The following is a 288,358-nucleotide window of genomic DNA, read 5'->3' on the forward strand; positions in this document are numbered from 1 at the left end:
ACAGATGCTAGGCAGTTGCCCCTCCTTGGAGGTCCAGCTCTGCAGGGCCCATCTGCCAAACTTCTAAAGGATTAGGACCCCAATCTCTTACCCTTGCTCTGCAGTCCCAGAGATGGAGCTGCCTGATGCAGCTACTGCCTCTGTGTTTATCTTGAAATTCGTTCTTTACCTTTTCAGCCTCCAGTACTTGTATCACCTATTGCCTAGGTTAAATTCTTTCTGTCAAAATAACTGGTGTGGTTTCTGTTTTCCTATTGAGACTTGATTGGTACACACCACTGAGAGGCATTGCTTGGGGGAAGAGATGAGGGTGTAGCCTTGCCTGGCTGGGCTGCTTTGAGGAACCCAACCTCAGAAAACCTGCCAGCAACCCCAACTAGTCAACATCTATGGTAAAGGAACTCTCTTGTCACAGGAAAATCCCCTAATCTAATGCAACATCTATAAACAAACTCACTCCAGGAGGGAGGGTTTAATTTAAGAAAGCCGGTAGGAACCCTAAATCTTTTCATTCCAATCAAAGCTGTCAGAGTCAGTTAGCTTCAAAGCTAGTCAGGTGGTCCCAAAGCCACCATCTGCCCAGCAGCTGTCCTGTCACCAAGGAAACCACAAGTTGGAGTGGAAAGAAATGAACAGGGCCCCCAGGAACCAGCCTGAAACTCAATCATCTGAGGTTTGTCATTATCAACTCTGCCAAAGTGAAGCATCTCTTGCAAGAATGATTCTCTGAAATTCTTCTGCCTCAGCCCACCTGTCTTCTGTTTTCCAAATTGGGAATATGCCACCTCTGAGAAAGACATCTGCTGGCAGGCATAACAAATAACGAGGAGAGTCACTTGTTTCCTCAATAACAGATAAGGCAGACTGTCTGCTACATTGACACCAGGACTAGTGTCTTTGGGGCTCCCTCTCTACTTCCCAGGCCCTAGCGACTTCTAGTTATCTAGGCCCCTGAGTGGTGGCCATCAAGTCTGCCCACCCTGCCCATGCAGCAGCACCAGGAGAGCATGCTCTGTAACTCCCCTTCCCTCTATCTGAGTTGATGTTTGATGTTACCACCCTGCAAATGATTAAACAAACTTCCATCTTATTAATGACTGATAACTTCAAATGTGACAAGAGTATTCACTCACTTAATTGATCATTCCACAAATATTCACTGAGCACCTCCTATGTGCCAGGCACTAGGCTGGGCATTGAAGTTAATAATAATGATTAATCATTTATTAGTGGTGGATGGAACCAGCAGACACTTAGATAGGATGGTCAGGGAGGGCAGTTCTGAGAAGGGGACATATCGGCTGTATTCCAGACATCGATTGCTATGCAACAAACGACCCCAAAACTTAGCAGCTTAAAACAATGGTAGCTGTTATTTTGCTCACAAATCTGTTATTTAGGTGGGGCTTGGTAGAGCATGTCTCTGTTCTACCTAGCATCAACTGGGGCAGCTTGGAGGATGGGGACTGGACTCATCTGAAATCTTCCTCATTTACATGTCTAGTAGTTGATGCTGGCTGTTGCTAGGGACCTGAACTGGGCGGTCAGCTAAGACACATGCATGTGGCCTCTCCATGTGGCTCCTTTCATGGTGGCTGGGTTCCAAGGGTGAGTCTCCCGAGAGAGAACCAAGTTGGAAGCTGTATCACCTTTTTTGACCTAGTTTTAGAAGTCAGAGTCACTTTAAACAGGGTCACTTCTGCAGCATTTTATTCATTGGAAGCAAGGGGAGGGAAAATCAGATTTGACCTTTTGATAGGTTAAAGCCCAAGAATTTGTAGATGTGTTTAAAACCATGACAAGCTATGACCTAAAGTAGAAATTAGTAGAAGAATATTCCAGGAAGAGGTCTTAGTATGTGAAGTCCCTGCGGGTAGAAAAAGCTTGGTGTGTTCAAGGCAATGATAGGCCAGCAATACTGGAGCTCAGTGAGCAAGAGGGGATGTATGAGATGAGGTTAGAGGTGACAGAGCCATCTGAAGCAGTAATGAGTTTGGAATTTATTGTGGGTAAGTGGGAATCATTGGATGATTTAACATTTAAATTCACACCTTGAAAGAATCCTCCAGTTGCTACACAGAGCATGGATTGAGGTGATATTGGAATAGGGAAAACCAGTTAGAACACTACTGGAGTGGTCCAGAGGAGATATAGATGATGATGGCTTGGATAAGAATGTTGGCATTGGAGATTAAGCGAAATAGATGCACTTGAAAGAAGGTGGGAAGAATGGAAAGAATTTATTAACAGACTGGATGTGAGACTGAGGGAAAAGAAAGTAAGTAAGAATAAGGATTCTGGGGTTTCAGGCTTTGGTATCTATATGGATTGTGGAGTCATTTCCTTTGATTGGAATACTAAGGGAGGAACTCATTGATATGTGTGAAAGGTAAACTCTAGAGTCCATTTTTAAGCATTTCAAGTTTGAGACGTTTGAGAGATATATTAGTGGCAAGGAATAGACAGTTGGATATATGAGCTTGAAACTTCTTGGAGAGTGTGGGGCTGGAAATATAAATTTGGGAATCATTAGCATATAGATGGTATTTAAAGCCATGGGCCTGGATGAGCTCACCTAGGGATCTAGAGTGAGCAGAAGAATATGAAGGTTTATCTCTGGAAAAAGTAGCCTGCAAAGGAGACTGAGAAAGAGTGACTAGAAAGATAGGAGGGAAACTAGGGTATTGGATGCTATGGAAACCAAGAAAGCAGTCTTAGAAAGAGGGAATTCAGAAACAAAGAATTGATCTGAATGACCCTAAAGCTCCTCCAGATCTGAATGTCTATGATTTTATGAATGTCTCAAATCCCTTCAAGCTTGGAAATTCTGTGACTCTATAGCATATTTGGAAAAAACAAACTTCCTAATGAATCATTGGGTATCTCCAAAGACTATAAAAATTAACTCTTCACAATGAGGAATTTTTTAAAATTTTTATTCTTTTTTGCGGTACACGGGCCTCTCACTGTTGTGGCCTCTCCCATTGCGGAGCACAGGCTCGGACGTGCAGGCTCAGCAGCCATGGCTCACGGGCCTAGCCGCTCCACGGCATGTGGGATCTTCCTGGACTGGGGCACGAACCCGTGTCCCCTGCATCGGCAGGTGGACTCTCAACCACTGCGCCACCAGGGAAACCCCACAATGAGGAATTTTATATCTGGGCCTTAAAGTGATAAGGGTAAGGTCAAGTCTTGAACAAAAATGAGGATCCCTGGAGAGAAGCTTGGGCAACAATGCAAGTGGAAAAATATAAATGGGGTTATCTGATCTCCTCTTCTAGTAGGGCTCACTTAGTCATGGTAGACCCCAGGGGTTGGGGACAAATGACAGCCCCTGTTTTTAGACAGGAACATGTGTGGACCCCAATCCTTGGTTTCTCTCACTGTGGGGGCACTCTCTCAACCTCTACTCCACTTGTAGGGTTGACCTGTTGTCTTGAGGAACCCCAAGATTTGTGCCAATAGGGTCCTCTGAGGACTCTTGGCTGGGCCCTGGTCTGGGAGGGCAGCCTGGCAACTAAATTGCTCCTACTGGCTGATATGGAATTGTGTGAGATTGAGTCACCAGAATGGAACTGACACACTGATTTAGGGTGACTCTCACATCAGACACAGGGCACTGGGCTACTAATGATCCACTACCAATACTCAGACTTGAGCTGCATGTGTGGGCCCGTACCTCGGCTGTCACCCATCTGTGTTCCAACCATAGTGTCATCTCTGATTTAGAGCACTCAAAGGTGTGGGACAGTGGCAGGCATTCTTTACCCTGTATACCCCTTTGCCACTGTGGGTTGTCATCCCATGCCCTCCTCAGGCTTTGTACCATACATCAGAAAGTCCTCCTGGGGTGGATGTGCATACCTCCTCTGAAGGCTTTTAAGACTATTGCATTGCAATGCCAACAGGCTCTTCCAACCAATGTCCTCTCTTGCCTCCAAATGATATGGTGATAGTGTGCTTTCCCAGGTCAGTCTTAAGCTATGCCAAACAAGGAATAAACATTTCTTGTTTTACTAGGACTGTTTTTCTTGCTCTATTCATGTCTCCTTACCGCTCCTCCCTGTTGATGGTAGTGTTTGGAAGCAGAACTGCAGGCAACACTAAAAATGATTACATTTTAAAAATGCAGTGATTACAGCCTAAAGAATTCAAGAGAATATGTGGTTTGAAGATGTGTTTTTCTATGCTAACATTATAAAATTTCAAGCAGAAAATTTAACATAATCAGAAAATTGACTATCATTCATACTTTCACGCATACAAGGCTTGGTAAGGCTTGCATTTTTTGGTCATCATCAATGAAGCACAGAGACACCCTTTGAGAGAGTATGCACAGGTGCCATGATCCATGTTGCAGTGTCATGAGTAATGATACAACCAGAATTAAATAAATGGGATTAGAGGACTGAAGAGGCACAAAAAACAAACAAAAAACCCAAACCCAAAACCATACTGTTTCAATACAAACAGGTTTCAAAGAGCTCTGGCATTGTGAGCAATTACTATCGCTATTGTGTTGCTGCCTTTTTCTCACTGTGAGAGGTGTAACATAAGCCAAAAGAGCATAAAAAGATGTTTCCTGCACCTGAACAGGAATAATTGGTGCCTGGACTCTATGAAGAGTCTTCATGTGCAGTCTTAATACAATGAACAAATATGTAAATACCTCTATTGATGATTCTAAATCTTCATTGATTAAATATCAACACTTCACATGGGCCCATAAATTTAGAAATACATTTTAAAATCAAATTGTTTAGATAGACAAGAGCCCTTAAAAAATATCTTTCCGAGTTCCTGCACATCAGGGGTGGCCCTGTCATTGGTGATCTTGAAAATGCAGCCTCAGTGGACTGGTGGTGATAAATACCTCACTGGAATAAGTGCAAAAGGGAGCAAAAAGGGAAAAATTGGAGACAATGAATATAGATGTTTGCAAAAGACTTTTGTTGCAAATAAGAGCAAAGAAATGAGGCAGAAGGGACTTCCCTGGTGGCACAGTGGTTAAGAATCCACCTGCCAATGCAGGGGACACAGGTTTAAGCCCTGGTCTAGGAAGATCCCACATGCCGTGGAGCAACTAAGCCTGTGTGCCACAACTACTGAGCCCATGTGCCACAACTACTGAAGCCCACATGCCTAGCGCCCATGCTCCGCAACAAGATAAGCCACCGCAATGAGAAGCCCGCACACCACAATGAAGAGTAACTCCCACTCACTGCAATTAGAGAAAGCCTGCACACAGCAAGAAGACCCAACACAGCCAAAAATAAAAATAAATAAATAAAAATTTAAAAAATGTTTTCAAAATAAAAATAAAGTAATGAAGCAGAAGCTGCAGGAGTGTGTAGAGTCAAGAGCGAATTTTTTGTAAAAATGTATGCTGCCCTAACACCATACACAAAAATAAACTCAAAATGGATTAAAGACTTAAATGTAAAGCCAGACACTACAAAACTCTTAGAGGAAAACATAGGCAGAACACTCTATGACATAAATCACAGCAAGACCCTTTCTGACCCACTTCCTAGAGAAATGGAAATAAAAACAAAAGTAAACAAATGGGACCTAATGAAACTTAAAAGCTCTTGCACAGCAAAGGAAACCATAAACAAGATGAAAAGACAACCCTCAGAATGGGAGAAAATATTTGCAAATGAAGCAACTGACAAAGAATTAATCTCCAAAATATACAAACAGCTCATGCAACTCAATATCAAAAAAACAAACAATCCAATCCAAAAATGAACAGAAGACCTAAATAGACATTTCTCCAAAGAAGATATACAGACTGCCAACAAACACATGAAAGGACGCTCAACATCACTAATCATTAGAGAAATGCAAATCAAAACTACAATGAGGTAGCACCTCACCCCAGTCAGAATGGCCATCATAAAAAAAATCTACAAACAATAAATGCTGTTGAGGGTGTGGAGAAAAGGGAACCCTCTTGCACTGTTGGTGGGAATGTAAACTGATACAGCCACTATGGAGAACAGTATGGATGTTCCTTAAAAAACTATAAATAGAACTACCATACAACCCAGCAATCCCACTACTGGGCATATACTCTGAGAAAACCATAATTCGAAAAGAGTCATGTACCACAATGTTCATTGCAGCTCTATTTACAATAGCCAGGAAATGGAAGCAATATAAGTGTCCATCGACAGATGAACGGATAAAGAAGGTGTGGCACATATATACAATGGAATATTACTCAGCCATAAAATGGAACGAAATTGAGTTATTTGTAGTGAGGTGGATGGACCTAGAGTCTGTCATACAGAGTGAAGTAAGTCAGAAAGTGAAAAACAGATACCGTATGCTGACACATATATATGGAATCTTAAAAAAAAAAATGGTTCTGAAGAACCTAGGGGCAGGACAGGAATAAAGACGCAGACCTACTAGAGAATGGACTTGAAGACATGGGGAGGGGGAAGGGTAAGCTGGGAAGAAGTGAGAGAGTGGCATGGACATATATACACTACCAAACGTAAGGTAGATAGCTAGGGGAAGCAGCTGCATAGCACAAGGAGATCAGCTCAGTGCTTTGTGACCACCTAGAGGGGTGGGATAGGGAGGGTGGGAGGGAGATGCAAGAGGGAGGGGATATGGGGATACATGTATATGTACAGCTGATTCACTTTGTTATACAGCAGCAACTAACACAACAATGTAAAGCAATTATACTCCAATAAAGATGTAAATTAAAAAAAATACTGGACCCACCACTACTCAAAAAGGACAAATAGATCATAAGGCATCATGGAAAATTCATTTATGTTATATCAAGCAAGTAGAAGACTAACTAGAACTTCTCCCATTAAGTACAGGCAACATTTTTAAAAATAACAAGAGTATGGCTAATGTACAAATATGCTAAAGTAAAATATTAAAAGAATGGAAGGTGGTATACAAAAGACAGTTGAAGAACCCCATCTGGAAGAAAACATGCTCTATGAAACAGGAAAATTGCTCACAAGTGCTTCATGTGATTTAAAATTTTAATAAGACTTAAAAGAAGAACCTAGATGGCAAATGATGAAAAAACAGAATGAGACTAAATTGGTGTTTATATAGCTATGGAAGCAAATTAAGAGTCGAGATGCCATTATTATAAAACTGATAAGTAAATTAGAAACAAAAGAAAGCAGATAAACACAGGTATAAAATGAATTACTGACATGAAACAAAGGCTTAACGTAACCACAATGAATGAAAAAAGAACAAAATCAAAACAATTACAAGGCAATCAACATGGAGGACAAAGATGATCTAACTTGGGGATAACTAGTATCCCTGAAAAGATATTCAACCATTAAAAACACCATAGGGACTTCCCTGGTGGTGCAGTGGTTAGGACTCCACGCTCCCAATGCAGGGGGCCCGGGTTCTATCCCTGTTCGGGGAACTAGATCCTGCATACATGTTGCAACTAAGGGTTCACATGCTGCAACTAAGACCTGGCACAACCAAATAAATAAAATAAATAAATAAATAAAATTTAACCCCCCCCCCAAAACCCACAAAAAACCCTATCATAAAAACAAAAATTACTCCTTAAATGATGAAGTAAATCTGTATACTGAAAAAACACACAATAGTAAAACAAAAATTGATGCATACATATCAAAACCCACGTGTTAATGTATATGTGTATATGCATATATGTACAATAGTATGTAAAATATATATTACATAACATTACATGTAATGTTATGTAATACATGTAATGTACTTTCTACATTTTTTCTTCTATAAGGCAAAAAAAAAATCAAGCTCATCTAACAGTTCTCCCCAGCAACATCCATTGCCAGAAGCTAATAAAGGGGTATATACAAAGTTCTAAAAAAAAAAAAAAAAGATGTATGCTGATAGGAATGGTTCAGCAGAGGGAGAGAAAGACAGCAAGGGAGCAAAAGCAAGAGAGAGAAAAGAGATGCCAGAGTGATTTCCTTGAGAAGGTAAGAAGGGTTAGGAATCTAATGGACAGACGTGGAGGGGATGGCTTTGGAGAGGAGCAATGACATTTCAGTCCAGTGGCAGGTGGGAAGGCAGAGCACCTGGGTGTAGGTACTGTTAGGTGTATAGGCATAGTGATGAGGGTCGGCAGAAGCTCCATTCTCAGTGCTTCTATTTTCTCTGTGAAATAGCAACCGATATCATCAGCAGAGAGAGCCAAGTGAATTGAGGAGAAGGTGTCAAATAATCATCTGGTGAGTAGGCAAGTGAGCAGAATGTGGTGGGATTGTTGGTTGCCTTCATTTTCACTTGAGACTGAGGACAAGACTGGTAAGACCAGTCAGTTTGGTTTTTGTTGTTGACGTTTTCTGTTGTTGTCTCTATCCACATACAGCTGCATGGGTGTCACTGTAGTATAGGCATAGGATTCGATTTAACCTGGTGTGGTGTGCTGCTATCAGCCTATTGTGTCTTAGCTCCAGGTCCATCTTCATTGCTTGCTGGTGATGTCAGAACGTTTCTCCTCAGCCAGATGATTATGATGTTAGGATGTTATGCTGTATCAGTAGAGAGCACTAGAGGACAAAAAGGGGCATTTCCTGGTCCCAGTGTGTTTTGGGAGCAGGTTTTTGTAGTGCACAGTGGCCACCAGTGTGCAGCACCTCTCCTTAGGCATCTTTCCAAAGCACCCCAGGAAAGTGAATTGCCCATGAGTCTTGCCAGCGGGCACTTCAGTGAGTCGTGGCTGGCCCTCTGCAACAAGATCTTGATCTCAGCTCTGCTGGGAGGGGGTGCTCTCCCATGTTCATTCCATCCTTGGGTTTTCTACCCCAGCCCCAGGAACATACATGCAATTCCTCTATTCTTTAGACTTTTCTTTGCCCCTTAATAGTCAATTCCCTGTTAAAGGTAGGAATTTTTATATTAAACTTTCTTGTTCAAATTACTTTCCCTGCTCAAACCCTGTGCGGTTTCTTTCTCTTAATTGGACCCTAACTGATATAGATGAGGTTTTGTCACGAGAAAGAGGGAAGAATTGTTGAAATGATGTCCATAACTTGTTTCTTTTCCCTCCTACATTTTAAAAAAATTAATTAATTAATTTATTTTTGGCTGTGTTGGGTCTTCGTTTACTGTGCGAGAGCTTTCTGTAGTTGCGGCGAGCGGGGGCCACTCTTCATCGCGGTGCGCGGGCCTCTCACTGTCGCGGCCTCTTTTGTGGCGGAGCACAGGACCCAGACGCGCAGGCTCAGTAGTCGTGGCTCACGCGCCCAGTTGCTCCGCGGTATGCGGGATCTTCCCAGACCCGGGCTCGAACCCATGTGCCCTGCATTGGCAGGCAGATTCTCAACCACTAGCGCCACCAGGGAATCCCCCTCCTACATTTTTATTGCTCTACTTTACTGTCTCTTCCAGTAGCACGTAAACTTGTTCAAGTTTCTCCTGTATATATTTCTATTACTGCTGTGTCACTTTTACAATCAAATTTCTCAAAAGAGGGCTCAACTAGGCAGGATGGCGCGTCAGAGTCATCTGTGACGGCAAGACAGGCCACCAGGCCCCCAGAAGCGCTGCGAGTGGCAAAAAGTCTGGCGCCCCGCCGCGTGAGGGGCGGAGTCACGCGCCCGTAGGGGGCGTGGCTTCCAGCGCGCGCGAGAAGGGGGCCGGCACCGCTTGCGTGCACACAGTCGGCGGCTGCGCGCGCAGTAGGCTCGGGGCGTGGATGGCGGCTGTGGCGACTGGAAACGGGGCTTTCCAGGAGGAGGAGGGCACCGGTGGGGACGCAGCGGCTCCGCAGCCCCATGCCCCGACGAGTGCGCCCGGGGCTCGTCTCTCGAGGCTGCCTCTGGCGCGAGTGAAGGCCTTGGTGAAGGCGGACCCCGACGTGACGCTCGCAGGACAGGAAGCCATTTTCATTCTGGCACGAGCCGCGGTGCGGCCGGGGCACAATGGGGTGGCGGGGGTGCCTGGCGAGGGGCGGGGCTCGGGGCCTTTCCGAAGGGCGGGGCTTAGCGAGCCTTTGGTCCAGGTTTGGGGAACGCGGAGAGCCAGAAGAGGATCTGGGGCGGGTTGTGCTGAGCACCGGGAGGTGAGAGAGGTTCTGGGGCCGGATTCTGAGGTGTGAGCATAGGAAGGGAGGACGGAAAAAGCGTCGCGTAAAGTGGTTGTACTGGTTTGCTAACATACCTACCTCTTCTTGAGGGCCTGAACACGACTTTAATATGCATCTCCAGTCTAACACTGAACTTGTAGGAACCTCAAGTTAATGAATGTGGTGGATCTACAAGTGAGGGAGGGACGGATGTGTCATGGGCGACTGCAGGAGGGGGAAGGGGACTAGACTTTTATGAAGTCCAGGAGAACCTTCAGCTTCCCTGAGAACCTCTCTTTCATCCCTGTCCGTTCCCCCACCGCCAACAGAAGCACACACAAGAATTGTACTAGAATTCATCCATACAACTCTGCTTGGTTGTTTTGTTTTTTCAATTTTGGTTTGTTTATTATAACTTTTATTGTTTTTAAAATTTTTTTCCTGCTTTTCTTCACAGGAACTGTTTGTGGAAACCATTGCAAAAGATGCCTACTGTTGTGCTCAACAGGGGAAGAGAAAAACCCTTCAGAGGAGAGATTTGGGTAGAGTGTCACTTTGGTATCTTGGATCTGGGGGCAGACAAGAGAGGGCTGGTTGAGGTTTTCCCTTACACTGTTTAAGACGGCATCACTGTAAGATGAGCGGTGCCACAGGTCTCTTCCTACGATGTTTTCTCTTGGGCTGCCACAGTGCCAGAAAAACCTACCTTTTGAAAATTGCTTTGGGTGGCTGGAGAGGTGCTGGGACAGAGAACCGAAGGAGTCTAGATGTTGCCAAAGCTAACTAGACCCCTTTATACCTTCTGCCATATGGTACCAGGCTTGACTGTTTTTTATTCACCTAGAAAGTAGAGGTTTGATTTCTGACTCTACTTTTTAGCTGGTAACCCTAGAACATCTGTAAGCTTTCATATACCATAATCTCGCTTTCCCTTCTGTATAGGCAACACTTCTCTGATGACTTTCAGAGCAAAGATGTTCCCCTCAGTGAGCAGTATTTAACCAGGCTTTTCTTATTTTCTTACTCTCAGAGAGACAGCTGATACGTAAGATTTGGTGGTGGAGTAGATATGGATCTCAAGATAGCAAGGGACAAATTTTATAAATCCCCTAATTTGCATAAAGCCTCATGCCCTTCACTGTGGGTTGTGCTTTTGTAAGAGGTTGATGCCCAAATGACCGGAGTTAGTCAGGTGTCCCCTTACCTTGTGTTTCAGATAATGCAATAGAAGCTGTGGATGAATTTGCTTTCCTGGAAGGTGAGTTCTCTATCACGGGGTAATCATTTCCACCTGTCTTTCCCATGCTAACGATCTGACTTCAAAACCTTATAAAACCGATGGCCTGGTTCTTCCTTGTTCATGTAGGAATAATTTTCTCCCCATTTCCTATTAAGATAGGAAAAACAAATTCTAATTCAAATTCTCTTGGGTAGTTAGAACTTCTTCCTGAAAACTGCTTAACCATAAAAAAATGGAAGGGACTATAAAGACCCCAGTGTAGTTAGGTGGATTCAGAAGTTTGATTCTTACTTTGATCTCCATTCTTAGATATAAATCTTACCCCTCATCATAATGCTAGGGATCAGAAATGATTGCCAACATTTAAAGGGTTGCTTCTTGTTCTTTTTTCTTCTTCAGCAGTCTGTGTAAAGTGATTATTTTGCCGCAGTGAGATTCTATTCTGGCCTGTATCTATTTGTTCTTAGGAATTTTAGATTAACTCTTGTATACTAACTAAATCTTGTCATTGAAATAGAAAATATTTGAGATACCTCATTTTAACTAACTTCTCTTAGAGCTCTCTCTCCTACTTAATTCCTAAATCTGATCAGCTTACTATTTCCTACATATATTCTGATTGAAGAGCTTTGCGAAAGCCGTGCACCTTCAGTTCATTCTCACCTTTATCACACCAGGATGTTCTCAACTATCTCCCTGAAGCCTCATTACTTTCAGAAATCTTTTCTTGAATTATTTATTTCACTATTTTTACTCCTTTGTTCTGCATCTGTAATCAACCTAGGCCCCTGGCCCTCTTGATATATTCTTTTAAATGTCTTTTAAGATATATTCCCATGGCTAGCTTTGAGCCTAGATTATTGAGTATTCTCTTAATTTGTAGATCTTTTTTAAGTCTCTTTTCTGATTACTCATTTCTCTTAAAAATAACTTGTTAGCTGCCTACCTAAGGCAGACAATTTCTTGTGGCTGACATCCTATCAGTTCCTCAATCAAAAATGTTTGGAGCCTAACTCTACCTGGTTTTTTTTTTTTTTTTTTTTTTTTTGCGTTACGCGGGCCTCTCACTGTTGCGGCCTCTCCTATTGCGGAGCACAGGCTCCGGACGCGCAGGCTCAGCGGCCATGGCTCACGGGCCTAGCCGCTCCGCGGCATGTGGGATCTTCCCGGACCGGGGCACGAACCCGCGTTCCCTGCATCGGCAGGCGGACTCTGAATCACTGCGCCACCAGGGAAGCCCCTACCTGTTTATTTTTATTTTTAAATATGGAATACTTCATGAATTTGTGTGTCATCCTTGCACAGGGACCATGCTAACCTTCCCTGTATCGTTACAATTTAAGTAAGTGTACTGCTGGAGAGAGCACTCCTACCTGTTTATTTTTAATTACCATCTTTTCAAAGAGATGAGCAATGGGATCAAATTTCTGTTTAAAGACATAAAACTGCCAACCTCTGGTGCCAGGATGATAAATTGGAGGGTGCTAGGAATAGAAGTGGAGGGAACTTAACAAAGTTTTCCACTTTAGCCTATACCATGCATAGTGCTTGGCTTGGATTTTTAATAAATGGCCATTTATTGAGTGGTGGATGTGTTCATTTTCATCTTTGGATTCAATAATCTGAGTAGTTGAATCCCTCTGCTCTATTCTACATTACTAGATCTGAATTTTGGTCATTTTAGCCCCCTTGGATTTAGTCAGTATTATATTATTTTGTACCTGGTAAAATAAATGTTCTTATGTCCTTAGATATGTATGTTCTAAGTGAAATTTTTTTTCTTTTTGATTGAGTCAGTATATATTCCTGTTTAAAAGTGAAATAGTTACCTAACGACTTATAATGAAATGGCCCTCATCCTTTTATTATTTCTGTTTTAAGCTTTTCAGATGGCTTCTTATATTTCTGAATAATATGTTTTGTTGTTCATTTGTCAACTGTAGATCTTATGTTTTGACTTCCTGCTATGATAAACGAAGGTTTGGCTAACCTATACTACCCTCTCAGTCCCTTCCCTCCTTTCTCATTTTTTGTAGTTTTATCATTATTTTTAGTTACTTTGTTACCTTTACAATTTATATAACATACTAAAATATGTTTTTTTTTGTTGGCTCCTCACTTTGTAAGGTATGACTGTTCTCTTATTCCTTCCTTTCCCGTTTTTAGCTCACTTCTAGCTCTCACTTTGTGTCAAGGCTGAAAACATACCTCCTTATCATAATTAGATCTTCCATGCTATATAGGTTGAGTGTAGAAGTTGAAAAACGGTATTGTGAACAGTCTTCCTCTACCCTCTCTGTCCTTTAATCCCTTATATAGGTCCCCTCCCTTCACGTAGCAGTTATTAGTCTCTTGTGTAATCTTCTGGGTATTTTAATGCAAATATGTATGTGTATATATATATTCTTTTTTAAGCCTTTCCTTATGAAATGAGTATGGCATAGAATATGTTTATCTTTTTTGGATACTGCCAAACATCCTGTATACCTGATTCACATCTCTATCAGCAGTGTATGACAGTTCCCACTGTTCCTCATTCTCACCAACACTTGGTATTATCAGGGTTTGATTTTTGCCGGTCTGGTAGGAACAACATTGATGAGCGTTTTTATCATAAAAGGGTGTAGGATTTTGTTAAATGTTTTTTCTGCGTCTGTTAAGATGGTCATGTGGTTTTTGTCTTTCCTTTTGTTAATGTGGTGTATCACATTGATTGATTTGTGAATATTGAATTATCCTTGCATCCCTGGAATAAATGCTACTTGATCATGTTGTATGATCCTTTTTAAATATATTATTGGATTTGGTTTGCTAGTATTTTGTTGAGGGTGTTTGCATTTATATTCATCAGTGATAATTGGCCTGTAATTTTTTTGTTTGTAGTTTCTTTGTCTGGTTTTGGTATCAGGGTAATGGTGGTCTTACTGTAGAATGAATTTGGGAGTGTTTCATCCTCCAGGTTTTTGGAATAGTTTGAGAAGGATAGATACTAGCTCTTCTTTATATGTTTGGTAGAATTTCTCTGTGAAGCCATCTGGTCCTGGAGTTTTGTTTGCTGGGTGTTTTTTGATTAATAGTTCAGTTTCACTACTGGTGGTCCAGCTGTTCAGATTATCTATTTCTTTCTCATTCAGTCTTGGAATGTTGTCTGTTTCTAGAAATGTATCCATTTCTTCTAGATTGCCCAATTTGTTGGCATATAACTGTTGGTAGTAGTCTCTTATGATTTTTTTATATCTCTTATTTTGTTTATTTGGATCCTCATGTTTTCTTGATGAGTTGACTGAAGACTTCAATTTTGTTTATCTTTTCAAAAAACCAGCTCTTGGTTTCATTGATCTTTCTATCGTTTTATGTTTCTCTGTTTCATTTTTTTTCTCTCTGATCTTTATTGTTACCTTTGTTCTGCTGACTTTTGGCTTTGTCCTTTTTCTTCTAATTCTTTTAGGTGGTAGGTTACGTTGTTTGAGATTTTTCTCATTTCTCGAGGTAGGCCTCTGTTGCTCCAAATTTTTCTCTTAGAACTGCTTTTGCTGCATCCCATAGATTTTGGAAAGTTGTGTTTCCATTTTTATTTGTCTTGAGGTAGTTTCTGATTTTCTCTTGGATTCCTTCAGTGACCCATTGGTTTTTTAGTAGCATATGTTTAGTCTCTGCATGTTTGTATTTTCCCCATTTTTCTTCCTGTGATTGATTTCTGATTTCATACCATTGTGGTGGGAAAAAATGCTTGATATAATTTCTACCCTCTTAAATTTGTTGAGACTTGTTTAGTTAACTGGCATGTGATCTGTCCTGGAGAACATTCTTTGTGCATTTGAAAAGAATGTGTATTCTGTTGTTTTTGGGTGGAATATCCTGTAGGTATCTTTTAAGTTAACTTGTCTAATATGTCATTTATGACCACAGTTTCCTTATTGACTTTGTATCTGGATGATCTGTCCATTGATGTAAGTGGGGTGTCAAAGTCCCCTACTACTATTGTATTACTCTCAATTTCTCCCTTTATGTCTGTTACTGTTTGCTTTATGTATTAGGTACTCCTATATTAGGTGCATATGTTATTGAATGTTACATCCTATCTTTGTATTGATCCCTTTATCATTATATAATGCCCTTCTTTGTCTTTTGTTATAGACTTTGTTTTAAAGGCTATTTTTTCTGAGAGGGCTATTGCTACCCCAGCTTGCTTGTTATTTCCATTTGCATGAAATATCTTTTTCCATCCCCACACTTTCAGTCTGTGTATGTCTGAAGCTTTGAGGTGGGTCTCTTGTAAGCAGCATAATAGATAGGTATTGTTTTTTCATCCAGTCAGCCACCCTATGCTTATGATTGGAGCATTTAGTCCATTGACATTTAAGGTCATTATTGATAGGTACATACTTACTGCCATTTTGTTCATTGTTTTCTGGTTTTTATAGTTCTTTCCTGTTCTTCTGCTTTTAGTTTCTTCCCTTGTGCTTTGATGATTCTGTTTAGTGTTATGCTTGTGTTCGTTTCTCTCTAGTTTTTGTTTATCTGTTATAGGATTTTGATTTGTGGTTACCATGGGGTTCATATATGTTGACCTATATATAACTACATGTTTTAAACTGGTAGTCATTTAAGTTCAAACACATTCTAAAAGATGTACATTTTTTCACTCCATTCCCCTATGTTTTATGGTTTTGATGTCATATTTTACATATTTATGTTTATTCCTTAACTGTTATTATAGTTATAGTTGATTTTACAATTTTTTATCCTTTTTTTTTTTTTTTTTGTGGCTGTGCTATGTGGCTTGTAGGATCTTAGTTCTCTGACCAGGGATTAAACCTGGGCCCACGGCAGTGAAAGCACTGAGTCCTAACCACTGGACCACCAGGGAATTCTCTGGTTTTTGTCTTTTAATCTTCATACTAGCTTATTTCAGAGGTTGATCCACAGCCTTTTAATATATATTTGCCTATACAATTGGGATTTTTCCTTTCCTATAGATTCTTTCTTCCTGTGGTAGCCTTTTATTTTCCACGTAAAGAAGACTCTTTAACATTTCTGCTTTATTTATCTGGATATCTGTTTCCTTCTTCAGGATCAGGAAGTATTCAGCCATAATTTCATCAAATACATTTTTGATCCCTCTCTCTCTCTCTCGTCTTCTGGGACCCCTTATAGTTTGAATGTTGGTATGCTTGATGTTGTCCCAGAGGTCCCTTATACTATATTCATTTTTTAATGTTTTTCTTTTTGCTGTTCTGATTGGGTGATTTCTGTTATTCTATCTTCAGATCATTTTTGCATTCTTCTGTATCACCTAGTCTTCTGTTAATTCCTTCTGGGGTGTTTTTCATTTCAGTTCTGACTAGTTCTTTCGTATACTTTCTAGTTCCTTGTAAAAATTTTCACTGTTCATCTGTTCTTTTCCCTAGTTCAGTTAGCACTCTTGTTTACTAATGCTTTGAACTTTTTATCTGGTAAATTACTTATTTCTGTTTCATTAGTTGTTTTTTCAGGGTTTTTTCCTTGTTCTTTCATTTTAAAGAAATTCCTTTGTCTTCTCATTTTGCTTAACTTTCTCTGTCTCTGTGAAATTTGGTGAAACAGTTACCATCCTGGTCTTGAAGGGGTGTGCTTGTGTGGGAGCATCACTATATAGTCTGTGTGTGCTCAGTGGCTTTGATGGGAGAGCTGGATCTGAAGTGAATACAAGTCACATCTTACCCCAGAGTGTGCTGGCAGCTATCACCTTGGTAGAAGGTGGGGCTGGACATGGAGGGGCTGGAGCCAGAGGCAGGTGCGAGCTGGGTCTTCTCCACTCCTCAGTTGCTAACACTGCCCTATCAGGAGTGGTGTCAGGTCCCAAATTGCTGGAGCAGAAACCCTGAGAGTAGGGTCTGAGTTGGTTCTGTTCAATTTGAGTGTGTGCTCTTCCCCGCTCCCCACATCAGCACCTTTGCTCTGAGGGGAGCAGTGCTGGAACCAGAGGGTCTGGATTGGGCACCCAGTGGAGGCTGGTGCCTGCACTTGGATGGTCCTGGCACCAGTCAGAGCTACAGACTGCTTGTGATGTGCTGCCCCTGTGAATGCTAGTAATGGGTGCTCTTTCCCTGTTTGGGTGCTGTGCCAAGTTTGAGCCTACTCTGTCCTCCACAGTTGTGCACTTTCCTCTGCAGTGGCAGCCTTTGCCCCAGTGGAGAACGGCTGTGGAGCAAGAGGGGCCAGAGTGGGCATTTGATGTGGACTGGGGTACGTGCTGGGGTGGTCCCAGCACCAGTCAGAACTCCAGACCACTCCTGATTTGCTGCCCTGTGACCTCCAGTCATGGGTTCCCTTGCTCTATTCAGATGTTGTGCCAGATCCAAGCCAGCTCCGTCCCTCACAACTGTGTGCTCTCCTCAGCTGTGGCAACCTTAGCCCTAGGGTGGAGCTGTGCTGTGGAGTAAGGGGGGCTGGAGGGGGTGCTTGGTGTGGGCTGGGGCACGCACTGGGTGGTCACAGTTTCAGTCTGCTTCCTCTGCCTTGTTTTGGGAGTAAGCAATCGTGTGTGCACCCTTCACGAGTGGAGTCTAGGTTTCTTACAGCCACAGTCAGTCCCACTGGATTTCAAACCAGCTAAGAGGACTCGTCCTCCTTGTGTTGGACCCCAGAGCTGGGGTGCCCATGTTGTGATTCAAACTGCTCCCTACCCAGGGAGAATCTCCAAGGCTGTCCCAATCTGACCACTTCTCTTCCCTTCCTACCTGACTCTGTGTGGATCTTTCTTACAGCTTTGGTTGTACAGGAGTTCTGACAGTCTCCAGGTAGTTTTCAGTGAGAATTCCTCCACATGTGGATGTATTTTTGATGTGTGTGATGTGAATTATTTTAAGGCTTATATTCTTTGTCTTTAAGTGGGGCATTTAATTTAATGTAGTTAATGATATATATGGGTTAGAAGTACCATCCTATTTTGTGCTTTCTATCTGTCTTATTTTATTCTTTTCTTTCCATTTTTTACCTTTTTTTGAGTATAACTTATTCAGTTTTCCCTCTCAATTTGGAAGTTGTATACTCTTTTTTTTGCTACCCTACCAGTTACTACATGCATCCTTAATTTATCAGAGCCTAGTGTTAGTACCTTTTCCTTTATCCTCAACAAAATGGGATCTTAGAATCCATTAGCTCAATTTACAAGTCCCTCATCCCCCACTTATGTTGGTATTGTCACCTATTTTGTGTTGTCTTTGTCAATCCACATAAGGCTATATTATATTATTGCTATATTATTCAGACAATGATATATAAATTTATCCATATATTTATCCTGTCTTTGGTCATCTTTCCTTTTTATATTTCTGCTCCTCCGTTTGTGATCATTTCTTTCTTTCTGAAGTAAATCCTAAAGGGTCTGATGGTAGCAAACTCTGCTTTTCTTTTTTGGTATAAAAAAGCCTTTATTTTATTTTTTTTCTCTACCTGCTCTGGCTCACTGATTTACTTTCTTAATTGAAAGATATTTTGCTGAATATAGAATTCTAGGTGGAATTTTGTTTTAGCACCTTGAAACAATCATTCTTCTCTCTTTTGAAGCAAATTTGTCCCTTTTTTCTATCTGCTTTGAAGATTTTCTCTTTATTTATTCTGTAGTTTCACTCATTATCTAGGTATAATTTCCTTTTACGTAGTCTGCTTAGGCTTTTTTTCTTTCATCTTTATTGGGGTACAATTGCTTTACAATGGTGTGTTAGTTTCTGCTTTATAACAAAGTGAATCAGTTATACATATATATATGTTGCCATATCTCTTCCCTCTTGCGTCTCTCTCCCTCCCACCGTCCCTATCCCACCCCTCCAGGCGCTCACAAAGCACCGAGCTGATCTCCCTGTGCTATGCGGCTGCTTCCCACTAGCTATCTACCTTACGTTTGTTAGTGTATATATGTCCATGCCTCTCTCTCACTTTGTCACAGCTTACCCTTCCCCCTCCCCATATCCTCAAGTCCATTCTCTAGTAGGTCTGTGTCTTTATTCCTGTCTTACCCCTAGGTTCTTCATGACCTTTTTTTTTTTTCCTTAGATTCCATATATATGTATTAGCAAATGGTGGTTGTTTTTCTCTTTCTGACTTACTTCACTCTGTATGACAGACTCTAGGTCTATCCACCTCATTACAAATAGCTCAATTTCGTTTCCTTTTATGGCTGAGTAATATTCCATTGTATATATGTGCCACATCTTCTTTATCCATTCATCCGATGATGGGCACGTAGGTTGTTTCCATCTCCGGGCTATTGTAAATAGAGCTGCAATGAACATTTTGGTACGTGACTCTTTTTGAATTATGGTTTTCTCAGGGTATATGCCCAGTAGTGGGATTGCTCGGTCATATGGTAGTTCTATTTTTAGTTCTTTGAGGAACCTCCATACTGTTCTCCACAGTGGCTGTATCAATTTACATTCCCACCAACAGTGCAAGAGGGTTCCCTTTTCTCCACACCCTCTCCAGCATTTATTGTTTCTAGATTTTTTGATGATGGCCATTCTGACTGGTGTGAGATGATATCTCATTGTAGTTTTGATTTGCATTTCTCTAATGATTAATGATGTTGAGCATTCTTTCATGTGTTTGTTGGCAGTCTGTATATCTTCTTTGGAGAAATGTTTATTTAGGTCTTCTGCCCATTTTTGGATTGAGTTGTTTGTTTTTTTGTTATTGGGCTGCATGAGCTGCTTATAAATTTTGGAGATTAATCCATTGTCAGTTGCTTCATTTGCAAATATTTTCTCCCATTCTGAGGGTTGTCTTTTGGTCTTGTTTATGGTTTCCTTTGCTGTGCAAAAGCTGTGAAGTTTCATTAGGTCCCATTTGTTTATTTTTATTTTTTTATTTCTATTTCTCTAGGAGGTGGATCAAAAAGGATCTTGCTGTGATTTATGTCATAGAGTATTCTGCCTATGTTTTCCTCTAAGAGTTTGATAGTTTCTGGCCTTACATTTAGGTCTGTAATCCATTTTGAGCTTATTTTTGTATATGGTGTTTGGGAGTGATCTAATCTCATACTTTTACATGTAGCTGTCCAGTTTTCCCAGCACAACTTATTGAAGAGGCTGTCCTTTCTCCACTGTACATTCCTGACTCCTTTATCAAAGATAAGGTGACCGTGCGTGGGTTTATCTCTGGGCTTTCTATCCTGTTCCATTGATTTATCTTTCTGTTTTTGTGCCGGTACCATACTATCTTGATTACTGTAGCTTTGTAGTATAGTCGGAGGTCAGGGAGCCTGATTCCTCCAGCTCCGTTTTTCGTTCTCAAGATTGCTTTGGCTATTCGGGGTCTTTTGTGTTTCCATAGAAATTGTGAAATTTTTTGTTCTAGTTCTGTGAAAAATACCAGTGATAGTTTGATAGGGATTGCATTGAATCTGTAGATTGCTTTGGGTAGTAAAGTCATTTTCACAATGTTGATTCTTCCAATCCACGAACATGGTATATCTCTCCATCTATTTGTATCATCTTTAATTTCTTTCATCAGTGTCTTATAATTTTCTGCATATAGGTCTTTTGTCTCCTTAACTAGGTTTATCCTAGATATTTTATTCTTTATGTTGCAATGGTAAATGGGAGTGTTTTCTTGATTTCACTTTCAGATTATTCATCCTTAGTGTATAGGAATGCCAGAGATTTCTGTGCATTAATTTTGTATTCTGCTACTTTACCAAATTCATTGATTAGCTCTAGTAGTTTTCTGGTAGCATCTTAGGATTCTCCATGTATAGTATCATGTCATCTGAAAACAGTGACATCTTTACTTCTTCTTTTCCGATTTGAATTCATTTTATTTCCTTTTCTGCTCTGATTGCTGTGGCTAAAACCTCCAAAACTATGTTGAATAAGAGTGGTGAGAGTGGGCAACCTTGTCTTGTTCCTGATCTTAGTGGAAATGCTTTCAGTTTTTCACCATTGAGTATGATGTTGGCTGTGGGTTTGTCATATATGGCCTTTATTATGTTGAGGAAAGTTCCCTCTATGTGTACTTTCTGCAGGGTTTAAATCATAAATGGGTGTTGAATTTTGTCAAAAGCTTTCTCTGAATCTATTGAGATGATCATATGGTGTTTCCTTCAGTTTGTTAATATGGTGTATCACGTTGATTGATTTGCGTATATTGAAGAATCCTTGCATTCCTGGAATAAACCCCACTTGATCATGGTATATGATCCTTTTAATGTGCTGTTGGATTCTGTTTGCTAGTATTTTGTTGAGGATTTTTGCATCTATGTTCATCAGTGATATTGGCCTGTAGTTTTCTTTCTTTGTGACATCCTTGTCTGGTTTTGGTATCAGGGTGATGGTGGCCTCGTAGAATGAGTTTGGGAGTGCCCTCTGATATATTTTGGAAGAGTTTGAGAAGGATAGGTGTTAGCTCTTCTCTAAATGTTTGATAGAATTCGCCTGTGAAGCCATTTGGTCCTGGGCTTTTGTTTGTTGGAAGATTTTTAATCACAGTTTCAATTTCAGTGCTTGTGTTTGGTCTGTTCATATTTTCTATTTCTTCCTGATTCTGACTTGGCAGGTTGTGCATTTCTAAGAATTTGTCCATTTCTTCCAGATTGTCCATTTTATTGGCATAGAGTTGCTTGTAGTAATCTCTCATGATCTTTTGTATTTCTGCAGTGTGAGTTGTTACTTCTCCTTTTTCATTTCTAATTCTATTGTTTTGAGTCTTCTCCCTTTTTTTCTTGATGAGTCTGACTAATGGTTTATCAATTTTGTTTATCTTCTCAAAGAACCAGCTTTTAATTTTATTGATATTTGCTCTCATTTCCTTCATTTCTTTTTCAATTATTTCTGATCTGATCTTTATGATTTCTTTCCTTCTGCTAACTTTGGGTTTTTTTTGTTCTTCTTTCCCTAATTGCTTTAGGTGCAAGGTTATGTTGTTTATTTGAGATGTTTCCTGTTTCTTAAGGTAGGATTGTATTGCTATAAACTTCCCTCTTAGAACTGCTTTTGCTGCATCCCATAGATTTTGGGTTGTTATGTCTCCATTGTCATTTGTTTCTGGGTATTTTTTGATTTCCTATTCGATGTCTTCAGTGATCACTTCGTTATTCAGTAGTGTATTGTTTAGCCTCCATGTGTTTGTGTTTTTTACAGATCTTTTCCTGTAATTGATATCTAGTCTCATAACATTGTGGTCGGAAAAGATACTTGAAACAATTTCAGTTTTCTTAAATTTACCAAGGCTTGACTTGTGACCCAAGATATGATCTATCCTGGAGAATGTTCCATGAGCACTTGAAAAAAATGTGTATTCTGTTGTTTTTGGATGGAATGTCCTATAAATATCAATTAAGTCCATCTTGTTTAATGTATCATTTAAAGCTTGTGTTTCCTTATTTATTTTCATTTTGGATGATCTGTCCATTGGTGAAAGTGAGGTGTTAAAGTCCCCTAGTATGAATGTGTTACTGTCGTTTTCCCCTTTTATGGCTGTTAGTATTTCCCTTATGTATTGAGGTGCTGCTATGTTGTGTGGATAAATATTTACAATTGTTATATCTTCTTCTTGGATCAATTCCTTGATCATTATATAGTGTCCTTCTTTGTCTCTTCTAATAGTCTTTATTTTAAAGTCTATTTTGTCTGGTATGAGAATTGCTACTCCAGCTTTCTTTTGGTTTTCATTAGCATGAAATATATTTTTCCATCCCCTTACTTTCAGTCTGTATGTATCTCTAGGTCTGAAGTGGGTCTCTTGTAGACAGCAAATATATGGGTCTTGTTTTTGTATCCATTCAGCCAATCTGTGTCTTTCGTGGGAGCATTTAATCCATTTACATTTAAGGTGATTATCGATATGTATGTTCCTATTCCCATTTTCTTAATTGTTTTGGGTTCGTCTTTGTAGGTCTTTTCCTTCTCTTGTGTTTCTTGCCTAGAGAAGTTCCTTTAGCAGTTGTTGCAAAGCTGGTTTGGTGGTGCTGAACGCTCTCAGGTTTTGCTTGTCTGTAAAGTTTTTAATTTCTCCATCAAATCTGCATGAGATCTTTGCTGGGTAGAGTAATCTTGGTTGCAGGCTTTTCTCCTTCATCACTTTAAATATGTCCTGCCAGTCCCTTCTGGCTTGCAGAGTTTCTGCTGAAAGATCAGCTGTTAACCTTATTGGGATCCCCTTGTGTGTTATTTGTTGTTTTTCCCTTGCTGCTTTTAATATGTTTTCTTTGTATTTAATTTTTGACAGTTTGATTAATATGTGTCTTGGTATATTTCTCCTTGGGTTTATCCTATATGGGACTCTCTGTGCTTTCTGGACTTGATTAACTATTTCCTTTCCCATATTAGGGAAGTTGTCAACAGTAATCTCTTGAAATATTTTCTCAGACCTTTTCTTTTTCTCTTCTTCTTCTGGAACCCCTATTATTCGAATGTTGGTGCGTTTAATGTTGTCCCAGAGGTCTCTGAGTCTGTTCTCAGTTCTTTTCATTCTTTTTTCTTTATTCTGCTCTGCAGTAGTTATTTCCACTATTTTATCTTCCAGGTCACTTATCCGTTCTTCTGCCTCAGTTATTCTGCTATTGATCCCATCTAGAGTATTTTTAATTTCATTTATTGTGTTGTTCATCATTGTTGGTTTTATCTTTAGTTCTTCTAGGTCCTTGTTAACTGTTTCTTGCATTTTCTCCATTCTGTTTCCAAGATTTTGGATCATCTTTACTATCATTATTCTGAATTCTTTTTCAGGTAGACTGCCTATTTCCTCTTCATGTTTTAGGCCTTGTGGATTTTTATCTTGCTCCTTCATCTGCTGTGTGTTTTTCTGTCTTCTCATTTTGCTTATCTTACTGTGTTTGGGGTCTCCTTTTTGCAGGCTGCAGGTTCGTAGTTCCCGTTGTGTTTGGTGTCTGTCCCCAGTGGCTAAGGTTGTTTTAGTGGGTTGTGAAGGCTTCCTGGTGGAGGGGACTAGTGCCTGTGTTCTGGTGATGAGGCTGGATCTTGTCTTTCTGGTGGTCAGGTCCACGTCTGGTGGTGTGTTTTGGGGTGTCTGTGGACTTATTATGATTTTAGGCAGCCTCTCTGCTAATGGGTGGGGTTGTGTTCCTGTCTTGCTAGTTGTTTGCCATAGGATGTCCAGCACTGTAGCTTGCTGGTCGTTGAGTGAAGCTGGGTGCTGGTGTTGAGATGGAGATCTCTGGGAGATTTTCGCCGTTCGTTATTATGTGGAGCTGGGAGGTCTGTTGAGGACCAGTGTCCTGAGGGTGGCTCTCCCACCTCAGAGGCACAGCACTGACTCCTGGTTGTAGCACCAAGAGCCTTTCATCCAAATGGCTCAGAATAAAAGGGAGAAAAAGTAGAAAGAAAGAATTAGTAGAAGTAGAAAGAAAGAAAGAGAGAAAGAGAGAAAGAAGGAAAGAAGGAAAGAAAGAAAGAAGGGAGGGAGGGAGGAAGGAAGGAGGGAAGGAAGGAAAAAAAGAAAGAAGATAAAGTAAAATAAAATAAGATAAAATATAATAAAGTTATTAAAAAATAATTATTAAGGAAAAAAAATTTAAAAATAAACAAAAACAACAGACAGAACCCTAAGACAAATGGTGGAAGCAAAGCTATACAGACAATATCTCATGCAGAAGCATACACATACACATTCACAAAAAAGAGGAAAAGGGGAAAAAATTATAAATCTTGCTCTCAAAGTCCACCTCCTCAATTTGATTATGATTCGTTGTCTATTCATGTATCCCACAGATGCAGGGTACATCAAGTTGATTGTGGAGCTTTAATCCGCTGCTTCTGAGGCTGCTGGGAGAGATTTCCCTTTCTCTTCTTTGTTCTCACAGCTCCCAGGGGCTCAGCTTTGGATTTGGCCCCGCCTCTGCGTGTAGGTCACCGGAGGGAATCTGTTCTTCACTCAGACCGGACGGGGTTAAAGGAGTCGCTGAATCGGGGGCTCTGGCTCACTCAGGCTGGGGGGAGGGAGGGGAACAGAATGTAGGGGGAGCCTGCAGTGGCAGAGGCCGGCGTGACATTGCACCAGCCTGAGGTGCGCCGTGCGTTCTCCCGGGGGAGTTGTCCCTGCATCCTGGGACCCTGGCAGTGGCGGGCTGCACAGGCTCCCCGGAAGGGGGTTGTGGATAATAACCTGTGTTCACACACAGGCTTCTTGGTGGCGGCAGCAACTGCTTAGGCTTTTTAAATCTATGGATTGATGTCTTTCATGTGTGCTGGAGAAGTCTCTTTGTCTCTCCTTTCTCTTTTTCTTTCTCCTTTCTCTCTGGGATTCACATTAAATGTATGCTAAAAGTCAACCATCATTTTGCCACTCCATGATGTATTATATATAATTTTTCTGACCTTCCATTTTATTAATTCTCTGTTCAGTAGCCTTGTCTCCTTTAAACTTTCCTTTTGATTTATTAGTTTCAGTTCTTGTTTTTGTATTTTTCATTTTCTGTGAATTCCATTTAGTTATTTTTCAAATATATTTTGTCAGTTTGTATTTGCTGCAGATGTTTTGAAGCTTGTCTTTTATTTCACTAAACGTAGTATGTATAATTGTTTATAGTCTGTGTCCAATCTAATATCCAAAGCCTTTTAAGCCTGGCTTATTTATTTACTTTTCTGTCTATTGTTTCTGTTGGTACTGTGTCATGGTCTTATACTATTTGCTTAGTTATCTTAGTGTATATATATATATATATATATATATATTGTTGCGGTACGCGGGCCTCTCACTGTTGTGGCCTCTCCCGTCGCGGAGCACAGGCTCTAGACGCGCAGGCTCAGTGGCCATGGCTCATGTGCCTAGCCGCTCTGCGGCATATGGGATCTTCCCAGACTGGGGCACGAACCTGTGTCCCCTGCATTGGCAGGCGGACTCTCAACCACTGCACCACCAGGGAAGCCCTATCTTGGTATATTTGTCATTGTATTAATATTTGAAAAAATAATTTGTTGGATAATTATTTGAGGCCAGTATAGTGAGACCTTTCTTCAAAGATTTTCATTTGCTTCTGCAAGACACCTAGGGGCATGTATCAGTGCAGAACCTCCTTTTTGAATCTAAGACTTGAGGATTCATTGATCACTGTGGTGATATCAACTGTGATGGCAGGTCTGTGAGGGGACTGATTTAATTCTAGTTCAGCCTTATTCTGAGGGTGTAGCCTTTTGGGAATCCAGCTTTTAGAAAGGGGGAAATTATCAAACCTTTCCACTTGGGCAGATTCTCAGATTTGACCCTTCATTTGCTTAGCCAAAATTGCAAACGTTTTTCAGCTCTCTTTTGGATTGGCAGATTCCCCTGAGGTAAAAACAGTTTTGGAGGCTGGGTTTTCTTTGTGTTTTTGCCTTCTCTAGATTTTGGGTTTGCCTTTCTTGAGGCCTATTTAATGCCTGAAGGATTTTTTTTTTAAAAATAATCAGTTCTGTCAGTTGGTATCAGCAGAAATTTGACATTATCAAAAGCAGAGGCTATTAAAAAAATTTTGAGATTTTTTTGCTTTGTTTTGTTCTTTTCTTATGTGTTCTTTTCCCTGAATTATTCTTTCAAATCTTTCCTTTTACTGGATAGGCTTTCTTCAAATGCCTTGTAATTTTTATTCTATTTTAGAATGAGGGAATAAGAAAGCTCTTTGGAACCTGTGTATGTATGTGTATGGAGTGTGGTTATTGCCTTTCAGTTTTACTTTAGTGTGGGTAGTGGGTGGGACCAGATGTTATGTTGGGGGCCTCCAAAGGCCAGAATTGCAGAAAACTTGACTGTGGGAAGCTGGAATTTTCAGAAGCCGCTTGTTCTCCAGATAATTCATTTAGTTCTTTAGAAGAGAGCCTGCTGATTTTTTTTCAAGTTAGATTTAGTTTATATGCTTGTTTTCTGGTAGTGCTGCACACTGGGAGGGTTGTGAGGAGATGTGGTCAACTGTTTCTCATATAGACCCTCGAGTCATTACCCATGTTAGCCTTGCATCTCTTTCTGTCATTTTTGGTGTCAGTCTAGATCCTCCCCATGAGTTTTCTAGTTAGATGGGTTCCCACCTCTGCTGCACACCCCTCTGTTTATTGTAGGCTTATTTTCCTCTGCCCTATTTATAAACACACTTCAGTCAGATTTCTGTCAGTCAGTTTTTTGTTTCAACCAAATCTCTTTGTTGTAGATTTATATACCTGTTAAAAGATTTTTTTCCTTTCACGTGGAATCTTGCATGGGAGGGCATACAAACTTGAGGGTCCAGTTTCCCTTCTTTTTTTAAAGTTTAAAAAAAAATTTTATTTTTGGCTGCATTGGGTCTTCATTGCTTCGTGCAGGCTTTCTCTAGTTGCGGCGAGTGGAGGCTACTCTTTGTTGCGGTGCGCAGGCTTCTCGTGGTGGCTTGTCTTGTTGCGGAGCACGGGATCTGGCATGTGGGCTTCAGTAGTTGCAGCATATGGGCTCAGTAGTTGTGGCTCGCAGGTTCTAGAGTGCAGGCTTAGTAGTTGTGGCACACGGGCTTATTTGCTCCATGGCATGTGGGATCTTCCCAGACCAGGTATCGAACCCATGTCCTCTACAATGGCAGGAGGATTCTTAACCACTGTGCCACCAGGGAAGTCCCCAGTTTCCCATCTTGACTTGGAACTTTTTCAAAGATTATACATTTTGCTTAGAAAACTTATTTATTTTGTATCACTCACCCCTTGTTGTAGTCTCCACAGATGCTCATTAACCAACACAATTTCTTAGCCCTTTTCCCACCTCTAAATTGAACTCTCCAGACCCAACTGCCCAGCCTCTGTAATGACATGTTCTTCCCCAAGGATCTTTTGGATGGATATTCCTCAAAATGAGTATTTTGGTCTTAGAAGAACTGCCAGTACCAAAGCAGCTGCCACTTAACTTTGCCCAGTTTGCTACATTCATCCAGCTCTTGAGGCACCTTGCTTTCAACATTGCTCTTTGTGTTTTTAGGTACTTTGGATTGATTGCTGAGCCTTGGGCAGTTTTGTGAGCCTGTACCTGCATCCTTCAGCTAGGCCCTCTGCAGGTCTCAGCTTTGAAGAAGAAGAGTCTTTGGAATACTGGACTTACACACTTTTCCTGTTCTGCCTTCACCTAAGCCTGGATAAGCAGAGATCTCACCGGTTAGCTTTTCTTTATAAGGTCTTCCACTACTTGTGTCTTCCATTTCTGGCCTGGATGCAGCTGCTGCTGCTTGTGGTAGAGATATCAAAAATGATTTTGTAGGTTGCTTAATAAATGATAAGGACCAAATAAAAGTTTCTGATCAACCTCAACCTAGTGTGTTTTATCATCTTGCCTTTGTTCTTGCGTCATGACTGGAGAGCCACCATGCCTAGCCACAGATTTTTCTGATCTTCCCTGCTAGCCATTGTAAACCCCAGTCTTTCATTTATTTGTTCATTTTTTTAGCACATCAGCAGAGTGTGGCTCCAGAATTTATAGGATGTCACTTAAGGTCTTCAGAGGTCAAATAAATGTGATCCTAGATTTAAAACCAGTTAAAATATTTCAGTAGCTTTATTGAGATATAATTCACCTACCATACAATTTATCCATTTAAAGTGTACATTTCAGTAGTTTTTAATATATTCACAGATATGTAAAACTGTTGCTATAGTCAATTTTGGAGCATTGTTAAGGGAATTACATAGTAGGTGGTATTTTGTGTCTGCCTTCTTTCGCTTAAGATAATGTTTTGTAAGGTTTATCTATGTTATAGCATGTATCAGTACCCATTCCTTTATTTTTAAAATTGTAAAATATACATAACATAAAATGTATCATTTTAACCACTTTTAAGTGTACAGCTCTGTGGCATTTATTCCCATTGTTATCACCATCATCCATCTCCAGAATATTTTTCATCTTCCCACACTGAAACTGAACCCATTAGAAAATAATTCCCCATTCTTCCCTTCCCCAGGCCCTAGTTAAATCTTGTTTTTTGAGAAGGTGTGGGTGACATAGGAGGAAGGAGGCAGAGTACTTAGAAAGTAGTGGTTAAGGAAAGCAGTAGGAAGCCTTGGACAGTGGGACTTAAATATTTTTGGATCATGAATAGGAGGTATAAAGTCTATAAATCTCCCTAGAAGGATGTGCAGATGCTCAATCTTGTAATGTTTTATAAGTAAATTTTCTTTTAGAATAATACTGATTTACAGAAAAGCTGCAAAGATGGTACAGAGTTCTTGTATACTCCTCACCTAGTTCCCCATTGTTAACATCTTACATTGCCAGGTACATTTGTCAAACCTAAGAAACTGACATTTATATCACTATTAACTAAACTCCAGACTTTTTGGATTTCTCATTTTCCCATTAATATCCTTTTTCTGTTCTAAGATCCAATCCAGTACATTACATTTACTTGTCATGTCTCCTAGTCTCCTCTGGTCTGTTTTCTCTTTTCATGACCACGATAGCCTTCGGTAGCACTGGGGAGGTATCCAGCAGACTGTCCCCGACATGGGTTTGTTTGTTTTTCTTAGGATTAGTTAGTACCAGAACTTTGCATGTAATTTCAGGGGTTACCCAGGCCCCTGAGGCCCTTCCATGGGCCTTGTATTATTGCAGATTGGAATTTAAAAGGGAATGCAGGCCTTTTTTCAAGATAAACTTAGAGGTTGCAGCCCATTAATAGGACATGAAATCAATGTACTATGTTGCCACTGTCATTTTAAAATAATAAAAGCAGTGGAGTGTTGAACTGAGTGAAAGGTAAGTTTGTTTCATTTATATGTGTGTATATTACATCATTGTGGAAAATCTATGTGGTGGGCACAGCTTTGGCCCCCATGACCTTTGCCCCTGGTGTCATGCTTGTGAATATGTTACATGGCAAGAGGGAATGTTGCATATGTAATTAAGGTTACTAATCAGTAGACTTTAAAATAGATGATCCTGGATTGTCTGGCCAGCCCCAAAGTAATCACATGAACTCTTAAAAGCAGAGCTTTCTCCTGGCTGAGGGTAGAAGTTATAGAGATGTGGCAGAAGAAGACATCAGAAAGATTCAAAGCATGAAAAGGACATGATCTATTGTTGCTGGCTTTGAAGATGGAGAGGGTCATGAACCAAGGAATGTGGCAGCCTTTAGAAGATGATAACAACTGCTGGCTGACAGCCAGCAAGGAAATGACCTCAGTCCCATAACTGTATTGAACTTAATTCTGCCGGTAACTTGCCTGGTCTTGGAAATGGGTTGTCCCTTAGAGCCTCCAGAAAAAGCCCAGGTCAGCTGACACCTTCACTTTGGCCTGGTGAGACCCAGAGCAGATAATCTGGTCACACTGTGCCAGACTTCTAACCTGCAGAACTGTAAGATAATAAATGAGTGTTGGTTTAAGCTGCCAACTTTGTGGTAATGGTGTATTTCTTACTGGGGGTCAAGGTAAAACAGCATTGGAAAATATTGCTGTAGTAGAAAGGATCCTGGACGGGTCAAGAGACTTTGGTTCTCATCTCACTACTCCTACTACCTTAGATAAAACTGTTAATCACTTACCCTTCCTGAGTTTTCCCTCTTATCAGTTGAGTGGTTTATTCTAAAGTTTCTTCCATATGACATGTTTTTCTTTTATGAACTGCCCTTTTTTTTTCAGCAAAATTCACCCCTTTTAGTGTATAGTTTTATGAGTTTTGATAAATGCATTTAATGACCATCTCAATCAAAGATTAGAAAAGTTACACCACCACAAAAATTCCCTCGTTGCTGCCTCTTTATAGTCCTCTCCCACCCAACCAGTGTGCCAGCTCCTGGCAACCACTGATCTATTTATTGCCCACATAGTTTGCCTTCATAAATGGAATCATACAGTTTGTAGACTTTTGAGCCTGGCTTCCTTAATAATGCATTTGAGATTCATTTATGTTGCGTGTATCAGTAGTTTGTTTCTTTTTATTTCTGTGTAGTATTCCATTGTATGGAATGTACCTACCACATTTTGTTTATCCATTCCCCAGTTGAGGGATATTTGCCAGTTTTTGGTGATTATGAGTAAAGGTGCTGTAAATATTTGCATGTAGGTTTTTGTGTGAACATTAACTTTTCATGTCTCTTGGGTGAATATGTAGGAGTGGGAATGCTGGATCTTGTAAACATATGTTTACTTTTTAAAGAATCTGCCAAACTGTTTTCCAAAGTACCAGTACCATTTTGCATTTATACCAGCAGTGTTTGAGAATTTCAGTTGTTCTGCATCCTTGCTAGCAAGTATATTGCTATAAACTTCCCTCTTAGAACTGCTTTTGCTGCATCTCATAGGTTTTGGATAGTCGTGTTTTTCCTTTCATTTGTTTCTAGGTATGTTTTTGATTTTCTCTTTGATTTCTTCAGTGATCCATTAGTTGTTTAATAGCATATTGTTTAGCCTCCCTTGTTTGTATTTTTTGCAGTTTTTTTCTTGTAGTTGATTTCAATCTCATACGTTGTGGTGAGAAAAGATGCTTGACGTGATTTCAATTTTCTTAAATTTACTGAGGCTTGACTTATGGCCCAAATTGTGATCTATCCTGAAGAATGTTCCCTGTGCATTTGAAAAGAAAGTGTATTCTGCTGCTTTCGGATGGAATGTTCTATAGATATCAATTAAGTTCATCTGGTCTAATGTGTCATTTAAGGCCTTTGTTTCCTTATTGATTTTCTGTCTGGGTGATCTGTCCATTGATAAAAGTAGGTTGTTAGAGTCCCCCACTATTATTGTGTTACTGTCGATTTCCTCTTTTATAGCTGTTAGCTTTTGCCTTATGTACTGAGGTGCTCCTATGTTGGGTGCATATATATTTATAATTGTTATATCTTCTTCTTGGATTGATTCTTTGATCATTATGTAGTGTCCTTCCTTGTCTCTTGTATCACTCTTTATTTTAAAGTCTATTTTTTCTGATACAAGTATTGCTACTCTAGCTTTCTTTTGATTTCCATTTGCATGGAATACCTTTTTCCATCCTATCACTTTCATTCTATATGTGTGCCTAGATTTGAAGTGGGTCTCTGATAGATAGCATATATACGGGTCTTGTTTTTGTATCCATTCAGCCAGTCTGTGTCTTTTGGTTGGAGCATTTAATCCATTTACATTTAAGGTAATTACTGATATGTATATTCTTATTGCCATTTTATTAATTGTTTTGGGTTTTTTTTTTAGGTGTTTTTTCTTCCCTTCCTCTTTTGTTCTCTTGTGGTTTGATGACCATCTTTAGTGTTGTGTTTGGGTTGCTTTTTCTTTTTTGTGTGTGTAGCTATTGTAGTTTTTTGGTTTGCATTTCCCGTGAAGTTTTGATAAAGCAGTCTATATATGTACAAGGTTGTTTAAGTTGCTAGTCTCTTAATTTCAAATGCAATTCCCATTTCCTACCTTTGTACTCTCCTCTCATCATGGTTGCTGGTTTTGATATCATATTTGTGTGTGGATAATTTCCTGCTTTTATTGTATGTTTGCCTTTACCAGTGGGCTTTCCCATTTGTGATTTTCTTATTTCTAGTTGTGTCCTCTCCCCCAACCCCTTTATTTAGAGAAGTTCCTTTAGCATTTGTTGTAAAGCTGGTTTGGTGGTGCTAAATTCTCTTAGCTTTTGCTTGTCTCTAAAGCTTTTGATTTCTCCTTCGAATCTGAATGAGAGCCTTGCTGGGTAGAGTATTCTTCGTTGTAGGTTTTTCCCTTTCATCACTTTGAATTTATCATGTCACTCCCTTCTGGCCTGCAGAGTTTCTGCTGAAAAATCAGCTGATAACCTTCTGGGAATTCCATTGTATGCCATTTGTTGCTTTTCCCTAGTTGCTTTTAATATTTTCTCTTTGTCTTTAATTTTTGTCAATTTGATTAATATTTATCTTGGTGTGTTCCTCCTTGGGTTTACCCCGTATGAGGCTCTGTGCTTCCTGAACTTTGGTGACTGTTTCCTTTCCCACATTAGGGAAGTTTTCAGCTATTATCTCTTCAAATATTTTCTCAGGCCCTTTCTCTCCCTCTTCTTCTGGGACCCCTATAATGCAAATGTTTGTGCATTTGACCTTGTCAAAATGGCAGCCTCCAGGACAGCTCATGCCAGTGAGTACTCCCCAGTACCTCTGCCACCAGTGTCCTTATCCCCACAGTGAACCACAGTTGCCCCCCACCTCCCCAGGTGACCCTCCAAGATAAGCAAGTTGGTCTGGCCCAGGCTTCTATGAAGTCACTGTTTTTCCCCTGGGTCCTGGTGGGCCCGATACCTTGTGTATGCCCTCAAAGAGTGGCGTTTCTGTTTCCCCCAGTCCAGTGGAGTTCCTGCGATGAAGCCCCACTGGCCCTCAAAGCCAAATGCTTTGGGGGCTCCTCCTCCCAGTGCCAGACCCTCAGACTGGGAAGGCTGACATGAGGCTCAGAACTCTCACTCCTATGGGAGAAACTGTGATATAATTATTTTCCAGTTTGTGGATCACCCACCTGGTGGGTGTGGGATTTGATTGTATCACGGATGTGTCCCTCATCCTACCCATTTTTCTCTCATGGAAATATGCCTAGGGTGATTTTCTACCTAATGTTAATGGTTATTTCTTGGTGGTGGAAAATTTTTTTTTAAAGCTTTCATCTCTGTTCTTTTCTGCATTGCATATTATGTGATGCAAGTTGTTATGATGTGAGGAGGGACCAGAACTAGGAGGAGATTGATGTAAGGAGGGACCAGAACTAGGAGCTTTTTGATACTGGGTTGGAACTAACCACTAAAATCTCTGAGCTGGGCTTGAAATTGCTTGGCCCAGTATTGCCTAATGGTTTCCTAAGAGTGATAAAATATCCCAATTTTCTGGAAGCCAGATTACATTTTGTCTTATCTGTGTTGCACAAAAAAGTAATACTGTATAATTCCATTTATATAAAGCTCTAGAACAAGTCAAATTAACTATGGTGGAAAAAAATAAGAGCATTGTTGTCTCTGAGGGATGGAGGTGAGAATTGCCTGGGAAGAGGCTTGAGGGAATTTTCTATGTTCTATATCTCTGTAGGTGTGTGGGTCATATGGAGGTTTGTGTCTGTCAACATTCAGCAAATGGTACATTTAAGATTATTGCAGTTCACTGTATGTGAATTTTACCTTAAAAAATTCCCATAGACGAATTTTGTATTCTAGTTGATGTGCATACTGAAGTGTTTAAAGGCAGTATGTAATGGTATCTACAACTTACTTTGAAATGCATCAGAAATAAGATGGATTGATAGATGAAGAAATATGTGATAAAACAGATTATATATAACAATTATATAATCTGGGTGGTGAGTCAACTTTTCCTTTTAAAATTTTTCAAAATAAAATGTTGGGAAAATAAAGACCATTGCAATCCCATGAGAGACCAAGTGAAAATGAAAGAGATAGGAGGCATCCAAAAGTCCAGTCCACCAAACATTTTTTTTGTGCAGCACAGGTGCTGAGATGAATAGATCCATTCTGGTCCTGCAGGACATGGGAATGTGGAAGGAGAACCACTCGGGAGTAAATTTCTGTAATCCAAATGAATATTTTAGTGATGCATTAATAGAGACTCAAAAGTGATTAGTGTGAGAAAGGAAAGTTACATCCCAACCAGAAGAAATTAGGATAAACTACCTCCCCACCCAAGGCAAGGACAGTCATCTCCCAGACCTTGAGGATTTCTACCCCCAAAACTCCCATTGCTTCCGTTGCTTCCGGAAGAGGTGACTGATGCTGTGTCTTCAAACCCCACTGTGGAACAGCTATGATATAGATGTGTTGCTATCAACACATTCACAAGTGACTTGTTACTAACAATAGTTGACTTTAAAATAAATTTATTAGAGTTGATTTAAGGCCTTTCCTAGTTAAAACCATTCTCATGTACACTGTAATGTATTTCTCAATGGGAGCTTACGGGTACCGTTAGTGCTGGCATGGTAAGACTTGCACATAACTAAGGCTGTATCCTTCAGAGTGTCACAAGAGTGAGCAGCCCCTGCTATGTGTCTCTTGATGGGAATTCAGTTTGGAAATTACTGTTCTGAAGACTAGTTCCAAAACTTGACTGTGTGTCAGATTCTTCTGCAGCATTTGTTAAAAATGCCAGTTTCTGGACCATACCACCCCCCAGACCTAATGAATCAGAACCTCAAGGTTGGAGCTCCAAGAATCTCTCTTGCACTCTCTCTTTTTTAAAAACAAATTCCCCAGGTAATTTTTTTCCCTGGCACTGATCCACAGACTTCTGGTCTACAGGAAAATGTAAATCCGAAGGGCAGGGCATGGGTCCTTCATCATGTCTGTTGAACTGATTCATCATTAATAAAGCAGTCACTCTCATAGTAGGAAGTGGTCCTGAAATGCTAGCATAAAGCTGGCAGGTGGCTTAGGAATTTAGGGACTCCCACATTCCTGGGCCATAACCAGCAGAGGGAGACTGGCTCCCCAAGCCTTTGGTGAAGGTGGCCACCCTTAGACCACCCCTTGGTGGACGTGATTTCTTCTGCCAAATCAGGTTAAGGCTGTGACAATTTTAGGAATTTCCTCTGTGTTTTCTGAGAAATGACAATTATATTTTTTCTATGGATTCTGGCCCGGAAGCCTCCCAGACTCTCTCCAAGCAGTATATCGAGTGCACTATCCAGAGTTTTTACTTCCGTTTCACTGTAGGCTATCTGAACCTCAGAAATGTATTATCCCTGCTGTTAAGATTTCGTACAGTCCAGAGGAAACAAGTGTGAGGCTCTGCTCAGAATCCCATGATCAAAGCCCTTTGCTTATGATAATATGCTCTAGTATATGAGCTATGGTGTGTTTTTCCCAAGAATTTGGAAATAAGGGGTAGGAAGATTGCCCTCGGAAAGTGGAACCTCAAAGTCAAGCTGAGTTCAGAGGCTGAGTTGCTCCCAGATTCAGCTAGACCTGATCAAATATATCTAGAAGAATGTGTCAATCAGTAGGGGGCACTGTTCAGTCGTGAAAGTGAGGAAGGAGTCCCAGAGGTATGTTGGTGGGCCCCATCCTCCACTAGGTAGGGTAGCTTGAGCCAGTGCCTCTGAATATTGTGGTCCCATTGACCAGGCATGACAGCCTGTCCTATTCAGGTGCCTTCAACCAGTGGAATTGTATATTGAGCTCCATTTGTTCTGAACCCACATTCCCTAAGCAACAATTTGGTGCTGACCTGCCTTCACAGGTAGCTCTGCCCCAGGTAGAGAAGGCACTGATCATGGGAATGTGTTCTCTTTCCATTCACCGTGACAGTGATTTCTCTTTATGAATGAATAGGGCCATTTCCAGCTATGAGTTGTCTGTCCATGTTGCATCATTACAGGGAAACAAGAGGATTGGCGGCCTTATGCATAGGGAATATTTCACTCCTTGTAAGAGTTGTTCCGCATTGTAGATTACTGACTTGCCAAGCAAGGGACGTATTGGAAAATTGCATACAGTCAGGATACACACATATTAGAAGTAAACTTCCTATAGGAAATGATACAGGAGAGAATTGAGGTGTTTTGGTCACATTTAGGAGAATCTGCAGGCTGCATTATGCCCATATTTATAGAGTTCTATAAATATTTCAATGTATCAGATGGTAACAACATCCAACAGGTGGAGGAAGAGAGAGGATATGCTGTAGAATGAGGAGAAGGTGATCTGCACAGGTCAAAATTGTGGGACATCACGGACCAGATCTAAAATAATCAAAACACAAGTGTCCAGTCTCTAGGCAGTGGAAACCATGGGGCGGGTGAGAAAGACCCACCACTCACTGGCTGTTGTGCTGGATTACCTGGCAGTGACACCCCTAGTTTTCTGTATTAGGGTAAAAACAAATTTGCTGTAACAAATATCCCCCAAAACACACTGGCTTAAATCAAGTAGAAGTTTATTTCGCCTCCATCTAACAATTCAACTGGTGTAGACTAGCAGAGCAGCTCTGTTCTATGGGGTCATTTGGAATCCAGGATCCTTCCATCTCATTGCTTTGTGGTTACCAACTGTATAGTACTGCCCAGTAGAACTTTCTGTGATGATGGAAGTGTTCTACATCTGTGGTGTACAATGATAGTCACCAGCCATATGTGGCTAGCAGTTGAAATGTGGCTGAGGAACTAAATTTTTAATTTTGCTTAATTTTAATTAATTTAAATTTAAATGGCCACAGGTGTCTAGTGGTTACTGTATTTGACAGAGTAACGCTAGATCAAAGCTGGGTGATCTCCAAGTCCAGTTCCAGTTCACAGGAAAGGAAAGAGAGTGTTAGCAGGACAAGGGACTCATCTTTTAAGTTGGAGAGGACTAAGAAGTCGTATACATTACTTCAGTTCAAATCTCATTTATCCATACTTAGTCAAGTAGCAACATGTAGTTGCAAGGACAGTGAGGAAATAGTTTCTGCCTAGGGGGCCATGTGCCCAGCCACAACTCTATTGTTATGGTCAAGTGATGGACAGATTTTGGTGGACATCTAGAAGTCTCAGCCACAGCATCTCATTTTTGTAACTCTTACCTGTGGGATTGTGGGTATATTAACATGTCTAAGCCTCGGTGATAATGACAATCACTACTCCATAAGGTTATTGTGAGGGTCACAATGAGATAATGCTAGTAAAGCCCTCAGTACCATGCTGGGAACACAGTGTTGAATCAACACTGGGTACTGCTACTACAGCTTTTGTCAACTTCAGTGTCAGCCTTCAGTAATACTTACTGAGCATTGAAACCCTTTCTATTCTGAATGTGGCTTGTCTATGATAATAAAAGCTCTAAATAAGAAATGAGGGCTCTGCCAAACACACATAAGGGAAACAGCATAAATGGAGACATGTCTGCACATCAGACATTGGGCTTGGTTAATGAGAGTTTGCTTCTGAGAAAAGGTTCATTTTGATGTGCTGACAACCCCAGGTTTCTTAGTCTGAGACATACTGAGATTATTAATGTCACTGTAAAGGACCTCTTTGGGGATGCTGGAGAGCTTTTACCCAAGACAGACAACATGTTCCTTTTGCTCCCCACTGCCAAATAGAGTCTAATACAGTGAACAGAGAAAGACATGCTTTTAAAAAGATGTCTATACCTGTCAGTTCACAGTGTTTTCTTGATGAGCTGACAATGAGCACATCTCTACCTTATTGAAGAAGGTAAATAGAGACTGACCATTCACCTGTTGAATGAAGCAACTTGGGTTGCTTCCATATCTTGGCAATTGTAAATAGTGCTGCTATGAACGTTGGGGTACATGTATCTTTTCTAATTATTGTTTTTGTTTTTTTTCTGGATGTATACCCAGAAGTGGAATTTCTGTGTCATATGGTAGTTCTATTTTTAGGTTTCTGAGGAACCTCCATACCGTTTTCTATAGGGGCTGCACCAATTTACATTCCTGCCAACAGCATACTGAGCCATAGAAAAAGAATGAAATTCTGCCATTTATAGAATATTATGCTTACTGAAATAAGTCAGACAAAGACAAATACTGTATAATATCACTTATATGTGGAATCTAAAAAATAATACAAACTAATGTATATGCAAAACAGAAACAGACTCACAGATATAGAAAACAAACTAGTGGTTACAGGAGGGGACAGGGAAGGGGGAGGGGCAAATTAGGGGTATGGGATTAACATATACAAACCACTATGTATAAAATAGGTAAACAACAAGGGTATATTGTATAGCACAGGGAATCATAGCCACTATTTTGTAATAACTTCTTTTTTGTAATAACTTTTAATGGAGTATATAATCTGTAAAAATACTGAATCACTATGCTGTATACCTGAAACTAATATAATATTTAAATCGACTATACTTCAAAAAAATAGAGACTGACCAGGGAGCAGCAGGGCAGTGAGAGTTGTAGAAGTCATCTGTCCTATCTCAGGAATGTCACATCAGATTGTCATGAAGCAAAGGTCAATGTTTGGCTTCTAAAATTACACAAAGATAGTGAATTTACTAAAGACCCTCAATTTGTTTTAAAGAAATGTGTGATTTCTGAATAAACAACTGTGAAACTATATTTCAAAACAATGGGTGATAGTATTTCTTATTTGCCTTTTGTGCTTTGAGATAGTAAAATACCAGGTGAATGCTGAATGAAAACTCTTAGGGATAATTTCTGGATTATTCTCTTGTCATGCTAAAAGCAAGAAGCTAAATTGGTTTTCTCCTAATTTTCATTCCTAATTACGAGTGACATGAATCACAGTGATTTCACAAAGCAGTTTGTAAAAGTGAAAATGTCTGTAAGTCAGAATATGTGTCCTAATAGAGAAAAATATCAGACATTACAGAAGCAGAGAGAAAATTCCCAACAGAGTTCATTGTCATGGGAAACACTCAAGCTCAGAGCTTAAGAGATGGACTGTGGCCTTAAAGCAGATGTTTGGGCACAAGATAAGAGGAAACCTTAAGCAAAGGTGGCAGTGGGAGGCAGGAAGGGGAGAGTGATGGGGCCAGCAGATGCCAGCAGATTAGTGTCTGTGGCAAGGACGGGTTGAGGTGTTAATTGTGGTATGTGCCAATGTTCGAGAACGCAGCCTGGGCCCCAGGGGGCCTAGAATGGCTAAACAGACCTGTCCATGGATTTCACCAGGAGATTCTTCCACACTAAAGTTGTAGAAAGGGCTTTTTTTTTTTCTTTCTGGGTTTGATTCTCATCGTATTATATAGCTAGTAGTTTAGGAATGGTGGTGTAGTTGGCCCTAGGGAAAAGTGTCTGTTAAAGTTGGCAATAAGAACCATGAGTTATAAGCTGGGGACAGATGGATGGATGGTCTTCCTTCAGATGACACTAGGAAAACACTACCCAGTGTTCTAAAAGATGAGAAAACTTTGCAGTTGTAAGACAATGAAGGTAAGAATGCCATGCTTCACAGCTGATATAGTCTGGAGGAGGAGATGCTGATTAACTGATCATGCTAAAGGGTGGGTCCATCAGCCTTTCTGCTTCAGGCCCTCTCTGAATACCTATTTGCTTCTAGGATAAAGTCTAACCTGCTTAATAAGACCTTACAAGGTCTTTCTTTACAAGGTTTCTGATGGGACCTTGCCTACCTCTCTATGCTTGTTTCTCCTCCCCCCTCTTCTTGAACTCTAGCCACTCTGGATTTCCTTAGGGAGCCATGGTCTCTGGCTTTGCAGATGCTGTTCCCTCTGCCTGTTGTACTTTTCTGCTCATTCTCCTCTCCCCCATTTGCCTCCTGACTTCTACTCTTTTTTATGTCTAAGGCTTGAGAAAATTTCCAGGCCACCTGCTAGGTGAGGGTAGGTGCCCTCGCCCTGTGCTCCCACATGCCCTTTCTCTCCTCATCACAGGGCTCACCACACTCTTGAACCAGTGCTTGTTTCCCTGTCCCTGTTTCCCAGGAGACTGCCAGCTTCATGAGGCTGGGGACAGGGTCCCCAATTGGGCTCTGGTGTAAAACAAGTAAAAGACTTGTTTGAAAAAAATTGTGTTAAAATATTTATATTTTTTAAAAGCAGTCCATGAATCTATGATAACTTAAAATATTTAAATAACACAGAAGATAGATTAAAATGTGGAAGTTCCCTAGAGTCAAGGTCCATCATTAAGCTCTCCGTCCCCATAGTAACCACTGTTAGCAGTTTGCTGTATTAGCCTTCAACATTTTGTATGTGTTTTTCAGATTTATACATGTATAATTTTTTAACATCTTTATTGGAGTATAATTGCTTTACAATGGTGTGTTAGTTGCTGCTGTATAACAAAGTGAATCAGCTATACATAAACATTTATCCCTATATCTCCTCCCTCTTGCATCTCCCTCCCATCCTCCCTATCCCACCCCTCTAGGTGGACACAAAGCACCGAGCTGATCTCCCTGTGCTATGTGGCTGCTTCCCGCTACCTATCTATTTTACATTTGGTAGTGTATATATGTCCATGCCACTCTCTCACTTCGCCCCAGTTTAGCCTTCCCCCTCCCCATGTCCTCAAGTCCATTCTCTACGTCAATGTCTTTATACCTGTTCCTGCCCCTAGGTTCTTCAGAACCAATTTTTTCTTTTTCTTTTTTATTTAGATTCCATATACATGTGTTAGCAAACAGTATTTTTTTTCTATTTCTGTCTTACTTCACTCTGTATGACAGTCTCTATGTCGATCCACCTCACTACAAATAGCTCAATTTCATTTCTTTTTATGGCTGAGTAATATTACATTGTGTATATGTGCCACATCTTCTTTATGCATTCATCTGTCGATGGACATTTAGGTTGCTTCCATGTCCTGGCTGTTGTAAATAGTGCTGCAATGAACATTGTGGTACATGACTTTTTAAATTATGGTTTTCTCAGGGTATGTGCCCAGCCCAGTAGTGGGATTGCTGGGTTGTATTTTTAGGTTTTAAAGCAACCTCCATACTGTTCTCCTTCGTGGCTGTATCAATTTACATTTCCACCAACAGTGCAAGAGGGTTCCCTGTTCTCCACAACCTCTCCAGCATTTATTGTTTGTAACTTTTTAAATGATGGCCATTCGGACTGGTGTGAGGTGATACCTCATTGTAGTTTTGATTTGCATTTCTCTAATGATTACTGATGTTGAGCATTCTTTCATGTGTTTGTTAGCAATCTGTATATCTTCTTTGGATAAATGTCTATTTAGATCTTTGGCCCATTTTTTGATTGGATTGCTTGTTTTTTGATAGTGAGCTGTGTGAGCTGCCTGTATATTTTGGAGATTAATCCTTTGTCAGTTTATAAATATTTTCTCCCATCCTGAGGGTAGTCTTTTCATCCTGTTTATGGTTTCCTTTGCTGTGCAAAAACTTTTAAGTTTCATTAGGTCCCATTTATTTGTTTTTATTTCCATTTCTCTATGTGTTGGGTCAAAAATAATCTTGCTGTGATTTATGTCATAGAGTGATCTGCCTATGTTTTCCTCTAAGTGTTTTATAGTGTCTGGACTTACATTTAGGTGTTTAATCCATTTTGAGTTTATTTTTGTGTATGGTGTTAGGGAGTGTTCTAATTTCATTCTTTTACATGTAGCTGTCCAGTTTTCCCAGCACAACTTATTGAAGAGGCTGTCTTTTCTCCATTGTATATTCTTGCTTTCTTTATCAAAGATAAGGTGACCATAAGTGTGTGGGTTTATCTCTGGGCTTTCTATCCTGTTCCATTGATCTATATTTCTGTTTTTGTGCCAGTACCTTACTGTCTTGATTACTGTAGCTTTGTAGTATAGTCTGAAGTCAGGGAGCCTGATTCCTCCAGCTCTGTTTTTCGTTCTCAAGATTGCTTTGGCTATTCGGGGTCTTTTGTGTTTCCATACAAATTGTGAAATTTTTTGTTCTAGTTCTGTGAAAAATGCCATTGGTAGTTTGATAGGGATTGCATTGAATCTGTAGACTGCTTTGGGTAGTAGAGTCATTTTCACAATGTTGATTCTTCCAATCCAAGAACATGGTATATCTCTCCATCTATTTGTATCATCTTTAATTTCTTTCATCAGTGTCTTATAATTTTCTGCATACAGGTCTTTTGTCTCCTTAGGTAGGTTTATCCCTAGATATTTTATTCTTTTTGTTGCAATGGTAAATGGGAGTGTTTTCTTAATTTCACTTTCAGATTTTTCATCATTAGTGTGTAGGAATGCCAGAGATTTCTCTGCATTAATTTTGTATCCTGCTACTTTACCAAATTCATTGATTAGCTCTAGTAGTTTTCTGGTAGCATCTTTAGGATTCTCTATGTATAGTATCATGTCATCTGCAAACAGTGACAGCTTTACTTCTTCTTTTCCTATTTGGATCCCTTTTATTTCCTTTTCTTCTCTGATTGCTGTGGCTAAAACCTCCAAAACTATGTTGAATAAGAGTGGTGAGAGTGGGCAACCTGGTCCACTTCCTGATCTTAGTGGAAATACTTTCAGTTTTTCACCATTGAGAATGATGTTGGCTGCGGGTTTGTCATATATAGCCTTTATTATGTTGAGGTAAGTTCCCTCTATGCCTACTTTCTGGAGGCTTTTTATCATAAATGGGAGTTGAATATTGTCAAAATGTATTTCTGCATCTATTAAGATGATCATATGGCTTTTCTACTTCAATTTGTTAATATGGTTTATCACATTGATTGATTTGCATATATTGAAGAATCCTTGCATTCCTGGGATTAACCCGACTTGATCATGGCGTATGATCCTTTTAATGTGCTGTTGGATTCTGTTTGCTAGTATTTTGTTGAGGATTTTTGCATCTATGTTCATCAGTGGTATTGGTTTGTAGTTTTCTTCTTTTGTGTGACATCTTTGTCTGCTTTTGTATCAGGGTGATCGTAGCCTCATAGAATGAGTTTGGGAGTGTTCCTCCGTCTGCTATATTTTGGAAGAGTTTGAGTAGGATAGGTGTTAGCTCTTCTCTAAATGTTTGATAGAATTCGCCTGTGAATCCATCTGGTCCTGGGCTTTTGTTTGTTGGAAGATTTTTAATCACAGATTCAATTTCAGTGCTTGTGATTGGTTGGTTTATATTTTCTAGTTTTTCCTAGTTCAGTCTTGGGAGGTTGTGCTTTTCAAAGAATATGTCCATTTCTTCCAGGTTGTCCATTTTGTTGGCATATAGTTGCTAGTAGTAATCTCTCATGATCCTTTGTATTTCTGCAGTGTGAGTTGTTACTTCTTCTTTTTCATTTCTAATTCTATTGCTTTGAGTCTTCTCCCTTTTTTTTCTTGATGAGTCTGGCTAATGGTTTATCAACTTTGTTTGTCTTCTCAAAGAACCAGCTTTTAGTTTTATCAATCTTTGCTATTGTTTCCTTCATTTCTTTTCATTCCTTTGTGATCTGATCCCTATGATTTCTTTCCTTCTATTAACTTTGGGGTTTTTGTTTGTTCTTCTTTCTCTAAATGCTTGAGGTGTACGGTTAGATTGTTTATTTGAGAAGTTTCTTGTTTCTTGAGGTAGGATTGTATTGCTATAAACTTCTCTCTCAGAACTGCTTTTGCTGCATCCCATAGGTTTTGTGTTGTCGCGTTTTCATTAGCATTTGTTTCTAGGTATCCTTTGATTTCTTCTTTGATTTCTTAGTGATCTCTTGGTTATTTAGTAGTGTATTGTTTAGCCTCCATGCATTTGTGGTTTTTACAGATTTTTTCCTGTAATTGATATCTAGTCTCATAGCATTGTGGTCAGAAAAGATACCTGATAAGATTTCAAATTTCTTAAATTTGCCAAGGCTTGATTTGTGACCCAAGATATGATCTATCCTGGAGAATGTTCCATGAGCACTTGAGAAGAAAGTGTATTCTGTTGTTTTTGGATGGAATGTCCTATAAATATCAATTACGTCCATCTTGTTTAATGTATCATTTAAAGCTTGAGTTTCCTTATTTATTTTCATTTTGGATGAACTGTCCATTGGTGAAAGTGTTGTGTTAAAGTCCCCTACACTGATTGTGTTACTGTCAGTTTCCCCTTTTATGGCTGTTAGCATTTGCCTTTTTTATTGAGGTGCTCCTATGTTGGATGCATAAATATTTACAATTGTTATATCTTCTTCTTGGATTGATCCCTTGATCATTATGTAGTGTCCTTTTTTGTCTCTTGAAATAGTCTGTATTTTAAAGTCTATTTTGTCTGATATGAGAATTGCTACTCCAGGTCTCTTTTCATTTCCATGGAAAATCTTTTTCCATTCCCTCACTTTCAGTCTGTATGTGTCCCTAGGTCTGAAGTTGGTCTCTTGTAGACAGCATATACATGGATCTTGTTTTTGTACCCATTCAGCCAGTCTATGTCTTTTGGTTGGAGCATTTTATCCATTTACATTCAAGGTAGTTATCGATGTGTATGTTCCTATTACCATTTTCTTAATTGTTTTGGGTTTGTTATTTAGGTCATTTACTTCCCTGTGTTTCCTGCCTAGAGACGTTCCTTAAGGATTTGTTGTAAAGCTAGTTTGGTGATGTTGAATTCTCTTTGTTTTGCTTGTCTGTAAAGGTTTTAATTTCTCTGTTGAATCTGAATGAAATCCTTGTTGGATAGAGTAATCATGTTTGTAGCTTTTTCCCTTTCATCACTTTAAATATGTCCTTGCACTCCCTTCTGGCTTGCAGTGTTTCTGCTGAAAGATTAGCTGTTAATCTTATGGTGATTCCCTTGTATGTTATTTGTTGTTTTTCCTTTGTTGCTTTTAATATTTTTTCTTTGTATTTGATTTTTCATAGTTTGATTAATATGTGTCTTGGTGTGTTTCTCCTTGGATTTATCCTGTATGGGACTCTCTGCCCTTCCTGGACTTGATTGACTCTTTCCTTGCCCATATTAGGGAAGTTTTCAACTATAATCTCTTCTAATATTTTCTCAGTGCCTTTCTTTTTCTCTTCTTCTTCTGGGACCCCTACAATTTGAATGTTGGTGCGTTTCCTGTTGTCCCAGATGTCTCTGAGACTGTCCTCAATTCTTTTCATTCTTTTTTCTTTATTCTTCTTTGCAATAGTTTTTTTTCCACTATTTTATCTTCCCGGTCACTTATCCTTTCCTCTACCTCAGTTATTCTGCTATTGATTCCTTCTAGAGAATATTTAATTCCATTTATTGTGATGTTCATCATTGTTTGTTTGCTCTTTAGTTCTTCTAGGTCCTTGTTAAACGTTTCTTATGTTTTCTCCATTTTATTTCCAAGATTTTGGAACATCTTTATTATCATTACTCTGAATTCCTTTTCAGGTAGACTCCCTATTTCCTCTTTGTTTGTTTGGTCTGGTGAGTTTTTACCTTGCTCCTTTATCTGCTGTGTGTTTCTCTGTCTTCTCATTTTGCTTAACTTACTGTGTTTGGGGTCTCCTTTTCGCAGGCTGCAGGTTCATAGTTCTCGTTGTTTTTGGTGCCTGCCCCCAGTGGGTAAGGTTGGTTCAGTGGGTTGTGTAGGCTTCCTGGTGGAGTGAACTGGTGCCTGTGTTCTGGTGGATGAGGCTTGATCTTGTATTTCTTGTGGGCAGGAGCACGTCTGGTGGTGGATTTTGGTGTGTCTGTGACCTTATTATGATTTGAGGCAGTCTCTCTGCTAATGGGTGGAGTTGTTTTCTTGTCTTTCTAGTTTTTGGCATCGGGTGTCCAGCACTGTAGCTTGTTGGTTGTTGAGTGGAGGTGGGTATTAGTGTTGAGATGGAGATCTCTGGGAGAGCTTTCGTCATTTGATATTATGTGGAGCTAGGATGTCTCTGGTGGACCAATGTCCTGAATTCAGCTCTCTCACGTCAGAGGCACAGGCCTGACACCTGGCTGGAGCATGAATACCCTGTCAGCCACACGGCTCAGAAGGAAATGGAGAAAGAAAGAAGATAAAGTTATTAAAATAAGAAATAAATTATTAAAATAACAAAAACTAAAAAAAAACCAAACAAAAACTAAAAAGTAATAAATAAAAGAAAAAAAGAAAGAAGAGAGCAACGAAACCAAAAAACAAATCCAACAATGATAAGAAGTGCTAAAAACTATACTAAAAAAAAAAAAAGGACAGACAGAAGTGTAGGACAAATGGTAAAAACAAAGCTATGCAGACAAAATCACAGAAAGAAGCATATGTATACACATCCACAAAGGGAGAAAAAGGAAAAAAAATATTTTTTTTCAAAAAGGAAGAGAGCAATGAAATCAATAAACAAATCTACCAGTTATAATAAACTCTAAAAACTAAACTGAGATAAACATAAAACCAGAAACAAATTAGATGCAGAAAGAAAACCCCAAGTCTACAGTTGATCCCAAAGTCAACTGCCTCAATTTTGGGATGATCTGTTGTCTGTTCAGGTATTCCACAGATGAAGGGTACATCAATTCGATTGTGGAGATTTAATGTGCTGCTTCTGAGGCTGCATGGAGAGATTTCCCTTTCTCTTCTTTGTTCGCACAGCTCCCGGGATTCAGCTTTGGATTTGGCCCCGCCTCTGCGTGTAGGTCACCTGAGGGCATCTGTTCCCCACCCAGACAGGATGGGGTAAAGTAGCAGCTGATCGGGGGCTCTGGCTCACTCAGGCCACGGGGAGGGAGGGGTATGGAATGCAGGGTGACCCTGCAGCAGCAGAGGCCAGCATGACATTGTAACAGCCTGAGGCATGATGTGTGTTCTTCTGGGGACGTTGTCCCTGGATATCGGGACCCTGGGAGTGGCGGGCTGCACAGGCTCCTGGGAGGAGAGGTGTGGATAGTGACCTGTGCTTGCACACAGGCTTCTTGGTGGCTGCAGCAGCTGCCTTAGCGTCTCATGCCTGTCTCTCGTGTCCTCGCTGATAGCTGTGGCTCACGCCCATCTCTCTAGCTCGTTTAGGCAGTGCTCTGAGTCCCCTGTCCTTGCACACCCTGAAACAATGGTCTCTTGCCTCTTAGGCAGTTCCAGACATTTTCCCAGACTCCCTCCTGGCTAGCTGTGGCACACTAGCCCCCTTTCAGGCTGTGTTCATGCAGCCAACCCCAGTCCTCTCCCTGGGATCTGACCTCTGAAGCTCGAGCCTCAACTCCCATCCCCCACACATCCTGGCAGGTGAGCAGACAAGACTCTCAGGCTGGTGAGAGGTGGGTGCCACTGATCCTTTGTGTGGGAATCTCTCCACTTTGCCCTCTGCACCCCTGTTGCTGCACTCTCCTCTGTGGCTCCAAAGCTTCCCCACCACCACCACCCTATCTCTGCCTTTGAAGGGGCTTCCTTGTGTGTGGAAACTTTTCCTCCTTCACAGCTCCCTCCCTGAGGTGCAGGTCCCATCCCTATTCTCTTATCTCTGTTTTTTCTTTTGCCCTACCCAGGTACATGGGGAAGTGTCTTGCCTTTTGGGAAGTCTGAGATCTTCTGCCAGCATTCAGTAGGTGTTCTGTAGGAGCTGTTGCACATGTAGATGTATTATTGATGTATTTGTGGGGAAGAGGGTGAACTCCACGTCTTACTCCTCTGCCATCTTGAAGCTATCCCCCTATACATGTATAACTTTAAGGCAGAAAAGGGAAAAAACAAGCCATATAGTGGCATATATGTGACTGATCTATCTATGTACCTATCTATCTGTCTATGCATATGCATACCATCTTTGTAAAAATGAATGTGTGTGAGTATGCATGTGTGTGTATGTATAGTTAACATTCTAAGTGGTAAGCAAGAGAAACGAACAATGGTTGATTTTAAACAGAAAAGGAATTTAATGTCAAGTAGCTCGTAGGATCAGCAGTAGCCTGAAGAAGCAGGCTTGGAAAGTGGGTGGGAAGAACGGGAAGCTGGACAACCAGAAGCACAGCTAGATTCCCCCACAGGATAGGTCTGGTGAGGACACCTCTGCTGTCCTCTGAGCAGGGACTCCTCAGCTGCCCCCTTCCTTCAACCTCTGTCAGTGCTGCTTGCTGCTGCCACCACTACCCCTGACCAACAAATGTTGCCATGCTGCCACCACCCACACCCTTCCTGTCTTTGCACCATTAATTCTCTATACAAAGGCCCAGTCAGAGGATTGGCCAAGGCTGGTTAGGAGATGGCAGCCAGATGCAGAGGGTCTGGAGGCACAGTTGTCTGGAGACTTTGACTTCTATAGATGTGGCCCCTCCTAAGTCTCCTCCTCTCATGGTTTTTCTTTTTCTAGTATTTTTTTGTTTTCTTTTAATGCTTAAGCTTTTGATCCATCTGGAATTTATTTTGGCCTATAGAGCGACATAGGGAGCCAATGCTACTTCTTTTCTGGATGGTATTTAGTTATTCATATACCATTTAAAAAATTCATCCCCACCCCTACCCTCAGCACATGATGTTTTGAAATGCCACCCTTTTTTAAAAAATTGAGGTATAGTTGATTTACAATATTGTGTTAGTTTCTGTGTACAGCAAAGTGATTTATACATGTATATATATATATATATTCTTTTTCATATTCTTTTCCATTATGGTTATTACAGGATATTGAATATAGTTCCCTGTGCTATACAGGAGGACCTTGTTGTTTATCTATTTTATGTATGAAATGTTACTCCCCCGCTTTTTTTTTTGGCTGTGCCATGCAGCTTCCAGAATCTTAGTTCCCTGATCAGGGATCAAACCCACGCCCCGGCAGTGAAAGCTCTGAGTCCTAACCCCTGGACCACCAGGGGATTCCCAAAACGCCACCCTTTTAATGTATTAAATTCCATACATGCTGGGATATATGTATTTATGGATTCTCTGTTCTGTTCCATTGACCTATTATGTACCAGTATCAAATTACTTAAGTCTTTTGTCAAAAACTCATAGAATGTTTTTTAAACTTTACATTTTGAAATAATTTCAAACTTAGGTGCAAGACTAATAGAAAAGACTCCCGTATCACCTTCACCTAGATTAATTTTCTCTATTTATCATCCTTTATTATATATATTATTATTATATAATTTTTATTCTGAACTATTTAAGAGTAAATTGCAGACGTGATGCCCCTTAACTCCTAAATACTTCAGTAACTTTTTTCTAAGAACAAGGGCATTCACTTACTTAACCATGAGACAGTGATAAAAACAAGGAAATCTAACCTTGTTACAATCTAATGTAATGTATGGATTTATTCAAATTCTGTCAATTGTCTGTCTCAATAATTGAATTTTCATAATTTTTTTCTTATTGAGATACAATCCAGGGTCATTCCTTTTATCTAATTTTCATGTCTTTTTTTTTTGGTCTTCTTTAATCTGTATCAGGTCTTTAGGTTTTGTTATTCATGATTTTGACATTTTTAAAGAAAATGGGCCATTACTTTTTTTTTTAGAATATAAATTGGGCATGTACAAAATTTTAAAAAGTGACACAGTATAGTATTTGTATCAATATCTGTCAGGGTCCTGGCAGAAAACTAAGGCACTCAAGAAGTTCAAGAGACTTTAGTAAAGGGGCAATTTTCAGAGGTGTGGGTGGGATTAAGATTCACAGCAAGGGACATTGAGAAGCTGTTCCCATTCCTGGTCCGGAAGGAGCAAGGGGAGGGGACATTGCACAAGAGCTGGTGAGAGCTGGAGCTTGGATGAGAAATGAATGCCCTGCCCATAAACACCCCGCAGCTCAGGGAGGTTACCACAATGCAGGAAATCCCTCCCTCCTTCCACACTTTTATCTCTGCAGTGCCTCCCAATGGCTGATTCAACCAGAACCCAGGGACAAATCAACATCAAGGTCAGCCTCCTGGGGCTCAGAGTAGGACAGAGAAGGGTATTGAGCGGATGGGAGAGGGACAGTGTGCATGTAGAGCAGAGAGGATGCCTGGCACATTACTAATAGGCTTATAATGAGAATCAGCCACACCTTTCCCACTCCTGTCTCAGTCATAATCCTCAGAGACAACCATGTTCAGCTATTCTAGTTTTTCTCTTTGCTATTTACTTCCATATTTCTTTTCTTCTCTTTTCTTTTTTTTTCAGGGAAAGGCATTTTGTGTTAAATATAGCAGTGTGTACATGTTAATCTGAAACTCCCAATCTATCCCTCACCTCCACCCTTCCCTTCTGGTAACCATAAGTTTGTTCTCTAAGTCTGTGAGTCTTTTTCTGTTTTGTAAATAAGTTCATTTGTATCATTTTTTATTAGAATTTGCAACAAGTGATATCATATGATATTTCTCTGTCTGACTTACTTCAATTAGTATGATAATCTCCAGGTCCATCCATGTTGCCACAAATGGCATTATTTCATTGTTTATTTTTATATTTACAATATAGACACTTTGTATATATGTACCACATGTTCTTTATCCATTCATCTGTCAGTGGACATTTACGTTACTTCCATGTAAACATGGCTGTTGTAAACAGTGCTGCAATGAACAATGGGGTGCATATATCCTTTTGAACCATGTTTCTCTCCAGATATATGCCCAAGAGTGGGATTGCTGGGTCGTATGGTAGTTCTACTTTTAGTTTTTTAAGGATCCTCACACTGTTCTCCATAGTGGCGGTACCAATTTACATTCCCACGAACAGTGTAGGAGGGTTCTATTTTCTCCACACCCCTGCAGCATTTATTGTTTGCAGATTTTTTGATGAAGGCCATTCTGACTGGTGAGAGGTGATATCTCATTGTAGTTTTGATTTGCATTTCTCTAATGATTAGTGATGTTGAACATCTTTTCATGTGCCTCTTGGCCATCTGTATGTCTTCTTTGGAGAAATGTCTCTTGAGTTCTTCTGCCCATTTTTTGATTGGGTTTTTGTTTCTTTGATATTAAGCCACCTGAGCTGTTTGTAAATTTTGGAGACTAATCCCTTGTTAGTAACATTGTTTGCAAATATTTTCTCACATTCTGTGGGTTGTCTTTTGGTTTTGTTTATGGTTTCCTTGGCTGTGCAAAAGCTTTTGAGTTTAATTAGGTCCCATTTGTTTATTTTTGTTTTTATTTCCATTACTCTAGGAGGTGGATCAAAAAAGGTACTTCTGCGATTTATGTCAAATTGTGTTCTGCCTATGTCTTACATTTAGGTCTTTAATCCATTTTGAGTTTATTTTTGTGTATGGTGTTGAAGAGTATTCTAATTCCATTTTTTAACATGTATCTGTCTAGTTTTCCCAGCACTATTTATTGAAGAGACTGTCTTTCCTCCATTGTATAGTCTTGCCTACTTTGTTGTAGATTAATTGGTCATAGGTTCATGGGTTTATCTCTGGGCTTTCTATACTGTTCACTGATCTATATTTATGTTTTTGTGCCAGTACCGTACTATTTTGATGACTGTAGCTTTGTAATATAGTCTGAAATCTGGGAGCCTGATTCCTCCAGCTGTTTTTCTTTCTCAAGATTGCTTTGGCTATTCGGGGTCTTTTGTGTTTCCAATAAAGTTTAAAATATATTTGTTCTAGTTTTGTGAAAAAATGCCATTGGTAATTTGATAGTGATTGCATTGAATCTGTAGACTGCATTGGATAGTATAGTCATTTTGACAATATTGATTCTTCTAATCCAAGATCATGGTATATCTTTCCACCTGTTTGTGTCATCTTTGATTTCTTTCATCAGTGTCTTATAGTTTTTGGAGTACAGGTCTTTTGTCTCCTTAGGTAGGTTTATTCTTAGGTATTTTATTTATTTATATATTGATGCAATGGTAAATGGGATTGTTTCTTGAATATCTCTTTCTGATCTTTTGTTGTTAGTGTATAGAAATGCAACAAATTTCTGTGTATAAATTTTGTATCCTGCAACTTTACCGTATTCATTAATGGGCTCTAGTAGTTTTCTGGTGGCACCTTTAGGATTTTCTATGTATAATATCATGTCATCTGCAAACAGTGACAATTTTACTTCTTTCCCATTTTGAATTCCTTTTATTTTTTCCTTCTCTGTTTGCCGTGGCTAGGACTTTCAAAACTATGTTGAATAACAGTGATGAGAGTGGACATCTTTGTCTTGTTCCTTATCTTAGCAGAAATGCTTTCAGATTTTCACTGTTGAGTATGTTGTTAGCTGGAGGTTTGTCATTTAAGACCTTTATTATGTTGAGGTAGGTTCCCTCTATTCCCACGTTCTGGAAAGTTTTTATCATAAATAGGTGTTGAATTTTGTCAAAAGCTTTTTCTGCATCTATTGAGATGATCATATGGTTTTTATTCTTGTTTGTTATGTGGTGTATCACACTGATTGATTTGTGGATATTGAAAAATCCTTGCATCCCTGGGATAAATCCCACTTAATCATGGTGTATGATCCTTTTAATGTATTGTTGGATTTGGATTGCTAGTATTTTTTTTTTTTGAGGATTTTTGCGTCTATGTTCATCAGTGATATTGGCCTGTAATTTTCTTTTTTTGTGGTATCTTTGTCTGGTTTTGGTATCAGGGTGATGGTGCCCTCATAGAATGTGTTTGAAAGTATTCCTCCCTTTGCAAATTTTTGGAATAGATTCAGAAGGATAGCTGTTAACTCTTCTCTAAATGTTTGATAGAATTCACCTGTGAAGCCAACAGGTCCTGGACTTTAGTTTGTTGGGAGTTTTTATATAACAGTTTCAATTTCAGTACTTGTGATTCATCTGTTCATATTTTCTATTTCTTCTTGGTTCAGTCTTGGGAGATTCTGCCTTTCTAAGAATTTGTCCATTTCTTCCAGATTGTCCATTTTAAAGCCATAGAGTTGCTTGTTGTAGTCTCTCCTGATCCTTTGTATTTCTTTGGTATCAGTTGTATTTTCTCCTTTTTCATTTCTAATTTTACTGATTTGAGCCCTCTCCCTTCTTTTCTTGATGAGTCTGGCTAAAGGTTTGTCAATATTTGTCTTTTCAAATAACCATCTTTAGTTGTATTGATCTTTTCTATTGTTTTATTCATTTCTATTTCATTTATTTCTACTCTGATCTTTATGATTTCTTTCCTTCTGCTAACTCTGGGTTTTGTTTATTCTTCTTTCTCTAGTTGATTTAGGTGTAAGTTTAGGTTATTTGTGACTTTTCTTGTTTCCTGAGGTATGATTGTATTGCTATAAACTTCCCTCTTAGAACTGCTTTTGCTGAGTCCTACAGGTTTTGGATCATTGTACTTTCATTTTCATTTGTGTCTAGGTATTTTTTGATTTCCTCTTTGATTTCTTCAGTGATCCAGTAGTTGTTTAGTAGCATATTGTTTAGCCTCCATATGTTTGTGGGGTTTTTTTTTTACAATTTTTTTCTTGTAGTTGATTTCTTTCTTTTTAAAAAATATCTTTATTATTTATTTATTTATTGCTGCATTGGGTCTTCGTTGTTGCACGGGCTTTCTCTAGTTGCAGTGAGTGGGAGCTACTCTTTGTTGTGGTGCGTGGGCTTCTCATTGTGGTGGCTTCTTGTTGTGGAGCATGGGCTCCAGGCATGTGGGGTTCAGTAGTTGTGGCATGTGGGCTCAGTAGTTGTGGCTTGCAGGCTCTAGAGCACAGGCTCAGTAGCTGTGGCACATGGGCTTAGTTGCTCCGCAGCATGTGGGATCTTCCCAGACCAGGGCTTGAACCCGTGTTCCCTGCATTGGCAGGCAGATTCTTATCAACTGTGCCACCAGGGAAGCCCTTGTAGTTGATTTCTAATCTTGTAGTGTTGTGGTTGGAAAAGTTGCTTGATATCATTTCAATTTTTTAAAATTTACTGAGGCTCACTTTGTAGCCCAGCATGTGATCAATCCTGGAGAATCTTCCATGTGCACTTGAGAAGAATGTGTATTCTGCTGCTTTGGGATAGAATGCTCTATAAATATCAATTAAGTCCCTCTATCCTAATGTGTCATTTAAAGCCTGTGTTTCCTTGTTGGTTTTCCATCTGGTTGATCTGTCCATTGATGAAAGTGGTTGTTAAAGTCCCCGCTATTATTATGTTACTCTCAATTTCTTCCTTTATGGGTGTTATTATTTGCTTTATATATTGAGGTGTTCCTATGTTGTGTGCATATATATTTACGATTGTTATCTTCTTCTTGGATTGATCTCTTGATCATTATGTAGTGTCTTTCTTTCTCTCTTGTAACATGCTTTATTTTAATGTCTATTTTGTCTGAGAGTATTGCTCAGCAATGTGAGTATTGCTACTCCAGCTTTCTTTTGATTTCCATTTGCATGGAATACCTTTTACCATCCTGTCACTTTCAGTCTGTATGTGTGTCTAGATCTGAAGTTGGTCTCTTGTAGACAGCATATATATGGGTCTTATTTTCATATCCATTCAGCCAGTCTGTGTTTTGATTGGAGCATTTAATCCATTTATATTTAATGTAATTACCGATATTGCTATTTTGTTAATTTTTGGGGGTTTGTTTTTGTAGGTCTTTTTTCTTCCCTTCCTCTTTTATTCTCTTCTCTTTTGATTGATAACTATTTTTAGTGCTGTGCTTGGATTCCTCTTCCTTTTTTGTGTGTATATCTATTGTAGGTTTTTGGTTTGTGGTTACCATGAGGTTTTGATATAGCAGTCTATATATAAACAAGATTGTTTTAAGTTGCTGCTCTTTTAATTTCCAATGCATTTCCAATATCCTGCATTTGTGCTCTCTTCTCACAATTACTGGTTTTGATATAATATTTGTGTGCAGATTATTTCCTACTTTTACTGTATGTTTGCCTTTACTGGTGAACTTTTCCATTAGTAATTTTCCTGTTTCTAGTTGTAACCTTTTCTTCTCCACCTAGAGAAGTTCCTTTAGCATTTGTTGCAAAGCTGGTCTGGTGGTGCTAAATTCTCTTAGCTTTTGCTTGTGTGTAAAGCTTTTGATTTCTCTCTCAAATCTGAATGAGAGCCTTGCTTGGTTGTAGGTTTTTCCCTTTCATAACTTTAACTATATCATGCCACTCCCTTCAGAGTGCAGAGTTTCTGCTGAGAAATCAGCTTATAACCTTGTGGGAGTTCCCCTGTATGTTATTTGTTACTTTTTTCTTGTTGCTTTTAATATTTTCTCTTTGTCTTTAATTTTTGTCAGTTTGATTGATATTTGTCTTGATGTGTTCCTCCTTGGGTTTATCCTGCCTGGGACTCTCTTTGCTTCCTGGACTTGGGTGATTTTTACCTTTCCCTTGTTAGGGAATTTTTCAGCTATTATCTTGTCAAAATTTTCTCATGTCTTTTCTCTCTCTCTTCTCCTTCTGGGACCTCTATAATGCGAATGTTGGTGCATTTAATGTTGTCCCAGAAGTCTCTTAGGCTGTCTTCATTTCTTTTCATTCTTTTTTCTTTATTCTGTTCCACAACAGTGATTTTCACCATTTTGTCTACCAGCTCACATATCCGTTCTTCTGCCTCACTTATTCTGCTATTGATTCCTTCTAGTGTAGTTTTCATTTCAGTTATTGTATTGTTCATCTCTGTTTGTTCTTATTTCTTCTATGTCTTTGTTAATCATTTCTTCTAACTTCTTCATCCTTGCCTCCATTCTTTTTCCAAGATCTTGGATCATCTTCGCTATCATTATTCTGAATTCTTTTTCTGGTAGGTTGCCTATCTTCACTTCACTTAGTTGTTCTTCTGGGGTTTTATCTTGTTCCTTCATCTGGGACATGTTCCTCTGCCCTCTCATTTTGTCTAACTTTCTGTGATTGTGGTTTCTGTTCCACAGGCTGCAGGATTGTAGTTCTTCTTGCTTTTGCTGTCTTCCATCTGGTGGATGAGGCTGTCTAAGAGGCTTCTGCAGGCTTCCTGATGGGACAGGCTGGTTCCTGCCTACTGGTGGATGGAGCTGGGTCTTGTCCCTCTGGTGGGCAGGGCTGTGCTCAAAAAGACTTTCAGCAGCTTGTCTGCTGATGGGTGGGTCTGTGTTCTTGCCCTGTTTGTTGCTTGGCCTGAGGCATCCCAGCACTGGAGTCTACAAGCTGTAGGGTGGGGCTAATGGTGGCCTCTGGGAGGGTTCACACCAATGAGTACCCCCCGGATCTGCCACTGCCCATGTCTTTGTCCCTGCCATGAGCCACAGACGCCCCCTGCCTCTACAGAAGACTCTCCTATACTAGCAGGTAGGCCTGGCCCAGTCTCTTATGAGGTCACTGCTTTTTTCCCCTGGGTCCATGTGCACATGCAAGCTTGTGTTTGCCCTCCAAGAGTGGAGTATCTGCTTCCTCCAGCCCTGTGGAATTCGTGCAGTCAAACACCACTGGCCTTCAAAGCCAGATTCTCAAGGTGCTTCTCCTCCCTTTGCTAGACCCCCAGGCTGGGAAGCCTGATGTGGGGCTCAGGACTTTCACTACTTTGAGAGAACTTCTGTGGTATAATTGTTTTCCAGTTTGTGGGTTGCCCACCCAGTGGGTATGGGATTTTATTTTATCTCAGTTGGAGCCCTCCTACCATCTCACTGTGGCTTCTTTGCCTTTGGATGTAGGGTATAATTTTTGGTAGGATCCAGCTTTTTTTTCCAGTGGTTGTTTAGCAGTTGGTTGTGATTTTGATGTTTATATAAGTAGGGGTAAGTTCACATTCTTCTACTCCCCCATCTTGAGCTAATCCTCCCCATATTTCTAAACAATAGACTAATACTACCATTTTAAAATTTATCAGTTGACTTCCTTAACCACCCCCATCTTTCACTCCCATCATAGTTGTATATTTTTCTTATTTGTTAAACCAACAGTTAGTGTTTTCTTAACCACCTCTTCCCCTTCTTTCACTCTCATCATAGTTATATATTTTCCTCGTTGTTAAATCAGTGTTTACATTATTAGGATTATGCAGATTGTTCCACTGGCAAGCCAAGAGGTTCATGATGATTGGGCCTCCTTTCTTTTTAAATTCTTCATTTTGTCCTGTAGTGAGAAGCACATTGATTTTTCATTTGCCTAGCTTCCTACGAGCTTCTTTCTAAGTTTATCTAAACACTCTAACATTTCTGTACTATGCCTTTCAATAAAAATTTTCATATCCTCTAACATATCTGTTTCTTTTCTTTTCTTTTATATTCCTCTGTCTGCCTATACCAATCTGGTGTTGTTGGGGCCTAGACCATTACCTGCTGTCATCTGGAAATTTCCCTTTCCTGTTGTGATAGGCAGCATTCTAAAGACATTTCCCAAGACTTCAATCCACTGTTTATTCGAGCAAACACCAGTCAGGGTACTATTATGGGGGGAACTTTGCAGATGTTATTAAGGTCACTAATCAGCTGACCTTAAAATAGAGAGACCAGCCTTGTGGGCCCAGTGTAGCCACATGAGCCCTTAAAGTAGAAGAGAGAGACAGAAAGTTGGTTAGAGAGATGTGGCAGGAAAGATGAGGCAGAAGGGGAGGTCGGAGAGTGAAATGTGAGGACTTGACCTGCTAAGGGTGGTCTGGAAGCCCTGGACTTCTAAATAAACTGTGAGGTAATAAACTTGTGTTGTTTTAAGCCACTAAGTTTGTGGTAATTTGTTATAGCACAAGAGAAAATCAGTATAGCTGTCACCGTGGGCTTCACTCTCATCTTTCTTGTATTGGAGTCCACATTTTCTAGATCCTTTTTATTCCTCCTGGAGCATATTCTCTAGTATAGCTGTCCTCAAACATTTTAGTCTTAGGAGTCTTTCACACTCTTAAAAGTTATCGAGGACCCCAAAGAATGTTATATTTGTTAATATTTACCATGTTAGAAATTAAAGCTGAGAGATCTTTAAAATATTCATTAATTCATTTCAAAATAGCAATAATAATACACATTATATATTAATATAAATAAAATTCTTTATAAAAATATAGTTTTTTAAAAAAAATTACTGAGGAGAGAGGCACTGTTTTACATTTTCACAAATCTCTTTAATGTCTGGCTGAATAGAAGACAGCTGGGTGCTCAGACCTGTTGTGATGAATTACTTTAGTTGGAGTGTATGGAGAAAATCTGTTCTCAACACAGGTATATAGTTGGAAAAACAAAGACCTCAGTGATCCCTGAAATGATCCCAGAGGTCCTTTGGCCACACTTTGAAAACTGCTACTATCGTATATTAACGCATGTATGTGGAATCTAGAGAAATGGTATAGATGATATTATTTGCAAAGCAGAAATAGAGACACCGACGTAGAGAACAAACGTATGGATACCAAGGAGGAAAAGGGAGGGTGGGAGGAATTGGGAGATTGGGATTGACACATACACACTATTGATACTATGTATAAAATAGACAACTGATGGGAACATAATGTATAACAGGGAACTCTACTTAATGCACTGTGGTGTCCTAAATGGGAGGGGAATCCAAAAGGGAGGGGATATATGTATATATATGGCTGATTCATTTTGCTGTGCAGTAGAAGCTAACACAACATTGTAAAGCAACTATACACAAATAAAAAAAAAGAAACAAAAAGAAAGAAAACTGCTACTGTGGTATCTTGCTGCTCAAAGTATGGTGCAGCAGCAGCAATATCACCAGGATCTGAATCAGAATGTACAGTTTAATAAGATCCTCAAGTGGTTCCATTGCTCAGGAAAGTTTGAGAGGCACTGTTTAAGGAAAAACCTCAGTCCTTCCTCCTTTTTACCACTCTCACAACACTTCTGACACCAGATGTGTGGGGGTTTTCCCCCACCAAGCAATTCTCTGTGACACCAGCTGGGTGTCCTACAACTTAACTCCATTCTGACACCATCTACCTGAACATAGTGTCAGATCCCACAGGTTAAGGACCCAGTCCCACATGATGCCATCCCACTTCACATTCCAATCATAAGTCCAGGTTGTTACCAGTGCTTCTGACCTATCAGCTATAAATCTGAGGTTTCCATGACCCCCTCGTCAGATTCGATTAATTTGCTTGAGTGGCTCACAGAGTCCAGGGAAACAAGTTTACCAGTTTATTAATGGGTATGATAAAGGATACAGATGGACATCCAGATGAAGAGATACATAGGGTGAGGTGTGGGAAGATCCTTAGCACAGGAGTTTTGTCCCTGTGGAGCTGGGGATGTGCTCACCAATGTGGAAGCTCTCCAAACCCCATACTATTGGGATTTTTTGGAGGCTTCCTCATACAGGAATGATCAATCATTAATTCCATTTCCAGCTCCTTCCCCCTCTCTGGAAAATGGAGGGGTGGGACTGAAAATTCCAAGCATCTAATCATGGCTTGGTCTTTCTGGTGACCAGCCCCCATCCAGGAGCACACCAAGAGGCACCTTATTAGAACAAATTTCCTATCACCCAGGAAATTCCAAGGGATTTAGGAACTCTGTTGCAGGAACTGTGGTGAAAGACCAATATTAGGACAAAAGATGCTCCTAATGCTCTTTTATTAATTTTTAAATTTTATTTTATTTATTTTTTATACAGCAGGTTCTTATTAGTCATCAATTTTCTACACATCAGTGTATACATGTCAATCCCAGTCGCCCAATTCATCACACCAACACCCCCACACCCCCACAGCTTTCCACCCTTGGTTTCCATACATTTGTTCTCTACATCTGTGTCTCAATTTCTGCCCTACAAACTGGTTCACCTGTACCATTTTTCTACGTTCCACATATATGCGTTAATATACAATATTTGTTTTTCTCTTTCTGACTTACTTCACTCTCTATGACAGTCTCTAGATCCATCCACGTCTCAACAAATGACCCAATTTCATTCCTTTTTATGGCTGAGTAATATTCCATTATATATATATACCACATCTTCTTTATCCATTCATCTGTCAATGGGATTTAGGTTTCTTCCATGACCTGGCTATTGTAAATAGTGCTGCAGTGAACATTGAGGTGCATGTGTCTTTTTGAATTATGGTTTTCTCTGGGTATATGCCCAGTAGTGGGATTGCTGGATCATATGGTAATTCTACTTTTAGTTTTTTAAGGAACCTACATACTGTTCTCCATAGTGGCTGTATCAATTTACATGCCCACCAACAGTGCAAGACAGTTCCTTTTTCTCCACACCCTCTCCAGCATTTGTTGTTTGTAGATTTTCTGATGAAGCCCATTCTAACTGGTGTGAGGTGATACCTCATTGTAGTTTTGATTTGCATTTCTCTAATAATTAGTGATGTTGAGCAGCTTTTCATGTGGTTCTTGGCCATCTGTATGTCTTCTTTGGAGAAATGTCTATTTAGATCTGCCCATTTTTGAATTGGGTTGTTTGTTTCTTTAATATTGAGCTGTATGTGCTGTTTATATATTTAGGAGATTAATCCTTTGTCCATTGATTCGTTTGCAAATATTTTCACCCATTCTGAGGGGTGTCTTTTGGTCTTGTTTATGGTTTCCTTTACTGTGCTAAAGCTTTGAAGTTTCATTAGGTCCCATTTGTTTATTTTTGTTTTTTATTTCCATTTCTCTAGGAGGTGGATCAAAAAGATGTTGCTGTGATTTATGTCAAAGAGTGTTCTTCCTATGTTTTCCTCTAAGAGTTTTATAGTGTCCGGTCTTATATTTAGGTTTCTAATCCATTTTATTTTTGTGTATGGTGTTATGGAGGGTTCTAATTTCATTCTTTAACATGTAGCTGTCCAGTTTTCCCAGCACCACTTATTGAAGAGACTGTCTTTTCTGCATTGTATACCTTTGCCTCCTTTGTCATAGATTAGTTGACTATAGGTGCATGGGTTTATCTCTGGGATTTCTATCTTGTTCCATTGATCTATGTTTCTGTTTTTGTGCCAGTACCATATTGTCTTGATTACTGTAGCTTTGTAGTATGGTCTGAATTCAGGGAGTCTTATACCTCCAGCTCTGTTTTTGTCCCTCAAGACTGCTGTGGCTATTTGAGGTCTTTTGTGTCTCCGTACAAATTTTAAGATTTTTTGTTCTAGTTCCCTAAAAAATGCCATTGGTAATTTGATAGAGATTGCATTGAATCTGTAGATTGCTTTGGGTAGCATAATCATTTTCACAATAGTGATTCTTCCAATCTAAGAACATGGTATATCTCTCCATCTGTTGGTATCACCTTTAATTTCTTTCATCAGTGTCTTACAGTTTTCTGCACACAAGTCTTTTGTCTCCCTAGGTAGGTTTATTCCTAGGTATTTTATTCTTTTTGTTGCAATGGTAAATGGGAGTGTTTCCTTAATTTCTCTTTCAGATTTTTCATCATTGGTGTATAGGAATGCAGGAGATTTCTGTGCATTAACTTTGTATCCGGCAACTTTACCAAATTCATTGATTAGCTCTAGTAGTTTTCTGGTAGCATCTTTAGGATTCTCTATGTATAGTATCATGTCATCTGCAAACAGTGACAGTTTTACTTCTTCTTTTAAATTTGTATTGCTTTTATTTCTTTTTCTTCTGTGATTGCCGTGGCTAGGACTTCCAAAACTATGTTGAATAATAGTCGTGAGAGTGGACATCTTTGTCTTGTTCCTGATCTTAGAGGAATTGATTTCATATTTTCACCATTGAGAATGATGTTTGCTTTGGGTTAGTCATATATGACCTTTATTATGTCGAGGTAGGTTCCCTCTATGCCCACTTTCTGAAGAGTTTTGATCATAAATGGGTGTGGAATTTTGTCAAAAGCTTTTTCTGCATCTATTGAGATGATCATGTGGTTTTTATTCTTCAATTTGTTAATATGGTGTATCACATTGATTGATTTGTGTATATTGAAGAATTCTTGCATCTGTGGGATAAATCCCACTTGATCATGGTATGATCCTTTTAATGTGTTGTTGGATTCTATTTGCCAGTATTTTGTTGAGGATTTTTGCATCTATATTCATCAGTGATATTAGTCTGTAATTTTCTTTTTTTTTTAGTTTCCTTGTCTGGTTTTGGTATCAGGGTGATGGTGGCCTCGTAGAATGAGTTTGGGAGTGTTTCTTCCTCTGCAATTTTTTGGAAGAGTTTCAGAAGGATGGGTGTTAACTCTTCTCTAAATGTTTCATAGAATTCACCTGTGAAGCCATCTGGTCCTGGACTTTTGTTTGCTGGAAGATTTTAAATCACAGTTTCAATTTCATTATTTGTGATTGGTCTGTTCATATTTTCTAATTCTTCCTCGTTCAGTCTTGGAAGGTTATACCTTTCTAAGAATTTGTCCATTTCTTCCAGGTTGTCCATTTTATTGGCATAGTGTTGCTTGTAGTAGTATCTTAGGATGCTTTGTATTTCTTCAGTGTCTGTTGTAACTTCTCTTTTTTCATTTCTAATTTTATTGATTTGAGTCCTTTCCCTCTTTTTCTTGATGAGTCTGGCTAATGGTTTATCAATTTTGTTTATCTTCTCAAAGAACTAGCTTTTAGTTTTATTGATCTTTGCTATTGTTTTCTTTGTTTCTATTTCATTTATTTTTGCTCTGATCTTTATGATTTCTTTCCTTCTGCTAACTTTGTGTTTTTTTTTGTTCTTCTTTTGTTAGTTCCTTTAGGTGTAAGGTTAGATTGTTTACTTGAGATGTTTCTTGTTTCTTGAGGTAGGCTTGTATAGCTATAAATTTCCCTCTTAGAACTCCTTTTGCTGCATCCCATAGGTTTTGGATCATTGTGTTTTCATTGTCTTTTGTCTCTAGGTGTTTTTTTTATTTCTTCTTTGGTTTCTTCAGTGATCTCTTGCTAATTTGTTAACGTTGTTTAGCCTCGATGTGTTTGTGTTTTTTACCTTTTTTCCCTGTAATTGATTTTTAATCTCATAGTGTTGTGGTCAGCAAAGATGCTGGATATGATTTCAATTTTCTTAAATTTACTGAGGCTTGATTTGTGACCCAAGATGTGATCTATCCTGGAGAATATTCCATGTGCACTTGAGAAGATAGTGTAATCTGCTGTTTTTGGATGGAATGTCCTATAAATATCAATTAAATCTATCTGGTCTATTGTGTCATTTAAAGCTTCTGTTTCCTTATTTATTTTCATTTTGGATGGCTGTCCATTGGTGTAAGTGAGGTGTTAAAGTCCCCCACTATTATTGTGTTACTGTCAATTTCCTCTTTTATAGCTGTTAGCAGTTGCCTTATGTATTGAGGTGCTCCTATGTTGGGTACATATATATTTATAATTGTTATATCTTCTTCTTGGATTGATCCCTTGATCATTATGTAGTGTCCTTCCTTGCCTCTTATAACATTCTTTATTTTAAAGTCTACTTTATCTGATATGAGTATAGCTACTCCAGCTTTCTTTTGATTTCCATTTGCATGGAATATCTTTTTCCATCCCCTCACTTTCAGTCTGTATGTGTCCCTGGGTCTCACGTGGGTCTCTTGTAGACAGCATACACATGGGTCTTGTTTTTGTATCCATTCAGGAAGCCTGTGTTTTGGTTGGAGCATTTAATCCATTCACATTTAAGGTAATTATCAATATGTATGTTCCTATGACCATTTTCTTAATTGTTTTGAGTTTGTTTTTTTAGGTCCTTTTCTTCTCTTGTGTTTCACACTTAGAGAAGTTCCTTAAGAATTTGTTGTACAGCTGGTTTGGTGGTGCTGAATTCTCTTAGCCTTTTTTGTCTGTAAAGCTTTTGATTTCTCCATCGAACATGAATGAGATCCTTGCTGGGTAGAGTAATCTTTGTTGTACGTTCTTCCCTTTCATCACTTTAACTATATCATGCCACTCCCTTCTGGCTTGTAGAGTTTCTGATGAGAAATCAGCTGTTAGCCTTATGGGAGTTCCCTTGTATGTTATTTGTCATTTTTCCCTTGCCTCTTTCAATAATTTTTCTTTGTCTTTAATTTTTGCCCATTTGATTACTATGTGTCTCGGCGTGTTTCTCCTTGGGTTTATCCTGTATGGGACTCGCTGCGCTTCCTGGACTTTGGTGGCTATTTCCTTTCCCATGTTAGGGAAGTTTTCGACTATAATCTCTTCAAATATTTTCTCTGGTCCTTCCTCTCTCTCTTCTCCTTCTGGGACCCCTGTAATGTGAATGTTGTTGTGTTTAATGTTGTCTCAGAGGTCTCTTAGGCTGCCTTCATTTCTTTTCATTCTTTTTTCTTTATTCTGTTCCGTAGCAGTGAATTCCACCATTCTGTCTTCCAGGTCACTTATCTGTTCTTCTGCACCGGTTATTCTGCTATTGATTCCTTCTAGTGTAGTTTTCATTTCAGTTATTGTATTGTTCATCTCTGTTTGTTTCTTCTTTAATTCTTCTAGTTCTTTGTTAAACATTTCTTGCATCTTCTCGAGCTTTGCCTCCATTCTTTCTCCAAGGTCCTGAATGATCTTCGCTATCATTATTCTGAATTCTTTTTCTGGAAGGTTGCCTATCTCCATTTCATTTAGTTGTTTTTCTGGGGTTTTATCTTGTTCCTTCTTCTGGTTCATAGCCCTCTGCCTTTTCATCTTGTCTATCTTTCTGTGAATGTGGTTTTTGTTCCACAGGCTGCAGGATTGTAGTTCTTCTTGCTTCTGCTGTCTGCCCTCCGGTGGATGAGGCTATGTAAGAGGCTTGTGCAAGTTTCCTGATGGGTGGGACTGGTGGTGGGTAGAGCTGGCTGTTGCTCTGGTGGGCAGAGCTCAGTAAAACTTTAATCTTCTTGACTGCTGATGGGTCGGGCTGGGTTCCCTCCCTGTTGGTAGTTTGGCGTGAGGCAACCCAACACTGGAGCCTACCTGGGCTCTTTGGTTGGGCTAATGGCAGACTCTGGGAGGGCTCATGCCAAGGCGTACTTCCCAGAACTTCTGCTGCCAGTGTCCTTGTCCCCACAGTGAGCCACAGCCACCCCCTTCCTCTGCAGGAGACCCTCCAACACTAGCAGATAAGTCTGGTTCAGTCTCCCCTGGGTCACTGCTCCTTCCCCTGGGTCCCGATGCGCACACTACTTTGTGTGTGCCCTCCAAGAGTGGAGTCTCTGTTTCCCCCAGTCCTGTCAAAGTCCTGCAGTCAAATCCCACTAGCCCTCAAAGTCTGATTCTCAAGGAATTCCTCCTTCCTTTGCCAGACCCCCAGGTTTGGAAGCCTGACGTGGGGCTCAGAACCTTCACTGCAGTGGGTGGACTTCTGTGGTATAAGTGTTCTGCAGTCTATGAGTCATCCACCCAGCAGTGATGGGATTTGATTTTACTGTGATTGTGCCCCTCCTACCAACCCATTGTGGCTTCTCCTTTGTCTTTGGATGTGGGGTATCTTTTTTGGTGAGTTCCAGTGTCTTCCTGTTGATGATTGTCCAGCAGCTAGTTGTGATTCTGGTGTTCTCGCAAGAGGGAGTGAGAGCACGTCCTTCTACTCCACCAGCTTGGTTCAGGCTCTGCTCCTAGTGCTCTTAATACTTAGGAAATTCTAAGGGTTTTAAGAGCTCTGTGCCAGGAATGGGGACAAAGACCAAATATACAAATTATTATAAATTACAATATCACATGCACTTACTTCTTCAGAACTGTATGTTCTCTGAGTCATTACATGTCTGAAAATGTCTTTATTCCAGCCACATATTGACTTGATAGTTTGGCTTGGTACAGGCTAGATGCTAGGTTGAAAGTCATTTTACTTTTCAATTCCTGTTTTCCCAGAAAAGAAATCAATTTTATCTGCTGGGATAGTGGGGGATATTATTTATCTTGGCAGGCTTGGGGAAGGGATGTAGGGGATTTGGATCTCCCTGTAAATCAAATTTCAACTAATGTCTATGTTTTTAGCCCCTTGCCTCATCTTTACCTTCCTTAGAACTTTGTTCCTCTGTGTCCTGAGGTTTTCCAGGGTCTATAAGGGAAAACCCCTCCTCATTCTTATCCCCCTCTACTCCATAAAGCACCCATTTTATAGCTTCCTCTCTTCCTCCCATTCTCTTTGGATTTTTGGTTTATAATTTTATTACTTCACTGTTCTTTTGGTGGTGTTTCAATGGTTGTGTTTGCTCAGCAGTTTGTCAAATGGTTTTAATTACCAGAACAATACAAAATTTTCTGCTCTCTGGTTGGCCTAAAAGAGTTTTCCTAGTCCATCTTTAATTTTTATTTTGTATATGAATTTTATAATCAACTTGCCTAGTCTCCCCCCTTACATCCCTCCAAAACCCATTGGGATTTTATTGAGATTGTATACTTTTATTGTTTAATTTAGGGAGAATTGACATCTTTAAACTATTAAGTCTTTCAAGAACAGAATATGTTTTTCCATTTATTCAATTATTCTATTATGTTCTTCAGTAGAATTTTAAAGTTTACTTTTGACAGATTTTGCCCCTGTCTTGTATTTTATCTCTTTGGTTGCTATTATAAATGAGACCATATTTTCTAATATATTTTGTAACTGTTTGGTGTTTTACTTACCATTGTATCAATGAAGTCTTCTTTGATCTTGAGGTATAAAAATCTCTCTAGTATTTTAAAATGTACTAACTAGATTTTTGTTTAGTTTTAAAAGTAATACATGCCATTATAAAAATGATTAAAAATATAGAAGGGTATACAATGAAAAGTAAATTTCCCTCTCATCCTGGTCCCCCAATTAACCCTCAGAGTTTATCACTGTGGATGATTTCTTATGTAATCCTTCCAGAACTTTTTTTCTTATACATGGATATATGGATATGCAATAAGATGTTGAAGTAGTACTCTTTCCTCCTTTTGAGAGAGGCCTAAAGGCCTGCAAAAGTACTGTAGATGCTTTATACTTACACTGGGTCAACTGCCTTTGTAGGTTGTGCTGAGAGATGGTGAGAGAGGGTGGGCTGTATTAGCAACCTTCTCCTGGCCAGTAAGAGTAGTGGGCGTAGAGGCTGAGAGGTTTCTTCAGAGGGTGTTGTCAGTGTGCTTGGCCAAGTGAGAGGGCTTTAAGTCTGTCTCCCAGAGGGCTGGACCTTGTTACCTGGTATCTGTTAGAAATAAAGATGCATCTGTTTCTGTCTGCAGAAGGTGAGAAGGCTGTTTTGAACTCTCTACCTGGGGGTTGAATGAAGAGAGGTGGCTACCTTAGAACTGGGCTGCCTTTTCAGTAGCTGTGTAGCAAAAATGCATGTTTTGAGGGGACCAGATGTGGATTCTCTTGGGTTTGGGAGTAGCTTAGGGTTGCTTTGGGTTTCACCAAGGAAGATTTCCTGGTAGGACCATGAGATCCCAACAGAGTGAATGTGTGGGCCTGAGGAAGACGTCTACAGCTAGATAAGAGACAGCTCCTGGGGTAAGGGAGCCATAACTATCAGTCCTCAGTGTGAGGAGCTTCAAAAAGGGAGGGAAAAAAAGAAAAATCAAATCTTATAATAGCTCTCTGTAAAACATCTGGAAACTGCATCTGTCATACTCAGAGAACCAGGCTCCATTACCTCTGCATCAGCCACAGAAGACTACCCTCTCCCTATAGGCCCTCTTCCCCTGCACTCTAACGTGGGGTGGGTGGGCCAGAAACTGCAGCCAGCAAGCGACTGGGGAAGGTGAGTGGGGAAGAGAGAGCAGCCAGATTCGCCCCACCATAGCCCCACCCCCAATAGCACCAACCAGCAGACAGCAGGCCTAGACTGCCAGAGAAGGGAAGTTTGACATTGGATGAGACTGGAGTTTTAGCTATTCTACTCGATGGATTGTTAAATGACTAAAATGAGATTTTTCTTATAACTGAATGTGACTGGGGGCTTTTAAATTATCTAGGAGTGGCTGGAAACTATAGGACCTGCCAGCAATTTCATCTGGAGTGCAGAAAAAGAACAAGTACACAAGGTGAGTTTAAGCAGAAGTGGTGGGAAAAAATGAACTTACTTTTTTCATGGCCCATATTCTACTTGATTATGGCTCCATCCCAAAAAAACCAACCTCCACCCCCCACCCCAAAACCCAAAAACCTCCACAAACAGGGCCATACTATACCTATTGTTCTGTACCTTGCTTTTTATGTAATAACATATCTTAGAGATGTTTTCTTACAAGCACAATATGTATCTAGTTTTTGAGACTGTTATGCAGTATTACATTGTATGTACAAACCATATTTATTTAAACATTCCTCTATTTTTAAACAATTAGGATTTTTCCAATCCTAATCCCAAATCCTTGTTTCTACATACAATGTGGAAACGAATATCCTTCTTGAGTTTTTTGCTTGCATGTGGGAGAGTATTTATAGAAAAGCTTTCTGGAAGTAAGATTGCTAAATTAATGAATATGTAAATCTTAAATTTATGATCCTCCAAAGAAATTTCATCAATTTATATTGCTACCAATAGTTTCTTCATAACCATGCAGGTATTGTGTATCATTGAATCTTTTAATCTTTTCCAGTATGAGAGATTTAAAAAAATAGTACCTTACCAATTCATAAATTATGAGATTGAGCATGTTTTCATATGTTGGTAAGTCATTTGTATTTCTTTGTCTATAAATTGCCTATTTATGGGTTGATTTTAAAAATTGTGTTATTAGCACTATTTTTGAGTGGGAAATCAGCCAGTGAGTGAGAGGGTAGGAAAGGAGAGAGGGAGCTGTACCCAGTGCTGGGAGCACTAAATGTGGCCAGGAAGATCTGTCTTGCTCAGATCTTTAATCTGCCTTCTTTGGGTCTGTGTCTCAATGTCTGGGTTTGAAACTCTCATAGGTTACCTTAGTCGTCCCTCCCCTTCCTACCCTGTCACGAGCACTGTGGGCACATATTAGTCAGCACTATGCAGGTGAGTGATGTTCAGTTACCAAGGGCAGGGGCACCGTGCTGGTTATCATCCACCTGCACCCTTCTCCATGCTGCCCTGTGCCCTGGGAAGCTGACCTGCATGCCCTTACAGCAGTTCGCTTCCTTCAGTCTCCACAGGAGATGGGAGGGAGAGAGCGAGAGTCAAGCCAATGGACATTTCCTTTCTCCCTGTGTGATCGCCACAAGTAGCTGTGGCCCTTGACCAAAGGCCTCAGCTTTTGACAGACCTCCTCTCAACTTAGCCTCCTCATCTTCGAGTTCCGTTAATTACACCTCCTTCACCCCTTCAGTCCTAGGGGTGAGATGATGGCTGTTTCTGACTTGGGCTACCACACTACTCCTTGTGAAGTCCTTACTCCTTGCCTACACTTTTGTAAATAGTCCCTTAGTAAACTGCTCTCAAATTATCCAAAGTTGCATGTGACATCTCAGTTCAGGATGCTGGGGCCTTGACTGATACAGGCATCTCATGCTTAGCTGTATCCAGGGAGTCCTAAATAGGAAGAAAATTAAGCAGCACCCAAGGCTGGTTTTAGATCCTTCAGCTACTCTCAAAAGGGGTCACACAGAGTGGTACCAGGGACCAGTCAGCCCCACACTACACCATATTAGAGGGACCCTAAGAGCTGTATTTTGATAATGATGGCACCTAGGACCAGGTGGAGGAAGGTTATAGTACCTGAGCAGTGAGATGCTCCTGGATTTACTTTAGCCCCTGGTGACCAACATAATTGAAAAAATTGTATTGGATGGAGCTCTGGGCCAACAGAGGTGGCTCTGTGCTTGAGGAAGAGGTGTCAACCACAGTAGAACTCTGTGATCCATCCCTGGGGCTTGGGTGAAGCTGGCTTCAGTGGGGATCCTAGGAGTGAGGGTGGCAATAACTCTAGGAGGGGCAGGGCATGAGGAAGATGGGATGGATTGGGGGATGGAAGGTGACCAGAATGTCTCAGCTGTAGGAGGACTCTGGGTAATGTTGGATTCAAGTCCAAAGCGTCCCCAAGAGGCTGCCTGTGCCACAGTGCAGGTAGTGGAGCCTGGCTGGGTAGAAATCTGAGAAGATGCTGGGGTCAGGGAAGAAGTTAGGGTTGTAGCCAGTGGTCCAGCCTTTAGTACGTGGCTCACAGCCTGTAGGAGTCCAGGCTGTGAGAGAATTCCTTTCATTGCTGTTTCTGAGAGGCTCCAGGGAATGCTCACATGTCCTCCATATCCTTTCATTCCCACATGCAGCCATAGCCAATAGCTGCTCTGCTGGTCATTACTTCTCATTACTCTTTTTCCAGGTGACTGTGCTTTCATCATAGTCCAGAAGTGACCTACTTTTTCTCTCCAAAAAACAGCCTAGAGCAGGCTTTACCTGAAGACTTGGTGAGAACAGGTGGTAATTACCATGCAGAAAAGGAAAATTCAGACTTCATGGTAGAGATCATGCCTCCTAGAGTTCCTTCCCGGAGGTTTTTCCCTTCCCCCACTCTGTCTTTAGCTCCTTAGCTGGGCTGCCTTTTAATCTTTAATTAATTAATTAGTTTATTTTTATTGTGGTAAAATGTACATAACATCAAATTTACCATTTTCATCATTTTAAGTGTACAGGTACAATTTAGGTGGCATTAGTTATATTTACTATGTTGTACAAACATCACCACTATCCATTTCCAGAACTTTTGCATCACCTGAACAGAAATTCTATATGCATTGAACAGTGACTTCTCATTTCTTCATCCCTGCCGCCTCTGGTGACCTTTATTCCACCTTCTGTAACTGGGTCATCATTTTGCAGGATCCACCTCTGCTGGGTCTCGAGAGAAGAAAGTAACTTCTTCCTCCTTTCTTCAAGGATAAAATAAAAAGATGAAAATAAAACAAAAAAGAGATACGGCTTAGCACATAAACCAGTATCTTTAATCTCTGAATTATTATGACAAATCTGTGATTTAAGCAGAGAAAACTGGACATAATATAATCATTTTGCGCTAATTACTGGAAGCTACTGTTAGGAAGTGGAATAGTTTAATGCTATACTACATGGCCGCAACTTGTGCTTTGTGAGTCGACCTTATGTCTCTTTTATAATGTTTGGTCTCCTTTCCCTGATTTTTTGCTTCACATTTGCTGTGGACTGATAAACCAGACAGTTAAACTTGTTACTATGTGGTGTAAAATAAGATCAATAAATTCTGAATGAGAGATTGAAGACTAATCCCATAAGTAGAATGCAGTAACTTTAACACCATTATTTTTGTTGTTTGGAGACCTTTATGCATGTATTTTCTCAGACTTTATTTTCACCTATATTCCAAGGAGGTGAGGTTACCAGCTAATCTAGTTCTAGATTTGGGATTTGCACTGTACACTCTAGAAGGGACATGACTATGATGGAATGGAGGGAGAGCAAAGAAAAGCCCCAAAGGTAGCTCCTGGCTTTGTTGACTCTGTATATTGGGTACAGGATATGATGAACTGTTATGGCCAAAGGGCAGTGTGGCCAACAGATTTAGAAGAGACATTGTGGGCAGATGACCACCCTGACAGACTGGATCCCCAAGCACAGTTCTGTGGGGGTCCTGGGCTGTTTGTTTTGGTGCACTCCTTAGTACTGATGACATATTTAAGATCATTTAAAAATCAAAATGGAGTAACTGTGGTTCAGGCATCCAAAATGGAGCCAGGTAGCCATTGTGGATATGGTTTCAGACATGTTTCTGCATCACTGAGAAGTTGAATTTTCTCTAAACTGTATCAAACTCAAGGACACTACCAGCCATTTTCAAAACAATACCTGTTAAGCTGCTAGTTATAACCTTGTAGTTTCAAAGTCACCCCAATTCTGTCCTTTGCAACTATGTAATCATTTCAGACCCCAGCCAATCCTTGTTTAACAAGCACCCATACTTCTTGCCAGCTCCAATCCTAATTCTTGACAAACAACTTATGCAACCTTGTGTTTTTTTGCCTTTATAAACCTCCTCCGTTTTGTAGTTCAGCAGAACATAATTTAAGTGCTTTTTGGATCTCCTGGGCTGCAGTCCTAACAAACCTCAAATGAATGCCTCTTTATTTCAATCAGGTCTCCATTTCTGAAGTTTTGGTTAACAATACCTAGGCCATCCACCTCTGTTTTTTTTTTTTTTTAATATGTCCCATCTTTTGTCCTGGTCCTTGGTTCCTCACCTGAATCTTCTATTTCTGAGTCATATCTGTTTCTATATATCTCATTACCTTCCTAGTTCATTTTGACTCCAGCCTTCATAGTAATGCACAAACAAATCACTGCTTTTGGCTCTGATGTCTTGGCACTTGCTTGGATCTGGTGGGCCTGACTTTCCTGGGCTGGGATAAAATCACATGGGACAGTCAACTGGTATATAAAAAGAGGTATATATCACACAGGATGGTTGTGTTGTAAAGGTCCGTCAAGAAGATTTTCAGAAATGTGGGGGTTAATGAAAAATGGCTGATGCCACACAAACAAGCACTTATTTGTGGTCCCCAATCCAGATTCCCAGTAAGTGGGCAATGGAGCTTTGGTACCATCCTTCCTAATTCTGAGAGAAGAAAACACAGTCTCTGGGAAGAAAGATACATGTCCTAAGGTGAAAGAGCAGAATCTTTCTTGAGGAGCTCTTTGTCTCTCCTTTAGTCTAATCGGTATTGCCAATTGGCCTTCTAAGACCTTTAAGGAATGGGTGAAGTTGGGTGGGGGGCAAAGGACTTTTGAATTTCTATTTTTTCTTTTGGCTGCACCACATGGCATGTGGGATCTTAGTTCCCCCACCAGGGATTGAACTCAGGCCCCCTCTAGTGGAAGCATGGAGTCTTAACCACTGGACCACCAGGGAAGTCCTGGACTTTTGAATTAGAATTGCATTGTCTGGAAAAGGGGAAGATATATCTCCAGTATTTACTAGGTAGCTTCCTTTTTAGCCACTTACCCTCCTGTGGGCAAATGCTATCCTATGGACTGGTACATGGTCTTCCTGTGGAGTCCGTAAGCAGATCTGTTAGCTCTACCACGTGAGGACTTGACTCAGAGTCACACCACTGCCTTTAGGGCCCAGGTAACGAGGGGACCCTGTTATCATCTACTGCCTAGATAATTTCAAATCTAGTCTAGACCAGCACTGTCCAGTAGAACTCTCTACAATGATGAAAAACTTTGTCTGCCACTAAAAGTGTTTTCCTAATACCCTAATCTGTGTTGGGGACTGCAAATGGGTATTTGCTGGTGTAGCTTCATCAATTTTTCAGTAAACCCCATGTTTCTTAGAATCTTTTGGTTAGATCTTGACAACCCAACCATCCCCTGTCCAGCTGGCTATGAGATCAGTGGGCTGATCTGGCTCCTTGCAATGGCTTCCAGCATGCTCCTGGCACTTCTGTTCACAGCCCACATGTGGAACAATTTGCTCTTCCCTCCTTGTACCCCACTTCTTGCCCAGTCCCTTATCTTCCTCAATTTCTAACCATGTTCCATCTTTTTTTTTTTCTTTTGGCTGCATTGGGTCTTTGTTGCTGCACGCAGGCTTTCTCTAGTTGCCGCGAGCAGGGGCTACTCTTCATTGCAGTGCATGGGCTTCTCATTGCGGTGGTTTCTTTTGTTGTGGAGCACGGGCTCTAGGTGCACGGACTTCAGTAGGTACACCACGCAGTCTCAGTAGTTGTGGCGCGCAGTCTCAGTAGTTGTGGCACATGGGCTTAGTTGCTCCGCATCATGTGGGATCTTCCTGGACCAGAGATTGAACCTGTGTCCCCTGCATTGGCAGGCGGATTCTTAACGACTGTGCCACCAGGGAAGTCCCTAACCATGTTCCATCTTGAATTCACTGGCAGGACCTTGGGAAAATTGTACTTCATAATGTGTAAAGCAGAAGAGTCTCTAAGGACAAAAACCACTTGCTCTCATGTGTATAAGGTGATTTGCCAGATTCTTCCAGCCCTGTCCTTGGTCTCTGTTAAGCAGAGGTAATAACCAGGATAATAACAATAGCACAAATGGAAACAATCCTTCCTGCACTCCTGCTAGAAGAATACAAAGATATAATACATGTAAAATTACTTTGAAAATTTAGAAATGCTCTAAAATTTAAAGTATCATAGTTATTAAATCCTTGTTTTCCTCTTGGGTGGGCCAACAATAAGTACTGCTCATTTTAGCCATCCCTTTTTGCTTTTTATTTTTCTCTTCCTTATTTTTTCTGGGCCAAGTAGAAGGTAGCTGATTAAAAAGTATCTTGGATTGAATGAGCTTCCCCCTCATGGTTTCCTTCAAAGTGCTTTCCTGTTGTCTTCTTTTATCTGAGTCACATTCAGAAATAGTTGGCTTTCTAGCTGGTTTGAAGAAACCACTTTCAAATTACTTGATAGAATAAAAAAAAATCCAGACTCTGAAAACCCGCAGGGCCTTGTGCATCCTATTGGCCATTTCCTTAAATGACATGAAGGAGGGTATGAATCTGATGACAAGCATGGCTTCAATGAACAAATCCACCAAATTTGGACAAGTGACAGAGGACCCAGGATACTGAGGGTGATTTTAAAAGTACTCAGGGCTCCAGTAAACACATTTTGGAGGAAGGCATTTTATAGGGATTTTTATACTGAATGTCACCAGAAATGCACTTTAAAAGATAAACAGAATATTATATTTTTAAATATTTTATAGCACAGAGCAAGAATTATTTTAAGTGAGTAGACACTGAGGTGCAGTGTATAAAGAAAGAAAATTCTCCATAACCCATTTATCTTGCGGGACTTAGAAGAGTTGAGTGACAGTTACAAATGACAGCCCTCTTAGGTATTCAGTTTCCTGTGGTATTTAAATGAGAAAATGTATTTTGGGGACTATTTACACAATAATAATAAAGTGGTGTTCAATTGCAAATGACAAAAACCAGGGTTGATTAAAATATTTTAATATGTGAATTGGATTTGTAAATTTTGTTTAAATATTTTCTGTTCATTATTGACATTAAAGAGGACAGAAGTGAAATCAAGAGGAAGGAAGGCCATCTAGGTGCTGAGATCAGGGCCCCAGAGGTGTCAGGCCATTATATTCCTGGTTGGGTCTTTGCTTTTTTTGCCAGAAATTTAGAGACAGTCTCAGAAAAACCAAGTCCAAAGGAGATTTATGCATATGAGCACTCCATACCCCTGCAAGAGTGAGGACCTTGAAGATTGTCCCTGCAGAGGTCTGTGGACAAGGATGAGTGTCAGGTGCAGTCCATTGCCACTACTGTGGCCCTTGGTCTACCTCTCCTTGGTCTAACTGGGGCTTCCTCTGGCTGAGGTCCCTGGCTGGGCCATTTGAAGAACCTGTGTCTTCTCCTTCATCTCAAGTTTCTGTAGCCAGTGTTGCCTAGGTTTCCTATCAGAATCTACCCTCTGTGCCCCATGCCAAGAATTCCAGATAAACATGCTGCCTAGGGGAAGATGTTCCCAGATATAAAGAGAAAGAAGTGACCTCTGTTCTGCTTAGGACTGTACAATTGATCTGGTGCTCCCTCCTGAGCTTGAGGCCAAGGTTATTGGCAAGTCATCTGCACTTGCTCATGGAATGGGCTCATCAGGCTTTCCCTCTCTGCTAGTCAAGATGCTGACAAGGTGTGGGAGCTTCCTGGTTAGTTGAAGGCGTCTAGTGATTCCTGGATAGGCTTCATGAAAATTATGGTGTTTTGTTCCTTACTTTCCACCCAGTCTTCTCTTGTAACCAAGATTCTTAAGAAAGAAAAGGTGGTGGTGTTCTGCAGTTGCAAAATTCTAGTGGCCAAGACAGCTGAAAACATACAGATCTTCACTAATTCTAGTTTATCTGATCCCACCCAGGCTTGCATGGCCAAGGCCAATGCCCACGCCCACAGCACAGCACTGGAAGCCATATTATCAAGGGAAATCTCAGGTCTGGCAGTCTCTGTCCTGTTGCTTCTTTTCTTGGGAGCTGGTCCTGGTAGAGGTCAACCATCTGGTGTGGGGCTGAGAGTTGCTCACTATCCAGCTTGCTTCCATCTTCCAAAGAGTCTACCTTGAGGGTACCTGAACCATGTAAACTGGAAGAGCCATGCTGGATATGGCCACAAGTTACAAGTCTTAGTTTCTTGAGTTCACTCTTTATTATTTGTGCGTGTGTGTGTGTGTGTGTGTGTATGTAATATGACATAGTAAATACAGCCTATATATTATATATAATATATACAGTATATATATATATATAAAATATATTTGGATAGTGAGGTTGTGAGAGAGGAGGGGAAGAATGCAGGTATACACTGTGTATATGTTATCATCTTATCTGAAATCAAGGATATGTAACCTAATGTTTTTATTTATTTATTTATTAGTTCAAACAAGTATTTATTAAATGCTTGAAAGTGTATAACACTGTGCTAAGAATGAAGGTGGGATACAGGACTTCAAAAGGTAAAAACGACATGTGTCCTGTCTTCAAAAAGCTCAGCATCTATGGGGGAGACAGGCATGTAACTTATCAAATTTTACATCTTACAAAAATTAAGTATCAAAAGAGAGATATAAACTAAATATTGTGGCAGTTTTGATGAGAAAAGGATCAATTCTGTCAATGGGGATTAGGGGCCATGTTCCTGAGGAGGTAACCTTTGAGGTGGCCTTGAGAATATGAATAAAATTTCATTTCAATAGTTATGAAAAGAGTTAGTCTTGGCAGCAACACTCTTAACAACTTGTGTTTATTTAGCAGTTCCCCACTGACTGAGTAGCCTCACACACTTTGTTGTATTCAATTAGAACAATAACTTTGCAAAGTTAAGTAAGGGGATATTATTATTATTTTAAGGTCAAATTTTGGCTTAAAGAAGTTCTTTGACTTGCCTACGAGGACACATTATTTAGTCGGGGTGGGGAAATGTAGATGTGGAACCAATATCTTCTATCTGCAAGTACTGTGAGAGCCCTTCCCCTGCCCACCCCTGCTTTTAGCAGGCTAACTAGAGGTGCATTCCCGGAGTTTACCAACTGTTGGTCATTCACAGCCTTACTAACTAGCCTCAGCAACTACTGATGGTGCACAAAGTGTGGTCGCCAGACAGCAGTATCATCACCTGGGAACTTGTTAGAAATATAAATTCTCAGACTCCTTCCATACCTGCTGAATCAGAAATGCCAGCAATGTGTTTTAACAAGCCCCTCAGGTGATTCTGATGCAAGTTTAAGTGTGACCTAAACACTACACATTTGAGGATTCTTTTAACTTAAAATAGATGATATGAAACCATGAGAGCTGACTCTAGAAAAAAAAAAAGCCCAATTAATCCTTACAGTATCTAGAAATTAAATTGTGTTCTCCTTTTCCTTCTGAGGATTGTTATTGAACAGGATGATGTGGCATATAGGGCTGGAATAAATTTGGCATTAAAACTGCATTTACTTCTTTCTCATTGAGAAAACAGATACATTCAAAGCCACAGGGAACATGGGACTCAGCCTGCAAAAGTCAAGGGCTCCAAGAGCTGAAGTACAAGGTCACACATTGCTTCAGAAAACAAAGGGTTAGATTTCTGACAAGGGTTACCCACAAAAGAGAGGCCTTAACCCTGAGAATTCATGAATCTGCTCTTGCGAACATGCAGTTTCCAAAGAAATTCAGCTGGAAATGGGAGATAGGCTGGTGTCATGGCATTTCATTCCTTTGAATAGTTTGTGAGAAAAAGCAAGAGAGATAAAGTTATTCTGTTACCATGACAACTTGGAGAGGCCCAGGCTGGATAATGATACAATGGAGCTGACAAAGCTTGGCATCCTGATTCTAGATGAGAAAAATGGGGCTGTGGAGGCCTGGAGATTATGTAGAATGAGTATTCTTTTCTTCCCTTACAGTTCTGCCACATTGCCTGATTAAAAAAAATAACCCATTAAACAGTGCACATAGTGACTATGACTGATGTACATCTATTCATGTGTTTTCCTGGAAGGCACTTCTCCCCTTTGTCTTGTTTCTATCTATCCTTTGCTGCATAGCTCCAAACGTGCTTCCTTAAGGAGGGTTCCTCATTGACTGGCCCTCAGTGAACCACAGCATTGAAAGGCTCAGTCATGCATTTAGTCCCATTTTGCAATTTTTTTTTTTAACACATACAAACTCTTTCCTTCAGGGGAGAGAAAGACAATAATGTTACTTCCTTGTGACTTCAGGGTCTAAAAATAGCAAAACTGTCTATAATCATTTTTTTCCTCTTTTGTTTACAATAAAAATAGCTAAGAGTTATTGAGTGCTGATTGTATACCATTCCAGTACTACTTAAAGCGTGGTTGAAGACCAGCAGCAATAGCATCACCTGGGAACTTTTAAAAATGGAAATTTGAAGGCTCTACCCCAGACCTGCTCAATCTGAAACTCTAGAGGGTGGGGTCCAGGAATCTTTTTTTAATAAACGTTTAATAAATACCAAGTTTTCAGAATCACTGCATTAGACGCATCTAAGTGCATCATATTTTTTCTCACTTAATTTTCACAACAACCTGGGAATTAGTATCATCTCCCTGTACAGGTGGGGGAACTGAGGCACAGAAAGTATGAGTAAATTGCTCAAGGTCCCTGTAGTGTATTGTTTCCAAAGATTGTGGCAACAATCTCTTCTACTTTTTCAAAGTGACTTTGTCACTTCTATCAAGAGGTGTAGTCTATTTCTCTTTTCCTTAAACTGGACTGGTCTGTGACTTGCTTTGACCAATAGAATGCAATGAAAGAGATATGGTACAACTTCTTTTTTTTTTAATTGAAGTATAGTTGATTTACAATGTTGTGTTAGTTTCAGGTATACACCAAAGCGAATCAGTGATTCACTGTATATATATATTCTTTTTCAGATTCTTTTCCCTTTTAGGTTATTACAAAATATTAAGTAGAGTTCCCTGTGCTATATAGTAGGTCCTTGTTGGTTATCTATTTTGTACACAGTAGTGTATATATGTTAATGCCAAATTCCTAATTTATCCCTCCCCCCATACTTTAGCCTTTGGTAACCGTAAATTTATTTTCTATGTCTGTGGGTCTATTTCTGTTTTGTAAATAGGTTCATTTATATCATCTTTTTTTTTAGATTCCACATATAAGCAATATCATATGATATTTGTCTTTGTCTGGCTTACTTCACTCAGTATGATAATCTCTAGGTCAATCCATGTTGCTGCAAATGGCATTATTTCATTCTTTTTATGGCTGAGTAATATTCCATTGTGTACATGTACCACATCTTCTTTATCCATTCCTCTGTCAATGGACATTTAGGTTTCTTCCATGTCTTGACTATTGTAAATAGTGCTGTAATGAACATTGGAGTACATGTATCTTTTCAAGTTATGGTTTTCTCTGGATATATGCTCGGGAGTGGGATTGCAGGATCATATGGTAGCTCTATTTTTAGTTTTTTAAGGGTCCTCATACTGTTTTCCATAGTGGTTGCACCGATTTATATGCCCACTGGCAGTGTAGGAGGGTTCCTTTTTCTCCACACCCTCTCCAGCATTTATTATTTGTAGACTTTTTGATGATGGACATTCTGACTCATGTGAGGTGATATCTCATTGTAGTTTTGATTTGCATTTTTCTAATAATTAGTGATGTTGAGCATCTTTTCATGTGCCTCTTGGCCATCTGTATGTCTTGTTTGGAGAAATGTCTGTTTAGATCTTCTGCCAATTTTTTGATTGGGCTGTTTTTTTGATATTGATTTGATTTTTTTTTTTTTTTTTGCTATGAGCTGTTTGTATATTTTGGATATTAATCCCTTGTCAGTCACATACTTTGAAAATATTTTCTCCCATTCTTGTGGTTGCCTTTTCATTTTGCTTATGGTTTCTTTTGGAGGCCTTGCAGAGTCTGTTTTCATTCTCCTACTAACTTGATTCCCATGTAAAATCCAGGCTGCTGGAGACAGAGGCCATATGATAACAGGGACCATGTGGAGATAGAGACCATGTGGAGGAGAACCAGAGTGTGCTAGCTGACAGCCCCACCTAAGCCTTGTCCTGTGGGTGAAGCCATCTTGGACCTGTTAGCCCAGCCTAGTCACTAGCTGAATGCAGCCACGTGCAGGGGCCTTGCTAATGCCACATGGAGTAGAGACTTGCTTGCTGAGCCCTGCCCACATTTCCAACACGAAAAATTGTATGCAATAAAATGGTGGTGTTTTAAGCCACTGACTGTTGGGATAGTTTCTTATAGAGCAATAGATAATGGAAATAGTCATATAATTTGTCAACCATAGATCCTGGAGTCCAACCCGTGTACCTTTAGCTTTAGAGCTATCCATCTTAACCATTGCTCTTTTTTTTTAATTTAAAAATTTAAATTAATTAATTAATTAATATTTTGGCTGTGTGGGCTCTCTGTTGCTGCACGTGGGCTTTCTCTTTCTCTAGTTGCAGTGAGTGGGGCCTACTCTTCGTTGCACAGGCTTCTTATTGCAGTGGCTTCTCTTGTTACAGAGCACAGTCTTTAGGCACATGGGCTTCCATAGTTGTGGCATCCGGGGTCAGTAGTTGTGGTGCACAGGCTTAGTTGCTCTGCAGCATGTGAAATCTTCCTGGACCAGGGCTCAAACCTGTGTCCCCTGCATTGGCAGGAGGATTCTTAACCACTGCACCACCAGAGAAGTCCTTAACCATTGGTCTTTGCTTTGTTTCATTTTTTAAAAATTATAATTGCTATTTTATTAACATATCAGGTTTTAAACTCACGTTCCAGGGCAGACAATCTGGTAAGTTTCTTTCAGTAAACCATGTAGCATATACAACACCCATTTTTACCCTAAGCTAGGTAATAATAATAGCTAACACTTTATGGTACTTGCTATATACCAGGCTAATCATGCTTTGATTATGTTTTAATTTGCTAATTTTTCTCTAACTTTTGAAATACATACTTAGGTAATCAATTTTCAGCCTTTTTTCTAATGCAAGTATTTAAAGGTCTACATTTTCTTCTAAGTACTACTTTAGCTGCACCCTAAAATTTTTGATATGTTATATATTAACTATCATTTCATTTAGAATAATTTTTTTCCATTTAGAATAATTTCTAATTTCCATTGTGATTTTTTTGACCCAGGAGTTTTGTTTTAGAAATATATTGCTTACTTTGGGATTTTTCTTACTGTCTTTTTATTAATTATTTTCTTCCTAAAATAATTCCATTGTGGTTGGAGGATATATATTCTATATGATTTCAAACATTTAAAATTGATTGGTGGACTTTCCAAGATGGCAGAGGAGTAGAAGGAGAGGTGGAGTTCATCTCTCCCCACAAATGCGTCAAGAATACAACTACAAATGGAACAATTCTCACAGAGCACCCGCTGAACACTAGCAGAGGACCTCAGACACCTAAAAGGACAAGAAAGATCCCCACGTAACCAGGTAGGATGAAATAAAGAAGAAAGGAAAAGGAAGAGGAGAGGAAGCAGGATGGGACTTGAGCCCCTGGCAGAGAGCTAAAGGTGAGGAGAGGTTCCTGTATCTGTGGAAGCCCCCTCACTGGTTGGGGGATCAACTGGGACAGAAGGGGAGTTTCAGGGGCTTGGAGGAGATCCTAGCAACCAGTCTGTGGCAGGCAGGACAGAGTGAGACCTACTCAGATTGTCCATGCCACAGCACTGCACACCCCAGGCTGAGACAGTTGTCTACCACTGTGCATGGGGGCTGAGTACTGGAACATGGGATTTGGAGAGCAAACCCAGGGAGGGGACTGCTGTTGGCTGTGAGGAGACAGCCTGAGGGTATGGTAGTGAGGAGCTCCACAAATGGGAATGCTCGTGGAGGAAACCCATACTGCCACAGAAGAGAAGTGCCATCATTGAGTGATGTACAAAGGGCTGGGCCACCATTGCAGCCTCTTTCCTCACATGCTGGCCCTGCCTCCATGGGCACTAGGGAGGGCTCCCACCAGAGCAGGCTCATGTTCCCCTGCCATTGCCTCCTCTGCCCCCACCTGCCCTGCCTGGGTGACCCACTCACCCTGATTGCCACCTCAGGTCCTTCCTGCCTGTTGGGCTCGTGTGCTCCAGCAACCTCTGGGGCAGACTGTGGTGGGAGGAAGACATGCAGAGGAAGGGCTGAAACCAGGGGTTGGCCATGTGACTAAGGAAGAAGAGCTGGAATCTCTCCTCATAGCTGCGCAAACTGTGGAGTTACACCTCCACTGACGGCTTCCTAAATTCAGTGCCTGAGAAATATTGAAAAGGACAACAAGTGCTCCAGCAGCTTGGATGGGTCTGGCTTTAACAGCTTTGGGCTTTGTGGGCACATACATGCAGGGGTTGGGCTAAGCCAGAGTCTGAGCTGCCTCCATAGCTCTCACAGCAGGTCCAGATGCACAACTACTGCAGTCCTGGGACCTGATCTCAGTGTATCTGTGCCAGTGGCCTGGTGAAAACAATGCCTGAGAGACACCAGGGCCAATTGCTGGCACACCCACAGTTAAGGTGGGGCCAAGAGCAGTGCCAACAACAGTGTAATTTTTGAGCCCACACAGTGGGTAAAAGGGGACACAACAGAGCACATTCACAGGTGAACAGCTACAGAGGAGGAATACTCAGTGGCTTCTTTCACAGTGGAAGTACTGAAATCCCACCTACCTCACATGACAGATCAGAAACACAATGAAGACACATATCTGGGGGCCTCTACTCCAATAACCAGAGAGCAGACCCTGACCCTGACAGGGCAGGGACAACCACAGAGCAAAGGGGAGGCCCCACTTAATATCCAGGGCAGACTCTTGTAACCACAATACCAGTCAAACCCTCTATCAAGGGGATAATGGCATAAGCCTCTGGACCAACCTCACCCACCAGGGGACAGACACCAGAAGCAAGAGGACCTATGATCCTGCAGCCTGTGGAAAGGAGACCACAAACAAACACAGTAAGTTTGACAAAATGAGATGACAAAGAAATATGTTGCAGATGAAGGAGCAAGGTACAAACCTACAAGAACAACTAAATGAAGAGGAGATAGGCAATCTACCTGAAAAAGAATTCAGAGTAATGATAGTAAAGATGATCCAAAATCTTGGAAAAGAATTGGAGGCACAAATGGGAAAGCTCACTGATAAAGGATTGAGAAGATACAAGAAACATTTAACAAAGGCCTAGAAGAACTAAAGAACAAACAAATAGAGATGAACAATACAAAAACTGAAACAAAAAATACACTAGAAGGAATCAATATCACAATTACTGTGGCAGAAGAACAGATAAGTGAGCTTGAAGACAGAAGGGCATAAATCACTGCCATGAGACAGAATAAAGAAAAAAAGAATGAAAAGAAATGAAAAGAGTCTAAGAAACCTCTTAGACAACATTAAATGCACCAACATTTGCATTATAGGGGTCCCAGAAGGAGAAGGGCCTGAAAAAATATTTGAAGAGATAACCACTAAAAACTTACCTAACATGGGAAAAGAAACAGTCACCCAAGTCCAGTAAATGCAGAGTCTCAGGCAGGATAAACCCAAGGAGGAACACGTTGAGACACATAGTAATCAAACTGACAAAAAATTAAACACAAAGAAAAAATATTAAAAGCAACAAGGGAAAAATGACAAATAACATACAAGGGAACTCACATAAAGTTATAGGCTGATTTCTCAGCAGAAACTCTGCAGGACAGGATTGGCACAACATATTTAAAGTGATGAAGTGGAAGAACCTTCAACCAAGAATACTCTACCCGATAAGACTCTCATTCAGATTCGACAGAGAAATTAAAAGCTTTACAGACAAGCAAAAGCTAAGAGAATTCAGCACCACCAGACAAGCTTTGCAACAAATGCTAAAGGAACTTCCCTAGGCAGGAAAGAGACCAGCAACTTAAAACAACCCTGTACATATATAGACTGCTATAGCAAAACCTCTTTGGAACAGCAAACCCCAGAAGTACAATAGATACACACACAAAAAAGAAAAATCAACACCAACACAACACTAAAGATGGTCATCAAACCACACGAGAAGAGAACAAGAGAGGAAGGGAAGAAAAAAGACCTACGAAAATAAACCCAAAACAATTAAGAAAATGGCAATGGGAACATACATATTAATAATTACCTTAAAACAAATAAATTAAATTCTCCAACCAAAAGACAGACTGGCTGAATGGATGCAGAAAATAAGACCCATATATATGCTGTCTACAAGAGACCTACTTCAGACATAGGGACACATACAGACTGAAAATGAGGGGATGGAAAAAGGTACAGTAAGTCCCCTACATACAAACATTCAACTTGCAGACTTTCAAAGAGGCAAACGTGCGTTCACATGTCCAATCATGTAAGTTAGTTCATATGTCTGGTGTACATTGTCATGTGTGTGCATCCTCTACAAGTGGTTGTGCTTTTGTGTACTTTACTGTACAGTACTGTATAGACTACAATAGTACAGTATCTTTGTTTCAAGCCAAGGATGTATGGAAGCAAGTGTAAAAGCAGTGGTGATGTAGTTGGTACTGCTAAGAAGCGCCGAGTGCCAAGAAAGGATAAGAGAGACAAGAGGAAGAAGAAGTAACTGAAAAAAGAAGAGATTCATGACACAGAAAATGGCAAGGGGATTTTCTTTATTTGAGGAGGCACTGTTAGTTTTTGAGGCACCCAAACATAGAAGGGTACACAAAGGTTGCAGCAGCTGTTCAGAATGCAATCCAGTGCTACCATGTCATTATGATGAGACAAAAAGATCTACTACCCAGACATCACTGGATCATTTTTTCAAGAGGGTAGATAGAATGGAATCCAGCAAGGAACCAGAACCTGTGCCATCAATGTCAGGTATGAGTGAAATTTCAGCTTGTCCTCCATCTCCTATTGCTGATGATCCTTCAGCTCTACCACCTTCCACCTCCTCTCCCTTCCAGTCAGTAACTCTTCTTGCCTGTTCACTCGATGCCAGCCCCTGTATGCCAGCTGTTGTACTGTACTAGTCTACTTTTCAAGGTACTGTACTGTAAGATTTTAAATGTTTTCTTTATTTTTATCTGTTTTTATGTATTATTTTGGTGAAAAGTATTATAAACCTATTACAGTACAGTACTATATAGCTGATTGTGTTAGTTGGGTATCTAGGTTAACTTTGAGGACTTATGAACAAATTGGACTTATGAACGTGTTCTTGGAACAGAACTTGTTCATATGTAGGAGACTTACTGTAGTCCATGCAAATGGAAATCAAAGGAAAGCTGGAGTAGCAATACTCATATCAGACAAAATAGACTTTAAAATAAAGAATTACAAGAGACAATGAAAGGCACTACATAATGATCAAGGGATCAATCCAAGAAGAAGATAACAATTGTAAATATATATGCAGTCAACACAGGAACACCTCAATATATAAGGCAAATACTAACAGCCATAAAGGGAGAAATTGACAGTGACACAATAATAGTGGGGGACTTTAACACCCCACTTTCATCAATGGACAGATCATCCGGACAGAAAATCAATAAGGAAACACTGCCTTAAATGACATATTAGACCAGATGGACTTAAATGATATTTATAGCGCACTCCAACCAAAAGCAGCAGAATACACATTCTTTTCATGTGCACATGAAACATTCTCCAGGATTGACGACATCCTGGGCCACAAAGTGAGCCTTGATAAATTTAAGAAAATTGAAATCATATCAAGCATCTTTTCTGACCACACCGCTTTAAGATTAGAAGTAAACTACAAGGGAAAAAAATGTAAAAAACACAAACACGTAGAGGATAAACAATATGCTATTAAAGAACCAATGGATCACTGGAGAAATCAAAAAATACCTAGAGACAAATGAAAATGAGAGCACAATGATCCAAACCTATGGGATGCAGCAAAAGCAGTTCTAAGAGGCAAGTTTATAGCAACACAATCTTACCTCAGGAAACAAGAAAAATCACAAATAAACAACCTAACCTTACACCTAAGCAACTGGAGAAAGAAAAACCAACAAAACCTAAAATTAGTAGAAGGAAAGAAATCAGAGCAGAAATAAATGAAATAGACATGAAGAAAACAACAGCAAAGATCAATGAAACTAAAAGCTGATTCTTTAAAAATATAATATTTATAAACATTTAGCAGGACTCATCAAGAAAAAAAGGGGGAGAACACAAATCAATAACATCAGATATGAAAAAGAAGTTACAATTGACACCACAGAAACACAAAGGATCATAAGAGACTACAACAAGCAACTGTATGCCAAAAAGATGGACAACCTGGAAGAAATGGACAAATTCATAGAAAGATACAATCTCCCAAGACTGAACCAGGAAGAAATAGAAAATATGAACAGACCAGTCACAAGTACTGAAATTGAAACTGTGATTTAAAAACTCCCAGCAAACAAAAGTCTAAGGCCAGATGGCTTCACAGGTGAATTCTATGAAACATTTAGAGAAGAGCTAACACCTGTCCTTCTGAAACCATCCAAGAAATTTTCAGAGGAAGGAAAACTCCCAAACTCATTCTACGAGGCCACCATCACCCTGATACCAAAACTAACCAAAGATATCACACAAAAAAATTATAGGCCAATTATCACTGATGAATATAGATGCAAAAATTCTCTACAAAATACTAGCAAACAGAATCCAACAACACATTAAAAGGATCATACACCATGATCAAGTGGGATTTATCCCAGGGATGCAAAGCTTCTTCAACATATGCAAATCAATCAATGTGATATACCATATTAACAAATTGAAGAATAAAAACCATATGATCATTTCAATAGATGCAGAAAAAGCTTTTGCCAAAATCCAACACCTGTTTATGATGAAACTCTCCAGAAAGTAGGCAAAAACAGAACCTACATCAACATCATAGAGGCCATATATGACAAACCCACAGCAAATATCATTCTCAATGGTGAAAAGCTGAAAGCATTTCCTCTAAGATCAGGAACAAGACAAGGATGTCTACTCTTGCCACTTTTATTCAACATAGTTTTGGAAGTGCTAGCCTTGGCAATCAGAGAAGAAAAAGAAGTAAAATGAATCCAAATGGGAATCCAAACTGTCACTGTTTGCAGATGACATGATACTATACATAGAAAATCCTAAAGATGCTACCAGAAAACTACTAGAGATAATGAATTTAGTAAAGTTGCAGGATACAAAATTAATACACATAAATCTCTTCCTATACACTAACAACGAAAGATCAGAAAGAGAAATTAAGAAAGCAATCACATTTACCATTGCAACAAAAAGAATAAAATACCTAGAAATAAGCCTACCTAAGGAAGTAAAAGAACCATACTCTGAAAACTATAAGACACTGATGAAAGAAATCAAAGATGACACAAACAGATGGAGAGATATACCATGTTCTTGGATTGGAAGACTCAATATTGTGAAAATGTCTATACTACCCAAAGCATCTAAAGATTCAATGCAATCCCTATCAAATTACCAATGACATTTTTCACAGAATTAGAACAAAATTTTTACAATTTATTTGGAAACACAAAACACCCAAAATAGCCAAATCAAGCTTGAGAAAGAAAAACGGAGCTGGAAGAATAAGGAATCAGGCTCCCTGACTTCAGACTATACTACAATGCTACAGCTATCAAGACAGTATCATACTGGCACAAAAACAGAAATATAGATCAATGGAACAGGACAGAAAGCCCAAAGATAAACCCACACACCTATGGTCACCTAATCTATGACAAAGGAGGCAATAATATACAATGGAGAAAAGAGAGTCTCTTAAATAAGTGGTGCTGGGAAAACTGGACAGCTACATGTAAAAGAATGAAATTAGAACCCTCCCTAACACCATACACAAAAATAAACTCAAAATAGATTGAAGAGCTAAAAGTGAGACCAGACACTTCAAAACTATTAGAGGAAAACATAAGCAGAAAACTCTGACATAAAGTGCAGCAAGATCTTTTGTGACCCACCTTCTAGAGTAATAAAAATAAAAACAAAAATAAACAAAAGGGACCTAATTAAACTTAAAAGCTTTTGCACATTAAAGGGATCCATAAACGAGACAAAAAGAGAGCCCTCAGAATGGGAGAAAATATTTGCAATCAAAGCAACTGACAAGGGGTTAATCTCTAAAATATAGAAACAGCTCGTGCAGCTCAATATTGAAAAAAACATACAACCCAATCAAAAAGTGCACAGAAGACCTAAATAGACATTTCTCCAAAGAAGACATACAGATGGCCAAGAGGCACATGAAAAGATGTTCAACATTGCTAATTATTAGAGAAATGCATATCAAAACTACAATGAAGTGTCACCTCACACCAGTCAGAATGGCTATCATCAAAAAATCCACAAAGAATAGATGTTGGAAAAGGTGTGGAGAGAAGGGAACCCTCAGACACTGTTGGTGGGTATGTAAATTGATATAGCCACTATGGAAAACAGTATGGAGGGTACTGAAAAAACTAAAAGTAGAACCACCATATGACCCAACAATCCAACTCCTGGGCATATAACCAGAGCAAACCATAATTCGAAAATATACTTGCACCCCAATGTTCATTGCAGCACTATTTACAATAGCTAGGACATGGAAGCAACCTAAATATCCATAAACAGAGGAATGGATAAAGAAGATGTGGTACATATATAGAATGGAATATTACTCAGGCATTAAAAAGAACGAAATAATGCCACTTGCAGGAACACGGATGGGCCTAGAGATTGTCATACCGAGTGAAGTAAGTCAGACAGAGAAAGAGAAATATCGTATGATATTGCTTATATGTAGATTCTAATAAAAATGATACAAATGAACTTATATACAAAACAGGAACAGACTCACAGACTTAGAGAAGGAACTTATGGTTACTGGGTGGGGGAAGGTTGCGGGGGAGGGATAGTTATTGAGTTTGGGATTGACATGTACACACTGTTATATTTAAAATGGATAACCAACAAGGACCTACTGTATAACACAAGGAACTCTGCTCAATATTATATAACAACCTAAACGGGAAAAGACTTTGAAAAAGGATAGATACATGTATATGTATAACTGAATCACTTTGCTGTACACCTGAAACTAATACAATATTGTTAATTATACTGCTGAGCTTCCCTGGTGGCTCATTGGTTAAGAATCCACCTGCAGAGGGGAAGACCTTCAAGACGGCAGAGGAGTAAGACGTGGAGATTACCTTCCTCCCCACAAATACATCACAAATACATCTACATGTGGAATAGCTCCTACAGAACACATACTGGACACTGGCAGAAGACCTCAGACTTCCCAAAAGGAAAGAAACTCCCCACGTACCTGGGTAGGGCAAAGGAAAAAAGAGATAAGAGAATAGGGACAGTACCTACACCTCTGGGAGGGAGCTGTGAAGGAGGAAAAGTTTCCACACACTAGGAAGCCCCTTCACTGGCAGAGACGGTGGGTGGGTGGGGGAAAGCTTCGGAGCCAGGGAGGAGAGCACACCAACAGGGGTGCAGAGGGCAAAGCAGAGAGATTCTCTCACAGAGAATCAGTGCCGACCAGCACTCACCAGCCCGAGAGGCTTGTCTGCTCACCCGCCAGGGCGGGTGGGGGCTGGGAGCTGAGGCTCAAGCTTCAGAGGTCAGATCCCAGGAAGAGGACTGGGGTTGACTCCGTGAACACAGCAGCCTGAAGGGGACTAGTGAGCCACAGCTAGCCAGAAGGGAGTCCGGGAAAAGGTCTGGACCTGCCTAAGAGGCAAGAGACAATTGTTTTGGGGTGTGCGAGGAGAGGGGATGCAGAGCACTGCCTAAATGAGCTCCAGAGATGGGGTTGAGCCGTGGCTATCAGCTCAGACCCAGAGATGGGCATGAAACACTAAGGCTGCTGCTGCAGCCACCAAGAAGCCTGTGTGCAAGCACAGGTCACTATCCACACTTCCCTTCCTGGGAGCCTGTGCCGCCGGCCACTGCTAGCGTCCTGTGATCCATGGAAAATGTCCCCAGGAGACCACACAGCATGCCTCAGGCTGTTGCAACGTCATCCCAGCTTCTGCCATGGCAGGCTCACCCTGCATTCTGTACACCTCCACTCGCCCCACTTCCCCCAGACTGAGTGAGCCAGAACCCCCTAATCAGAGGCTATTTTTACCCCGTACTGTCTGAATGGGGAACAGATGGCCTCAGGCAACCTACACGCAACGGTGGGGCCAAACCCAAGGCGGAACCCCAGGAGCTGTGCGAACAAAGAAGAGAAAGGGATATTTCTCCCAGCAGCCTCAGAAGCAGTGGATTAAATCTCCACAATCAACTTGATGTACGCTGCATCTCTGGAATACCTGAACAGACAACAAATCATCCAAAAACTGAGGTAGTGGACCTTGGGAACAACTATAGACTTGGGGTTTGCTTTCTGCATCTAATATTTTCTGGTCTTATGTTTATATTAGTTTAGTATTTAGAGGTTATTATCATGGGTAGATTTATTGATTTGGTTGCTCTCTTCCTTTTTTAATATATATAGATATGTATATATTTTTTTCCTTTTTCTCTTTTTGTGAGTGTGCATGTGTATGCTTCTTTGTGTGATTTTGTCTGTATAGCTTTGCTTTTACCAATTGTCCTAGGGTTCTGTCTGTCCTTTTTTTTTAGCATAGTTTCTAGTGCTTGTTATCATTGGTGGATTTGTTTTTTGGTTTGAGTGCTCTCTTCTTTCTTTTATTAAATTACTTTTTAGTTTTTTATTTTTAATAATTTTTTATTTTAATAACTTCTTCCTTTCCTTCTTTATTTCCTTCTTTCTCTTTATTTCTTCCTTCCTTCCTTTCTCTCTCTCTCTTTCCTTCCTTCCTTTTCTTTCTTTCTTTCTTTCTTTCTTTCTTTCTTTCTTTCTTTCTTTCTTTCTTTCTTTCTTTCTTTCTCCCTTCCTTCCTTCCTTCCTTCCTTCCTTCCTTCCTTCCTTCCTTCCTTCCTTTCTTTCTTTCTTTCTTTCTCTTTCTTTCTTTCTTTCTTTCTTTCTTTCTTTCTTTCTTTCTTTCTTTCTTTCTTTCTTTCTTTCTTTCTTTCTTTCTTTCTCTATTTTCTCCTGAGCTGTATGGCTGACAGGGTCTTCTTGCTCCAGCCAGGTGTGAGGCCTGTTCCTCTGAGGTGGGAGAGCCGAGTTCAGGACATTGGTCCACCAGAGACCTCCTGGCTCCATGTAATATCAAAAGGAAAAAGCTCTCCGAGAGATCTCCATCTCAATGCTAAGACCCAGCTCCACTCAACGACCAGCAACCTACAGTGCTGGAAACCCTATGCCAAACAACTAGAAAGACAGGAACACAACACAACCCATTAGCAGAGAGCCTGCCTAAAATCATAATAAGGTCACAGACACACCAAAATGCACCATTGGACAAGGTCCTGCCCACCAGAAAGACAAGATCCAGCCTCATCCACCAGAACACAGGCACCAGCCTACTCCACCAGGAAGCCTACACAACCCCCTAAACCAAACTTAGCCACTGGGGGCAGACACCAAAAACAACAGGAACTATGAAACTGCAGCCTGTGAGAAGCAGACACCAAACACAGTAAGTTAAGAAAAATGAGAAGACAGAGAAACACACAGCAGGTGAAGGAGCAAGGTAAAAACTCACCAGACCAAACAAACAAAGAGGGAATAGACAGGCTACCTGAAAAAGAATTCAGAGTAATGATAGTAAAGATGATCCAAAATCTTGGAAATAGAATGGAGAAAATACAAGAAACGTTTAACAAGGACCTAGAAGAACAAAAGAGCAAACAACCAATGATGAAAAACACAATAAATGAAATTAAAAATTCTCTAGAAGGGGGCTTCCCTGGTGGCACAGTGGTTGAGAGTCTGCCTGACAATGCAGGGGACAAGGGTTCGTGCCCTGGTCCAGGAAGATCCCATGTGCCACGGAGCGGCTGGGCCCATGAGCCATGGCTGCTGAGCCTGCGCATCCGCAGCCTGTGCTCCACAATGGGAGAGGCCACGTACAGAAAAAAAAAAGTTCTCTAGAAGGAATCAATAGCAGAAATACTGAGGCAGAAGAACGGATAAGTGACCTGGAGGATAAAATAGTGGAAATAACGACCACAGAGCAGAATAAAGAATGAAAAGAATTGAGGACAGTCTCAGAGACCTCTGGGACAACATTAAATACACCAACATTCGAATAATAGAGATCCCAGAGAAGAAGAGAAAAACAAAGGGATGAGAAAATATTTGAAGAGTTTATAGTTGAAAACTTCCCTAATATGGGAAAGGAAAGCGTCAGTCAAGTTCAGGAATCACAGAGAGTCCCATACAGGATACATACAAGGAGAAACACGACAAGACACATATTAATCAAGCTAACAAAAATTAAATACGAGGAAAAAATATTAAAAGCAACAAGGGAAATACAAGAAATAACATACAAAGGAAACCCCATAAGGTTAACAGCTGATCTTTCAGCAGAAACTCTGAAAGCCAGAAGGGAGTCACAGGACATATTTAAAGTGATGAAAGAGAAAAACCTACAACCAACATTACTCTACCCAGCAAAATTCTCATTCAAATTCGACAGAGAAATTAAAACCTTTATGGACAAGCAAAAGCTAAGAGAATTCAGCACCACCAAACCAGCTTTACACAAATGCTAAAGGAAATTCTCTAGGCAGGAAACAAAAGAGAAGGAAAAGACCTACAATAACAAACACAAAACCATTAAGAAAATGGGAATAGGAACATACATATCGATAATTACCTAAAATGTAAATATATTAAATGCTCCAACCAAAAGACATAGACTGGCTGAATGGTTACAAAAGCATGACCCATGTATATGCTGTCTACAAGAGACCCACTTCAGACCTAGGGGCACACAGAGACGGAAACTAAGGGAATTGAAAAAGATATTCCATGCAAATGGAAATCAAAAGAAACCTGGAGTAGCAATTCTCATATCAGACAAAATAGACTTTAAAATACAGACTATTACAAGAGACAAAAAAGGACACTACATAATGATCAAGGGATCATTCCAAGATAATCCAAGATAATCCAAGATATAACAATAGTAAATATTTATGCACCCAATATAGGAGCACCTCAATACATAAGGCAAATGCTAACAGCCATAAAAGGGGAAAATGACAGTAACACAGTCATACTAGGGAAATTTTAAAACCACACTTTCACCAATGGACAGATCATCCAAAATGAAAATAAATAAAGAACCACATGCTTGAAATGATACATTAAACAAGATGGACGTAATTGATATTTATAGGACATTGCATCCAAAAACAACAGAATACACTTTCTTCTCAAGTGCTCATGGAACATTCACCAGAATACATCATATCTAGGGTCACAAATCAAGCCTTGATAAATTTAAGAAATTTGAAATCTTATCAAGTATCTTTTCTGACCACAACCCTATGAGACTAGATATCAACTAAAGGAAAAAAATCTGTAAAAAATAAAAATAGTTGGACGCTAACAATACAGTACTAAATAGCCAAGAGATCACTGATGAAATCAAAGAGGAAATCAAAAAATACCTAGAAACAAATGACAATGAAAACACGATGACCCAAACCTATGGGATGCAGCAAAAGCAGTTCCAAGAGGAAAGTTTACAGCGATACAATCCTACCTCAAGAAACAACTCAAATAAACAACCTAAACTTACACTTCAAGCAATTAGAGAAAGAAGAAAAAAAAAAAAAACACAGTGTTAGCAGAAGGACTGAAATGATAAAGATCAGATCACAAATAAATGAAAGAGAAATGAAGGAAATGATAGCAAAGATCAATAAAACTAAAAGCTGTTTCTTTGAGAAGATAAACAAAATTGATAAAGCATTAGCCAGACTTATCAAGAAAAAAAGGAAGAAAACTCAAATCAATAGAATTAGAAATGAAAAAGAAGTAAAAACTGACACTGAAGAAATACAAAGGATCATGAGAGGTTAATTCAAGCAACTATATGCCAATAAAATGGACAACCTGGAAGAAATGGACAAATTCTTAGAAGTGCACAATCTTCCGAGACTGAACCAGGAAGAAATAGGAAGTATCAACAGACCAATCACAAGCACTGAAATTGAGACTGTGATTTAAAATCTTCCAACAAACAAAGGCCTAAGAACAGATGGCTTCACAGGCGAATTTTATCAAACATTTAGAGAAGAACTGCCCCTATCCCTCTCAACTCTTCCAAAATATAACAGTGAGAGGAAAACTCCCAAACTCATTCTATGAGGCCACCATCACTCTGATACCAAAACCAGAGAAAGATGTCACAAAGAAAGCAAACTACAGGCCAATATCACTGATGAACATAGATGCAAAAATCCTCAACAAAATACTAGCAAACAGAATCCAACAGCACATTAAAAGGATCATACACTATGATCAAGTGTGGTTTATCCCAGGAATGCAAGGATTCTTCAATATGTGCAAATCAATCAATGTGATACACCATATTAACCAACTGAAGGAGAAAAACCATATGATCATCTCAATAGATGCAGAGAGACCTTTCAACAACATTCAACATCCATTTATGATAAAAAACCCTCCAGAAAGTAGGCATACAAGGAAATTTCCTCAACATAATATAGGCCATATATGACAAACCCACAGCCAACATCATCTTCAATGGTGAAAAACTGAAACCTTTTCCACTAAGATCAGGAATAAGACAAGGTAGCCCACTCTCACCACTATAATTCAACATAGTATTGGAAGTTTTAGCCACAGCAATCAGAGAAGAAAAAGAAATAAAGGAATCCAAACTGGAAAAGAAGAAGTGAAGATGTCACTGTTTGCAGATGACATGATACTATACATAGAGAATCCTAAAGATGCTACCAGAAAACTACAGACTTAATCAATGAATTTGGTAAAGTAGCAGGATAAAAAATTAATGCACAGAAATCTTGCATTCCTATACACTAAAGATGATAAATCTGAAAGTGAAATTAAGAAAACACTCCCATTTACCATTGCAACAAAAAGAATAAAATATCTAGGAATAAACCTACCTAAAGAGATAAAAGACATGTATGCAGAAAATTATAAGACACTGATGAAAGAATTTAAAGATGATACAAATAGATGGAGAGATATACAATGTTCTTGGATTGGAAGAATCAACATTGTGAAAATGACTCTACTACCCAAAGCAATCTACAGATTCAATGCAATCCCTATCAAACTACCACTGGTGTTTTTCACAGAGCTAGTACAAAATATTTCACAATTTGTATGGAAACACAAAAGACCCCGAATATCCAGAGCAATATTGAGAAAGAAAAATGGAGCTGGAGGAATCAGGCTCCCTGACTTCAGACTATACTACAAAGCTACAGTAATCAAGACAGTATGGTACTGGCACAGAAACAGAAATATAGATCAATGGAACAGTATAGAAAGCCCAGAGATAAACCCACACACATATGGTCACCTTATCTTTGATAAAGGAGGCAAGAATATACAGTGGAGAAAAGACAGCCTCTTCAGTAAGTGGTGCAGGGAAAACTGGACAGCTACATGTAAAAGAAGGAAAATAGAACACTCCCTAACACCATACACAAAAATAAACTCAAAATGGATTAAAGACCTAAATGTAAGGCCAGACACCATCAAACTCTTAGAGGAAAACAGGCAGAACACACTTTGACATAAATCACAGCAAGATCTTTTTTGATCCACCACCTAGGGTAATGTAAATGAAAACAAAAATAAACAAATGGGACCTAATGATACTTAAAAGCTTTTGCACATCAGAAGGAAACCATAAACAAGACAAAAAGATAACCCTCAGAATGGAAGAAAATATTTGCAAATGAAGCAACTGACAAAGGATTAACATCCAAAATTACAGGCAGCTCATGCAGCTCAATATCAAATAAAACAAACCATGCAATCCAAAAATGGGCAGAATACCTAAATAAATATTTCTCCAATGAAGATATACCAATTGCCAACAGATACATGAAAGAATGGTCAATATCATTAATCATTACAGAAATGCAAATCAAATTACAGTGAGATATCATATCACACCGGTCAGAATGACCATTATCAAAAAATCTACAAACAATAAATGCTGGAGAGGGTGTGGAGTAAAGGGAACCCTCTTGCACTATGGGTGGGAATGTAAATTGATACAGCCATGATGGAGAACAGTATGGAGGTTCCTTAAAAAACTAAAAATAGAACTACCATATGACCCAGCAATCTCACTACTGGGCATATACCCTGAGAAAACCATAATTCAAAAAGAGTCATGTACCAAAATATTCATTGCAGCTCTATTTGCAATAGCCAGGACATGGAAGCAACCAAAGTGTCCATCAACAGATGAATGGATAAAGAAGATGTGGCACATATATACAATGGACTATTACCCAGCCATAAAAAGGAACAAAACTGAGTTATTTGTAGAGAGGTGGATGGACTTAGCGACTGTCATACAGAGTGAAGTAAGTCAGAAAGAGAAAAGCAAATACCATATGCTAACACATATATATGGTACCAAAAAAAAAAAAAAAGAGGTCCTGAAGAACCTAGACAAGACAGGAAAAATGATGCAGACCTACTGGAGAGTGGACTTGAGGATACAGGGAGGGGAAAGGGTATGCTGTGACAAAGTGAGAGAGTGGCATGGTCATATATACAGTACCAAGTGTAAAATAGATAGCTAGTGGGAAGCAGCCACATAGCAGAGGGAGATCACCTCAGTGCTTTGTGATCACTTAAAGTGGTGGGATAGGGAGGGTGGGAGGGAGGGGCCGGCAAGAGGGAAGAGATATGGGAACATATGTATATGTATAACTTATTCACTTTGTTATAAAGCAGAAACTAACACACCATTGTAAAGCAATTATACTCCAATAAAGATGTAAGAAAAAGAAATAAATGAAAAAGAAATGAAGGAAATAATAGCAAAGATCAATAAAACTAAAAGCTGGTTCTTTGAGAAGATAAACAAAATTGATAAACCATTAGCCAGACTCATCAAGAAAAGAAGGGAGAAGACTCAAATCAATAGAATTTGAAATGCAAAAGGAGAAGTAACAACTGACACTGCAGAAATAAAACGATCATGAGAGATTACTACAGGCAATTCTATGCCAATAAAATGGATAACCTGGAAGACATGGGCAAATTCTTAGAAAAGCACAACCTCCTGAGACTGAACCAGGAAGAAATAGAAAATATAAACAGACCAATCACAAGCACTGAAATTGAGATTGTGATTAAAAATCATCTAACAAACAAAAGCCCACGACCAGATGGATTCACAGGTGAATTCTATCAAATATTTAGAGAAGAGTTAACACCTATCCTTTTCAAACTCTTCCAAAATATAGCAGGCGGAGGAACACCTTCAATTCATTCTATGAGACCACCATCACCCTGATACCAAAACCAGACAAAGATGTCACATAGAAAGAAATCTACAGAACAATATCACTATGAACATAGATGCAAAAATCTTCAAAAAAAAATAGTAGCAAACAGAATCCAACAGCACATTAAAAGAATCATACACCATGATCAAGTGGGGTTTATCCTGGGAATGCAAGGATTCTTCAATATATGTAAATCAATCAGTGTGATAAACCATGTTAACAAATTGAAGGATAAAAACCATATGATCATCTTAATAGATGCAGAAAAAGCTTTGACAAAATTCAACGTCCATGTATGATAAAAAAAACTCCAGAAAGTGGGCATAGAGTGAACCTAGCTCACCATAATAAAGGCCATAGATGACAAACCCACAGCAAATACCATTCTCAATGGTGAAAAACTGAAAGCATTTCCTCAAAAATCAGGAACAAGACAATTCTCGCCAATATTATTCAACATAGTTTTGGAAGTCCTAGCCATGGCAATTAGAGAAGAAAAGAAATAAAAGTAATACACATTGGAAAAGAAGAATTAAAACTGTCACTGTTTACAGATGACATGATCCTATATAGAGAATCTAAAAGATGCTACCAGAAAACTACTATAGCTAATCAATGAATCTGGTAAAGTTCCAGGATACAAAATTAAAGCACAGAAATCTCTTACATTCCTATACACTAACAATGAAAGATCACAAAGAGAAATTAAGGAAATAGTCCCATTCACTATTGCAACAAAAAGAGTAAAATACCTAGGAATAAACCTACCTAAGGAGGTAAAAGACCTGTACTCAGAAAACTGTAACAATGATAAAAGAAATCAAAGATGACACAAACAGAAGGAGAGATATACCATGTCCCTGGATTGGAAGAATCAATATTGTGAAAATGCCTATACTACCCAAAGAATCTACAGATTCAGTCCAATCCCTATCATATTACCAATGCCACTTTTTACAGAACTAGAATGAAAAATCTTAAAATTTGCATGGAGACACAAAAGATCCCAAATAGCCAAAACAATCTTGAGGGAAAAAAACAGAGCTTGAGGAATCAGATGCCCTGACTTCAGACTATACTATAAAGCTGCAGTTATGAAGACATATGATACTGGCAAAAAAAACCAAAATATAGATCAATGGAACAGGATACAAAGCCCAGAGATCAACCCACACACCTATGGTCAACTAATCTATGACAAAGGAGACTAGTATATACAATGGAGGAAAGACAGTCTCTTCAATAAGTGGTGCTGGGAAAACTGGACAGCTACATGTAAAAGAATGAAATTAGAACCCTCCTTAACACCATACACAAAAATAAACTCAAAACGGATTAAAGACCTAAATGTAAGACTGGACACTACAAAACTGTTAGAGGAAAACATAGGCAGAACAGTCTTTGACATAAATCACAGCAAGATGTATTTTGATCCATCTCCTAGAGTAACAAAAATAAAAACAAATATAAACAAATTGGACCTAATGAAACTTAAAAGCTTTTGCACAGCAAAGGAAACCACAAACAAGATGAAAAGACAACCCTCAGAATGGGAGAAAATATTTGCATAGGAATCAATGGACAAAGGATTGCTCTCTACAATATATAAACAGCTCATGCAGCTCAATATTAAAAAAACAAACAACCCAAAGATAAAGTGGGCAGAAGACCTAAATAGACATTTCTGCAAAGAAGACATACAGATGGCCAAGAGGCACATGAAAAGCTGTTCAACACCACTAATTATTAGAGAAATGCAATCAAAACTACAATGAGGTAGTTTTGAATGGGCATCATCAAAAATCTAGAAACAATAAATGCTGGAGAGGGTGTGGAGAAAAGGGAACCCTCTTGCACTGTTGGTGGGTATGTAAATTGATACAGCCACTATGGAGAACAGTATGGAGGTTCCTTAAAAAACTAAAAACAGAATTGCCATATGACCCAGCAATCCCTCTACTGGGCTTATACCCAGTGAAAACCATAGTTCAAAAAACACATGCACCCCAATGTTCATTACAGCACTGTTTACAATAGCCTGGTCATGGAAGCAACCTAAATGCCCATTGACAGACGAATGGATAAAGAAGATATAAATGGAATATTACTGAACCATAAAAGGGAACGAAATTGCGTCATTTGTAGAGATGTGGATGGACCTAGAGAGTGTCATACAGAGTGAAGTAAGTCAGAAAGAGGAAAACAAATATCGTATTTTAACGCATATATGTGGAACCTAGAAAAATGGTACAGATGTACCAGTTTGCAGGGCAGAAATAGAGACACAGATGTAGAGGACAAATTTATGGACACCAAGGGGGGAAAGTGGGGTGGGGCATGGTGGTGGTAATGGGATGAATTAGGAGATTGGGATTGATGTATATACACTAATACGTATAGAATAGAGAACTAATAAGAGCCTGCTGTATAAAAAAATTAAATTAAAAAAGGGTGAAAATAGCAAAAAAAAAAAAAAGAAAAGAAAAGAAAAGAAAAAAGAAAAGGTAGAGTATCTTATTAGACAAGAAATTGTTTAAACCAGATACACATTGTTAAACCCTAATCAAGCATTCTGAGCAGAGTTTTAAGAGGCGGTAAATTGGAAAAATCAGGTTTAAAATAAAACTCACAAATTCATGACAAATTGGACTGATCAGTTGAAGCATAAACTTTCAAGGGAAGAATCAGAACTCCTTTGACCTGAAAATCTGAAATCAATTTTCAGAATGCAAGCACCATTATGGAGAATGGTTAGAGCCTTTAGAGTGATCACAGATTTGATGTCATACAGAATTCTAGAAGTCCTGCCCCTAAGCACAGTATGAACCGGCTAAGGAAAATCTAAAGGAGTCACAGGTTTCAAAGTCTTTCTCTCCGTTTGTGTTAAATATTTTTTTCTGGTGAAATTTGGATAGTAATTGACATTTCTGATTAAACATTAAACTATCTCTCCCAAGGAATTTTTAGAGTCTTAATGAGGGGAAGGATATATTTCTGTGGTCGCCACAGCTGCTAAAATGAAACAACTGAGGTAAACTGACAATACCAAACCTCTTTTAGATGAAAGGAAAGGGTTGTAGTATGCCTATTTTGTTCTGAATGCATTATTCTTTTTGGATTTTTCTCATATGTTGAATCTCATGGATAGCTGTACTCATTTGCCAGAGGAATCAGAATACAGTTGTTACTATGACCCCTGGGCAACACATGCATATTTAAGTTCAAGTTATTTTATAAATTAAAAAGATTCTTTTAATTACATACTCCTATTAGAGTAAGAGGCACATAAAAGATGCTTATGTATAGCTGCTTCAAGAGTGGTTTCTATAATAGAGGATTCTTCCATTCTCTTTAAAGACCTCTAATGTTCTCACCAAAGATTTTTTCATAGATTTCAGGGCTCTCCCTGGGTAGGAATCCAATAACTCCATTCTCCTTAAAACATATGAACATCCACCATATCCTGGAAGGTCCAGGAAAAGATATTTGGCTTCCAGAATTGTTTAAATGTTATCCCAAGTTGTGGGGTTTTTGCTCTCAATCTCCATTCACCGATTCCTCAGACAGTGCTCTCAGCATAAACTCAAAGTATGTATTTTTTTGTTTGTTTAATTAAACTTATGTCTACTTTTCCTCTTTCCAAAAAGTTTTGAAGCAATTAGTAGCAACAAAGCAAATAAAACAGAAATGGAAAGTGTTGACTGGAAGAAAAAGGCACAATGTGATTGTTGTGAATAAAGGTTTATTCAGGGTTTTATTGAGGACCATAAACTAGGAGATAGCCTCTCAGATAGCTCTGAGGAACTGCTCCAAAGATGTAGGGGGGAAGCTAGTTTATATGTGATTTTTGTTAGGGAGTACATGCAGTTGAATATACATCTTGGTGAAAAATTACTGAGAGTCACAAAGAACAGATATCTCAAGTTAATGATTATAGTGCTTTTCTATGTATGGCAAGATGCAAGAAGTGAGGTTCATTAAAATTCTTCTTGAAAAGCATCTAACGATCTAAGGCCTGTTTGTCCAAAGCACAGAGCATCCTGTTATCATCTTTAATTTCTTCTCTCTGAATCACAGAGTGCTTCATCCTGTTATTGCCTTAGTCTCTTTTTCTGAAGCACTGAGTATATTGTCAGTCAGTGACTGCAGCAGGTTAATATTTGTAGACTTGGATAGTGAGTGAAAAGCTCTTTGCTTTTCTTTTGTTTGTAGTTCCCCAATTTTGGTCATAAATTCAGCCAAAGTTTGGGAGGCATTTCATGACAAATTTGTCCCATGGCCCTAGGAAGGCTAATTCCTAGGTCAAGAGAGTACTTCATTGAGAGACCACTTGATGTGCTATGACTGAACTGGGCCCTGTTAATTGTAAATGTCTCTGGACCGCCTGTCTTACTAGTCTGTTATGGTCCAGGAAATGATTCTCCCTTGTTGCTTCTTCCCCTATCTAGAGTTTACACTATTACAATCAATCTTTTACTGTTATATAGAATTATATAACTGGACAATTGTTTCAATTCACTTAGTCATTATTACTTTTGTCACAGATTCAGTTGCACATTGTGTAATATAAGAAAAACAGTGTTGAGAGGAGGGGAAGATGGAGGAGGAGTAAGACGCGGAGATCACCTTCCCACAGATACACCAGAAAAACATCTACACGGGGAGCAACTCCTACTGAACACTGGCGGAAGACCTCAGACCGCCCAAAAGGCAAGAAACTGCCCACGTAACTGGGTAGGGCAAAAGAAAAAAGAATAAAGAGAGACAAGGGAATAGGGATGGGGCCTGCACCAGTGAGAGGGAGCTGTGAAGGAGGAAAGGTTTCCACACACGAGGAAGCCCCTTCACAGGTGGAGACTGTGGATGGCAGAGGGGGAAAGCTTCAGAACCGCGGAGGAGAGCGCAACAACAGGGGTGGGGAGGGTAAAGCAGAGATATTCCCGCACAGAGGATCGGTGCCGACTGGCACTCACCAGCCCGAGACACTTGTCTGCTCACCCGCCGGGGCTGGCGGGGCTGGGACCTGAGGCTCAGGCTTCGGTGGGAGCGCAGGGAGAGGACTGGGGTTGGTGGCGGGAACACAGCCTGCAGGGTGTTAGTGCATCACTGCTAGCTGGGAGGGAGTCCAGGGAAAAGTCTGGACATGCCAAAGAGGCAAGAGACTTTTTCTTCCCTCTTTGTTTCCTGGTGTGCGAGGAGAGGGGATTAAGAGCGCTTCTTAAAGGAGCTCCAGGGACGGACGTGAGCTGTGGCTAAAAGCGCGGACCCTAGAGATGGGCAAGAGACGCTAAAGGCTGCTGTCGCCACCACCAAGAAGCCTGTGTGCGAGCACAGGTCACTATCCACACAACCGTTCTGGGGAGCCTGTGCAGCCCGCCACTGCCAGGGTCCTGGGATCCAGGGACAACTTCCCCAGGAGAACGCACGGCACGCCTCAGGTTGGTGCAACGTTATGCTGGCCTCTGCCACCGCAGGTTCACCCCACACTCCGTGCCCCTCCCTCCCCCCGGCCTGAGTGAGCCAGAGCCCCCAAATCAGCGGCTCCTTTAACCCCGTCCTGTCTGAGTGAAGAACAGATGCTCTCCGGTGACCTACACACCGAGGCAAGACCAAATCCAAGGCTGAGCCCCTGGAGGCTGTGAGAACAAAGAAGAGAAAGGGAAATCTCTCCCAGCAGCCACAGAAGCAGCGAATTAAAGCTCCACAATCAACTTGATGTACCCTGCATCTGTGGAATACATGAATAGACAAGGAATCATCCCAAATTGAGGAGGTGGACTTTGAGAGCAAGATTTATGATTTTTTCCCCTTTTCCTCTTTTTGTGAGTGCGTATGTGTATGCTTCTGTGTGAGATTTTGTCTGTATAGCTTTGCTTCCACCATTTGGCCTAGGGTTCTATCTGTCCGTTTTGGTTTATTTTTAAATATTTTTTCTTAATAATTAATTTTTATTTTAATAACTTTATTTTATTTTACTTTATCTTCTTTCTTTCTTTCCTTCCTTCCCTCCTTTAGAAAACGAATCATCCCAAATTGAGGAGGTGGACTTTGAGAGCAAGATTTATGATTTTTTCCCCTTTTCCTCTTTTTGTGAGTGTGTATGTGTATCTTCTGTGTGAGATTTTGTCTGTATAGCTTTGCTTCCACCATTTGTCCAAGGGTTCTATCTGTATTTTTTAAAAAATTTTTTCTTAATAATTACTTTTTATTTTAATAACTTCTTATATTTTATCTTATTTTATTTTACTATATCTTCTTTCTTGCCTGCTTTTTTCCTTGCTTTCATCCTTCCTTCCTTCCTTCCTCCCTCCCTCCCTCCCTCCTTTCTTTCTTTTTTCCTTCCTTTCTTTCTACTTTGACTAATTCTTTCTTTCTACTTTTCTCCCTTTTATTCTGAACCATTTGGATGAAAGGCTCTTGGTGCTGCAGCCAGGGGTCAGTGCTGTGCCTCTGAGGTGGGAGAGCCAACTTCAGGACACTGGTCCACAAGAGACCTCCCAGCTCCACAGAATATCAAATGGCAAAACTCTCCCAGAGATCTCCATCTCAACGCCAGCACCCAGCTTCACACAACGATGAGCAAGTTACAGTGCTGGACACCCTATGCCAAACAACTAGCAAAACAGGAACACAACCCCACCCATTAGCAGAGAGACTGCCTAAAATCATAATAAGTCCACAGACACCCCAAAACACACACCAGACGTGGACCTGCCCACCAGAGAGACAAGATCCAGCCTCATCCACCAGAACACAGGCACTAGTCCCCTCCACCAGGAGGCCTACACAACCTACTGAACCAACCTTAGCCACTGGGGACAGACACCAAAAACAACAGGAACTATGAACCTGCAGCCTGCAAAAATGAGACCCCAAACACAGTAAGATAAGCAAAATGAGAAGACAGAAAAACACACAGCAGATGAAGGAGCAAGATAAAAATCTACCAGACCTAACAAATGAACAGTAAATAGGCAGCCTACCAGAAAAAGAATTCAGAATAATGATAGTAAAGATATCCAAAATCTTGGAAATAGAATACAGAAAATGCAAGAAACATTTAACAAGGACCTAGAAGAACTAAAGATGAAACAAGCAATGATGAACAAAAATAACTGAAATCAAAAATACTCTAGAAGGGATCAATAGCAGAATAACTGAGGCAGAAGAATGGATAAGTGACCTGGAAGATAAAATAGTGGAAATAACTACTGCAGAGCAGAATAAAGAAAAAAGAATGAGAAGAACTGAAGAGAGTCTCAGAGACCTCTGGGACAACATTAAACACACCAACATTCGAATTATAGGGATTCCAGAAGGAGAAGAGAAAAAGAAAGAGACTGAGAAAATATTTGAAGAGATTATAGTTGAAAACTTCCCTAATATGGGAAAGGAAATAGTTAATCAAATCCAGGAAGCACAGAGAGTCCCATACAGGATAAATCCAAGGAGAAAAATGCCAAGACACATATTAATCAAAGTGTCAAAAGTTAAATACAAAGAAAACATGTTAAAAGCAGCAAGGGAAAAACAACAAATAATACACAAGAGAATCCCCATAACGTTAACAGCTAATCTATCAGCAGAAACTCTGCAAGCCAGAAGGGACTGGCAGGACATATTAAAAGTGATGAAGGAGAAAAAGCTACAACCAAGATTACTCTACCCAGCAAGGATCTCATTCAGATTTGATGGAGAAATTAAAATCTTTACAGACAAGCAAAAGCTGAGAGAGTTCAGCACCACCAAACCAGCTTTACAACAAATGCTAAAGTATCTTCTCTAGGCAAGAAACACAAGAGAAGGAAAAGACCTACAATAACAAACCCAAAACAATTCAGAAAATGGGAATAGGAACATACATATCGATAATTACCTTAAATGTAAATGGATTAAATGTTCCAACCAAAAGACACAGACTGGCTTAAAGGATACAAAAACAAGACCCATATATATGCTGTCTACAAGAGACCCACTTCAGTCCTGGAGACACATACAGACTGAAAGTGAGGGGATGGAAAAAGATATTCCATGCAAATGGAAACCAAAAGAAAGCTGGAGTAGCAATTCTCATATCAGACAAAATAGACTTTAAGATAAAGACTATTAGAAGAGTCAAAGAAGGACACTACATAATGATCAAGGGATCGATCCAAGAAGAAGGTATAACAATTGCAAATATATATGCACCCAACAAAGGAGCACCTCTATACATAAGGCAAATACTGACAGCCATAAGAGGGGAAATCGACAGTAACACGTTCATACTACGGGACTTTAACACCCCACTTTCACCAATGGACAGATCATCAAAAATGAAAATAAATAAGGAAACACAAGCTTTAAATGATACATTAAACAAGAAGGACTTAATTGATATTTATAGGACATTCCATCCAAAAACAACAGAATACACTTTCTTCTCAAGTGCGCATGGGACATTCTCCAGGATAGATCATATCTTGGGTCACAAATCAAGCCTTGGTAAATTTAAGAAATTTGAAATTGTATCAAGTATCTTTTCCGACCACAATGCTATGAGACTAGATATCAATTACAGGAAAAGATCTGTAAAAAATACAAACACATGGAGGCTAAACAATACACTACTTAAGAATGAAGTGATCACTGAAGAAATCAAAGAGGAAATAAAAAAATACCTAGAAACAAATGACAGTGGATACACGATGACCCAAAACCTATGGGATGCAGCTAAAGCAGTTCTAAGAGGGAAGTTTATAGCAATACAAGCCCACCTTAGGAAACTGGAAACATCTCGAATAAACAACCTAACCTTGCACCTAAATCAATTAGAGAAAGAAGAACAAAAAAACCCCAAAGTTAGCTGAAGGAAAGAAATCATAAAAATCAGATCAGAAATAAATGAAAAAGAAATGAAGGAAACAATAGCAAAGATCAATAAAAGTAAAAGCTGGTTCTTTGAGAAGATAAAAAAAAAGATAAACCATTAGCCAGATTCATCAAGAAAAAAAGGGAGAAGACTCAAATCAATAGAATTAGAAATGAAAAAGGAGAAGTAACAACTCACACTGCAGAAATACAAAAGATCATGAGAGATTACTACAAGCAACTCTATGCCAATAAACTGGACAACCTGGAAGAAATAGAGAAATTCTTAGAAATGCACAACCTGCCAAGACTGAATCAGGAAGAAATAGAAAATATGAACAGACCAAACACAAGCACTGAAATTGAAACTGTGATTAAAAATCTTCCAACAAACAAAAGCCCAGGACCAGACGGCTTCACAGGTGAATTCTATCAAACATTTAGAGAAGCGCTAACACCTATCCTTCTCAAACTCTTCCAAAATATAGCAGAGGGTGGAGCACACCCAAATTCATTCTACGAGGCCACCATCACCTTGATACCAGAACCAGACAAGAATGTCACAAAGAAAGAAAACTACAGGCCAATATCACTGATGAACATAGATGCAAAAATCCTCAGCAAAATACTAGCAAACAGAATCCAACAGCACATTAAAAGGATCATATACCATGATCAAGTGGGGTTTATTCCAGGAGTGCAAGGATTCTTCAATATATGCAAATCAATCAATGTGATAAACCATATTAACAAATTGAAGGAGAAAAACCATATGATCATCTCAATTGATGCAGAGAAAGCTTTCGACAAAATTCAACACCGATTTATGATTAAAAACCCTGCAGAAAGTAGGCATAGAGGGAACTTTCCTCAACATAATAAAGACCATGTATGATAAACCCGCAGCCAACGTCATCCTCAATGGTGAAAAACTGAAAGCATTTCCACTAAGATCAGGAACATGACAAGGTTGCCCACTCTCACCACTCTTATTCAACATAGTTTTGGAAGTTTTACCAATAGCAATCAGAGAAGAAAAGGAAATAAAATGAATTCAAATCGGAAAAGAAGAAGTAAAGCTGTCACTGTTTGCAGATGACATGATACTATACATAGAGAATCCTAAAGATGCTACCAGAAAACTGCTAGAGCTAATCAATGAATTTGGTAAAGTTGTAGGATATAAAATTATTGCACAGTAATCTCTGGCATTCTTTACAATGATGAAAAATCTGAAAGTGAAATCAAGAAAACACTCCCATTTACCATTGCAACAAAAAGAATAAAATATCTAGGAATAAACCTACCTAAGGAGACAAAAGAACTATATGCAGAAAATTATAAGACACTGATGAAAGAAATTAAAGATGAAACAAATAGATGGAGACATATACCATGTTCTTGGATTGGAAGAATTAACATTGTGAAAATGACTCTACTACCCAAAGCAATCTACAGATTCAATGCAATCCCTATCAAACTACCACTGGCATTTTTCACAGAACTAGAACAAAAAATTTCACAATTTGTGTGGAAACACAAAAGACCCCGAATAGCCAAAGCAATTTTGAGAACGAAAAACAGAGCTGGAGGAATCAGACTCCCTGACTTCAGACTATACTACAAAGCTACAGTAATCAAGACAGTATGGTACTGGCACAAAAACAGAAAGATCAATGGAACAGAATAGAAAGCCCAGAGATAAACCCAAGCACATATGGTCACCTTATCTTTGATAAAGGAGGCAGGAATGTACAGTGGAGAAATGACAGCCTCTTCAATAAGTGGTGCTGGGAAAACTGGACAGGTACATGTAAAAGTATGAGATTAGATCACTCCCTAACACCGTACACAAAAATAAGCTCAAAATGGATTAAAGACCTAAATGTAAGGCCAGAAACTCTCAATCTCTTAGCGGAAAATGTAGGCAGAACACTCTATGACATAAATCACAGCAAGATCCTTTTTGACCCACCTCCTAGAGAAATGGAAATAAAAACAAAATAAACAAATGGGACCTAATGAAACTTCACAGCTTTTGCACAGCAAAGGAAACCATAAACAAGACCAAAAAACAACCCTAAGAATGGGAGAAAATATTTGCCAATGAAGCAACTGACAAAGGATTAATTTCCAGAATTTACAAGCAGCTCAGGCAGCTCAATAACAAAAAAACAAACAACCCAATCCAAAAATGGGCAGAAGACCTAAAGAGACATTTCTCCAAAGAATATATACAGATTACCAAGAAACACATGAAAGAATGCTCAACATCAGTAATCATTAGAGAAATGCAAATCAAAACTACAGTGAGATGTCATCTCACACCAGTCAGAATGTCCATCATCAAAAAATCTAGAAACAATAAATGCTGGAGAGGGTGTGGAGAAAAGGGAACCCTCTTGCACTGCTGGTGGGAATGTGAATTGGTACAGCCACTATGGAGAACAGTATGGAGGTTCATTAAGAAACTACAAATAGAACTACCATATGACCCAGCAATCCCACTACTGGGCATATACCCTGAGAAAACCATAATTCAAAAAGTCATGTACCAAAATATTTATTGCAGCTCTATTTACAATAGCCCGGAGATGGAAACAACCTAAGTGCCCATCATCGGATGAATGGATAAAGAAGATGTGGCACATATATACAATGGAATATTACTCAGCCATAAAAAGAAATGAAATTGTGCTATTTGTAATGAGGTGGATAGACGTAGAGTCTGTCATACAGAGTGAAGTAAGTCAGAAAGAGAAAGACAAATACCTTATGCTAACACATATATATGGAATTTAAGAAAAAAAAATGTCATGAAGAACCTAGGGGTAAGACAGGAATAAAGACACTGACCTACTAGAGAACGGACCTGAGGATATGGGGAGGGGGAAGGGTGAGCTGTGACAAAGCGAGAGAGAGGCATGGACATATATACACTACCAAACGTAAGGTAGATAGCTAGTGGGAAGCAGCCACATAGCACAGGGAGATCAGCTCAGTGCTTTGTGACCGCCTGGAGGGGTGGGATAGGGAGGGTGGGAGGGAGGGAGATGCAAGAGGGAGGACATATGGGGATATATGTTTATGCATAGCTGATTCACTTTGTTATAAAGCAGAAACTAACACACCATTGTAAAGCAATTATACCCCAATAAAGATGTTAAAAAAAAAAAAAGAAGAGAGGATGTTATGAAAAGGCAAGACGGGAGACTAGATAAAAAACAACAACAATAAACCTAGTTGAAAAATCAACAATTGAAAGAGGGTTAAAGAATTTGGAACTTCACAACGTAAAAAAGTAAGGATGTCTATCTGATATGAGAAAACTTAGGAGTTTGTGGAAGTCAGTCAGTGAGACAGGAAAACATTTTCTGTGAGTGATTGTATGTGCGTTGCCACTGAGGAAAACCTTGGGCTTAAGATTTTGTTGTCTTTCGACAACATTTGGTGTGGTAAAACATCAAGGTTTCTTTCCAGCATCTCTACTTTGACATTCCTCCCACTGGACTGTGGTGCAACTCTGTCTACCCCTCTGGACTGTAAGTTTTTTGAGGGCAGGGACCATGTGCTATTGAAATTTATATTTCCAACCCCCCACAGGCTGACTGCTACATCATGGCAAATCTTCAGTGGATGAAGTTGAATTACCAGCTGTCAAGTCCTCATAGGTATAAAATAAGCAGAAAAGTGCTGCCTCTCTTTTTGAGATAGTGTTTGGGTTGTCCCCAAATTTCTGAGGTGAACCCAGAATCATGTTCATAATCATACATAACATCTCTTTTTGACTATCTGGACCAGCCCAGGTGGCTGCCATGTTTCAGGAATAGTTATTGTCCCGTAGGACACTTTTGCCAAAACAGGTACTCCTCCAGGCGGTGGTTATGGAACAAGAGGACAATGGGCATGGGTCAATGAGTCAGAAAAGGGCAGAGGAGCACGGCCAAATCCAGAAGGAGCTTTCTGGGCAGTGAGCATGCACTGCCTGGCCTCTTCATGCACTAACATTCTTCTTTAAATTCATGATTGGCTTGGTTAGGAGATGACAGCACTGGAACCTGGCATCCCTCTGGAGTCTGCTGTTCTCCCAGCCCAGCCTAGTGGCTGGATCCCTTGCTTCAGCTGCTTCTTTTGAGTGTTGGCACTAATTCAGGAGTCCTCCTCTGAAAATCTTCTTAATTTCAGAAAATGGGTGAGTGGGAGGTGAGGTTAGGGGGTGAAAGAAAAGAGTGGGTGAGTGGGTACATGAAGTGGGCAAGAGGGTACTAGAGATAGGAAACGAGAATTTGTTAGGGATGGTGGGTTTTCACTATTCCACCAAATACGCTCTTTATTAAAATGTGTACTAAGAAGGCATCCAGAGTAGTGGGATTAAAACCTAGAGATTTCAGCAGGGAGTATGTTAGGAGGAGAGAGTTTCTAGGGATGAAAATAATTGTGGACTAAAGAGTGGAGTACAAAAGGATACTGGACATAAAAAGAAGAGGAAAGAGACAAAGGACATGTGAACACAATGCAGAGGACTTGGGTTTGAATCTGTCTGTGTGAAAATCTCTGAAGCTCGTGAAATAGATGCTAACATGCCAGCAGACAGTGGTGAGGCAAGGGCAGCACCCCCGGTGGGGCTTATGTCATTGTTGATACACTTTGTCACTTGTTTCTAATTAGCAGCCTTTTCTCCTTGCTAGCTGCACAGCTTGAGAAAGAAGCCAGAACCAAAGGTTGAATTTTATGTTGAATTTGGTGTTCATGAGATGTGCCCTTCCATGACTCATTCCACTTCCTCCCTGTTTTCCTAACTGGTAAAGATAAATGAGGGTGTCTCAGAACATTGCCTGTGGAGTTCAGGAAAGCAGTTTCTGCAGTTAAGTGCTCCCTTCACTTTTGAAAATGGAGAGGAACGCTCTTGGTGTGTCCCTACCTTGCCTACCTCTGTTTGAGGCCTTGACTGAAACCCCCTCTTGGGTTCCAGAGCTGAGGAAATCCATTTACTCATGAAAAGAATCTGAGGCAGCTATGCAGGGAGAATTACCAAAGCCAGACTGGCTCCTAAAGCTAAGCACCTTCAGCGCGTATGAGGTCACATGTGCCTACACAGGACTAAATGAAAACGTGCTTGCATTTCCACAAGAATGTCAATACTCCACAGCTGATATTATTTGTTGACCTGTAACTAAGGTTAGTCTTTCTTCAGCTAACAAATATTCATATTTCCATGGAAGAGTGAGCACACCCCTTAATCATGAATTTGGTGTTTTTACTGCCACAAACATCTTTAAGGATGTTCTACAGCTTTAACACATCTGGGCGCCTGAGGTGAATTATGATTTTGTTCCAAAGTTGTTTCAAGTTTCATGGCAGCCACTCTGATTCTCCCAGGGCTCACCTACCTCCCAGTGTGCTCTGAAGGCCTCAGGGCTCCTCACCCCTCTCCCATAAACAATTTATTTTCTCTCCTTCTCTAGAGAGTGGAGGATGAATGATTTCTTCTGAGAAGATTCAGGTTTTGCACCCTTTATTACACACACACACACACACACACACACAGTGTTTTACATATGATTTGTGGAGACCTTGAAGGGAAGATGTGGATTTCTTGAAGCTTATCCAGGCACCTCAATTTAAGATGCCTTAGTTTAAACAGAAACATCTTTATTATTTGTTTCTGATACTCATCGTGTTGCGACGCTATCTAGATTCTCCTCAAACCTCCCTGTTTTAACGCAGACATAGAGAATGGACTTGAGGACACGCGGAGGGGGAAGGGTAAGCTGGGACGAAGTGAGAGAGTGGCAAGGACATATATACACTACCAAATTGTAAAATAGCTAGTGGGAAGCAGCCACATAGCACAGGGAGATCAGCTCAGTGCTTTGTGACCACATAGAGGGGTGGGTTAGGGAGTGTGGGAGGGAGGGAGACACAAGAGGGAGGAGATATGGGGATATATATATATGTATAGCTGATTCACTTTGTTATAAAGCAGAAACTAACACACCATTGTAAAGCAATTATACTCCAATAAAGATGTTAAAAAAAAAACCCTAAACTCCCTCTTGTAAGCTTTACAATCTTTGTCATTGCAAGTTTGCTGACAGCTGCTGATCACTCTTTTGAGGATGCATGCCTGAGGGGTGAGGTGGTACAGGGTGGCCCCTACTTCCTGGGCTTCCGTTCAGGTTTGCTGGGCTTACAGAGATGAACCATTGAAGTTTCTAATACTGCCAAGGGTTTCCTGATATGTGTTTTCAAACAGAGGGGGCTGGACCAAAGCTCTGGTGGAAGCTGTGGAAGTGATGTTACAGATCTCCCTTCAGGAGAGGCCCTGCAGTGGGTGTGCCATCAGCTGCCTGCCTCCAGCTGCTGTGATTTCAGGGACCACCACAGTGTTCAAGAGCAGACCACCCTCTCCCAGGAGAGCTCCCAGTCAGTGACCCAGCATGTTGAGGGTACCAGGCCTGGCCATTTCTGCCTGCTGGAGCTTTTCTCTGGGCACCCTTTGCACACTGGTGGGCCAGCTGAGACTTTCTCAAGGCTGCTCCTCATATGGAAGCTCCTCCTGCCCAATCTTACCCTCCCCCTTTTTTCACAGGTGTCAGATCTGCATAGTGGTCTCAAGGCCTCCCCTGCTTACCTTCTTCACCCCTTATCTTTCCCAAGTGTTCCCTCAATAAATCTCTTGCACTTCTGACTCTGTCTTGGTGTCTGCTTCTAGGAGGACTTGAACTGACACAGCTCTACTCATAGGTGACACTGTTGGTCACTTCATACAATCCCATATTACCTTCCCAGATTCCCACCTGGAAACAGTTCCCACATCTTGCCAACCCATTTTGTCACAGAGTTAGGAGTTTTCTGGGTGTTGGGTTCCATTCTTTGGTCTTTGCAATTTATTAAGATTCATAGTACCACCCCATTCAGTGTCTTGTAGGTTGCTTAGTTTCCCTGGAGATGAGACAGAGGCATGAGACAGTTAAAAACATACTTTATTTCTATATGGAGATTCTTTCTATGATCTCAGGTTGGAAAACATAGAAACTTCAAGAAATACCCCTCTCCACTTACATGATTCTTCCTGAAACCAGGTCAATAAGGTTAGCTCCCAAGTCCCCTTTTCCAAGGGTTCCACTCAGTCCTTCCAAGAGAAAGGACATTCCAGTATGTCTTAGCACTCCAGTGGGAGGTGAGGAAGACAAGGACCCCTATCCTTTAGTTCTTGCCATATAGTGTCCCTCCCCAACCCTCAGTTGCTATGGTACTACTGTGAGTCCATTATATACATCAGCTTCTCTCTGTGAAAGAATGAGGAGGAATCAGCACAATACAAATAGCTCATTGACAGCAACTGGATCCCACATTTTAGAAGTAACATAACAGTGATAGCCCCATGATGCCTTATATTCTATTACTACTGAACAGAATATCAAGGAAAAACACTTAGGAGATAACACAGGATGACAGATTTCTATAAGAATGAGACCAATGCACAGTGCAGATCATGGTGTTTCTCACACATGGGAGGAGACAACAATTTTATAAGTTAAAGGGGTGTTGGAGAGTGAGTTAGAGGAAGACTTGCTGGGCTCTCTCAGAGGAAACGTTCTGCCATATTTGAAACTGTACACTCTTATTATGTGCAGTGATGATGCTGTCCAAACACACCCCTTCAGTTCCCCTGGATTGGCTGGTGCTCTCTTTGGAATTATCTCAGAGAGCTCTCATTGCAAAAGGCTATCTTAAGGTCTTTGGCCCGATTACCCATGTTGAGTGTGGGTCTTTAGAATCCTGTGGAAAATCTGCTTCTCAACTTCCTCCATGCCTGCTGGGCAGCCTAGACCCACTAAGACTGGTGAGTTAACAATGGCCTGTTGGTAGGCTCCTCAAGAACAGAAGGAGCTGTGCGTCCCCAGCTCAGGGCCAAGTCCAGAGCAAGTGCTCCATAAACCTTGTTGAATTCAACTCTAACCTCTTCCATAGAGGGGATGTCCCCTACTCATTAACACTTTCTTCTTAGGTACTTCTCATAATCATGCCAGTTCTTTACATCCCTCTGAAGTGAATAATCCATACATGGTATGATTCTTTATCAGAAGTAAGACTAATGCTTTGGGCACTGACTTTTGTTGCCCCTAAATTATGTGTTCCATTCATATATTTGCACTGAGTTGGTTTCCTTAGTTTATTTAATCCTTCTCATGCTGCTTTGGAGGATATCTTTCTGGCTTATACTGTTGCTATATAACTTCTTCCTGGCCTGTCAATGCCCTGGTAGGGTTAGGGCCAGCACAGCTGGTAACGGCTGTAAACCTATGTGCAGCACAGTTCTCCCTCAACATGATGGATGCAGAATATGTCCATGCATTCTTCAAACCACAAAGAAGGCATTTATGGTAGTTACATGAGGTTTCTGCTTTCAGCCACATCTGTACAAAGCACAGATCTGGGAGACAGAAAGAAACTGCACACTCACCTGCTATAACTCCCAAACTGTCAGGACACGAAGCTTTAAGTTCATGACTCTCTGTCAACTGACTCTTCTGTAAGGTTGATCGATCATCCCACCTCTTTTAGACAGGAGGCCAGCAAAGCTGGTGGCAGGAAGGGGAGATTCAGAGAGTCTAAAGGGAAGATGCAAGGTGGCCTCTTCCCACAAGTGTTGTTGCAGGGTGCAGCCTCCTCAGTCACTGAACTCATGCCTTATGCTAGTATAAAGCTAAAAATCTAGGTGAGTGCCCCTGCCCTAAGATACCCAAAAGTCCAGAGCAGGGAGCCTACATGTTTTTCTTCCCTGGTGGCATTCTCCAGCTGGGAGACTTAGCCTGTTAAATCCTTATAGAGAGATGTAGGATTTGACATGAAGTCCTCTGCTCTGTCAAAGGCCAAAATCTTCAGGAGAAGGAAAGTGCTCACAGTTTTAGGATAAATCAGAGAATGTCATATATGGATACTGATACATGGTCTTAGCAGTTGCTACATCTCTAGGTATTAATTCGCTGGACTTACTGCTTCTATTCTTCCTGAGACTACAAATTTTTGGTTGAACAACAAAAAAAGACTCATACAATCATTGAACCAATGAATGTTAACATTCAAAAGGACACCTAGATGATGTAGTTCAGCTCATAGTTTTACAAATAAGGAAAGAGAGGATCAGATAGATTAAGTATTGCACAGTTCTCCTGAGTCTTGGTTCTAACAGACATTAGCTAGTATCAGTGGACATATTCTATCAGCATTGATTGCTCAGGACAGTCACTGGGGACATAATACAGATAAACTTGAGGCTCTCAATCCCATACTGCACTGAGATATTGAGATGCCAAAAAGGGGCAGAAGTATGCCTTCTTTTCATGGGTCCTTAGAAGAGAGTGTTACATCTTTCATTCAGATTTTATGTGGTTCCTCCTTTTGTTCACCTTATCAAGCAGAGGCTGATGCAGTATGAGGCACCAGCTAAAGGAAAATAATCTAAGCAAGACTGAGAACACCTTTATTGAAATAAGATAGCAGCTCTAGGCAAACAGATCAGTTGGATCTTTTGCTGCATTGCAGGAATTACCCTGAAATGAGTGCCAACATGCAATTAAAGTTAATTCTAGAATCTTGGAATGGATTGTAGAGAAAATCGAGTCTAACCTTCCCATTGTACAGGCTCAGAGAAGTTCGATGATTTGTTTTGGGTCACACAGCATGTGGGTGGCAAAGACATAGAAGAATGCAGGTTTTTGACTCCAGAATAGAATGTTTTTCCTAAACTATTCTGACCTTTCCACAAGCCGCAAAAGCGTTTCTTATGGTCTCTATATTGAGGATTTATCCATGCATGAAATGAAGCAAGACAAACACAAAGGTAACTGCGCCTACTGAACGCCCCATAGTCTAGGAGAGCATGTTGGAGTAGAAGCTGAAGTTCTCTGTCGTGGTCTTAGAGTCGCTGCGAGGGGAGTCATTGGAGGTCTTGTCCAGGGATGAGAGCATGGCCTTGGGGCCTTCCTCCAGGTCTTCCTCATGGGCCCCCACCACTGTGGAGACAGTGGTCTCCAGGCGGCTGACTTTATACACACTGCCCTGCGTCTGGAGGTACCTAGTGGATTTCATTTCGAGCCCCTCATAGTCACCAGCACTGATGAAAGGGCAGCACCGAAAGGCTTGCTTGAAGCCCAGACGGAACCTGAAGAGAGAGTAGAAGGAGAGGTAATCCTTGAGTATGGCCTGCTTTCAGAGGTGTTCCCATCATTGTGGTAGCTCTTTAATACGTGGACATACCCAAATGAGACACTGTTATTAATTTTTTTAATTAATTGACAGCTGAAGATGCTAAGGGCAAAAAGATTCAAAGGTCAGTGATCAAGGTCAAATCCAGGACTAGAACCCAAGTTCATGTGAAATGCATGTCTGTACTTAGGGTGGCTGTTGAAATATACTGCCTCCACTGGTTCAGGGTCAGCTGATTTTGGGTCAATTCAACATCAGTAAAAACATTCACCAAGTGTTTACTATATGCACAATACTGTGTCAAGACTCAGTCCTTTCCTTCAAGTAGCCCACTGACTTTCTGCCAATCATGTCCCTTCAGAATCAGCTTTTGGGAGATTAAACTTAGAAGTGTTTAGGTATGTTGTGAGGCTCCTAGAAGAAAGATAAATCCATGAGTTAGACAAGCAAGACCATTTGGACAAGTCCCAGGGGATATCTGTCCCCAAATTCATAGCACCTGAGTGTCTCATTCAGAGAAGTCACGTTATAGGCTGATAACTGTTGGCTATAAATGTGACAAGCCTTTTTTCCTTCCCCGTCCTTCTCCTGCCTCCTTTTTCACAGAGGCTGAGATGGTGCTCCAGATGAGTGAGCTGCCACCATGGCATACCAGCTGCCTCTTGGGGACTCTGCACACAGTGGTGAATTCCCTATTACTGAACACCATTCTAGATGGCTCTCCCTTCTCTTACTTGTCTGAGGTTGGCTTCCACTTCAGGGAAGGCTCTCCTGGCCCCTGTGGCCAAGTAAAGGCAGAATCAGGCCTTTGAGGCTCTGACTTCTTTTTGCTTACCCTGTCCTGCTGGAAGTGCTGGAAGAAACTGGACAAAGCTGCCCAGATTTTATGATGGGATGGGAAGAAGAAAATGAGAGACCAGAGAAGGGAAAAGATGCCATGTGGTGGATAATTATTCTAGGGTCATCAATCTCTCTCTTTCTCTCTTGTTCTCTCTCTCACTATCACTCTCTGACTCATTCACTCTCTGACTCCTCTCTCTCTCTCTGATTCTCTTTCTCTCTGTCTGCATGGACAACCCTCTGTGCATGGAATCCATAGAGCAGATTGAGAAATTCATGAACTTGATCCAGCTTGCAACCTGCTTTATATATATTAATCACAGAGGTTTCTTTTATCTGCCCCTGCGCCCCACCCTCTACTACTGACTTAGTAACGAGTGTTTAAAAGTCAGAAGATTTCACATAAAAACATGGATTTCTGGTTCATCTTGGAAAAGAAAAAAAAGTCTCCTCAGGGCTCATATTCCTGCATGGTGACAAGAAGACCATTTGTCTTTGTAGTTCCCAAGTAGCCAACCTAAATGAGGAAAGCCAGCTGTGAGACAAGAGGGAGTGGTAAAGACTACAGAGAACTAATCATCGCATGGTTCAGTCCGCAGGGATTGAACAGGGTGATGATTAGTTTCTTGTCCTGGAGAGAGTATGGGGGATGGGGTTCTTACCTGTCATTGAGGCAGCAGTAGATGATGGGGTTGTACATTGTAGAGCTCATGGCCAGCCACATGATGGCCAGGTAAACCTGCTGAATAAACTTCTCCAGGTAGAGATCAGGGTTGATGTAAGGCAGGAGGAAGAAGACGTGGAAGGGCAGCCAGCAGATGGCAAAGGTGCATACAACAATAATCATCATCTTAACCACCTGGCAAGAGGGTGAGACAGGTGAGACCACCAGCACATCCTCTCTTTCTCATGTTATTTTCTCTCTTATCCTGCCCCCTGACTGTGCACAATGTGATATGGAGTGTAAAGTAATTATAATAACACCTTTCAAGGTGGAGGAAGTACCATTTATATATGGTACCAAAGGACTTTGTTTATGTCAGTGATTCTCAGAGGGTGGCCCCAGGACCAGCAACATGGCCATAACTTGAGTACTTGTCAGAAATGCAAATTCTTGGACCCCATTCCAGGCTAACTGAATCAAAAAGTTTGAGTGTGGGACCCAGAATTCAGACTTTGACAAGCCCTTCTGATTGTTCTGATGTGCACTCATGTTTGAGAACTTCTGTGTTATACCATACTTCTGGGCAATGACTGGAGAAGCCAAGGGAGACCAGATTAATGAGCAAAGGGGAATGGGTGTTCAGGAGGTAAAGACCCAGGAATGGGGAGGAAGCAGCAGGGGGAAAGGGGTCATGAGCCAGAGCAGGCTTCTAGGTGTGAAGACTCAGGGAGAGGGAAGGAGAAGGGGTGGGATTTGGACAGCAGCAGCAAGGGAGTGTCAGATGTTTAAAGGGGATATTAATAAAATGGTTTTATGAATACTGGGTGATATAACCCATTCCTTTTTATTCTCAAGAAACCTTCAGAGAAAAAATGACCTAAGAGAGGTGTGGCCAAGATAGTGGAGTAGGAAGACACTGAGCTCACCTCCTCCCATGGGCACACCAACTAGTTACAGAGAAACTATTAATGAGAATGACCTGAAGACTAGCAGAAAAGCTTTTCTTGAACTAAAGATATAAATAAGGAATCACAATGAGATGGATAGGAGGGACAGAGATGCAGTATAGTCAAGACCCACACCCCTGGGGAGGTCACCCCCAAATGGAAGGATGATCACAATTGCAGAGGTCCTCCCCAAGGAGCAAGAGGTCTGAGCCCCACATCAGCGGGGTATGCACTGGGAAGACAAACCCTCAGAATCTCTTGCTTTGAAGGCAAGCAGGGCTTGCACACTGGAGGGCTAGAGAGCTGTAGGAAACAGAGATTCTGCTCTTAAAGAGTGCACAAAAAATCTCACATGCTCTGAGTCTCAGCACAGAGGCAGTGATTTGAGAGGAGCCTGAGCCAGACCCACTTGCTGACCTTGAAGAGCCTCCTGGAGAAGAAGGAGGCAATTGGGAACATCCCTGGGGACAAAAACACCAGTGGCAGCTGTTTGGGGGAGCTCATTCTACCATGAGGACACTGGTTTTGGCAAATGCCATTTTGGAGTTCTTCTTCTAGTCTATTAGCTCTGGGAGGTTACCCACCCACCAGTGGGCTTGTACCAGCCCCAGGGCCCTCATAGACCCACAGCCAGCTGCCCCAGGACCTGGCCCTGTGCACAAGTGCGCCAACAGTCACAAGGCAGAGTCGGCAGTGAACTGGGCTGGGGGCCAGCCCCACCTACCAACATGCCCACAGTAGTCAGTCCCAACACAACAGAATGGCCCACACAGCACATATAGGGGGCACCCCTAGAGCATATAGCTCTGTTGATCAGAGGAGAGTGTGCTGCTGGGCCCCACAGGACAGCTCCAACACAAGACCATTTCTCCAAGATCAGAACATGTAACCAACTTACCTAATGCATAGAAATAAGCACAGAGAAATAAATACACACAATTTGAGGAGACAGAGGAATATGTTTTCAACAAAGGCACAAGACAAAACCTCAGAAAAAGAACTAAATGAGGTGGAGATAAGCAATCTACTTGAAAAAGATTTCAAAGTAATGACAATAAATATGCTCAATGAACTTGAGAGAAGAATGGATAAACACAATGAGAATTTAAATAAAATTAGAAAATATAAAGAAGAACCAAACAGAACTGAAGAATACAATAACTGAAATAAAAAATTCACTAGAAGGAATCAACAGTGGATTAGGTGATACAGAGGAGTGGATCAGCAAACTGGAAGACACCCAAGCTGAACAAAAAATTTAAAAAGAAAATAATTAACAAAAAAATGAGTGTAGTTTAAGAGACCTCTGGGACAACCAAAGTGTACAAATATTTGCATTGTAGGGGTCCAAGAAGGATAAGAGAGAGAGAAAGCATCAAAGAACTTATTTGAAGGAATAATAGCTGAAAAGTTCCCCAATCTGGGAAAGGGAACAGACATCCATGTCCAAGAAGCACAAAGAGTCCCAAACAAGATGAACCCAAAGCAGTCCACACCAATACACATTATATTAATATGGCATATATTAAAGATAAAGAGAGAATATTAAGAGCAGCAAGAGGAAACAAATAGTTACACACATGGGAACTCCCATAAGACTGTCAGCTGACTTTTCAGTAGAAATTTTGCAGGCTAGAAGGGAGTGGCACCATATATTCAAAGTGATGAAAAGATAAAACATGCAACCAAGAATACTCTATCTGGCAAGACTATCATTCAGATTTGAAGGAGAGATACAAATTTTAAGACAAGTAACAGCTAAAAGAATTCAGCACCACTAAACTGGCTTAACGAGAAATGTTAAAGGGACTTCTCTAAGGGGAAAAGAAAAGACCATAGCCAGAAATATGAAAATTATGAGAGGAAAAATCTCATTGGTTAAAGCAAACATACAATAAAGATAGTAGATCAACCACTTATAAAGCTAGTAGGAAGATTAAAGACAAAAGTAGTAAAATCATCTATATCCACAATAAGTAGTTAAGGGATACACAAAACAAAAAGATGTAAAATATGATGTCAAAAACATTAAATGTGGGGGGGGGGAATAAAAATGAAGGGTGGTTAGAATGAGTTCAGACTTAAGTGGTCACCAACTTAAAAATAATCACATGTGGGACTTCCCTTTGGTGCAGTGGTTAAGAATCTGCCTGCCAATGTGGGTGACACAGGTTCGAGCCCTGGTCTGGGAAGATCCCACATGCCACAGAGCCCATGCACCACAATTACTGAGCTTGCACTCTAGAGCCCGTGAGCCACAACTACTGAGGTTGCATGCCACAACTACTGAAGCCGGCGCACCTAGAGCCCATGATCCACAACAAGAGAAGCCACTGCAGTGAGAAGCCCTCACATCGCAATGAAGAGTAGTCCCCACAACCCACAACTAGAGAAAGTCTGCATGTAGCAATGAAGACCCAACGCAGCCAAAAAAAAAAATCACATGTGTATGTATATATAGTTTGCTATATATAAACATCATGGTAACCACAAACCAAAAAAATCTCTAATAGATACACATGAAAAAAGAGAAAGGAATCCAAACATAACATTAAAGGCAGACATTAAACCACAAGGGAAGAGAGCAAAAAAGAGAAGAAAAGAGAACTATAAAACAACAAAATGGCAATAAGTACATTACAGACCAATATAACTGATGAACATGCATGCAAAATCCTCAACAAAATATTAGCAAACAGAATTCAACAATACCTTAAAAGGACCATACACCATGAATGAGTGGAATTTGTGCCTGGGATGCAAGGATGTTTCAACATCAGCAAATTAGTCAATGTGTTACATCACACTAACAAATTGAAGAATAAAAATCATATGATCATTTTCATAAATACAGAAAAAACTTTTGACAGAATTCAGTATCTTTTTATGACAAAAACTCTCAACAAAGTGGGTATAGAGGGAACATACCTCAACATATAAAGGCCATATATGACAAACCCATAGCTAACATCATATTCAGTGGTGAAAAGGTGAAAGCATTTCCTCTAAGATCAGGAACAAGAAAACGTTGCCCACTCTCACCCTTTTTATTCAATGTAGTATTGGGAGTTCTATTCAAAGCAATCAGACAAGAAAAAGAAATAAAAGATATCCAAATTAGAAAGGAAGACTTCAAACTGTCACTGTTTGCAGATGACAGGATACTATACATTGAATATCCTAAAGAACCCACCAAAAAACTATTAGAACTAATGAACAAATTCAATAAAGTTTCAGGATACAAAATTAATATACAGAAGTCTGTTGCATTTCTATATACTAACACTGAAATATCAGAATGAGAAATTAAGAAAACAGTCCCGGGGCTTCCCTGGTGGCGCAGTGGTTGAGAGTCCGCCTGCCGATGCAGGGGACATGGGTTCGTGCCCCGGTCCGGGAAGATCCCACATGCCGCGGAGCGGCTGGGGCCGTGAGCCATGGCTGCTGAGCCTGCGCGTCCGGAGCCTGTGCTCCACAACGGGACAGGCCACAACAGTGAGAGGCCCGCGTACAGAAAAAAAAAAAAAAAAAAAAAAAAAAACAGTCCCATTTACGACTGCATCAAAAAGAATAAAATACCTAAGAATAAACCTAACCAAGGAGGTAGACAACTTGTACTTGGAAAACTATAAGGCACTGATAAAATAAATTGAAGGGGACACAAGCAAAAACCAAAATATAGCATGCTCACAGATTGGAAGAATTAATATTGTTAAAATGACCATACTACCCAGGGCAACCTACAGATTCAATGCAATCTATCAAAATACCAAAGGCAATTTCACAGAACTACAACAAATAATTCTAAAACTTATACAGAAACACAAAAAACCCCAAGTAGCCATAAAAATCTTGAGAAAGAAGAACAAAGCTGGAGGCATTATGCTCTTGATTTCAAAAACATACTAAAAGCTACAGTAATCAAAACAATATGGTACTGGCACAAAACAGTCACAGAGCTCAAAAGAACAGAATAGAGATCCCAGAAATAAACCCACACCCATATGGTCAATTAATCTATGACAAAGGAGGCAAGAATTATAGTGGGGAAAATACAGCCTCTTCAAAAAACAGTGTTGGGAAAAGTTGACTGCTACATGCAAAAAAATAGAACTGGATTACATTCTCACATCATATATAAAAATAAATTCAAACTGGATTAAAAACTTAAATGGAAGACCTGAAACCACAAAACTTCTAGAAGAAAACAGGAAGCACCCTTTTTGACACTGGTCTTAGCATTTTTTAAAAAAAATTTGTCTCCTCAGGCAAGGGAAACAAGAGCAAAAATTAACAAATGGGACTACATCAAAGTGAAAAGCTTTTGCACAGTGAAGGAAACTAAAAACAAAAAGGCAGCTTACTGAATATTTGCAAATAATATATCTGATAGGGGATTAATATCTAAAATATACAAAGAACTAATATCACTCAACATCAAAAAAACCAAACAACTGCATTAAAAAATGGCAGGGACCTGAAGAGATGTTTCTCCAAATAAGGCATACAGATGGCCAAAAGGCACATGTAAGGATACCCAACATCACTCATCAAACCAAAACCGCAATGAGATATCACTTCACACGTGTCAGAATGGCTATATCACAAAGACAGCAGATAACAAGCATTGGCAAGGATGTGGAGAAAAATGAGCCTTTGTAAACTGTTGGTGGAAATGTAAATTGGTGCAGCCATTCTGGAAAACAGTATGGAGATTCCTCAACAAATTGAAAAGAGAACTACCATATGATCCAGCAACTACACCCCTGGGTATTTATCCAAAGGAAACAAAAACACTTTGAAAAGATACAAGTACCCTGATGTTTATAGGAGCATTATTTACAATAGCCAAGATATGGAAGCAACCTAAGTGTCCATTGATAGAGGAATGGGTATAAAAATATATTTTATGTATATATATATACACACACATACAATGGAATATTACCCAGACATTAAAAAATGAAATCTTGTCATTTGGGACAACATGGATGAATATAGAGGGTATTATCCTAAGAGAAAGTCAAATATCACATCATCTCACTTATATGTGGAATCTAAAAAACAAAACAAAGAAACAAACAAAACAAAAGCAGACTCATAAAGATGTAGAGAATAAAAGGGTGGTTGCCAGAAAGAAGGGGGATGGGTAGGTGGGTGAAATGGGTGAAGGGGATTAAGGGGTACAAACCTTAAATAAGTCATGGGGATGTAATAAGCAGCATAAAGAATATGGTCAGTAACATTTTAATAACTTTGTATGGGGACAGATCGTTACTAGAATTATTGTGGTGCTAGTGGATGCAAATGTCAAATCATTATGTAATACACCTGAAATTAATATACTATTGTAAGTCAACTGTATTTCAATAAAAAAGAAAAGCTATCTAGCATCCACACAATGAAATACTATGCAAAGAAGTACCAAAAGAGAAAAATAAAGAATGAGAAATCTCTTTCTATATTGATTTTTGAAGATTTTGTGGATATTGTTAAATTTAAAAATAAGAGGAAGAACAGCGTGTATTTACTATTTGTGTAAGAAAGAAAAGAATATATATTTATTTGGCTTACAAATAAATTTGGCTTACAAATAAATTTATTTGCATTACAATATCTGAAAGGATTAACAACAACTGTGGTTATCATACTGTGTGTGTGTGTGTGTGTGTGTGTGTGTGCATACACATTTGGGAACTGTGTAGATGGAGGACCTAGAAAGGAGGGAGACCTTTCATGGTAAGACTCAATATATTTTTTGACTTTTAATTTTCAAATAATTTAAGACTCCTAAGAAGTTGCAAAAACAGGTCAGAGAGTTCCCAGGTACCCATCACACAGCTTCTCCCAATGATATCATCTTACATAACTATGCCACATGATCAAAATCAGGAAACTGTTGATAGTGCAGTGCTATTAACGGACTGCATTTGGATTTTGCCAGTTTTTACATGCATTTTTTTTTTGGTGTATAGTTCTATGAAATTTTATCATATGCAGAGGTAAGTGAAAAACCCACAGCAATCAGGATACATAGCTGCTCCATCATCACAAAGAAACTCACTCATGCTGTCCCTTTGTAGACAGACTCTTCCCCCAGTACTAATCCTGGCAACTCCTAGTCTGTTCTCCATCACCATAATTTTGTTTCTTTTAGTACTTTTTGATGTTTGAACCAAGTAAATGTACTATTTTGTCAAATTTTAATAATAAAAGAGAACTGAATAACTCTTCATGCTTTTGTAGTTAAATATGTGTGTTTGTGTTTTAATGACTTGACAGTTTTCAATTAGCCTTAAGGCGAGAGTGAGGTGGCTTATGCCTGTACAGGCAGGCCTAGGTTACGAAAACATTGAAGAAAGATCTCTTCCCTCCCCTCCCTTCCCCTTTCCTCCACTCCCTTCTATTGTTCCCAGGACCCAGGGATGTTTTGTGCCTGCTGCCTCTGGGTCTCCTGAGGCTCTGGGGCTCATAAACTTGCCGGTCTGTCACCTATGCCAGGGTGGGTTAAGTACTGCCTGCCCTTTGCTCACCTTGCGCTTGGCAGAGACTTGCTCGTGGTAACGGTCAGAGGAGTCCCCAGGGATCTCGCTGGCCCACAGTGTGATACCCACTACAGTGTACGCATAGCCTATCACCAGCAGGGGGAGGAAGTAGATCAACACAGTCACACAGATGTGGTACCTGCAACAAGGTGGATGGAAGGGGTCAGTTCAAGATATAATAGGGTTGGTCAAGCCTTGATGGTTACATTTCTCAGCATTTGCCATTAATAAGCTTTGATGATAAGGCTAGCCACCTGCATTGGATAGAAGTGTGATATGTTAATGGATAAAGTAGAGAAAGCAAATCTCTTCAACTTATGTTTTTCTTATGGACTTTTTCCATAATGGAGATTCTTATTCAGAATGAAAAGAGAAGAACAAACACTGATCAGAGGGAACTGAATCTGTTGTATACCTACAGCAATTTTAGTTGATGTTAAGTTCAATATTGCTTACCTCTCCCTCCAAAGAGAAAATGAAATCTTAGGCTGCATTAATGGAAGTATATTCTCTAGAATAAAGGAGGTGATTTTACTGCTCAATACATACTTGTCAGATTTAAACTTAGGGTCAATTTTGGTGCAGGAACATAGACCAACTAGTACATTCAGATGAGAACCATCGTCGTGGTTAATGAGACAATCTATCCTAAATGACAAATGGCTTCACGGATATAAGCATAATTATCTTGGAGAGAGATAAGACTTATCCTAGAATTAAGATCAGTAGGTGAGAGCCACAAAGTTTAAGCTACTTCTAGGCCTGGTCCTTAAATATATATCTCCAGATGGAAGCTGTCTGGGTCTCTGAGTTACCACTTGGAGGACAGATACCAAATGATTTGAGTCTGATTGGAATATGAGAAAGAAACAAACCTTTGCAGTGTTAAACCACAGATTTTGAGGTTTCTTACAACAGCACAACTTATCCTATTCTGTTTAAGATGAAGCTCATTGTAAGTTGGACATTTTAATAAGTTATTTGAATTTTGAGAAAGAGTATTTTTTCTCAGATGGTCCTTGGCATGTCTGGCTAGTTATAGGACTTTCCCCCTGATGTGAGTTTAATGCAAAGCCTCAGCATTCCTGATAATAATAATAATAATAAGAAGAAGAACAGCTAATATTTTGAGGGTTTTACTCTAGGTCACTGTGTTCATAATAACATTAATGATAGTATTAATAGCTGAACTGGAAGTTAGATTTTATTGAGTGAATAACACGGTGCCATGCACTTTACTGGCATTATCTTCTTTAATCCTCAAAACAAATGATTAGGTAGATACTATCATAATCTCATTTTGTAGATAAGGAAACCAAAGCTTAGAATTTAATTAACTTTCCGAAATTCATAGCTGGTAAAATGAGGAGCTGAGATTAGAGCCAGCCACAGAGCCAGCTTCTTTTCACTGGAGAAAAGTCACCCAGTGATATATATATATTTTAATATTTTAATTTAATTTTATTTATTTTTTATACAGTAGGTTCTTATTAGTTATCTATTTTATACATACTAGTGTATACATGTCAATCCCAATCTCCCAATTCACCCAACCACCACCATCAGCACCACCACTTTCCCCCCTTGGTGTCCATATGTTTCTTCTCTACACTGTGTCTCTATTTCTGCCCTGCAAACCGGTTCATCTGTACCATTTTTCTAGGCTCCACATATATACGTTAATATACGATATTTGTTTTTCTCTTTCTGGCTCACTTCACTCTGTATGACAGTCTCTAGAACCATCCACGTCTCTACCAGTGACCCAATTTCATTCTTTTTTATGGCTGAGTAATATTCCATTGTATATATGTACCACATCTTATTTATCCATTCATCTGTTGATGGGCATTTAGGTTGCTTCCATGACCTGGCTATTGTAAATAGTGCTGCAAGGAACATCAGGGTGCATGTGTCTTTTTGAATTATGGTTTTCTCTAGGGGTATGCCCAGTAGTGGGATTGCTGGGTCACATGGTAATTCTATTTTTAGTTTTCAAAGGAACCTCCATACTGTTCTCCGTAGTGGCTGTATCAATTTATATTCCCACCAACAGTGCAAGAGTGTTCCCTTTTCTCCACACCCTCTCCAGCATTTGTTGTTTGTAGATTTTCTGATGATGCCCATTCTAACTGGTGTAAGGTAATACCTCATTGTGGTTTTGATTTGCATTTCTCTAATAATTAGTGATGTTGAGCAGCTTTTCATGTGTTTCTTGGCCATCTGTATGTCTTCTTTGGAGAAATGTTTATTTAGGTCTTCTGCCCATTTTTTGATTGGGTTATTTGTTTTATTAATATTGAGCTGCATGAGCTATTTATATATTTTGGAGATTAATCCTTTGTCCATTGATTCATTTGCAAATATATTCTCCCATTCTGAGGGCTTTCTTTTCATCTTGTTCATTGTTTCCTTGGCTCTGCAAAAACTTAAGTTTCATTAGGTCCCATTTGTTTATTTTTGTTTTTATTTCCATTACTCTAGGAGGTGGATCAAAAAAGATCTTGCTGTGATTTATGTCAAAGAGTGTTCTGCCTATGTTTTCCTCTAAGATTTTTATAGTGTCTGGTCTTACATTTACATCCATTTTGAGTTTATTTTTGTGTATGGTGTTAGGGAGGGTTCTAATTTCATTTTTTAACATGTAGCTGTCCAGTTTTCCCAACACCACTTATTGAAGAGACTGTCTTTTCTCCATTGTGTATCCTTGCCTCCTTTGCCATAGATTAGTTTACCATAGGTGTGTGGGTTTATCTCTGGTCTTTCTATCCTGTTATATTGATCTATATTTCTGTTTTTGTGACAGTACCATATTTTCTTGATTACTGTAGCTTTGTAGTATAGTCAGAAGTCAGGGAGTCTGACTCCTCCACCTCTGTTTTTTTTTCCCCTCAAGACTGCTTTGGCTATTCAGGGTTTTTTGTCTCTATACAAATTTTAAGATTTTTTTGTTCTAGTTCTGTAAAAAATGTCACTGGTAATTCAATAGGGATTGAATTGAATGTGTAGATTGCTTTGGGTAGTAGAGTCATTTTCACAATATTGATTCTTCCAATCCAAGAACATGGTATATCTCTCCATCTGTTTGTGTCATCTTTGATTTCTTTCATCAGTGTCTTATAATTTTCTGAGTACAGGTCTTTTACCTCCTTAGGTAGGTTTATTCCTAGGTATTTTATTCTTTTTGTTGAAATGGTGAATGGGATTATTTCCTTAATTTCTCTTTCTGATCTTTCATTCTTAGTGTATAGGAATGCAAGAGATTTCTGTGCATTAATTTTGTATCCTGCAACTTTACCAAATTCATTGATTAGCTCTAGTCACCCAGTGATATTTTCTTCCACTATTTATGCTTATTTTCTGCAATATTTTTTTTCCAAAAGGAAAACCCACTTACTCACTCACAATTTCTCCTTTATCAATAGTTTGTTTTCAGTCACTTATTTGCAAAGCCCCACAGTTTTACCACTTATTCTGCCTCCTCTGAATGCTAAAATTTGAAACTTGAAGAAACTTGAAGAGTTCTTAAAGTAACAAGCCACAGATTCAGCAAAGCAGGGTGTTTAGTGCAAGCTGTTATGTACAGACTGGCTGTTCCATGCAGACAGGCTGTTCTGTGCAGACAGGCTCTTCCATGCAGACAGGCTGTTCCAGTCTTACCAGACTTTCAATGTTTACTTTGATTGTCTCCTCTAGAAGACTTCTTGGGAGCCTCAGTTCTCTAGTCACCACAGCAGTGACTGCATACTTGTTTCCTACCTGATCTCAGTCCCTCTTCCTGATTGTTGTATAGATACTGCTTGAAATCAAAATGTTTGGGGACTATGGTGTCAGGGAGACCCTGGGAACCTGCAGGTTGCACCTATTTCTTCTATCTGTAAGAACAGCCCTCCCTTTTGAAGACCAATACTTACTTGGCGATAAAAACATGTTAACTGAGCTTTGTGGGGTCTTTCCCTCAGAGCGCTGAGCATCTTTTTGGAGTCAGGGATATGATGAGAGAACACTGCAGTCAAGTCACAGATGCTTCTTACCTTGGACCAGTGGTTCTCAAACTTAAACCAGCCCCAGAATCACCTAGAGGGCTTGTACAAATATGGAGGGCTAGGCCCCGCTCTGGGCCCCACCCAGTTTCCAACTTAGCATGTCTGAGGTAAGTCTGAGAATCTGAATTTATAACAAGTTCCCAGATGACGCTGATGCTGGTTCTGGTTCAGACTTTGAGAAACATTTAGACCACTGGTTCTCAAGCTCAGAATCACATGAGAAACATCGGGGGAGATTTTTAAATGATCAGTGTCCAGAGATACTCATGTAATTGGTCATGAGTGTGGGAGCAGAAAACCACAGTTTAGAAAATTCCCCAAGCCATTCTGGAATACAACTGACATTGAGAATCACCTTTTCAGATCCAAGACCTACAAGCCTGTTGGAACTACTATATTGTTGTTGGAGATTTAATTATATCACTAAAGTATGTATTAACCATATTTTCTAGTTTCTGTATCTGATGCTTTGACATCTTGGGTCTTGCTGATGAATCTAGGAGGGACTGCCTGTCCAGAGCTAGCTAACTCCTAGAGATAACTCCTGCTAGTGTGACTTCATATTCAAACTAAACAACCCAAGGCCCCTACCTGCCGTCTATCTGCTTTTTCGGGGCTCTTATACTACAGGATACTATCCTTCTGCCCTAATCACCCCAGGGCCACCTCAGACATCTATGGGCAGCCCCTATACTGGAGCCCACTGAAATGATTCAAACAAGAAAATCCTAGGCCTGTTTACCCTGCCTCACTGGTTGCTTCCCTCAAAAACATAGTAAAAGACTTTCCTACAGTTTCCCCATGCTCTCTGCCTGTGACCCTCTGTGGGGTGGTGTGCACCTTCCTCTTGGGAACTATGAGTAATAAACTATATTTTCAATGGAAATCACGTCCTGATCTGTTGGCCTCACTGTACGTGAATTAAAAAAATGAAATCTATACTTTAAAACAAAGTGCTCCAGGGAGATCAACTCGATGCTTTGTGACTACCTAGAGGGGTGGGATAGGGAGGGTGGGAGGGAGATGCAAGAGGGAAGAGATATGGGGATATATGTATATGTATAGCTGATTCACTATGTTATAAAGCAGAAACTAACACACCATTGTAAAGCAATTATACTCCAATAAAGATGTTAAAAACAAAAAACAAAGAAAACCCCCACAAAGTGCTCTTTGGAAAATCACAGATCAGACCATTAGGAAAATGCTAAGCTAAATCAGTAAACATAAATTATCAGCCTCTTTTTTTTTTTAAGAAGGAAAAGTTATTTTGTTATTCATTTGTGGGAAAGAAAAAGTATGGACTTAATTTCAACTAAAATGAGTTATAGACAGGTCCATGCTCTAACAGGGATAATTAAGAATAACAGGAATATGCCCCAGCAATTCCACTTCTAGATACATACCCAGAATTGAATGCAGGGACTCAAACAAATACTTGTACACCAATGTTCATAGCAGCATTATTCACAATAACTAAAGCGTGGAAACAACCCAAATGCACCTCAGTAGATGAATGGATAATCAAAATGTGGTATATACATAAAATAGAATATTATTTAGCCTTAAAAAGAATGAAGTTCTGATACATGCTACAACTGGATGAACCTTGCAAACATTATGCTAAGTGAATAAGCCAGACACAAAAGGACAAATATTGTATGACTCCACTTACATGAAATATTTAGAACAGGCAAATTCATAAAGACAGAAAATAGAACAGAGGTTACCAGGAGCTGGGATATGGGGATGGGAGTTACTGTTTAATAGGTACAGAATCTGGGATGATAAAAAGTTCTTGAAATGGACAGTGGTGACAGTTGCATAACATTGTGAATGTAAAATGATAAATTTTACATTATGAATATTTTATCACATATGTAAATGTCATACACACACACATATATATTACATAATATAATAAAAAACCATAAGAACATTTAATCTGACCTGGGGTCCCGGGTCTCCAGATTTTCAGCCTTCTATTCCCCTCAGATACTCCTCAACTACCTCCAAAATAATAAAAATCCTCCACTGTGATCAAAGGGTAAGTAAATCTTGCTCATATAAACCCCTTTCACATGGAAGTTGCAAGTGCTCAATCCAATGTCCAAGTTATCAAAAATTCTAAATGAATGTAGGTCAAGTGAATGAAATTTAATCACTAGAAAATATGAAAATAAATATATTTCTTCCATCTTGACACATTCTTGGAGAAGTTTTACCTATTCTTGCAGTTAATTGGAGATAAACCTGCATTTTAATATTTTGCCCAAATCATTATTTTAGAGAACTGGTCAATAGGACCTAGTATAATCTTATTTTGTACAGCTTCATGGGTTTTTTTGGCTCGTGAATCTGATAGCTCTCAGAAGTAATATCTGCCTTGGGAGAAGAGATCAGGGATCGGGGATCAGGGATGTGCCAAATGTGAGCCAGGGAAAGAATCAGGAGTGACTGCAATAGACTGTGACTGAAAGGACAGCTTGGTTCCCACATGATGAGATAGATGAGACATGTGCATTGAGTTTTTTGTGTTTTTTATTAAGTCTTTTTAAAAACTGAGGCATAGTTGATTTATAAAATTATATGTTTCAGTGCAACATAGTGATTCACAATTTTAGAGGCTATACTCCATTTATAGTTATTATAAAATATTGACTATATCCCCTATTCTGTACAACATATCCTTGTAGCTTATTTATTTTATACATAGTAGTTTGTACCTCTTAATCCCATACTCCTATCTTGCCCCTCCACCCTTGCCTCTCACCACTGGTAAGCACTAGTTTGTCACTATATCTATGAATCTGTTTCTCTTTTATTATATTCACTAGTTTGTTCTATTTTTTAGATTCCACATATAAGTGATAACATACAGTATTTTGTCTTTCTCTGTCTGACTTATTTCACTAAGTACCTTCCAAGTCCATCCATGTTGTTGCAAGTGGCAAAATTTCATTCCTTTTTATGGCTGAGTAATAGTTCATTGTATTAATATTTATATAGCACATCTTCTTTAGTCATTCATCTGGTGATGGAAACTTAGGTTGCTTCCATGTCCTGGCTATTGTCAATTATGCTACTATGAACATTGGGATGCATATATCTTTTTGATTTTTGAATTAGTGTTTTTGTTTTTTTGTATATACATCCAGGAATGGAATTGCTGGGTCATATGGCTAATTCTGTTTTTAGTTTTTTGAGGAACCTCCTTTCTGATTTCCATAGTGGCTGCACCAATTTACATTCTCACCAACAGTGTAGGTTTCTTCACATCCTCACCAACAGTTGTTATCTGTAGACTTTTTGAAGATAGCCATTCTGACAAGTGTGAGGTGATATCTCATTGTGGTTTTGATTTGCATTTCTCTGATTATTAGTGATACTAAGCATGTTTTCATGTGCCTGTTAACCATCTATATGTCTTCTTTGGAAATGTGTCTAATCAGGTCTTCTGTCCATTTTTAATTGGGTTGTTTCTTGATATTGAGCTGTATGAACAGTTCATATATTTTAGATATTAAACCCTTATTGGTTATATCATTTGTAAATATTTTCTCCCATTCAGTAGGTTGTCTTTTCATTTTGTCCATGGTTCCCTTTGCAGTACAAAAGCTTTTAAGTTCAATTAGGTCTCTTTTGTTTATTTTTGATTTTATTTCCTTTGCCTTAGGAGACAGATCCAAAACAATATTGCTATGATTTATGTCAAAGAATGTTCTGCCTATGTTTTCTTCTAGGAGTTTTATGATTTCAAGCCTTGTATTTAGGTCTTTAACCCTAATATCATTTTCTTACATGTAGTTGTCCAATTTTTCCAGCATCACTTATTGAAGAAACTGTCTTTTTCCAATTGTATATTCTTGCCTCATTTGTCATAGATTAATTGACCATAAGTGCATGGGTTTATTTCTGGGCTCTCAATTCTGTTCCATTGATCTATGTGTCTGTTTTTGTACCAGTACCATACTGTTTTTACTATTATAGTTTTGTAGTATAGTCATGTCCAGAAGCATGATCCTCCAGCTCTCTTCTTTTTCAAGATTATTTTGGCTATTCAGGGTCTTTTGCGTTTCCATACAAATTTTAAAATTATTTGTTCTAGTTCTGTGAAAAATTACCCCAGCTTTCTTTTGATTTCCATTTGCATGGATTACCTTTTCCCATCCCCTACTTTCAGTCTGCGTCTTTAGATCTGAGGTGAGTATCTTGTAGGCAGCATTATATACAGGTCTTGTTTTATATTCTTTCAGCCACTCTATGTCTTTTGATAGGAGAATTTAGTCCATTTACATTTAAAGTAATTATTGATATGTACTTTCTTACTGCTATTTTGTTTATTGTTTTTGCGTTGTTTTTGTAGTTCTTTTTGTTTCTTCTTTTTTTCTCTTCTACTGTGATTTTATGACTATCTTAGTGTTATGTTTGGATTCCTTTCTCTTTTGTGTGTGTATCTATTATAGAGTTTTGGTTTGTGATTATCATAAAGTTTATATATATATAATTATCTATGTCTATATATGATTGTTTTAAGTTGCTGATCTCTTAATTCAAACACACTTTAACAACCCTGCATTTGTACTCTCCTCTCTTCTCGATTACTGTTTTTGACTTCACATTTTACATCTAATTGTTTGAGGTATCGCTTAGCTGCTTATTGTGGATATAGGTGATTTTACTACTTCTGTCTTTTAACCTTCCTACTAGCTTTATGCATGGATCATTTCCTACCTTTATTGTATATTTGCCTTTACTAATGAGTCTTTTCCTTTCATAATTTTCATGTTTCTATTTGTGACCTTTCCTTTTTTTACTTAGAGAAGTCCCTTTAGCATTTCTATTAAAGCTGGTGTGTTTGCTGAACTATTTTAGCTTTTGCTTGTCTGTAAAATTTTTGACCCCTTCATCAAATCTGAAGGAGAGCCTTGCTGGGTACTGTGTTTTTGGCTGTAGGCTTCTCCTCTTTTATCACTTTAAATATACCATGCCACTCACTTCTGGCCTGCAGAGTTTCTACTGAAAAGTCAGCTGATGGCCTTATGGGAGTTTCCTTGTATGTTATTTGTTGCTTTTCCCTTGCTGCTTTTAATATTCTTTCTTTAACTTTAATTTTTGTCATTTTAATTAGAATGTGTCTTGGTGTGTTCCTCTTTGGGTTAATCCTGTATGGGACTCTCTGCACTTCCTGGACTTGGATGACTGTTCCTTTCCCAGGTTAGGGAAGTTTTCAGCTATTATGTTTCCAAATATATTGTCAGCCCCTTTCTCTTTCTCTCTTCTCCTGGAATCTCTATAAAGCAAATATTAGTGCACTTGGTGTTTTCCCAGAAGCCTCTTAAACTGTCCTCATTTCTTTACATTCCTTTCTTTTTTTTTCTGTTCAGTGGCAGTGATTTCCACTACCCTGTCTTCCAGCTCACTGATTCATTCCTCTGTTTCATTTAGTCTACTTTTGATTCCTTCTAGTGTATTTTTCATTTCAGTTATTGTGTTCTTCATCTCTATTTGGTTATTCTTTATATTTTCTAACTCTTTGTTAAAAACTTATAACTTCTGACTCTGTACATCTATTCTTCTCCCGAGTTCATTACCCTGAACTCTTTCTTGGGTATAGTGCATATCTCCACTTCACTTAGTTCCTCTTCTGGGGTTTTATCTTGTTCCTTCATTTTGAACAAGTTCCTCTGTTGCCTTATTTTTCCCAACTTGCTGTTTTTAATTCCTATGTATCTGGAAGTTTGGTTATATTTCCTGACTGTGGAAAGGTGGCCTTTTATAGGAGATGTCCTGTGTGTCTGGCAGCACACTCCTCTCTCATCACTAGAGCTATATGTTCCCCTATGTGGGCTTTGTGTGTTCTTCTGTTGTGGCAGTTTGACTACTGTGAATGGTCTGGTAGGCTTGGTTGGCCCTGGTCTGGTTGGTTGCTAGGCCCTGCCTTGTGTGAAGGTTGCTGGACACTAGTTTGTGAGGCTGGGTTACAAGGCAGTTGGATTCAGAACCCAAGGAGGACCAAGGGCTAGCGCTGATGCACTGGTGGACGGAGTTGGGGTCCAGGAGACTCCAGCATTGTTACCTGCCCACTGGTGGGTGAAGCCATGTTCTGGGGCTAATGCTGGTCCACTGGCAGGCAGAGTTGGGTCCTGGGATCTATCTTCAAGACCCAGGGGTCCCAGAGCTTGTGTCAGACTGCTGGTGGGTGGGGTCAGTTTCTGACACAGTAGGCTGTTTTGTCGGGTGTGTCCCAAAGCGTCTGTTGGCCTGCAAGTGGGCAGGGCCTGGGTTCAGTCAGACCAAGGGCCTGGGTTCAGTCAGTCCAAGCAGGTGCTGGACTGGTGGTGAGTGGGCTAGGTCTTCAGGCTGTGGGGTTGCTGTTGTCCTATGGCTGGGTTCCACCTGTGGTGGGTTATGCTTGTCCTGAGGAGAACATTCTCACTGGTGGGCAAAGCTGGGGCCCATCTTGTCCCAGGGCAGGATCTGGTCTGCTATTGTGTGGACTGGGTCCTCAGGCTATGGGGCTGTGTATGTTCTGTGGCTCATGTCTACCTGTTAGTGAGTGAGGCTGGTCTCAAGGCTAGAGCAGGGTTGGTGGGGCCAGGGATTCTGGGGAATGGGTCTGCCTACTGGTGGATGAAGCTGAGTCCTGAGGTCTCTGAGTGCAAAGCCCTGGGGGTCCCAGTTTTCGTTCTTGCACTCTGGCGTGTGGGGCCAGGTCCTGGACATTTTGGTGGGCCGGACTGTGTCCAGCGGTGGCTGTGGGCTCAGGGGGTTTTAAGGCACCCTGTTGTAAGTGGGGTGTTAAAGTCCCCTACTATTATTGTATTGCTGATTTCTTTTTTTAATGTCTCTTAATATTTGCTTTATATATATAAGTGGTCCTGTATAGAGTGCATATATGTTAATGTGTGTAGTACCCTCCTCTTGCATTGATCACTTTATCACTATATAATGCCCTTATTTGTCTTTTGTTATAGAATTTGTTTTAAATTCTATTGTGTCTGATCTGAGTATTGCTAGCTGCTTCCTTGTCATTTCCATTTGCATGAAATATCTATTTCTATCCCCTTAATTTCATTCTGTGTGTCTTTGGTTCTGCAGTGCATCTCTTGTAAGCAGCATATAGATAGGTCTTGTTTTTTTTCTTTATCCATTCAGCCATTCTATGTCTTTTGGTTGGAGCATTCAGTCCATTGACATTTAAAGTAATTATTGATAGATATGCACTTATTGACATTTTATTACTCATTTTCAAGTTGTTTTTGTAGTTTTTCCCTATTCTTTTCTTTTTCTCTTAGTCTCTCCACTTGTGGTTTGATGATTTCCTTAGTGGTATGCTTGTCTTCCCCTCTCTCTTGTTTTTGAGTATTTACTGTAGCTTTTTGATTTATGCTTACCATGGGGTTCATATATGTTCACTTATAACTATATCTATTTGTTTTAAGCAGGTAGTCCTTTAAGTTCAAACATATTCTAAAAGATCTATATTTTTTATTCCCTTCCCCCATACTTTGTGCTTTTGATGTCACATTTTACACCTTCATATTTATCCCTTTACTGATTATTCTAGTTATACTTGATTTTACACTTTTTTGTCCTTTAATCTTTGGATTAGCTTATTTAAGTTATTGATCCTTAGACTTTCAGCCGTTCTAGTGGGATTTTCCCCTTTCCTACAGAATCTTCATGTTTTAGCCTTTTCTTTTCCCTTTAGAGAAGACCCTTTAACATTTCTTTTAGGGAAGGTTTAGTATTGATTGACTCTTTTAGTTTTTGCTTATATGAAAATTTCTTTACCTCTCCTTCTATTTTAAATGATAATCTTTCTGGGTAGATTATCCTTGGTTGCAGGCTTTTCCCTTTCAGTAATTTAAATATATCATGCTACTCCCTTCTGGCCTGCATAGTTTCTGCAGAAAAAGCAGCTGTTAACCTTATGGGGGTTCCCTTGTATATGATTCTTGGTTTTTATTTTGATACTTTTAGAATTCTCTCTTTAATTTTGCCATTTTAATTATATGTCTTGGTGTGGGTCTATTTAAGTTTATCTTGTTTGGGATTCTCTGTGCTTCCTGTACCTAGATATCTGTTTCCCTCTTCAGGCTTGGGAAGTTTTCAGCCATAATTTCATTAAATATATTTTTAACCCCTTTCTCTCTCTTTCCTCCTTCTGGGACCCCTATAATGCAAATGTTGGTATGTTTGCTATTATCCTAAAGATCCCTTAAACTATTCTCATTGAAAAAAAATTTTTTTTTGCTATTTTGATTGGGTGATTTCCATTATTCTATCATCTAGATCACATATGCATTCTTCTGTATCATCAAGTCTGCTGTTCATTCCTCTAGTGTGCTTTTCCTTTCATTTATTGTATTCTTTACTTCTGACTCATTCTTATTGATATATTCTAGTTCCTTGTTAAATTTCTCACTGTGTTCATCTGTTCTTTTTTCTAATTCAGTTAGCATTCTTATTACTAATGCTTTGAATTCTTTATCTGGTTTATTTCCATTTTATTAGTTGTTTTTCCATGGATTTTCTCTTGCACTTTCAATTGTGACAAGTTCCTCTGTCTTCTCATTTTGCTTATCTTTCTCTGTCTCTATGCAATTAAGTGAAACAGTTACCTATTGTAGTCTTGAAGATGTGTCCTTGTGTGGGAGTGTCCCTATACAGTCTCCCTATGTCCAGTGGCTTTGGTCAGAGAGCTGGATTTGATGTGAACACAAGTCACATCTTCTTCAGGGTGTGCTGGCAGCTATCATCTTGTAAAGAGCTGGGGCTGGAGATGGAAAGACTAGGGCCAGAGCCAAGTGTGAAGCAGGGCTTCCCCTATGCTCAATGGTTGTTTCTGCCCTATCAGTTGTGGGGTCAGGTCCCAAGTTGCTGGAGCAGAAGAAATCCTGTAGGTTGGGTCCGAGCTGGCTCTGTTCCCTTTAAGTGTGTGTTCTTCTCCCTCCCAGCTCCTGCACCCAGCAGTACTGGTACCAGAGGGACTGTTGAGGGTAGTCAGCAAGGTTTGGGATGTGGGTTGTGGCAGTCTGGCTGCTGTCAGAAATCCAGACTGCCTCTGATGTGCCACCTGTACAATTGCCAATAATGGTTCCCTTTTCCCTGCTCAGACGCTACTTAGGGTTTGAGCTTCTTCAGCATCTCACAGCCCAGCTTTTCCCTTGGTTGTAGCAGTCCTTGCTCCAGTTTGGAGATACAATGCAAGGCAAGCAGTGTTGGAGCATTTGCTCAGTTCAGGCTGGGGTGCATGCCGGGGAGGTGGCGGAAAACCAGTCAGCCACCAGTGTGATTTAAATTCTCTCTCTCTGCCCTGCTCAGGAGCAAGCAAGTGTTTATGTATTCCTCATGACTGGAGTTCAGGCTTCCCTCTGCTCTCCTGTTAGCGCCACCAGCCCTCCAACCAGCCAAGGGTGTTCATCTTGCTGGCATCAGACTCCAGGGTTGGGGTGGCCAATATGTGGCTCAAACTGCTCACTCCCCAGGGAGGATCTCTGCCTGTGTAATTGCCCTTTTCCTCCTAGTCCCCTCCCAAGGGTACTGACCTGATCGCTTCTCTTCCCTTCCAACCCAATTCCATGTGTATCTTTCTTACAGCTTTGATTGTACAGGAGTCTCTCTGCCAGTTTCCAGATAGTTTCCAGTGAGAATTGCTCCACACGTAGATGTATTTTTGATCTGTTTATGGGGGGAAGTAAACTCTGTGTTCCCTTACTATGCAGTCTTGATCTCCCTCCCCATATCTGCTTGATTGGATGATATGGTCCTTAGAGGGAGAGCCCAGTGTTATTTCTCTTTAATTCCTTTTACAACACAGGCACCAAGGAAATATTGGGTTGGCCTGAATGAACTTTTTGGCCAACCCAATACTTCACAGAAAGGTATAATCTCAGGCTTCAAAGGACATTAGAATTCTCACCTCATCCATTCCGTACAGCAAGAAATCCCTCCTGATGGTATCCACCACAGGAGGGGATTCATTGTAAGTTGAAATTTTACAATTATGCTATAGTTATTGTCATTTCTTTTTTGTGAATTGACCACTTGCATAATTTACTTAATTTTACATTGGGGTGTTCATATTGTCTTTGCTAATTTGTAAGAACTCTTTATGGTTTCTATCATATCATAGTTAAAATGTCTTTTCCATATAAAAATCATGAAAACATTCACTTATGCTTTCTCTTAGCTTATTTATTTATTTGCATTTAACTATTCAGTCTCTCAGGGATCTACTTTGGTATTATGAGAAAAGGCTCCAAATTTGCTTTCTCCAACAATTGTTAATAGTTTCCCAAGTACCACTATTGGATACTCCATCCTTTCCCTGATGATTTAAAATTGCACTTCTGTCTTATACACTCACATGGCTCTGTTTCTGGGCTTTTGCTCTGTTTCCTGGGTCTATCCCTCCTTTCTGGTATCAGCTTCACACCATCTCAATTTCTGTGGCTTTGTAGTACATTTTTTTAATCCTATGGCAGTACAAATCTCTTATTATTTTACTAAGTTCCAAAAAATAAAGTATCTCCATTCCTGCACATTTCTTAAGAAGAGGGTCAAGGGATGGTTTTAGTTATTCACAGCCAGGTTTGCAGCTTCACAAAAGATATCATATGGTCAGTTCACTGGCCCATCCCAGCACTGATTCTCATGATGAAGTTCAGTGGTGGATGCTATTGATCTGCCCAGGGCCTTATGTCCTTGTTTCAGATTCTTTCTTGGTCAGCTCTTTCAGGCAAACAGAAAGGTTCTATAAGGATGTGTTGCCAGGAATGGCTCCAGAGTTTGGAAATGCTCTAACAAGAAATATTTAAATACTGGACTCCAGCAGAAATAAACTCAGTTCCCTTATCCACACCCCTCCTCCATCCAGCCTGCTTAAGGGCAGGGCAGGGATTTGGGTGGAGGCAGGTGACTAGTAATCCTGCCTGAAATTTTTATTCGGTGGATATGTTAAAGAAAAAAAACAAACCATAAATTACAAAGCTTCTGCAGGCTTCATATATCTGAGAAAGAGGAACAAATTAGTAGTTGGTTTGTTGGTTGTTGGTAGTTGGTAGTTGGTTTGGCTGAGGATCTTATTGTGTTTTGCGATAAGAAAAGATAGGCCAATAGCTTAACTTAAGGTGGGGTGAAAAATGCCAAACTACTGTCTGTGAGGAAGAAAAATATCAAGAGTACCAGTAACAAGAAGGAGAGGGAAAAGGAGAGATTAAGAGAGAGAGAGAGAGAGAGAGAGAGAGAGAGAGAGAGAGACATTGAGACCCCTTGGTTGGTAGCAGGGACTTGTAAAAGGACACATATAGCAAGAAATTTTCTATGGTAAGGACTGCTCAGTGTACTGCAGGAACCGTGGTATCGGAAAGTCAATTCAAGAAAGTACAATCCTGTCCTATACTGTAAATCTCTGATTTCTCTAACCACTCCCAAAATCTTCTGTAAAATATGCCTCACCCAACAATTCCATGTCAGTGGGGCTTTGAGATATGAATGAAGAGTACTGGTTTCCAGAGTGGAACCAAGTGAGCTGGCCAGAAATAGTGGTGGCCACAAAGTTCCCATTACCTTGTGTGGGGTAGGAGATGTGGTGGAGAGGAAGTCTCTGTCTCAGGAAGCAGGGAGACAGAGACAGATTTCCTGAATCTGTATTATGTTCCCTGGTCAATCTTCCCAGTCTGGCAGATGACATCAAATCATGTAGATATTCCTTGAATCCCCATGGTAGTTCTGGAAACCCCAACCAGCCACAGGGCTCAGATAATTGACGTCTGAACAGACATTGCCACCATGTGGCGCCAAACTGCAGCTGGCACCTGGACCATTCAGTATTTCATTTAGGTGACTGGTATTTCTGTAACCTATTAATAAAATAGCATGCATTTTATGTGCTTGAATTAATTGTAAACTGCATACCCCTCCTCCCAATCCCTTACCATGTCATGATGTCATTTTCCGGTATGTACCTTGGCCTGGTCTTTACCAACATGGCTTGGGCTTTGCAAACCTCCTCGGATAATTACAAGCCCATTGAGAACAAGATTGAATTTTATCTGTAATTTGTTTTTTCTGCGTGTCAGTGGACATTGATAAATGTTTTGTTTATATAACTTACCCACTTTCAACCTCTCTAGATAGTGCTTAACTCTATGTGTTTTGCTCACCTTGAGGTTGGCTTCACTGACTATCACTGCAGTGGAATATTCCTTGCTGTATAAGCAAGCAGGGACAGATCTGGGATGAGCTTATGCCTTGGCTGCTGAAGCTTGTGATGAATGCTGAGCCAAAGAGGACTCAGATACATGTAGCAGAACTGAAGCTTGTACTTTACCATTCTGTTGAGCATTTAAAATACTGTTTTTTTTGGTAGGGCATTGTTTAAAATTTGATTGATGCTAACTGGTATTAGTAAACATTCCCTTATATAAGTAAGTTGCCTATAAATGTGGGTGTTTTTATACTCTAGTCCTTGGCATCTGAAAAATGCAAAATAATCAAAACAATCGTAGTCACAAGAGCCTGCAACTAATAACCATTCATGTCCCCAGGTCTGGACTAAGTGCTCAGACTCATGGCCCTCATGCTGAGTGCCCACTTTCCTTGCTATGCCCTGATAGTATTTTCTCTCCACAAGGAAAATCTTGGCATAACAACCACTAACAAATGGCCAGGTAGTGGCCATTTTTCTTTTGATAAAGTCTGATGAAATTTAGTTTATCAAGTGCGGTACAACATAAACAGCCATTTGCTTGTAGAAGATGTAGAAATTTTACATTTTCTATGTGCAGTAGTTTTATTGTAAAGGTGTTTCTGAAAAGTGGATTTGACTTCATCTATTACTTCTGGAACTTGGGGTAAGGGACAGTTATTGCTAACCCCATTTTAAATTGAAAAATAAAGGTACAAGGAAGATAACTGCTTTGTTCAAGTCACTCAGGGTTGAAATGGGAATAGAAAACAGATATGTTCTTTTCTCATTTCAACCCTTTGCATTTCTATTATTTCTGTTTAGATGAGCTTGAAAGAAGAATGGATAAATGTCTCTTAGAGCAGGGAAAACACAGTTTTCAAGAATAAGCATGTATATTAAGCACAAAAATTATTCACAGCATTTAATAATGCAGATAATTCACTGAAAAATATCATAACTTAAAATATCAGACACAGAATTCAATTCCATCTACATGGGTGACTTGGAATGTGGCCAAGTCTTGGATTTCAGCTTACATCTGGATTCCTTTTTGTATTTCCACAGCCTTTTCCTGTCTTGAACCCTGAGCCCAAAGACTCTCAGTTGGCTGAAATATGTGGGAAAGACAAACACTTTACTTTCGGTACCTCAGCCAAAATTTCTCAGCATAGACAATAGACCGTTATGCTGTGAACCACACAAGCTGCTAGTCTATAGTTTTCATTAACAAATTGAGCAATGCAATTTGTGTGTTTCACAAGAAATTGTCAAGGAGACTACATTAATCAGTTTGAAGTCTGCCGTGAGTTATATGTGAGAGGACAAACATTTTTAATGAAGGAGTGTTGACAGCTTTTCATACCTCCTCAAGCTGGTCGAAGAGAATCTAGTCAATAGATGCTTTCATGCTTCTGTGGCTGAGGGGAATAGTTGTGACAGAGATCATAGGGCCTTCAAAACATAAAATATTTACTACCTGGCCTCTTAAACTCTGCCCACTCTGTTCCACTGTACTGCAAAGAGAAGAGGCTATTACTAGTACAGAAAAAAAGGGAGAGTATGCAAATCAATAAAATTAGAAATGAAAAAGGAGAAATCACAACTGATACCACAGAAATACAAAGGATTATAAGAGACTACTACTAACAACAATATGCCAATAAAATGGACAACCTTGAAGAAATGAACAAATTCTTGGAAGGGTACAATTTTCCAAGACTGAACCAGAAAGAATTAGAAAATATAAACAGCTCTATCACAAGTAATGTAATTGAAACTGTAATTAAAAATTTTCCAACAAAGTCCAGGACCAGATGGCTTAACAGGCGAATTCTATCAAACATTTAGAGAAGAGCTAACACTGATTCTTCTCAAACTCTTGCAAAAAAATTACAGAGGGAGGAACACTCCAAAATTCATTTTACAAAGCCACCATCACCCTGATGCCAAAACCAGAAAAAGATATCACAAAAAAAGAAAATTACAAACCAATATCACTGATGAACATGGATGAACAAAATACTAGCAAACTGAATCCAACAACATATTAAAAGGATCATGCACCATGATCAAGTGGGATTTATCCCAGGGATGCAAGGATTTATCAATATCCACAAATAAATCAGTGTGATATACTATATTAACAAATTAAGGAATAAAAACCATATGATCATCTCAATAGATGCAGAAAAAGCTTTTGACAAAATTCAACACCAATTTATGATAAAAAATAAAACTCTCCAGAAAATGGGCACAGAGGGAACCCATCTCAACATAATAAAGGCCATATATGACAAACCCACAGCAAACATCTTTCTCAATGGTGAAAAACTGAAAGCATTTACACTAAGATCAGGAACAAGACAAGATATCCACTCTCACCAATTTTATTCATCATGGGTTTGGAAGTCCTAGCCACAGCAATCAGAGAAGAAAAAGAAATAAACTGTATACAAATTGGAAAAGAAGAAGTAAAGCTGTCACTGCTTGCAGATGACATGATACTATACATAGAAAATCCTAAAGATGCCACAAGAAAACTACTAGAACTAATCAATGAATTTGGTAAGTTTGCAGGATACAAAATTAATGCACAGAAATCTCTGACATTCCTATACATTAACAATGAAAAATCAGAAAAAGAAATTAAGGAAACAATTCCATTTACCATTGCAACAAAAAGAATAAAGTACCTAGCAATAAACCTGCCTAAGGAGGCAAAAGACTTGTACTCAGGAAACTATAAAACACTGAGGAAAGAAATCAAAGATGACATAAACAGACAGAGAAATATACCATGGTCTTGGATTGGAAGAATCAGTATTGTGAAAATGACTAAACTACCCAAAGCAATCTACAGATTCAATGTAATCCCTATCAAACTACCAATGACATTCTTCACAGAATTAGAACAAACAATTTTACAATTCGTATGGAAACACAAAAGACCTCAAGTAGCCAAAGCAATCTTGAGAAAGAAAAACTGAGCTGGAGGAATCAGGCTTCCCAACTTCAAACTATACTATAAAGCTACAGTAATCAAGACAGTATGGTACTGGCACAAAAACAGAATTATAGATCAATGGTACAGTGGGAGAAAATATTTGCAAATGAAAAAACGGACAAAGGATTAATGTCCAAAATATACAAATAGCCCATGGAGCTCAATATCAAAAAAAACAAACAACCCAATTAAAAAATGGGCAGAAGACCTTAATAGACATTTCACCAAAGAAGACACACAGATGGCCAAGAGGCACATGAAAAGATGCTCAACATCACTAATTATTAGAGAAATGCAAATCAAAACTACAATGAGGTATCACCTCACACTTGTCAGAATAGCCATTATCAAAAAATCTACAAACAAGTGCTGGGGAGGGTGTGGAGAAAAGGGAACCCTCTTGCACTGTTGGTGGGAATGTAATTTGATACAACCACTATGGAGAACAGTATGGAGGTTCCTTAAAAAACTAAAAATAGAAGTACTGTATGGCCCAGCAATCCCACTGCTGGGCATATACCCTGAGAAAACCAGAATTCAAAAAGAGACACGTACCACAATGTTCATTGCAGCACTATTTACAATAGCCAGGACATGGAAGCAACCCAAATATCCATCAAGAGATGACTGGATAAAGAAGATGTGCAACATATGGAATGGAATGGAATATTTCTCAGCCATAAAAAGAACTGAAATTGAGTTATTTGTAGTGAGGTGAATGGACCTTGAGTCTGTCATACAGAGTGAAATAAGTCAAAAAGAGAAAAACAAATACCATATGCTAATGCATATATATGGAATCTAAAAAAAAAAGGTTCTGATGAACCTAGTGGCAGGGCAGGAATAAAGATGTAGACATAGAGAATGCACTTAAGGACCCTGGGGGAAGGGGAAGCTGGAGCGAAGTGAGAGTAGCATCGACATATATACACTACCCAATGTAAAATAGATAGCTAGTGGAAAGCAGCAGCATAGCACAGGGAGATTAGCTCGGTGCTTTGTGACCACCTAGAAGGGTGGGATGGGGCGGGGAGGCTCAAGAGGGTGGGGATATGGGGATATATATATATGCATATGGCTGATTCACTTTGTTGTACAACAGAAACTAACACAGTATTGTGAAACAATTGTACTCCAATAAAGATGTATTAAAAAAAAAGAAGAGAGTAGTATAGATCAATACTGTGCCTTCACTGGTCTTATTAGTGCTATCGTGATGCTCTCTCTTCTTCTGGCACCAACCCAACTCCTACCCTTCTTCAAGGTCCATCTCCTGATGCTGAGAACTTCTCTGGACGAGTCTAGTCTTCACAATTCCTCCTATTCCTTTGATCTCCAAGACCACTTAACATCTACTAAGTTTTTGATTACTTGATGCCTTGTACAGTTCTTCTTTCAGGCAGCTTAGCTTTGTCTTCCAAGTTACCTGTAAACTCTGTGAAAGCACAGACCATGGGTATCTTTCTTCTCCCTACATTATCAACCATGGATTAAGTTTTCTACTACTCAGCTCTGATTGTTGATACAAATGTCCTCCCTGTTTAGGCTCCCTATTACCTACCAGATTAAGCATGAACTCCTTAGCACAACATTTAAAGCTCTCTATAATCTTCAGCCCCCATTCTTACTAGCTAACTAGTGCCCAGAGTGGCTGCTCAGGAATGGTCTTTTCTGCTTTCCCTTACTTTGCTTTCTCTTATGCTCTTACTTCATTGGAAGAGGCCTGAGAACAGTTCTGGATTTGATAATGATGAGGTCAGTCATGAGCAATTTTAGTGTTAGGATGGGGACAAAAGCCAGAAAGCAGGAACAAAGGAATATGTCAATGAAAAAAATAACTGTAGCAGGCATAGTGTAGATGTTTGTGCTGAGAAGGAAGAAGTGGTGAGGCAGCCAGAAGACCAATGTTTAGTCTAGGGTGAGTACTGCATGGATTTGTGGGTGAATGACAGGAGTCAACGGCAATATGAAGAGGAAGTTAGCTAGGAATAGCTCAGAAGGAGCAGAAAGAGGGCTCAATTGCAGAGAGGGAGAGAGAAGAGAAGGGAGGTCCAGTTTCTGTCTTCTCAGTGTGGTTGACATGAGCCATCTACTGAATCAAATATGCAGGACAGGATTAGAGATCTGAGGAGACTGGCCACAGGAAGGCAGCTGCTGACATCAGTAAGAGAAGATTGCCAAGTAGCATGAATTAATATGGACACAATTAGCCTCATTTCCTGGCTTTTGCTAGCATTCCTGGGAGATCTGAGTCTGATAATATCAGGACTGATAATATCAGGATAATATCAGGGGAGAAAATATCAGGAGAAAATATAAGGTGGGAGAGTTGAAGTTGGGGATGGCCATAGAATCCATGGAAAACCTTGGGAACAATGCCTAGGTGAACACATTGGATTGAGCGACCTTTGATTTAGCACCAACTGCAGTCCAGAAAATTACCATGTCTTACCCTGTTTAACCAATTCTGTTAAGATTGGGGTTCATCATCCTAATTTTTCAATTTAATTTGAGGTTCAAAGATGTTCCTTGACTGATGTGGTTTGAGCTGGAACTTTAATCCAGATATTTATTTCCTTTTCCACTCTATCATTGTGCCTTCGTACTATAGAAATGGTGTGTCAAGAGGCCCCAGGGTACCACAGATTGGGTGGGGGGGTAAGTGGAGCCTTGAACGGTTAAGATTCTTTAGCACCTTCATTTCTATCGAATCACATATCCTTCCTCATTGTGACACCATTCATCTAACCCCTCCTGGTCCACCCAGCCACATGAGTGGTGTTTGTTTTCTGCTGAATTTGTCTGTGAAAAGCAGAGTCCTGAGGGTACCAGTGTCCATCTAGGGGAACCATGGGTAGCACAGGTCACTCCTTGCTTTAACCTCTCTCCAGTAGAAGAAAATCAGGAGTGGGAAGGGGACCAGCAAGGGTCCAACCCCAAGACCCCTTTCCTCTTCACTATGACTCTCCAAGAAAGACCTCTGTTAGGGACTGAATGTCTGTGTTCCCCAAATAGACCTGTTGAAACGCTAACTCCCAGAGGGATGATATTAGGAGACCGGAGTCTTTGGGAGGTAATTAGGTCATGAGGGTGGAGCTCTTATAAGAAGAGAGAAATAATCTCTCTTTCTCCGCAGTTGAGGATACAGCAAGGTGTCCCTCCACAAACCAGGAAGAAGGTTCTCACCAGGAAAAGAGTGGGCCAGCATCTTGATCTTGCATTTACCAGCCTTCAAAACTGTGAGAAATAAATGTTTCCTGTTTAAGCCACCTAGCCTATGGTATTTTGTTGCAGCAGCCCAAATTAAGATAACCCCAGTTTATTCCAGACTCAGATCTCTGAGTACAATTCTCTGGTGAAAACCTGTTTTGGTGCCATCTTGACAATAACAACAAAAAGTGTTTTTAAAGATAAGAAGACAGTTTCCTGGGTCTAGAAGCAGAAAGACAAGAGACTTTCCCATCATATTTAAACTCATTTCTTCCATCTTCATGGCAGTTAGTCTCAACAGAATGTTTAAAAAAAAATCACTGTGAGCCAGCTTTAAAAATGATTTCTGGGCCCTACCCTAGGGATTCTGAGGGAAGTCCTGGGAGCACGAATTTTAACAAGTGCCTCAGTGATTCTGAGGCAGGTAGCTCTTCCTACATGTGAAAAAACGGTGCTCAGAGAGGGACATTGTGTCTGTTGTACACAGTGGTGTCTCAGCGGATGACTGGTTGGCCAGGCACCAAGAGACCCTCAAGGGCATTTTCCTTAATAAGTTTTCTCTAGTGCAGGGGCTTGCTCCAGTCTTTGAGCCTCAGAACCCTCATTTGTCAGCATGCATAGCCTCACAGGCATGGACATACTAACCACACTCTCAGGAATCTGATTTGTAAACCATTTTTAAGGGAGAAATATGACCGCTAAGTAAACTCGGTGTTGGTGCTGGCCAAATCAAAAGGCTGCAGATCACGTAACCAGATTCAGCACCAGGAGCATTGGCTGGCTGAACCCAGGGCCTCCCTGGCATCAGACTCTGAGAGCCTGAAAGGCAGGTGCACCCACTTCCACAGTGAGAATCTATTTGTCAGAGGGATGGACACACCTGTTCCTGAGGGGACACCTGCCCTTGCATAGTGCCTGGCACACAGTTGGTGTCCTGAAGGTGACTTAGCAGGGTGAGACCAGCTTCAGAACTCTTTCGTCTAAAATCTCAAGATCTATGGTTCCCAGACTTCTGCATTTCATGGAAAAATTTTAAATAAAATTTGGGAACTGATGTAGGTTTTGTTTTCAGTTTCTTATTGTTCCAAGTAAGGATGGAACAACAAAATTAACCTAAACTAAACTAAGGTAAGCTAAACTAAGCTACTGATGATTGTCTTCATCATTCCATTTGGCAAAGTATATTTTAATAACAGAAAAGAAGGGTGGGTATAATTTCCGTATGAAAACCAGACCTTTAAATGAAAAAAACCTCATTACCCACAGGTATACAGACTGGGTATTTGGAAACACCTGACACGCTGGGCAATCAGTCTCTTTCTTTGCCTGCAGTCACCCTCCAGACAAGCTACAATCGGATTCATTTTATTTCCATCTACTCACAATGACAGTCCAGCCCAACCTCTGAGATCACCCTGATTGGGGTTTTAGGTGTTCTCAAACTGGGCAGTGTCACTTTCACAGACAAGCTCCTGATGTAAAGACAGCTTTGGCATCCTCTGTGTGTGGAAGCTCCCAGTGAAAGTCTCAGAGGGTGATTTTATTTCCAAGAGGAGGCATTTGAGGAGAAGTGTGATGACTGCCTGGTGCTGGTCACCAGGGCTCGGAGCTTGCATCTTCACTCTGATCTCCCTCTTAGGGAGGGTGTGTGATAAGGGGGCCACATGATGTTGGTGTTGGCTGGTAAGACAGTAACTGGTTTGAGTCCAGTTTCTAAGTGGGACCAAGACAGAAGAAATAAAGAAACAAAAAGGAATAAAGGATAAGCCCATGGTGGTTGCTCACAGGTGAGAGTGCAGCTTGCGGCTTTCCCTGCCTGGAGTCAGGTGGGCACCCACTGGGGCTGGCCTGGGAGGAGGGAGCAGTCAACCAGTGGGTAACGAGGCTCCTCTGTCTGGAGACCAGTCACGGAGGAAATAGGAGAACAGAGAAGGGAATCTCTCCACTTCCATTTAATGGAATTTTCCACAGCCTCACATAGGAATGGCCACCTCTTACCAAGAGACATAAGGCCAAATAAAGCAAGGCTTCCCAAACCCACCTGGAAGACCATTTCTGCTGGGCAGAGTGAGACATTTACAGAATAGGTTTCCTCAGCTCAGCTTTGAGGCCCTTTCCTACCCAAGGGCAACTTCACAAGCCCTGAAATAAAGGATACCTGCACCACCCCTCCCATTTTGTGTTCTTTCCAAACCCAAAACACATCTTGGAATTATATGACATGTATAGTGTCCGAGATGAACCACACATATTAGAGTTTATATTAGTGTATATTATTAAGTAGTGTGTTTTTTTTAAAAAACACCTACTATGTAATATACTATCTACTAAATGGAAGGAAGTGTCAAAATATTTTCACAACTTGTGCAGTTGTGCCTGTTTGTTTCTGCTGAATGCCAGCCCAGCTCATGAGGAGCACCCAGCTTATCTGCAAGGTAAGAAACGACTGACACAAGTGTTGGCTGGTGCTGTCGTAACTTGCTGCAAAGGAAAAAAATTGACAATGGGGGTTTTGTCATTTTTGTTCCCTGAAACTCCAGCCTCTAGCAAGAGCCCTATTAAATCTCTTAACTGTTAAGCCCTGTTAACAGTCCATCAGGAGCTCTTGGGCATACTCTGCCTTGTGGGGAAGGCAAAACTCAAACTTCATGTCCAAGTAACATGGCTCTATAGAATGTGGCTGATTTTCCCAGGTAGACTGGCCCTGGATCCTGCATCATTTTTGAGATGTCTTTCCCCACTATGGAGAAATAAGAATTTTGTTTTTGTTTTTGTTTTTTTGCGGTACGCGGGCCTCTCACTGTTGTGGCCTCTCCCGCTGCGGAGCACAGGCCCCGACGCGCAGGCCCAGCGGCCATGGCTCATGGGCCCAGCCGCTCCGCGGCATGTGGGATCTTCCCGGACCGGGGCACGAACCTGCGTCCCCTGCGCCAGCAGGCGGACTCCCAACCACTGCGCCACCAGGGAAGACCAGAGAAATAAGAATTTTTATAAAAATAGCTACTGAAGAATATACTGACATGAAATGCAATATGATCCAGATTTCTCTTTAAAACTCTTTTTACGGATTTCTCTTTTAAAATGAGAAGTAAAATTATTTTATTCACCTTATTCACTAATAACAACAGTATTTTCAGGCAAGACGGTAGCTTCGAATTGTAGTCTATATGCTGCCATCTGCCATACAGAGGCCAGGCTAATTTGGGGTGTGTGTGCATGAGGATTAGTCTTCCTTCATGGAATAAAATGTTTTAGTCCTAATAGGGTTGGAGAGCATCTATATATGCAGTGTAAGTAGGTGACCAAATTGTCTTGGCTTGCCCGGGATTTTCCTGATTTTAAAATGAAAAGTCCTATGTTCAGGGAAACCCCTCAGTTCCAGACAAATCAGTATCATTGTTTACCCTATATGTGGAGTTGCTGTGAGCCTGTTCCTCTTCCCAGCTGTCCCCTCTTTCAATGGCTATAATAGGGCTGATTGTACACTATTTAAAATCCATTCTTTTGAGTTAAAACACTGTCCATATTAAAATGTAGGCATCTTTGAGAGGGGTGAACCATTAAACCATTATAACTGGAAGCAACATTCTATGCAGCTGATCACTCCCTCTTCTTGAAACAACTATCTTCTTCCTCATAAAGATGCAAATTAAGATCACAACAAGATAGCATTTTACATTTACTATGAAGGCAAAAAATAAAGAAGTCTGGCAACACCAAGTGTTGACAAGGACACAGAACACCAGGAACTCTTATTTACTGCTGGCAGGTATGTAGGTTGGTACACCCACTTTGGAAAACAATCATCATATAGACTCTTATAAAGTTGAACTTTATAACTCATAAAGTTCAACTCTTATAAAGTTGAACATGTGTGAACTCAAGTTAATTTCACTTTAAGATATATGCCCTAGAGAAACTCTTCTACTTGGGTCTCAGGAATCATACACAAGTATTTCATAGTAGCAAAAAATTGGAAACCACCTAAGTGATGACAAGTAATACAATGGGTAAATGAATTATGGAGTACTTATACAGGAGACAATATGGAGCAGTTAACACTAATGAACGACAGCTACATAATGTCAAGCAAAAATGTTAAACTAATTATGAAAACTAAATGCAGCCATTTCCATAAAGGTGAAAATCAAGAAAATTCCTATTTTTTAGGAATCCATACAGACCACCTATGGGAAGGAAGCAGAGATGGTTTCTATAGCTTAATAATGTTCTAGTTCACAAGATGAGTGTTAGATTCTTATATTATAAATTATTAATATGCCCAATTATTTACATATATGTTACATACATTTATTTGTAAAAATAAAAAATACATAACAAATGTTTTAGGAAAATAAAATGTGGAAATAAATCAAAATATTGTCAATGAATACAATAAACATAAAGAGACTAAATTCACTGGCTAAAAGGCCAGTAAGATGGTAAGATTATATTTTAAACAACAACAATTATGAGAAATCCAGGTAAGTGCTCTTTATGAAAGTGACACACAAAACAAAAGAACACAGAAAAATTGACAGTAAAAGGGCAGAAGAAGATATTACAAGCAAGAGGTAACTATGTTAACATCAGACAAATAGACGTTAAGCCAAAATTTAGGAATATCCAATATCCTAATATCCAATATTAGGAATCGAGTCTCTGTAAAATCACCAGAAAGTTAAAACTTATTTTAATCTGTATAACATAGCTTTACTATGTTAGAAAGGTATAAAGCAATACACAACATAAGTACTAGGAGAAATGGATAAATTCACAACAACACTGGGTGGGAGATTTTAACACAAGTGAATGGGAGATGCAGGTTTGTGCTTCAATCTGCCTCTGCTATTCTGTCCCTACTAATTTTTATGTGACCGTGAGCAAGTCTCTTCCTCTTGTTAAACCTTAGTTTCTCATATCTGAAAAGAAGAGACTGGACCATATGGATAGGAATTCCATGAAATACCCACAATCCTATGCCAGGCAGTGTTTGGAAAAAGACCTTGTCATATGATGGATGCTTTTAAGAATCTACCATGTACTGTTTTCCCTGACAATGTCACCTCCCAACACCCCACTGCCTCTCACCCCCATCCCAGGCAGCTTTACAAATACAGAAGCTTATATTTGTTAGCTGAAAGGCTAATAGAGTGAGAACACAGTCCAGTCGATCCAGCTTCTGGGAGCTGTACTTGTGGTTTGCCTCTTGCAGCTAATTAGAGTGAGGTAGGCAGTCCAAGCCACCTCCACTGGAAGGCTGGCATTAATACAGGACAAATGCACCTGCAAACCTGGAAGCGGCCATCTGTGAAAGTTGGGAGTACAGCTTCCTTCAGTGGCAATTCCAAGTGCAGCATAAAGGGACTAGTTGGACAGTGCTGGTGTGTAATAGAGGTTGGTTTTGCTGGCCTTGACAATCACTGGTGCAACATTGGGCTGACTGCTGCTTATCTCTGTATCTCTTTCTCTTCTCTAAAGTGATTGGACTGGGTTCTAATCTCCAAGGCCTTCCCAGCTCTGGAAGAGACTGAGAACTCTAAGTCTTGGCAAGATAACTCTTTTGTTAATTGACATTTTTACTCAGTAGGAAAAGGGGAGTGTACTAGCATTTACTAGGTGCTATGAGGTTCCAACTGCTTTATGTAAGTAATTTCATATAATTCTCACCATATACCTATTGTTATTTTAGTTTTACTTATGAGAACTGAGGCTCAGAGAAAAAATACAGTAATATTAACAGGATTCAAACTCAGGTCTTTTGACACCACAGAGTGTGATTTTTCTATGCCAACCAACCTACAGTAGCTAATTCATCTCCAGTAAAAGATTGTTCAGATTGTTCTGCTGTGAATTTTTCTTCCTATAAGGTAGAATTCTTCCCGAAGAAGCTAAAAGAAAAGAGAGGTTTTTGGTAAATTGCTGACACAGGACTACAAAAATTCCACAAATATCTGATGATTGACATGGGAACAACTCAAATACACAAACATTCTGGCAAGGGATGTGTAGGAGGTCATCCTGAGGCAGAGCCTTGTAGTCAACAAGGCAGCACGTGCATTCATTCATTCTTACATCCACTTTTCAAATACTTTCTCAGCATTTATTGTGGGACAGGTCTGGAATGCTGAGGGTACAGTGATGAGCAACATAGACCCAGTCCCTGCTCTCTTTAGTTCTGCTAAATTCTCAGTAGCTCAGGTCTACTGAGAATTCAGTCACTGGATAATGCATTTCAATATGGTGTGAAAGTGCTGTGATGGGAGAGTACATGTATCATGGGGAGCTTTTGGCTGGTGCCTGCTCCTCCAGACAAGAGGGTTCAGGGAAGGCTCCTAGGAACATAACCCATTAATGATCTTGTCCTCTTCTCTTTATCCTTCAATCTTCCTATTTTTCTTGGTCTCAGCTCTGTGCTGTTCTCTCTTTCCTCCAATAATCAAACTCACATCAATTAATTCAGGTTGGAAAGCTCATCCACATCTATTGTGTTGCCCCTTCTGGAGAATCTACATTTTGATTTGGGACTCCTAATATCAAATGAACCAATTCTCTATTGGTGTGACTTCTATTATTAGAGCAGGGAGATGTTCCAGATTGGGAGTGAGATGGGCTCCCCTAGATCACCCAGGTAGGGCCTCTGACCACCAGCAGGGAGAAAGAACAGGGGTTATTCATTTAAAGTGCTTAGCATAGTACCTGGCTCATACAAGAGCTTGACAAAAAATTAATGTCATTCAAAATAATAATTTCATTTCTATTAGTTCCCCTTTGCTTCCATTTTATTATTTCTCCTTTCTATGAAGACCCTCTGCTTCTAGGCAAAATGTCCAATGGCATCTTGGTTTGCTTTTCCACGTTCCACTCTAATATGTTCCAATTACACCATCTATGCCACTTCCAACATCGTGGAGGTAGCACAGAGATGCAACCAGGGTCCTGGAAGTGATATATTCAGAGGAACTAAGGATCCTCTTTGGGCACCAAAAAAGCACTCTAAGTGGTTTTCAAACCATGCATATTCTTGTCTGCCTTTGTTCCTTTTCTGATAGGAACAAAGTCACACTGTGTGCAAAATGTTTAGCACCATGACTTGTCTCCTATAGGCTCTTAGTAAATGAGAGTGTCTCTTTTTTGGTAGTTCTTCCACTACCCACCATATATTTTTAAAAATCTATTTAGTAACAAATCCTGAAGATTCTCAGAATTATTAAGGGGAAAATATGAAAAAATAATTCTAAAGTTCATGTAAAGTGAACACAGACATTGAATCATGCACCCACAAGCTCTCTGACAAATGTGTTAAAGCATCAAAATCCTGTCTGTGCTTGAGGCCTTACCAATGTCAGGGAGCTCACACTTCACAAGGCAGTCTATACCATTACTTCTCAGTAGTAATTATTCCCAAAGTTGTCTTTACATGGATGCCACATAACATGCCTTCCTGCCACTTCCATTCATTGGTCCTAATTTTGCTCTCTGGAACAACCCAGAGTAAGTCCCTTACCTCTTCCATGTGAAAGGGCCGTAGGACTGTAGTGTTGTCTATCACAGTTGAAGGGGCTATTATAATAAGTCTCCTTAGCATATCTTTCTGTGTCTAGTCTCTCTTCCAGAGAGAGTACATTAGTGCTCCCAGCCCCACCTTATACCTAGGCAAGAGGGGGTCATTATCCCATGTCCTTTGCTATAGGAGCCCCTGTCAGGCCCTTTCATGACCAGGCCAACCCCATAAAGCAAGGAGTCTGTGCGTTTCCTGGGGGTCAAGAAGACATGCCTGTAGGTGACCCCTCCACCCTCATCATGTTGTACTTGGAACCCTGGAATTCCCTAGACCCTATTTCTAGGGCCTATGTAAGCCTCTTCCTTTGGGTCAGTCTCCCCAAGGGTAGACAATGCTGCTTGTGTTGCCTGTGAGGTGGCCAAGGGACAACTGCTTATAGGGACTGGATTTAGAAAGAACTTGGATGCCGAGATTGGGGTGTCACTGTGTGAGACCCCATCTTTGGGTAGGGGCAGAAGCAGTGGTGAGAAGGAAAGTAGACCAGTCTGCAAGCTAGAGGCTAGGTTGTCCTGCAAGATCATTTTCTCACAGAGAACGTCAAGGAGTAAAATGTTCAGACCTGGGCTTCAGGTCAACATTAAGGCATAGTTTTTTCAAGATAAAGGATAAAGATGTTAATGAATGGTTTATTAGCTTGATTTATAACTTTTAAATATTTAGACATATTATGCAAGATACACTCTTGTTTTGGCAGGCCTGAGTGCTACAGTAGTTTGGAGAAGGAAGAGACAAACATTTGCTAAGCAGCTGTATCACCTCAGGCAGGTTGCTGCATCACAAGATGCAGAGAAGGTTTTCAGAAGCTGGTTTTGAAGCAATTAAGTGGATCTGACCACAGATCACAGCATTAACAGAAGCAGTTACTCTCCAATTTTGCAAATGGTTGTTACATGTTTATTACTTATACTTCAGGATATTAAGATTGTGAGGAAAGTAATTCTTACTGAAATTAACTGCAAGCATAAGGAAGGACCTCCCCTAGGAGATAAGGTTTGAATTTTGCCTTGCAGTATTTGTCAATATTGGGAAGGAATTCCAAGGCACACAAATTATTGAGCAAAGTCCTGGAGGTAATGAGGGTGACCTGGCTGGAGTCAGTCATTGTTGATTTCTTCCAGCCCCAACCACTCTTTATAGTCCCCCATGTGGCTAAATTCCTGACCTTTCTTCAAATCTTACTGAAGTTCCTCTTCTTCCATGGAGCTTACTTGGATTTCCTCATTTCATAATCACCTTTCTTTTCTGCTTCCATTGGAATACTTTATCTACACCATCAGCATGTACAAGCATTTTTAGAAAATCTACTGTACATGGGCACTACTAGTTGGCACTAACCAGTTTAGAATTTAATTGTGAACTAATACTTTTGGGAGTGTTATTTTTGGCTCCAAAAACTAGAACTTGTGGGGATCAAGAGCCCTTCAGTTAGAGAATGACAATAAAACTGGTCTGTGGCAAGGTCATTCTGACAGTTCTAAGTTGTTTGGGTTGAGGAGAGAGAAAACAAAGGAGGGGGAGCAATTATCAGTCTTCTCAGACTTTTTGATCAAAGTTGCTTCTTGTAGTAGAGGAACTGGGGACATGTGTATCCCCTGGGGAATCTGAGGGCATAGCCCTAAGCTATGCATGCCAAGCTCAGACATTTATGTAAAGCCTCTTGCTTTATCTTAAAACTTCATGCAGATTTTATATTTTATGCCATGATACATTTTTGTATATGTTAAAATTAAGTTTTAAATTACTTATCACTGAGTAAAACCAACTCTCCTGGAATATTTATCATGCCAGTTTTATAAAACATGAATTATTCTCAGGGCCAAGCACAGCACTTGACACATAGTGAACAACTGATAAATATTTGTTGAATGAATGAATGAATGAATCACATTGGGGAGTCTCATATGCCCAGTCCATTGCACTATATTCCCAGGAGGAAGCATGGCTGCATTTGAGTAGCTGTAGGTTAGATCACTATTTCAATGGTCATATCAGGTGTGAACAAAGAATGTTGCCTGCCATTTCAGTAAACAAAAGATGTTGCGGCCATCAAGCTATCAGACATTACGGTGCACCCTGAGGGGATTCAGGATGGAGAAAAACAGGATACTGGCCCTAGATAGGGTGCATATCAAAGGAATAACTTCATTAAGCCCAGACTCTTGCATCTTCCCATACATAGAAAAGTGCTAAATTCATTAACTTGAGATGTCTGGTTTTTCTTTAATTAGCAGTAATGTTTTGATGTTGGCTTACCTGTTTTTGTTTTTGGTTTCTTTGCAAAAATTCCTATATATCCTGTCTCCTCCCTTACCTTGTTGGAAGAGTCCCTCAGAGCTTTTTGAGAGGCTGTATCCCAGGCTTAAGTCCTCAGTAATACCCCAAATAAAACATAATTTTCAACTTTTAGGTTGTGCATTTTTTTCAGTTGACAGTTTTAGCAACCAATGAAGGGACCCAGAGCAGACTTCTCTCCTTTGCCTGAACTCTATGAGGACCTGGAACCTTGGCATTGAGAAATGGAATATTTCCTGCCATATCAGTAAACAAAGGATGTCACAGTCATCAGGGATTGCAGCCACAGCCTATGGTGAACTGGTGAGCCCTGAGGGAACTCAGGAAGTAAAGAATACCTGTCATCTAGCAACCAACAGACTTCAGCCACTTCCTACGGTGAGCCCTGAGGAAACTCAGGATATGAAAACAGAGGATACTGACCCCAGATAGCTGAGGTGCCTATCAAAGGAATGATTTCAGTGAGCTCAGACTCTTGCATCTTCTCATACATAGAAAAGTGCTAAATTCCTTAACCTGGCATATCTGGTTTCCTTTAATTAACAGGAATCTTTTGATGTTCTCGACTATCTGCTCTTTGTTGCAAAACTCCTGTATATACTAGCTCCCCCTTCGCCTCGTCGGAACAGTTCTCTCAGGGTTACTTGAGATGCTGCCTCCCAGCCTTGAAGTCCTAAAAATTCCTGCCGAATAAAACATAACTCTCAACTTTTAGGTTGTTTTTAAGTCGACAGTATCCGCAGAGGCCTCTTGTGCCCATCTGCCTTCTCAGGGAGTCCAGACAAATTTGGGCGAGTCTCTTCCGGTTCTTGGATTTTCAGATTATTGGCAGATGATCCTGAATTTTATGTGGTGGTGTATAACAGGTACCTGGCTCCCCAGTTGAAAGATACTGCAGGAATCTGGTTGAAAGACACTGGGAGTTGTTCATTTGAGAGACACTGAGCCGTCTGGACTGGGTGATTATTTGAGAGGCTGGCTTAAATGAGGGGTACCAGAGAGCCAACCTCCAAGTAACACTCCAGCTAGATTTATGTATGTACAAAACTTATACTTAACAAGTACTTAATTGGGTGTTAAAGGAAATCTCCCCATGAAAATAGCCAATATAGGGCTCTTTTATCGCATACACATTAAGTTAGAGAATCTGATGGATGGAACATCTTTTCAGAATTCTGACCTTAAAGAAACAAAAGCCCTTCTGGGGGAACTTGTACTAGGTGGCTACAAAGACCAATTATCATTCACTACACACCTTTGATAGGGTTTACTGTTGAGAAAAGCTGTAGAAGTGTAAATTCAAATGGAAACTAATTAAAACCCTTGCCTAAAGAAGCCCCATCAGTCCCAAACAACTTCAAGTAGAGACCTTTGATTAAAGTCACTTTTGTGCTAGTCAGTACTTCTCCAGCTATATCTCCAGGTTGTCACTGATTTCCCCACCCCTTTCCATTTTAAACAAATAATTGGACACCTGTTTATCTCCTTACCATTCCTAATCACTTCTCCCCTGCTGAGACCTGGTCCTTTAAACTAAGTAGTCTATTCACCTGGAGGAATTGAAGCATTTTTGATACTGTTACCAAGTCTATCTGCAGCTCTAGCAGGGTCAGGATTCTAATTACCTAGTTGCTATTTGTGGTATTTTCATGAGGCAAAGTGCTACATACAGTTACATAGAGACCTACTCATTGATAAGGAACTTGACCCCCAGGGGCAGACATTTAGTTATTGTTTTTGGAATCCTTCCAAGGGAAGATCTCCTCTGTGGTAGAATGAACTTCTCTCATCTGCAGTCCTGCCACACCTGAGTCCTTGCTTGATCCTTGGTTTGATCCTGCAGCCTGAAGTTCCACCTATCCCTTTTGGTGATGGATAAAGACCTAGACCCTCAACTGGCCAGCAATGCATTGTCTGACCTGGCCCTGCCCCTTTCTGCAGCCACATCTCAAGCCACTCTCCCATGAACCTTGTTCCAGCCATCCTGGCTGGACTTGGTCCTTGTTCTTGATCAGGTCCTACTGCTTTCAGCCTCAGGACCATTCCTTGCAGCCTCTCTGCTTGGAATAAGTCCCCCTACTCTCCTTTATCATTCACAAACTCCTCAAGGCTTAGCCCCACTGGGCATCTTCCTCGAAACCTCCAGCCTTTTTATTCGTTCTCAAGGTAGACTGTCTTTCAAATGCTTGTCACAGTTGATGATATTATATTGTTAGATGGTTATTTGATGTGTGTCTTTGCCACTTGATATTAAGCACATGGAAGATAGCGATAATCTTTGGTTTGTTCACTGTTGTATATCCAGGGGTAGAGACTCAATAAATATTTGATGAATGAATTCATAAAAGTGTTTGCTTTGTGGCATTGTCATTCTGACAGTTCTGTGTTGTTCAGGTTGAGGAGAGAGAAAACAAAAGCAGGGCGGGAGGCAATTACTGGTCCTTTCAGACTTTTTGATGAAAGTTACTTCTTGCAGCAGAGGAACTGGGGACATGTATCCTCTGGAGAATCTGAGGGCATAGCCCTAAGCTATGCATGTCAAGCTTAGACATTTATGTGAAGCCTCGCTTCATCTTAGACTGATGAAATTGCATTGGTGAGAGTGCTAAGGTGCATGTGCACGTGCATGTATATGTGGTGTGTGTGTGTGTGTCTCCCTCCTCTTCCCTTCTTCTTCCATAAGGTAGAAACCCTTGTACTTTAGACAATAACTGCCATGTGTATGGCAATGGTGGGTTAGGTGGGTCATTTACAAGGAACATGGAAGCAAAATGACTTATGGTGTCCTCCCAACCCACAACCCTTAAATCACGTCTCCCTTCTTAATTCCCTTGACATGAGCTACCTATTCTCACTTCCTGAGATTCCTTATCTCTGGATTTCAAATCTTCTCCCTCTTCCCCAAAGCCCTTCTGCTTTAGCTGCTCACAACTCCTTCTCCCCCCTTTCCATGTGCTGCCCCCACCTTCTTGCTAGTCTGATAGATTCCCTTAGAGAATATCAAGCTCTCAGCCTGTGGCAATTTTCCAGCTGATTATAGTGGTTTCCAGTTTTAACACACCCACGTAAGATAGCCCAGGCTCAATTAGATGCCATGGAGGCTTATCACATGTTCCTCTCTTTGGCCTAGAACACAGGACTGGGGGCCAGGTACAGAGTTTCAGATGAGGCCACTGGTCGGAGAGTTCTTCATGTTCCAGAGATCACATCTGCCACAATTTTACATAGGAAGTACACATGACTCACCTTTTGCATAAATATAAGATTTTTCATCAGCAAAATCTACTAGCTCTCCTTTCAAAGATATATCAAGAATCAGACCACTTTTCACCACCTCCACTTGCAGCATTTTGACCTAAGCCACTGCCATCTTTCTCCAGAATTACTGCCATGGTCTCCCTGCTTCTGCCTTAAGTCCCTATTTCAACACTGCATTCTGAGTGATCTTATTGACATTGTAATTCAATCATGCTGCTCCTCTGCTTAATGTCCTCCAATGGAAGGAAATCCTGCCATTTGAAACAACATGGATGGACTTTGAGCACATATTGCTAGGTGAAATAAGTCAAAGAAAGGCAAATGCTGTATGATCTCACTTATATGTGGAATCTGAATAAAACCAAACTCACAGAGTATAGATTGGTGGTTGCCAGAAATAAGGGATAGAGAGTGGAGAAAATGGGTGAAGGTGGCCAAAAGGTACAAATTTCCAATTGTAACATAACTCCTAGGGGCGTGATATACAAAATGTGACTATAGTTAAAAATATTGTATTGTATTTGAAAGTTGCTTAAAAGTTCTCACCTCAAGAAAAAAAAATTGTAACTGTGTGAAGTGATGAATGTTAACTAAACTTACTGTGGTAATCATTTCACAGTATATACATATATCAAACCATTATGTTGTACACCTAAATTCTTTAAATTTCATTTCAGAGAAATGAAATGTATAACCATGTGAACATGTTGGTAGGGGCAGAGGTGTCACTCTCTTAGCTGACAGATTGGGAAAGTGTTGCCGAGAGGCTAAATTCTTAATGTAGAAGCTGGAAGCAGTTAAGGGAGCCTGAGTGGAGACGGCTTGGCTTTGTCACCACCACCACTCCACGTCCTACCTTCCCCCCACCCAACCATAGTGCATTACAAGGGTTTTATCAATACTAAAAGAAATAAATTTCTGGAAATCACAGCATAGTGCCTGTCTTAAAATGAACGCACCAAATATGGCAACTCATCATTTCATCAAAATCATTATCAACACCATTCATCTAATTATCTATATTGCACCGTTTTTTCCATAAGTACAGTGTGAGGACTTATCACAGCATTTGTTGAAACAAATATATTATTGCCTCCTCAGGTCTTCTCAAAGATCACTTCTCAATGACATGACCATCCCACTGCAAAGTACAACCCACTCCTTTCCTGTCCTCTGAACTTCCACCTCCACTCTGATTTTATTTTTTCCCCCATATTGCTTTTCACCTTCTAACATGCTATACAATTTACTTATTTTTGTTTATCTATTGCTTAATTTCTCCCCCCGCCCCCCCCGCTAAAATGTAAACTAAGCATGGGTATCTGCTCTGCCCATTAGCATTCCACTCTCCCTTCAAGTTCCAGTCAAGTCCCAGCCTTCTTTCCTGGCTCTGGTTTGCACTGATTCTGCCTCGCTTGGTTACTCATGGAGTAAAGTTTTTATTTCATATCTCAGTGTTTGACAGAATTCCTTTTTGTAATCTTCTATTTCTTATGTGCTTGGAGGTAAAAAATAATTTCACACTGGGCTATTACTCTTAATTTAGTCATAAGTTAATGATGACCTTAAAAAATTACCCAACCAGTCTAGACCTCATTCTCTCCATTTTACAATAAGGGGCTCAATTAGATGATATTCAAGTTCTCCTCAGATTTTATGTTCTAAGACATGATAAGTAGTTTGACAGCAGGGTCCATGGCCAATAATAATAATGACAGTTCTCATTCACAAGTTCCTGCTTGCTACATTGTTTCCAATCCTCTCAATAATCCTATAAGGGAGGTACTATTATACCCATTTTACAGATTAGGAAACTAATACTCAGAACTGTTAAAAAAAACTTACTTGAGTGACTGTTAGTGAGACAGTCACTAACAGCAGTGATTGATAGGCTGGAACTCTATCTTAAGTCTGTCTAACTTCAAAGGCTGTGTCCATTTCCCACTTCTAAATGGCTTCTTGCCTTATATTTCTTTTATATTACTCTTGACTATGGATGACATACCCGGGTACAATAAATGATCTGAGGTGAAATTTGAATTGTATTTCAAAGCTCAAAAAGAGGAATCTGTTTGCATTTTCTTGCGTGGCTCTGACACCTGCCTGCTGTTTGGGCTGGGGCTTACCGTCAGAGGCTCCTTGATCCTGGCAGTTGGACAGAAGGCAGCCTACCCGGTGAAGAATTTGCTCTCCCACCCACTGATGTATGACTGTGGGCAGGTTACATAAGTTTTATATGCCTCAGTTTACAAATTGTTTTCATTCATTAAATAAGGATAATAACACCTACCTCCTGGGATTTTTAGGAGAAATTTAAATGAGGAATGATTGTAACATCAGCATGTGATGCTTTAAAGATTTTTTTTAATTGTGGTAAAATATATGTAATATTTACCATCATTTTTAAAATATTTACCATCTTAACCATTTTTAATGTACAGTTCATTGGTATTAAATACATTCATTTTGTTATACAACCACTACCACTCTCCACCTCCAAAACTCTTTTCATCTTGCAAAACTGAAACTCTATATATGGTGTTTTTTTTTGTTCCAACTTAACCTGGATGCAGAACTCAGCACACCTTCCAATTCTCTCAAAAGAATACACAAACACCAAACATACACTCACATCAATGAGCAGCAAAGACCTCCCTGATAATCTGACAGGGTGATAGGAGGGAGGGTTTTCATCACACACACTGTAGTAAACAATTCCATATTCACATATTCTGAGTCACCTTTCCCGATATGATGCCAATCCTCTGGTTCCCATCCTTCTCATCCCTCCCCCAACTTCAAATGCCTCCTCCATTGATTGTGCAGAATGCAATACCACCAGCTTTCTTTTCCAAATTCATGTTTCCAACTTATTATGGTGCTCAGAAAACAAAGTCCTTGCCAGTTAACATGGCATTTGTTGGGGTTCTAAATAATAAAGATTATTTTCCTTGTACATTATCATCATCACCTACATCATCAAAAACTTGTGTTGTGAAGAAGAGACCAAGATGACGGAGGAGTAGGAAGCAGAGTTCACCTTCTTCCACAGAAACATGGAAAATACAAGTGGAACAATTGTATTTGTACAAGTGGAACGATTCACACAGAACAGCTACTGAGTGCTGACCGAAGACCTCAGACATCCAAAAAGGGAAGAAAACCTCCATGTAACTGGGTAGGAAAAAAAGAAAAGGAAAAAGAACGAATCAGGATGGGACCTGTGCCCCATGGAGGGAGCTGTGAAGGAGGAAATTTTCCCGCACCTTGGGAAGTCTCCTCACTGGTGGGGAGATCAGCCTGGAAGGAGGGGGAGCTTCAAAGCCTAAGAGGAGAGAGCAGCAATCAGTTTGTGGAAGGCAAAAGTAAGAGTAACCTGCACAGAGGGTCGGCACCACCACCCTGCGCTCCCCAACCTGAGACATTCCTCTCTCAGTGTGGTGGGGGTGTTGGGGAATGAAGCTCAGGCTCTGAAGGTCAGTTCCAATGAGAGGACTAGGGTTAGGTGTGGAAACAGCCTTAAGAGGTTGGGTAGTGGCAACTGAGGGTGTACTAGGAAGAAACTTGGACCCACCAGAGAGGCAAGTCACAGTTATTGGAAGGCACATGGAGAGGGGTGGGACCACCATAAGAACTTCTTTTCCTGCGAGTGTTCCCAGGCAACAGGACACCACCGACAGGAGCTCTGGGGGCAGGCACAAGTCGCAGCTGCCATCTTGGGCTCCAGAGGTGGGCACTGGCCACCTCTTCCAAACCTATGGGCAGACACCAGGACATGCCCCTGCTGACGCAGAAGGTCAGGGATAGCTTCTGAAACTAGGAAATCTGTCAGTGGGCACTGCGACCCGCCCTGCTCTCCTGAGAGGGCATGGATAGCTCCCCCCACTAAGAAATCAGCCCAGAGGAGGGGCTGAAACCACAGTAGAACCACAGGGTCCATATGACTAAGGAAGAAGAGCTGAAATCTCTCCTCATGGCTTCATGAACTATGGAGTTACAACTCTGGTGACAACTTCCTAAATGCAGCACCTGTGAAACATCCAAAAGGACAACAAGTGCTCTGACAGCTGGGACGGGGCTGGATTTAGCAGCTATGGGCTTTGTGGGCATGTACATGTGGGGGTTGGGCAAGGCCAGAGTCTGAGCTGCTTCCATAGCTCCCACAGTGGGTCCAAGTGTATGACAACTGCAGTCGTGGGACCTGATCTCAGTGGATCTGTGCTAGTGGCCTGGTGAAAACGAAAGTCACCAGGGCCAATTACTGGCACATGCACAGTTAAGGTGGGACTGAGAGCAGTGTCAACAAGAGTGTACTTTTTGAGCCCATACAATGGGTGAAAAGTGACACAACAGAACACATTCACAGGTGAACAGCTCCAGAGGAGGAATAGTCAGTGGCTTCTCTCCCAGTGAGGGTGCTACAATTCCATCTACCTCACACCACAGGTCAGAAACACAGCTAAGAAACAGATATGGGGGCCTCTACTCCAACAATGAGGGAGCAGCCACTGGCCCTGAAGGGCAGTGAGAACCACAAAGCAAAGGAGAGACCCTGCTCAATATCTAGGGCAGGCTCTGGTCTCCACACCAGTCAAAACCCATATCAAGGGGATAATGGCACAAGCCTCTGGACCAACTTCACCCAACAGGGGGCAGACACCAGAAGCAAGAGGAACTATGGTATTGCAGCCTGTGGAAAGGAGACCGCAAACACAGTAAGTTTCACAAAATGAGATGACAAAGAAACATGTTGCAGACAAAGGAGAAAGATAAAAACTTACAAGAAAACTTCTTCCTTTGAAGAGACGGACAATCTACCTGAAAAAGAATTCAGAGTAATGATATTAAAGATGATCCAAGATCTCGAAAAAAGAATGGAGGCACAAATTGAGAAGATATAAGAAATGTTTAACAAAGACCTAGAAGAACTAAAGAACAAACAAACAGAGATGAACAATACAATCACTGAAATGAAAAATACACTAGAAGGAACCAACAGCAGAATAACTGAGGCAGAAGAATGGGTAAGTGAGCTGGAAGACAGAATGATGGAAATCACTGCTACAGAATAAAACAAAGAAAAAAGAATAAAAAGAAATAAGGACAGTCTCAGAGACACCTGGGACAACATTAAATGCACCAACATTGACATTATAGGGGTCCCAGGAGAGGAAGAGAAAAAGAAAGAGCCTAAGAAAATATTTGAAGAGATTCTAGTTAAAAACTTACCTAACATGGGAAAGGGAATAGTCACCAAAGTCCAGGAAGTTCAGAGAGTCCCATATAAGATAAACCCAAGGAAGAACACACCAAGACACACATTAATCAAACTAACAAAAATTAAATATAATGAAAAAATATTGAAAGCAACAAGGGAAAAGCAGCAAATAACATACAAGGGAATTCCCAGAAGGTTATTTGCTGATTTTTCAGCAGAAACTCTGCAGGCCAGAAGGGAGTGACACGATGAATTCAAAGTGATGAAAGGGAAAAACCTACAACCAAGGATACTCTACCCAGCAAGGTTCTCATTCAGATTCGAAGGAGAAATCAAAAGCTTTAGAGACAAGCAAAAGCTAAAAGAATTCAGCACCACCAAACCATCTTTACAACAAATGCCAAAGGATCTTCTCTAATCAAAGGGGTTGGGGAGAGAAGCCACAACTAGAAATAAGAAAATCACAAATGGGAAAGCCCACTGGTAAAGGCAAACATACAATAAAAGCAGGAAATCATCCACACACAAATGTGATATCAAAACCAGTAACCATGATGAGAAGAGAGAACAAAGGTAGGAAATGGGAATTGCATTTGAAATTAAGAGACTAGCAACTTAAACAACCTTGTACATATATAGACTGCTTTATCAAAACATCATGAGGAAGGGAAGAAAAAAGACCTATGAAAACAAACCCAAAACAATTAATAAAATGGCAATAAGAACATACATATCAGTAATTACCTTAAATGTAAAAGGATTAAATGCTCCAAACAAAAAGCACAGACTGGCTGAATGGGTACAAAAACAAGACCTGTATATATGCCGTCTACAAGAGACCCACTTCAGACCTAGGGAAACATACAGACTGAAAGCAATGGGATGGAAAAAGGTATTCCATGCAAATGGAAATCAAAAGAAAGCTGGAGTAGCAATACTCATATTAGACAAAATAGACTTTAAAATAAAGACTGTTGCAAGAGACAAGGAAGGACACTGCATAATGATCAAGGAATCAATCCAAAAAGAAGATATAACAATTGTAAATATATGTGCACCCAATATAGGAGCACCTCAATATATAAGGCAAATGCTAATAGTCATAAAAGGGGAAATTGACAGTAACACAATAAGAGTGGGGGACTTTAACACCCCACTTACACCAATGGACAGAAAATCCAGACAGATAATTAATGAGAAAACATAAGCCTTAAATGACAAACTAGACCCAATAAACTTAATTGATGTTTATAGGACATTCCATCCAAAAACAACAGATTACACTTTCTTCTCAAATGCACACAGAACATTCTCCAGGATAGATCACATCTTGCATCACAAATCAAGCCTCAGTAAATTTAAGCATCTTTTCTGACCACAATGCTATGAGATTAGAAATCAATTACAGGGGAAAAAAACTGTAAAAAACACAAACACATGGAGGCTAAACAATATGTAACTAAATAACCAATGGATCACTGAAGAAGTCAAAGAGGAAATCAAAAAGTACCTGGAGATAAATGACAACAATGATCCAAAACCTATGGAATGTAGCAAAAGCAGTTCTAAGAGGGAAGTTTACAACAATACAATCTCACCTCAAGAGAGAAGCAAAATCTCAAATAAACAACCTAACCTTACATCTAAAGCAACTAGAGAAGGAAGAACAAACAAAATCAAAAGTTAGTAGAAGGAAAGAAATCATAAAGATCAGAGCAGAAGTAAATGAAATAGAGATGAAGAAAACAATAGCAACAATCAATGAAACTAAAAGGTGGTTCTTTGAGAAGATATACAGAATTGATATACCTTTAGCCAGACTCATGAAGAAAAAAGGGAGAGGACTCAAATAAATAAAATTGGAAATGAAAAGAAGTTAAAACAGACACCACAGAAATACAAAGGATCGTAAGAGACTGCTGTGAAGAACTATATGCCAATAAAATGGACAAACTGGAAGAAATGGAAAAATTCTTTGAAAGGTGCAACCTTCCATGATAGAACCATGAAGAAACAGAAATTATGAAGAGGCCAATCACTAGTACTGAAATTCAAACTGTAATTAAAAATCTTCCAACAAAATAAAGTTCAGGATGAGATGGCTTCACATGAAAATTCTATCCAACATTTGGAGAAGATTTAACACCTACCCTTCTGAAACTCCTCAGAAAATTGCAGAGGAAGGAACACTCCCAAGCTCATACTAGGAGGGCACCATCACCCTGATACCAAAACCAGACAAAGATATCACACACAAAAATTACAGACCAATATCATTGATGAACATAGATGTAAAAATCCTCAACAAAATACCAGCAAACAGAATCCAACAACACATTAAAAGGATTATACACCATGATCAAGTGGGATTTATTCCAGGGATGCAAGGATACTTCAATATATACAAATCAATCAGTGTGATACACCATATTAACAAATTGAAGAATAAAAATTATATGATCATCTCAATAGATGAAGAAAAAGCTTTTGACAAAATTCAACACCCATTTATGATTAAAAAAAACTCTCCAGAAAGTAGGCATAGAGGGAACCTACCTCAACATAATAAAGGCCATATACGACAAACCCACAGCAAACATCATTTTTTTGCAAAACTAAAAGCATTTCCTCAGAGATCAGAAACAAGAGAAGGATGTCCACTCTCGCCACTTTCATTCAACATAGTTTTGGAAGTCTTAGCCATGGCAATCAGAGAAGAAAAAGAAATAAACTGTATAAAATTGGAAAGGAAGAAACTAAAGTGTCACTGTTTGCAGATGATGATACTATACATAAAAAATTCTAAAGATGCTACCAGAAAACTACTACAGCTCATCAATGAATTTGGTAAAGTTGCAGGATACAAAATTAATACAAGAAATATCTCTCATTCTTATACACTAACAACAAAAGATAAGAAAGATAAATTAAGGAAACAATCTCATTTACCATTGGAACAAAAAGTATAAAATACCTAGGATTCAACCTAGCTAAGGAGGCAAAAGACCTGTACTCAGAAAACTATAAGATACTAATGAAATGAATAAAATATGACACAGACAGATGGAGAGATATACCATGTTCTTGGATTGGAAGAATCAACATTGTCAAAATGACTGAACTACCCAAAGAGGTCTACAGATTCAGTGCAATCCCTATCAAATTACCAATAGCAATTTTCACAGAATTAGAACAAAAAATTTTTACAATTTGTATGGAAACACAAAAACCTCCAAATAGCCAAAGCAAACCTGAGGGGGAAAAAAAAAATCAGAGCCGGAAGAATCAACTCCTTGACTTCAGACCATACTGCAAAGCTACAGTCATCAAAATAGCATGTTACTGACATAAAAACAGAAATAGAGATAAATGGAACAGAATAGAAAGCCCAGAAATAAACCCATGCACCATGATTACCTAATCTATGACAAAGGAGGCAAGAATATACAATGGAGAAAAGGCAGTCTCTTCAATAAGTGGCGCTGGGAAAACAGGACAGCTACATGTAAAAGAATGAAATTAGAACACTCCTTAACAGCATACACACAAATAAACTCAAAATGGATTAAAGACCTAAATGTAAGGTCAGACACCATCAAATGGTTAGAGGAAAATATAGGCAGAACACTCTATGACATAAATCACAGTAAGATCTTTTTTGACCCACCTCCTAGAGAAATGGAAATAAAACCAAAAATAAACAAATGGGACCTAATGAAACTTAAAACGTTTGCACAGCAAAGGAAACCATAAACAAGATGAAAAGATAATCCTCAGAATGGGAGAAAATATTTGCAAATGAAGCAACTGACAAAGGATTAATCTCCAAAACATACAAGCAACTCATGCAGCTCAATAACAAAGAAACAAACAACCCAATCCAAAAATGGGCAGAAGACCTAAAGAGACATTTCTCCAAAGAAGATATACAGATTGCCAACAAACACACGAAAGAATGCTCAACATCATTAATCATTAGAGAAATGCAAATCAAAACTACAATGAGATATCATCTCACACCAGTCAGAATGGCCATCATCAAAAAATCTAGAAACAATAAATGCTGGAGAGGGTGTGGAGAAAAGGGAACCCTCTTGCACTGTTGGTGGGCATGTGAACTGATACAGCCACTATGGAGAACAGGATGGATTTTCCTTAAAAAACTACAAATAGAACTACCATATGGCCCAGCAATCCCACAACTGGGCATATAACCTGAGAAAACCATAACTCAAAAAGAGTCATGTACCAAAATGTTCATTGCAGCTCTATTTACAATAGCCAGGGCATGGAAGCAACCTAAGTGTTCATCAACAGATGAATTGATAAAGAAGATGTGGCACATATATACAATTGAATATTACTCAGCCATAAGAAGAAACAAAATTGAGCTATTTGTAATGAGGTGGAAAGACCTAGAGTCTGTCATACAGAGTGAAGTAAGTCAGAAAGAGAAAGACAAATACCGTATGCTAACACATATATATGGAATTTAAGAAAAAAATATGTCATGAAGAACCTAGGAGTAAGATAGGAAAAAAGACACAGACCTACTAGAGAACGGACTTGAAGATATGGGGAGGGGGAAGGGTAAGCTGTGACAAAGCGAGAGAGTGGCATGGACATATATACACTACCAAAAGTAAGGTAGATGGCTAATGGGAAGCAGCTGCATAGCACAGGGAGATCAGCTTTGTGGTTTGTGACTGCCTGGAGGGGTGGTATAGGGAGGGTGGGAGGGAGGGAGACGCAAGAGGGAAAACATATGGGAACAGATGTATATGTTTAACTGATTCATTTTGTTATAAAGCAGAAACTAACACACCATTGTAAAGCAATTATACTCCAATAAAGATGTAAAAAAAAAAAAAAGATGTGGCACATATACACAATGGAATATTACTAAACCATAAAAAGGAATGAATCTGAATTATTTGTAGTGAGGTGGATGGACCTAGAGACTGTCAAACAGAGTGAAGTAAGTCAGAAAGAGAAAAACAAATACCATATGCTAACACATATATATGGAATCTAAAAAAAGAAAATAGAAAATGGTCAGAAGAACCTAGGGGCAAGACTGGAATAAAGATGCAGACCTACTAGAGAATGGACTTGAGGATATGGGGAGGGGGAAGGGTAAGCTGGGACAAAGTGAGAGCATGGCATGGACATATATACACTACCAAACGTAAAGTAGATAGCTGGTGGGAAGAAGCTGCATAGCACAGGAGATCAGCTTGGTGTATTGTGACCACCTGGAGGGGTGGGATTGGGGGGGTTTGAGGGAGGGAGATGCAGGGGGGAAGATATATGGGGACATATGTATATGTATAACTGATTCACTTTGTTATAAAGCAGAAACTGACACACCATTGTAAAGCAATTATACTCTAATGAAGATGTTAAAAAAAAAAAAAAAACCTCAAAATGGGTGAAAGACCTAAACGTAAAACGTTAAGACCAGACACTATAAAACTATTTGAGGAAAACATAGGCAGAACACTCTTTGACATAAATCGCAGGAGGATATTTTTTGATTCACCTCCTAGTGTAACAAAAATTAAAAAAAATAATAAGCAAATGGGACCTAATGAAACTTAAAACTTTTACACAGCAGAGGAAATCACAAACAAAACGAAAAGACGACCCTCAGAATGGCAGAAAATATTTGCAAATGAAGCAGCCGACAAGGACTTTATCTCCAAAATATACAAAGAGCTCATGTAGCTCAATATCAAAAAAACCAAAACACTCAATCAAAAAATGGGGGGAAGATCTAAATAGACATTTCTCCAAAGAAGACATACAGGTGTCTGAAAAGCACATGAAAAGATCCTCAACATTGCTAATTATTAGAGAAATGTAAATCAAAACTACAATGAGGTATCACCTCACACTGGTGAGAATGGCTATCATCAAGAAATCTACAAACAATAAATGCTGGAGAGGGTGTGGAGAAAAGGGAATCCTCCTCACTGTTGGTGAGAATGTAAATTGGTTCAGCCACTATGGAGAACAGTATGGAGGTTCCTTAAAAATTTAAAAATAGAACTACCATATGACCCAGTAGTCCTACACCTAGACAGATACCCAGAGAAAACCATAATTTAAAAAGATATGTGCACCCCAATGTTCATTGCAGTATTATTTACAATAGCCAGGACATGGAAACAACCTTAATGTCCAACAGAGGAATGGACAAAGAAGATGTGGTACATATATACAATGGAATATTACTCAGCCATAAAAAAGAACTAAATAATGCCTTTTGCATCAACATGGATGGACCTAGAGATTGTCTTTTCTCCATTGCATATCATTGCCTCCTTTGTCATAGATTGGGTGACATATATGTGTGGGTTTATCTCTGGGCTTTGTATCCTGTACTATTGATCTATATTTCTGTTTTTGTGCCAGTACAATATTGTCTTGATTACTGTAGCTTTGTAGTATAGTCTGAAGTCAGGGAGTCTGATTCCTCTAGCTCTGTTTTACTCTCTCCAGATTTTTTTGGCTATTTACAGCTTTTCTGTTTCCATGCAAATTGTAAATTTTTTTTTTGTTCTAATTCTTTGAAAAATGCCATTGGTAATTTGTAGGGATTGCATTGAATCTGTGGATTACTTGGGGTAGTACAGCCATGTTGACAATATTGATTTTTCCAATACATGGTATATCTCTCCATCTGTTTGCATTATCTTTGATTTCTATCATCAGTGTTTTATAGTTTTGTGAGTACAGGTCTTTTGTCTCCTTAGGTAGGTTTATTCCTAGGTATTTTATTCTATTTGTTGCAATGGTAATTGGGAGTGTTTCCTTAATTTCTCTTTCTGATCTTTCATCATTAGAGTATAGGAATGCAAGAGATTTCTGTGCATTAACTTTATATCCTGCAACTTTACTAAATTCATTGATTAGCTCTAGTAGTTTTCTGGTAGCATCTTTAGGATTTTCTCTCTCTATATAGTATTATGTCATCTGTGAACAGTGACTGTTTTACTTCTTCTTTTCCAATTTGTTTTCCTTTTATTTCTTTTTTTTTTTCTCTGATTGCCATGGCTAGGACTTCCAAAACTATGTTAAATAAAAGTGGAGAGAGTGGACATCCTTGTCTTGTTCCTCATCTTGGAGGAAAGCTTTCAGTTTATCAACATTATGAATGATGTTTGCTGTGGGTTTGTCATATATGGCCTTTTTTATGTTGAGGTAGATTACCTCTATGCCCACTTTCTGGAGAGTTTTTATCATAAATGGGTGTTGAATTTTGTCAAAAGCTTTTTCTGCATCTATTGAGATGATCATATGCTTTTTATTCTTAATTTGTTAATATGGTGTATCACACTGATTAATTTGTGTGTATTGAAGAATCCTTGCATCCCTGGGATAAATCCAACTTTATCATGGTGTATGCTCCTTTTAATGTGTTGCTGGATTCTGTTTGCTGTTATTTTTTTGAGGATTTTTGCATCTATATTCTTCAGTGATATTGGTCTGTAATTTTCTTTTTTTGTGATATATTTATCTGGTTTTGGTAACAGCGTGATGGTGGCCTCATAGAATGAGTTCAGGTGTGTTCCTCCCTCTGCAATTTTTTGGAAGAGTTTGAGTAGCAAAGGTGTTAGCTCTTCTCTAAATGATAGAATTTGCCTGTGAAGCCCTCTGGTTCTGGACTTTTGTTTACTGAAAAAAATTTTTTTAAATTTATTTTATTTATTTTTGGCTGCATTGGGTTTTTGTTGCTGTGCATGGGCTTTCTCCAATTGTGGTGAGTGGGGGCTAATCTTGGTTACAGTGCACGGGCTTCTCATTGTGGTGGCTTCTCTTTGTTGTTGAGCATGGGCTCTGGGTGTGTGGGCTTCAGTAGTTGCAGCATGCAGGCTCACTGCTTGTGGCTCGCAGACCCTAGAGCACAGCCTCCATAGTTGTGCTACATGTACTTATTTGCTCCGCGGCATGTGGGATCTTCCCAGACCAGGGCTTGAACCTGTGTCCCCTGCATTGGCAGGCAGATTCTTAACCACTGCACCACCAGGGAAGCTCTACTGGAAGATTTTAATTACAGTTTCAATTTCATTACTTGTGATTGGTATGTTCATGTCTTCTAATTCTTCTTGGTTCATTTTTGGAAGGTTGTACATTTCTAAGAATTTTTCCATTTCTTCCACGTTGTCCATTCTATTGGCATAGTGTTGCTTGTGTAGTCTCTTATGATCCTTTGTATTCTGCATTGTCAGTTATAATTTCTCCATTTCATTTCTAATTTTATTGATTTGAATTCTATCCTTTTTTCTTGATGAGTCTGGTTAAAGGTTTATCAATTTTCTTTATGTTCTCAAGGAATCAACTTTTAGTTTTATTGATCTTTACTATTCTTCATTTACATATTCTTTTTCTTTACATATTCTTCATTTCTATTTCATGTATTTCTACTCTGCTCTTTATGATTTCTTTCCTTTTATTAACTTTGGGGGTTTCATTCTTCTTTCTCTAGTTGCTTTAGGTGTAAGGTTAGATTTTTTATTTGAGACTTTTCTGGTTTCTTGAGGTGAGATTGAATTGCTATGATCTTCCCTCTTAGAACTGCTTTTGCTGTGTCCCATAGGTTTTGGGTTTTCATGTTTTCATTGTCATTTGTTTCTATGTACTTTTTGATTTCTTCTGTGATCTCTTAGTTATTTAGTAGCATAATGTTTAGCCTCCATTTGTTTGTGTTTTTTACAGTTTTTTTCCCTGTAATTGATTTCTAATCTCATAGTGTTGTGGTCAGAAAAGATTCTTGATATGATTTCAATTGTTTTAAATCTGCCAAGTCTTGATTTGTGACCCAAGATGTGATATACCCTGGAGAACGTTCCATGTGCACTTGAGAAGAAAGTGTATTCTGCCACTTTCAGGTGGAATGTTCTATAAATATCAATTAAATCTATGTGGTCTATTGTGTCATTTAAAGCTTGTGTTTCTTTGTTTATTTTCTCTCTGGATGATCTGTCTATTGCTGTAAGTGGGGTGTTAAAGTCTGCCACTATTATTGTGTTACTGTCGATTTCCCCTTTCATGACTATTAGCATTTGTCTTATATATTGAGGTGCTCCTATGTTGGGTGCATGTATATTTACAATTGTTATATCTTCTTTTTTGATTGATCCCTTGATCATTATGTAGTGTCCTTTCTTGTCTCTTGCAACAGTCTTTATTTTAAAGTCTATTTTTTCTGATATAAATATTGCTACTCCATCTTTCTTTTGATTTCCATTTGCATGGAATATCTTTTCCCATCCCCTCGCTTGCTGTCTGTATGTGTCCCTAGGACTGAAATGGGTCTGTTGTAGACAGCTTATATACGGATCTCGTTTTTGTATCCATTCAGCCAATCTGTGTCTTTTGGTTGGAGCACTTAATCTATTTACATTCAAGATAATTATTGATATGTATGTTCCTATTGCTATTTTCTCAATTGTTTTGTGTTTGTTTATGTGGGTCTCTTTCTTCTCTTGAGAAGAGAAGCTTAGAGACGAGAAGCCACTTAGAGAAGCTCCTTTAGCATTTGTTGGAAAGTTGGTTTGGTGGTGCTGAATTCCCTTAGCTTTTGCTTGTCTGTAAAGCTTTTCATTTCTCTGTTGAATCTGAGTGAGATCCTTGCTGGGTAGAGTAATCTTGGTTGTAGGATTTTCCCTTTCATCACTTTAAATATATCCTGGCATTCCCTTCTATCCTACAGAGTTTCTGCTTAAAAACCAGCTGATAACCTTATAGGAATTCTCTTTTATATTATTTGTTGCTTTTCCCTTGATGCTTTTAATATTTTTCCTTGAATTTATGTTTTTTATTTTGATTAATATGTGTCTTAGTGTGTTTCTTCTTGGGTTTATGCTGTATGGGACTCTGTGTTTCCTGGACCTGTGTGGCTATTTCCTTTCCCATGTCAGGGAAGTTTTTGACTATAATCTCTTCAAATATTTTCTCAGACCCTATCTTTTTCTCTTCCTCTTCTGGGACCCCTATAATTCGAATTTTGGTGAATTTAATTTGTCCCAGAGGTCTCTGATGGTGTCCTCATTTCTTTTCAGTCTTTTTTCTTTATTCCATTCCATGGCAGTTATTTTCACCATTCTATCCTCCAGTTCACTTATCTGTTCTTCTGCCTCAGTTATTCTGCTATTGATTCCTTCTAGTGTATTTTTCATTGCAGTAATTGTGTTGTTCATCACTGTTTTTTTGTTCTTTAGGTCTTGTATGTCCTTGTTAAACATTTCTTTTATTTTCTCAATCCATGCCTCCATTTCTATTACTACTTGGATCATCTTTACTATTGTTGCTCTGAATACTTTTTCAGTTATGTTGCCTATTTCCTCTTCATTTATTTGCTCTTGTAGGTTTTTACCTTAATCCTTCATCTGTAACATATGTTTTGGTCATCTCATTTTTTTGATGGGTGCAGCTGTGTTCCTGTCTTGCTGATTGTTTGGCCTGAGGCATCCACCACTGGAGTTTGCAGGCAGTTAGTTGGAGGCAGGTCTTGTTGCCGAGATGAGGGCCTCTGGGAGAGCTCACACTGACTAATATTCCTGGTACCTGAAGATCTCTGTTAGTCCAGTGGTTTGGACTTGGTGCTCCAACCACAGGTGCTCAGGTCTCCTCTATGTTAATTATGTCAATGGTTTGTCTCATACATTGTGGGTTTTCCCCTCACTTTGTCATTTGCCAAACTCTCTCATGGAGTTTCCTGGCATACAGTATTTAACAAATATATCTATACCTGTATCTATATCTATGTTTATACTCAAACCAACCGTCTCTTCATTTTAGTTTTGTCTTGAGTGTTATTTTTTGAAAGTTTTCACTCCTTTCCAATATATTTGGAATTTATATTCATTTTAAGATGTGAGAAACACATTTTTTTGATTAGTGCAGAGTTTCACCAGAATATATATTATGGACAATATTTCTGTGGGATGTTAGTGGGGTTAGTCAAAAGAAGGATTCTATGATCAAGTAAATTTGGGAAACACAAGGTTTAAACAAAACAATCAGGTTTCTTTGCTGAAAAATTATCAGAGTGGAGCCTATTCATTACAATATTATTTGAAATAGCAAAGCACTAGGAGCAATCCAAATATAAATCAATATCATGCCAGATAAATAAGTTATGATTTTTCTATACAAAGTAATACTATGCAGCTGTAAAGAAAAAAATGAGACTATTTGCTTAATACTAAGGGGAAAGAATATCTGAGTTAAACTGTAAGTGGAAAAAACAAGAATATGGTATGTCATATATGACACTTTGTGTTAAGAAAGGAGACAATTAGAATATATAGTCAAACCCTTTTTGATAAGCAGAGAGGAATTTTGGAAAGCTCACAAGAAACTGAGAACAAAACAGATGGAGAGATATACCATGTTCTTGGATTGGAAGAATCAATATTGTGAAAATGACTATACTACCCAAAGCAATCTACAGATTCAATACAATCCCTATCAAATTACCAATGGCATTTTTTTTTAAAGAACTAGAACAAAAAAATCTTAAAATTTGTATGGAGACACAAAAGACCCCGAATAGCCAAAGCAGTCTTCAGGGAAACAAACGGAGCTGGAGGAATCAGACTCCCTGACTTCAGACTATACTACAAAGCTACAGTAATCAAGACAATATGGTACTGACACAAAAAGAGAAGCATAGATCAATGAAATATGATAGAAAGCCCAGAGATAAACCCATGCACATATGGTCAACTAAACTATGAGAAAGGAGACAAAGATATACAATGGAGAAAAGACAATCTCTTCAATAAGTGGGGCTGGGAAAACTGGACAGCTACATGTAAAAGAATGAAATTACAACCCTCCCTAACACCATACACAAAATTAAACTCAAAATGGATTAGAGACCTAAGTGTAAGACCAGACACTGTAAAACTCTTAGAGGAAAACATAGGCAGAATACTCTTTGACAGAAATCACAGCAAGATCCTTTTTGATCCACCTCCTAGACTAATGGAAATAAAAACCAAAATAAACACATGGGACCTAATGAAACTTAAAAGCTTTTGCACAGAAAAGGAAACTACAAACAAGATGAAAAGACAACCTTCAGAATGGGAGAAAATATTTGAAAATGAATCAATGGACACAGGATTAATCTCCAAAATATATAAACAGATCATGCAGCTCAATATTAAAAAAAACAAATAACCCAATCAAGAAATGGGCAGAAGACCTAAATAGACATTTCTCCAAAGAAGACATACAGATGGCCAAGAAGCACACGAAAAGCTGCTCAACATCACTAATTATTAGAGAAATGCAAATCAAAATTACAATGAGGTATCACCTCACACCAGTTAGAATGGACATCATCAGAAAATCTAAAAACAAGAAATGCTGGAGAGGGTGTGGGGAAAAGGGAACACTCTTGCACTGTTGGTGGGAATGTAAAATGATACAGCCACTATGGAGAACAGTATGGAGGTTCCTTTAAAAACTAAAAATAGAATTACCATATGACCCAGCAATCCCACTACTGGGCATATACACTGAGAAAACCATAATTCAAAAAGACACATTTGTTCATTGCAGCACTGTTTACAATAGCCAGGTCATAGAACAAACTAAATGCCCATTGACAGAGGAATGGATAAATAAGATGTGGTACATATATACAATGGAATATTACTCAACCATAAAAAGGAATGAAATTGGGTCATTTGTAGAAATGTGGATGGATCTAGAGACTGTCATATAGAGTGAAGTAAGTCAGAAAGAGAAAAACAAATGTCAAATATTAATGCATATATGTGGAACCTAGAAAAATGGTACAGATGAACTGGTTTGCAGGGCAGAAATAGAGACACAGATGTAGAGAACAAACATATGGACACCAAGGGGGAAAAGTGGCGGGGTAGGGGTTGTGCTGTGATGAATTGGGAGATTGGGATTGACATATATACATTAATATGTATAAAATGTATAACTAATAAGAACCTGCTGTATAAAAAATAAATTAATTAAAATTTAAAAATTCAAAAGAAACTAAGAACAGTGGTTAGAGGAAGAAATCTTTTTTCTGATTACTTTTGAAACCACATGAATATATTATATTAAAAAAGTAAATAAAAAATTAAAAAATGGAAAGCCTCTTAGAGGCTTCAGTACACTAATGTAATTTTGACTCTCTAAGTTGTGGGTAGCTGTGAGTTATGTGGTTACCCACAATGGTTACTTATAAACTCATTCAAGTTACAAAATCCTACAGAATTTGGGGTTCGCACGTTTCCAAAACAAATTATGGAAAAATCGTTTCAGAATTCACATGTTATCTGTAGCATATACTATATACAAAATTTTATATTCTTGGGTTTCTATGTGTGTGTATGTATGTGTGTGTGTGTGTCTGTGTGTGTGATTTCTATTCTGTTTTTTATTGACCAATTCTATCCTCAGTACTGAGTATTTTCATACCTGAAAGAACAAGCCACTTCTTATATTTCTTTTTTGTTATTTTGCTGATATCAAAATTAATTCTTCTTTTTCAACATTTTTTTGAACTATTTTTATCCATTTATTCTTTCAGATGATTTGTTTTATCAACCACCTAAACATACTTGTTGGAATAGTTTGAGAAGAACTGATATCTTCATGGAATTACATAAAGACAGAAGGGCATTTCCACTTTTTTGGCTATTGTGAATAATGCTGCTATGAACATTGGTGTACAAAAAAAAAATGTATATAGAAGGGAGACTGTTTCCTATATACCCTTAGATAATTTCCAGTTTTGGATCATGTGAAATGTTTCTCAAGTATTCTGTTATGCCATTCAGTAAAGTCTAAAATAGCATGATTTTTTGGTTTTTCTTCATATAATGCCTATTTCTTAATTTTCTGGGGTTTTCTTTGTTTGTTTCTGTTGTAAAGAAGATGTGTTATTCACTTTATTTTCTCAAGGATTATTATTGATATAAACTATTTTTTCTTTAATACATATTACCTTTTAAAAATTTTATTTTTGACATTTATTGAGACAAATATATACTTCCCTGTGACCAATTCATTTGATAAAATAAAATAACAATTTACTGATAACTTACTAACGTTATTGTTGGAAGAAGTCACGCTCAAAAAATAAAACATTGCTATTTTAATATAATTTTGAATTCTTTTGTGTGGATCTCTTATCTATAGTTGGAAATGGAATTGGTCTAAATGTTTGTTTTTGGAGCTTAGTTTGTCAACTTTTTACATTTAGGACATACCAAATGTATATAATAAATTAGCAAGTTCTCCATATGGTTCTGAACTCATTAAGAGCTTATAAGGTATTTGAAAGAAATTTTCTGCACAAATTTTGATTCCATTGCCTTTTATAATTGTAACTCTTGAACAGTATTTTCATTCTTCGCCTCTCAAGCTACATTAATGTGATTTACAGTTTTGTAGAAAATTGTCCATTTAATCTTCCATTCAATTACACTTTCAGGCCTGGTTGTGTTTTCTCTTTCAGTAAGGTCAGCTATCTCTGGAAATTTAACAAGACAACACAAAGGAATCCCAAATTTGGTAGTCCCATTTTTTTCAGGCTTACACTTTCACCTCCAAATTAGGAGTTGCCATATGTATTGCACGTGACTTCCCATGGTGGCTACTGCCTCGTCTTTGTCTCTATCTGTGCAATATCTACCAGAAAGGTAGTGAAATTTATGGCATTTTTATGGCAACCTTCCTAGTTTCTGCATTAATGTGGGCTTCTTCTCCTTCTCCTTCTTTTTTTTAAATTTTATTTACTGTAACATTTTTGTCTGAGTGTCAGGGTTAAAGACTTGCTTTTGTGCAACAATTTTCCCCTGAAATATCAATGCACTTTTCATTATCAGTTTAACTGCTTTCCATCAACAGCAGTGACAATACTAGGAGTGCTGGGCTATATAAATGTAGTGGGTGTCAGGGAGGAGATTAATCATACAAGCTAGCACAAACAGTCCTGGAACCACTAATATGCTGACATCCTTTCGGCAAGGCCTGGAGCAGCTTGGTAAAGGATCCACACTTGTTTTTTATTTGTGAAATAATCAAGAATGTGGAAAATTGGAGAAGTAAACTACAGGTACTTTTTCCAATATTCTTTTTTCCTTCTTATTCTCCACCAATTAGTTGATTTTTAATTTTCATTATTATTAATGAAACTAAAGGATATGTATAAATGTAAATATTTCAGCTAAGATGACGGGATATGACATACAAAAGACAAAATGCTATAAATAAAGACAGTCTTCTGTTACAATTGGTACTAATAAAGAATTATATTAGAGGACCTCCCTGGTGGTGCAGTGGTTAAAAATCCACCTGCCAGATGTAGAGAATGGACTTGAGGACACAAGGAGGGGGAAGGGTAAGCTGGGACGAAGTGAGAGAGTGGCAGTGACAGATATACACTATGAAATGTAAAATAGATAACTAGTGGGAAGCAGCTGCATAGCACAGGGATATCAGCTCAGTGCTTTGTGACCACCTATAGGGATGGGATAGGGAAGATGGGAGGGAGACGCAAGAGGGAAGGGATATGGGGATATATCTATATGTATAGCTGATTCACTTTGCTATACAGCAGAAACTAACACAACATTGTAAAGCAATTATACTCCAATAAAGATGTTTTAAAAAAAAAGAATCTGCCTGCCAATGCAGGGGACTAGGGCTTGGAGCCCTAGTCTTGGAAGATCCCACATGCCACAGAGCAACTAAGCCCGTGTGCCACAACTACTGAGCCTGCATGCCAAAACTACTGAAGCCCATGCACCTAGAGCCCATGCTCTGCAAGAAGAGAAGCTACCACAATGAGAAGCCCGTGCACTGCAGCGAAGAGTAGCCCCCAGTCGCCACAACTAGAGAAAGCCCGAGGGCAGCAACGAAGACCCAATGCAGACAAAAATAAATAAATAAAATGAATAAATTTATAAAAAATAAAAGAATTATATTAGAGTTAATCTATCCACATTCATGTACACTTTCACAAAATCTCCAGGTAATTATAGTCATGAGTGATGCTGTTTTCTGACATAGTTTCCTTTCCCAGGACTATTGGTAATATTTGTAATTCAGATAAGCACATCTTACTTCATGCTAAAACTTTACCACAAAGTTATGTACAAAGAAGTTTAATTAACAGAAAATGACATATGACCAATATTAATAAATGATTCAGGAAAGCTGAAATTCCCCAGGCTGCCTAAATCTCATTCTTTGGGATGTATTTCTCATTTTTCATCCTTATTACAGACTTTTTCTTGGCCATATTGGTGAGCCCTCTGATAAAGAAATATTGACTCATTCATCTTCCTTGTCCTCAGGGGTATTACCCCATAACCTTCCAGGGCCACGGCAACTTGACACCCTGGATAGCATCCTCAAGAGTGGGCTTGGATCCAAATAATTTTGAAAGCTACTGAATTTGCATTTTTCAAAGCCAAATATTTCTTCTTTATACTTTAATTTTTCTTTTACTGTGCTTTTTTTCTCCATGGGGAAGAGTTACTTTTGGTTACCCGTGAAATTTTTCTTCCTCACCAGTCAATCACTCTACCATTATAGGACTTCCTAGGTAGTGTCACAGTTTCACAAGAGCAGTCACAGCTGCCAAGTTGCTAAAATTATGGCAGGACTCAATCACAAACTACGACAATACTATATTAATAATGAACTCAAGTCTCCAGTTTCATGAATAATTTTAGAATAACATTCCATAACTGCAGACTGTAGACATAAACAGTGGATGACAGAAGACATTGGACCTGTCCCTGCAGGGATCTAGGGATGTAGCTAGAAGCAGCCTGCTTATGAAGTTTGCTGTTTTATCTTACTAGTCAGCTAAGGGAAATCACTAATCAATTTTCAAAGAAGGAGATTAGTTAAAAAAACTATTATTTACATATGCATACACACATATATGTTCACATCAAATTGTACAAACATGTATAATGACATAAGAAATTCTTTATGATACGGTAAATGGCAGATTATAAAATGTAAATACAAATGATTCAAACTATGAAAAAAATTCAACCCCGTTCCAATAAGAGAAATGCATTTTTAACTTTAGTGGGTAAAAATCTAAAATCTTGACAATACAGTCTGTTGACGAGGCTGTGGAGAAACAGAGACTTTCACACATTTCTGATGGGAATGTAAATTAGTATGGAGGGCCAATATAAAAATTTGACCCAGCAATTCCATTTTGGGGATTTTTATGCTCCACATAGCCTTACATGATAAATGTAAAGGTTATTCATGACAGCAATCCAATAGCAAAAGGCTGGAGACAATCCCAAGTCCACTAAAAGTGACTGGTTAAATAATATTGTACATTTATAACATGGAGTACTGTGTAGCTGAAAAAAAGAATAGAGAAGCTTTTCATGAACTGATATGAAAAGATCTCTAAGACGTATTAAGTTAAATAAAAAACAGAACAATGTGCATAATAAGCTACATTTTGTGTTACAAAAAGGGAAACAATCTATATTTGTGTTGACCTGTAGGTACACAAGACACTTCAAAAGAAAGTAAGAACAATATTTCCCTGGATGGAAATTCATCAAAATGTTAGAGCCTTTGTAAATGATGGGAATATGGGTGATTAAAGAAATTATAAGAACTTTCATTATACCCCATAATTTATTTATATTTTTAAATGCAAAATGAAGTTTTAAATGATTTTCCAGGAAGATGAACCAAGTCTATCTGTAGCATTTTGTAGCCCAGATGTACATGCTTATGAATAATAGCAGCAAGGGATGAGTGCTGTGGGCTTGTTCTCTGGTTAACATTTGTCACATCCTTCCAGGGACAATAATTTGTCCTAACCCCCCTTAGACCGATTGGAAAAATTCCAAATGGGCTGACACATAGGAGTTAGCAAGGCAAAATGCAAATAAACATGAGAATGAAACGGGGCCCATCCATACTTCGGCTAATTCAGAGATGAGTACTTATGAATGTCACCCCAGGCACAGCCCACACTTCAGAAGATAATTTCTTATGGAGGAAATTTGGGGTTATCCCAATGGAAGCAGTATCTTGAGAGCTGGCAAAAGCAAAAACCTTTGGATAGCATTTAATTTTAAGTTAAATAAAAATGAAACATAAATTCCAGAAAAAGTGCATAAGTCAAACTACTTGGTATTATGAGTAATTTTAAAGCAAACACTCATGCTACTACCATTGTGCTGGAGAAATATAATGCCATATCCTCAGAAGCAACTCCTAGTGTCCCTTCTTGATCACATCCCTTTCTCTCCCTTGAAAGATAATCACAGTCTTCACTTTCATGGTAACTACTTCTTTGCTTGCAGTTGTAGTATTACCACCTTTCATTTTGCTTGTTTTAAAACCTTATTTACAAGAGCCATTTATGCTGCATGGAGCTACATTTTGTTCATTCTACCAACTACATAATATTCCATTGCATGCTTGTACCACATTTAAAATACCCATCTAACTGAAGACGGACATTTGGAATATCTCCAGTTTAGGGCTTTAAGAATGATGCTGATATAAACAATATCTAGATGTATGTGGGTTCATAGCATGAGTTTTTCTAGGGTAATTAATTACCCCTGAGTGAAATTGCAGGGTTATGGGGTAGGAATAGTTTCTTCTTTTCTAGATACTACAAAATGTTTTCCAATGTGGTTTTATCAATGTATACTTTTAGCAGTCTACTAAGGTTCTTCACCAAAAGTTCTAAATGCTTAGTTTAGTCAGACTTCTGAACATTTGCTAGTCTAATAGGTAGATAGTAAGATCTCATTATGGTTTTAATTTTCATTTCACTGTTGATGAATGAAGTTGTGTGCCTCTTATATATTAATTGGCCATTTAATATATAAGGATATCTTTTGCCTGTCCTTTTATTGGATTGCATTTCTTTAAAAGTGTTTACTTTAATACATGTATTAATAAGAATCTAAATGATAAATTACCAGGGTTAGAGGTTAACCATGTAGCCAGAAGGCAAATGCCAGATTTTCAAAGATTTTCAAAAGACCCAGATTTTCACAAAACCCAGATTTTCACAAAACCTTTTAGTGTAATTATCTGGCATAAATTATTCATCAGATGAATTGGGCCTAAGCGTTTGCCCATCTCACTCCCTGCTGCCAGTTTTCTGCCCATGTACCCAGATCAATGAATGACGCTAACAACAGTAGGTAACATTCACTAGATTCTTTCTAATGTGCATGGCACTGAGCTAAGCAAGTACCTTATTTACTTCTCTCAACACCTCTATATGGACTGTACTATTAGGCTTAGGAGGTTGAATAACTTGACTATTACGACTCAACTAGAGAGAGATGTAGCTGGGAGTTGATCACTCATTTAACTCTCAAGCCTATGCTCTTACCCTGTCTCAAAATAAAATTTCCTTATGGTTTCAAATTTGGAATTACTGTGTACTGTGGAAATGGCAATCATTAGTTCTAATAAAAGAGAATATAATAAAGTACTTAGTTTAGAACTGATGGAATTTAAATTCCCTAAAAAATATATCATGATGCATTATGACAGATACCGACAAAAATAAAATAGGTTTGCATAAAGCTTACACTTATGTTTGTATCACAGACAATATGTGAATGGCAAATGTGGATGCTTTCAACTTACTACTGCATCTATAAACATTTTATACATCTTGAATAGATAAAATCAGGAGCTCTTATTCCAGGCCCATTTTTTTTTAGGTTAAAATCATGAAATAAACAATAATGGCAAACCTAACCATGCATCCAGGAGCAGTTACCCAAAATTCTTTAAAGGTAACTTGAAAGGACAGTCCAAAACATTGAGTCTCAAAGGGACTTTCTAATCATTAGTAAGCATAAAATAGAAAAATGTTTAAAAGTAAAACACTACTGTTTCTTGCATGAGATCCCAGAGATCTGTGAGAAAATAAACCTTTATTTCCAAGTTAAAATTTGAATTTGTTGGAAGATAAAAGAACTGTGCTTATTTGAAGCAAAAAGTTGCAGAAAGGTGATCAGACTTTGAAAAGCTCACAAGAACTAAGAACTGAGCTAAGGTCCATGACGTTGACGGCAGTTTCTGAAACAGTTTATATAATGAACTTTAATTCAGAGGGGTTTTTTCCCCCCTTTTGAGGGAAGCTTCTGGCTTGAACATGTTCATGGGTCCTGTACAGCTTGTAAAGCTATGTTCTTTCTCCCACTGTGACTCTGCTCAGGCTTGTAGTTTCACTTGAAAGAAAAATGTTCAACATCTCCTAGGCTAAGCATTAATCCTCCCACTGCCTGATCAATTAAATCCTGCTGTCTGTGTCTGGAAGGCAAAGTCTGAGCTTTATGTATTGCTTTCCGACAAGCTACATTTCCATGCTCCATGGAACAGATGCAGTAGTGTAACTCTGTGTGCAACAGGATTTTGGACCCTCAAATCTAGAGGGCCAACAGGTACAGTGTCTCATTTTACCATTTAATAAGTCCAAAGGTCTATAATGATTATATTATACTATCTAATGAATTTAGTTCAATAACAGTATCTTATCTTTCGTATGGCATTTAATAGCTTACAAGGCGAGAATACATTATCTTGTTTGCTCTTCAAAACAGTTTTTTATGTGAGGCAGTGCTTTATCATATTCCATTTAACAACGAGGAGAGACTGTGCTCTTGCCCAGGGTCACATAGCTAGAAACTGGCAATCTTGTAATTAACACCCAGATCTTCTGATTCTAATACAAGTGGTCTTTCTTTTACAATTCACTTAATAAACCCAAGATTGGAAAATTATAGAGGACTTTCAAAAGGAGCCATATTATCAATGTGCTTTGAATCTAGAAAACTGATGATAATATAAATGTCAAATTGCTGCTCACTTGAATAGAACAAAACAAAGAATAAGCCATTTTAATGTTGCCTCTAAGATAAGAAATTTTGGAAAATGTGCCAAGATAGCTTTAAAAAGCCCTAAATGTGATCGGTCAGGCCGCTGGAAGAGAAACAGGCTTGTCCTGTGGGGGACCTGTTACTCATAAGGTCTCAATGTTCTGGCCTTGCCTTCCCATGCATTTCACATGTATAGGTATTTTTCCAGCTGCAAAATCCTAGAAGGTAGGTGTTTTGGTTTAGTTTTCCCCAGAGACACATCCTGAGATAAAGATTCAGGTGCAAATGACTTATTTGGAAGGAGAAAGAAACACTAGTAGGGAGTGGGGCTAACAAAGCGTGTGTCATTGAGCCAGCTGCTACCAGGGTGACTGGAGCTTAATCCCAAGAGGAAACCCTGAACACAGTAAAACACACACCTCAGAGACCTCCCACCTGAAGGGGGAGGGAGCTGGGGTGTTCATATGCCAACTCCCATCAGTTTGTGTGTGTGTTTTTTTGGTTGAGTTGGGTCATTGTTGCTGTGTGCAGGCTCTCTCTAGTTGCGGTGAGCGGGGGCTACTCTTCATTGCAGTGTACGGGCTTCTCATTGCGGTGGCATCACTTGCGGAGCACAGGCTCTAGGCGTGTGGGTTTCAATAGCTGTGGCTCGCAGGCTTTAGAACACGAGCTCAGTAGTTGTGGTGCACTGGCTTAGGTTGCTCCATGGTATGTGGGACCTTCCCAGACCAGGGCTTGAACCCCTGTCCCCTGCATTGGCAGGCGGATTCTTAACCACTGCACCACCAGGGAAGTTCCCCCATCAGTTGTTTTTGAGAGCTGCTGGGAGTGTGGAGGGAAGGATAATTCCCTTACCCTCTGGCATGCTGTGCAAGAGGGCAAAATGGCATTCTATAGGGTAGGAAAAAGTTCCCAGGCAAAGAAATGCAGACACTGGCAGGGCAAAGTCACTGGTAAGAGGGACACGGTAGTGTGCCCAAATGGTATGCTATATCAGGATCCAGGTCTTATATTTTAAAACTTTTCATTCAAAGTCCAGAATAGTATTTGGGACATAACAGTCTCCTGAAAATTATGGACACATCAACCTGACACAGAGTGGTTGTGAGAAATGTTTACAAATTAAAACCTAACATACAAATTAAATCCTAACCACCAGAAGAACAAAAGAAAGAAGGAACAAGAAAGGGCAAAGAAGGCACTGAAATTCATCTCTACTCACACTTTCTCATAAATCTTGTTGGGATGCTCCGGCCAATCGATCATGCACACCACTCGGTTGGGCATGGTCTCCGTGGTTGAGTAGTAGCCCTGGGGGAAGGCCAGGAGGAGAGCCAGGACCCAGATGACGCAGATGACCACCTTGGTGGCTGTGGCCGACAGTCGGGGCTGGAGGGGGTGGATGATGGCCATGTACCTGGAACAGAGAAGAAAGGACAAAAATTCCAATTTGGTCACCAAAATCTGCATTAGTGATTATGTATTGTTCCTGCCCAGTGAAAAATTCTCCAGAAGCCCTTTGAGTCCTGGTGATTTTTACAATTATTTTCTTTTTCATATTCTATCCTTAAGTTTTATGACTTTTATGACATAAATGCTAAACTCAGCCATATATTTTTAATATTTTAGAACCCATCTAGCAACATTTCAGGAGAGAAATTTTCATCCTTGTCCTTATGCTAGGGACATGATGCCTAAGTATATGTCAGTGGTTTACAGTGAAATAAGAAAAATAAGAACAACTTTGTGAATTTAGCCAATGTAAAGCCTATCTTTACCTTTTTTGGATTAAGGAATAATGGTGATAGAAATAGTAGTTTTTAAAGTCCTGGTGTGGCAATTTTAAAGGCTAGCAATCCTGTACAGGTCCATACAATTTGAAGGGAAGTAAATGTGTACAAATGAGAAAGCAGTGGCCTAAAGCTAACAAAAAACCAATAGCTCCTGGAGAAATCTTCACCAATTCTTTGAACATCTAGAAGTCAGTGTATGGCTAACAAGTATGCTTCATGAAGAGAAAGAGACAGACACACCTGAGCATATCAAAGCCCAGGGTAGATGAAACCTCTCTGCAGGAAGAGGGAAGCAAAGTGAATGATGACTTTAGGTCTGGAGCCATTTCTCCATCTCTTACTTGGGATCAAGCACTGAGTGGTGTCATCTGAATGAGTGTCCACGTCTGAATTTGTGTATAGACTTTGAGATTTTAGAATTAACAAATATTCCAATCAGCATTTCATATCAGTTATAGTCACATCAATTCTGCCTCCTGCATTGAAAAAATCACCTACCTTTTAAAGGAATAGGTTTAGCCCAGTCCCCTAACACCCCTGCCCCGAGCTTTTGAGGTGTGTGGTGGACAGGAACGAAGCAGCTTGGGATGGAACACAGCTCACACCCCTTCTAGGGTACTGCTCCCTTCCCCCATGTTGTGAGGACCCCTCCTGCCTGGAATCTTGTTCTCCAGTGGATGCTGGACTCAAAGTGGCTGAAGTCAAGTACTCCTACCTCACTGGCCTGGTTACAGGGTCCTCACTTGGGGAAGGGGAGCCATGCCAACCTCTTTTCCCATCCCTTTGTTACTATTTTGCACTCTTAACACCTGCCAATAAATATTGTCTACACTGAAAACAATTATTTTTTGCAGAGTTCATGGATCCATCCCTTAAAATATGCATTTTTTTTCACAGTAGGAATTATGTCTTATACCGCCTTTTGGGTTTAAGTATCTGACAAAGTCTCCGAATCATGCACTTGATTCTCTGACAGGCAGGTGTTTCTGGCTTCCATGGGACTGAATAGTCAATGGAGACTTCAGAAATGAGCAGACAAATAGAACAGCTGTCAGCTGGCTCCAAATAATTCCACATAATTCTTTTCTACAGTCTTTGGACTCTAGGATCTCTAGGCTGGAACTGGGGCCAGGCTTACAAGGAAAGCAATTTCATTCAGTATGTGCACTACAAATTCACACTGTGCACCTGCCGCACGCAGAGCACTGTGTTTCCTTGTGAACTCCGAGCTTCTAATTTCTCCAAGGAGAAAACGCATATAAATAAACAGCCACAAAACATGACAGTAGGATATGTGACCTCAAGTGGTAATCTGATAAATACCTCAGAGCCTTAGGGAGGCTGCAGATTCGGAATGGCAGGTGGATTATTGAAGAGGCTTAAAGGGGTGTGCTTGGCTGGATTTGGGGTGAGCCTGCTGAGCATCTGGCTTGAAGGACAAGAAGCATTCAGAGACTTCCTCCCTTCTCCATGTTATGATTAGTTAGATCTTCCCTGTCTGAGAAGCGTGATGGCTCAGTTTTCATGAAGGCTTCCCTGATTGTCCTTTTATAGAATACCTTTTAGAATAACTTTTCCTAGATTTTCTTGCTAGGGACTTAGGCTTTCCTTCTTTGGTCTGTAAGAGCGATGGCACAGACAGTGTTCAGTATATGAAAGAATATTAGGATGCCTCAGGTCAGCTTTTACACATGTAATCAGAACTGATGATAGCTCCCCGGAAGGAAATCCCCAGGATCTTTTCCTTCTCCCTCTTTTGGAAAGTGGTTAGGTAGTCTTTTTTAAAATTTATTTTATTCAAGTATTGTTGATTTATAATATAGTGTTAGTTTCTACTGTACACCAAAGTGGTTTATATATATATATATATGTACATTCTAAGGGTTGATAGTAATTTTTTTCCTTGTGATGAGAGCTCTTAGGATTTATTCTCTTAACAACTTTCATATATAACATACAGCAGTGTCAATTATATTTATCATGTTGTACATTACATCCTTAGTACTTTTTTATCTTATAATGAAAATTTGTACCTTTTGGCTACTTTTACCCAATTCCCACTCCCCCAACCCCCACCTCTGAAAACCACAAATCTGATCTTCTTTTTCTATGAGTTTGTTTGTTTTTGAAGTATAACACTATGTTAGTTCCTGGTATACAGCATAGTGATTGGATATTTCTATGCAGTTCAAAATGATCACCATAAGAAGTCTGGTTGTGATCTGTCACCATAAAAAGATATTACATAATTATGGACTTCCCACACTGTACATTTCATACCCATGTCTCTACTCTTATTTGAATATTTTAGTCATGACATATCAGCAAGTCACTGTGCCCCTCGTTTGTCAAACACACAAAAGTGTCAGCATGACTCTGAAAATGTTATCACCTATTTGGGAAATATAATTATGCTTTAACAAAAGGACACTAAGTGTAGGTAGTCTTGAAGTCAGGAGAGAGCGGAATTAGGAATAGACTTGCAAAAGATATTGTGGTGGAGGTGAGTAGTAATCTATAAATCTCTGGGCAAATTTCCCTGGTTGATTTGGTGGCTATAAAGTCTGTTACTCAACTACCATCTACAGAGCATTGAAAGGGCAAAGACAGGGATTTCCCTGGTGGCACAGTGGTTAAGAATCTGCCTGCCAATGCAGGGGACACGGGTTTGAGCCTTGGTTCGGGAAGATGCCACATGCCACGGGGCAACTATACCTGTGCATCACAACTACTGAGCTTGTGCTGTAGAGCCCGTGAACCACAAATACTGAGCCCACACGCCACAACTACTGAAGCCCGCCTGCCTAGAGCCCGTGCTCCGCAACAAGAGAAGCCACTGTAATAAGCCCACGCACCCCAACAAAGAGTAGCCTCTGCCTGCAGCAACTAGAGAATGCCCGCACGCAACAAGGAAGACCCAACGCAGCCAAAAATAAATAAATAAATTTATATATAAGAAAGAAAGGGCAGGGCTTCCCTGGTGGCGCAGTGGTTGAGAGTCCGCCTGTCGATGCAGGGGACACGGGTTCGTGCCCCGGTCCGGAAAGATCCCACATGCCGCGGAGCAGCTGGGCCCGTGAGCCATGGCCGCTGAGCCTGCGCGTCCGGAGCCTGTGCTCCGCGGCGGGAGAGGCCACAACAGTGAGAGGCCCGCGTACCGCAAAAAAAAGAAAGAAAGAAAGAAAGAAAGAAAGAAGGCAAAGACAACTCTCAACCTGCAGTGAATCCAGCATTGTCTGGCTACTTCCAACGGAGGTCCAGTATACTGCAGACCTGATGACCTTCTATACTTGGGGTGGTATCCTGAAAAGAATCCTGAGAAGTCTTGATTTCCCTCTTGGTTCTGCCTCTTTCCTGCTGCCTGACAGCAATGAAACCTTTGTTTCCTCTTTAGTCATGGGGTTGTTGTGGCAATCCTAGAATCAGAGCCAGTGGATGTGGATTTGTGCAATCACTATTGTCTTCTTTCCAATTTGCTGAAGGGCTGGACCTGGTTGGTCATGACTAGAGTCTCTTTTGAGTGTTTGTATTAAAATTGTAGAATTGCTTACTGAAGCATTTCCCAGAGACAAGATCTTTCCCCTACAAAGCTGGACATGCAGCCATGAAGATGCCTGTCTCAGCTTCAGCACCTCCCAGGCTCCTGCTTTCACTGTGTCTGTGCATTCTCAGACTTCACAGGAGCTTAGAGAGGATGCACAAGGGAGAATGTGGTGATTACACTGTCTCTTTTGGATATTATTTCAAATGCAAATTTTTAATTTACTTTTAACTCAGAATAAATGTTCAGACTTTAATAAATTTAACCTAACAGTCATCCTCATGGCCGAATTGGTGATACATGGCTCAGAATCTAATGTGACTGGGGCTTAAGGGGGATCGCATAAGCATATCAGTGCTGTAGCTCCAAATGGGTGGCAGAAAGCCATATTTTATTTTTATTGCAAAAATTGTAATTTGGAAGCCCATTTCAGTTAACTCTGCCATTTCCTGAGTGTAGGCGCTATTTCAGTGACAGATAAAAGTATTGTACACATAAAGCCAGAGAGACTAAAAAAGATTGACTTTAAAAATGTATATATTTTCATTTGTATGAAATAGAGCCATTTATAAATCTCCTTCCTCCCTTTTTTTCTTTCTTCTTTCTCTCTCTTGCAATTCTCACTTCTGGGGCTTGTGTAATGCACTTCTTTCTTATTTACCCTAAATCTAGTACCACTTGGATGACTTGTCTGCAGAAGGATACATATTTCCTTTCTTACTGTCCATTTGTATTTTGGATTCCATTAACATACATTTATATATTTATTTGTAACCACCCTGAACAATTCTTGCTTATTCGCTTGTAAGTTATCACAGAGTAAGTGCTACAAGCCCCAGGAAATTACATTCAATAAATATTTATTGACTACATTGCGCTCATGGGACTAGGAGGCAGTCAATGAAATGTCTTTCTAGTTTATGCATTAATCATCAGGCTACCAGAGAGACTATCTGGAGGCTGTGTGGGATGTAGATTATGTTCTCCACTTCAGGTTGTTTCAGTCCCGTGGTGGGCCATGAGCTCTGATTTGAATTGTATGTGGCCTCTCTGATGAAAACTTGAGGTGCTGTCCTCCTCTTGCATAATTTTGCTTTATAAAATGAACTCTCCATATAGTGCTTTAAGTCTGGCAAAATATAAGCCTGCACATTTTTAAAAACACAGAATGAAACAATCCTATTGTGAGAAAGAATTCCAATCTTCTGACAAGCTGCAGTATTCTCATAACTTTCACCTATACCAGCCCTAAGTCATTTGGCAAACAGAATGTCTTTCCTCTACTAGGATATCTGTCTCACCACATCCTTCTTCTACATTTCCCTTCCAATTCCAGTCCTTGCTCTCCCTTATCCACACTCACTTCTTCCTGTGATGGTACAAGTTTCCTTTGAGGGACTGCATCTCCCTGGGTTCAAATGACCAGGAGGGGTGACAGCTAAGAGCATGGCTATCTCTTCTCTCTTTATCCTCCACAGATTCTTTGAGGATGGTAGTTGCTGTGACTTATTCATGCTGGTATCCTTGGCTTCCTCAGTGCCTAGGATATAGTAAATACTCAATGAAAGCTTAATTTAATAAATGAATATACAAATTTCTTGGCACATGGCAGGGGCTCTGTAAATGGTTGTTGAATAAAAATACATGCAGCAGGAGAAGTACATGCATATTATACCTTTGTTTCTCCCAGTCTGAATATATGTGAGAATAATTATTGCTCAGTGTTTTCTGTTGTACAGACATCCAGGATCATCCTGCAGGAGTGATCTCACTGGACCCAGGTCTTCAGAATTTCCTAGATCTTGACATTAAGCCCTTAAATTCTCAATAATTATTTGTCAAATAAATTCTGCATTGACCAGCATGTTGGGAACTGTACAAAACAAAACTCAGTCTTTCTACATGGCATCACCCTTTGGCTCTTCCTCTGAACAAGAGGTCACTTCATCCTTTCTCCTACTCCCCTCCCTTCCATTATAAGGAACACATAGTCCTTCTACCTGAGGTCACTAACATTTCATCAGTTGGGGTTTTCTTCCAGGACATTTCCTTAATCATCAAAATTCAGGGAACTTATTTAGCCAGATCATTTGACCAGCAACTTTATCTACTCAACTAAGACAAATCTCACAACTTATAACCAAAGAGGTCTTTGAGCAGCCAATAGAGATGACACAGAGTCATCTACTAAATCATTGTGGTAATGGCAGAGCCTCTCACGTTCTCACTGCTGTTATGTACAACTCTAAATAGCATGAATTTTTTGCCTCCAAGCCCAAGTAGATTCATAACACTGTTGGTGGACTCATTTCAAAAAGTACCAAATAACAACAAGATTTCAGTAAACAAGACCATAAGAAATGGGTACAAAGACAGATGAAACCAAGAGCCTGTGACAATTTAGAGTGAATTGAAGGAGGGGATGTGGCTGACTGTTGTCCAAGTTGTCCTATTCAGGTGGACCCATGTGGTTCAAATATGATTCAGATGTAGAGTCTCCAGCCAGGGTTACCATAAAAGTATACATGACTAAAGACTGAAATGGACTATGGGTAAAATGCAGTAAAGGGTTACCATAAAAGTATACATGACTAAAGACTGAAATGGACTATGGGTAAAATAAAGTAAAGGTCTAAACCAAATATAATATCCTGAGTGTTTTGAGGAACAGCCAAGATGACAGAGTAGGAAGACCCTGAGCTCGACTCCTCCCATGGACACACCAAAATTAGTGAGAATGACATGAAGATGAACCAAAAAGATTTTCCACATCTAAATATATAAAGAAGGAACCACAAGGAGACAGGTGGGATGGGGGGCAAAGACATGGTATAGTCAAGATCCACAATCCTGGCGAGCTGACCAACAAATAGGAGGATAATCACAATTGAAGAGGTTCTTCCCAAGGAGTGAGGGGTCCAAGCCCCACAGAGGGCTCCCAATCCCAGAGGTCCTTTACTTGGAAGGTGAGTCCCCAAACATCGGGGTTTGAAGGCTAACCAAGTTTGCATATGGGAGAGCTGGAGGCCTTTGGGAAACAGACTCTGGGCTTGAAGGGTACATGCAAAATTTCACACTCTCTGAGACCCACTGCAGAAGCAGTAATTTGAAAGGAGACCAGGTCAGACCCACTTGTTGATCTTAGAGAGCCCCTCAGAGAGGCAAGAGGGAACTGGGACTCCCACTGGAGACATAGACAATCAAGGCAGCCATTTTTTAAAAAATGGGCAAAGATATTTATTCCATATTAAAAACAAACAAAAGGAACGGCAAACAAGTTAAAACCACACACCACCTGATGTCAGTAGGGATGCTGGTATTTTAATCTACCAATCTGTTTGTAATGAAGGCTTATAAGCAATCCCACTTTCTATAATGGAAGCTTTCAAAGGAGCTGGGGTAGCTGGTATGGGTAGGTTAACATTTAATAGGCTCTGGATCATTCACATCCAGATATCAATCTCTGTGGGTTTTTTTAAAAATTTTTATTTTACTCTATTGGAGCATAGTTGATTAACAATGTTTTGTTAGTTTCAGGTGTATAGCAAAGTGATACAGTTATACATATGCATGTGTCTATTCTTTTTTAAAATTCTTTTCCCATTTACATTATTACAGAGCATTAAGCAGAGTTCCCTGTGCTATACAGTAGGTACTTGTTGGTTATCCATTTTAAATACAAGAGTAGTATGTACATGTTAATCCCAAACTCCCAATCTATCCCTCCCACCCACCCTTCACCTCTGGTAACCATAAGTTCCTTCTCTGTTTCTGTTTTGTAAATAAGTTCATTTGTATCATTTTTTAAAGATTCTACATATAAGCAATATCATATGGTATTTGTCTTTCCCTGTCTGACTTCACTTACTATGATAATCTCCAGGTCCATCCATGTTGCTGCAAATCACATTATTTCATTCTTTGTAATGACTGAATAATATTCCATTTCATATATACTACATCTTCTTTATGTATTCATTTGTTGATGGACATTTAGGTTGCTTCCATGTCCTGGCTATTGTAAACAGTGCTACAATGAACATTGGGGTGCATGTATCTTTTTGAACCATGTTTTTCTCTGGATATATGCCGAAGAGTGGGATTACTGGATCATATGGTAGCTCTATTTTTAGTCCCTTAAGGAACCTCCATACTGTTCTCCACAGTGGCTGTACCAATTTACATTCCCACCAACAGTGTAGGAGGGTTCCCTTTTCTCCACACCATCTCCAGTATTTACTGTTTGTAGATTTTTTGATGATGGCCATACTGACAAGTGTGAGGTGATATCTCATTGTAGTTTTGATTTGTATTTCTCTAATACTTAGTGATATTGAACATCTTTTCATGTGCCTCTTGGATATCTGTACGTCTTCTTTGGAGAAATGTCTGTTTAGGTCTTCAGCCCATTTTTTGATTGGGTTGTTTGTTTTTTTCATATTGAGTTACATGAGCTGTTTGTAAATTTTGGAGACTGATCCCTTGTCATTGCATTGTTTGCAAATACTTTCTCCCATTCTGTGGATTGTCTTTTTGTTTTGTCCATGGTTTTCTTTGCTGTGCAAAAGGTTTTGAGTTTAATTAGGTCCATTTGTTTATTTTTGATCTGTCTAGGAGACATATCAAAAAAGATATTGCTGTGATTTATGTCAAAGTATGTTCTGCCTAATTTTCCTCTAAGAGTTTTATAGTAACCAGTCTTACATTTAGGCTTTAATCCATTTTGAGTTTGTTTTTGTATATGGTGTTAAAGAATGTTCTAAGTTCATTTTTTTACATGTGGATGTCCAGTTTTCCCAGCATCATTTATTGAAGAGACTTTCTTCCATTGTATAGTCTTGCTTCCATTGTCAGAGATTAATTGACCATAGGTGCATGGGTTTACTTCTGGGTTTTCTATCCTATCCCATTGATCTATATTTCTGGTTTTGTGCCAGTACTATACTGTTTTGATGACTGTAGTTTCATAGTATAGTCTAAAGTCAAGGAGCCTGATTCCTCTAGCTCCGTTTTTTCCCTCAAGATTGCTTTGGATATTCAGTGTCTTTTGTGCCTCCATACAAATTTTAACATACTTTGTTCTAGTTCTGTGAAAAATGCCATTGGTAATTTGATAGGGATGGCATTGACTCTGTAGATTGCCTTGGGTAGTAGTCTTTTTGACATTATTGATTCTTTCAATCCAGAACATGGTATATCTTTCCATTTGTTTGTGCCACCTTCAATTACTTTCATCAGCATCTTACAGTTTTTGGAGTACAGGTCCTTTGTATCCTTAGGTAGTTATATTCCTAGGTATTTTATTCTTTTTGATGTGATGGTAAATGGGATTGTTTCTTTAATTTCTCTTTCTGATCTTTTGTTGTTGTTACTGTAGAGAAGTGCAAGAGATTTCTGTGTATTAATTTTGTATCCTGAAACGTTACCAAATTCATTGATGAGCTCTAGTATTTTACTGGTGGCATCTTTAGGATTATCTACGTATAGTATCATGTCATCTGCAAACTGTGAGAGTTTTACTTCTTCCTTTCCAGTTTGCATTTATCTTAGGTTCTTCAGAACCATTTTCTTCTCTTTTTTTTAGATTCCATATATATGTGTTTAGATTCCATATATATGTGTTACCATACGGTACTTATTTTACTCTTTATGACTTACTTCACTCTGTATGACAGTCTCTAGGTCCTTCCACCTCACTACAAATAACTCAGTTTCGTTTTATTTTATTGCTGAGTAATATTCCATTGTATATATGTGCCACATTTTCTTATTCCATTCATCTTTTGATGGACACTTAGGTTGTTTCCATGTCCAAGCTAATGTAAATAGAGCTGCAATGGACATTGTGTTACACGACTCATTTGGAATTATGGTTTTCTCAGGGTATATGCCCAGTAGTGAGATTGCTGGGTCATACGGTAGTTATAGTTTTAGTTTCTTAGGGAACATCCATACTGTTCTCCATACTGGCTGTATCAATTTCCATTCCCACCAACAGCGTAAGAGGGTTCCATTTACTTCACACCCTCTCCAGCATTTATTGTTTGTAGATTTTTTGCTGATGGCCATTCTGACTGGTGTGAGGTGATACCTCATTGAAGTTTGATTTGCATTTCTCTAATGATTAGTGATGTTGAGCATCCTTTCATGTTTGTTGGCAATCCGTACATCTTCTTTGGAGAAATGTCTATTTAGGTCTTCTGCCCATTTTTGGACTGGGTAGTTTTTTTGTGTTTTTTTTGTTATTGAGCTGTATGAGCTGCTTGTAAATTTGGAGATTAATCCTTTGTCTGTTGCTTCATTTGCAAATATTTTCTCCAATTATGAGGGTTGCCTTTTTGCCTTGTTTATGGTTTCCTTTGCTGTGTAAAAGCTTTTAAGTTTCATAAGGTCCCACTTGTTTATTTTTGATTTATTTCCATTTCTCTAGGAAGTGGGTCCAAAAGCATCTTGCTGTGATTCATGTCATAGAGTGTTCTGCCTATGTTTTCCTCTAAGAGTTTTATAGTGTCTGGCCTTACATTTAGGTCTTTAATCCATTTTGAGTTTATTTTTGTGTATAGTGTTAAGGAGTGTTCTAATTTCATTCTTTTACAGGTAGCTGTCCAGTTTTCCCAGCACCACTTACTGAAGAGACAGTCTTTTCTCCATTGTATACTCTTGCTTTCTTTATTAAAAATAAGGTGACCATATATACATGGGTTTATCTCTGTGCTTTCTATCCTGTTCCATTGATCTATATTTCTGGTTTTGTGCCAGTACCATACTCTCCTGATTACTGTAGCTTTGTAGTATAATCTGAAGCCTGGGAGCCTGTTTACTCCAGCTCCGCTTTTTCCTCAAGTTGTCTTTTGCTATTTGGGGTCTTTTGCATTTGCATACAAATTGTGAAATTTTTTGTTCTAGTTCTGTGAAAAATGCCATTGGTAGTTTGATAGGGATTGCACTGAATCTGTAGATTGCTATGGGTAGTATAGTCATTTTCACAACATTGACTCTTCCAGTCCAATAACATGGTATATTTCTCCATCTATTTGTATCATCTTTAATTTCTTTCATCAGTGTCTTATAGTTTACTGCATACAGGTCTTTTGTCTCCTTAGGTTGGTTTATTCCTAGGTATTTTATTCCTTTTGTTGCAATGGTAAATGGGACTGCTTCCTTAATTTCTCTTTCAGATTTTTCACTCATTAGTGTGTAGGAATGCAGGAGATTTCTGTGCATTAATTTGTATCCTGCTACTTCACCAAATTCATTGATTAGCTCTAGCAGTTTTCTGGTAGCATCTTTAGGATTGTCTATATATAGTATCATGTCATCTGCAAAGAATGATAGCTTTACTTCGTTTTTTCCTATTTGGATTCCGTTTATTTCTTTTTCTTCTCTGACTGCTGTGGCTAAAACTTCCAATACTATGTTGAATAATAGTGGTGAGAGTGGACAACCTTGTCTTATTCCTCATCTTAGAGGAAATGGTTTCAGCTTTCCATCATTGAGAATGGTGTTAGCTGTGTGTTTGTCATATATGGCCTTTATTGTGTTGAGGTAAGTTCCCTCTATGCCTGCTTTCTGGAGGATTTTTTATCATAAAAGTGTATTGAACTTTGTTGAAAGATTTTTCTTTATCTATTGAGATGATCATATGGTTTTCTCCTTCAATCTGCTAATATTGTTTATCACGTTGATTCACCTGCATGTATTCAAGAATCCTTGCATTCCTGGGATAAATCTCACTTGATCATGCTGTATGATCATTTTAATGTGCTGTTGGATTCTGTTTGCTAGCATTTTGTTCAGGATTTTTACATCTATGTTCATCAGTGATATTGACCTGTAGTTTTCTTTCTTTGTGACATCTTTGTCTGTTTTTGTTATCATGGTGATGGTGACCTCAGAGAATGAGTTTGAGAGTGTTCCTCCTGCTGCTATATTTTAGAAGATTTTTAGAAGGATAGGTGTTAGCTCTTCTCTAAATATTTTAGAGAATTCTCCCGTGAAGCCTTCTGGTCCTGGGCTTTTGTTTGTTGGAAGATTTTTAATCAAAGTCTCAATTTTAGTACTTGTGATTTGTCTGGTTATATTTTCTATTTCTTCCTGGTTCAGTCTTGGAAGGTTGCGCTTTTCTAAGAACTTGTCCATTTCTTCCAGGTTTTCCATTTTATTGGCATATAGGTGCTTGTAGTAATCCCTCATGATCCTTTGTATTTCTGCACTGTCAGTTGTTACTTCTCCTTTTTCATTTCTAATTCTATTGATTTGAGTCTTCTCCCTTTTTTTCTTGATGAGTCTGGCTAATGGTTTATCAATTTTGTTTATCTTCTCAATGAACCAGCTTTCAGTTTTATTGATCTTTGCTATTGTTTCCTTCATTTCGTTTTCATTTATGTCTGATCTGATCTTTATGATTTCTTTCTTTCTGCTAACTTTGGTTTTTTTGTTCTTATTTCTCTATTTGCTTTAGTTGTAAGTTTATGTTGTTTAATTGAGATGTTTCTTATTTCTTAAGGTAGGATTGTATTGCTATAAACTTCCATCTTAGAACAGCTTTTGCTGCATTCAATAGGTTTTGATGTTTTCATTGTCATTTGTTTCTAGGTATTTTTTGATTTACTCTTTGATTTTTTCAATGATATCTTGGTTATTAAGTAGTGTATTGTTTACCGTCCATGTGTTTGTATTTTTTATAGATTTTTTTTCCTGTAATTGATTTCTAGTCTCATAACACTGTGGTTGGAAAAGATACTTGATACAATTTCAATTTTCTTAAATTAATCAAAGCTTGATTTATGACCCAGTGTATGATCTATCATGGAGAATATTCCATGAGCCCTTGAGAAGAAAGTGTATTCTGTTGTTTCTGGATGGAATGTCCTATAAATGTCAATTAGTCCATCTTGTTTAAAGTATCATTTAAAGCTTCTGTTTCCCTATTTATTTTCATTTTTGATGATCTGTCCATTGGTGAAAGTGGGGTGTTAGAAGCCCCTACTATGATTGTGTTACTGTTGATTTCCCCTTTTATAGCTGTTAGTATTTTCCTTAGGTATTGAAGTTCACCTATGTTGGGTGCGTAAATATTTACAATTGTTATATCTTCTTCTTGGATTGATCCCTTGATCATTTTGTAGTGTCCTTCTTTGTTTCTTCTAATAGTCTTTATTTTAAAGTCTATTTTGTCTGATATGAAAATTGTTACTACAGCTTTCTTTGTTTTCCATTTGAATGGAATAACTTTTTCCATGACGTCACTTTCAGTGTTTATGTGTCCCTAGGTCTGAAGTGGGTCTCTTGTGGACAGCATATATATGGGTCTTGTTTTTGTATCCATTCAGCCAGTCTATGTCTTTTGTTGGGAACATCTAATCCATTTACATTTAAGGTAATTATCAATATGTATCTTTCTATTACCATTTCCTGAATTGTTTTGAGTTTGTTATTTTAGGTCTTTCCCTGTCTGCTGGTGGGTGGAGCTGGGTCTTGTCCCTCTGGTGTCAGGGATGTGCTCAGGAAGACTTTAAGCAGACTGTCTGCTGATAGGTTGGGCTGTTTTCCTGCCCTGTTGGTTGTTTGGCCTGATGCATCCCAGCACCAGAGCCTAAAGTCTGTTGGGTGGGGCTAGGTCTTGGGGGAAAATGGTGGCCTCCAGAAGGGCTAATACCAATGAATACTCACCAGAGCTTCTGCTGCCAGTGTTTTTCTCCCTGCAGTGAGCCACAGCCACCCCCTGCCTCTGCAGGAGACCCTCTAATACTAGCAAGTAGCTCTGGCCCAGTCTCTTATGATGTCACTGCTTTTTTCCCTGGGTCTTCCTGCACAATAGACCTTGGGTGACCCCTCCAAGAATAGAGCTTCTGTTTCTTCCAGTCCTGTAGAATTCCTGCAATCAAACCCCACTGGCTCTCAAAGCCAGATTCTCTGGGACTCCTCCTCCCATTGCCAGACCCCCAGGCTGGGAAGCCTGATGTGGGGCTCAGGACTTTCACTTCTGTGGGAGAACTTCTGTGGTATAATTGTTTTCTGGTTTTTTGGCCACCCATCTGGCGGGTATGGGATTTGCTTTTATTGCAATTGCACCCCTCCTACTATCTCATTGTGGCTTCTTTTTTGTCTTTGGACTTAAGGTATCTTTTTTGGTAGGTTCCAGCGTTTTAGTTTTTTAGATGTTTTTTCAGCAGTTAGTTTTGATTTTAATGCTTTTGTAAGAAGGGATAAGCTCTCAACCTTCTACTCTGCCATCTTGCTGGCAAGTCTCTAAAGACAGCTATTTTTGAGAGCTCACTCTACCACAAGGACACTGGTTCTGGCAAGGACAATTTTGACATCTTCCCTCTAGCCTATTAACACTGGAGCCAGGTCCCATGCACCAGTAGTCCAGAACCAGCTCTGGGACTCCCTGGGCTATGCAGTCAACTATGCCAGGAACCAGAAATGCCCACCAGTAGGATAGGATCAGCCCAGTGACTTCCTGGGCCACATAATCAACCATGCTGGACCCTATACCACCCACCCATGTACTAGGAACAGCCCCATGGCCTCCTGGCACACACAGCCATGCTGGAATTTAGCACTGCTCACCAGCAGTACTGCAGTAGCTCCAGGACACCCAAGGCCATAACCCTGTCCACTAGTGGGCCAGTATCAGGGCTGGGACCCCCAGCACATGTAGTCAGCCATCCCAGGAACAGGATGTACCCACCAGTGACTGGCAGCATACACACAAGGCAGGACTGGCAGCCAGCTGGGTTGGAAAACAGCTCTGCCAACCAGCACACTCACAGTAGTTGGTCCCACTACAACAGATGGGCCCATTCAGCCTACACAGAGGGCACACCAAGATAATATATCTCTAGTGTCCAAAGGGGAATGTGCTACTGGTACCCAATGGAATCTGCTACATAAGTTCTTTTCTCTAACACTGGAAAAAATAACTGACCTAACCAATATATACAAATAAACACAGAGTCTTGGGCAAAATGAGACAACAAAGAAATATATTCCAAATGAGGGAACAAGATAAAACTCCAGGTGAAGGACTAAGTGAAGTGGAGAAGAGCAAAGCACTGAATAAAGGACTGATACTTATACAATAATAGAAGGGGACCTTAACACCCCACTTACATTAATGGATGATCTTTGAGACACAAATCAACAGGAAAACACTGGCAGCAATGCATTAGAGAAACAACACATTAGATCAGATGAACTTAATAGACATATATAGAACATTTCATCCAAAAGTAGCAGAACACACATTCTTTTCAAGGGCACATGGAACATTCTCTAAAAATAGATCACATACTGATCCACAAAACAATCAATAAATTTAGAAAAATTGAAAACATATCAAGCATCTATTCTTTTTACTATTTTATTTATTTATTTATTTGGCTGCATCAGGTCTTAGTTGCAGCATGCAGGATCTTTGTTGTGACATATGGGATCTTTAGTTGTGGTGTGCGGTCTCTTTGTTGCAGCACACAGACTTCTCTATTTGCAGCATGTGGGTTTCTCTCTAGCTGTGGCTTACGGGCTCCAGAGTATGCGGGCTCAGTACTTGTGGCATGGGAGCTTAGTTGCCCTGCAGCATGTGGGATATAAGTTCCCCAACCAGGGATTAAACCTGTGTCCCTGCATTGGAAGGTGAATTCTTAATCATTGGACCACCAGGGAAGTTTCCAAGCATCTACTCTGACCACAATGGTATGAGACTAGAAATCAACTACAAGAAAAAAACTGCAAAAACACAAACACATGGAGTCTAAACAATATGCTAGAAAACAACCAATGGGTCACTGAAGAAATCAAAGAGAAAATAAAAAATACCTGGAGAGAAATTGAAAGTGGATCCAAAATCTATGGTGTGCAGCAAAAACATTTACAAGAGGGAAGTTTATACAAGTATACATCAGGAAACAAGAAAAATCTCGAACAAATAATTTAACCTTAAACCTAAAGGAACTAGAAAAAGAAACAAAATCCAAAGTAGTGGAAGGAAAAAAATAAAAAATATCAGAACAGAAATAAATGAAATAGAGACTGAAAAACAATAGGAACGATCAATGAAACTAAGAGCTGGTTCTTTGAAAAGATAAACAAAATTGATAAATCTTTAGCCAGACTCATCAAGAGAAAAAGAGAGAGGACCTAAATAAACAAAATCAGAAATGAAAAAGGAGAAGTTACAGATAAATACTTCAGAAATACAAAGGGTAATAAGAGATTACTATGAAAAATATACACCAATAAAGTGGACAACTTAGAAGAAATGGAAAATTCTTAGAAATGCATGATCTCCCAAGACTGAATCAGGAAGAAATAAAAAAATATGAATAGACAAATTAACAGTAGAGAAGCTGAATCAGTAATTTTAAAACTCCCAACTAACAAAAGTGAAGAATCAGGCAGCTTCACAGGTGAACTTTACAAAACATTTAAAGAAGAGCTAACATCTAACCTTCTCAAATTATTCCAAAATACTCAAGAGGAAGGAACACTTCCAAATTCATTATATGAAGCCAACATCACCCTGATATCAACATCAGACAAAGATAACACAAAAAAGTAAAATACAGGTCAATATCACTGATGAACATAGATGCAAAAATCCTGAACAAAATGCTAGCAAACCGAATTAGACAATACATTAATAGTACCATTCATTATGATCTAGTGGAATCTATCACAGGGTTGCAAGGGTGGTTCAATATCAGCAAATCAGTCAATGTGACACCCAAGTTAACAAATGAAGAATAAAAATTATAAGTTCATTCATTAGATGTAGAAAAGTTTTTGGCAAAATTTAACATCCATTTATGATAAAAACTCTCAACAAGTGGATATAGAGAGAATGTACCTCAACATATAAAGGTCATATATGACAAGCCCACCACTAACATCATACTTAATGGTGAAATGCTGAAAGCATTTCCTCTAAGATCAGGAACAAGGCAAGGATGTCCACTTTTGCCCCTTTTATTCAACATAGTATTAGAAGTCCTAGACACAGTAATTAAACAAGAAAAATAAATAAAAGGAATCAAAATTGGAAAGGAACAAGTAAAGTCACTGTTTGCTGATGACATGATATTATACATAGAGAATCCTAAAGACCCCACCAATAAATATTCAAATTAATAAATTAATTCAGTAAAGGTGCAGCCTCCAAATTAATATACAATAATCTGTTCTGTTTCTATGTTATAGCAATGAACTATCATAAAGAGAAATTGAGAAAACAATCCTATTTAAAATCACATCAAAAAGAATAAAATCCCTAAGAATAAAGTTAACTAAGACAGTTTTGTACTCCAAAAACTAGAAAACTCTGATGAAGTAACTTTAAGATGACACAAACAGATGGAAAGATATACCATGATCACAAATTGGAAAAATTAATATTGTTATAATGATCATACTATCCAAGGAAATCTATAGATTAAATGCAATTTCTATTAAAATACCAATGGCATTTTTAAAAAATTTCATTTCATTTTACCCAGTAATTCTACTTCTGGGAAATCTACCCTAAAGAAATAATCAAGAAAGCAAAATAAAATTATCATACAGAAATGTTTATTAGTACCTTAATCATAATGGCAAAACAATCTAGACATCACCTAGGTTCCCAGCATTAGGGAGATGGTTAAAGTAATAATGGCACATTCAAAAAATGGAATAATAGGAAGCCACTATGATTATGTGACTGAAGACATTTTAATAACATGGGAAAATATTATTAATGTTTTCCATTAATATCAATGGAAAAAAGTAAGCTACAAAATTATCTAGAATCTGACTTCAATTATGTAGTGTAATAGTCATAAAAGAAATTCAACTGTTAACAGGTGTTATTTTTACATTGTGAATTAATGGTTGATTTGTATTTTTGTTTCTATGTCCTTCATGAACAAGTTTTAATTTTATAATCTGGAAAACCATGTTGCTTTCATTTTTAATATGATTCAAATGTTATCTGTTAAAAATTCAAGGAGCATACAAAAAGATAATTTAACATTTCCTCACAGTCTGCATTGTCATGGTGGAGAAAGAAGCAATCATTCATATGGAAAGAGCTCGAGGTCTCTTCCTTTCTAAAGCATTCTTGGGCGAGAATGGATGACCATGCCTGTGGTGGAGCTAGATTCATCAGAGGGCCTGAGGAGATTAATTTACTCAGCTCATGAGGCTGAGCAAGGAAAAACAGAAGGAGCACTTGGAGGACTTGGAGACACAGCCTTGAGGCATCATCCCTCACTCTACCTTGAACTCTAACCCTGAGCATGCCATTGATAATCTGCACATCAGGCACAGATGACATTTCTTGTTGTCATTGCTCTCAACTCTGACACCAGAGATCCTCTGACCTCACTGAGCAGGTGTCATGAAGGGTCAGGGTCTATGGTTTGCCTGGAGAGAAACAGTGGAGCCTGTGATGCCAGAGTCAAGGCAGCCAAAATCTGGCTCCTTGCCCAACCCACTGAAGAGTTTGACCCTGTATCTTGCCCCTAACCTTCTAAGTTCAAAGGGAAAGAGAAGGGCTGTGGAACATGTCATTTCTGTGTAAGCCAAAGCAAGAGAGCTGTCCTCTGGTGTTCCATCAGCTACTGAATGCTTGGGCTCATGCTGACTGTCAGGTCTCCCTTGAGCTCACACGAGTACCTGATGCAGTAAAAATACCAACTTCCCCTCTAATTTAGGGATAATCAAGACAGCGTTTGTAAGGCCGAAAAGGCACCAGGTTTCACTGCACATATAATCAGTTATACATCATGCTGTGAGTTTTCTAAGTTTAAGAGGGCTGATGTGAAGTTAAAAGAGCAAGTCAGTGCAGAAAGATTACAGGTACCTCACTTTCAGCAAACCAAATATCTAAAACCCAGAATAGCATAAGAGATAAATTTACAAAAGAATTCATTTCACTACCACGTTGAGTAATTGGTTTCCCTTCTACATTTAAAATATAAATTGATTCACCACAACTTATTTTACACACAACATATTAAGCACTTAAGAGTTGCATAAAGGGAACTTAAAAATTAGCATTTGGACATCACTGCAAAGAAAACATAGTTTTCTCTGATTTTAAAAGTGATCATTGACTACAGAACCTGCAAAAGACCTCAAATCAATTGCAAATCTCTATACAAAAGAATTCAGTAATTTGGGAATGATTTTTTTTGAAGTTTTTCTCTTAGCTCCTTCTTTGGGCTTCTCATATTCATTTATCTCAGCAAGGCCATCAAAAGAACCCATTTTAAAATCACAGTGGTAGGTGTTTTAAACATACCTCCACATCCTAGGTAAACATTTAACACTTGTACACCCAGAGATATACACATTAGAGACCTAGGACACCCACAAAAAGTCAATACAAATAGAGCTGTGCTCTAATGATCAATTTTCCATCATGCCACCTGAGGACACTTTCATTCCAGAACTGTAGCTCTAATGTGTGAAAATGCCAACACTTTCACTTTTAATCAGTTTCTGAAACCCTAGGCTGTTGGGTGCAGGAAGGAAAGAGTTTTCAATTGCCTTTAATTGCCTTTGCCAAGCATGTTTATCTGTAGATGTAGAGAGGCTAAAAACATTGACCTCACATGGCCAGAGAAGTTTAGAAAAACTCCTGGATCCTTAAGAACAGCATAGCTGCCTCTCATTTCTGAATGAGAACCCCTAGCAGCATAGAGAGAGCTGAATTAGAATCCTGAGTATTTTATGATTCTAATAAAATGCTTTTCACATCCAAATAATATTGGAGAGTTGTGTTGGGAGCAGAAAGTTCCTGAATATTCAGGAAAAATTGAAGATGAGAAAGTTGTCCTATGTGTACTTAAAACTGGAAGGTATCAAAAGGCTGTATAGCTGAATAGCAGGCCTGCAAGGGTTCACAAAGCCCTAGCCAGGGGTTGGCCCCTTGGCCACATCCTGGGTATCCCCTTCAGGCTTTAAAGGCAAAAGAGAGAAGGAATATATGGAAAGAAGCAAAGTAGGAGTTGAATGGAAAATGTCAGGAAGATGAGTGGAGAAGGGAAAAATAAAAGAGAGAAATGAAGAAAAAAGGTAGGATGTATACACAAAGGAAGGGAGACTGGTGATGGGTGAAAAATAGTAGAAAAAGAAAGAGAAATAGAAAATAAAATCATGAGATAAGATAAAATCCCCCATCAACAAGTGACTCAGCTAACTGTCAGTATAAATCCAGGGGTTCAGGTAGCCAATCTCCACCTTGAACCAGGCACTATCCAACCCTGAAGCTGCATAGCAATGCTATCTTCCTTTAAGGATTTTTTCCCCTTTTCCACAAAGGGCAAGCTCACCTATCGAAGGCCACAGCTGTCATGGAGTAGATACTGGCAAAGACAGCAGCAATGGGGAAGAAGTTGTGGAATTTGCAGTAGAACAGGCCATAGTACCACTCGTTGTGGACAGCATAAGTGAAGTTCACCACTGTATTGAATGCAGCCATGGAGGCCTCTGCGAAGGCCAGGTTCACCAGGAAATAGTTAGTAACTGTCCTCATTCTCTTGTGAGCCAAGATGATCCACATCACCACCACGTTGCCCACCACGGAGGTCACCACAATGACTGTGTAGGCAACTGCCCAAAGGACAATTTGCCAGGCCGGCTGCACAAACTGGTTGGGCTCCGAGATGTTGGTGGAGATGTTTGGGAAGAGGTCTGAGTCCACAGGGAGGACGTTATCCATTTTTCTGCTAAGCGATTAAACCTTCCTCTCTGTACACACACACAAATCCTTTGCAGCAGGGTCCTGAGCCAGCGCCTGGGGTCAGAGTCCTGTTTAACCAAGACAGGAGGGCTGCAGGCTCTTTCTAGACAGAACTCTTTCCTTGTAAGCAGAAGACTTGACGCTAAGATAAAAGCTTCTAGATGTGCTGTATACCCTTGGTGGCTTTGAATTCCTCCACTTTTGAGCTTCAGAAAGCACTTGAGTTCTGTAATCTGGAGACAGCGTCTCTCCTGCGTTGAGCTGGAAAAGAGAAAGAAATTCCACGGGTCGCGGTTCCAGGAAGCAGAGATCCTCCACCTTACTGCACCTGCTGCTGCTTGCAACTGCTATTCCTCCTATCTGCAGCGGGAAAGGCAAAGTCTTGTGCTGCGTGAGGACTTCGGGAAGAAGGTGGGGGTGGGAGGTATTAGTCACAGCACGACCTGTCAAAGTTCAGAGCCTGTAGCAGGAATTCTGGGGCCCTGCGTCCAGCTGGAGATTTTTTCCTTTGCTTTCACTACAGCCGCCGCCGCCGCCGCCACCGTCTCCGGCTTTGCAGGCGCCTCTTGGCTCGGGTCCTGCTCGGCTCGGGAGTTAGCAGAACCTTGGCAGGCTGCGCGTGAGGTCTTTATAACCCACTGTAAAGACGTCACTGGGAAGGGGCAGTACCTGGCTACGTGCTCGCCAGTCCCCTTGCGCAGAGCTGCAGCTGCATCATCTGTTAACAACAGTCTCACTGCACCATCTCAGCCACCAAGCCTTTTGCTGCTACCTGCTGTGAGAGTCTGCAAGCCGGGTTCCCCACGCACTCCTCGAGGGGGCGCTAGCTAGGTCCCCTCGGAGTAACTGCGCCAGATGGGGTCCGCAGCTGGAACCCCAGATGAACCAAGGGGAAAGGAAGGATTCGCGAAAGAGCTGTAGCGATGGACGCTCAACATCCAGGGAGGTCAGGAATGCTGCCATAGCTCTGCAGAGGCCCCTGCTTCTGGAGGTCGGAGTTGGCCAAGTGTGGGGGCGACGTGCCAGCGCTCGCTCCGGGCCTCGCTCCAGCCCGAAACGCTCCCAAAACACCTAGTTCCTTTCCCTAGCAGGCCGATTCCCCTGGGAAGCAGTGATAGGTTCTAAGCTTTGGGGACACCTTCCCCAGCCACCCTTGTCCCATGAAAAGTACCAGTAGCGCTCTCTAGATGAGGCCCCCGCGCAGGCGGTGGGGACTGGGCTGAGCTCCCTGCGAAGGGGTCGGGGGCTCTTCCTCCTCTCCCCACCCGGCTGCCAGGTTTGCATAAATACTGGAGGGCATGTCTGCTCGTCTTATCTCCCCACCCCAGACCCGCCCCTGGCGGGCTTCGAGGCCTCGTCTCCTAGTCCAAGACCATTTCAAATGGCCAAGCTGGTACAGGGCACTGGGAGAAGCTGGGAGGGGCTCGCCAGTAGGTGCCAACCGTTTCGCAGAAACCGAGGTGGACTGAGGTTCCGAGGGCGTTCCAGCCAGACGCCCTGGGAGATGAGGTTCCGTGGGCACTCGAGTCTTCCGAGCCTTTCTGGGGGCCATCTACCCCTCTGCCCCATCCCACACCTTTCACTGCGGGGACTCGGAACTGTGGGATGTGGGCTGAGATGGGCGCGGAAGCTCGGGTTTGAGTAAGCCGGCACTCTACTGGGAGCCGAGTTTATGCACACGTTCTGCCTGGCTGAGCGCTTCTCCTGCGAGGGAGAAAAGTATCTCCAGGGAAGCGCTTTAATGTTCAGAAAGGTTTTTTTTTTTTTTTTTGTCTTTTTTTTTTAAGATCTTTATTGGAGTATAATTGCTCCACAATGGTGTGTTAGTTTCTGCTTTACAACAAAGTGAATCAGTTATACATATACACATGTTCCCACATCTCTTCCCTCCTGCGTCTCCCCTGCTGCCACCCTCCCTATCCCACCCCTCCAGGCGGTCACAAAGCACCGAGCTGATCTCCCTGTGCTATGCGGCTGCTTCCCACTAGCTATCTACCTTACGTTTGGTAGTGTATATATATCCATGCCACTCTCTCGCTTTGTCACAGCTTACCCTCCCCCCTTCCCATATTCTCAAGTCCATTCTCTAGTAGGTCTGTGTCCTTATTCCTGTCTTGGATTTAAGCTGGGCTAAAATCCGATGCTTTCGGGGAATCTGCTAGTTCACTCTGCTTTTGCTGAATCCTGGAATTTCAGCGTTTATATGAATCACATGTTGCACTGCCTGGTCCTCCAAGCACCCTTAAACCCTGAAAAGAAAACTCCAGTGATACCTTGAGGAGAACAGTGCTCACCCTGCCCCATCCCACCCCACCCCACCCCATTTAGAGAGGCAGCAAAGGAGAGCCTTCTTGTGGAAGGGAACACCTTCTCTTCCACTCTGGATCTCTCACTTCTGCTTCCACCACCTCGCAGAGCTGACAGAGAGTGTGAGTATGTATGTGTGTGGCCACCTTTAATTTTTCCTCCCAAGCTGTCTTAAGGCTATCTTTCCCTCTTTCTCCCTGTCTGGTGGAGACAGCCTGACTTTTTCTAAAGGAATTTTACTCAATGCTTGGGGGTGGGGTGGGGAGAAAGAGAATAAATCCTAAGTAAATAATAAAAGCTAAATATAGATAAATTTAAAATAAATGCTAAAAAATCAGGATTTATCTATTAATCCTCCATTAGTGGGGCAAGATGATAATTTGAACCAGGTACTACTGTGCTGTGGATATAGCCTAGAAAACATTTACAGTATAGTGACAGAGAAAGAGAAAATTACCTACACAAAATGGGCAATATTATGATGAGCAAAGGTATTAGGCCTGATAAGAGAAGAGGGAGGCATTAATCTAGACAATGAGGGGAACCAGGGAAGAGTGTAGAAAATCATATCTGTGGATTTGAATGTTAAGCCTGAAAAATGTTAAGGATGAGAGGAGGCTGAGGGTGAAAGGGAGGAGAATATCCCATATATACATTTCATATGTCAAATCATGTCACCCTGCTTAAAGTCCCACAAGGTCCAGCTAACTCAGAAGAACACCTACATTTCTTTGGCCTTCAAGAGTCTGCATTCCTGGCCCCGAAGAGTAGGTGAGGCTGGCTTATGTGGCTCCTTCCTCTTCCTGGATCCTCATGGCTGGTAGCCATGTCCTAAGTATGTATGACTTGCTGAAGTTAATTTCTTTCCCACAAAAAAAACAAAGCATATTCATGATAGTTTCACATTAATAAAATGACTCAGCCATACAGTAGCAAAAGTTGTCCTTAATTCGCACACACACACACACGCACACGCACACGCACACACACACCTTATAAGCAGGGACTTGCTCTGGCATCACTCCTTCCCCACACAGGGAATAACATTGTTTGCAAAATTTTATCAGTAAGATCCTATATATGCTTTTTTTCTCCAAGAGTTGATATTTGTTTCCTTAGCTCTCCTTTCTATTGAACTTCCTCCTTGGCACACAACACAGACCCACCGGGCTCAGAGAAAATTCTGACAACCTAGTATAAATTCTTTCTTATTTGTCCAGGTCCTTTAATAGTACAGGCAGAAATACAAACACAATAGCCATACATTTACACATATAGGATTTTCACTATCATCTGAATTTTGTTTTTCTCACTCAAAATATTGTTTGGATGCTTCAGAGACAACAGGTAGATTTAACTCATTCTTTTCAATGGCTAAATATTATTCTTGTGGTATAGATGTATCATAATTTATACACTCTCTTCCCTATTTGTATTAAAATTCACTTTGCTTCCAGTTTTTGCTGCTAAAGACAATGCTACTATAAACATTTTTATGTCTCCACAGTCCGATGCTTTATTTCAATGAGATAGATTCCAAGTGGGATTGCTAGTGGATTGTATTTATATTCATATGCATATATGTATATGTGTTGTATGTTTCTATTTTATGTTGCCAGATTGCCTTCTAAAAGGGTATAACACTATAACATTTCACTAGTGATTAATTTACCGTTTTCCCCACATCACCTACAGTAATAGATATTAAGGGTTTTTTTAGTTTTGTCAGTCTAAAATATGTAAAATATGTTAACATTGTTAATACATAGTTTTTATTTTCCTGACAGCTAGAGAATTTGGACTTCTTTTAATATTTTTTGGCTATGTGGATTTTCCCTTCTATAAATTGTCTATTCATACCCCTTTGTCCCTTTTTCTGTTGGATTGCTTTCTGGTCATTTTTTTCTAGGTGCTCTTTGTATGTTATAGGTATAAACACTTTGCATGTCATGAATATTTCAAATATTTTTTCTAGTGTTATTATTTATCTCTTGAATTTATGTATTTTCCATAAAAATGTAAACAATTTTTAAGTAGTCTGTATTTGCTTTAATAGCTTTTGGGGTTTTTATGTTCTGGTTTAAAAGAACCTCCCCAAATCCTGGCTTTTTTCACATTGTTTCCTAGATTTTCTTTTCAGTTTTTTACTGTTTCTTTTTCTTACATTTAGATCTTTAATTCACCTCGAGTTTGCTATTTTATATTATGTAAAATACTTTTTTCATATAGTTTGCTCATTTTCACAGCTCTATCCACTTTCATAGTGAATTAACTCATTATCCTTGTCATAGAATAAATTTTTGAATATATGTGATTTAATATTTATATTCTCCAGTCTTTCCCACTGATCTATTTATCTATTTCTATAGCAACATTATACATATAATTCATATGAGCTCCTACTTTTCCTAGCCCACTTGCAATGAGGCAGAGCCAACTAATTCAGCCAACAGGTTGTTAGTGGAAATGAAATGATATGTGTCACTTCCAGGCTAAAGCATAGAAGTGTGTGTGTGTGTGGGCAGGGGAGGGAGTAAAAGAAAGAGAGAGAGAGAGAGAGAGAGAGAGAGACTTCTCCATATATTGTCTCCTGCCAAGTCCCAAATGATGCAGCTACAAGAGGACAGGTCCCAATCATCCGGAATTCCGGAGTGACTGCATAACACAGGCCCCTGCCCGATCATTATGGACATGTAGCATATGCAAGAAATGAATTCTTCCTGTGTTAAAGCACTAGGGGGGCTTCTCTGGTGGCGCAGTGGTTGGGAGTCTGCCTTCCGATGCAGGGGACGCTGGTTTGTGCCCTGGTCCGGGAGGATCCCGCATGCCGCGGAGCGGCTGGGTCCGTGGGCCATGGTCGCTGGGCCTGTGTGTCCAGAGTCTGTGCTCCGCGGCGGGAGAGGCCACAGCGGTGAGGGGCCCGCGTACCGCAAAAAAAAAAAAAAAAAGCACTAGGGTTTGGGATTAATTTGTTACTCACTATGATATAGTAGCTTATCCTGACGAACACAGAAATAAAATATTCTGATACTGGTAAGGCAAGTTCACATAAGTGCTCATTTCATGATTTTCTTATCTATTTTGGGACATCACATTTAAATTTTAGTATTTTTAATTCAATTTTAAAAATTCCAAACAAAATAGACTGCAGTACTATTCTAATTGGAACTGCCTGTAATTTATTTAATTTTGACAGAATTGACATTTTTGATACTAGATTTTTTCTTCCAAGACCATGATATGCCTTTCCATTTCTTCAAGTCTTGTTTTATGCCTTTCAAAATGATTTTATAATTTTGGTTAAAATAGATCCAGTCTTTTGATTAAATGTATTTCCATGTGTTTTGTTTCTATTGTAAATGAAATATTTTCCTTTTTTACCTTAGATCAAAGAAAGCCTATTGACTTCTGTGTATATGTATTTGTTTATATGTGTCTGTGACCTAGCCATCCTACCTTATTTCTTATTCAAGAAAATTCTAGTGTTTTCCACTTGAGTTTCTGTAGTTTTCAATCACATCTTTAGCATTTTCTTGTCTCACTGAATTTCCTTTACCTTCCAAGACAAAGTCAAATTCAAAACAGTGATAGCAGGTATTTCCATACAGTTTCTGAAGTTAATTAGGATGGCTTTGGTTTTTTACCATTTAGGACAATATTTGTTGTTAAATTTGTTAAACAGTCTTTTATGTTTAAATAGCTTCCTTCTACTATATTTTGCCTTGAAGTTTTCATTGGAATGTCATATCATTTCTTTTTACTAATGTCTTTTTCTGGATTTGTTGATATGAATGTGCAATATTTTTCACTAACTTGTTGACACAATGGATTAAATGGATAGACTTCCCAACACTGACCCAAACACTGACCTACCCTAACCTTCCTGGCATGAATTCTGCTTGGCCAGAGGCTATATCATTCCTTTGATACATTGCTGGAATCAAATTGCTCGTGTTTTATTTAACATTTTTGCATCTATTTGCCTAAGCGAGATTGATGTCTGGGTTTTTTTCCTCTTTTCCTTTTCTATCTTTTTTTTTCATGGTTTTATCTCATTTATTTACAGAAATAAATATATTTATTTATAACAGAAAGATGTTCAGGAAAACAGGCAAATCGCAATATAAGGTTTTGGTATCAATGTTATGCATCAAAAAGTGAACTGTGAAGCATCTAATCTTTAACTATGGCCAAAGTGTTACTCCTGGTCCCTGAACCAGCAGCACTGGCATCACCCGGAAGCTACTTGGGAATGTAAGTGCTTGGGCCAATGCAGAACTATCAAACTAGGTAGGCATTTTAATAAGACTGTAGGTCTTATTACACAGTGTTCATTGCAGCACTATTTACAATAGCCAGAACATGGAAGCAACCTAAGTGTCCATCAACAGATGAATGGGTAAAGAAGATGTGGCACATATATACAATGGAATATTACTCAGCCATAAAAAGAAACCAAACTGAGTTATTTGCAGTGAGGTGGATGAACCTAGAGTCTGTCATACAGAGTGAAGTAAGTCAGAAAGAGAAAAACAAATACCGTATGCTAACACATATATATGGTATCTAAAAGAAAAGAAAAGGTTCTGATGAACCTAGGGGCAGGACAGGAATAAAAATGCAGATGTAGAGAATGTACTTGAGGACATGGGGAGGGAGAAGGGTAAAGTGGGATGAAGTGAGAGAGTAGCATTGACATATATATATTACCAAATGTAAATCAGATAGCTAGTGGGAAGCAACTGCATAGCACAGTACTTTGAGACCACCTAGAGGGGTGGGATAGAGAGGGTGGTAGGGAGACACAAGAGGGGATATGGGGATATATGTATACATATAGCTGATTCACTTTGTTATACAGCAGAAACTAACACAACATTGTAAAGCAATTATACTCCAATAAAGATGTTTAAAAATAAAGACTGTAGGTGACTCGTATGCACATTAAAGTTTGGGGAGCTTAAAAGAGGTCTAAGTGTTTTCAAATTTCTCAGATGATAAGAATATCTTGAATTGCTTGTTAAATAAACATGTTATCATTTTCCCCTAAAAATTCTAATTTGGTAGGACTGGATTGAGGCTCAGTGATCTGTGCTTTTATCAAGTACTTTGGGTCAGTCTTCTCTTCAAGCAAGTTTTGGAAATAAAGGAGTCTGTTATTTAAAATGAAGCATGAAACTAGATGATTTCTTTCTTCATCTGAAGAAAATTTTCTTCTAGTATTTTTTGAAATTATTACCTCTTTTCCATTAATCCTTTTTTCTCCTTTGGGACTCTTATTTTTGGCATGCTATGTCTCTTGTATCCATTCTGTGAATGTTTTAAAAACTATGCTTCACCCCTTGGTGGTAACTAACATCTAAAAGATGAAATAACAGAATAGAAAATGTCAGAGTGCATAACACATAGAGTAAGGGTAAGTACTGTTTTGTGAAATTTTTATTTCCATTACAGCCTTGTGTGAATTGCAGTAAAAAAAAAATTTGAACGTGATTCTGAAAGTTTCTTTAAAATTTCCTCATGGTTTCCATCTTTTTTATATTTCTGATTTGTGATCAAATATATTTCTTGCACTTGATTTTTCTCAGCCTTTCTCTTGGGTCTTTTAATACAGATGTAGAGTATTTTAGCCAAAATGTTTTTGTTTAGTTTCTTGAATCTCCTTAAGGATACTTACTGTTATTGTAATGTTTTATTCAGGTGTTCATGTAACTCTTTCAGCAGCTGTCTTACCTGAACATGTTTTCTGATTGTCTAGCTTCATTCTTTTTCTGACTGCTAGGTACCATTGCATGGATTGCTCTTTTCTTTCTTACATTACCAGGACTCAGGTTGAAGCATTCTAAACAGTGGACATTTAGTGATTACCCAAGTCATGAAAGAAGTTGTGGGATTAGGGTTAGGGTTGTCCACTCCCTCCCCCAACATACAGGCTATCAAAGTCCTGCTGTGATGCCAGGGAGCATCCCTGCCTTCATTCTCCTAGCCTTTTTCTGCCCCAGGGGCAGGGAGACCTACCTCATCCTTTCTATTTCCTCTAGACCTTTTGAGCGTCATGGAGACTCCCTGGTACACCAACCCAGGGCAGACACTTGCCCCTATTTTAAGATCTGAGTACCCAGTTTCCTCTGTTTTGGTTCTCCTCCAAGTTTTCACTATGATCTCCCAACAAAGCCCAGTCTGCTAGAGGAAGCTCTGCCGAATTCTATCGTTCTCTTAGTTCAACCCCCAACAGAGTCCCAGGAATCACTTTATGTCCAGCTGCCCTTAAGGCCTGAAGCCACTTGGATGTTGAGAGAGGATATTGGAGTTGGCTGAGAAAGGGAGGGAAGCTGCATTCCAGTCCCCATAAACCCTGGTCCCCTGGAACCACTGGTGTGGAAGCAACTCCTTCCCTGTTTCAAGTGTTGATGTGTTACTTAGTCACTGGCTCCCTTCCTCAGCCATCCTTTCACAAGACAGACTGTCTGGTGTGCATTATACCTCATTCAAATTAGATTGTTAGTTCTCTGAAGGCAAGAAAAATGTTATTTGTTAGCATTCCCTTCCATACAGTGTTCTTCCCAGAGTGAGTGATCAATACATATGTATTAAATTGGATTGAATTACACAAAAATGGTTGAATTTAGAAAGGCAAGGAGGCAGCAACAGATCAGAAATCATTAAACTGTAAATCTTCCAAACAAAAAAACAACAATAAAAAATAATAATAACAGGAGGCAAGGGCAGGAAGAGGAGGATCCCTGGCACTTAAACAGTGATTACTATGTGCCAGGCACTATTCTATGTGCTTTACATATAATAAATTTATTTTATCTTGTGTCAGCACTTCTAATATAATAACATGAGTACTATGATTATAACTGTACGTGGATGTTATTCCCCTCCTACTTCTCCAGACTCATGAAACATTTTTCTTAAAGTAACCATTTCCCACACAGACCCTTGTTCCTCATAGTGTTCTGAACAGTGAGATGCCTCTGAACTGAACTGAAGGTGGTGGGAGTAGGCAGTGTGGTCTGCTCAGTCACGGTAGGGACAGACACTGTGGTCTATCTGAAAAACTCCAGTGCAAAGCCTTTGTTTCTTAAAGGGTGGCAGACACAGTTCTGAGCCTAAACCTTATGAGGCCTTGTGAACTTCTTTTCCCATTCTCTCTCTCAAACACACACTCTGCTAACCACATTAAAACAAGCCCAGACTAGCCTGCTGGTAGATAAGAGGCCATGTACAGGAGACCCCAGTTGTCCCAACCAAGAACCTCGTAGACCAGATCACAGCCCGTCAATCTCCAAACATGGTGTGGGTACCCAGATCTGCAGAGCCACATGAGCCCAGGCAATACCAGATGAATCATCCAGTTGACCTGCAGACTCATGAACAAAACAGTCAATCGTTATTTTAAGCCACTGAGTTTTGAGGTGGCTTGTTATACAACAGCTAACAAATACAGGAAGACTGGCAATACGTAAGTGAACAAATATATAAGGGAGAGTAAGCAGATCAGATATGGACAACTGCCATGAAGGAAATAAGACAGGTTTACATAATGGAGAGGGACTTGCACAGGCTATTATATACAAGAAGAGGAGTGAAGGTCTTTCTGAGGAGGAGAGAGGTAAGCCAACATCCAATTGATTAGAAGATGTTGTCTGTGGGGAGGGTTGAGGCAGTGTTTTCCTGGAGCAAAGAAAAGCATGTGTTGGGGGAATAATGAATTAGAAAGGCAATGATAGGGGAAGAGGTCTGGGAGAGAGACAGGAGCCAGACTGGAGCCCTGCAGGCTGCAATAAGGAGTTAGGATTTTAACTCGTGCTGGGAGAAGCCATGAGGGTATTGACACAGGGGAGTGTTGTGTTTTTTCACTCTCTGGTTGTTGTGTGGTGGCTGCAGGAAAGCAGTTGATAGACCAATGCAGAGGTCAGATGGGAGGTGCTGGTGACTCAGATGAAGATGGCCCAAAGTGAGCAGAACCCCTCCATGCCTGTCATAACACTCACTCCATTCTTCCTTGTTCAGAGCCTGCTGTTTACCCAGCAGGGCTGCCACCAGGTGATGGTGGACTCCCTGAGGGGGTCACCTGTCTCCTTTGTCTCCCCATATCCGATGCCACACACACAGCAGGACCTTAGTAAACACTTGCCTTAGGAAAGCTCTTCTCTGAATTTTTGATCCCTAACTTGTGCAGTGAAGTCCTATCCAGTCTCTTCCCTTTCCTTTCACTCCAGTGGCTTGGAAGAGGTGCTAGTCCTCTTTCACAGCACTGTGGAGGCCCCAAGAAGTGCTCCAGGACATGGTCCTTGTTATTACAAAGCATCTCTTAATGGCCTGTGGCCACCACCACCCAGTTGGTTCCTCTCCAAAGCCTGGAGTGCATGCCTGGGCTCTGTTTGGGGTTCAGCCTGAATCATCAGATGACTGTGGGGAAGTCTTTAGGCTTTTTGGCACCTCTTTCTCCTGCTATAAAATTCCTCTTGTTTGCACTTCCCACCAACCCACCCTGAAGGCCCTAGACTCCTACGATCCAGCGTTTATAGAACACCAGGAGTGATTGAGGCAACCACTAGGAGCAGGTGTTGCATTTGGGACCCTGACCTGATGAGCTAACGTTCCCCAAGCACCTTGGAAGTCACAAATATAGGAACTTTATGAGGATATTAACCTTACTGATTTTCTCTTTTAAAGAGAGGCAGACAACAGCATGTCTTTAGAGGTAATGACCTAAAGGTCATCCAAAGTAGTTTTAAAGGATGATTGGTCACAAAAAGCCTTGAAACAAGTTATTTCATTTTAGATGAATTGGATAAGAGTTGTTATTTAGTTAACGATTGCAAGAAAAAGGCTGTATTGCGAGAAAGAGCAAGAACACACAATGGATGTACTGACATCCGTGGGAACAGAATATAATTGTGAGTTACTGAGATGGAAACAAAAATTAGCATGGTCAGGGGCTGATAGTAATTTTAGTGTATCTATCTGGGAAATTTTTTAAGGATAGTGTATATGAACAGCTGAAGTAGATGCAGAGTGATTATGAGAGTCTCAATGTTTCTTTGCAAAGTGGAAGAGAAAGAAGGAATAAAATAAAAAATAGTCATTCCTCTCTAAAGAGTAAAATTATAGCTAATATACAGGGTAGATGAAAAATTAATACATTATCAATTATGGTTCTGCTTTTACTTCTATTTGCCAGGATTTATGGCTTCTGTGTGATGTCCTCTTGGGATAAGTGATGTGAATATATAAAAATGTGTCATCTGTGACACGTATCACATTTAACAGAAAAAATCTCAGGCTTGATCAATATTTTCATTTGCTGTCACCTCTTTCTAAAGTATAGGGTATTAGAGGAGGTGGCCAAGTAGGAAGACCATGAACTCATCTCTTCCCATGGACACACCAAAATTACAATTATTTACAGAGCAACTATGAGAACAACCTGAAGACTAGCAGAAAAGATTTTCTACAACTAAAGGTATAAAGAAGGAACCACAACAAGATGGGTAGGAAGTGTTGAGACATGGTATAGTCAAGACTCACTCCCCTGGGAAGGTGACCTACAAATGGGAGGATAATCACAATTGCAGAGGTCCTCCCCAGGGAAAGAGAGGGCCAAGCCCCACATCAGACTCCTCAGCCAGGGAGTCCTGCACCAGGAAGACGAGCCCTCGGAACATTTGGCTTTGGAGGCCGGTGGAACTTGCATATGGGAGAGTCTGAGGGCTATAGGAAATGGGGAATCCTTTCTTAAATTGTGCATGCAAAATCTCACATGCTTGGAGTCCCAGTGCAGAGGCAATAATTACAAGTGGCCTGGGTCAGACCCCCTTCCTGATTTTTTGGAGAGCCTCCCAGAGAGGCAGGAGGCAACTGGGACTTGTGCTGGGGATAGAGCCATTGGTGGCAGCCTTTTCGGGGAGCTCCTTATGAGGAGCTATCACTGGCAAGTGCCATTTTGGAATCCCCCCCTCTAGTATATTAGTACCAGGGGCCCCTCCCCACCCACCAGTGGGCCAGCACCAACTCCGAGCCCCCTGGGCCATGCAGCCAACTGCATGGGAAGACCACCCCACCATCCACTGTGCCTGCAGCCACTGCATGAAGCACAGCTTCACAGACAATCAGGACAGGGGTCAACCCCACCTACCAACACAGACATAATAGTTGGCCCCACCACAATAGAAAGATGCACACAACAAATATAGGGGCACCTGTAGAGCACATGGCTCTGGTGACCAGAGGCGAGCATGCTGCTGGGTCCCTCAGGATGTCGCCTACATAAGGCCATTTCTCTAAAAGAGGAAAATGTAATCAACCTACCTAATACAAAGAAATAAACTCAGAGATTGGGCAAAATGAGGAAACAGAGGAGTATGCTTCAAACAAACGAACAACACATAAACTCAGAAAAGATCTAAATGAGGTAGAGATAAGCAATTTACCCAATAAAGAGATCAAGGTAATGATCATAAAGATGTCCGACAATAAAATGATATGAGTATTACCTTCCTCAAGAGCAGTTTGAGAACTAAAGAAGATAATGTGTATGTCTTTAACATTGCATTGATTATGTAAACGATGGTAACAGCAATGTAACACTGCTTACCTAAACATCTTACTTTTAGTATCTACACTCCCTTGTGGCACATACTGTGTCTTTTTAAAAATTGAAGTATAGTTCATTTACAAATTTATATTAGTTTCAGGCATATAACATAGTAATTCAATATTATTACAGATTACATTCCATTTAAAGTTATTATAAGATATTGTCTATATTCCCTGTGCTGTATAACATATCCTTGTAGCTTATTTATTTTATACATAGTAGTTGGTGCCTCTTAATCCTCATTGCTAATTTTCCCCTTCCCCCTTTTCTCTCCCTACTGGTAGTCACTAGATTGTTCTTTATATATGTGAGTCTGTTTCTGTTTTGTTATATTGATTTGTTTGTTTTATTTTTTAGATTCTACATATAAATAATAACAGTGTTATCTTTGATTTATTTCACTAAACATAATAAAACTAGGTCCATCCATATTGTTGCAAGAGGTAGAATTTCATTTTTATGGCTAATATTCCATTGTGTGTGTGTGTATATATATATATATAAACCACATCTTCATTATCCATTCATTTGTTGATAGACACACGTTACTTCCATATCTTGGCTCTTGTAAATAATGCTGCTCTGAAATTTGGGGTTCATGTATCTTTTCGAATTGATGTTTTCTTTATTCTCAGATATATACCAAAGAGTGGAATTGCTGGATCATATGGTAGTTCTAGTTTTAGATTTTTGAGGAACCTCCATACTGTTTTCCATAGTGGCTGCACCAATTTACATTCCCATTAACAGTGTACAAGGGTTAAGTTTTCTCCATATCCTTGTCAATATTGGTTATCTGTAGACCTTTTGAGGATAGCTATTATGATATGTGTATGGTGCTATCTCATGGTGGTTTTGATTTGCAATTCTCTGATGATTAGCCAGGTTGAGCATCATATCATGTGCCTGTTGGCCATCTGTATGTTTTCTCATGATTTTTTGTATCTTTGTGGTATTGGTTATTTCTTCTGCTTCATTTCTTATTTTGTTTATTTGTGTCCTCTCTCTTTTCTTCTGGCTAAAGGTTTATTAGTTTTGTTTATCTTTCCAAAACATCAGCTCTTTGTTTCATTGATTTTTCTATTGTTTTTTCAATCTCTATTTTATTTATTTCCTATGTGACCTTTATTATTTCCTTCATTTTGTTGACTTTGGGCTTTGTTAGTTTCCTTTTTCTAGTTTTTTTAGGTGGTAGGTAAGATTGATTGAGATTTTTCCTGTTTCTTGAGGAAGACCTATATTTCTATGAACCTCCCTCTTAGAACTGCTTTTGCTGCATTCCATAGATTTTGGAAAGTGATATTTCCATTTTCATTCATCTTGAGGTATTTTTTAATTTCCTCTTTGATTTAATCATTGACCAATTGGTATTTTTTAGAAGCATGCTGTTTAGTCTCCTCTTGCTTGTTTTATTCCCCCATTTTTCTTGGTAGTTGATTTCTAGTTTCATACCATTGTGGTTGGAGAAAATGCTTGATATAATTTCTAACCTCTTAATTTTGTTGAGGCTTATTTTGTGGCATAGTATGTGATCTATTCTGGAGAACCTCCCATGTAGAGTTGAAAAGAATTTTTATTCTGCTATTTTTGGATGTAATGTCATGTAGATATCTATTAAATACAATTGGTCTATTGTGTCATTTAAGACCGCTGTTGCCTTATTTATTTTTTGCCTGAATGATATGTCCATTGATGTCAATGGGACGTTAAATTTCCCTACTATTATTATGTTATAGTCAATTTGTCCCTTTATATATTTAGGTACTTCTGTATTTGTTTGTTTGTTTGTATTTTTTGTGGTACGTGGGCCTCTCACTGTTGTGGCCTCTCCCGTCGCGGAGCACAGGCTCTGGACGCGCAGGCCCAGTGACCATGGCTCACGGCCCCAACCGCTCCGCGGCACGTGGGATCTTCCCAGACCGGAGCACGAACCCGTGTCCCTTGCATTGGCAGGCGGACTCCCAACCACCGCGCCACCAGGGAAGCCCGGTGCTTCTGTATTGAATGCGTACATGTTAACGAGTGTAATATCCTTTTCTGGTATTTATCCCTTTATCATTCCCTTTATTAACATACAATGCCTTTATTTGTTATAAACTTTGTTTTAAAGTCTATTTTTTTTTCTGGTATGGGCAATGTTGTGTTCACTTTCTTTTCTTTTCCATTTGCATATCTTTTTCCATCCCCACACCTTCAGTCTGTGTGTTTCTTTAGCCCTGAAGTCAGTCTATTGGAAGCAGCATATTGAAGGGTCTTGTGGGTTTTTTTAATCCAATCAGTCACCTTGTGTCTTTTTTTTAAATTAATTTTTATTGGAGTATAGTTGCTTTACAATGTTGTGTTAGTTTTTACTGTGCAGCCAAATGAATCAGCTATGAATATATATATGTCCCCTCTTTTTGGACTTCTTTCCCATTTAGGTCACCACAGTGCATTAAGTAGAGTTCCCTGTGCTATACATTATGTTCTCATTTGTTGTCTATTTTATACATAGTATCAATAGTGTATATGTGTCAATCCTAATCTCCCAATTCCTCCCACTGCCCCCCCTCTTTCCTCCTTGATATCCATACATTTGTTCTCTATGTCTGTGTCTCTATTTCTGCTTTGCAAATAATATCATCTATACCATTTTTCTAGATTCCACATATATGTGTTAATATATGACATTTTTTTTCTCTTTCTGACTTACTTCACTCTGCATGACCCTCACTAAGTCCATCCACATCTCTACAAATGACCCAATTTCTTTCTTTTTAATGGCTGAGTAATATTCCATTGTATATATGTACCACATCTTCTGTATCCATTCATCTATTGATGGACACTTAGGTTGCTTCCATGTCCTGGCTATTGTAAATAGTGCTACAATTAACACTAGGGTGCCTCTGTCTTCTTGAATTATGGTTTCCTCAGGGTATAGGCCCAGTAGTGGGATTGCTGGGACATATGGTAATTCTATTTTTAGTTTTTTAAGGAACCTTCATACTGTTTTCTATAATGGCTGTATCAATTTACATTCCCACCAACAGTGCATGAGTGTTCCCTTTTCTCCACACCCTCTCTAGCATTTAGTGTTAGTAGATTTTTTGATGATGGCAATTCTGACCAGTGTGAGGTGATACCTCATTGTAGTTTTGATTTGTATTTCTCTAGTAGTTACTGATGTTGAGCATCTTTTCATGTGCCTCTTGGCTGTCTGTATGACTTCTTTGGAGAAATGTCTATTTAGGTCTTCTGCCCATTTTTTGATTGGGTTGTTTGTTTTTATGATATTGAGCTGCACAAACTGCTTGCATATTTTGGAGATTAATTCTTTGTCAGTTGCTTCATTTGCAAATATATTCACCCATTCTGAGGGTTGTCTTTTTGTCTTGCTTATAGTTTCCTTTGATGTGCAAAAGCTTTTAAGTTTCATTAGGTGCTATTTGTTTATTTTTGTTTTTATTTTCATTACTCTAGGAGGTGGGTCAAAAAAGATCTTGCTGCAATTTATGTCAAAGAGTGTTCTGCCTTTGTTTTCCTTTAAGAGTTTTATAGTGTCTGACCTTACATTTAGGTCTTTAATTCATTTTGAGTTTATTTTTGTATATGGTGCTAGAGAGTGTTCTAATTTCATTCTTTTACATGTAGCTATCCAGTTTTCCCAACACCACTTATTGAAGAGGCTGTCTTTTCTCCATTGTGTATTTTTGCCTCCTTTTTCATAGATAAGGTGACCGTAGGTGCGTTCAACTTGTGTCTCTTGATTGGAGCATTTCATACATCGACATTTGAAATAATTATTGAAAGGTATGTCTTTATTGCCTTTTTATTCCTTGTTTTCAGTCGTTTTTGTAGTTGTTCTCTATTCATTCCCTTTTATTGTTTCTACCATTATGGTTTGATTATTTTCTTTAATAGTGTGTTTGGGTTCCTTTCTTGCTAGTTTTTGTTTATCTATTGTAGGTTTTTGATTTGTGGTTACCAAGGAGTTCATATATGTTGGCCCATAATTGTATCTACTTGCTTTAAACTGATTGTCATTTAAGTTTCAAACACATTTTAAAAGATATTGTATTCCTCTCCCCCACATTTTGTGTTTTTGATGTCATAGCTTATCCATTTACTATTTACTGAGATTTCATTTGGTTTACAATTTTTTGTCTTTTAATGGATGTGTAGGCTTATTTAAGTGATCTTCTATCTTTACTATATATTTACCTTTCCTATCAGGATTTTCCCTTTCCTATAGATTCTTAGGTTTCTTCAATTTAGAGAAGACCCTTCAACGTTTCTTTTAACGTAAATACAGTATTGCTGTATTATTTTATTTTTTACCTGTTTGAGAAGCTCTTTATCTCTCCTTCCATTATAAATTATGATCTAACTGTGTACAGTATACTAGGTGGCAGGTTTATTCCTTTCAGTACTTTGAATATATCATGCCACTCCCATCTCGCCTGCAAAGTTTTGCAGAGAAAGAAGCTGATAGCCTTATGGGGATTCCCTGGTATATGACTCTTTGTCTTTCTCTTGATGCCTTTAGTACTCTCTCTTTATCGTTAACTTATGCCATTTTAATTATGATATGTCTTGGTGTGGGTCTATTGTGTTCATTTGTTTGAGACCTTCTGTGCTTCCTGTACCTGGCTGTTTCCTTCTTTAGGTTTGGGAAGTTTTCAGCCATAATTTCTTCAAATGCATTTTTAAATTCCCTTCTCTTCTCTTCTCGTTCTGGAACCCCTATAATGCAAATGTTGGTATGCTTGATATTATCCCATAGATCTTGTATGTTGCTTTTATTTGTTTGTTTCCTTTGTATTTCTGTCTGTTGTTCTGATTAGCTTATTTCCATTACTCTATATTCCAGATCACTTATGCATTCTTCTCTTTTAGTCTACTATACATTGTTTCTAGAGTGTTTTTTTTAATAAAGTGAAGTATAGTTGAAAAACAATAATATATAAGTTACAGATATACAATACAGTGATTCATAATTTTTAAATGTTATACTCCACTTATGGTATTATAAAATATTGGCTATAATCCCTGTGTTGTATAATATACACTTGTAGCTTATATTATACATAATAGATTTTACCTCTTCATCCCCTACCACTATCCCACCTGTTCTGACTCCCTTCTCCACACTGATAACCACTAATTTGTTCCCTATATCCATGAGTCTCTTTCTTTTTTGTTATATTCATTAGTGTGTTTTAATTTTTAGATTCCACATATAAGTGATATCATTCAGTTTTTGTATTTCTCTGTCTTACTGATATGTATGTTCTTATTGACATTTTGTTAATTGTTTTTCGATTATTTTTTCAGGTATTTTTTCCCTTTTTCTTTTGTTTACTTCTTTTGTGCTTTTATGACTATTTTAATTTTTATGTTTAGATTCCTTTGTCTTTTTTTGTATATATTTATTATAGATTTTTGGTTTGTGGTTACCATCAGGTTTTTATATAGCAATCTATTTACATACATGATTGTTTTAAGTTGCTGATCTCTTAATTTCATATGGATTTTAACAACCCTGAATTTGTACTCTCCTCCCCTCATGGTTACTGGTTTTGATATCATATTTTACATCTAATTGTTTTGTGTACCCCTTAACAGCTTGTTGGGGATATAGATGATTTTACTAATTTTGTCTTTTATTCTTCCTACTGGCTTTGTGTGTGGATGATTTCCTACCTTACTGTATTTTTGCCTTTAGCAATGAGGTTTTCCATTTCATAATTTTCATGTTTCTAGTTGTGGCCTTTTCTTTATTGTTTAGAGATATTTCTTTAACATGTATTATAAAGCTGGTTTTGTGATACTGAACTCTTTTAGCTTTTGCTTGTGTATAAAGCTTTTAATCTCTCTATCAAATCTGCATTTTTGTTTGTTTGTTTGCAGTTTTGACTGTTTGGCAAAAGAGAAGGATGGTTAAACACACAGACTCTGGAGTCGGATGGCCTGAACCTAAACCCTAATGAGGAGCTCTGTGAATTGTCTCTATCAATTCTGAATGACAGCCTTGCTGGGTAGAATATCCTTGATTGTATGTTTTCCCTTTTCATCACTTTAAATATATCATGCCTCTCCCTTCTGGCCTGCAAAGTTTCTTGCAAAAAGTCAGCTGATAGCCTTAAGGGAGTTACTTTGTATATTATTTGTTCCTTTTCCCTTGCTGCTTTTAATATTCTCTCTTTATCTTTAATTTTTGCCTTTTTAATTACAATATGTCTTGGTATGTTCCTCTTTGGGTTAATCTTGTATAGGACTTTGGACTTCCTGGACTTGTATGACTGTTTCCTTTTGCAGGTTAGGGGATTTTTCATTTATTATGTCTTTTTTTTTACATCTTTATTGGAGTATAATTGCTTTACAATGGTGTGTTAGTTTCTGTTTTATAACAAAGTGAATCAGTTATACATATACATATGTTCCCATATCTCTTCCATCTTGCATCTCCCTCCCTCCCACCCTCCCTATCCCACCCCTCTAGGTGGTCACAAAGCACTGAGCTGATCTCCCTGTGCTATGCAGCTGCTTCCCATTAGCTATCTATTTTACGTTTGGTAGTGTATATATGTCCATGCCACTCTCTCGCTTTGTCACAGCTTACCCTTCCCCCTCCCCATATCCTCAAGTCCATTTTCTAGTAGGTCTGTGTCTTTATTCCTGTCTTACCCCTAGGTTCTTCATGATATTTTTTTTCTTAAATTCCATATATATGTGTTAGCACATGGTATTTGTCCTTCTCTTTCTGACTTACTTCACTCTGTATGACAGACTCTAGGTTCATCCACCTCACTGCAAATAACTCAGTTTGGTTTCGTTTTATGGCTGAGTAATATTCCATTGTATATATGTGCCACATCTTCTTTATCCATTCATCCGATGATGGGCACTTAGGTTGTTTCCATCTCCAGGCTATTGTAAATAGAGCTGCAATGAACATTTTGGTACATGACTCTTTTTGAATTATGGTTTTATCAGGTTATATGTCCAGTAGTGGGATTGCTGGGTCATATGGTAGCTCTATTTGTAGTTTTTAAAGGAACCTCCATACTGTTCTCGATAGTGGCTGTATCAATTCACATTCCCACCAGCAGTGCAAGAGTGTTCCCTTTTCTCCACACCCTCTCCAGCATTTATTGTTTCTAGATTTTTTGATGATGGACATTTTGACTGGTGTGAGATGATATCTCATTGTAGTTTTGATTTGCATTTCTCTAATGATTAATGATGTTGAGCATTCTTTCATGTGTTTGTTGGAAGTCTGTATATCTTCTTTGGAGAAATGTCTCTTTAGATCTTCTGCCCATTTTTGGATTGGTTTTTTTGTTTTTTTTTGTTCTTAGCTCCTTTCTCTCTTCTCCTTCTGGGACCTATATAATTCAAATATTAGTGCACTTAATGTTGTCCCAGAGGTCTCTTAAACTGTCCTCATTTCCTTTCATTCTTTTTTCTGTTCAGCTTGAGTGATTTCCACTACTCCACCTTCCAGCTCACTGATCCATTCCTCTGTATCATTTAGTCAACTGTTGATTTCTCCTAGTGTATTTTTCACTTCAATTATTGTATTCTTCATCTCTGTTTGGTTGTTCTTTATATTTTCTAACTCTTCATTAAAAACTTCTAACTTCTCAGTCTGTACACCCATTCTTCACCCAAGTTTTTGATCATCTTTATGATCACTACCCTGTACTCTTTCTTGGGTAGATTGCCTATCTCCACTTCACTTAGTTCTTCTTCTGGGGTTTTATCTTGTTCCTTCAACAGGAACATGTTCCTCTGTCTCCTCAGTTTGCTTAAGTTGTTGCTTTTATTTTTGTGTGTCTCGTAGGCTAGTTATGCTTTCCAAATTTGGAGAAGTGTTCCTTCTGTAGGAGACGTCCTATGCATCCTTGCAGTGCACTCACTTCTTGTAACCCAAACTATATGCTCTAGGGGGTTCCCCCACGAGGGTGACATGGGTCTTTCTGTTGTGGCATGCTGACTATATGGGCAGTTTGGTAGGCTTGGTTGGCCCCCATTCTGGTTGGTTTCCAAGGCTGGTTTTGTGTGGAGGCTGCTGGTTGGTGGGCAAGTTCACAAGGTGGCTGACTGCAGAACCCCTGGGGGCCCCAGGGCTAATGCTTGCTCACTGGTGGTAGAGTCAGAGTCCAAAGATTCTAGGGCTGTTTCCCATCCACTGGTATGTGAAGTCAGTTGCTGAGGTTAGTGCTGGACTACTGACCGGCAGAGCCGAGTCCTGGAGTCTGTTTACATGGCCCAGAAATCCAAGAGCTTGTTTTAGATCACTGGTGGGGGGTGCACCTGTTCCTGACACGTCTTGTGTGCTGTCCAGTGTGTCCCAAAGCTTGTGTTGGCTTGCTAGTGGGCAGGGCGTGGCCCAGGTGATCCCATGGCAGGTTCTCACATGTTATAGGCAGGCTGAGTCTGCAGGCTGTGAATTTGTGGTTTTCTTGCATCTGGTGTCTGAGCCTTGGTGGGTAAGCCTGGTCCAGAGCTTAGAGCAAGCTTCCTGAGTGCAGGGCTTGAGCCCAGGGTAGTCTGGGGCTGGTGCCTGCCCACTAGTGGGTGGAGCTGGTTCTGGGCCCTCTGGTGAGTTGGGCCATGTCCAGAGGTGGCTGTGTGCTCAGGAGGATTTTAGATAGCTTCTCTGCTAATGTGGTTTGGTGGAGGGGTGGCTGTGTCCTCATCCAATTAGTTGCTTAACTTGAGGCATTTCAGCACTGGATTCTACAGGCTATTGAGTGGGGCCAGGTCTTGGAGCAAATAAGCTAGAGTGAGGGTTCCACAGTGACACCCACCAGCACCAGCATTTATTCAGTAGATGAAGCTCTCAAGAATGGCTGCTAGCGTCTATTTCAGCAGGGTGAGTCATAGCCACACCATGCCTCTCCAGAAGACTCTCCAAGACAAGTCAGTCTAGCCCTGGCTCCTATTAAATTACTGCTTTTTCCTGGGTTTCCAGAACAAGTGAGGTTTTGTGTGTACCCTTTAAGAGTGAAGTCGCTATTTCCCCCAGTCATGTGGGACTCATGAAATCAAGCCCAGCTTGCCTTCAAAACCAAATGCCTTGGGGGCTCATCTTCCTGGTGCAGGATCCTTGGGCTGGAGAGCCCAATGTGTGGCTCAGTACTTTCAGTCCTATGGGAAAACCTCTGCAATATAATTATAGTCCAGTTTGTGGGTCACCCACCTGGGGGTATGACTTGACTATATCACCAGTCTTTTTCTCCTACGCATCTTGTTATGGTTTCTTCTTTATGCCTTTAGTTGCGGAAGATCTTTTCTAGTAGGTTCCAGTCTTTTTCATTGATAGTTGTTCCACAAATAGTTGTGATTTTGGTGTGGTCATGAGAAGAGGTGAGCTCATGGATTTTATACTCCACAACCATGGCCAGTCTCAAGATAGAGTGTGGTAGACTGTTTTTTATCTCAGATATTGAATTATCTATTTTTTATTGAGTCTTCTTTATATTTTCTTGTACCTTGTAAAAATGATCTATGTTTAGATCAATTTTATTCCTTAATTCAGTTAGCATTTTTAATACCAATGATTTGAATTCTTTATCTGGTGAATTGTTTATTTCTGTATTATTATTTATTTTTTCAGGGCTTTTTTCTTGCTCTTTCAATTGAGAGTAGTTCCCCTCTTTTTCATTTTACTTAACCTTCTCTGTCTCTATTAATTTAGATGAAAAAGTTTGCTTTTGTGGTCTTGAATGGATGTTCTTATGTGGGAGCATCCCTACGCAGACTGTTTGTGTCCCAAGCCTTTGGTGGTGGGGGCTGGATTTAATGTGGTTGCCAGTCAATTATTTCCTCAGGGTGTTCTGGCAGCTATCACCTTGGTAGAGGATGTGGCTGATTGATGGAGGATATAGAGAGCCCACTCATGGTGTGAGGCAGGACTTCCTCTCTGCTCAGTAGCTGTCACCACCTTGTCAGGAGTGGGGTCTGCTATCAAGTTGCTGGAGCCTATGCACTGTGGGTTGTGCTCAAGCTGGCTCTGTTCCCTCCAAGTATGTTTTTCCTTTTCCCCTCATGGCAACATTTGTGTCAAAGGAGGGGAGTTATAAAGCAAGTGAGACTCATGCACTTACAGAGATCCAATGCTCTGCCTGTGCAGGTGTCTGTGGCTTTGCTCAAATGGAGCCCACTGTCATGTGTTTTCCTTGGTGTGGCCTCCCAGATCTAGCACTGCATTGTGGTGTGGAGTTATCAGAGCTGGAGCATATGCTTGGTTTGTGCTGGGGCATGAAACCAGGCAGTCATGGAAATTCCAGCAGATGTCCTGCAATTAGAAGTATGTTGCTTCTAGGGTGCTCCTTTGTAAACACCAACAATAGCTACTGCAGCCCCACCTGGGCTATGCTTCTGGCCCCTGGGTCACCCCTCCATCCCTAGATCAAGTTTTTATCCAGATTCTGGCCACACTATACCCAGTGCCACGGTGTTGCATGGAGTAGGTGGGCTCAGTGCATTCACTCAGCTCAGGCTAGGGGGCACAGCAAGGTGACAACTGCTAGGACAGACCTATCCACCCTGCCTGGGGACAAGTCAGCACCCACACACTCCTTACAAGTGGGTTCTAGTCTTCTCCAGCTTTTTTCTCTCTCCAGGGGTTCTCTAAGCAGCCAAGGGTGTTTGTCTCCTATGGAGTGTAGGACCCCAGGATGGGGACACCTTGTCTGTGACTCAACCCCTTAACTTCCTGGGGGCAAGTGTCCAGCCATGCGATCTCCATTTTCCTCTGAATCCACTCCCAGGGGCACACGTCCTGACCCAACTGTTTTTCTTTCTGTCCTACTCAATTGCATGTGTATTTTTCTTAGGTTGTACAGGAGTCCTTCCACCAGTTTCCAGTTAGTTTTCTGTGAGAATTGTTCCACATGTTTATGTATTTTTTATGTGTTCATGGGGGGTGGTGAGCTCCATGTCCTATTACTCCACCATCTTGATCTCCTTCCCCTGCTTTTCCTTTTTGTTCACTAACATATGACTATTTTAATAGTCTGAGGTTTGTTTCAAAGTTAAGTGGATAAAAGAAACTAGAAATTTTACAATAAGATAATCAATTGTCCCAGCACATCTTATAAATTCTTGTTTCTCTTTCTAACTACTAGCTGTGTGAACTTAGCCAAATCACATAACTTCTCTGAGTCAGTTTCCTCATAAGAGTTCTTATCTCACAGGTCTGTTGTGGGATTTAGTGAGTTAATATTTTGCCACCCTTTGTACAATGACTAGCAACAAATAATCTATCAATAAAAGTCATCACATTGTTATGTTTTTATTTGTGCCTCAACCATCGTTAAGTGTACATGTAATAGGATGTTAAAATGAGACTTCTTCCCTTTTGGGAGCTTTAACTTACATTGTAAACCTGGGGAAATAGGTATCAATTACCCCATCATTCAAAAGCATATCTCTGTTGGACTTGGAATAGGAAGAATATCTCTACAGAACTTGCAGTAGGAAGATAGAAAACAAATTTCACCATCATTAGTTCCTATAACCTCCAGGCTATATAAGAAGGATATTCCAAGATGGACAGAGAGTAAGTGTGCTATGGTGCCCCCCACCCACAGAGCAGAAGATGCGAGCTCCTTAAATAGTCCAAAGATAAGAGGCTGTCTAACAGTTCTGACAGCATAGAGAAGGGAGAGTGCCTTCCTGACTTCTGTTGGACAAGAATGTGTGTTTCCTGTAGCACAGATGGGGACTCTGAATTATCCTGGAAACAAGTGTCTGAGGAGGAGTTATAATTGACCAGGAGAGAAGGCATTGTGCATAACAGGGAACTGCAGTTGGAGATCTCCTGCTGGAAGGGGGTCTGCAACCCTGGAGGAACCAACTGCAGAATCAGTGAAGATTGTTTTGACAGAAAATCAAGGCAGAGAGAAATAATGAAAGAGTCTCCACAATCCCTTTCTCTATGATCAGTTTCAGAATATGATTCAGACCAGAACTTAGAAAAAAGAGAAGTTTGAGATTGGTTAAAAGATTAAAGTTTTGGTGTTTTGGTATTTGGTTTTGAAGTTTGGGACTTTTGAATATATGGAAAAGTTCTGGAATTTGCCAGACATTTATATTCAGTGCCATAGAAGGATGATTATAGAGAGCCAGTGTATCAAGGGACAGTGAGAAAAAAATACAGTGTCTTTCTGCTTACATACTACTTAGTCCAGCTCTGTTACATATATTAATGTTATTGTTTTCATTTATGTAGTGTTATCTGTTGATATCTTTATATCCATGTACCAGGAGTAGATTGTAATATACATTGTAACTTTAAGTGATGTTTTAATATTTGATATATATTTAAAAATAGCTTCCATATGGTCCTCACCATAGTAGTCTACTATGCTACAAATATTGTATTTAATAAATTTCTCAACAAGCATGCACTGGTACTGTTTTCACTATCTTAAGATTGACATTTAAGGAATTTGCTCAAGATCATGAAACCATTATATGACTCTTAGATTCCAACGCTTCACTCTCTTTTTTTTTTTTTAATTGAAGTATAGGTGATTTACAGCTTTGGGTTAGTTTCAGATTTACAGCAAAGTGATTCAGATATATATCCAAACTCAATTCTTTTCCATTATAAGTTATTACCAGATATTGAATATAGTTCCCTGTGCCATATAGTAAATCTTCGTTGTTTATTTTATATATAGTAGTGTGTATCTGTTAATCCCATACTCCTAATTTATCCCTCTCCCTTTCCTCTTTGGTAACCATAGTTTGTTTTCTATATCTGTGAGTCTGTTTATGTTTTGTAAATAAGTTCAATTTACTATTTTTTAGATTCCATATATAGGTGACATCATATAATATTTGTCTTTCTCTATCTGACTTCACGTAGAATGATAATCTCTAGGTCCATCCATCTTGCTGTAAATGGCATTATTTCACTGTTTTTTATGAGTGAGTATATTCCACTGTATATGTATACTATATCTTCTTTAGCCATTCATCAGTTGATGGACACTTATGTTGCTTCCATGTCTTGTCTATTGCAAATAATATTGTGATTAACATTGGGGTGCATGTATCTTTTCAAATTAGATATACACCCAGGAGTGAGATTGCTGGATTATATGGTAACTCTATTTTTAGTTTTTTAAGGAACCTCCATACTGTTTTCCATAGTGGCTGTACCAATTTGCATCCCCACCAACAGTGTAAGAGGGTTCCCTTTTCTCCACACCCTCCCCAGCATTTATTATTTGTATATATTTTGATGATGGTCATTCTAACCTGTCTGAGGTGACACCTTTTAGTAGTTTTGATTTGCTTTTCTCTAATAATTAGCAATGTTGAGCATCTTTTCATATGCCTGTTGACCATCTGTATGTCTTCTTTGGAGAAACGTCTATTTAAGTCTTCTGCCCATTTTTTGATTGGGTTGTTTGTTTTTCTGATCTTTAGTTGTATGAGCTGTTAGCATGTTTTGGAAATTAAGCCCTTGTCAGTCGTATCATTTGGTAATATTTTCTCCCATTCTGTTGGTTGTCTTTTCATTTTGTTTATGGTTTCCTTTGCTCTGCAAAAGCTTTTAAGTTTGATGATGTTCCATTTGTTTATTTTCACTTTTAGTTCTTCTGCCTTGGGAGACAGACTTAAGAAAATACTGTTATAATTTATGTTAGAGAATGTTTTGCCTATGTTCTCTTCTAGGAGTTTTATGCTAATTATGTCTTATATGATGTTTCAGTATTTAAGCCATTTTGAATTTATTTTTGTGTGTGGTGTGAGGGAGTGTTCTAATTTCACTGATTTACATGTAGCTGTCCAGCTTTCCCAACACAACTTGCTGAAGAGACTGTCTTTTCTCCATTGTATATTCTTGCCTCCTTTGTCAACGATTAATTAACTGTAGGTGTGGGTTTATTTCTTTATTTCTTCTGTTCCATTGATTCATGTCTCTATTTATGCCAGTACATTCCCGTTTTGATTACTGTAGCTTTGTACTATAGTCCTAAGACTGGAAGAGTTATGCCTCCAGCTTTGTTCTTTTTCCTAAAGATCACTTTGAAAATTTTAAGCCTTTTGTGATTCCATATAAATTTTAGGACTCTTTGTTCTATTTCAGTGAAAAGTGTCATGGGTATTTGATAAGGATTACATTAGATCTCTGGATTGCTTTGGTTAGTATGGCTATTTTAACAATATTAATTCTTCCAATCTAAGAGCATGAGATATATTTTCATTTCCTTGAATCATCTTCAGTTTCCTTTACCAATGTTTTATAGTTCTCAGCATATAAGTCTTCCACCTCCTTGATTAGGTTTATTTCTAGGTTGGTTTTTTTTTTTTTTTGATGTGATTTTAAGTGGGTTTTTTTTTTTACTTTCTATTTCTGATATTTCATTGTTAGTGTAAAGAAATGCAACAGATTTCTGTATATTAATCTTGTATCCTGCTACCTTGCTGAATTCATTCATCAATTGTAATAGTTTTTGTGTGGAGTCTTTAGGGTTTTCTATATAGAGCATCATGTCATCTGCATTTAACATTTTATTTCTTTTTCTTGTCTGATTGTCATGGCTAAGAGTTCTAATACTATGTTGAATAGAAGTGATGAGAGTGGGCATCTTTGTCTTGTTCCAGAATTTAGCGGAAAGGTTTTCAGTTTTTCACCATTGAGTATTATGTTGCTGTGTGTTTGTCACAAATGGCTTTTATTATGTTGAGATATGTTCCCTTTATACCCTCTTTGGCAAGAGATTTTATCATGAGTTTTTATCCTGAATTTTATCAAATGCATTTTTGCTTCTATTGAGATAATAAATAATCATGTGATTTTTGTGTTTTCATTTGTTGCTGTGGTGTACCACATTGATTCATTTGCATATGTTGAACCATTCTTGTGCCCTGGCATGAATCCAACGTGATCATGGTGTATGATCCTTTTTATGTGTTGTTGGATTTGGCTTGTTAATATTTTGCTGAGGATTTTTGCATCTAAATTCGTCAAAGATAGTGACCTGTAGTTTTCTTTTTTGGTAGTGTCTTTGTCTGGTTTTGGTATCAGGGTGATGGTGGTTTCCTAGAATAAATTTGGGAGTGTTCCCTCTTCTTCAATCTTTTGGAAGAGTTTAAGAAGGATCAGTATAAGTTCTTCTTTGTATGTTTGGTAGAATTCTCCAGTGGTCCTGGACTTTTGTTAACAGGAAGTTTTAAAATTACACATTTTATTTCATGTCTAGTGATCAGTCTGTTCAAATTATCTATTTCTTCTTGATTCAGTTTTGGTGAACTCTATGTTTCTGGAAACTTGTCTGTTTCTTGTACATTGCTCTGGCATCTAATTGTTCATAATATTCTCTGACGGTTTTTTGTATTTCTGTGGTACCAGATGTTATTTCTCCTCTTTCATTTCTTATTCTGTATATTTGGGTTCTCTATTTTCTTCTTGGTGAGCCTAGCCAGAAGTTTGTCAATTTTGTTTATCCTTTTCCAAAAACCAGCTCTTGGTTTTATTGATTTTTTTCTATTTTTTTAAATCTTTATTTTATTTATTTCCTCTCTGATCTTTATTATTTCTTTTTCTGAAGACTTTAGGTGTTATTTTGTTCTTCTTTTTCTAATTCTTTTAAGTGGTAGGTTAGGTTCCTTATTTGAGATTTTTCTTGTTTTTTGAGGGAAGCCTGTAGCTCTATGAACTTCCCTCTTAGGACTGTGTTTGCTGCATCCCATAGATTTTGTAAGGTTGTGTTTTCATTGTCATTTGTCTCAAGGTATTTTTAAATTTCCTCTTTGATTTTATTATTGACCTATTGGTTTTTTGTAGCATGCTGTTTAGTCTCCATGTAATTCTTTTCTCGTTTGTTTTTCTGTGGTTGATTTCTATTTTCATGCCATTGTGGTCAGAAAAGATGCTTGAAATAATTTCTATCCTCTGAAATTTGTTGAGGCTTGTTTTGTGTCCTGGTATGTAATCTATCCTAGAGAATGTTCCATGTGTGCTGGAAGAGAATGTGTATTCTGTGTTTTTTGGATGTAATGTCCTGAACTGTTCTCTTGTGTCATTTAGGGTCTCTGCTGTCTTATTGATTTTCTGTCTGGAAGATTGGTCCACTGATGTCAGGGGGGTGTTAAAATCTCCTAGTATTATTGTATCCTTATTGTATTAGGAATATTATTGTATTCCTAATTTCTCTCTTTATGTCTCTTAGTATTTATTTTATATATTTAGGTATTCCTATATTGGGTGCATAGAGGTTAATGAGTGTGATATCCTCTTCATGTATTGATCAGTTTATCATTGTATTGTGTCCTTCTTTGTCTTTTTTTATGGACTGTGTTTATGGCCTATTTTTTCTGATATGGGTATTTCTACCCCTGCTTTCCTGTCCCTTCCATTTGCATGAAATATCTTTTTCCATCCCCTCATTTTCATTCTATATGTGTCTTTCACCCTACAGTGAGTCTCTTGTAGGCAGCATATGTAAGATATTAATTACTTTATTATCCAATCTGCCACACTATGTCTTTTGACTGAAGCATTTAGTCCATTGACATTTAAGGTAATTTTTTTTTTTTCGGTACATAGGTCTCTCACTGTTGTGGCCTCTCTCATTGCGGAGCACAGGTTCTGGATGCACAGGTTTAGCGGCCATGGCTCACAGGCCCAGCCACTCTGCGACATGTGGTGTCCTCCCTGACCAGGGCACAAACCCGCGTCCCCTGTATTGGCAGGCGGACTCTCAACCACTGCGCCACCAGGGAAGCCCTAAGGTAATTATTGATAAGTATATATTTATTGCCATTTTTAACCTTATTTTCTAGTTGATTTTGTATTTCTTCTTTTTCCCTTTCTTCTTTTTTGTGGTTTGATGGTTTTCTTTTATATTTTGCTTGAGTTCCTTTTTTTCTGTTTTTGTAAATCTATTATATGTTTTTGGCTTGTGATTATCCTGATTTTCAATTATATAAGCCCATAACTATATCTACTTGCTTTAGACTGGTAGTCATAAATCTCAAACACATTCTAAAAGATCTATATTTTCTTACTCCCATCCCCCATATTTCATGATTTTGATGTCATATTTTACATATTCATGCTTATCATTTTGCAGTTCATTGTATTTATAATCTCTTTCACAGAATTTTTGGATTATTTTTTAATCTATGTACTGGCTTATTTAAGTGATTTTCAATCCTTTTATATATTCACTTTTCCTATTGTGATTTTCCCTTTTCTATAGATTCTTGCTTCTTTTCTATTTGGAGATGACCTTTCCATATTTCTTTAGGACAAGTTTAGTATTGCTGTATTCTTTTCATTTTTGCTTCACTGAGAAATTCTATTTCTCCTTCTATTCTAAAAAATAATCTTCCTGAATATAGTATCTTATGTCTTAGTTTATTCCCTATCATGCCACTCCCTCTGGCCTACAAAGTTTGTGCAGAGAAATCAGCTGATAGATTTATGGGTGTTCCCTTGTAACTGACCCTACCTTTTGCTGCCTCTAGAATCCTCTCTTTATCATTAACTTTTGCCATTTTAATTATGATATGTCTGGTCTGTTTGGGTTCATCTTTTGGGGACCCTTTATGCTTCCTGTACCTGGATATCTGTTTCTTTCTTTAGGTTTAGGAAGTTTTCAGCCATAATTTCTTCAAATACTTTTTTGATGCCCTTCTCTCTCTCCTTTCCTCCTGGAACTCCATAATGAATTGGTTGTCATTTTATATTATCCCATAGATCTCATATGTTGCTTTTTTTTTTTTATTTGCCCTTCTGTCCGATTGGGTGATTTGCATTATTCTATCTTCCAGATAACTTACTTGTTTTCTTGTTTCATTTAGTCTTCTATTCACTGCTTCTAGATTGGTTTTTATCTTGGTAATTGAGTTGTCTAATTTTGATTGGCTCCTCTTTATATTTTCTAGTTCCTTGCTATAGTGATCCACATTTCTATCAATAGTCTTCCTTAGTACCTTCAGCATTTTTATTACCTCCTTTTTGAATTCAGGTTCTGGTGGCCTGGTCTACCAGAGGTTTATTTCATAGTTTATTCTTTCAGGGGAATTTCTGTTGTTTTTTTAATTGAAAAGGACAGTTCCTATGCTTTTTCATTTTACCCTATGAATTTAGGAGAAACAGTTATCTACTGTGGTATTGAAGGGCTGTTTTTATTTGGGAACAGCCATGTGTAGACTATGAGAGTCCAATATTTTTGGTTCAAGGTTTGTTTTTTGTTATTGATGTTTGCCACATCTTTCCTCAGATTGTGCTGACCCTTATCCCCTTGATAGGGAGTGTGTTTGGTATTGTGGTGACCAGAGCCTGCAGTGGATGTTGGGTGGGGCCTCCTCTTTGCTCTGTGGTTGTCAATGCCCTGTCAGAGACAGAGTCTGCTGCCCAGTTATTGAAGTAGAAGCCCCCAGATCCAATTCTAAGCTTCAGTGTGAGGTAGGTGGGACTTGAATGCTCCCTCTGGGAAAGGAGCCATTGCAGGTTCTTCCCCAGGAGCTGTCTTCTGGGACATGTGGCTCTGTGATACTGCCTGCCACCTGCTGTGCACACCCAAAAAGATCACAGTTGCTGCCCTCAGGGGTCACCTCTGCTGTGTGAGTGCCAGTAATTGGCTTAGATGTGCAGGCATGTGTGCAGACTCACAAAGACACCAGTGCAAAAATTCCCCAAAGCCACAACTCCATTTCCACAGTGGGAGTGCTGGTAATTGGCTCCGATTTTAGCCCTGCCTCCCCATGTGTGCACCCACAAAATTTGCAAAACCTGTGATGGCTGGAGCTGTTCCCTGCTGTGAGCACACAATGAGGCTACAATGGTAACCCACACCCCTCTCTTCCTATGTTGACAATGGTGCTTCTATGGTGAACCTGCATTCCATCCTGATCCAGTTTTGGTCCAGGCTACACTCCAGGCCCTTCAGGCTGTCTCTGCACAGCAAAGCTGAGTTTTCTCCCCAGGTCAGTCCACTGAAGCTTGAGTTCCAGCAGCCAGTCACTGCACACACAAGCAGGTACATGTCTTGGGCTGGGAAGTGTGATGATGTGGCAAGGACCATCTGTGCTGGCCTCTCTCTACCCTGTTTGGCCTCAGGCCAGCTTCTACACTCTCCGCTCAAGCCCCTGAACCTCCCTATCTGTCTTGATGAAACTCCCAGCCGGTGAAGGAGGTTCCAGAGTGAAAGAACCTTTCTTCTTTCACAGCTCCCTCCCAGAAACTCAGGTCCCATCCCGATTACTCTTCTTCTCCTTTTTACTCAGTTACATGGGGATCTTTCCTGCAGCTCTGGTTGGATGAGACCTTCTGCAAGCTTTCAATAGGTATACTGTGAGAATTTTTCCACATGTAGATGTATTTTTGATGTATTTGTAGGAGGAGTTGAGCTCTATGTCCCTCTACTCTGCCAGCTTGATCTCCTCTTTCCCAAACCTTCACTCTTGACATTGGAGACAGGTCCCCATATTCATTTTTCTCAAAAACTTCATAAATTTCTTGCCTGTTCATTTCTTTTCATACAATTAGGAGAATTTTGCCAATGTATTTTTGTTGATGAATAGTGTATCTGGTCAAATACACCTTTTCTCAGGTCCTCTCTGCCAGAAGACAGGCGTCTTCTAAGGGATATTTAATTTTTTTTTTACATAATAATCACTCTAGACAGGCATACCTTCAAACTACTGTTGAAAAATTCTTGTGTATTTTCACACCTAAACATCTTCATTCTTTCCTATCTGGGTCATTTCCTCATAAAATTGGCCCTCCAAAGCATATCATGTTTTTCCCAACTTTTTGCACTGCTCATATTAATTTTTGCACATGAAACACTTAGAATTACTAACTCCCTTACTCTCCTACTTTTACTCCCTCAAATCATCCCTTTCTTTAAAGCCCAATTCAAGTTGCAGATGCTCCACAATTATCCCAGTTAATGGCAGCCATCTTTCAGTCTGAATTTATTGTATACTGCTTTACAGTGTTAGGAACCTTCTTGTGGTTTTATGTTTGCCATAAAAATCATGACCCTATCTGAAGGTGTATTAAGTGTTCTAAGTTGTTAGGCAAGTGCAAGCCTGTTCTGTCAGGTGGGGAGGTAGAAGTGGGATGGACAAGCCAACTTGTGTACTAAGCATAACCAGCCAGCTAGCTCTCTAAATTACCAACTCTAAAGGATATTGCCAACCTCAGTCTGATTCCAGTCAGCATCCATCTTCAGGAGTGCTTGTCTCAAGGATGGAAGTACTTAGCCTCCTAAGCATTAAGAAAATAAATATTAAATGCTTAGTCTACTTGTGGGAGGAAAAAAAAGTAAAGGTAAGAAGTTTATGATTATAGTCGACAACTCCTAGATAAAGGAAGTCTTTCTGAGTCAATGGAGAGATGTATAGGAGGGTCTAGAGCAAGGATTCTGAATTCAGGGTGATTTTGCCCCACCAAGACATTTGGCAATATCTGGAGGAAACAATTTTGATTGTCATACCTGGGAGGGAAATAGTTGGGTTCTAATGGCATCTAGTGATTAGAGGCCAGGATGCTACTAGAGCATCCTGCAATCCACAGAACAGCCACCCACAACAAAGAATCATCCTACCCTAAATGTTGATAATGCCAAAGTGGAGAAATCTTGCTTTAGTGCTAGGACAAATAGACTAAGGGTAGCAGGTACCTTGAGACTGAGTTGGTGTTCGGGCTGGGCTCCATTAATAACAAGAACAGGAACAAACAAACAAAATAAAACAAAAACCTAGAAACTAAGGCAGAAGGACAGTTAAATGAAGAGTCCCCAAGCAGTAGTAGAAGAGGAAGTTGTGTCTCAATGTTAATGTAGTCTCATGTATGTGTCACTCAGAGCAGCCTGGTGATGGCAAATGATTCCCAGAGTTCTCTCAGAGAATGGTGTGCCTGATATACCTATAATGGACTTGGAATGAAGCTATAGGTTGTGGTTAATATTGATACAGTGAGGTGAGGTCTATAGGACTGAAAATGGCCTTTCAGTATTTCCTACATAATTTAAAGACAGGGACTTCTTATGCCTATTTATATCCCCCTAAAATGCTTAACCCACTTTTCTACAGTCAATTAGCATTTATTAATTTATTAATAGATTGATGATTTCCTTAATTGATTATGCCATTCATATCCAACTACGCTCAGCACTACCATGACAACTTGGACATGTTCTGATGTACTGAGGAATTAAATCTTCCACTGAAGACCCTAGCAAAAATATCACCACAAAACTTGGATTCAGCACTGCATTTAAATAGAAATAAAACAAGCACATTCCAACCCTCTAGGTAGCATACTCTGCTTACTTATGGTTAGGCCTCCATGGGAAATAAGAGTGATAAGCAGTAACTTCAGTGATGAATTACAGAACAGCTTCAATTACCTCACCCCATCTAAACAAAGCATCCTGCAACCCTCTGGAGAAATTAATCCACCTTAATTTGAATTAGTAGATATAGGTCAGCTACTTTACGTATCTTCCTGCCACTTCTTCCATTCCTAGGCTATCTTTTCCCTTCAATCTGCCTGGCTCAACAGCACACTTTGATCCTAGTTCTGGGTGTTAAATATATAAGCTAAATACTGTGGAAGCTAAGGAATGAAGTAGAAATCAGTGGACATGGGTCATGTCCTTACCCTCCCAAAGAAGGCTAACATTGTCTCTTTCCCACAGAGCCTAGTTTTAAGTTTGCTTTCAATATTGTTGATGCTGAAATGAATAGCTTTATTTCTTTGATGAGGATTTTTATAGCAACAGTTCAAGAGTGTGGTTGCTGATAAGATTAAGGTGTGTGCAGGGCCTGCACTCCTTTAATCTGGTTTCAGGTAATCTCCTGATGAGTTTCCTGGTTCCTTTAATCTGGCCAAAGGTGATCTTCTCTGGAATGAAGAATGCTGATGTCTTTCATTTATTGGGAGTTTTAGTTCTGTAAAGAGCTCAAAGATATTGTTATGTGTACCACTTGAAGCAGAACTAGACCTGCCCCAAAGTTGTACTATTGTTTCTTGATTGCCCCTCCCTTGTCTCTGCATCCCCTCCCTTCCCTGATTGGCAGCTGTTTGAATCTGCCCATTGGAACTCAGGGAAGGTCATGGAGGCTGGAGTCTATTCCCTTCAAAAAAGAAACAGGAAACATACAAAGGCTTCGGTGCCCAGGAGCCCCACAGAGTCGTGCTCAGTTTCACTGTCATGTCTGTTTGTGGAAGAAGTCGTTACCTCATCCGAGAGTAGTTCCATCATAATGGAAGACCCTAAAAGCCAGAAAGTCTTTACAATTCATATAAAACTTCTCCTTAGTGATGACAGGATTTTAGGCACCACAGAGGCAACATAGACAGGGAAAGTGTCTGAATACCTAAAAATCACACCACTTCTACAAGTAAATAATGATGACATCGATTGGCCATTAACTTGCTGTGGGACCTTAACCATGAAACTCCCTTTATTTTTTCCTTCTTGATGATTCTTTTTTCCATTTACCAAACCACAGACTTCAACAGCCTTACTATTTTGAGGTGTCAGAGGACAAAGGTCAGAGTGGCAGAGCAGCCAGAAAGTTAGGAGGTTTAGTTGTTTCCTTTGACTGCTGTAAAAAATTACCACAAACTGCGTGGCTTGAAACAAGAGAAAGTTATTCTTTTATAGTTCTGAAAATCAGTAGTATGAAATCAAGGTGTTTACAGGACCATGCTCCTTCTGGTGGCTCTAGGGAAACTCAATTCCTTGCCTTTTCTAGCTTCTTGGTTCCAGGCATTTCTTCATTTGTAGGCATATCACTCGAATCTCTGCCTCTTCCTCTTCTGCCTGTCTTCTCCTCTGTTTGTCTGTCTCACCCTCTGCTTCTTCCTTATAATGATATATGTGATTGCATTTAGGGCCCACACAAGTGATCAAGGATAAATTTCTCCTCTCAAGATTCTTAACTATCACATCGTTTACCATATAAGGTAAAGTTCACAGGTTCCTGAGATTGCAATGGGGATATATCCACTATTCAACTTATTACATGGGAGACATTCTAGAAGGAACGACGTTTCAGAGCAATTGAACCCCAAAATATTCATTTAAAATATGCCCAAAACTTTGATTAGCTGCCAAACTACACAAATAAGGGAGAGACCCAAGGGAGCCTGATCACAAAGCTGCAGCCAGAGGCTGAAAGAACTAAATGAAGATTTTAGCAGCTGCCAATTGAAACAAAGATAGTTTGTAGTTTGAGTCTAGCCAAGTTAACTCTTGCTAGAAAAAAAAAATCACTTTCCAGAGGAGCATGACAGAATCTAAAGACTCTACTGGAGTTAGCTGCAGGTCAGAATCCTACTTGTGATCTTTCAGGCCTGACCATAGACAGTTACAAAATTTACCTAGCAAACCTCATAGGGGGAAAAGCTTCTCTCTTCACATCTGATCTGGTGCACAGCTAGTGCCCTGTGTCTTCTGAAGTTAGCTGTAGTAATGGACTCAGTCACTTCCTCTCCCTGGGCTGACTATGCTCTTATGAATATCTTCAATTCTATCCCAGGCACTTCCATTCAGAGACCTCCTTATGTGGGGAAGGAGGAGGGTGGGGAGGATGTTTTGCTAAGACATCGTCAGACTCCTCTGCCAAGGTTTCCTTATCAAAGTTCCAAGAGGATACTTTTCCCTACTCTGACTCAGTCTTTTCCAATCCAGTTCTTCCCCTCTCTCTCACCCTGGCATTCAGTTCCAGAAAAGAGCAGGAACTTTTGGTTCCCCAGCTGCAGTGATCCAACTGACCCTTGTCACTGGGAACATTGGGAGAGCCAACAATACCCTTCTTTTTTTGGCCTCTTGCTTACACTATCACAAAAAGTGAAGTAAGGATTTAGTTTGGCTAAATTGACCAGCTTGACACTTTGCAGCTCTCAACATGTACAATATCTCCAGTTAAAACTCCAAAACTCATAATCTCCAGTTTTCAATAAAAGTCATGAGACATGTGAAGAAACATGAAAATCATGGCCATGCTGAAGAAGGAGAAGGAGGAAGTGAAAATAAAAGCCAATTCCAAGTTTACCTACATGCTGTAATTAGCAAAAAAGAACTTTAAAGCATCTCTTACAAATATGTTTAAGAACTTAAAAATATATGAGCAATAAATAATCATGTGGAAAATCTCAGCAATAAATAATCAAGTGGAAAATAGCATAATAGGTGCTATGTTAAAGAAACAAATGTAAATGCTAGAGCTGAAAAATAAAATTATTGAAATGAAAATTCATTGGATTGACTTAACTATAGATTGAAAATAGCAGAAGTCAGTTAATTTGAAAATAGATCAAAAGGAATTATCTAATCTGAAGGTCATAGAGAAAAAGATTGACTTAAAATCATCAGAGCCACTCAAAGACCTGTGGAACCATTTATTTAGCAGCTTAATACATACACAGTTGGAGTACTGGAAGGAGAAAAGAGAAAGAATGGAGAAAAAATTCTTAAAGAACTAATGAATACAATTTATGAAAGCCATCAACTTAGAGATTCAAAATGCCGTACAAACATCAAGCAGAAAGTTACATCAAGACACATAGTCAAATTGGTGAAATCTAAAGATAAGGAAAAAATTTAAAGTAGCCAGAGAAAAATGATGTATTTCATACAGTAGAACAATGATGTAAATCATGGTTGGCTTCTTATCAGAAACAATGGAGGATAGAAGACAGTAGCTTACTTCACTGCTGAGTCTATGACTCATGTCTCAGTCATATTATAAGCTATGGCTAGAAATCTGTTTTAATCACCCTCAGAAAATTATATTTATAAAGAATAGGATCATGTTTCTTACTTATTATAAAAATTTAGGGTCAAATAATCTGCCTCCTAAGGGTAGACAATAAATTACTAGGCTTGAAAAGGGTCATAATAATTCCAGTCAATTTCCAGGTAAGTAAGTCTAAAGAGAGATGAAATTTAGGGGAACAAATAAGGGAATAAGTTAGATATGGAGTGCAGCAGGAGAAGAAAAATGAGACAAATAATGACAATGTATAATCCAAATGTTTCTCGGTCATCTAGACTTCTGAGGTCATCCTTTCTTTCATTTTCAAGTACAGTGGATTAAGCCCCTGCCCCGTTCTAAGATTGTTTCTTATCTCATGGCCACCTATTGTTCCAAATTCCTGCTCATACTTAATTATTGATATTTATTCATTATCTCACCTCCAATAGCTGCTGTTCTCTTTCTGTCTCATAATTTCAAGGGTGGAAGCAATTACTTCCTATTTATTCTCCAAAGTACCTCTAGCTCAGAGCTAGTGGAGCTGGCCCCACCCACCAAGGGCCCATGGCCTGGCCCCATGCACCAGTGGGACTGCACTAACCTCAGGACACCCAGGGACCCATAGCCAAACAACAGAGCCACAAACCAGCTCCAGGACTCCTGGTTTTCATAGCCAGAGACCACAGGACCTAGCTCTGTCTACCATTTGACCAGCATTAGCCCCAGGACCTGGCCTCACCCACCAGGGGAGAGGCATCAGCTCTGGGACCCCTCAAACCTCATCTACACCCACCACTGGGCCAAAACCAGCTTCAGGAACCCCAGGCCTATAGCCAGAGATGAAGAAACTTGACCCACCATCCAGTGGTCCAGAACTAACCCCTTAGATTCTGGCCCCATTCACCAGTGGGCCAACCCATCTCAGGGACTCCTAACCCCACAGCCAGAGACCCAAGGACCCAGATTTTCCCACTAGTGGTCTGGCACCAGCCCCAAGACTCTCTGGTCCTTGGCCCCACCCATCAATGTGTAGACACCAGCACTGGGACATTTTGGGTCCCATAGTCTACCACCTCAGGATCTGGTCCTACCCACCAGTGTGCTTACACTAGATCTGGAACATCATGGATCCTACAGCAAGCCATGTCAGGCCCCAACCACTATCAGGCCAACAGCAGTCTTGGGACCCCTCTTGTTCATGGTCATACCCATCAGCAGGCTGACACTAACTCCAAGACCACTAGCCCCAGAACCAGTCACACTGAGACCTTGGCTCCTCTCACTACTGGGTCAGAACTAGTCCCAGGACCCCTCAGACTCTGTAGCCAACTTCCTCATGACCTGGCCCTACCCACAAGTGGCCCAGCACCAGGACCTAGACCCCCTTGGCTGTGCAGCCAGCCATGACAAGACCCATCGTCCCTACCCACCAGCAGTTGGCAGCCTCTACACAGGATGAATGATACAGAGGAACAAATCAGCAAACTGGAAGACAGAATAGTGGAAATCACTCAAGCTGAACAGAAAAAAAGAGAAGAATTTTAAAAAATGAGGACAGTTTAAAAGACCTCTGTGACAACATCAAACATCCTAACTTTCTCATTATAAGTGTCACAGAAAGACAAAAGAGAGAGAGGCAAAGAACATAGTTGATGACATAAGAACTAACAATTTCCTTAACCTGGCAAAGGAAACAGACTTCCAGGTCCAGGAATCACAAAGAGTCCCAAACAGGCTCAACCCAAAAAAGACCACACCAAGATACATTGTAATTATAATGCCAAAAAGTTAAAGATAAAGAGAGAATATTAAAAGCAGCAAAGGAAAAGCAGCTAGTTACATACAAGGAAAGGAATACCCATAAGACTGTGAGCTGACTTTTCAGCAGAAACTCTGCAGGACAGAAGAGAGTGGAATGATATATTTAAAGTGATGAAAGGGAGAAACCTACAACCAAGAATTCACACTTGAAGAAGGGAGCAAAAGTTTTCCAGACAAGCAAATGCTAAAAGAGTCCAGCACCATGAAACCAGCTTCACAAGAAATGTTAAAGGGACTTCTCTGAGCAGAAAAGAAAGGCCACAACTAGAAAAATAAAATTTATAGGAGGAAATGTCTCATTTGTAAGGCAAATATAGACTAAAGGTAGTAGATCAACCACTTACACAGCTAGTAGAAAGGTTAAATGACAAAAGTAGTAAAATCATATAGATCCACAATAAATATTTAAGGGATAATAAGATGTAAATATGATGTCAAAAACAGTAAACATGAGAGTAGGAGTAAATATGCAGGGTTGTTTAAATGCTTTCAAATGAAATCAGCAACTTAAAATAATTATATGTAAATATATAGATTGTTAAAAATTAAACCTAATGATAACTACAAACCAAAAATCTGTACTAGATACACACACAAAGAAGACAAAGGAATCAAAACATAAAACAAAAAATAGTCATCAAAAAACAAAGGAAGAGGGTAAATCCCTAGCAGTCCAGTGGTTAGGACTCAGTGCTTTCACTGCCAGGGCCCGGGTTCAATCCCTGTTGAGGAACTAAGATCCCACAAGCTGTAAAGTGCAGCCTGAATAAATACATACATACATACATAAAAGTTTAAAAAAACAATAACAAAGGAAGAGAGCAAAAGGAGACAAAAGAAAGAAACCAAAACAACAACAACTACTACAAAAATAATCAGATGTTTTCCAGTTGGACACATGGTAAAAAGATCCTATCAATGATTACTTTAAATGTAACTGGACTAACTGATCCAATCAAAAGACATAGAGTGGCTGAATGGATAAAAAACAATACCCAAATATATGCTACCTACAAGACTCACCTCAGATTAGATCTAAAGATACACACGCAGACTGAAAGTGAGGAGTTGGAGAAAAGGTATTCCATGAAAATGGAAATGAAAAGAAAATCACAGTAGCAATACTTATATCAGATAAATAAACTTTAAAACAAAAACAGTAACAAGAGACAAGGACATTACATAATAATAAAAAGATTAATCCAAGAAGACAATATAACAATTGTAAATATATATGCACCCAACATAGGAGCACCTAAATACATAAAGCTAATGTTAACAACATAAAGACAGAAGTTGACAGCAACACAATAATAGCAGGCAAATTTAACAACCCATGTACATCAATGTGCAGATCATCCAGACATAAAATCAATAAGGAAACAGTGGACTTAAATGATACATTAGAACAGATAAACTTAATAAATATATAGATATATATTTATAACTATGTAAATATATATATAATCATTCCAGCCAAAAACAATAGAATACACATTCTTTTCAAATGCACATGGAACATGCTCCAGGATAGATCACATTCTAGGTCACAAAACAAATCTCAGTAAATTTAAGAAGACTGAAATCCTACGAAGCATTTTTTCCATCTTGGTTCCAAGTATGATTCCATAGGTCCTCAATGTTATGAAACTGGAAATAAACTACAAGGAAAAACTGCAAGAAACCCCCCCCACAAACATGTGAAAGCTAAACAATATGCTACCAAACAATCAATAAGTCACTGAAGAAACCAAAGAGGAAAATAAAAAATACCTGGAGAAAAATGACTTTAGCTGGACTCATCATGAAAAAAGAAAGAGGACTTAAATAAATAAAATCAGAAATGAAAAAGAAGTTACACCTGATACCAAATAAATACAAATGATCATAAGAGATTATTATGAACAATAATACACCAAAAAAAAGGACAACCTAGAAGATATGGACAAATTCCTATAAATGTACTATCTCCCAAGATTGAATCAGGAAGAAAGACAAAATATGAATCAATTACCAGTAATGAAATTGAATCAGTAGTAAAGAAACTCCAAACAAACAAAAGTCCAGGACCAGATGCCTTTATAGGGGAATTCTACATTTATTTTTCTCACACTATATCAAAAAACTGAAGAGGAAGGAATGCTTCCCAACTCATTCTATGAGGTCAACATCACCTTGATACCAAAGCCAGAACAAAGATACCACAAAAAAAAAAAAAAAAAAGAAAGAAAATTATGGGCTAAAATCACTGATAAACATAGATGCAAAAAGCCTCAGCAAAATATTAGCAAACAGAATTCAACAGTACATTAAAAGTATCATACACCTTGATCAAGTAGGATCTATCTCTGGGATAAAATGATGCTTCAGTTTTCTGCAAATCAATGGGATACACCATATTAACAAACTGAAGAATAAAAAGTCACATGATCATTTCAATAGATGCAGAAAAAGATTTTGACAAAATTTAACATCCATTTATGATAAAAACTCTCAACAAAAAAGGTATAAGATACATACCTGAACACAGTAAAGGTAATAAATGTTTATATGACAAACCAATAGCCAACATCGTACTCAGTGCTTAAAAGCTGAAAGTCTTTCCTCTAAGATCAGGGAAAGACAAGGATACCCATTCTTGCCACTTTTATTCAACATACTATTGGAACTCCTAGCCACAGGAATCATACAAGAAAAAGAAAAAAGTAATTCAGACTGAAAAGGAAGAAGTCAATTTGTCACTGGTTGCAGAAGACATGATATTATACATAGAAAATCCTAAAGATGCCACCACAAAATATTCAAACAATAAATGAATTCATTAAAGAGGCAGGATACAAAATGAATGTACAGAAATCTGTTGTGTTTCTACACACTAGTATAGAACTATCAGAAAAAGAAATTAAGAAAACAATTCCATTTACAACTGCAAAAAAAAGAATATATGTAGAAATAAATTTTACCAAAGAGGCAAAAGGTAAAAAAAAAATAAGACATTTATTTCTTTAATTTTTTACGTTTTTATGGTTTTACCTTTTTAATATGTCATTATGGTACAATAATTTTTATTTATTTATTTTTATTTTTTTGGTGGTATTTTTTTTTACAACCTTATAGGAGTATAATTGCTTTACAATGGTGTGTTAGTTTCTGTTTTATAACAAAGTGAATCAGTTATACATATACATATGTTCCCATATCTCTTCCCTCTTGCGTCTCCCTCCCTCCCACCCCCCATCCCACTCCTCTAGGCGGTCACAAAGCACCAAGCTGATTTCCCTGTGCTATGCGGCTGCTTCCCACTAGCTATCTACCTTACGTTTGGTAGTGTATATATGTCCATGCCTCTCTCTCGCTTTGTCACAGCTTACCCTTTCCCCTGCCCATATCCTCAAGCCCATTCTCTAGTAGGTCTGTGTCTTTATTCCTGTCTTACCCCTAGGTTCTTCATGACATTTTTTTCCTTAAATTCCATATATATGTGTTAGCATACGGTATTTGTCTTTCTCTTTCTGACTTACTTCACTCTGTATGACAGATTCTAGGTCTATCAACCTCATTATAAATAGCTCAATTTTGATTCTTTTTATGGCTGAGTAATATTCCATTGTATATATGTGCCACATCTTCTTTATCCATTCATCCAATGATGGGCACTTAGGTTGTTTCCATCTCCAGGCTATTGTAAATAGAGCTGCAATGAACATTTTGGTACATGACTCTTCTTGAATTATGGTTTTATCAGGTTATATGCCCAGTAGTGGGATTGCTGGGTCATATGGTAGTTCTATTTGTAGTTTTCTAAGGAAACTCCATACTGTTCTCGATAGTGGCTGTACCAATTCACATTCCCACCAGCAGTGCAAGAGTGTTCCCTTTCCTCCACACCCTTTCCAGCATTTATTGTTTCTAGATTTTTTGATGATGGCCATTCTGACCAGTGTGAGATGATATCTCATTGTAGTTTTGATTTGCATTTCTCTAATGATTAGTGATGTTGAGCATTCTTTCATGTGTTTGTTGGCAGTCTGTATATCTTCTTTGGAGAAATGTCTATTTAGGTCTTCTGCCCATTTTTGGATTGGTTTGTTTGTTTTTTTGTTATTGAGTTGCATGAGCTGCTTATAAATTTTGGAGATTAATCCTTTGTCAGTTGCTTCATTTGCAAATATTTTCTCCCATTCTGAGGGTTGTCTTTTGGTCCTGTTTATGGTTTCCTTTGCTGTGCAAAAGCTTTGAAGTTTCATTAGGTCCCATTTGTTTATTTTTGTTTTTATTTCCATTTCTCTAGGAGGTGGGTCAAAAAGGATCTTGCTGTGATTTATGTCATAGATTGTCCTGTCTATGTTTTCCTCTAAGAGTTTGATAGTTTCTGGCCTTACATTTTGGTCTTTAATCCATTTTGAGCTTATTTTTGTGTATGGTGTTAGGAAGTGATCTAATCTCATACTTTTACATGTACCTGTCCAGTTTTCCCAGCACCACTTATTGAAGAGGCTGTCCTTTCTCCACTGTACATTCCTGCCTCCTTTATCAAAGATAAGGTGACCATATGTGCTTGGGTTTATCTCTGGGATTTCTATCCTGTTCCATTGATCTATCTTTCTGTTTTTGTGCCAGTACCATACTGTCTTGATTACTGTAGCTTTGTAGTATAGTCTGAAGTCAGGGAGCTTGACTCCTCCAGTTCCGTTTTTCGTTCTCAAGATTGCTTTGGCTATTCGGGGTCTTTTGTGTTTCCATACAAATCTTGAAATTTTTTCTTCTAGTTCTGTGAAAAATGCCAGTGGTAGTTTGATAGGGATTGCATTGAATCTGTAGATTGCTTGGGTAGTAGAGTCATTTTCATAATGTTGATTCTTCCAATCCAAGAACATGGTATATCTCTCCATCTATTTGTGTCATCTTTAATTTCTTTCATCAGTTTCTTATAATTTTCTGCATACAGGTTTTTTGTCTCCTTAGGTAGGTTTATTCCTAGATATTTTATTCTTTTTGTTGCAATGGTAAATGAGAGTGTTTTCTGAAAGAATTTGAAGAAGACACAGACAAATGGAAAGATATAATGTGCTCATGGATTGGAAGAAATAAAATTGTTAAAAAACATGCTACACAAGGCAATCTACAGATTCAGTGCAATCCATATCAAAATACAAAGGCATTTTTCACAGAACAAGAGCAAAATATTTAAAAATTTGTGTAGAAACACAAAAGACTCAAGTAGCCAAAGCAATCTTGAGAAAGAAGAACAAAGCTGGAGGTATCATGCTCCCTAATTTCAAAATATACTACAAAGCTATACTAATCACAACAGTGTCATAATGCTGGCACAAAAGCAGACACATAGATCAATGGAACAGAATAGAGCAGCTAGAAATAAACTCCCACCTATATTGTCAGTTAATCTACATTGGGGGAATATCTCCCTCTTAAATAAATAATGTTGGGAAAATTAATCAAACTTTCTCACACCATATACAAAAATAAACTCAAAGACCTGAAACCATAAAACTCCAAGAAGAATACATAGGCAATACACTCTTTGTCATCAGTCCTAGGCATACTTTTTTGGCTATGTCTCCTCAGGTAAGGGAAATAAAGGCAAAAATAAGCAAATGGGAGCACACTAAAATAAAAAGTTTTGCACAGTGAAGGAGACCATCAACAAAATGAAAAGTCAGCCTACTGAATGGGAGAAGATATTAACAATCAATGTATATGATAAGTGGTTAATATCCAAAATATGCAAAGAACTCATATCATACAACTCAACAGCAAAAAACAAAAGAACAAAACTAGCGAACAAACAAACAAAAAAGAACCCAGTCTGATTAAAAGATGGGCAGAGGACCTGAAATGACATTTTTCCAAAGACATGCAATTGACCAACAGGCACATAAAAAAGATGATTGATGTCACTAATCATCAGGGAAATGCAAACCAAAACCACAGTGAGACACTATCTCACATCTGTCAGATGGCGGTTATCAGTAAGACAACAAATAACAAGTGTTGGCAAGGATGTAGAGAAAAGGATATCCTGGTACACTGCTGGTGGGATTGTAAATTGGTGCTGCCACTATGGAAAACAGTATGGAGTTTCCTCAAAATATTAAAAATAGACCTGTCATATGATCCAGGAATTTCATTTCTGGGTATTTATTTAAGAAAATAAAAACACTAATTTCAAAAGATATATACATCCTTATGTTCATTGCAACATTATTTACAATAGCCAAGATATGGAAGCAACCTAAGTGTTCAATGATAGAGGAATGGACAAAGTAGATGTGGTACGTATACAATGGAATAATTTCAACCATTAAAAAATGGAATACTGACATTTGAGAAAACGTGGATGGATCTAAGGGGTATTATACTAAGTGAAATAAGTCAGATAGAGATGACAAATACCATATGATCTCATTTATATGTGGAATCCAAAAATCAAAACAAAAACAGACTCATAGATATGGAGAAGAAATAAGTGTTTTTCTAAAGGTAGGGGAATGGTGGGGAGTGAAATACGTGAACTGGATTAAGAGTTACAAATCTCCAGTTATAAAATAAGTGATAGGGATGTAATATACAGCATAAGGAATATCATCAGCAATATTGTAATAACTTTCTATGGAGACAGATGGTTATTACACCTACCATGGTATCATTTTATAATGTGTGAAAATACCAAATCACTATATAGTACAACTGAAACTAATAATATTGCATGTCAACAATATTTCAATAAAAAATGAAATAAAGAAAAATAAATCAATAACAAAGAACTTTAAAATATTCATATTATTTGTCTCAGTATGTTCACTTTTGAAAAATTGTATTGAATTCATTGGATCTGTGGTTGCAGATATATTTACATATGTTTATTGCCTCATTTTCTATAAAAATTTGTAATCTATCAAAGTGCCAATATTAGGAGAAAATTTAAGTAAATTATGTTCTATTCATAAAGTTAAATATGCTGCTAATGAGTGATGCTATCATATTAGAAATTTAAAAAACTGATAGCTAAGAAAACATCCAGTAAAGTGTTTGGAAGACAAAACTGGGACTATTTCCTGGAAAGCAGAAGAAAAGACAAAGATGAGAAAGGCAGAAAATCAGGGAACCCATTGGGAGGGCCAACATCCTACTAGTAGGAGAATTAATTAAATTAGTGGGAACGAAAATGATCAAAGAAAAGAAATGCAAGGACATTTTCCAGAACTAAAAATATTCATTTCCAGATTTCTCAGCCCAATGAGTGGAGTGCCCAGCACACTGAATGGGGGGTGGGGGTGGAGGGGGGGGGAACCACAACACACAAACATGATTATGAAATCCCAGAACACTGGAGTTAAATAGAAGAGTCTAAATTCTTCCAGAAAGGAGAATCAGGTCTCAGACAAAAGACTGGAATGAGAGTGGCAGTAGACTTTCTCAACAGGAGCACTATAGGCCAGAAAACAAAAATGCCTTTAAAAATCAGATTTTTGACCTAGAGGTCTATATTTAACCAAACCATAAATTAAGTAGAAAAATAGAATAAAGGCATATTTTGACAAGCAAAATCTCAAAAACTATGCCTGAATTTAGCCTTGCTCAAATATTCTCAAGAAGCCACAGATGGATGATTTTTACCAAAGCAAGGAGTTACACCAAAAAGAGAAGAGCATAGGGCTCAGTAAGCCAGGGTCTCAGATAGAAGGAAGGCCAGGAAACTCCAAGGATGATGGCAAAAAAAGCTCTGGGGACAGCTGTGCACCAAGCAGACAGAGAACTTCTGAGTGGATATCTCCTCCAGTTTACCATAATCCCTACCACTATTATAAATCCCTCAACCCTGAAAGACTACCTGATATATCTGAATGTGTAGGAAATTGATTTGAGGTGTTTTATAGAACTATTAAATGGTGTGAAAAGACTAAGAGATTAAAACAAAAGCCAAAATTTTAGTGGGGCAATATTAATACCATAATACAGAATAAGTTGAGCAATAATTATAGCTAAATTTTATTGAATACTCCTGATATGAGACTAATGTTCTAAGCCTTTGTACATGTTAACTCATTTAATCTTTAAAATCACCCTAACAAGTTGATATTCTTGATATCTCTATTATACAGTGAGGGAATAATAGAGCAGTGATCTACCTAAGGTACCAGAGTGGAATTCAAACTCAGATTGTCAGGTTCTAAGCCACTTCTCTAAGAAAGAAGATGTAATCACAGTACTCAGTTTGCAGCAGCAGTGAACAATATTTGCATAGTCAAAATGATAAAACTGATGAATACAGATTGACCCCCAAACTGTCATATAGCCATATCAAGAGGATGGAAGAGTAGGAATAAAAAAGAGTGTGGTAACAAATAAACAAATGACACAAAACACTTCACCTGTAATACAATAAAGTCAATAAGTAATATCCAAACACACACATGTATATATCTGTGTGTATGTGTGTGTGTGTACATTTAGATGTTTATTGACTTTATTGCAGGTGATGTATGTGTGTGTATTTGAAATATAGAGATAAATGCCAGAAGAAAAGAAAAAATAGTAATCGTAGCTTCTAGTAGCCATTTAGTAGCATTTGATTTCTAATTTAAAACTATGTGCATGTATTACACGCACATATATAACTATAGTATATTGTCCTCTAGGTATATTTGATGCTGACATAGATTTTTGAAGGTATTAGTCACTAGAGGGTGAAAGCCTGTCAGAGAAGGCAGCTCCAAGACCCTGTTCCCACTCCACAGCTAGCCAAGCATCAGCATCATCTCCACTGGTTCTGTACCTATGTTCTCTCAGTTGTGAAATATTTTTTTAATGGCATCTTTGCTAATGAAATAACACTAAGTGAAAGAAGGAAGATACGAGTTATATGATACAAATTATAAGATTCAAATTATAAAGTTGAATTGCTAATTATTAGAGAAATGCAAATCAAAACTATGATGTATCACCTCACACCAGTCAGAATGGGCATCATCAAAAAGTTTACAAGTAGGAACTTCCCTGGTGGTCTAGTGGTTATGAATCTGCCTTTCAATGCAGGGGACGTGGGTTTGATCCCTGGTCAGGGAACTAAGATCCCACATGCTGCAGGGCAATGAAGCCCACGCACACTAGAGCCTGCATGCCATGACTGGACAGTCCATGTGCCACAACTACTGAGCCTGCGTGCTCTGGGGCCCACCCGCCACAACTAGAGAGAAACCCACAAACTGCAATGAAGATCCCACCTGCCACACTAAGATCTGATGTAGCCAAAAAATAGAAAAAAAAGTCTACAAGTAATAAATGCTGGAGAGGATGTGGAGAAAAGGGAACCATCCTACACTGTTGGTAGGAATGGTGCAGCCACTATGCAGAACAGTATGGACATTCCTTAAAAAACTAAAAATAGAGTTACCATATGATCCAGAAATCCCACTCCTGGGCATATATCTGAAAACAACTCTCTAATTTGAAAAGATACTTGCACCCCAAAGTTCATAGCAGCACTATTTACAATAGACAAGACATGGGAGCAACCTAAGTGTCCATCAACAGGTGAATGGATAAGAAGATGTGGCTTGGAGGAGTTCCGGGAAGATGGCGGAAGAGTAAGACGCGGAGATCACCTTCCTCTCCACAGATACACCAGAAATACATCTACGCGTGGAACAACTCCTACGGAGCACCTACTGAACGCTGGCAGAAGACCTCAGACCTCCCAAAAGGCAAGGAACCCCCCACGTACCTGGTTAGGGCAAAAGAAAAAACTAAACAGAGACAAAAGAATAGGGACGGGTCCTGCACCAGCGGGAGAGAGCTGTGAAGGAGGAAAAGTGTCCACACACTAGGAGCCCCTTCGCGGGTGGAGACTTCGGGAGGCGGAGTGGGGGAGCTTGGGAGCCGCGGAGGAGAGCACAGCAACAGGGGTGCGGAGGGCAAAGCGGAGAGATTCCAGCGCAGAGGATCGGGCCGACCGGCACTCACCAGCCGAGAGGCTTGTCTGCTCGCCCGCCGGGGCGGGCGGGACTGGGAGCTGAGGCTCCGGCTTTTGTCGGAGCGCCGGGAGAGGACTGAGGTTGGTGGCGTGAACACAGCCTGCAGGGCGTTGGTGCGCCGCGGCTGGCCGGGAGAGAGTCTGGGGAGGGGTCTGGACCTGTCGAAGAGGCAAGAGACTTTTACGTCCCTCTTTGTTTCCTGGTGCACGAGGAGGGGGGATTGGGAACGCTGCTTGGGAGAGCTCCGGAGACGGGCGCGAGCCGCGGCTAAGAGTGCGGAGCCCAGAGACGGACATGGGACGCTAAGGCCGCTGCTGCCGCCGCCAGGAGGCCTGTGTGCGAGCGCAGGTCACTAGCCACACGCCCTTCCGGGGAGCCTGTGCAGCCCGCCGCTGCCGGGGTCCCGGGATCCGGGGACGGCTCCCCCGGGAGAGCGCACGGCGTGCCTCAGGCTGCAGCGTCACGCAGTCCTCTGCCGCTGCAGGCCCGCCCTGCACTCCGTGACCCTCCCTACCCCCCGGCCTGGGTGAGCCAGAGCCTCCGAATCAGCGGCTCCTTTAACCCCGTCCTGTCTGAGCAAAGAACAGACGCCCTCCGGCGACCTACAAGCACAGGCGGGGCCAAATCCAAAGCTGAGCCCCTGGGAACTGTGAGAACAAAGAAGAGAAAGGGAAATCTCTTCCAGCAGCCTCAGAAGCAGCGGATTAAAGCTCCACAATCAACTTGATATACCCTGCATCTGTGGAATACCTGAATAGACAACGAATCATCCCAAATTAAGGAGCCCTGTGGATGAAAGGCTCTTGGTGCTGCAGCCAGGACTCAGTGCTGTGCCTCTGAGGTGGGAGAGCCAACTTCAGGACACTGGTCCACAAGAGGCCTCCCAGCTGCACATAATATCAAACAGCAAAAATCTCCGAGATATCTCCATCTCAACGCCAGCACCCAGTTTCACTCAACGACCAGCAAGCTACAGTGCTGGACATCCTATGCCAAACAACTAGCAAGACAGGAACACAACCCCACCCATTAGCAGAGAGGCTGCCCAAAATCATAATAAGTCTACAGACACCCCAAAACACACCACCAGACGTGGACCTGCCCACCAGAAAGACAGGATCCAGCCTCATACACCAGAACACAGGCACTAGTCCCCTCCACCAGGAAGCCTACACAACCCACTGAACCAACCTTAGCCACTGGGGACAGACACAAAAAACAACAGGAACTACGAACCTTCAGCCTGCAAAAAAAAAAAAAGGAGACCCCAAACACAGTAAGATAAGCAAAATGAAAAGACAGAAAAACACACAGCAGATGAAGGAGCAAGATAAAAACCCACCAGACCTAACAAATGAAGAGGAAATAGGCAGTCTACCTGAAAAAGAATTCAGAATAATGATAGTAAGGTTGATCCGAAATCTTGGAGATAGAATGGACAATAGAATGGACAAATTGCAAGAATCAGTTAACAAGGACCTAGAAGAACTAAAGATGAAACAAGCAACGATGAACAACACAATAAATGAAATTAAAAGTACTCTAGATGGGATCAATAGCAGAATAACTGAGGCAGAAGAACGGATAAGTGACCTGGAAGATAAAATAGTGGAAATAACTACTGCAGAGCAGAATAAAGAAAAAAGAATGAAAAGAACTGAGGACAGTCTCAGAGACCTCTGGGACAACATTAAACGCACCAACATTCGAATTATAGGGGTTCCAGAAGAAGAAGAGAAAAAGAAAGGGACTGAGAAAATATTTGAAGAGATTATAGTTGAAAACTTCCCTAATATGGGAAAGGAAATAGTTAATCAAGTCCAGGAAGCACAGAGAGTCCCATACAGGATAAATCCAAGGAGAAATACGCCAAGACACATATTAATCAAACTGTCAAAAATTAAATACAAAGAAAACATATTAAAAGCAGCAAGGGAAAAACAACAAATAACACACAAGGGAATCCCCATAAGGTTAACAGCTGATCTTTCAGCAGAAACTCTGCAAGCCAGAAGGGAGTGGCAGGACATATTGAAAGTGTTGAAGGAGAAAAACCTGCAACCAAGATTACTCTACCCAGCAAGGATCTCATTCAGATTTGATGGAGAAATTAAAACCTTTACAGACAAGCAAAAGCTGAGAGAGTTCAGCACCACCAAACCAGCTCTACAACAACTGCTAAAGGAACTTCTCTAGGCAAGAAACACAAAAGAAGGAAAGGACCTACAATAACAAACCCAAAACAATGAAGAAAATGGGAATAGGAACACACATATCGATAATTACCTTAAATGTAAATGGACTAAATGCTCCCACCAAAAGACACAGATTGGCTGAATGGATACAAAAACAAGACCCATATATTTGCTGTCTACAAGAGACCCACTTCAGACCTAGAGACACATACAGACTGAAAGTAAGGGGATGGAAAAAGGTATTTCATGCAAGTGGAAACCAAAAGAAAGCTGGAGTAGCAATTCTCATATCAGACAAAATAGACTTTAAAACAAAGACTATTAGAAGAGACAAAGAAGGACACTACATAATGATCAAGGGATCAATCCAAGAGGAAGATATAACAATTGTAAATATTTATGCACCCAACATAGGTGCACCTCAATACATAAGGCAAATACTGACAACCATAAAAGGGGAAATCGACAGTAACACATTCATAGTAGGGGACTTTAACACCCCACTTTCACCAATGGACAGATCATCCAAAATGAAAATAAATAAGGAAACACAAGCTTTAAATGATACATTAAACGAGATGGAGTTAATTGATATTTATAGGACATTCCATCCAAAAACAACAGAATACACATTTTTCTCAAGTGCTCATGGAACATTCTCCAGGATAGATCATATCTTGGGTCACAAATCAAGCCTTGGTAAATTTAAGAAAATTGAAATTGTATCAAGTATCTTTTCTGACCACAATGCCATGAGACTAGATATCAATTACAGGAAAAGATCTGTAAAAAATACAAACACATGGAGGCTAAACAATACACTACTTAATAATGAAGTGATCACTGAAGAAATCAAAGAGGAAATCAAAAAATACCTAGAAACAAATGACAATGGAGACACAACGACCCAAAACCTGTGGGATGCAGCAAAAGCAGTTCTAAGGGGGAAGTTTATAGCAATACAAGCCCACCTTAAGAAGCAGGAAGCATCTCGAATAAACAACCTAACCTTGCACCTCAAGCAATTAGAGAAAGAAGAACAAAAAAACCCCAAAGCTAGCAGAAGGAAAGAAATCATAAAAATCAGATCAGAAATAAATGAAAAAGAAATGAAGGAAACAATAGCAAAGATCAATAAAACTAAAAGCTGGTTCTTTGAGAAGATAAACAAAATAGATAAACCACTAGCCAGACTCATCAAGAAAAAAAGGGAGAAGACCCAAATCAATAGAATTAGAAATGAAAAAGGAGAGGTAACAACTGACACTGCAGAAATAAAAGAGATCATGAGAGATTACTACAAGCAACTCTATGCCAATAAAATGGACAATCTGGAAGAAATGGACAAATTCTTAGAAAGGCACAACCTGCCAAGACTGAATCAGGAAGAAATAGAAAATATGAACAGACCAATCACAAGCACTGAAATTGAAACTGTGATTAAAAATCTTCCAACAAACAAAAGCCCAGGACCAGATGGCTTCACAGGCGAATTCTATCAAACATTTAGAGAAGAGCTAACACCTATCCTTCTCAAACTCTTCCAAAATATAGCAGAGGGAGGAACACTCCCAAACTCCTTCTACGAGGCCACCATCACCTTGATACCAAAACCAGACAAGGATGTCACAAAGAAAGAAAACTACAGGCCAATATCACTGATGAACATAGATGCAAAAATCCTCAACAAAATACTAGCAAACAGAATCCAACAGCACATTAAAAAGATCATACACCATGATCAAGTGGGGTTTATTCCAGGAATGCAAGGATTCTTCAATATACGCAAATCTATCAATGTGATAAACCATATTAACAAACTGAAGGAGAAAAACCATATGATCATCTCAATAGATGCAGAGAAAGCTTTTGACAAAATTCAACACCCATTTATGATAAAAACCCTGCAGAAAGTAGGCATAGAGGGAACTTTCCTCAACATAATAAAGGCCATATATGACAAGCCCACAGCAAACATCATCCTCAATGGTGAAAAACTGAAAGCATTTCCACTAAGATCAGGAACAAGACAAGGTTGCCCACTCTCACCACTCTTATTCAACATAGTTTTGGAAGTTTTAGCCACAGCAGTCAGAGAAGAAAAGGAAATAAAAGGAATCCAAATCGGAAAAGAAGAAGTAAAGCTGTCACTGTTTGCAGATGACATGATCCTGTACATAGAGAACCCTAAAGATGCTACCAGAAAACTACTAGAGCTAATCAATGAATTTGGTAAAGTGGCAGGATACAAAATTAATGCACAGAAATCTCTGGCATTCCTATATACTAATGATGAAAAATCTGAAAGTGAAATCAAGAAAACACTCCCATTTACCATTGCAACAAAAAGAATAAAATATCTAGGAATAAACCTACCTAAGGAGACAAAAGATCTGTATGCAGAAAATTATAAGACCCTGATGAAAGAAATTAAAGATGATACAAATAGATGGAGAGATATACCATGTTCTTGGATTGGAAGAATCAACATTGTGAAAATGACTCTACTACCGAAAGCAATCTATAGATTCAATGCAATCCCTATCAAACTACCACTGGCATTTTTCACAGAACTAGAACAAAAAATTTTGCAATTTGTATGGAAACACAAAAGACCCCGAATAGCCAAAGCAATCTTGAGAACGAAAGAAGGAACTGGAGGAATCAGGCTCCCAGACTTCAGACTATACTACAAAGCTACAGTTATCAAGACGGTATGGTACTGGCACAAAAACAGAAAGATAGATCAATGGAACAGGATAGAAAGCCCAGAGATAAACCCACGCACATATGGTCACCTTATCTTTGACAAAGGAGGCAGAAATGTACAGTGGAGAAAGGACAGCCTATTCAATAAGTGGTGCTGGGAAAACTGGACAGCTACATGTAAAAGTATGAAATTAGATCACTCCCTAACACCGTACACAAAAATAAGCTCAAAATGGATTAAAGACCTAAATGTAAGGCCAGAAACTATCAAACTCTTAGAGGAAAACATAGGCAGAACACTCTATGACATAAATCACAGCAAGGTCCTTTTTGACCCACCTCCTAGAGAAATGGAAATAAAAACAAGAGTAAACAAATGGGACCTAATGAAACTTAAAAGCTTTTGCGCAGCAAAGGAAACCATAAAGAAGACCAAAAGACAACCCTCAGAATGGGAGAAAATATTTGCAAATGAAGCAACTGACAAAGGATTGATCTCCAAAATTTATAAGCAGCTCATGCAGCTTAATAACAAAAAAACAAACAACCCAATCCAAAAATGGGCAGAAGACCTAAATAGACATTTCTCCAAAGAAGATATACAGAGTGCCAACAAACACATGAAAGAATGCTCAACATCACTAATCATGAGAGAAATGCAAATCAAAACTACAATGAGATATCATCTCACACCAGTCAGAATGGCCATCATCAAAAAATCTAGAAACAATAAATGCTGGAGAGGGTGTGGAGAAAAGGGAACCCTCTTACACTGTTGGTGGGAATGTAAATTGATACAGCCACTGTGGAGAACAGTATGGAGGTTCCTTAAAAAGCTACAAATAGAACTACCATATGACCCAGCAATCCCACTACTGGGCATATACCCTGAGAAAACCATAATTCAAAAAGAGTCATGTACCAAAATGTTCATTGCAGCTCTATTTACAATAGCCCAGAGATGGAAACAACCTAAGTGTCCATCATCGGATGAATGGATAAAGAAGATGTGGCACATATATACAATGGAATATTACTCAGCCATAAAAAGAGACGAAATTGAGCTATTTGTAATGAGGTGGATAGACCTAGAGTCTGTCATACAGAGTGAAGTAAGTCAGAAAGAGAGAGACAAATACCGTATGCTAACACATATGTATGGAATTTAAAAAAAAAATGTCATGAAAAACCTAGGGGTGAAACAGGAATAAAGACACAGACTTACTAGAGAATGGACTTGAGGCTATGGGGAGGGGGAAGGGTAAACGATGACAAAGCGATAAAGAGGCATGGACATATATACACTACCAAACGTAAGGTAGATAGCTAGTGGGAAGCAGCCGCATAGCACAGGGAGATCAGCTCGGTGCTTTGTGACCGCCTGGAGGGGTGGGATAGGGAGGGTGGGAGGGAGGGAGACGCAAGCGGGAAGAGATATGGGAATATATGTATATATATATAACTGATTCATTTTGTTGTGAAGCTGAAACTAACATACCATTATAAAGCAATTATACTCCAATTAAAAAAAAAAAAAAAAAAAAGAAGATGTGGCTTATATATACAATGGAATATTACTCAGCCATAAAAAGAATGAAATAATGCCATTTGCAGCAACATGGGTACACCTAGACATTATCATACTAAGTGAAGTAAGTCAGACAGAGAAAGGCAAATATCATATGATATCACATATATATGGAATCTAAAAAATGATACAAATGAACTTGTTTACAAAACAGAAACAGAATCATAGACATAGAAAACAAACTTATGGTTACCAAAGGGGAAAGAGGGGAGGGATAAATTAGGAGCTTGTGATTAACAGATACACAGTACTATATATAAAATAGATAAACAACAAGGAGTTATTGTATAGCATATGGCAGTGGTCCCCAACCTCTGGGCTGTGGACCGGTGAGGGCTTCAGAGCAGGAGGTGAACGGAGGGCAAATGAGTGAAGCTTCATCTGCTGTTTCCCATCGCTCGTCATTGCTCGCTATTGCTTGCATTACTGCCTGAACCATTGCTCACATTACCGCCTGAACCATCCCCTCTCCCCCTCCCCTCCCCTCCACTGTCCGTGGAAAAATTGTCTTCCATGAAGCAGGTCTCTGCTGACAAAAAGGTTAAGGACCACTGGCATAGGGAACTATATTCAATATCTTGTAATAACTTATAATGGAAAATAATGTGAAAAAGAAAAAAAAATATGTGGATGTGTAACTGAATCACTTTACTGTACACCAGAAACTAACACAACATTGTAAACCAACTGTACTTCAATAAAAAAAAATTTAATAAAATTATAAAGTTGATAAAAGTTTATGTGAGGAATAATGGATTCTTTTTTCTCTTTACACTTGTCTGAATGTTTTGGATATTTCCATTAAAAGCACATATTAATTTTAAGACTGTAAAAAAAAGTAAGAATGTGAACACAATAAAACTTATAGACAGATACAATCATGGGTTTGTACCACACCTATGTATCTGGATCTTATAAGTTGGTACAGGCTAACCTCCACTTTCATAAACAATAGCCCCCAAAACATTTGAAATGAAATGTCTGAGTCAAAAATTGGATGTGAGTGTTATGGAGGCAGTCTTTTTACAATCTCTATTTACCATCCTTATAATTACAGGAAAAGCTTTCTCCCTTGGATCCAGGAGTCCAGGTACACAGTGAGCGTCCAGCTGGGCAGGAGACAGATGCAGGCAGGTAAGATTGTTGGCCATCTGTAACCATTAATTCCTTGTTCATTTACATTAAATATACAAAGAAGGAAGAGGAAGAAGTCTAATTTTCCATTCCTACAGAAAGACACAGTACATCATAAATTGCTCCTCCGTTGTCAGCATACAAGTGTTCTTATGATAGGTTGCCTTAGAACTTCTCCCGACAACGCTTTGAGCTTTCCAAAGCTAGGGCAGGTGGAGCTCAAGAATGTGCTTCTGAGCTTGATGCCCACAGCCCCAAATTCCAAAGTCCCTTTGGCCAACTGGAGATAGGTTGAGCAACTGTCCCAGCTTGCCTGGGATTGAGGACTTTCAGTGCTAAAATGAGGAATAACTCCAACAAACCAGGATGAGTTGGTCACTCTTGCTGGAAGTCACCCGTGCTGGAGGTCATTATTAGAGCAGCAGAGGAGGGGATTGATAGGCATCTCTGCTAGGCAGGCAAGGGCTGACTTGGGAATACCTTTGGCCCCCCTGGCCTCTTCCACAGGGACAGTGACTGGAAGACAGGAAACTCACTGTAAGAGTGTGAAATCATATCCTTTCAGATGAGTTGAAAAGAATTCATTACATGTGAAAGGAAGCTTTTAAATATCATGTGTAAGGCCAAAAGCACTGGGGGACTGGTAGGTAAAACAATAGTTGAGGAATGCAGATGTGGAAGATTGAGAGACCTCTCTCAGAGACAGCTGGTTCGTTAGCTCGAACTAAGGTTACCACACAGAGTGAGGGCCCAATGTGTTCAGATCTTCCCATTTTCCAGGGAAAACCAGAAACCTGGATTTTTATATGAAATCTCAATGCTTCAATGTGATCAACTAATTCCAGAAACATGGAAACACTGTAGTCTTTCAAAACTCATGTCTGTGTATGATGCATGTTCTCTGCATAAGTAAGATACATGTCTTTGTGACTCTAATCAAGCATTCATTATGTGGTACAAAAGATGCTTGGGAGGAATCAGAGAACTTTTGCAGGATTCACCATTTGGCCTCAACTGCTTTGTAATTCTGATTGCTCCCCCTTTTTCTTTCTTCAGATGTACAGGTGACCCCACCCTCCACACAGGTGCCAGACACAGGTAATAGGGGAACTCTCCTTGATTTGTTTCTTTGCTCCTCTCTCATCTCCCCATTCCCCCAACAAGATTTGAATGTTGAAATGGTCATTCCTCTGCAAGGTGGCACATGGCTTTAGAGCAAATATTACAGCCCAAACTTACGATATCACTATCTTGTATTTTAGAAATTCCTGCTTCAGGGTCAAATTCCCTAGGTTCCTCTTTGGCCTTTAAAATCAATATCCCATGCAGACACACTGGAAGGGAAACCTCCTGGGCCTGAACTCACTAATTAGAAGAGCAAGTCCCTATAGATGTTGGTGTCTGAAGGAAGGTTTATGATAACACCCTTAATTAGCTTTCAGAGATTAATTTTCTTTTTGCAGATTAAGGTGTCCCTTGTAAATTAACAAATATAAGCCATCTGAGATACTAGTGAAGGGAAAAATTCAACCCCTGCTGAACTTCCAAACTTTGGCAGCCCTAAAATCCCTAAATAGTGGGAGAAATTGGGTCCTGTGGAGAGTGCTCCTCAAAGTGTCATTTGTGCTTTAAGATACAGATTTCAGGACCTAACTCTCAACCTAACAACTCAGCTTCTAAAGTGGGGAGGCCCACAACTCTGAACTTTAACAAGCTCCCTGGGTGGTTCTTACACACAGTATATTATAAGACTCATGCCCACGGGGTCTTTATTCTTGTTTTCTAAGCAGCCACCAAAGCCTCAGCTGTCAGGCTGGCAAGGTGAGGAGGAAGTTAGTCTTGTCTCACCTTTTGATTAGATAAAAGAGCCTAAAAAATATGAAAGAATATGAGAGAGGAGGAACTACTAATATGAAGATTAGAAAATCACATTTGAAATGATGGAGCTTTACAAAGAGTCTATTATAAAAGGAGACAGCCCACTCTCATAACAGAAAGGGCTCCTGAAAGATAGGTAGGATTTATTTCAAATATACCTCACACCAGGGACTTGGCTAGGCACTGTCATTCATTTCTTCAACAACATTTACTGTACACACACACACACACACACACACACACACAAGATTTCAAGCTCAAACACACGGAATGGAATACATAGGATCATTTAACAATTGATGACATGTATAGGTCACATGAAGTTATAAAAATCATTCTGTGCAAATAGCATAAACTGTTAGTAAGATAAACATAAGCTGAAAGACAGTAGTGAGATAGTTTGACATACCACCAATCAATCTGGTAAACCAAGTAGACAAAACTTAATGTTAGAGAATTTTAATAACGACACCAATAAGTTGAAGTTAATTGATATGTAGCAAAGAGCACAACCTAAAATGAATAATCAATCCATGGTTGCCCTCAAACGTTGAGGTGTGCATAGGCACAATTTTTCCAAAGAGCAATCTGTAATATGTACAAAAGTCTTTGAAATGTGTATTTTCTTTAATCCTGAAATTTTATATGTAGGAATTTTTACTATGGACAAATCTGTATGTACAAAGATGGTGACTGAAACATATACATGTGCAAGAATAAAAGTTAAAGCTCAGTTTCTTTGACATATTTTTTTATCAAAGCAAACATTTCTCCAGATGAAAATGCAAAGCACAGTTTGTGAAACTCTGGTTGAATCACAGAAGATGCTTCCCAGGTCCTGGTGCATCCTCAAAAGAGATTTTCATTTTCAATGAAATTAGTTCTCTGGTCCTGGAGAGGCTCAAGGCCAGTTGTTTCACTGACTACTGTCAGGGGCTGGTTGGAGATATGGACATCTCAATGTCCTCATCTTGGAAAGTGGCCAGGTGTAGGATCTGGTGAGATACCTTAGAAGCCAGGTTCTCAGTTGTAAATCAAGACCACACCTCCCCCTATTCCCTGACATTATACAGGTCCATGTTGAAAACAGATACCACTGGGGCAAAGGAGAGCCAGGGAATACTCCCCCGTTTAACTGAGTTGCCTAAAAATAAATAGACCAAAGAGCATAGGAAAAGTTAAGAAATGTGTGTCACTAAAATCAGAATACCTGTGAGGGAGAGGAAAATTTGATCAGGAAGTATACAGGAGTCTTCAAATGCATTGATAATATTTTACATCTTAAGTCATAGATGGTAGGTACTTGGCCATTTGTTATGTCATTCTTTACAACTCTCTGTGTCTGGAATATTCCATAATTTTTAGAAAGACATGTATTAATCTTCTAGGCTGAAGCAATAAGCTGTGAAAGGACTGTGACATCTTGGGCTCAAGAGATAGATGTAAGAATGTAGAGAGATTTCTTTTTTGTGTTTTTCTTTTTTTTATTTTTCATGTAAAATGAAAACAAAGCTTTAAATCAAAACCAAACAAAATTAAGGTAGCAAGAGAATAACAGGAAGGCGATATGTAAACGACAGCATGGGTTGACTGAAAGCAGCAAATGGACCTTTTAAAAACAACCGGTTTTAAGTACTGTGTGGTATCACTTACATGGAATCTAAAAAATACAACAAACAAATGAATATAACAAAAGAGAAACAGACATAGAGAACAAGCTAGTGGTTAACAACAGGGAGAGGGGAGGGAGGAGGGGCAATATAGGAGTAGGGGATTAAAAGGTACAAACTGTTATGTATAAAACAAGCTATAAGGATAAATTCATCTTTATATTTATAACACAGGAAATATAGCCAATATTTTATAACTATAAATGGAGTATAACGTTAAAAATTGTGAATTACTATATTGTACACTTGTAACTTATGTAATATTTTATTGGGTTGGCCATAAATTTCGTTTGGGATTTTCCATAACATCTTACGTAAAAATCTGAATGAACTTTTTAGCCAAACCAATACATCAACTATACTTCAATAAACATATATAGCAGGTTTGAAGTTATCTGTGCACCAGCTGCAGAGGCAGCAGCTCTCACTGTCACCCAAGAACTCTGCTCTGGGGTTGGTGATATATGAGATTCCAAAATTATCTGCTCTCATAGCTTATGGGGGTTAGTGTGTGTGTGTGTGTGTGTGTGTGTGTGTGTGTGTGTGTGTGTGTTAGGGGGTAGCTAGGAATTCAGAGGAGTACAGAGGCTCCAAAGTAAATAAGTGGATGAATGTTTGACTGCCACCTTTTATTCCTGGTATGGAGACGGATCCTTTCAACATTTCCTTACCTGATGACATGGGTCCATGTCCTTGTTCACAGACAAGGGAGAGAAACACAGTAGGGAACTGGGCACTCTGTCGTACTCCAGCTAGAGGGGGATAAAAGTGGGCAGGAGTCCTGATCCACACTGAGGTGGGGGTCCCTCCTTCCAAGGGACACTTCTATAGTTCCTGAGGAACACTCCACCCCAGGACACTTTCAAGGATCAGAAGGCCCAGGGCAGAATGGTAGATTGATATGGGTAATAGAGAAGTGCAGGAGGCATAAGTGTACAGTATCTAGGCATAGCCACAAGGGTTCCCTGTGTGGCCAGTGTTGAAGTCAAGAGGAGGATGTGAAGTGCGTTCATGTAAGTATGTCCATCTCATTGAGTGCCAGGTGGGAGAAGGTGATGGAAGGAAGATCATGTCCCAGAGGACACCTAATGACACTGTTGGAAGATTCCAGATAACCATATGCATTGTTATAACCTGTATCTATTTCTCCTACCACACATCCTACCAACATACTGAGTTTTAGTGTCACAATGGAAGGAAGTAAAATACTAACTAGACATGAACAAGGGACCTTTGCTAAAATTATTATGAGATTAAGATTAATGTCTTTCATACCTTTCTGTACTGACTCTATGAATGAGTGAATTAAGAGGAATTAAAAGGCATGCCTGAATGAAACTAAATTAGGAGAAAAGCTAATTTATATCAATTTTTATTAAATAATGAAATCTAAACATGCTATTTATGCTCCATCATGAATAAAATTCTTTCAGTTTCTCCATGATTAAATGATATTGTTTCTACAGACTCCTTTATTCTTGGTCTGATATCTTTAACTATAATAAACAATTGAAATTTAATTTACAGAATTTAATGGGGTCATGACCCCACACAATATTTTATAGCCAAGATGCATGTTTGTTGAGAATAGTAAGACTCTCACAGTACAAACAACCTGAATCTCTCCAGTTTTGTGTCAAGAAATCAGAATTTCAATCATTGATGTTAGGACCCTTCCATGAGAGCATTGTTTGTACCAAAATGAGGTTTTTAAAATCTGTTATTTGGAAAGTAAAACTAGATTGTTTCCAGCATCAAAATTTGGTTTGTAAACAAGTCACACCCCAGAATCTAAGACAAATTGGATGGAAGTGGAAGAACACACTTACATTCAAGGCTATCTCACGGGGAAGAATAGTCCTAGGGCTATTTATAGAAATTCCATCAGGTAAAAGAAGACATAGGTTTACCTCCGGGAAGGGCCAAGGTGGAATGGATTATATGCCAATCAGAAGGGACGAGGCAAAGATGTAGCTCCCAGAGGTAGGATAAGGTACACAGCTCTGGCAGGTAGATGACAAGTTGGGACGCTAACGTCTCTTCCAACCTCCTCCTAGTGTGCCTTCCTTTTCTACTACAGAGGCTGGGAAGCTGAAAATTATATGTTCCAGACTTCTCTGCACTAAAGTGATCAGATGCATTCATGTGAGGCCTGAATTTAGAACCGAGTTCTGAGGGAAGGAGGTGACAGCATGTGAGACATCCATGTTGCTAATTATGGCTCTAATTGGCATGTAAATGTCCAGGAGCTAACTCCTCTGCTGGCAGCTGTTTGATCCCCAGTTAGAAATGGAATGGTGTGTGATCCTGGGGCCAGACTGGGGTACAATGTCTTATTGATTTACCAACTTTCTAATTATGGCACAAGTACAGATCTCTTGGTCAGTTTTGTTCCAAAAGTCATTTCTAGAGACCTAGCCTAGAACCTGCTATTTTAAACCCTTCCAAAAATTTGGAAGCACCTAAATCTCTTTCTATTTGTGTCTAATGGGACTCTTGCTGATATCACAGCTCCCCCATTGATAATAATTTATCACAATTATTCTAGTTAATCTTTCTGGTACCTAGAAGCCCAAATCAGTACTTTCTAAAGCAGAAACATATGTTGAGATATTGATAGATTGCTTTTTCCTGTCCCATAGTCTACCCTCCCTTGTTTAGTCTTCAGAAGTAGCTTTATTTATTTATTTTTTTCCCCAAAGAGTACTCAGAGGAAGAAAACACATAGACAAAGAAGAGTCATTTTCTTGACTTTTTGGTTCTCAAACAGACTTTCAAATCTTTGGCTAAGAGAATAGTCTTGAAAGCCAGTGCACTATTGATTTATAAGAACTGGGTTTATAAGAGAGAAATAATTTTCATTTTGAATTCTTAAAACAAAATGGTCTAGCTTAGAAAGAACAAGGACCAAGCTTGGAGAACAAAAGGTGTGGAGTTTACACCATAACATACAGAGTTAGAAAAAGAAAAGGTGTAATGTAATAAAATTTTTCTTCTTTAAAAGAGGTAAGAATTCCAGTCAGCAATAAGGGAAAACTAGCAGGAAGTTAATGAGAACTTTGATGCTGCTGGGATATCCAAGAATAGAATCAGGTCCTTACCTCAAGTTTCAGGTGCTGCATATGTGATGGGAACTTAAGACATATTTTTAGGGCCAATATGAGAGCATAGGATGTGTCCTTGGGATTCACTTGTCAGAGCATAGCCTGGGAGTCTCAAGTCTCATCCAACATTGCTCTTGAATGGTGGAGTGGCAATGTCCCAGGGAAGAGTTTGGGTATATGTGCCTAAAGGCAGCTTCACACAATCAGCACTTCCCAACAGAAGGAAGAGTAAATTACTGTGAAGCTAAAGAGACTTAAGTCCTGGACCTCCCTCATATAAAGCCAGGGAGGGCCCAAAAATGTGTTCACAAGTAAGACATCTTAGCTGCAATTACTTAAGACTACTGTTTCTTTCTTTTCCATCTGTCTCTCAGTCACAATTCCTGTGTATAGAGTAAAATGTTTGAGATCTGTGTAAAAGAAAGGTTAGTTGATAATACATACCAGTTGCATGTATTGGATATATTTACATGGCTAGCAGACACTTTACATAGTCATCCTAGTGTAGAAATATCTTCCAGGGATACTCTTATTACCTTAAACTGTGCTGTCATATCTGACATCATTATGGAAAGATTCAGAGTCAAAGAACATATTATAATATGAATATACCTTGTAGTGCCCAGAACTACCGGAAAAATGTGGGTAGTGGAGAAGAAACCATAGCTGAAATGTATGGCACTAGAGGCTAATCTGTGGGAAATTCTTCTAAACAACCATGTGTAAAATTGTAAACTGAGGGTTTGGTTCTCATTGCCATCTTATCAACATAGACATTCTCTCCTCTTGAAAACATACTCAATTTTTTTTTAATGAGAATCATACAAAATAGAATTTACCAGACTTTCTTTGTTAGTAAGGCACAGCTTGTATTAATACTTTCAAGAGAGCATATGTCTGCCTGTGAAGCCACATGTTTCATCAACCATCCTGAAGGAAACACTGAATTATCTTTCTATTCTACTTCTTAAAAAAATATTCTAAAATTGTTGTAACTTAAGAGGTAATGGAAGACATGCCAGAAAAGCGGGGATGGGGGGAGCAAAATTACTACTGAGCTAAGACAGTAAATTAAGTAAAAGTATTTTTATAGATTTTGTAATGTTTGTGGTATCTCAACTTTTTTAAATGTTAAATTTGTTGTAATTTCTTTTCTCATTAAAAGTAAAAATTCACTTTTTTCCTAATTTTGTATGTTTTATTTCTTTAAAAAGCCCCCATCCCCAAATTATATAAAGTACAGGCCCCATAAAATAAGGATACATCCATAACTTCCAGCCTAGACTTCCTGAGCCATGCAAAGGGACTGCAAGAAGTTTTGAGAGGAAATATCCCAAAGGGGTCTGTGCTCAGGATGAGGAAGGTGAAACGTGTGGTGTTTTTGGCCTGAGGTAAAGACAGGAGTATGGATCTGAGAAGAGAATCTTACCAGGGCCAAGAAGGAAAGACGATGGTTCATAGAGCAGAAGTTCCCTCCTTTAATGACAGGAAGATAGCTCAGCCTCCCCAGCCCCAATCTTGTCCCAAAGAGGACAAAAATAAAAGGAGGTATAAAAATCTTGAATTGCCATAAAGCTAGACTATCTGAGCTACTTTGAATTGATGATTAAGTTTTCAACGGTTAGTGGAAATACAGTCTTAACAACTAAATTAAGTTCAGTTACAGGAAAACAAAACATGCATTTGAATTCTGGAATCAATGACTTGAAAAATTCATTAGACTCCACAAATACATTGGCTTTCTTCCACAACCATCAAGGCAAGCTACAGAGATAGAGATTGCACAGCATGGTTCCTTTCAGTGAGATATCACTGAGAACTGGAGGGTTAAGGTGGTCCATATAAAGGAAGAGAGTTGGAGAGGGCCAGGTATGGGGTCAACTGCCCCAGATATTTCAAATAGGCCAAGGAGCCTGTCCTCTTTATTGCAGGACCAGGGCCAGAGCACAGAACTGGTTGTACATCTCCATTCATTCATTCAACAAACATTTACTGAGAGCATCCTATGAGCCTGAAAATATAGCAGTGACACAACGAAGTTCCTGCTCTTGTGAAGCTTACATTCTAGCACAGGAAAGAGAGTCAATATTGAAGGAGAAGAGTGACTTAGTCAGACTTTGTTTTAAATTAATCTCTTCAGATGTTATGTGGAAAACTGGGAAGAAGGAGAGGGTGAAAGCAGGGAGACCAGTCAGGAGATTACTGCATAATCTAAAAAATAACAGTAGCTTGAGCCACCACATAGAGGTAGTGAGAAATGGTCTTATTCTGGATATATTTTGGAGAAAGCATCAACTGGATTTACCAACATCTTGGATATATATGTGGGAGACAGAACAGAGTTAATGATAACCCCAAGTTTTTTTTTTTAACATCTTTATTGGAGTATAATTGCTTTACAATGGTGTGTTAGTTTCTGCTTTATAACAAAGTGAATCATATACATATACATATACATATATCCCCATATCTCTTCCCTCTTGCGTCTCCCTCCCTCCCACCCTCCCTATCCCACCCCTCTAGGTGGTCACAAAGCACCGAGCTGAACTCCCTGTGCTATGCAGCTGTTTCCAACTAGCTATTGTTTTTTAATCCTGAGCAATCCTTAAAATCAAGATGCTGTTTACTAAGATAGGGAAGACTCAGGAGGAGCAGACTTGGGGCAAGGAAATCGAAATCAATTCTGGACATATTCATTTGGAGATATCCATTAGATCGAAAGTGAAGATGTCAAATAAGTAGTTGGGTATAAAAGTTCTGAGTTCAGAGGAGAGAGAAAAATTGGGGAATCATCAATATATAAATGGCATTTAGCCATTTACAGCAACATGGATGGAGCTAGAGATTATCATACTATGTGAAGTAAGCCAGACAGAGAAAGACAAATATCATATGATATTGCTTATATGTGAATCTTAAAAAAAAAGACACAAATGAACTTGTTTCCAGAACAGAAAGAGACTCACAAACACAGAAAACAAACTTATGGTTACCAAAGGGAAAAACGGGGTGGAGGGGGAGAGATACATTAGGAGACTGGGATTAATATAAACCTACTACTACATATAAAATAGATAACCAACAAGTATGTACTCTATAGCACAGGGAACTATACTTAATATTATGTAATAACTATAAGGGAAAAGAATCTGAAAAAGAATATATATACATATAAATATATGTGTGTGTATATATATCTGAATCGCTGTGCTGTACAACTGAAACTTACACAATATTGTAAATCAACTATACTTCAATGAAAATTATATATATATGTATATATACACATATATATATATATGTATATATATATATAGCATTTAAGTCATGGGTCTGGATGAGATGATCCAGGAAATGAGGATTCTTAAAAGGAGAGAGAGAGATTCCCAAGGCCTGGGACACTTAGATATTTAGAGATTGTGGAGATGACAGAGAGCTGACAAGGGAGTTAAGAGGTAGCCATTGAGATAATTCCTCTGCTTAGGCAGTACCTTTCCATCAAGAGCCAGGGGCTGGTGGGAGCTTTTGAATTCTTTGGACTGGAAAGTTTCCTATCAGTTTTCCTAGGAGACTTGGCATTCTTCAAAGTGCTGGTCACAATCTGTGAGTGACTTCTATTGTGACTCCAGCCTGACATATGGTCAAAGAACACACCCACCATGGAGAGTGCAATGTTGTCCAGAACAGCCTCCCCCAAACAACTCCTGCTTTGCCTAACTTGGTCCTTTTTCATTCCTGTATGAGTTAAACACCTGACTCTTAGTTGTTTCCATGTGTAGCCCTTATGTAGATCCTTGCTTTGGCCTTCCTAAATTGTTTCTAATTCCTCCCCCAAGAGGCTTGGCTTATTTTTTCCTACCATCAATGGCTAACAATGTCTCATATTGAGTTCAGTCAGCATATTGAGTTCTGAAAAAAATGCACAATGTGAGAGTTGTGGGTAAGTTTTATTTTGAGACAAAATGAGGACTACAGCCTGGGAGAGAGCATATCAGATAGCTCTGAGGAACTGCTCTGAAGAGGTGGGCGGGGGGTAAATATTATATATGATTTTAGTGAAGGGGGATACATGAAATCAGCACACATTTTTGCAGAAAGTTGCTGCCATCTCATGAAGGTTACTGCTAGTCATGAGGAACAGATGTCTGCATTAATGGTTTTAGTGCTTTTCTAGGTATGAGATGATGCAAGAATTTGGGCTCATAAAATATTCTCCTGAGAATGTCTAATATTCTCCTGAAGGCCTGTTCTGCCACTTTTTCCCAGAGCACAGAGAACCTCATTCCTGATCCCCACACTGAACACCTTTCAGGGTGTGTTGAAGGTCAGTGACTGCAGTGGCTAGTGACCTAATCTTTATAAAGGCAGATGGCAAGTGCCAATTTTTAGTTGGCAGTTCTCAGCTCCCATGAGGGAAAGGACCCTGTTATAAAGCAGGAAGAAGGGGCAAACAGAGGCAACCAGGTAAGAATTCGCATCCATCAGTGGGCACAACCTCCCCACTGGTTCTCAGAACTTACACTTTATCTAGTGGGGACCTCTTCACACATGAATGTCCAAGGTAAGCAGTGTCAAAGAAACCAAGACCAGAAGTTATGAGAAAATGGGAAATCATAGAGAATTAAGTTTCAATAAAATCAAGCTATTTCCTTGCTGCCTGTTGAACTGAAAGTAACAGTAATGTGCCTCCAGATTTATACCAAGTGGATTTCAAGACAGCAAATATCTTTGAAGATAAGGTCCTGATTCAGAGGATTATACACACGAAGTTGGACCAAATGGATATTTATTGGAGATGAGTGTCCTGCTCTGAGGACAAAAGACCATTAATCAAAAGACCAGTCCCAAACAGTTCAACAAGGCAGGACACATTATATATTAATTCTACACTAATAAATTTTTAAAATATTGATGAACTGTAATATTTAAAGTATAAATGATAATAATTAGCTAAGACATAGTAGAAACTTGAATTACATGAGAAATAATGATAGAAGACATGTTTAAAGTTTGACAATCATATCCAAAAAATGCTCTGAACCCAGATAATTGTATTCTTTTATCCTTTCAACTCTTTAAGAAAGGTGCAACTCCCATGCTCTTTAGAGAATATCTTGGATCATATACTGAGATGAAATCTACTTAATTCACTGTAGTAAGATAGGATAACTTCTCCTAGCGACATTTGAGAAATTTAACTTTTAATGCATAGGCTCCATCCTTTATGTTAATACATTTGAAATACCAATAATAGAGTGACCCAGTATCATTGAAGCAGGTTCTACTGAACAAAAGTGATATCTTTGATCACTCCCTGGGTACCTGGCATCCTAGACCCATGGGCTACATTAAGAACACAGGTGAGCCCAACTGTTACAAGGTTACTTACAGGTGGGGCTGTGCCTCCCAGAATTCTCTCCCAGTCCCAGTCCCACTCCCATTAGGGCTTAACCATTTTCTAGTATGTTTGTCCCTCAGTATCTACAGAGGATTGGGTCAAGGATCCCCTGTGAACACCAAAATCCATGGATGCTCAAATACCTTATATATTAACGGCAGAGTATCTGTGTGTAACTTATGCGCATTCTTCTATATACTTTAAATCATCTCTAGAGTACTCATAACAGCTAATACAATGTAAATGTTATGTAAATAGTTGTAAACATAATGCGAATGCTATGTAAACAGTTGCTGGTGCACAGCAGATTCAAGTTTTGCTTTTTGGAACTTTCTGGAGTTTTTTTTCCCCAAGTATTTTCTATCTGCCTTTGGTTGAATCCCCAGACGCAGAACCAGTACATATGGAGGGCTGACAATAGTTGCTGACAGTAGAAAGTTTAGTATGATGATGTTAGCACAAGTTTGTGTGCCCGATGCAGAGTGAAGCCAAATAAACCAAGATGTCGAAGTTTGGAGCAGAGAAAGGTTTATTGCAAGGCCATGCAAGGAGAAAGGTGGTTTATGCCCCCCCAAAACCTGAGTTCCCCAGAGGATTTCAGCAAAACATTTTTAAAAGCCAGGTGAGGGAGGGGAGTCGCAGGGTATGTGATCAGCTCATGCGCAATTCTCTGATTGCCTCTGATGGTGAGGTAACAGGGTGGTGTCATAGGGGTTAACATCATCAGTCCTTAGGCTCCACGAGGTCTGGGGTTATGTGCTCATGGTCATCCAGTGGTTAACATCTTACATTTGATGGGGGGGGGGCGGTTTACATCTGTAAAACAAATCAGGAAATGTGCATCAAATCTTGTTACCTAGGTACTTCAGAGAGGAGCTAAAGCAAAGGATATGCGGGAAGGACCTGTCTCGGGAAGGGCCTGTCCTGGAAAGGCCCTGTAAGGTCCTGCTCAGTTACCATGAGGGAAGAGTAAAGGGTGGGAAGGACAAGAATGCTCAGGCCACCTCAAAACCCACATCCGTGGGTTATAGACTCTGGTTATGAGACCAGGGACAATAGAGGAACTGCTATTCACTGCCATTTTGAACTGGAAGTTGAAACCACTGGATTTCTTAACTGAACTGATTCACCAGTACTAATCAAAGGCACTTATTTCTGGGGGCTTAGTCCTGACATCAGAGGTTGCAAGGGGGACAGGATGTAGTAGTTCAGGTCTAAGTGTGATTTACCTCTGGCTTACAAATCTTTCTACCTAACCTTGTCAGGAGCCTGACACTTCATACTTCCTTCTTATTTCTGACTTCGTTGTTTTCTGAGCTCAACTTATTGAATCAGTGTTTTCACTCCCTTCCTAGTTATTTGTTACCAATTCTCCAAAGGCCATGGCTAATAACAGAATTAGAGCTGGAAATGTGTCCTCAAGCAAGAATATAACCAAGGATATCTTCTGTCACCTGCAAAATAAATGTCTCCTGCCTGTGAAAAGAGAAAAATGTCAAGATCTTTTATTTCTTAGAAAGACCCGAATTCCTGGAGTAAATGAGCCAGGTTTGAGCAGACATTTTAATTTAGCTAAGAATAATTAACCAAAGTGCATCTTGTTTCTACAAACAAGATTTGGCAGAGATGCTAATACCTTAATAACACTCTGGATATAATCCAGAGGAAAGGGGGAGGGCTATTTATCTTGGGGACCCTGTGGTTTCTGTGACCTTTGAGGTATGATCAGGCTGTTAAATACACAAATTTGATACTTCTTAGATTAGCCTTGAGCAGGCACACAGAGCAGAGAGCAGTGTGAGTGAAGAAATCAGCAGAAGAATTTTCCGCTCACTTAAGCCTAGGTATTTGCATTTCTGGTTGAAAGGGGCTGCTATGTCTGCTGTGAATGGAAGGGGAAAGCTGCCTTCTTCCCTCAGCCTCCCTGTAGCCTTCCTTTGCTCTGCAGCTGGAAGAATATTCAGCATATAATCTACAGCAGCCAGTGGCTGCTTGGGTGGTCCTCCAGCCCCTGCGAGCATTTGGCAGCACTAATCAATGCAGCACTCTTGTTTATGCAGAGAGGCATCTGCACTTGATTGCCCCAGTACAGACTGACAGTGTCTTCTTGTCCTGCCACTTGTGCTCCAGGAAGCTGCTGCTCATAGACAGCACCTTGCTTATGTTTATGTACTGCCCCCTCCCTGACCCCCACCACTTTTTAGCTTTACTTTTGTTGATACCTAGAGAAAGTGCTTTTTGCTACTTGCAATCTGTAGTCAGATGCCTTTGTAATGAGACAACACAGAAGGGCTGTGCAAACTGAAAAGCTGCACCTCTGTAGGAATCAATGTTATCTCTAACAATGTGCAATCCTTCCTACTGTCTTGCATTCCATCTCACATCTTTTCCTGGCCAGACGTCTCTGTATCTAAATGCTGGGTCTGGTAGTGCAGCTAGTCACTCTTGCTTCTTATTTGAAAGATGGTATCCCAATAAGAAGAGATGTGGTGTGATATGGGGTAAAGCACACAAATTTTGAAAGCATCAAAGTTGGACTTCAGACCTGACCCTACAATCCACTGTCTAGGAACTTGGTAAAGTTATTGAACCTCTGTGAACCTCATTTCCCCTATTTGTAAACTGGGACACAAATCCTTGCCATGCAGGGTCATTATATTAGAGGTAATCCATGTAAAGTGCCTACTAAGATATGGCACTTAGTAGGTGCTTAATAAGTGATTTCTATTATCATCACCAGCTGATTGTATTGTTCCTTTTCCGTGAAAACTGAAGTGTGAATGTACTTTGTATAAATGGTTAAATAAATTCTAAAATATTTTCCTAATTTTTACACATAGTAGTGTCACACACATTATGGTAGCTTTTAATCTCTCATGGCATTCTGTGTATAACCTCTTTAAAAATAATGGCAGAATTATTTAAATGATACAAGTTATAAGAAGGCTGTACATTTTGGAGGGTTATTTTGATCATTCTATTGCTAATAATAGAATTCAAGTTTATATTTCATGGTAATTTTTTTTAGTTGCAAGTGAAGGAAAATAAATACATATATATATTTAGAATTCTATATAGAATACATATGTGTAATTATATATATTCATATAAATAAAATATGGATAGATAGATAGATAGATAGAGGATAGATAGATTGGTAGATCCAGAGATTAGCTCACAAAAATTTTGGAAGAGCTATGGAAACCAGGAATGACGGCCTCAGCATCGGAAATTGTATACTCCACACTATGAATATTGTCATTGTTCAGTTCTTATCCCTTCCCCATGTGGTGGGGAAGTTTACCAAGTCACCATCAGCAGGGAACACATTTCTCCCCACGTCTACTTGAGTCATGTTACCACACCAGAAGGAATCACTTCACTGGACAATGGGGGCTTTTGATTGGCCAGGCATTGTCTCACTGGCTGCTTGGTGACATGGAAGTAGAAGCTCTCAACAGAAGAAAAGGAAAGTTTGTTAGGCAGATAAATGCAGCTATCATAGTCTGTTACATTCCACCTCATGGTTGCCCAGGGCTTATACTAACCTTTATTCCCATACTCACAATACCAGAATTCCCAATGTAACAACTGGCTCATGTGAAATCACATACACATTCACCACCATCCCCTGAAAAGGAGATCACCCCAAATCACATCCAGTTTCTCATCTAGCTCTAAGACCAAGACCCCTAGGTGATGCGTATAGTCTGGTTATGGCTTCTTTTTGTCTGACACTTTATGACTAATTCACCCCCAACTCAGTGAATAACCAATAGTGGAGAGAAAGCAGGATAACCCTAAGAGGAGCTCCCATCTATGAAGGGGAAAACAGAAAATGCATGATCTGTGCGAGACTAGTTCATAACATACCCTCTCCTCCTGTGCCTGGTCCCTGAACTCTCATCCTGGTGAAGTTTCCCATATATGTTTGACTTCTAGGACTATGATTAAGAAACATGGATGGAAGATTCCTCTTCAGGGAGCTGCTTCAACAGTCCCCTCACTGTTGATTTTGGAGCCTGGGAATTGTTTTAGGAGTTGGGTATTATGGGCTTTTATTCTAAGCTGGGTTTTCTTTGTCAGTTTAACTCGCCCTCATAGATGCTGGATTATTGGTCACAGAGAAAGTTCAGCTGCATTCTAATCTCTTTCTGCTCCTATCAAATGTGTCAACTTGGACAAGAGCTTTTTTCTTGAAGGATCTTCCTGAAGGCCAGAAGTAAAATTTAATTAGTTTTACCTTTAAGATCAAAACTATTGTTAAAGCACTGTAAGAACTATAGCTTTAAGCCTCTTTTTAGTAGCTTTACTATCCTCCATTCTTTCCAGGCCCCTCCCCAGGACCACATATAGGACACCATGGCCAAAAACTAAAGGGTGATGTGGGGCTCAACACATCCAGCATCCATTCTGATTGGTGGGCCTGGGGATACACCTGTTGTTAACCTTATCGTGATTAGTACCCTTTCCGGAAGCCACAAGAAGTAGCCAATATCTCTTAATAATGCAACATTTTCTGCCAAGTCCCATGGAGTTTTATGTGAGGTATATGATCTGAATCCCAAAAAACTGTTGAATCCCAGTAAACAGCTAAGAGTTTAACCTTTTTTTTTTTTTCCTATAGTGCATTAAATGGATCTGAGACAGAACAGAATGAACCACGCTGCATGCTTTGAGTAATCCGGGTTTTATATTTAAGGTCATATTTTAAGGTCTGTCATATGAACTCTTACTTCAGGTTCAAAATTGTGTATTAATTAGTGTTTTTAATTGTAAGTAACATAAAGCAACTCTGTCCAGTTTAGGCATAAAGCAATACTTATTGGAAAGGTGAGGATAGTTTTCAGGTACTGAAAAAATAAGAAAATGAAGTTTTTAATAACATGCCAGAAAATTTGTATTCAAAGGAATGTTGAATTTTAACACTGTCAGTTTGAAAGACTATTTATTCCAACAATACCATCATTGCTCAGACTTTATTTTTAAACTAACCTTTAATTGCTTTCAGAATATACATCATATTCCTTTGACCATCTGAATTATGCCAAACTTTTGTCCTTTAAAAGTGGATTTGATTTTCTTAGAAAATCATTTGAAATCATATCTACTGAGATGACTTATCAAAGTGAGTAATACTGGTTTAAGTAATTTTTTTTTTAAGTTTCTTTTGTGACAGAGACTGGAAAGTAGGGGAAAACTTTTCTCCCCTTAATATTGTTGCTGAAATATTGACTTCTGCACAGTGGCGCTGAATAGAAATACAGAGACAGAATTTAGGAAGAAGGAAAAAGAGTGGCTTTATTTCTTCGCCACACAAAGAGGGAACATAGCAGGCTAGTGCCTCCAAAAACAGTGTTCCCCTTGGAGAGGGTAGTGAGAAGTTTTTATAGTAATGGTTCAAAGGAGTAATCAGCTCATGGACATTTTTCTGACTGGTTAGTGGTGAGGTAAGTGGGAGTTAGCAACATCAACCTTTAGGTTCCCACTGGTCTGGGGTCTATGTTCTTGTCAGCAGCATACCATCATTAATTGTTAACTTTTCCTACCTGGAGGTGGTTTCAGCATCTGCAAAACAACTCAAAGATATTGTTGTGTGTGTCCTTGATGGGGAACCAGGACATTGCCTCAAGGCTGAACCTGTTTCTCTTGACTTTGTTTCTCCCTTGTCTCGTATCCCCTCCCTTCCATAATTAACAACTGCTTGAATCTGCCCTTGGAACTCAAGGAGGTCATGGAGGCTAAATGAAGGCTATTTCCTGTAATCAAAGAAATGAGGGACACAGAAAACCTTGGTGCCCAGGAGCCCCACAGGGCCCTGCTTGGTATCAATATTACCTTAATATTCTTCATCTGGTGAATTGCTATCAGGTTGATGATAATTGGTTACTAATTGTCTGACAATTGCCAGCCAATTGTGGCTGGTCCAAATGAGAGAATGTGTGCCAAGGAAAAAGTAAATTTCAGAGTACAGGCTCAAATAGGCATAGTAAACTGACCCAAGATTTAGGAAAGGGAGCTATTAAGAGAAATAACTAAGGACCATAATTCTGCCTAAGACATCAATTTAATCAGAAGATAGAGAAGTGGGAATGTGTTGTTTTGAGAGCATATGGTTATGGCAGAAATGCCTTGGGAATAAAGTAAACCTGAATTCAAATCCTGACTTCTCCCCAGTTTCCAACAGCTGCATCTGATTTCCCTGATGGCTGCTCCCTTCTCTCTGCCAGCCTCTGGGGTAGACAGGTTGACTCACTGGCACTCAGAAGGGGCTTCTTGGTTCCCACAGAGTGTTAAATTGCAGATGTTGATACTGAGCAGGATCCTTTGGTGATCCTGGGAACAAAACATGTATAATATGTATAATATTTCATTGTGTGTGTGTGTGTGTGTGTGTGTGTATATATATATATATATATATATATATATATATATATATATATATATATACATACATATATACACTGTATAATATCCCATTGTGTGTACATATATGTATATATATACACTATGTATAATATTCCATTGTGTGTGTATATATATACATTGCATATATATAGCATACATATAGTGTATATATATATAATATTCTGATACACACAAGTGAATATTACTCAGCCATAAAAAAGAATGAAATAATGGCATTTGCAGCAACATGGGTGAACCTAAAGATTATCATACTAAATGAAGTAAGTCAGAGAAAGACAAATATCATATGATATCACATATATGTGGATCTAAAAAATGATATAAATGAAATTATTTACAAAACAGAAACAAACTCACAGACATAGAAAGCAAACTTATGGTTACCAAAGGGGAAAAGGGAGAGGGATAAATTAGGAGCTTGTGATTAACTAATACACACTACTATATATAACATAGATAAACAACAAGGAGTTATTGTATAGTATAGGGAATTATATTCAGTATCTTGTAATATCCTATAATGGAAAAGACTATGAAAAAGAAAAAAAAAATGTGTGTGTGAGTGTGTGTTTGTGTGTAACTGGATCACTTAGCTGTACAACAGAAACTAACAAAGCATGGTAAAATAACTATATTTCAATTTTTTTTAATTAATTAATTTAAGGGCTTCCCTGGTGGCGCAGTGGTTGAGAGTCCGCCTGCCAATGCAGGGGACACAGGTTCGTGCCCGGGTCCGGGAAGATCCCACATGCCGCGGAGCGGCTGGGCCCGTGAGCCATGGCTGCTGAGCCTGCGTGTCCGGAGCCTGTGCTCTGCAACAGGAGAGGCCACAACAGTGAGAGGCCCGCGTACCGCAAAAAAAAAATTAATTAATTAATTTAAAAAATGCTTTGCTGAAACCCTCAGGGAGTTCTGGCTTTTTGAGCACTAGCTGTCCTGCACTCCTTGTATGTTGCCTTACAATAAACACTGCACTTTCCTTTACCAAAACCTAGTGTCAATAGATTGGCTTTACTTCATATGGGTGAATGGACCCAAGTTTGGTTCAGTAACAAAGTTATCTAAAGATGGAAAAGAGTCAGCTCTAATCTGCAGCTCTTATTTTTATATATGTGATACACATATATCCATAGTTCCCAGGCTTTTCTGAGATGACTACATATCCCAGAAACAAGGGGAATAGTCAGTTCTCTTACCTGTGTACTTTTCTCAAAGTTGGGTCTGAATGGAGATAGACATGCTGCTGTGTGGTGGGTGCAAGGGAGGGGACTGGGCCCTGGCCCCTTAGAAGGAAGTGCCCATTGTGTGGTCAGTGGTGGGCTCCCTGGGTTTCTGTCCATGGGGATGTATGTGGGGATGAAATAAGGCTGGGTATATGCAGTTCAATATTGTGTTTCTCAAGCTAAACCCATTGATAAGGTAATCATTAGAAATTCTCCAGACTGTGTCATATAGATTTCTCTAACCTCCAGATTTAGTGCCTTTGTTAGGTTTTCTTCCTTGAAATATGTCTCCTTGGGTATTAAAATACAATGGTGAAAGAAAGCAGTATTAACCTATTATCACATTATAATGCAAGATGTTAATTTCACATTTGTTTCCTTTCTTTGATTTGGAGTCACTATATCTCAATTTGCTAAACATTGGTATAAAATTCAGTCAATCTTTTACCCATTTTATCTTTTAGAGCTCTCTGTTCAGAAAAGTTTTGAACTCACATCAAATTTCTTTTTAAAATAAAGGTACATGTTATATATACAAGGGTATATTGTGAAAATAAGGTATGTTGTTAAAATAATGGTTCTATATTTATATGTTAATATTTATTTATTTATAACTGTCCATGACTCATGGACAATGACTCATGGCCATAGGCCCACCACTGGATATCTGGATATCTATATTTTAGAGCTAACTTGATCCTTTGAAAGCAGACATGCACTGGTTTATGTATGATAAAGATTTTTTTTTTCACTTGGGCATTCTGCTGCCTTCTCCCTGCTAACTTCCTAGCCTCTGCCTGAGAATTAGGTACTAAATTACAGTAATTAAATATAGCCTTTGACTCACCATGTTTGACTCTAATGTGACCCAGTTTTCAGATGTCTGAATATTTCTTAGAGATATCTATTGTTTATACACTAAGCCATGGTTGAAAATGAGACATTCATTATACAGAGGTTGTTCTGAATAATTACAGAGCACAGGCAGATTGGAATATTTATCAGCCATGAGGCCTTTACAATTTATCTGTTACAGCGCATTTTGGATAGAGGATTTTCAAAAATCTTGTATCCATTTAACTCATGATAAAATGGTCCCAAGACTGTTATCACAAATTTGCTCAATTCTGTTGTCATCCATTCTTGCTTGAAACCCACATAATCCTTGGGTATGAGGTACTTTTTCTTCTGGAGTAGCTCTCAGATTTAATTATGTGCTAGCTCATTTATCCTCTAAGCAAAAATGAGCCAAGCATCCAAAGATCTGTCAACCACTTTCACAATGGTCCATTAAATGAGCAAGTTCTTAGACATTAACACATCCCAGCAACAGTGTTCATGAATTAGCTCATCAAATGCCTGGCAACAGGATGAAGCCATCTGGTGAAGGATGAATTGTAATTATAACCCATACAAATGTTCCTTCTCATCAACAACACTATCATCTCCCTTATCCTTGTAATCAGTCATGAAACACTAGAGAAGAAAAATGAAAAATAAAAGATCTGATCACCAGTGTTGTGTGTGTAAGTTGGTAGCATCCAATCATACCCAACTCTGAGATGAAGATAAATTTAACTTATGGAAATTGCCTCAGTCGTTGAAGACTAATATCTCTCAGCTCAAAGTTTTCCACATGGGATATTCCAGATCACTGTTATACCTCCCCCTCAGCAGGAAGCCCTTCAAAGATCAAGACAAGGTTGTTCAACAGGAATTCCATGGAATAACCCTTCCTTAGTGCATTTGGTGGCCTTCCAGGCATCCTCATGCCTACAGGAAATTGCAAGAACCACAAAACCATGCTGAAATGTGAGTAACATATCAGTGATGATTTCAACAGAGCTCTAATCTGATTGCTTGTGCTGCCATTCCTGTGAAAACACTGCTCCAATCATAGGGCTAAGCAGTATGAAGATGAACCAGTGTTATGACTGGTTGTACGTTGGGATTGCCTGATGCCTGAGTCTCACTCCCAAGGCTGTTTGGCTCTGTTGTGTAGCCAATGTTGACTGCTCTAAGTAGAGTTAGCAGACCAGCAACAGAAGCATCATATGGGAGCTTGTTAGACGTGCAGAATATCAGCCCTACCTCAGACCTACAGAATCAGAATCTGAGCTTTTACAAGGTCTCCAGGGGATTTGCAGGCACATTGCTGTTTGAGAATCACAAAGATAGAGTACTGCTTTCCAAAACATGTTATTCATCAGAATCAGTAGGGGAGCCCAGACTTATAACATCA

At 39.4% G+C, this 288,358-nt stretch overlaps 2 protein-coding genes and 1 long non-coding RNA gene across 6 annotated transcripts; 2 read left to right on the forward strand and 1 right to left on the reverse strand.

The window, feature by feature from the left end:
- Window positions 1–9,677: 9,677 nt before the first annotated feature.
- Window positions 9,678–102,149, forward strand: POLE4 (DNA polymerase epsilon 4, accessory subunit). 4 transcript variants are annotated; one of them, XR_014326642.1, is made up of 7 exons: window positions 9,678–9,907; window positions 10,524–10,608; window positions 11,283–11,324; window positions 68,108–68,176; window positions 81,459–81,607; window positions 101,154–101,227; window positions 102,051–102,083. XR_014326642.1 is itself a non-coding variant. In XM_082851720.1 (6 exons), the coding sequence occupies exons 1-6, from the start codon at window positions 9,698–9,700 to the stop codon at window positions 102,069–102,071; spliced, it is 501 nt and encodes a 166-aa protein (XP_082707846.1). In that variant the 5' UTR covers window positions 9,678–9,697; the 3' UTR covers window positions 102,072–102,149. The 4 variants fall into 4 exon arrangements, 3 of the variants coding, with proteins under 3 accessions (XP_082707846.1, XP_082707847.1, XP_082707848.1); XM_082851720.1 differs by lacking the exon at window positions 81,459–81,607 and having other exon boundaries at window positions 102,051–102,149; XM_082851721.1 differs by lacking the exons at window positions 81,459–81,607; window positions 101,154–101,227; window positions 102,051–102,083 and adding an exon at window positions 70,424–70,498.
- LOC309969797 lies at window positions 24,595–24,703 on the forward strand. Its single transcript, XR_014326643.1, has 2 exons — window positions 24,595–24,634; window positions 24,665–24,703. It is a non-coding gene; the product is annotated as an uncharacterized lncRNA (long non-coding RNA).
- Window positions 102,150–116,235: 14,086 nt separating the features above from the next.
- On the reverse strand, window positions 116,236–209,297 carry TACR1 (tachykinin receptor 1; the record flags this gene model as incomplete). The annotated part of the gene is made up of 5 exons (XM_082851719.1): window positions 116,236–116,527; window positions 118,074–118,270; window positions 125,556–125,706; window positions 188,478–188,672; window positions 208,909–209,297. The coding sequence occupies 5 exons, from the start codon at window positions 209,295–209,297 to the stop codon at window positions 116,236–116,238; spliced, it is 1,224 nt and encodes a 407-aa protein (XP_082707845.1).
- Between the last annotated feature and the right edge of the window lie 79,061 nt (window positions 209,298–288,358).

This window comes from Leucopleurus acutus (genome assembly GCF_964270905.1).
Source record: "Leucopleurus acutus genome assembly, chromosome: 12".
Taxonomy (NCBI): Eukaryota; Metazoa; Chordata; class Mammalia; order Artiodactyla; family Delphinidae; genus Leucopleurus; species Leucopleurus acutus.

Bases quoted from the DNA above. Each gene is read 5' to 3' on its own strand.
- POLE4 (XM_082851720.1), top strand. From the start codon at position 9,698: ATGGCGGCTGTGGCGACTGGAAACGGGGCTTTCCAGGAGGAGGAGGGC. The intron at 11,325-68,107 runs GTGAGTTCTCTA...TAAATTATCTAG, and splicing joins TGAATTTGCTTTCCTGGAAG to GAGTGGCTGGAAACTATAGG. The intron at 101,228-102,050 runs GTGATTGTTGTG...CTTTTGTCACAG, and splicing joins CTGGAAGAAAAAGGCACAAT to ATTCAGTTGCACATTGTGTA.